Source organism: Diceros bicornis, chromosome 4 (genome assembly GCF_020826845.1).
Source record: "Diceros bicornis minor isolate mBicDic1 chromosome 4, mDicBic1.mat.cur, whole genome shotgun sequence".
NCBI classification, from domain to species: Eukaryota; Metazoa; Chordata; class Mammalia; order Perissodactyla; family Rhinocerotidae; genus Diceros; species Diceros bicornis.
The window spans coordinates 91,032,049-91,320,406 of record NC_080743.1 but is presented as its reverse complement, the minus strand read 5'-3'; the positions used below and the strand labels follow the sequence as shown (position 1 = coordinate 91,320,406).

The following is a 288,358-nucleotide window of genomic DNA, read 5'->3' as shown; positions in this document are numbered from 1 at the left end:
TTTATCTCCCAAAAACAGCTAATTCAAGGCTCTAGGGATTTGATAAACTTTCCTGAGGACGTGGTGCTACCACAAGAAAATTATAAGCCAGAAAAAGGAATCTTAATAGTCCAGATCAATCTTCAGTGCTTCCAACATCCACTGATCGTGCTTCTCCATGGCAGCAGTGCCCCTAACTGGCCACGGCTCCCCTTAGACCCCAGCCTGCTCTGTTGTTCCAGGACTCATTTATCTCCTCTGTAAGAGCCTTCCCTCTTGAGTGTCCTTCCTTCCCTGAATTCAAGCCCCAACCCCAACTCTGCAGTTAACCAAACAGCCCCACTGGCCTTTTGTCTGTCACTCCTAAAAGTCAAGTTTGTACCCAGCTTGGAGCTTTTGTACTTGGTGTTTCCCCTGACTGGATGCTCTTCCCATAGATCTTCGTGCACGAGGCTCTTTCTTGTCATTCAGGTCTCAGCTCAAATGACAGCTCCATGGAGACACTTCTCTGACCTCTCAGTCTAAATAGGACTGTCACTTGCCCTCCTGTCACTGTGGTGTGTCTTCTTCTCAGTCCTTATCACTATCTGAAAGGATCTGGTTCATCCCTTGTTTGCATGTGGTCACTCAGCCCCTGCGCACCCAGATGCCTATTTCTATCTCCCCAGCATAAAATAGAATGTAAACTCCCCAAAACTGGAACCTCATCTGTCTTGTTCACCATTTTTGCTCCAGGACCTAGAAGATTATCACCTGACATAACAGATGTTCAATAAATATTTGTTGAATGAATAGACAGCCAGATCTCATCAAATAGGCCTCATTTTCTGTTTTTTCAAGGAAAGCCAGAAATTCGTATTTTAAGTGTCAGCTCCCAATATGGCAACATATTTAAAAAATTTAAAATACTGTTGTTGTCAAATAAATCATATCTGCAGGATTATTTGTCCTGCCAGCTTCCAGGTCGGGTCACTGCCTTAAACTCGTGCTGACACTTTCTGGGTTTCTTGGAAGAAGGATGTGGGGAGGCTAGAAGCTTTGAGGAAAAAGAGGTGACAGAGGATGGAGGGAGAGATTCCTTTTCTCCAGGAAGGGAGCGGTGGTCAGAGAGTCCCTCAAAGGGTGGGAACCCCTGCTCCGTACCCCGACAGTGTCTTTGGAGAACTAGCAAGATCTCAGAGGGGATGGTGCATCTAGGGGGCAGGACCACAAGGCCCCGGGGGAATGAGCTTGCAGTCTACCTCTAAGGTTGCATGCAAGTCATGGCAAGGTTAGACTTCAAGGAGTCCTGTGAAGGGTCCAAGACAGTAACCAGCGTGGGCTGGAGGGGCCTCACAAATATTCTGGGGAGCAGAAGCGTCCCTAGGCCCTTTGCACAACCCGAAGGGATTCGGGGCTGTGGAAATGACTGGATTGGATTTCCCACCAGACCGGAGGGAGAGGCACTCCGGGGTCAGATTTAAATTAAAGTAAATCAAGCTATCCGACATTTCTAGTACAACCAAGTTTGTGGACTAATATTCCTCTCTATTACTTGACATTTTGTTCTTGTTGAAGTGGGGGAGACAGCTGGGAAGGGTGCTGGGGGGAAAGTGTAACACCAAACCTCACTCCAGTACAGGACCCTCATCCTTGGTCCCCTTGGAGTCTCTCGGGCTCCTTCTTTTCACCCTTGGACAGTGTCCTCCTGCATGTATCTCCTGCTTTCAGCCCGCCTCTCCCAAAGGAAGGGTCCAGCTTGCTCCGGAGCCGTGTTCCCTAGGAATCTGCAGTCACAGCATTTGCAACATATGTTCTAGCAGCAGGGCTGAGGCTAAGGCGTCGGAGGCCTCTTATGGTCCAGATGAGGGACAATCAGTGCCAAATTTACAGCATCCCTCAGCTGTGTCCTCAACACCACTGGCTTGTGAAGGGGGAATTCCTAGGCCCTGCTGGCTCAGTCCTTTTTTGGAAGAGAACAAAACTCTTCCTGACCCTTTTCATGCTCCAAACACCTTTTTCCTCCCCAGTCTTCCTCCCCCGCACCCTCCCTAGAGAATGGTCTGCAGAGAAGGAAGCCAGCTGGCTCAAGCTGGCAGGCAAGATGAGACTTTTTGTGCAGAGAATTTTCTGCCCAGTGGGACCAGCAGCTAGAGGTGGGATTGCTGCTGCCATCCAGGAAGCAGAGTTTCTCTCTGGCTGAGTTTAAAGGGGCCGGTGCACCATTCACCTCACATGCTGCCCATCCTCCTGGCCCTACCCACAGAAATCGTGACTGCCTGGGTATTAGGGCTGAAGAATTTACTGTGTGCGTGGGATTGCTCTGTGCTGGAATGCTTCCTTCTTCCCAAGGGGGTGAATGCACACAGCTCAGGGTAAAAACAAAAAGCTCCCAACTCTTTCTGAGGCCTGGCAAAATATAAAATACATTATCTGCTTGAGCAATGGAGGAAAATACCCCCAGGCTGATTCTTGCTTGTGTCTTCCTCCACATCTCACTCCTCTTACCTCATCCTCTCTTCTTGGACAAGTAAGGACAGAGAGAGGGAGAGAAAGAGAGAGAGAGAGAGAGAGAGAGAGAGAGAGAGAAGAAGAAGGAACTCTGAGGGCAGGTTTGGAAGTGGGGGTGAGATTGGGAGGGCCCTCTTTAATGAGGGTACCAGTGTAACCAACCACCTTAGGGGGATTCAAGGCCTGGTCATGTCAATTGCTATTTATAATATAGGTTGCCCTGTATCCACCACTGGAATTCAGACATGTCTGGGCATCTCTGGCAAAGTGGTCAGTGAGCCAGCCAGGGACCCAGGAGCCTCGTAGAAGCCGGAAGTAAGCACCACATTCTGGGCATGATAACAGGGCCTTTGGCTTCTGAGGGAGGAGTGAGGGTATGAGGCTGCATCTATCATACAAATCTGTCCCAGCCCTGGCCCCTGCCATAGGGAGAGAGCGGACTAGATGCAAGAGGAAATAGAGTTTCATGTAAAGGTCACAAGACATTGGGCAGGGGTGTCTCTGCTTCAGTAGTCCTGAACAACTTTGTAACACCACGTGGGGAACGAGGTATTCTCTTCCATATCTTGCCATAGATAACTGCGTGTCTGCTGGGACACGGAGGATGTCATGGGAAGTGCTTTGTGGGAGCCAGAGGGTAGCTGATCCAAATGTTGGGGAAGCACATGTGAGACAGCTTCTGAGGATGCCCAGAAATAGTTGTGAGGAACTTAGCAGGGTGGGCATCTGGGATCCTACATCCACAGGATTACAACAACCACAATAATTCCACCTCATGTTGACATACTGCGATAGACTTTATGGAAGTTTTCACATACATGTTCGTATTTGCTCCTCATAACCCCCCACCGGCAGAAGCAAGTAGAATGATCCTTCTCAGGACCAAGAGGGGCTGGACTAGCAACCTCATGGCCACTTCAGCTCTGTCACTCCAGGGTCCTTAGAGAAGTCCAAGGGCGCCCTGTGGGCTATTCTTTAGGTAGATACACTTCAGAAGTTGTAAAGTCAAGCTATGAACATTGCCTGGGAGCCTCTCTTCTGCCCAGGGTTCTGAACAGGAAACAAAACAGTAAAAATGGAGAAAAATATTACCTTTATTACTGACAGAACCTAAGTTGGAAGCTACAGCTTATAGTGAGAAACAAATGGTCCTGCTAATTTAGCACAGAATTGGGCAGACTTGCCTACCCTGTCACAGGCACAGCTGGACATTTTTCCAGGTAACATTTGGAGCGTGAAAAGGCGGAGAGGAACAAGAAGAGGAAGGAGCTGGGCAACTTTAGTTTCTCCATTTAACTCACCGATGAGGTGAGTGAGGGGTGGAGAGGGTAGGGAGTGTCACTAATTGATGTCCCTCCATGTGGAAGAAACATCAGGGCTCGGGAAAAGGTGTTCCTGTATGAATAATTGTTCTGCATTGATACACAATATCCACTGGGGCCAGGCCCTCTATACTGGCAGGAGTTGCTTAGTTTTCCAGGCTGTTGAGAGTTGACTGCTGCATTAGTCAGGGTTCTCCAGGGAAATGACAGAATCAATAGTATATATATGTCTATGTGTGTGTGTGTGTACATGTGTGGAAAGAGAGAGAAAGAGAAAAGAGAGAGGAAGAGAGACATCGATGTAAGTAAATTCACTAAAAAAAATTAAATTATAAAGCTTTATATCAGGATATCAATCCTTGGATCAATTAGTACCTCCCAACTACCTAGGATCTGTGGATCTTTGCCTGAGCCACAAGGCTTCTTAAATATTTTTTTGTATTGATAACAGATAACAATGACTTTCTTCTTGACTCAATAAGTAGCAAATAATTGTCTGTGGTATGCTAGGTCCTGTGTTGTGGAAGACACCAAGGAGAGTGACATGCCATATTTGTTTTCTGGGAGCTCAAGGTTAAGTGGAGGATGGCAAAGCATATGATGAGTGCAATTAAGAAGATAAAAGCAAAGTGCTATTATGGTCCCAGGTAGGATTAATTCTGACCTCGAGGTCTGAAGAAGGGTCTGTGGAAAGGAGACATTTAAATTGCACCTTGAAGAATGAATAGAATTTTGACAAGCAGAGATTAAGCAAAAGGATCTTCTAAGCTGCTTTGTATTTGAGGAATGTTGATAAGTCTGGTCTTGTTAGAGTATTCTGGATGTGTGTGGGGTAGGAGAGGTGGAGAGGGTGGATGGCTGTAGGGTTTGCTGGGGGCTGGAAGGCAGGAAATAAAAAACAAAGAGACAGCTCGATCTGGAAAGATAGGTTACATTGGGAAAGGCACTGAATGCTGTGCTAAGGAGTTAAGACTTCCTACAGGAGGTAATGGGGGGCTGTTGACTGTTTTTAAAGAGAAGAGGAGGGAAACATGGATTTTTGAAAAATCCTTCTGTCAGTACATGAAGAATGGTTTGAAAGGTGCTCGGAGGCTGGTGTGCGAGTCTTGGTGAGAGCGGGAAGAGGCAGAACCATTGCAGAGGTGGTGGGAATGGGTGCGAGGGGACTCATCTGAGAGAAGTGTTGAAGGTGGGACCTGTTACTACACGGAAGTAGTTTTGGTTTGCATGGGAGGAAGCCATCATAAGTTTACCTGCTCGTCTCTATTTTAAAACAGTGCGTTCTGCCTGTGTCAAAGGCTCTTCTTTGTCTCCCGTCTCCTCTGGACTGGAGGTTCACTGAAGGCAGCGAGGTGGGGTTTTCGTCTTTGTATCCCCCTCAGCCTTCAGCTCAGAGCTCTGACCGTGTGAAGGCAAGACATAAATGTTTGTGACAATGAAGTGACCCCAGGAGGATAGGCTGTGGCATGCAAATTGCCTGAGGGAGGGTCTATGTGTTGCTTTGTGGGTGTGATGCCTGGCGCCTGAAGTGAAACTGTCTCTGTAGAGGACACGTGTGGGGCCAGAGAACCTGTGTGGGAAATCCCCGCCCGACATCCATGAGTGGTCACCTCATGGGGCCACCTGAACTGTTAAGGGAGCCCTGATCAGGAACAGGAGGTGGGGGAAGGGCCTGCCACCATCCTGTCCTGGGATGGGGAAGCTCCTTTCTGTTCACAAGACAGGCTGGCCAGGGTTCCTGCTGAGGGAACAGCAGGGTCTAGCTACACGCCGGCCTACGACCACCTACAGTCATCACAGGAGCCACAAAATTCCCCGGAAGTCATCATTGGTTAAAGGTTTCTGGAGTCAACCACAGGGGCACTTGCCTGGTGGGGTGAGGGGTGTGGACTAAATATTCTTTACTTTATATTTGATTTACTTTTTTTTTCTTTTTTGAAAAAATAATGCATGTTCATTGTAGAAATTTTGAAAATAAATACAAGTAAAAAGATAAATAGACGCATCCATTGTCCTGCTAGTAAATGTAGCCAGTGCCAAATTTTCATGATTATAAGGCAGTATGTCCTTACCACATCTATGGTATACCATGCACCGTATCACATATATGTCCATTACTGAATATAGGATGCTTTTTATTTCCTCAGTGAATCACTAGGGTCCTTGTCTGTCACTTGCAGGATGTCCCGGATCTCATCTTGAGGCCCTTCCCTCTTCCATTGTCCATGAACACCAGGGACTCACTCAGTCCAAAGGGAGCCAGAGCTGCTTTCAAACACCAGGAGGTGACAAGGTGGGGTTTAATCAGTTCCATGCCACTTGTTCTTCCTGCTGCCACATGCCACCATTGTTGAAAACTATTTGCCAATACTGTGAAGTCCTCACAGATCTAGACTCTTGTCACTATCATTGAGGGACCCCATGCTTGGGCTCCGAAGTCACAGCCCTCCAAGTTCACATTCTCTTCTCAAGCACTGTTCCCAAAGTACCACCATGGGCCCTGGAGGCTGCACTGTGGGGGTCTTTCTGCCTCAGCCACATGCTACTCCAGAACTGGTCCAACCTCACAAACCTCAAGCTCCCATGATGAGCCTGGGCCTTCGGCATGACATCCCTTTGCCCCTGTTGTCTTTGGGGCCTTTGCAATCTTCTCCAGCCTACAAAACGTGGTCAGGGCTACTGTTGTTTCTCTAATTTTAAATCTTAGGGGAAAAGGTATAGGAGTCTAGGTTACTTCCTTCTCAGAAGATCCTGGGTTCCCTATGCAAATTGGTCCTCTTCTTTCTCAGAAACTAGCTCTGTATATCCAGGAATATCAGTCAGCCTACAGAAGGTTTAATTATATTGTTCTCCAGGAACATATCACAAAACTAAGGTCTCCTCCAAGACAGCAAATAAGACAAACTCAACAGATAGTTGTATGACTGATTAGAAAGTTATCTGATCTGTCTGCCTAGGCAGAAAAGCAAGAGGCAGCTCCAACACATCGTTATATGGAACTTTCCTTTGGGACCAAATAAAATCCACTCATCTCCTCACCCTAGAGCTGTCCTGGTGATTTGGGCCTCTCTGCACTCAGAGGGTACGCTTGGAATGCCAAACATTGCCTCCCAGGGCGTTGATGAAGTACCCAGCTAGCTCTTTCAATCATCAGTTTAAAAATGGAAATGCTTCCAAATCTCTGAGCTGAGGAACTCAATCTGAATAATAATTACATGTGTGTGACTGAGGCACTCCAACTTCAAAACACATTCCGTGTCTTATCACTTCTTACCACCCAGGTGCAGGCCACGATCATTGCTCTTCTAGACATTTGCAATAACCTCCCAACTAGTTTCTCTGCTTCCACACGTTCCTCTCTACAGTCTATTTTTCACACAGCAGGCCAGAGTGAACTACTCAGAGCCCTCCAATGCCTTCCCATAACACGCCAGAATAAAATCCACACTCCTACTGTGGTATGAAGGCCCCACCATGTGACCCCTGTGTGCCTCTCCAGTCTCACCCCATCCCCTCTTCACTCCAGCCACACTACCCAATTGCCTTGAGTAGCTCAAGCCTGTTTCTTCCTCAGGGCCTTTACACATGCTTTCCCTTCCTCCTGGAACATTCTTCCTCCATTTCTCCACATAGTTTCCTCCCTTGATTCATTCAAGTCTTTCCTCTAAAGTCACTTTTTCAGAGAGGACTTTAAAAGTAGACACTGCTCCCCGCCACACCCCGCGTCCTCCTGTCATGTTCTATCCCTGGCTCATACTTCGTTTTTCTTCATTCTTCTTACGGTTACCCCCAATTTCTTTTATTTCATGGATTTGTTTCCTTACTTTTTGCCTGTCTTCCTAGCATTAGAGTTGAAGTTCCTTGAGAGCAGGGCCATGTCTGCCCTTTTTATGGTGGAATCCACTGGGCCTAGTACAGTGCCTGGCACACAGTAGATGCTTCAGGAACGTGTTGTACATGAATGAATGTATGAGCCCATTTCTCAGATTTATGGAGATGGAACACAAGTAATTAAATGGCTTTCTTTGACATGAAGTCAGTAGTCTCCCCATTATAGGTTATTTCTTGGCTACCTTCTAAGGTTCTTAGCAGTGTCCATGTAGAGGACACACACATAGAGACACCCACACACACTGTAGCAATGAAATGGGAAGACAGAAACATAACTAGATTTCTTTCCTGAAATTCAAAACCATGGCTTGGGGCAGTTCTCAGCCAGAATCTGCTCTACCTTTGGGCATTCCTTCTGGCCCAAAAAAGGCTATGTCCTTCTTTGCCACTGCTCAGGCAGATTCTTCAGGAGTAGTTCATCTGTGAGAAAGCAATCTGGTTTCTGAGTGACTCCCCTCCCTTAGTGGAGCCTCCCAAAGGCCTCTAACCCAGTGGGTTTAAAAACAGGAATGGTAAGGAATTTAGATAGGGTTTGGCCAGACAGTTCTGTTCCATGTGACATTGGTTGGAGTCACTTACTCATACATTCAGCTGGTGCCTAAAATGGGCTGGAAGGTCCAAGAAGGCTTCACTCACATGCCTGGTTTCTCGATGCTCCTCTGTGAGGCTTTTTTCTCTCTCTACATGGCTAACTGGGATCCCTCACAGCATGGTGGTCTCAAGCTAGTTGGACTTCTTACCTGGCAGCTGGCTTCCAAGAGGAAGCAGCAGTCCCAACACTGAGCTCTAATCTTGACTCTGTTACCTATTAACTTTGCGACACTGAGCAAGTTGTTTCAATTCTCTTAAAGCTTGAATTTCCTCATCTGTGAAATGGGGATACTAATACATGTCTTAGAATGTTGTTGTGGGGGTTTAAAGTGATATATGTGTAACAAGAGAATAGAATCCCAGAACCTCAAGACCCAGGAGTTTGCAAGGACGGAAGGAGAATAACTTTTCTATTCCCTTCCCTTCTACTTACAAGAGCTACTTATGGGAGAGGGATCTCTGACCAGACATGTGATCTGGGGTACATGGACGAAAAATTGCCATTTCAAAGCTTCTGATGATTCTTTGTGTTGTTTGGGGTGGAGTCCAGAGTAGACACTCACATAAAAGGACCCTTTGTGGTTGGTGAAGGCAAAGCACAGGGAGATGAGATGAGACCAAGGGACCTGGAAGTACCCTGCATAATAAAGTAACAGAAAATGTCTGCTTCCTGGCCATGGAACTCAGAGGAAAGAGAGGATGAGGGAAAGCTCCTGACTCGGGGTTGAGATCCCAGGTGCATGGAGCGTCAGCAAGAGATGCTGTCTGGTGTGATGTGTGATATTCCACTCCAGTCTGCTTCCTTTTCTGTAATTGCCTCCATTATCACCAAACTTTCAGGAAAAGCTTTGTGTTGGTGTTGTGTGGAGGCCTAAGGAGGGGGCCATATCTACTCAACATCAGAAAAGGAGAGAGGACAACCTCTCAGGAGGGAGACGGAGAGAGGAGGTAAGAAATTTGCCGACAGCAGGAGTTCGAAGAACACATGTGCCCACTTGGGAAATCCTGGAAAAGATATTAGACTTCTCTAATTTAGTATGTTAGGTTGGGGTTCAGACTATTTCAGTGGGGGAGGCTGACCCCAGGAGGCTGGTAGAGTTGGGGATATTCTAGTTATGTATATTAAGATCTTGACCCATAGCTGACTTACCGTAAGTGGTGCTTCTCTTACTCAAAGTTCAGGTAACTTGCAAAGGTCAATAAAACTTGGCATGGCAACTGGCATTCAGACTGAGGTTTGTCAGAGTCTAAAGTCTTTACTTTTCACACTATTCCACATTTCCTTCAAGTACTATATATTTGCTACCAAGTTTTTTTAGAATATTAGAACTAAATGCAAAACCTGGTGGCAGCTTGCAGCCAAGTTAAATGGTGACTCACCCTAGGTCACTTGAGGCAAGGCAGGGCATTCTGAAGACTGGCTGAGGATTGCCCAAGTACACTTTCTCTTGAGGTCAAGTCTCCAGTGATTAACAGGCTCTAAAATCTTGCTCTGTTGCAGCTATTTTAAAATCTTGTTTCTATGCTAATTTTACTCCACCCTCAGCTGGCCTTATATCATCCATCAAGTAAATAGTGACCATAATGAGAAAAGAAACCAGAAATGCAAATCAAGAAAGACAAAGAGTGTAAGTGAGCAGGAGCCAGCTTAGCAGAAACGTATAAATCCCTGCCGAGAGCCACTTTGTCTCATATCTAAACTCACACATTTATTTTTAATTTACTCTGGCATAAGAATGTTTCCTTGCATTAGTAATGATACTGTTAATGTTTTACAGGATATAGAAGTCATGGTCACATTGAAATCCCGCCTCAGTTGATGGAGGACTCTTAGACTTATTGAAACACATACTGAATTTGATTCAGACTGTCATCTACCCCAACCAGGGATCTGAGAATCTTTAGGGGTGTTGGTGATATTTGGCCCCCCTTCCTTTGTCAACATACACTTCTCTGCATCTCCAAACAGGTTGCAGAAGACTCCTCAATCTCCTTTTTTAAACTGAGACCTGGATCTCCTCAAAGTCTCAACTTCCTCTGCAGTCCCCACCTTGAGAGGCTGCTCATTCTTCTACATTCCATGCAGCAACATCCCAGGAAGAAAGTTGCTGTTCTCTTGCCTCTTACCTGCACCTCCAGACCGATGCTCATCAACCTTCAGGTAGAAGCTCTTTTCTCTTCCAGGTCATACCACCCACTTGTATCATGTTCTTTTCTTTCCGATCACTGATGTCAGCCTATTTTCAGGTTAGTTCCCTTCCTTTGTTGATGATTTTGGAATGACTGTCAGTCATTATCACCTTTTATTTCAGACACAATCCTAGGATTTTTTAAACATTTGTTAGACAGCCAATCCAACAACCCAGTCTCCAGACTCCAATGTCCTTCATTTCTCTACTCTTCAACTAACCTCGCTCAGGCAGCATTCCAGTATCCTACCCTCTGATCACAATGTCCTGTCGTCACAATGTCTCTCCCATTATACTTTGACCTTGTATGCTCTTCCTGTCCCTTGATCACATCATTTTCTCACAGTTTATCTGAATCTTTGTGACTCCACTCTCTCTACACAACCTAGATTCCATGGGTTATACAGGGATGCGAACTACTCTTTCACAAGCATATTTGATTCCTTTCCATCCTTTATCTTTCTATCATATCATCCATCAAATCCCAACCTAGAAACAATGGTACTATTACTCTCTACCTCTTTTGCTCTTGCACCTGAATAGGGGAATACACTGGAAAAATAGTCACACATGGGTCGGCATGTTGAAAAGTTCGTGGTCTCCCATCGCAACTCTTCCTTTAGCACTATCTCTCAATCTTTTCTCTTTAGTCAACTCTTTCTCATTTCCTTCATTGACTTTCAAATGGTATCTATTTTTTCAAGCCTCATACTCAACACTTGTTCTTTCATTCTCAGCAGACAATCAAGAAAATCTAAGAAATTAGGCATATCTTCTACTCCTGGATATAAACTTTTCCATATTTATACCCACTGTGGCAGACACTTTTGATTGCCTACCCAACAGCCATACCCACCCACTCTTTCTTGATAATAGAGTGCTGGTTTGATTTAGGTACTTGGTGGCCATGTTCTTCAGGGGAGCTGGGCCCTTGCCTAGCCCCAATGGAATCACAGTTAGTCTAACCCAGTTTTGACTACTTCATTTCCTTTGTCAGTACTTGGCTTAGCCATGTAACGAAACTCTGGCCATTGAATGGAGGTCAGTTGAGGGGTTTCTGGGAAAGTTTTTCTCCTTGTCAAAATGGAGCCCAAGACAGAGCTCTTTTCTCCTGGTCTTTGGATATTGTTCTGTGCGTAGCGTGGAGCTACTATAGTGATCTTTTGACCATGATGAGAGTGGCTAATGAGTCGAGGGTGCCAATGCAGAAATTCGGAATGAACCTGGGTCCTTGATGACATTGTTAAGACACAGAATTAACCAAACTTGCCTGTAATCATCCCATTCTTTGACTTCTTGATATATAAAATAATAATGCTTTTTTGTTCTTCAAGCTTCTTTTGATTGGATTTTCTGTTGCTTGCTGCCAAAAGCATTCCAAATCTTAAACTAATCCTTCCAGTCCTGAAAGGTTCTCTCCTTATTTCAAGGTCAATCCCTTCACTTCTGCTCTTGATCCTGTTGCTTCCTGTCTTTTCTGGAACTTTGTCACATCATTCATCCCCCTCCACCCTGTATCTTCTACTTCTCCCCCTCTAAGTCTATCAACTTGCCCAAGTCGCCACTGATGTTAGAAGTTTCACTTAAATCCATATCTTCTCCTAACTCTCAACAAATCTCTCTTCCTCCCTTCTCATGCAAACTCTTTAGAGTGGGTTGTGTTTTGTCTCTACTTCTTCACTTCCCATTTCTTTTTACGTCGCTCAACTTGGCTTCTGGCTCCATCATTCCATTAAAATAGTCAGGTAAAAGTTACCAATGATCTTGTAACCACCATATCCAATGGGATGTTTAAAATCTTATGTTTTGCTGTACTTCTGTTGCATTTGATGCAGGTTATTGAATCTCTTTACAATTTTGGCTTTCATGTAGCCTCACTCTCCTTATTCTTCTTTATGACCCTTCCTCTAGATCTCTTGTGGATAGACACTCCTCTCTCTTCTTGCCCCTTACATTTTGGTGTTCCTTAAGGTTACACCATTGGTTCAGCTCTCTTCTCATTCTACCTATTCTCTCTGTATCAGTGCATCCACTTTTATGGTTTAAATCATCACCTTGCTGCTGATAACTCCCAAATCTCAGACCTCTTGCTTGACCTTCAGATCTTTCTGTTGAATGACTTGCTAGAAATCTACACCAGGATGCCACTTAAGCCCCTCAAACCTAGTATGACTATGCTGAATTCATCAACTTCCCTACCAAGCTTCCTCCCTCCTGTATTCTCTAGCTAGATTGGTGGCTCCACCATCTACTAATCGCTTGAGTAAGACACTTGAGGACCATCCTGAAAATCTCCCTTTCTTCCCTTCTCCTCATTCAATCTACCACCAAATGTGGGGATTTTGCCACCTACACAGCTCTCAATTTTCTTCCTGCCGCTTCATCCCCACCACCACTCCCCCAGTTTGGACTCCTACCATCTCTCTCCTAACCACAACAACGACTTCCTAGTTGCTCTCCCTACCTCCATTGTTTACCTCCTTCAACTAATTCTCTGTGCAGCAGGCAGAGGATTGTATCTTCATAATTAAGTTTGACTATGATGTGTCCTTGATTGAATTCTCAATCAAGAGAATGTGTCCACGGCTCCCCAGTTTTTATGTATGGGGTGAAGTGTACATTCTTTAATCTGGCATACAAGGTTCTTCATGAGTGCCCCCTGCTGGCTTCTCCAGGTTTATTTCCTGGCATCTGCCTAACAATTTCTTTTGTTCCCTATGCATGTCATGTTATTTTTCAACACACACACACACACAAACCACTTTGTTTAGCTAATTCTCTAAGTTGAATGCCATTTCTTAATTCTACTACAAGACTCTGCCATTTTTACCACTACAGTTTACCACATTGCATTATAATTTTCTGTTTTATGACTGTTGAGAGCAGTCTTATTAATATTTGGGCTGTCAGTGATCAGCCCATAGTAGGGATTCATGGCCCATAGTACAGATTCTTTAATATTTGCTGAAGGAATGAGTGGATGAATAAACATATCCTCTAGAGAGTTCTGTCTCCTGGATCTGTCTGTGTAGATTGGGCCCCTCTGTAACTTCAACTCAGAACTTGGAGAGTGAACTAAGCACTGTGCCTACAGATACCTCTGAGATACCACCTTGTCACTGTTCATATATTTCATATCCTACTGTAATTCTTAAATTGGTCTGACACTCCTCTGGTTTGGAATAATAGGAGGATTTCTTCATGGATCCACTTGCAGGAAATAGCAAAAGCAACTCATCTGGGATTACTTGCATAAAATTACTATGTACATAAATAAACTGTGCAGTTTATTTATGTAGATATTAATGTACCTAAATTACACTAAGCTATTATGGAGGATGTTGTTTGCTGATTTTCTTTTTTTCTATAACTCCTTATTCTCCCACTCAGTTGCTGGATGAGAAGAGGTCCCTCGTCAAGAGAAGGAAATCGTTTGGAGCTGGAGGAGGCTGACAGACACTGCAAACTTTGCTTCTTTCTCGATTTTACAGAACACTGCATTAGGATGGGAGTCTTTGACAGTTTAAAAATGTTTCTTTCTCTGTGACTCCTACTGTTCCCCTACCATCTTCTCCCCATGGCCCCCACTATGTACCCAGAACCTCCTCTACCCTCCTGAATATATGTGAAAAATTCAGAAGAAGGTTAGTCTGGGCAAACTGTGGAATACATGGATTTAGATGTATTGTCTCATGTCCCTTAATCCCTGCAACACAGGACAAGGAGGGCCCTTCCATTAGCAAATTAGTGGCAGAATTTCAGGTCAGCAAGAGGGAAATGTATGAGGTAGGCAGAACTTTTGTTGATTAACGTCTTCAGAACACATTATTGAAGCAATTGCCTGCTTGACCTGTTACTCAAGATAGGGAAACATTTGTCTTTGAGCAATAAGTTTTAAGATTCTCCAGACTTCTTGTGTATTCCTTAGCTTCTTTCAATCTCAAAAATTTCTCAAAGTGAACTGAGGTGGCAGGGGTGGTAGTGATAAAATTATAGGTTTTTCTTTATTACCCAGGAAATTCTAAATGCAGGCGTCTCCTGGGGTTAAGAGATAATTCTAAACTGGGAAATTCAGTGTGTGAGGACAAGGACAGCAGGGACACTTGTTAATAAGTGGCAGACTCTATTCTTCCTCTTGTCATTTGCTGCAGAAACATGAATCATGACCACATCTTTCCAGATCAGGGAGGGCCTCAGAGTCACCCTTAGATGCTCCTGGTGCATGCTGACACGTGCCTTGTCAGATGGCCTGAGTGTGACTGTGAGCTGTCCAAATGCTCTTTCCATACTTTGAGGGCATTGAAATGGAAAAATCCCAAGAATGTACTGCAAAGGAGTCTAGGACTCCTAGGCTCAGGTTTCCTTAGCTGCTTGGTACAAAAGGAAAGGAGTTGGAAGAATGCTAATGGAGTTGTCATGGGTGGAGGCACTGTGTAGATAAACAGCATTATAGATATATGAGATTACCTATTGCAGGATGGGGGGCAGTAGGAAATGGAGTGGGAGGTCTGGGGGCATATTTCTCCTTCTTTGTCTTTCCTTCCTTGCCCCAGTCTGCTCAAGAGGTACCAGAAATCTAAAAGGTACAAACATGGCAGCATATCTTGTCTAAAAAAGCATTATTTTGCTTTTTATTTTAGGTAGTTATGATCCTTCAAATAGGAAAATCTTATAAAGGTGTTCAAAATAGAGATGAGCCATGGAGCATGACCCACCAAATCCTTTATTTAGGAGACCCATAGGTTTTAAAATCAATCCTCAAACTCCCCAATTCATTTTATGAAGCAATCATAATTTTAATCTCAAGACCTTCATCAAGAACTAAAATAAAAAAAAAACTTCTTTAGATTATTTTCATTTTAGATATAGATACAAGAATTCCAAATAAAATATCAGTAGATAGACTACTTGACAATCCTGTTGGTGGAGTCCTACAAGGAGAATGGGAAAGGAAGACATGTATAGAAAGATATTAAAGAGAAGCTCTCCTCATGTCATTATTTGGACTGGAACAAGCCGCAGTGAATCAAGTCAAAGAATGAAAGAGAAGAATGCTGCAGAAAACTATGAAGCTGTGTTGTCAAAATAGTAGATATTAGTAGATAAGAGAAGGGAGTTTGAAAGCAAATACTGGCATATTTTTATATCAGTGCTTATTAAACTGTCTGGAAAAGAAAGCAGAGTAAATAAAAACGAATCAATGGTATTGAAGAGATAGTACGGTACAGTTTTAGTAATCAGGAGACCTGAGATCTAGTCCAGTTCAGCAAATTAGCTGTGAGACCTTAATGAAGTCACTTGACAACCTTGTGAAATGAGGTAGTTGATCTAGATCAGCACTTCTCAAACTTTAATATGCATATCAGTCACCTGAGGACCTTGTTAAAATGTGGATTCTGGTTCAGTAGGTCTGGGGGTGGCCTGAGATTCTGCGTTTCTAATAAGCTTTTAGGTGATGCCAGTGTTGCTGATCTGCAGACCACACTTTGAGTAGCAAAGATCTAGATGATCTCTACGTCTCTTCCAGCTCAACTGAACGTGGTTTTAAGATGTACTCTTTCACAGGAAATCAGCTCAAAACTTTCTGAATTATAGAAATGAAGGTAAAGCAAAGACAAGAATTACTGTAATAAATAAGAACAAATTAAGTGGTGTGGGCACATCAGTAGGATGAATCTAGCAGTGAAGTTTGACTGAGCGACTTAGTGAGTAAGAGAGGCAGAGCCAAGTTAAAACCAGGGCACAAATCTCAGTCCAAAGAACGTGACCAGAGAGAGAGAAGAGCAATGAAGAAAGATACCCAGGAATCTTGTGAGAGGTGAAAGTGCATGATGAGGCATTCCTTGTACTGCAAAGAAACAAAAATGCCAGAGCACTGTCAGCCCCCCTTCAATTCCCTCTGAAACTCTTTGGCTTCGTTTGGAGGACATATTGTCACCACGAGTCCTGACACCCACTCCCTCATCACATAGCTTCTCTAAAATGCAAAGACTGGGGCCCACCCCATGGCATAGAGGTTAAGTGCGCACGATCGGCTGCTTGCAGCCCGGGTTCGGATCCGGGCGCGCACCGACGCACTGCTTGTCAGGCCATGCTGTAGCGGCGTCCCACATAAAGTGGAGGAAGATCGGCACAGATGTTAGCTCAGGGCCAGTCTTCCTCAGCAAAAAGAGGACGATTGGCATGGATGTTAGCTCAGGGCTGATCTTCCTCACAAAAAAAATAATAAATAAATAAAATAAAATAAAATAAAATAAAATAAAATGCAAAGACAAACAGTGAGTTCATACGTGCACATTATGGTGAATTCTGAAAAGCCACTCAGATGCTGACTGACAGATCCCCTAGTCCTTGGTTTAGGGCCAGGCACCAGGAGTGGAGGACACACAACACGTGTCCCAGGTTTGTCTGAGAACAGGGGAGGAGAAGGAAAGGATGGGGAGGACCCAGCAAGATGAGCACTCAACATGCCTTCAAAACCAGATTTCCCTCTTGCATTTATTTACTGGAAAATGACTTCAGTTTAATGGCAATAATGATTTAGTAAGCCATTTATATTAAGAAAAATTCTATGAGGTAAATAGAGGCAGGCATTGTTACCCAATGTAAAAAAAGGAAGTCCAGATTAGGCAGATTAAGACCATCTGGCTAGCTTGTGTTGGATTAGAACTCAAGTCTCTTCACCCCCCAGTCTGTGGAGTTCCCTCCAAGGTGTTGTGTACCTTGCACTACACATATTTAATCATATTGGACTTGGACTTTTCTTTCATACTGCACTAACCTTACATATCAATTATGGTTATAGAATTACCAGATGCTTTGTTTCATTATTTGATAGCAAAATGTTTTAGAAAATAAATAGTCTGCCATATTGGTGAGAGGGACAGCCATTGCTGGTTGCCAATCCCGGAGCATTTCCCTTTTATTCTTTGCTGACAAATTTTCTTTACCTTCCTCTGAGCATCCATGTTCTTTAGCAGTGGCTGGGCCCTTTCCCAGCATTAGGACACTAAATCTTGATTGGTCTAAGCTAATGAAGATGGTGTCACTTGCCAAGTGATGGTAGAGGTAGGGCATGTGATGAAACTGTGGCCAATGAAATGTGAAGGGAAGTAGCCTCTGCTTTGAAGCAGGGACATGTTATAGAGATAGTCCTTTTTCTGCTTCTGGACTTTGTCCACTGCACGTGATGCCTGGAACTGTGGCAGCATCTTGAAACCATGACGGGAAACATTTGACACAATGAGGGTAGTAGAGAAGAAAAACAGAAAGAACCTGGGTCCTTGTTGATGTCATTGAGGCACTGGGTCAATCAAATGCAAGACCGCTCTTCCTTTGATTTTTAGCTGGGGTTTCTTCTATTGCAGCCAAAAACATCCCAGTGGATATAGACAGACTGGGAGTAGGTCTCTCATAACTGGCATCAAACAACCAGGGTTGGAATCTCAGCTGTATCACCGACCAGTTCTGTGACCTTGGGCAAGCCACTTTCTGTACAAGAGCTCAATTCCTTGTAAAAATGGAGATAATAAAATACCTACTTCACAAGGTGGAGTTATAACATAAACTGTGAAAACACCCGAAAATTGTTGTTGTTATTATTATTACTGTTATCTTTACTAATATTATGTGATATATAATAACAGCATTATAATCAGGCTATATCATAAGCAATCTGCAATGAGAATGCTTTAAAGTCTTTCAATGTTTCCAGGAAAATCCTCACATCCTGAGACATTTGACCCTCCCCTTTCTCTTAAGGGCACATGAGAAAAAGCCAGGCTAGTTACATTTTGGGGTGGAGGAGTTCCTTAATGGAATCTGAGAGCAACATCTCATGACAAGCAAAAGGGGGCTCATTGAACAGCTTTTGGGTCTAACGTTCTGTGAGAGTTTCCAGCAATTTCAATGCATAAGTGGGGCACAACACACACCAGGTAATTTTTCTCTCCACTTTCCTTTGCATTGAGAAGTGGAGAGCTCCACAGATTTCAAGTGAGAGGTCATGTCTCTGGTGTACGGAAGAAAAATAAATCTGGGGGTCTGACTGCACTGGATTAGAATACTAGTTCCCCAAGTGGAGGTTCGCAAAGGGCCTTCTTGCATTCCGCTGTTTCCATCCTCCCCACTCCCTCCGACAAATCACTTTTTCAGCAACCCTCAAACACTACAAGACTTGCTTGGTTTACAGCTCTAGCCATTTTATTTGCCTTTTTGTTTCAAGAGTAAGGGCCAGAGAAGCTCTGCATTTTGTGCCTTTGTATTAGAGACAACCTCTAGTTTCTGACTGAAAATAAGAATTTGTTGTGATTCTGATGAGTATGTCACTTGAGAGGACACTCTCAGGGCTGTTTTGTTGTGGAAGCTCTGGAGAGAGGGGTACAGGACTCACACTGCATAACAAGGAGGAGGACCCCGTGGGATGGTTGCTCGGCCCCGTTCCAGCCCAGAGCCCACTATTTTTTATGGAAGGTCAAAAAATGAGGAGCTGGGTCTATGGACGTCTGCCTAGAGTGATATTTCCAAATTGGTCTTTCTCCTCTAGAGGTTCAGTTTCAAATTTAATTAGCTAGCTAATGATGGTAAATTATCATAATTAATTGACGACTGCTAAAGTGCTTTGACTACAAAGCGCTATACATAATTTCTAGGGCAGTTAATTTCTGGTCTAACTTTGAGGACTAGTCTAGGAGAGAGACTTTCATAATAATAACGGTAACAACAATAATAATAATAACAGTTTTTTTAATGGTTTGGACTGAAGCCTTCTCTTGGTCTGGAACACTGCCTTAGGGGAGCATCTCATACAGTCTCTCATTTCCCACTTAGTAAAGAATCTCTCCTTTAGCCAGAGGCATCCTTGGAGGAGGAAGGCCTTGTGAGAGATCCGTAAGTGTGTCTTTACAGTCCAGTGGGTGAGACAGAGAAGTAAATAAGCAGTTATTATATGGGAAGATAAGTGCTGTGGTAGGGAGATATCCAGGGAGCTGTAGGATCATAGGACAGGGTCTGGGAAGTATTCTGGTAGAGGTGAGAGCTCCTGGTGAAGGATGAGCAGGAGTTCCTCAGGCAGAGATGGCAGGGGACAGGGGGAGTTAGAAAGACAATCTGGGCGGAGAGAGTAATAAAAAAATGTGTGTGTGTGTAAGAGAGAGAGAGAATAATACATTTGAAAAATCCCAAGTAGAGTGTTTGGAAGGGTAGCAAGAGATATAATTAAAATGCTAGGGGGCTTTTATATAAAGAAGATAAATTGAATACATGTATTATATCTCTCCCTGCCAAAACTCTGTTAAAGGGATGTTAATGAGATTTTTATAAACACATAGACCATAAGAATGAACAATACAGGAGAAATACAACAGTAACAAAACTTTAGAAGCTAGGTAATAGATGGAAGAGTGGCATGTGATTTAGCAGACTAGAGAAAGGGGAATTGTAATCTTAAGTAAGCCATGGGGAAAACTAAATAGGAAGCTGATTTGCTCCCCCCAAACCTCAGGAAATCAGAGACAATGGACACTCTAGAAGTAGAGGTAAAAGAGGATCTAAAACCAGGAGAATTGGTTCAAATAATTTTAAAGAAAGAGTTGGACCCTAAATCATTTCCTCATCTGTTCAAGAAGATGACTTCCCTCTTCCACTCTGACAGAAGACTGGAGGCTTATTCTCTTGAGGGGATAAAATAAACTCCACGTAGAGTTGAGTATGGGGAAATCATACTGAAAATATGGTGAGTTAGTGAAAGTTTACATACTGAGGTTGACACACCTCCAGTCTTCAGCTCCTACCAGGCTCTCAGAATTTTGACAACCACATCCTTATCCACCAGGAAAGGGATGGAAAGGGCCTTCTCCGGAAATATGACCAACTCAAGAAAAATGATCTAAAGGTACTGACATCAGGGCTTCCACAGGGCCCCCAGTGAGATATCAATAGTGAAGACCACAAGTCTATCTATGGACAGTTTCTTTAAGGAAATAAAATCGATAGGAAGCCTAGTACACCAAGGATGTTTACACAATTGGAGGAGAGTTTGGAGGTGAATTACATGGAAATAATTAAGGATATGTTCATAGAAATCTAAGCAAATAAACAAACAAACAAAAGACAGTTATAAACTCCAGGGAAAACAGAAAGTTGTGCAGGAAAGGAAACTACGGCTCAGTTATGAAATGTGTTTACATGGTCATGATAATAGTTATGCTACTAAAACTCCAAATTTCAAGTAGCATAGAGGGATGGAAAGTGTATGTTGGGAACATGGGTGTGTGTGACAGAGAACACTCTATCTTCATCTTCTATAGTAGGTAATCAATAAAATATGTCTAAAATCAGGAAAAATCAGGAAGTAGCCATAAAATGATGGTCTTTATCAAGATAGGAAACACAGGAAAAGAGGAATTATGAGGGAAGGTAATAGATTTATTGGTGAAGTGTGGCTTTTGAGGTACCTGTGAAACAACCAAGTGATGTCTCCTCGGCGGTTGGCTATATGGGTCCAATGCCAGCCAGACTCAATAAGGTTTCTTGGACGGAATAAATCTTATGAGAAATAATTTGAGTGACCATTTTCTCAATTCTTCCCCAGAGTGGTTGATAGCTACTCCCATTCTAGATAAATAGGAGAGAAGTTAATTAATTATATATGATAGATGCCTAAGGGCACTAGGGCTTAATGCCTTTGTAGAAGCCAACTGAGAAGGGCGAGGTCAGGAGGGTGGTAAATGGAGATTTGGAGTCATCATCAGGGGAGTAAATGAAACTGGAAGAGGGCCAAGGATAACCACTAGAGGACACTGACGGGTTAAGGATGGACAGGGCAAGAGGAGACTGCAAGGAGATTAGGAAGAGCAACTATAACGGAAATAAAAAAGCCCAGGAGATTGTGGCATCCAGAAGCCACAGGAGAATAGATTTGAAGGGGCAGGTGCACGGGAGGTGCCAAAAGTTGCAGAAAGATTATGTGAAATAAGGACTCTAAGGAGTTGTTGATTTTACCTATGAAGAAGTTGTCAGTGACCTTAGTTGGAGCATTTTTATTGGAGTAGGTAGTATTCAGAGCCCAGATTGCAGCATACTTGGGGCCCAGGAATCAGCCAGCTGAAACTAATTATTTCTTAATGCCCACTTCTATAACCTGAACTAAAACTCCATTCATGCTCCAAGTCACATCCCCGAGGAAGGAATTGTGTTCTCACCCCGGAGACCACTTAGACACACAACATTGGGTTTCTACGACTTTGTGAAAAACGTTTCTATGGATTCATGGGCCCTGGCCAATCTTATAACTGCATTCTTTAGATTAGTTATTTTTATGTGAAAACTTAGATGGGATGAAGTGCTGAAACTGACCAGGGAAGAGTGTATGAATTAGCTTGTCCTTCAAGGAATTTTTCAGCATGAGTCAAGAACTTTTCACCTGGAAAAGTAAAAGCCTTCCTGTAATATAAATGGGTGGTGTCGATCTGTCACTGACATCTCTGGTGGTACAGCATGCTGCTACAGATATCTACCACTCATTCATTCAAATATTTACCACTACCCTAAACTTTATAGAGATAAGAACATGGCCAGATATGAATTATGCTCTCAAGAAGCTTACAGTAGAGGCAAGGTGTGGTTCGTGTGCCCAAATAGCACCACACAAGGTAAAAAGGGCTAAGGAACCTTTTTTTTATGGAGGATCTTCAACCCAAATCAGTTGTATGTGGGGGGATAAAAGGAGGTGGGGGTCTCCTAGGAAGTACGTCAATCACTTTCTGCTCAATCACCCTGCTTGCAACTAAGAACCCTGACACCAAAATAAACAAACAAGCAAAATCATCAATTAGATTACAAAATACTTAAAAACAGGGAAAGAAGGCACCCATAATCCTATCATTTTATCCCAAAAAATAATGACACCTATGCTTCCCTCATGACAATTTCCCAAAGTGTTTCGATGGAACACTACGTGTCATGTGCACAGAAAAATTCTCCATTGTTAAATGATTTTGGAAATTTGAACAATGTTCTGATAATACTACAGTTTTCTTTACTTCAATATGTAACTTCTCAAAATCTTTAGTATGTCAGTGCATTTTGAGAAGATTCGAGAAAGAGATAAACATTCCTTTTTTTTTCTCCCTGAGCATTTCAAAGGATTTTGAGGAACACGTGCTGCAAAATGCTGCCTTATGGTCTTTTCACACATACAAGTGATCTACATAATGGTAATCAGAGGGCACATGCAATTCTGTGCCCTGCTTTCTTCTACTGTTTTATTGTAGGGACTTTGAGGGCAAGACTTTGCATGGAAGAAGCTTCTCTCCTTTTGTTCCTGGGGTGTCTAAGTGTGAGCTTGAGATCATCCAACAGACGAGAAGCTGAGCTAGCAGATCATGACTTGGTACTTTGTCTCTGCTCACGTGTATTCTGGTAGAAGCAGGTTGTCAAGACTTGAAATTAGGGCCAAGACCTTCCAATCCTGAAATAAACTTAATTTATTTGGGCATTTCCAACTCACTAAAGAGCATATCCAACTTCCCATCCACTCCCCAAACTTAACAGGGAGACCTCTCACAGTGCTTTGACACAGACTATAAAGGAAGAGAGAAAGCTTGATTTTCCTCAAAAGAAACTCAAATGCAACTGAGCAACTGCAGCAGGGCTTGTCATGCAGATGGACGTAGAGTATCCTTGTTGCTCCCAATTATGCCCAGTGTGGAAAGGGCAGAGATTTAAGGAGACTTAACTCAGAGGAAGAAAGAAATAATGTGTCATCTGTGGGGCACTGGCTGTTAAAGGAAAAAAGAAGTTTTCACTTTATTATTTTTTTTCACCTGCTGAGTTGGCCCCAGGAAATATGACACTCACTGATAGCTATATCCCAACTGTGCTGCCAGCTCTGCTGTTTAGAACATGGTGTTGAGAAAGGCACAGACGTGAGTCTCCAGTCAAATTTATATTCAGGAAGGACAGGGACTTGTTGGGGTTTCTCTGCTGTATCCCCAGGATGTGGAATAGTTGCACTATAAATATTTGTAGAATTAATGAAATCTGTCTCCTTAGAGAAGAACTAGTTTTGCTGGTCCTCACAGACAGAGGTTGAACCTCTAATCCCTATCAGCCTGAAACTTCTAGTTTAGTGTATATATATGTGTATAAAGGAAATTACCGTTCTAGTTCTCTAAGTTCCCTTTGAAAAATCGTCAAGCCACAGATCTCTTCATTGTCCTGTTGAGTTGGAATTCACTCTGAATTATCTCCTTGCTGCAAACTTGCATGTTCATAAAATGCATAGCTCTGTTTCTGGTAATAATGCCTAGGTACATGGAACAATCTTCCTGCTAATAACTGAAAAATGCTAGTTAATGAATATTTTAAAAATCTTCTTAAAAGCAGTGAAGAACTGGTAAAATACAGCAGCAAGGATTTATTAGCCCAACATCTAAGAGAAATCAGGAACCAAGAGAAGTAAGCAAAGTTTTCACCCCGAGGGCTGTTGCTGAACCTAAGGAACTTGAGCTTAAATTTCCACAGTTTTTTAGGACAAGTGCCTGTGCGTGTGTGCGCGTGCGTGTGTGTGTGTGCGAGAGAGAGAAAGAAAGAGAGAGAGAGTGAAAGCAAAGTTCAGTGCCTGTTCCCAAATCCTGGAACCCCAATGGGTCACATGTTAAGTGTCAATGTGAGCCAGAACTAAAGCCAACTCTAGCCTTCCACACACAGGAAATTTCAAGTGCCTAAGCACTAGACAAAACAGGAGTTAATAAAAAAAAACTCTCCCTGATAATGAAAATCTTGAGCTGACCTTCATGTGGAGATGTAAGCCAAATTTATGTGACCTGAGTGGTCCAAAAAACTTTGTCAGATTTTAAAGTTCTTAGAATGTCAATGTCCCAACCGTCTGGTAAAAGCAAGCTCGAATCCTCTCTGAAAGAATCCATTTCTATCCAAGGCCTCAAAGAATTCTCAAAAGGAAAAGGAAAAGGAGCAGCTAACAACAAAAAACTGCTAAAATATATAGACAGAAGAAACAGATCTGCACAGACTTCAAACACTTCAATTATCAATCTCATAATCTGAAGTAAATATGGATATCATGTTTAAAGAAATAAAAGACAAGCTTAAAGTGTTTGTAGGGAACACAAAACTATAATGAGGGTCTAAGCAGATGTTAAAAGATAAATTGAGGCATATGAAAAATTTTAAGAGTATGAGCAAAAACCAATTTGAATCTGGCAGTGGTTAGGAGCACCCTGCCAACAGGAGCCAGGGGCAAGACTTATACAGAAAAAGGCAGAAGCAAAGTAAGGAAATGATTGCCTACAGCTTCAAACGTAGTTGGCTGTTTGTGATTGGTTGTCGTTAGCATATGATTTTGCAACCTTGAGGCATTCACAGACTTAGATTTTGGTGCTTATGTAGGTGTCACAGGGTTACAGCCACTTTAGTCTAGTGGCCTCCTTGTTTAATTAATTTAAAACAGATTTGAGGAAAAACTGAATATAATTTATTGTAATGAAAATTGTAATAAAATTTAAAAACCCAATGGATGAGTTTAACATCAAATTAGATAGAGGTAAAGAGAATGAGTGAACTTGAAGATAGGTCAAATAAATTATCCAGAATGTAGCACAGAGACACATAAAAATAGAGAATACGAAAGACATATCAGGAGGCATGGAGAATAGAATGTGAAAAGCTAACAAAAGTTAATTGGAGTTTGGAAGGACAGGTGAGAATGAGATAGAAAAATATTTGGAGAGATAATAGCTGAGAATTTTTGATAACTGTTAAAGACTAAAATCTACAGATTCAAAAATCCTTACAAATTCCAACTGTTTGGAACTGAACAATTAAGTAAATCATGGCAGATGGTGGGAGCTTAGTTTCTTACTGTTGCAGTAAGAACTAGGCACACTGCAGTGAAACTTCCAGACATCAACAACAAAGAAAAATCCTAAAAGCTGCCGGAGAGTGGGGGAGTGGGGTGGGGAATACACATTACCTTTAACAGAGTAACAGTCAACAGAAAGCCGATTGTTTTGACAAAAATGATAGAAACCTGGAATCAAATCTTCAACGTGCTAAGAAAAGAAGATAACTACTAACCTAGAATTCTGCACCCGGGGAAAGGATATTTCAAGAATAACAACAAAATAAAAACACTTTCAGAAAACCAAAAACCAAGAGAATTTGCTGCCAGGAGACCTTTTCTAAAGGAAATTCTAAAGGCTGAACTGCAAGCAGCAGGACGGCCATCCCAGATGGAGGCTTACAGTCAAAGGAGGAATGAAGAGTGGGAAAAGTGGTAAAGACGTGAGTAAATCCAAATACTCACCGTATAAGTGAAAAAACACCAATAACATCTTGTGTGCGTGTGTGTGTTTTTAAACAAGATAAAAGTAAACCACTTTAATTAAAATAGTAAGTCAGTCTAGAGGATGGTGAATGGTATTCCCGTCTAGAGAAACAGTAGAGGTATTGTTTAAATTTAGACTTTGATAAATTAGTACGCACATTGTTATTTTTATGGTAGTCAGTGAAAGAATAGAATACAGTGTATAATTTCCAAACTAGTAGAAAAGAAAAATGAGAGGATGAAAAATCCTCAATCAATCAAAGAAATTCAAAAATATGAGAGAAAAAGAAACATAGTGGAACAAATAGAAAGCACAAAATAAAGTGGAGGAACAGATATAGAAAGGTATCAGTAATTTCATCAAATCTAAAAAGGATAAGTGAAAATATACAAAGAACACTAAAAATTCAACAATAAGAAAATAACCAAGCCATTTACAAAATAGGCAAAAGAGCTGAACAGACACCTTACCGAAGAAGATAGAGAGATGGCAAATAAGCACATAAAAGATCCTCAACATTATTTGTCATTAGGGAATTGCAAATTAAAACAACGAGATACCACTACACATCTATGAGAATGGCCAAAAGGCAAAACCTGACAATATCAAACACTGGCTAAGACTCAGAGGAACAGGAATTCATTCATTGCTGGTAGGAATGCAAAATGGTACAGCTTCTTGGAAGACAGTTTGGTGGTTTCTTACAAAGCTAGACAGTTTTACCATATTACAATAATCACATTCCTATGTATTCACCCAGTTGAGCTGAAAACTTATGTCCACACAAAAACGTGCACACAAAATGTTTATAATTGCTTTATTCATTATTACTCCAAACTGGAAGCAAACAAGCTGTGATTCAGTGGGTGAATGGAAAAACAAACTGGTACATCCATGCAACAGAATATTATCCACTGATAAAAAGAAATGAGCTATCAAGCCACAAAAAAATTTGGAGGACTCCTAAATGCATATTGCTACATGAAAGAAGCCAGCCTGAAAAGGCTACATACTGTGTGATTACAATTATATGACATTCTGGAAAAGGCAAAACTGTAGAGACAGCAAAAAGATCAGTAGTGCCTGGAGATTAGGAAAAGGGGGCAAGGAATGAATGGGTGAAGCACAGGGAAATTTTAGAGCAGTGAAACTATTCTGCATAATACCATAACGGTGGATACATGACCTTACGCATTTATCAAAACCTATAGAACTTCAAAACATGAACACTGAACCTCAATGCATGCAAATTTAAAAAAACCATTTAGGGGTCTGGAAGATCCAAGGGAAGAATCTAAACTATGACAATGGAATCTAACTGTATCACAAGTGTATTTGAAAAGACCTCACCAACGAGGATGAGGGAAAATATGCTGACCTAAGTAGCCTTGGAAAATAATGGAGTCTGTGAGACTAAAGGCAAAAGCAACTAAACATAAGCACTGTACTCTAGTTGATAAAGTTGCTTCCCATGGAGGTACAGGCTAGCAATTCTGATACTGCTATACATGTATGCTGGAACTGAACAATTAAGTAAACCATGGCAGATGGTGGGAGCTTAGTTTCTTACTGTTGCAGTGGGAATTTATGGATAAGCGCAGGGAGGAGGCTAGAATCATCCATATGGTAGTGGATTAGAATTGGAGACATGAATAAGACCACATGACTAACCTAACAGATACAAACGGTCGTACAGTTAACACTACTTAATATGCACACACATATCTCTTTGCTTTGTCGGCTGAGAGGGCCTAAAAGAAATGATATCCTAGTAGTAACGAGCAACCTAATGCCCAGATCTTTGTTTGTAACACTGTTATCCAACAAAAGGAACTGGACTCCTTGGAGAAATGGCTGATTCTAGGACTGGGGCAGGAAATACACAAGATAAGCCTTGAGCATCTTACAACGCCGGAAAGTCAAGAAGTACTCAAAAAACCAACCAACCAACCAAACCAAACAAACACCTCATAATGATTCAGATAGATAAAAGGGGCACGGGGGTCAATGGAAAGAGTGCCTTATGGCCAAAGCTCAAGCAATTTGAGCAACATGATAAAGTAGTATTGAGTTATAACACACACTATAAGACAAATATCCATCAGTACCTACTGACATGAATAAATGGTAGCATGAATAAATAAATGAGAGAGAAGAGATAATTCTCCCATGCAGAAAAATTTTAAATAATTTATGTAGATTTTCTCAAGGAGGTGACACCTAACTCTTCAGTCCTTATGTGTGGGCAGCACACAGTGACTTCCTTCCAAAGAATACAGCATGGATAGCTTTGTAGTGGAGAAACCTGAAAAACATTAGCTCAGTCAAGTGATCAAGGTCAATATCAGCTGTGATAAGTCGTGTTGATAGTATATACCCTTGGTCTGATGTAATGAAAATGGCGCTTTGCCTCTGTGATATTCCTCCCCGAAACAAACTACCCCAGTCAAATCATGAGAAAAACATTAGATAAAGTCCAGTTGAGGGACATTCTACAAAATACTAGACAAGTACTTCTTAACATTTTCAAGGTCATCCAAAACAAGGAAAGTCTGAGAAACCATCATAACCAAGAGAAGCCTAAGGAAAAATGATAACTAAATGTAATGTGGTATCCTGAATAGGATCCTGGAACAGACAAAAAATGTTAGGTAAAAACTAAAGAAATCTCACTTTAGTTAATAATATTGTATCAATATTGGTTCATTAATTATAACATGTATCTTATTAATGTAAGACAATAATAGAGGCAACTGGGTGTGGGATATATTTGAACTCTGTACTATCTTTGCAAATTTTCTGTAAATCTAAGACTGTTTTAAAAAGTAAAGTCAATTAATAATAATAAAAAAGGAATAAGTGCTACAGTTAAGAGGAAAAGATGGTCTGATAGGATGAAATACAAAAGCTAACTATACGCTATTTATAAAAGAAACTTCTAAAATACAGGGATATAGAAAGAGTGAAAGGAAAAAAAGAGTGAAAAAATATATACTGGGCAAAATCTAACCAAAAGGAAGCTAGTGCAGTTATTTTAAGATCAAAAAATATAGACTTCAAACCAAAATCCTTACTAGTGATAAACAGGATCACTTCATAGAAATAAAAAGTTTAATTCACCAAAACTATATAATAATTTAAAATTATATGTACCTTAATAAGAAGACTTCTAAATATTCAAGCAAAAAGTGATGACTCCAAGGAGAAATAGACAAATACATAATCATAGTGAGTCATTTTAATAGCTCTCTGTCAATAATTGATTGAACAAGCAGTTAAAACATCAGTAAGAATATGGAATATTTAAACATGATGAAAAAACTTGATTTAATAGATACATATTATTGACTTGACAAGTATATGCATTTTTTCAAAATACACAGAATATTTACACAAAATTGCCTATATGCTGAGCCAGAAAACAAACCCAAATAAATTTTAAAAGGCTGAATAATGTATACTGAATCTTCTCAGTACCATTCAATTGAGCTAGAAATCAATGATAAAATGATAATTAGAAGAGTATGTGTAGTATTAGAAAACATGCTGCTAAATAATTCTCAGTTCAAAGAAGAAATGCTTCTGGAAATTAGAGAATGTTTTTAAATATATGATAACAAAAAATACTGCAAATCAAAATGTGTGAGATGAAGCTAAAGCAGTACTTGGAGAGAAGTTTATATCTAAAATGCTAACATAAATTAAAAACAAGGCTAATCAAATTTCACAGAGTACAAAAGTGATAATGTATCATGACAAAGTTTAGTTTATCTCAATAACGCAAGTTTTTAACATTAGAAAATTAAACTTGTTTAACATTACTAGATGAATGGAGGGAAATCATGCAATAATTTCAATAGATGAAGAAAATTATTATAAACATTTAGCCACCTGGGAGTAGAAAGAAATTATTTGATTTAATAAAAGATATTTGCAAAAAAGGGAAAAGGGGACTAGAGGAAGCATCATTTCTTTTTTCTGGTGAGGAAGATTGTCCCTGAGATAACCTCTGTGCCAATCTTCCTCTGTTTTGTATGTGGGACGCCACCACAGCATGGCTTGATGAGTGGTGTGTAGGTCCATGCCTGGGATCTGAACCCGCAGACCCCAGGCTGCTAAAGCGGAGCATGCAAACTTAACCACTATGCCACCAGACTGGCCCCAAAGCATCATTTCTAACAGTGAAGCATTAAAAGCTTTCTCTCTGAGATAAAGAATGAGATAACAATGCCGTCATCACTTCTCTCAATATTGCTCTAGTCAAACCAGTGAAACATTTTAGCTAGGAAAAAAAAAAAAGTAAAAAATATAAGGTTTGGATCAAAAGAAACATTTTATTATTCAAAAATGATATGATTTTGTATGTAGAAAATTCTGTAGAGTCCAAGGATAAATTATTATAATTATAGTCACGTGTCTCAGTGACGGGGATACATTCTGAGAAATGCGTCATTAGGCAATTTCATCGTTGTGCAAATATCATAGAGTGAACTTACACAAACCTAGATGGAATAGCCTACAATACACCTAGGCTATATGGTACTAATCTTATGGGACCACCATCATATATGCGGTCTGTTGTTGACTGAAAAGTCGTTATGCGTCATGTGACTGTAATGAGTTTAGTAAGATTACTAGATAGAGAATTAATATACAAAATTTAACTATATTTCTATATGTCAGCAACAGACAGTTAGAAAATAAAATTTTTAGAAGGTTATGTGAAGTACAGTTGGGAGCTATTCCTCCATGAGTCTTTCATACTTCTGCGTGTGTTGCTGGGTATGCCAAGAAAGCATGGTCCTGGCAACTGTTTACATGGATCTTATCTTAAGGTTATTTTTGTATCAAGAAATCTTGAGGGATGAAATAATGTCTTCTTCTGGGACAAAGAGCAAGCTTGCTTATTGTTCAAAATATAATACAATCATGCACTGCATAATGACATTTCCGTCGATGGATAGCGTATAAGTGGTCCCATAAGATTATACAGAAGCTGAAAAATTCCTATCACCTAGTGACGTTGTAGCAGTCATAATGGCGTAGCACAACCCATTACTCACCTGTTTGTGGTGATGCTGGTGTAAACAAACCTACCGCACTGCCAGTAGTATAAAACTATAGTGATACAATTATGTACAATTATGTACAATACTTGATACTTGATAATAATAATAAATGACTGTTACTGTTTTATGTATTTACTATACTATACTTTTTATCATTATTTTAGAGTGTACTCTTTCTACTTATAAAAAAAGTTTACTGTAAAACGGTATGCTGTGTTAAGCCGACAGCAGCTTCATAGATCTCGTGTTTACGGCATGTCTTGATTGCATCATTTTCTATTGTGCTTGATTTAATCTTGTGTTGTTGTGTTCATCATGGTCCCTAACTGTACAAAATCCATGGCTAATGTTGCCAGTAAGAGGCCACGTCAAGTGAATGACCTGGTAACAAAATTAAAAGTGATTAAGGACTACAAAAGTAGAAAATCGGTGATGGTTATTGCTCCCCAGTCAGGCACGTCCCATTCCACTAAAGCTAAGATCTTGAAAAACAAGAACGAAGTGACAGAAGTTGTTAAAGGATCTGCTTCATTGAAGACAACGAGACTAACAAAAATTTGAGAAGGGCCTATATCAGACATGGAGAAACTTCTAATGACCTGGATTGAAGACCAAACACAGAAGCATACCCCTCTCAACACCATGATGATCATGGCCAAAGCAAAAAGTTTGTTTACAGTGTTGAAAGAAAAATCCGGATTCAACTACAATGTTGAATTTACTGCTGGCTCTGGGTAGTTTATGTGATTCAAGAATTATTATTCATTACCTAATGTGAAAGTGAGTGGTGAGTCTGAGAGTGCTGATGTGAAGGCAGCTGAAGAATTTTTGGAAACTCTAGATAAGCTGATTGTGGAGGAAAATTACTTCCTAGAGCAAATATTCAATATGGATGAAACCTCCCTATTCGGGAAACAAATGTCTGAAAGATCTCATCAATAAGGAGGCCAAGTCAATGCCAGGTCTCAAGCCTTTTAACAGTCTTTTAACAGGGTAACAGTCTTGCTTGGGGGCAGTGTTGCAGGCTACAAATTGGAACCCGTTGTGATCTGGCACAGTGAGAACCCCAGGGACCTCAAGTATATCAGTAAGCACACACTGCCAGTGTACTACAGGAGCAACAAGAAGCCATGGATGACCCAGCTCCTCTTCCAAGATGCCCTCCTAAATTGCTATGCCAGTGAAATGAAGAAGTACTGTTGGGAGAACAACATACCTTTCAAGATTTTGCTTATTGTTGATAATGCTCCTAGACATCCTCCTTTTATTGATGGTCTTCATCCCAGTATCAAAGTGATGTTTCTCCCTCCAAACACCACCTCTTTGATCCAACCAATGGATCAAGCAGCTTTTAAGATCTACCTTTGCCCAGCCTATTGCTACAACTGAAGAAGACACTAAGAAGACATTGAGGCAATTCTGGAAGGATTACAACAACTGTGACTGCATCAGGAAACTTGCTTGGGCTTGGGGTGATGTTACCAGATGAATGGCATCTGGAAGAAGACACTCAAGAGGCTTGTTCATGACTTGAAAGGATTTGCCAAGGATGGGGAGGTTGCAAAAGTCAACAAGGCTGTGGTTGAGAAGGCAAACAACTTTAACTCGGGTGTGGATGAGGACGACATCGAGGAGCTCCTAGAGGTGGTTTCCGAGGAATTGACTAATGAGGAGTTGTTAGAACTGGAACAGGAACATATAGCTGAAGAAGAGGCGAGAGAAAAGGAAACTGCTGGAGAAGGAAAAGAAGACTCTCAAGAAAATTCACAGTGAAGGGTTTAGCAGAAGCTTTTGCAGACTTCAACAAGCTCCTTAAAAAGTTTGAAAACATGGACCCCCAACACTGAAAGGTTTTCATTAATAGAGAGTAATGTTCATGGTGTCTTTTTTTTAAGATTTATTTTATTATTTATTTATTTTATTGATTTTGTGAGGAAGATCGGCCCTGAGCTAACATCTGCCAATCCTCCTCTTTTTGCTGAGGAAGACTGGCCCTGGGCTAACATCCATGCCCATCTTCCTCTACTTTATATAGGACACCTCCACAGCATGGTTTGCCAAGTGGTGCGTGGGTGCACACCTGGGATCCGAACCGGCGAACCCCGGGCCGCCGCAGCAGAGCATGCGCACTTAACTGCTTGCGCCACCGGGCTGGCCCCCACATTCATGGTGTCTTATCAGCTTATATGCAAGTCTACGATCAAAAAAAACCCAAGCAATTCACCATGGACATATTTCTGAAAAGAGTGACACCTCCTTTAAAAAGAGCCTCAGGCAGGTCATTCAGGAGGTGTTCCAGAAGGCGGCACTGTTGTCATAGGAGATGACAGCTCCATGCGTGTTATTACCCCTGAAGACCTTCCAGTGGGGCAAGATGTGGAGGGGAAGACAGTGATGTTGATGATCCTGACCCTGTGTAGGCCTAGGCTAATGTGTGTGTTTTTATCTTGTTTTTTAACAAAAATTTTAAAAAGTAAAAAAAAAAGAAAAAAAAACTTAAAATTTAGAAAACATAGAAAAAAGCTTATAGGATAAAATGCTATAAAGAAAGAAAATATTTTTATACAGCTGTACAATGTATTTGTGTTTTAAGCTAAACATTATGACAAGAGTCAGAAAGTTAAAAAAGTAAAAATGCTTATAAAGTAAAAAAGTTACAGTAAGCTAAGATTAATTTATTGTTGAAGAAAGAAAAATATTCTTTATAAATTCAGTGTAGCCTAAGTGTACAGTGTTTATAAAGTCTACAGTAGTGTACAGTAATGTCTTAGGCCTTCACATTCACTCACCAGTCACTCACTAATTTACCCACAGTGACTTCCAGTCCTGCAAGCTCCATTCATGGTAGGTTTCCTATACAGGTATACCATTTTTTAAATCTTTTATACTGTATTTTTATTGTACTTTTCTATGTTTATATATGGTTAGATACACAAATACTTACCATGTGTTAAAATTGCCTACAGCATTCAGTATAGCAACATGCTATGCAGGTTTGTAGCCTAGGAGCAATAGGCTATTCCACGTAGCCTAGGTGTATAGTAGGCTATACCATCTAGGTTTGTGTAAGTACACTCTCTGATGTTTGCACAACGACAAAATCGCCTAATGACACATTTCTCAGAATGCATCCCCATCATTAAGCGATGCTTCACTGTAATGGGTTTTCTAAGCTCAGTGATCCTCAGCTGTGAAGCAAACCCGCTTTGTGGAGAAAATCCATCTGGCCTCCTCCTTGGGACTTGGACCAAGGAAAACTGATGCACCTGTTGCTTGCTGTGAGTAATAAGAGTTTTCGTCTCTACAGGAGACTTGTGTCTTCTACTAGCATTCATTAAACAATAATAGGCTAACTTATTAGCTTGTAAGTAGAGTAAAATCAAATCTCAGACTCAAAAAGTACCTGGCAGTAAATCTAATAAGAGATGTGTCAAACGTATTAGGAGAAAATTATGATCCTTTATTGAGAAACATGAAGGAAGACAGAATAAGTTGAGAGATATTCTGGAGGGCTCAACATTGTGCAGAGGCCCATTCTTCCAAATTGATGTATACAGTCAATGCAATTCCAATAAAAATTCCAATTTTTTTTTTTGGTTGGACTTGACAAGCTGATTGTAAGATTTATTTGGGAGAGCAAGAGTCAAGACGAGTCAAATTTTCTTGAAGAAAAAGGACAATGGGAGAGGTCTTGCCCAACAGATATCAAAAGTTATTTTAAAGCCATAATAATTCATGTGATGAGGTATTGGGGCGGGGATTGACAAAAAGACCTACATTAGAAAGGTGGCATTGCAGATCAGAGGGCAAGGATAGACTTTTAAATAATTAGTACTGGGAAATTTATTATTCATATGGAAAAAGTGAAAATATATCCCTGCCTCACATCATGTATTGTGTTGAATCATATAGAACTCTCATTTGGTAGGTCAAAAAGAGTCAAATATAGGCAATTCATATAATTCTACCTAATAAAAAATTCCAGGTAGATTAAAAACCTAAATGTAAAAGATAGAAACACAAATAACACAAGAGAATATATTCATGTCTCAGGATCAGAAAACACAACCAACAAACACTAACCTTCAAGGGAAAGATTGATAAATTTGATTACATTGAAACCAGAAACTCTCTTTATCAAAGACACCATAAAGGGAGAGGAGAGACAAGCAACAGAGTACAAGATATTTTAAATGCACATGACTGACAAATGCTTCCCATCTAGAAGATATAAAAATAACTCCTAAAATCAATAAGAAAATGACAGGCAAGCTAATAGGAAAACCACTCAGCGGGTTATGCAGATCTTCCAAATTTGACATATTTTATTATACAAAATCAAAAAATCACATTTTTTAAGATCACCACAGATCTCATCAGAAAAGTTCTTAAGTATTGGGAAGCTGTCAAGCTTAGCATAGCGGATACAAGATTTTTAGGATTCTAATTTTTTTGGGAGGGAGCTCAATTTTTATCACTAGTTACAAAGACTGTCAATGGATTTCCTCGAAATGACAGGCTCACTTGGCTTATTTTCAAGAAGACGTCTGCCAAATACCCAAACCAAAAAAGCCATAGTTTGTCAGTTATTCTTTCAAGGAAAAATGATGTTTCTATGAAAAAAGCAACTAGTACGGCTGGTGACTCAAAGAATTCTACAATTCTTTTCCTCGAGACAATTATTGTAGTTGGATGTGCCGCAGAAGTGCTTTAAGCATTCTTCCCATTTATTCACACAGAAATAAAAAGACATGCACTCAGGGTCAAGATGTAATAAAATTAATAATTTTTACTTTTTCGTCAAGGACATTCTTAAGTGAAATTGGCATATTTTTTACTGTGAGTGACAAATACGACTATGAGTACAGTGGCTGCCATTGCCTTGATTTGTGCTAAGGTGCCTACAGTTTTACCACCATCAGTGTGAATGTAATGCAATGAAAAAGGCAAATATTATCATAGTATTTTAATAAAAATAGTTTGGATTTTGTGGGTCCCCTTAAAAGGTCTAATGGACACCTGAGGATCTGTGGACCACAGTTTGACAATGCTGCCTTGAATGCATGGTTTCCCCAATGTCAACAGCAATGCAATAATAGGAACATCTAGAATCCAGGTGTTCAGTTATCTTCCTCTTATGTGATAGGGTCTCTCAGGACCATCTGGCTGAGTTGGTAATCAAGGGCATTTTGATGGGGGCTGTGTGATGAAACTCATGACATTATCCATTTGAGTACACAACTGACATGACTTTGGGGATGGATGTGGTGAGGTCAAAGATGGAAAGAGGCGATTTCAACTTTTCTTAAATTCTTTTTTCGAAACTGGAAGTTAATGGTAGGCTATTTTTTAGACTGTGTCAAAAATTTCCTGGGGTCTAAAAAGCGTGAACCTACTTAACATATTTTATAGGTTAAGATTCTTTTAGTATCAGATAACAGAAAACTCAAGTGAAACTGTCTTAAACAACGACAACAAAAGGATGTACTCATAAATCCAGGTCAGATTGGATTCAGTAATTTAACAGTGTAATCAGAACCCAGTTTCTTTCAGTGTCTCTGTTTAGCCTCCTGTGGTGTCAGATTCATTCTGAGCCTTTGTTCATGACGAGAAAAATGGATGTGTTGGTTTCAAGAGTTTCATTCATATACAAAATAGTTCAGAGGGAATGAGAGTTTCATTCCTTGAAGCCACCAAAAAATGTTTGCTCTAATCTTCTAGGCCTGAATTGGGACTTGTGTTCACCCCCAAACCAATAACTGTGGGCCAGAATAGGATTGAGCTGATTTGCTTTGGCTTGAACCCTGTCCCCAGTCCCTAGAGTAGTGATTTTCAAGGGTGGATGATTTTTTCCCCAGGGGACATTTTTGGTTGTCATAACTTGCGAGTGTGTGTGTGCACGCGCACACACACACACACACACACACACACAACCTGTATCTAGTGGGTAGAGGCCAAGGATGATGCTAAACATCCTACAATGTGCAGGATAGCCTATTTCCCCTCAACCCCACAAAAAAGGAATTATCTGGCTCATACTGTCAAGGTTGAGAGTTCCCTTCTCTCCACGTCCTCTCCAACACTTGTTGTTTCCTGTCTTGTTAATTATAGCCATTCTGACAGGCGTGAGGTGATATCTCATTGTAGTTTTGATTTGCATTTCCCTGATAGTTAATGATGTTGAACATCTTTTCATGTGCCTGTTGGCCATCTTTATATCTTCTTTGGAGAAAAGTCTGTGCAAGTCTTTTGCCCATTTTTTAAATTGGGTTGTTAGTTTTTTGTTGTTGAAATGTATGAGTTCTTTATATATTTTGGAGATTAACCCCTTATCAGATATATGGTTTGCAAATATCTTCTCCCAGTTGTTAGGTTGTCTTTTTGTTTTGTTGATGGTTTCCTTTACTGTGCAGAAGCTTTTTAGTTTGATGTAGAACTGCTGGTGGGACTGCAAACTGGTGCAGCCACTATGGAAAACAGTATGGAGATTCCTCAAAAAATTAAAAATAGAACTACCATATGATCCAGGTATTCCACTGCTGGGTATTTATCCAAAGAACATGAAAGCACCAATGTGTAAAGATACATGCACCCCTGTGTTCATTGCAACATTATTCACAATAGCCAAGACTTGGAAGCTACCTAAGTGCCCATCAAGGGAAGAATGGATGAAGAAGATGTGGTATATATACACAATGGAATACTACTCAGCCATAAGAAATGATGAAATCCAGCCATTTGTTTCAACATGGATGGACATTAAGGGTATTATGCTAAGTGAAAAAAGTCAGAGGGAGAAGGTCAAATACCGTATGATCTCACTCATAAGTAGTAGATAAAAACAACAACAAACAAACACATAGAGATAGAGATTGGATCGGTGGTTACCAGAGGGAAAGAAGGGAAGGAGGAAGGTGAAAGGGATGAGTAGGAACACGTGTGTGGTGACGGATTGTAGTTAGTATTTGGGTGGTGAACATAAGAACATGATGTAATCTATGCAGAAATAAAAGCATAATGATGTACACCTGAAATTTATACTATGTTATAAACAATGTTACCGCAATAAAAAAAATAAGATTAAAAAAAACCTGTCAAGGTTGAGAAACTTCGCTTCAGAGGACGGTGTAGATATTAGAATAAAATTGTTGTATTAACAAGGGAAAAGGGAATGGATGTTGGAGAGGCAAGTATCATGTCTATTACGGACATATTTTCCTGCTTCTGGCCCATTGGAAACCTTTTCCTGTGGAAAACTAAGTATTTTCCATTTGGCCTCAATTCCTATTCAGGAAATTGGGAATAATTTTTTCTCTTCATTAGGAATATGAAGTAATTCAATTGTTGTTGATTGTCTTTGAATATCTTACATTAAAAACTGAATCAGCATAATAGTATCTGAAGTGAAAACAAAAACAAAAACAAAAAAAAACTCCTATCTTTGGTAGATCCCAAATGTAACGTGATTTATAATAAGAAAAATATACAATATTTGGTCTTCTTCCTATTCCTAGCACAGAACTCCTAAAATCTTTGGAATTTCCTAAGTGATAAGAGCAAGAGTGATAAAGGTGTCTTTTTTTATTCATAACAAACCCCTTTCAACCACAACTGAGTTTATGTTAATAAGGTGACTTTTGAAAAGCCCCTAAACATGGGGGCTGGTTGCCAGGGAAACCAACAATGTGATTAAAGGGTTTGAACTTTCAGAACCAGGGACCCTCTCCCATGCCCCCAGAGAGGGGGGAGGGATTGGAGGGTGAATCAATCACCAATGGCCAAAGATTTAATCAATCATGCCTATGTAATAAAGCCCTCATAAAAATCCCTGAACTATGGGCTTTGGAGAGCTTCCACGTTAGTGAACAAGAATGCAACCACATGCCCAGAGGGTGGCACACTCCAAACTCCACAAGGACAGAAGCTCCTGTGCTCAGGACCCTTCCAGAACTTACCCTATGCATCTCTTCATCTGGCTGTTCATTCATATTCTTTAATACTATTTGTAATAGACCAATAATCTAGTAAGCAAACTGTTTCCCTGAGTTCTGTGAGTGGCCCAAGCAAGTTAATTGAACCCAAGGAGGGTGTCGTGATAACCTCTGATTAATAGCCAGTTGGTCACAAGCACAAGTAACAACCTGGACTTGAGATTGACATCTGAAGTGATGCTGGTGGGGTGGGGGGGGACAGTCTTGTAGGACTGAATCCTTAGCTTGTGGGATCTGATGCTAACTCCAGGTAGATAGTGTCAGAACTGAGTTAAATGGTAGGACACCCAGCTGGTGTCACAGAATTGTTTGGTGTGGGAAACCCCCCCACACATCTGGTGTCAGAAGTAGTGTGGTACTAGTGTGAGAATAAAGGAGACACACAGGAGTGATTTTTCTTTATACAAGATATTATGGTTTCCTTGAATTAGCAGGTATTCTGATTTCCTGGCTTCCAGTTCCCTAGGTGGACGTGTGGCCAAGCCAACTGTATACTTACAGGACCTTACAAATAGTTTTCTCAAACTATTATATACTCTGAAATGAAATGCCTAAAACATTTGCAGAGGTATATGACTCTGCTTCTCAGACAAGGAAGAGAGAACTCAGACTACTGAAATCCATCTAATCTTCTATACATATGCATTATTTCTTCCATTTGATTTGACTTTTTAAGGAAAGAAGAAGCAAGGAATCTGAAATGGCTCTTCCTTTTGCAATCTGACTTCTTTTAGGTTTCCCTTGAAATAGACCCCCTATTTTACCCTAGAGGTTTCACTCATTCTGGTCAGGCTTTCACATCACTACCACCCGTCCTCCAAACTGTCTTTGTCAAGGTTACTAATGAGCTTCTCATCCTATCTCCCCTCTCAGCAGTATTCAACACAGTTGATCACTCCCTCTTCCTTGAATATTTTCTTTACTTGGCTTTCAGGCCACCACTCTCCTGGGTTTTCCTCTTTTGTCAGTACTTTCTCCTTTTCAGGCTCCTTTTTTCTTCAACCTCTAAAAGTTGGAGTGCCCCAGGTGTTCACTACAATCCTCAGGGAAACCATAAAAAAAAGACAAAAAAATATGGTATAAGAAATGAAAAGAAATTAAGATAGTACATTAGAAAATATTTATTTAACATAAAAGAAAGCAGTAATAGATTAATAGAGGAGGAAAACGATATAAGACATATAGAAAAGAATAAAATGGCAGAAGTAAGTCCTACCTTATTAGTAATTACATTAAATATAAATAGATTAACCACTAATCAAAAGGCAGAAATTGATAGAATGGATAAAAAACATGATCCAACTATATGCAGTCTACAAGAGACACATTTTAGATTCAAAGACACAAATAAGCTGAAAGTAAAAAGATGAAAAGCTATATCATACAAATAGTAATCTAAAGAGACAAAATTGTTACCAGAGACAAATAAAGCCATTTTATCATGATAAAAGTTTCAATCCATCAAGAAGATAGAGCAATCATAAACATATATGCACCTAACAATAAAGCCCAAAAACTTAATGCAAAAACTAACAGAATTGTAGGAAGAAATAGACAATTCAAAAACGGTACTGTAGAATTCAATACCACATTTTCAGTAGTGGGTAGAACTGTTGAAAGAAGATCAAGAAAGAAAGAGAAGACTTGACAACACTATTAACCAGCTAGACTTAACAGACATCCATAGAACATGTCACCCCAAACCAGCAGAATACACATTTATCTCAAGTGCACATGGAATATTCTGCAGAACATTATCTAGGATAGGCCTCAATTAGGCCATAAAACAAGTCTTAATAAATTTTAAAGGATTTAAATCATACAAAATATATTTTCTGAATACAGTGGAAATCAGTGACAGAAGGCAATTTGGGAAATTCACCTATACATGAAAATTAAACAACACAGTTCTAAATAATCAATAGTTTAAAGAAGTGATCACAAGGGAAATTAGAAAATACTGTGAGGTTAATGAAAATGAAAACACAGTATATCAGAATTTACAGGATGTAGCTAAAGTAGTGTTTAGAGGGAAATTTATAGCTGTAAATACCTATACTAAACAATGTGAAAGATCTCAAATTAATAACTTAAACTTCACCTTAAAACACTAGAAAAAGAAGGGCACATAAAACCCAAAGACAGTAGAAAGAAGGAAGGAATAAAGACTAAAGCAGAAATAAATGAAACACAGAATAAAAAAAAAAAAAACAGAAAAATCAATGAAACCAAATTTTCTTTTTTGAAAAGAGCAACAATATTGACAAATTTTAGCTAGAGTGACCCCCCCACCAAACAAAAAAAAAGGAAGAGAGAGAGAAGATTCGAGTTACTAAAATCAGGAATGAAAGAAGGGACATCTCTTCTGACCTTAGGAAAATAAAAAGGATTATAGAACGATACTGTAAGTAATTGTATACCAACAAATTTGATAGCCTAGATAGAATAGACAAATTCCTACAAACACACAAACTACTGAAACTGACTCAAAAAGAAATAGAAATATAGACCTATAACAAGTATAGAAATTGAATGAGTTATAAAAAACCTTCCCAGAAAGAAAATGCCAGGCCCAAATAGCTTCACTGGTAAATTCTACTGTTTAAAGAAGAATTAACATCAGTTCTTTACAAACTCTTTCAAAACAAAAAGAGGAGGAAACACTTCCCAACTCATTCTATGAGTCTAATATTATCCTATACCAACACTAACAAAGCCATCTCAAGAAAAAAACTACAGACCAATATCCCTTATGAATATACATACAAAAATTCTCAACACAATTCTAGCAAAGTGAATCCAGAAACATATAAAAGATTGACATACACTATGGCCACATAGGATTTAACCCATGAATAGAGGGTTAGAGTACACCATAGTAATAGAATAAAGGACAAAAACCGCAGTATCATCTCAATGGTTGCAGAAAAAGCATTTGAAAAAATCCAATACCAAAAGTACAAGCAACCAAGGTAAAATAGATAAATTGGTAGAGAAGGCAAGATGGCGGCATAAGCAGACTCTGAACTCACCTCCTCCCGCGGACATAGCCAATTTACATCTACTCGTGGAAAAATTACGCCTGACACAGAACTGAAAACTGGATAAGAGGAACTCCTACAACAAAGGACAATCCTAATTGAGGTGGAAGAGGCAGAAACTCACTTCTAGAGAGAAAAAACGCCGCCTTCACAAGCTGCCAGCTTCATAGCCGCCCAGGAGCAGCCCACAGGTATGCAGCCCTCCCTGGAGGAGCATGGCCCTGAGCCGGGGAGCACCCCTGCTGTGGGCATTTTATGGACCCAGCACAATCGAGGTGAGTGGCAGAATATGTGACTTTGCCTGCTACTAAAACATTGGGGAGTACCCCCAGAAAAGCTGGTTCACAAAGAAATTAAAACCGGCTCTTAAAGGGCCCACGCGCAAAATCACCCCGTTCAGAAAGCAACCTAAAAACACCAAGAAGAAAGGTGCACAGTGCTTTGATGAAAAGAGACTCACCTAATAGGCCCTGAGTGCATCTCGGTGAGAGGTGAGACCTCTCCAGGGACTGGGACATTGGCGGCAGCCATTGTTGTGGCCTGGTGTGGGCGTGCTGACACAGAGGCCATTGGAGTTCTCCCTGGGGCCTGCTAGCCCAGGTCTGCCCCACCCACTAGAGCACTGATTTAATCCAGCTCAGCCAGGGCAGGCAGCCCACCCTAGAGACTGGCCCCACCCAACAACAAAACCTCAGGCAACTTGTGGGCCTGCATAGATTGGTGAATGGATTCTCTGCAGCCTAGTAACCGAGCCCACTTCAGTGGGGTAGGGCGTGCACAAGGAGTTGGTGGAGAGTGTGGGGTGGTGGTGGAGTGTTGGGGCTCTCGCCATGGAGAGACTGGGTCCACCTCAGGAGGTCAGGGCACACACACGGGGCAGGACTGTGTTGACTGTGTGCGTGGACCTGTGGGCAGCAGGGCTTGTCAGCTGCAGAAGACTTGTGCTTCTCAAAGACCCACATAGGGGATTTGCCCCACCTTCCAAAGCCTGAAACAATTGTGTGCTCCTGTGCTTGAGGCCAGCCCCACCCAGCTGCAATCCTCAGAGAGCTGACAAGAGACATAAAGGCTAGAGGCTTATAGCAATTGTAAGCCCCTGAGCCTAACAACCTGCCTCGCTGGGGGCCTACTCACTTAAAAGAAATACTGCAACACAAATGTGGTACTAGAACTTGCAGCCAACTGTGCTGGGGCTCCGCACACCTGATAAAGAGACTGAAGGGCCCACAACAACTACAAACAGCTGAGCATTACAACAGCTGACCAGGAGCATAATTCAGCCTCCCTGGCTGCATACAGGGAGAGCAAACAGGCCACAACAGAAAGACAACATAGCCCACATAGGGGTCACCCCTGGAACATTGAGAACTGAGGGAAGCACACTGCAGGCCTCCTAAGGCATCACTTATATAAGGTCACCTATCCGAGAGCAGGAGACGTAGCTGACCTACCTAATACATAGACACAAGCCCAGGGAAAGAGGCAAAATGAAGAGGCAAAGGAATACATTCCAAATAAGGGAACAGGACAAAACTCCAGAAAAGGAACTAACTGAAACAGAAATGAGCAACCTACCCAACAGAGAGTTGAAACTAAGAGTGTTAAGGATGCTCACTGATCTGGGGAGAAGAATAGATGAACTCAGTGAGAATGTCAACAAAGAAATGGAAGATACAAAAAAGAACCAATCAGAAATGAAGAATACAATACTGGAAATGAAAAATTCACTAGAGGGACTCAAAAGCAGAGTAGAGGATACAGAAGAACGGATCTGCAAGCTGAATGAAAGACTAGAAGAAATTACCCAAGCTGAACAGGTAAAAGAGAAAAGAATTAAAAAGAGTGAGGACAGTCTAAGGGACCTCTGGTACAACATCAAGCCCACTAACATCTGTGTTATAGGTGTCCCGGAAGGAGAAGAGTGAGACAAGGGGGCAGAGAATCTATTTCAAGAAGTAACAGATGAAAACTTCCCTAACCTAAGGAAGGAAACAGACATCCAGATACAGGAAGCACAGAGAGCCCCAAACAAGATAAACCCAAAGAGGCCCACACCAAGACACATCATAATCAAAATGTCCAGAATTAAAGATAAAGAGAGAATCCTAAAAGCCGCAAGAGAAAGTCAAGTTACATACAAAGGAAACCCCATAAGGCTATCAGCTGACTTCTCAGCAGAAACCTTACAGGCCAGAAGAGAATGGCATGATATATTTAAAGTGCTAAAAGGAAAAAATTTACAGCCAAGAATACTCTACCCAGCAATGTTATCATTCAAAATGGAAGGAGAGATCAAAAATTTCCCAGACAAGCAAAAATTAAAGGAGTTTGTCACCAAGAAACCAGTGCGACAAGAAATGTTAAAGGGACTGATTTAAGGGGAAAAGAGAAGACCACAATTAGGAAAAATTACCTATTTCCATGATAAGAGGGTAATGGATACAAATGCACAAAAAAGAGGTTATATATGATAACAAAAACATAAAAGGAGGGAGGAGGGGAGTTAAAGAGTAGAGCTTTCAGACAGAGGTCAAACTAATGAGACCATCAATTCTGTGTAGAAGAAGAAAGGAACAGAGAAGGACTACTGAAACACTGAGAAAACTAAGTTAAAAAATGGCAGTAAGTACATACTTATCAATAGCTACTTTAAACGTCAATGGACTAAATGCTCCAATTAAAAGGCATAGGGTGGCTGATTGGATAAAAAACAAGACCCATATATATGCTGCATACAAGAGACACACTTCAGACCTAAAGACGTTAACAAACTGAAAGTGAAGGGATGGAAAGAGATACTTCACAGAAATGGCAATGAAAAGAAAGCTGGGGTAGCAGTACTCATATCAGACAAAATAGACTTGAAAACAAAAACTGTAAAAAGAGACAAAGAAGGGCATTACATAATGATCAAGGGAACAATCCAACAAGAGGATATAACACTTGTAAATATCTACGCACCCAATGTAGGTGCACCTAAATATATAAAGCAATTATTAACAGACATAAAAACAGAAATAGACAGTAACACAATAATACTAGGGGACTTGAACACTCCACTTACACCAGTGGATAGATCATCCAAACAGAAGATCAATCAGGAAACATTGGCCTTAAACGACACACTAGAACAGATGGACCTAGATGGAATACAGAGCATTCCATCCAAAAACCGAAGAATACACGTTCTTTTCAAATGCACATGGAACATTCTCCAGGATTGATCACATATTAGGCCACAAAACAAGTCTCCATAAATTTAAGAAGATTGAAATAATACCAAGCATCTTTTCTGACCACAACGGTATGGAACTGGAAATCAACTATAGGAAGAAATTCAGAAAAGCCACAAATACGTGGAGATTAAACAAAATGCTACTGAACAATGACTGGGTCAACAAAGAAATCAAAGAAGAAATCAAAAAATACCTGGAGACAAATGAAAATGAATATACGACATGCCAGAATTTATGGGATACAGCAAAAGCAGTTCTAAGAGGGAAGTTTATAGCAATACAGGCCTATCTCAACAAATAAGAAAAATCTCAAATAAACAATCTAACAATGCACCTAAAGGAACTGGAAAAAGAAGAACAAACAAAGCCCAAAATCAGTAGAAGAAGGGAAATAATAAAAATCAGAGCAGAAATAAATGAAATAGAGACTAAAAAAACAATAGAAAAAATTAATAAAACCAAGAGCTGGTTCTTTGAAAAGATAAACAAAATTGATAAACCTTTAGCTAGACTCACCAAGAAAAAAAGAGAGAAGGCACTAATAAGTAAAATCAGAAATGAAAGAGGAGAAATTACAACAGACACCTCAGAAATACAAAAGATTATAAGAGAATGCTATAAAAAGCTATATGCCAACCAATTCGACAATCCAGAGGAAATGGATAAATTCTAAGAATCATACAACCTTCCAAAACTGGATCAAGAAGAAGTAGAGAATTTGAATAGACCAATCACCAGTAAGGAGATCGAAACAGTAATCACAAACCTCCCCAAAAATAAAAGTCCAGGACCAGACGGCTACCCTGGTGAATTCTACCAAACATTCAAAGAAGACTTAATACCTTCCTTCTCAAACTCTTCCAAAAAATTGAGGAGGGAGGGAAGCTCCCTAACTCATTCTATGAAGCCGACATTACCCTGATACCAAAACCAGACAAGGACAACACAAAAAGAAGAAAATTACAGGCCAATATCACTGATGAACATCGATGCGAAAATCCTCAACAAAATACTAGCAAATCGCATACAACAATACATTAAAAAGATTATACACCATGATTAATTGGGATTTATTCCAGGTATGCAGGGATGGTTCAACATTCGCAATTCAATCAACGTAATACACCACATTAATAAAATGAAGAATAAAAATCACATGATCATCTCAATAGATGCAGAGAAAGCATTTGACAAGATACAGCATCCATTTATGATAAAAACTCCGAATAAAATGGGTATAGAAGGAAAGTACCTGAACATAATAAAGGCCATATATGATAAACCCACAGTTAATATCATCCTCAATGGTGAAAAACTGAAACCTATCCCTCTAAGAACAGGAACAGACAAGGATGCCCACTGTCACCACTCCTATTTAACATAGTACTGGAAGTCCTAGCCAGAGCAATCAGGCAAGAGAAAGAAATAAAAGGGATCCAAATTGGAAAGGAAGAAGTGAAACTGTCACTATTTGCAGATGACAGGATTTTATATATAGAAAACCCTAAAGAATCCACCGGAAAACTTTTAGAAGTAATAAACGAATATGGTAAAGTTGCAGGATACAAAATCAACATACAAAAATCAGCTGCATTTCTATACACTAACAACGAAGTAGCAGAAAGAGAAATTAATAATACAACCCCATTTACAATTGCAACAAAAAGAATAAAATACCTAGGAATAAACTTAACCAAAGAGGTGAAAGATCTGTACACCGAAAACTATAAAACATTGCTGAAAGAAATCGAAGAAGACACAAAGAAATGGAAAGATATTCCATGCTCTTGGATTGGAAGAATTAACATAGTTAAGATGTTCATACTTCCTAAAGCCATCTATAGATTCAATGCAATCCCTATCAAAGTTCCAACAACATTTCTCACAGAAATAGAACAAAGAATCCTAAAATTTATATGGAACAACAAAATACCCTGAATAGCTAAAGGAATCCTGAGAAAAAAGAACAAAGCTGGAGGTATCACACTCCCTGATTTCAAAATGTACTACAAAGCTGTAGTAACCAAAACAGCATGGTACTGGCACAAAAACAGAAACACGGATCAAGGAAATAGAAGCGAAAGCCCGGAAATAAACCCACACATCTATGGACAGCTAATCTTTGACAAAGGAGCCAAGAACATACAATGGAGAAAAGAAAGTCTCTTCAACAAATGGTGGGAAAACTGGATAGCCACAGGCAAAGAAATGAAAGCAGACCCTTACCTTTCACCATACACAAAAATTAACTCAAAATGGATTAAAGACTTGAATGTAAGACCTGAAACTATGAAACTTCTAGAAGAAAACATAGGCAGTACGCTCTTCGACATTGGTCTTAGCAACATATTTTCAAGCACCATGTCTGACCGGGCAAGAGAAACAATAGAAAAAATAAACAAATGGGACTACATCAAACTAAAAAGCTTCTGCACAGCAAAGGAAACCATCAACAAAACAAAAAGACACCCTAACAATTGGGAGAAGATATTTGCAAACCATACATCTGATAAGGGCTTAATCTCCAAAATATATAAAGATCTCATGCATCTCAACAACAAAAAAACTAACAACCCAATTAAAAAATGGGCAAAAGTCCTGAACAGACATTTCCCCAAAGAAGATTTACAGATGGCCAACAGACACATGAAAAGATGTTCAAAATCATTAACTATCAGGGAAATGCAAATCAAAACTACAATGAGATATCACCTCACACCCGTCAGAATGGCTGTAATTAACAAGACAGGAGACAACATATGTTGGAGAGGATGTGGAGAGAAGGGAACTCTCATACACTGCTGGTGGGAGTGCACTGGTGCAGCCACTATGGAAAACAGTATGGAGATTCCTCAAAAAATCAAGGATAGAACTACCATACGATCCAGCTATTCCACTGCTGGGTATTTATCCAAAGAACTTGAAAACACCAATGCGTAAAGATACATGCACCCCTGTGTTCATTGCAGCGTTATTCACAATAGCCAAGACTTGGAAGCAACCTAAGTGCCCATTAAGGGACGAATGGATAAAGAAGATGTGGTATATATACACAATGGAATACTACTCAGCCATAAGAAACGATGAAATCCAGCCATTTGTTTCACCGTGGATGGACATTGAGGGTATTATGCAAAGTGAAATAAGTCAGAGGGAGAAGGTCAAATACGGTATGATTTCCTTCATTAAGTTGTAGATAATAACAACAATAAACAAACACATAAAGACAGAGATTGGATTGGTGGTTACCAGAGGGGCTGGGGGGGAGGGAGGAGGGCAAAAGGGATAATTTGGCATATGTGTGTGGTGATGGGTTGTAATTAGTATTTGGGTGGTGAACATGATGTAATCTATGCAGAAATAGAAGTATAATGATGTACACCTGAAATTTATACAATGTTATAAACCAATGTTACTGCAATAAACAAAAAATCAAAAGACAAAAAAAATTAAAAAAAAAAATAGATAAATTGAACGTCATCAAACTTAAAAACTTCCGTGCTTCAAAGGACACTCTCAAGAAAGTGAAACGACAACCCATGGAATGATAGAAAACATTTGCAAATAACATATGTGATAAGGGATTAGTATGCGGAGGATATAAAGAACTTACAACTTAGCAATAAAAAGACAAATAACTAAAAACTGGGCAAAAGATTTAATAGGCATTTCTCCAAAGAAGATATACGAGTGGCAATAAGCACATGAAAAGATACTCAACATCCTTACTCATTAGGGAAATGTAAATTTCCACAATGAGATACCACTTTATGCCTATTACAATGGCTATAATAAAAAAGATGAGACAGCAAGAACTGGTGAGTATGTAGAGAGATGGAAGCCTCATACATTGCTGGTGGTACAAAATGGTGCAACTGCTTTGGAAATACAGTTAACTCTAAGTGAAACTTAGAGCTACCATATGACCCAGCAATTCCATTCCCATGTATGTTCCTAAGAGAAACAAAAACATATCTCCATACAAAAAACTTGTACATGAATGCTCATAGTAGCATTATTTATAATAACCAAAAAGTGGAAACAAGCCATAAATCCATCAATTGATGAATGGATAAACAAAAATGTGGTATATCTATACAATGGAATATTATCCAGCCATAACAAGGAGTGAAGTACTGAAACATGCTACAATATGAACGAACATTGAAAATATTATGCTAAGTCAGAGAAGTCAAATACAAAGGCCACATATCATGTGATTCCATTTATATGAAATGTCCAGAATAGGCAAGTCCATGGAGACACAAAGTAGATTCGCGGTTGCCAGAGGCTGGAGGAGGGGGAAATTGGGAATAACTGCTAATGGGTGTGGCATTACTTTTTAGGGTGATGAAAAATTTCAGAATTAGATAGTGGACTGTTGTGCAACTTTGTGAATATAATAAAAACCACTGAGTTGTATACTTTAAAAAGGCAAATTTTCTGGTATGTAAGTTATATCTCAATTAAAATAAAACTCATAAAAAATTCCAAGTTAGGGGGAACCTTGGAGTCATACTGGACTCTTAACATCCCACATACAGTCCATCAGGAAATCCTTCATAATTTGGTATTCCTTCAAAATATATCCAGAAACAGACCACTTCTCACCACCTTCATTGCTACTCCCCTGGTCCAAGCCATCATCATCTCTTGCTCAGTTATTGTCTTAGCTCCCTTATCAGACTTTCTGCTTCCATACTTCCCCCTACCCTATTCTTAGCACAGAAGCCAATGATTATATCATTTTTATGCTCAAAAATCTCTAATGTCTTTCTATTTCATTTACAGTAAAAGCCAAAGTTGTTATTATGGTCCATAACTCTCTGTATCTAGGCTGTTCAGCATGGTAGCTACTAACTACATGAGGTTATTGAGCACTTGAAATGGAGCTTCAGCAAATGAGGAACTTTTAAGTGTGTTTGGAACAACTTGCGTGCATGTATCTGCTTTTCCAACTGTGAATTTTATACAGTTTCGGATTTAGAAATCTAAATATAGGTTTATTAGTTTGCTGGCGCTGCCATAACGAAGTACCACAGACCGTGGTTTAAACAACAGAAATTATTTTCTCACAGTTCTGGATGCTAGAAGTCTGAGATCAAGGTGTCACAGGGTTGGTTTCTTCTGAAGCCTCTCTCCTTGGCTTGTAGATGGCTGTCTTCTGGTTTCGTCACATGATCTTCCCTCTGTGTGTGCCTGCATCCTAACCTCCTCCTCTTGTGAGGACACTGGTCTTATTGGATTAGGGCCCACCCATATGACCTCATTTTATCTTAATTACCTCTTTAACGGCCCTATCTCCCAATACAATCACATTCTGAAGCCTAGGGATTAGGGCTTCAACATATGAATTTTAGGGGAACACAATTCAGCCCATAACACCGGTTAAGTATGTCTGATGGAAATTTAGCGTCCAAATTGAGATGTGCTGTAAGTGTAAAATATATACCAGAATTTGAAGATACAGTATAAAAAAAAGAATCTAATATCTTTCCAACAATTTCTTTTATACTGATTACGTGTTGAAAAATAGTATTTTGGATATATTGGAATAAATAAAATATATTATTAAGACAATTTTACCTGTTTTAACGTGGCTTGTAGAAAGTAGAAAATTGCGAGCATGTGGCTCGCATCCTCTGTCTCTTGGCCAGCGCTGCTCTCTACGGTGGCCTCCCATTACCGAGCTGATCTCATTTCCTGCTCCCCTGCCCCAGCCCCTTACCAGCCTCGCTGGTGCACCTAGCACTGGAGCTAGCTCCACCTCGAGGTCTTTGTACTTGCTGTTCTCTCTGCCGGGAACACTTCAGCTCCAGATACCCCTGTGGCTTGCTCCTCTACCTTCTTCGTGGGACATTATTCTAATGTCACTTTCTCACTGAGGCTTTCTGAGGCCTTATGTATATATTTTAAATTGAAAACCCCTGTCTTAATTTGGGTTCTCCCAAGAGCAGACCACGAGGCTTTGAGTGCAAGCAGTTTTTTAGGAGGTGCTCTCAGGAAGCCTAGTGAGGTAGCAGAGAACTGAAAAAGGAAGGGATGAAAGACAGTAAGAAGAGCACTTATAAGTGGCTCATTGCTGTGGGCACCAGGAGATCCCCTGAGCAACTATGTAGAACACACATCTCAGAATTGTCTGGCTCAGGAGCAAGGAAGCTTGGGTATATCCATCATCTCCTTTCCCTATTTACTTGAGGATTGCTGCTGGGGGCATTAGTTCCTTAACACTTATGTAGAAAAGCAGTGGAGTTCGAGGTAAAATGTTAGCGTGAATGCGAACAGTCGCGGAAGCTGATGACCTCAGAGGCGGGTTGAGCCGACACAGGTGGAGAGCTGATAGCTTCTGCTATACCCCCAACACTCCCTACCCCTTGTCATGGACTGAAGCGCATTCCCCCCTCAAATTCATATGCTGAAGCCCTCACCCACAGTGTGACTGTGTTTGGAGATAGGACCCTTAAAGAGGTAACTAAGGTTAAATGAGGTCATAAGAGTGGGGCTGTGATCCAACAGGATTAGTACTCTTATAAGAAGAGACACCAGAGCCCTCTCTTTCTCTCCCCCCACGCTGCCCTGTGCACACAGAGAAAATGCCACGTGAGGACGCAGCGAGAAGGTGGCAGTCTGCAAGCCAGGAAGAGAGGCCTCACCAGAAATTGAATTTTCTGGCACCTTGATCTTGAAGTTCTAGCCTACAGAACTGTGAGAAAATAAATTTCTGTTGTTTAAGCCACACAGACTGTGACATTTTGTTATAGCAGCCCTAGCAGACTAATACATCCCCCGTTATTTATTTATCTTCAGAGGCTTATCACCAATCTCACACACTCTATGTTACACTAATTTATCTTGTTTGTTGGTTTCTCCACCTACTATTAAATAAGGCTCACAAGGGCAGGTATTTTTGTGTCTTTTATTCTCTACTATATCCTCAGTGCATAGAACAATGCTTGGAACACATTGAGTGCTCAATACATATTTGTGGAATGAATTTATGTCTATAGCTTCAATTACTATCAGTATCCTTGTTTCTATTATGTTATATTTCAGGATCAGCTACACAATTTGCTGGGCTTTGTGCAAAATAAAAATGTGGGGCCTCTTGTTCAAAAATTTCAAGATGGTGACAGTGGAGCGTTAAACCAAGCCTACGGCCCTGTGTGACTGTGTAGGTCACACACCCGTGAAGCCAGTCGTGTATGTGATCCCCAAATAACTCTAGCTTGGACCTCTCCTTGAACTTCAGTCCTACAGGTGCAGCTGCCCTCTTGCTTGGATATCTCAGAGCACCTCTAGCTGATGTTCAAAATGGAGTTCCTGCCTTTGGCTCTCATCCGGTATCTCTTCCCTTCCTGGTGGCCGCTGCCCATCCAGTTGTGCCATCCAGAATCCTGTGACCTCGTTGTCCCTCATCCACATGTTCAAGTTCTGTCAATTTACCTCCTAAATATCACTTGACAAATCTGTCTCCCTAGCTGCACTAAAACCACCTGAGCCCAAGTGATTCTATTTCTCATCTGAACCACTCCTGAATTTCCCCCCAAATCTTGTGCCTCCCCTCACCATTTGCACAACACCCGCAGCCACCTCTTTTAAATGCATATATGATCATCCCACTCTCCTGTTTAGAATCCTCCTGTGGCTTCCCACCACTCTTACAATAGCTTAGAATTCATGCCTGGTTTACAAGGCCCTGTCTGATTAGGTCCCGCCCTCCTTCCCAGCTGCATCTCTGTTACCCCCTCACCACAGTCTGTGCTCCAGCCGCCATGGCTTTCTACCAGTTCCCTGCACAGTGCAGGCAGGCATAGGTGTTGAATGACTCTTTGCTGAGTGAGTGAATAAATGACTGCATGAACAAGGGAACGAATGAGTGAATGAATGCTCTAGGTCAGGAATGCCTGGGTGGTGCAGACGAGAAGCTGCATTGAAGGGCATGGTCTTCCTCTTCGTCCTGCAGGGTTCTCTTTGGCAGCGGGTGCTATGTGAGGAGGCACTGTCTTGCTTTTGGTGTGCAATATCATGCCTTGATGGGGAAAATGGCAGCAGAGTGGGTCCAGTGCCCCAGTGCATCTGTCACAGTCCATAGGACACCACCAGAGTGAAAACAACTGGCTTAATGAATTGCAAATTTGTCTGCGCCCCTGGGTGCAAGGAAGAGCTGAAGACTGAGTGTGAATGTGATCATTTCTGTTCCTCTTCTTTTCATAGGTCAGGAGCTCGGACAGGTCAGTGGCTTTGAAGGTGGCTGTGAGCCCTTTGCCCCCTATAGCACCAGACAGAATCAGGGCTGAGAGTGAGAAGCTGTTCTCACAGTCCAGGCCACTGGAGAGTGCTGGGGAAAGGTGAGTGCCCAGCTCCTGGCTCACCCTCCTGGGGTGGGGTAGGGATGGGGGCAGGGCGGGGGCCTTCTCGTTTCTATTGGGGGAAGTTTCAGGTCCATTCCGAGGGGCAGAAATAGACACTCTGTCCTCTGTGGAGCTTCTGTGCAAATTTGAGGGCAAGGCTGAGTTGAGACATGTGGGCGTCCAGAATAATTGCCTTTCCAAATGAATATTCTTCAAGCATTTGTTTCACATTTATGTAGAAGTGGGGCTAAGTCTCTGAGCCCATGTGGGGGAAGGTAGGGGATGGTGCGGGTGGCAGTGCTCAGCCTCTCTGTCCCTTGAGCAGTTCACCTCTGGCCCCAGACACCCCACTCAACAAAACTGAAGCCCACAGCTCCTTAGAAGCCGGGCAGGAGCCCCCTCCCTAGAAGTCATCATCTGTGCTATTGAAGCATGCCTTTTGGGGGGCTAATGCCTGAACCCAGCAGGCCTCAACCACAAGTGTGGTGTCCTGGGAGGAGTTTTGATAAATACGGGAGCTCAGTGAGGAGTCCTCACCCCACACATCAGAAAGAGTGCTATTAAGCATCTCTGTGGTGGCTGCTGAGATCTCTCTGGTCCTGATTCTACGTCCCAGGGTGGGGTGGGAGTAGGGGAATGGACTGGAACCAGACTGTCCGTAGACTGTAGCTCTGGTGCATACTGGGCTGGCTTTCAACACAGCCTTGTCCTCTTCTTTCTCCTCCAGGACAGTCATCTGTGGGGCTGGCCTCAGCTGTGGCTGCTTTATTCCACTCTTGTGTCCTCTGTTCCTTTTCTTTGGCTCCTCATCTGCTCTCCTCCCCCACCCTGGCCCCCTCCTGCTCTCAGGTAGCCGTCAACTAATCCCTAATACAAGTGGATGCTCTGACTTTGCCTGGGCATTTTCTTAGGGCAATAAGTTGCTTTAGGAAACTAGGGTAGTGAAATTTCAGATCATAATACTGCCGGGAAGGTATTGGAGATTTAAGGACGATTTTCAACATCCTTTAACTTTCACCAAGTTAACGTGCTCCCAGCAGTGATGACACCTACTTCAAAGCATTTTCTGAACATCTTACAGTTTGCCCCTCACAGTAATCTGTGAAGGAGGAAGGACAGTTACTCTTGTTCCCATTTTAAAGATAAGGACACTAAGCTTCAGAGAGATGACAGGACTTACCTAGGGCATGTCACCAGTAAGTGGCAGAACTGGATTGATCACACGAGTTTTTGACCTCAAGTCCAGCATTCGCTCCTCTGTTCCTCAGATAGTCTCAAAGCACGCTATTTTAGGGATCTATCCTAAATTTTGACATAATTAAAGCTGTTAATCGAGTCTCTTTCAGAGACATAAGATAGAATTGATTCAATTCCGTTTATACCAATTCTGTATTGAGTTCATACAGAGTGCTGGGCTAAATATCGGAAATAGAAATGGAAAACCCACTCTCTGCCCTCAAGGAGCTCACAGATTAGGAGAATGCTCCTGTCTTTGGTACTTTCCCAATCCCCTCCAGCCCTTTGGAAAAAGAACAAGCTCTTTCCTCTGCCAAACTGGAGGGCTTCAAAGTAGCTTGGTATTGGAAGAGAAATAAATGGTCTGGAAATCTCATAATGGGTTGCAGCCAGACTCTAATGGTAGAGGGACTTTCCGAGCTACCTTAGTGGCTCTTGCTGGAAGAAGACCCTGTGGTGAAAAAGATCATGATGGAGAGCACAGCTCCTTGGGCACCAATGCAAGCCCCAAATTTTCCTCCCTTGCTGTGAGCTCTGTGGCTACACACACCCCTGCAGGAAAGGGACCTCATCAGATTCTCTTGAGAGACTGAACCTGACCTGTCCCATTTGACCAAGAGAAGCAAATGTGAGGGCTGTTGCTGCCGGCCAACATGTTGCATGTTGATCCTCTCCTGATCCCAGATGACCTTCACAATTAACACAACCTTACAGAGATCTACTATGGTTACCGCATTTTCTAAGGACATCTACTATAAGCATAACTATTGTAAGTAAGATCTACTATGGTAACTACATTTTCTAAGAACAAAACTAGGCCATGTGGGACAAGCATGGCTGGGATGACAGGAAAGAAAAATCAACATTGTGACTTCTTTGAAAAAGCTGGAGATAAAAATGGCATCCCTCCTTGCACCTCCCTTCCTGTGTTCTGGAAGAGCTTGTTTGGGAGGGTGAGCTGGGTAAAAGGGTCTGGTGGTAGGTGTGCTTCTCTGCCACGTGCTGAGGCTGCAGTAGACTTCTTTCATGGACAACTATCCATTTTTCCCTTTTGCTCCATTTCTATTCTTCTGACACAGCTGAAGTTTTTCTTGGGTGGGGGTCTAGTTAACCCTTTGCTTTCCCTAACACTACGGAGCAATCTCTTAGGCATGTGGCTCTGATATCCACATTCTCCTGGGGAGAATACTGTCCTTCCTTGCTCAGTTGACCAAAATCCTGGACCTAGGCAGAATTTTGGGACAAAGCCTTCCCTTCATCCTGTCTTTGGTGCCTAACTTACCCTTGCCTTCTTTTTCTTCAGGACACATGAGATTGTGATGTATTTGGGGATTTTAAACAATCAATACCATTTATTATTGCCCATCAGGTGAAGCAACAGAGCCAGAGGTCTAATTTACAACTGACCCCTGATTTGAAACTTAATTGATTCCTGGAGAGCCATGACAAATCGAACGATTGTTAAGTCGAGCTCTCATTTTCCGTAAGCACCATCTTATAAATTCTACTCCCTACCTTGGGATCTAATCTCATACCATAAAAATACCTAGAGTAATTTCAACAAAATGAAACTAAAATAAAACACAGATATATGCTTTTCGAACATTTATAAACTATATAAAAAGAAATTCAGCAGAAAAGCTGTAGCAGGGTTCTATTTGGGGGGCTCTCTTGTCTTTCGGACTGAAATGGACTGGCTGAAGCTTCTTAAAACATTGCTTTGATGAAGTGTGGATTCTTTTTGTGATAAATTTCCCTATAACAGCAGCTTTCAACTGAGAGTGATTTTGCCCCCAAGGGCAAAATTGATTTGGCAATGATGTCTGGAGATATTTTTGGTTGTTACAACTTGGAGGGGGGTGGTGGTTCTATTGGAATTTGATAGGTAGAAGCCAGGGATGCTGCTAAGTATTCTACAATGCACAGGACAGTTTCCCACAACAAAGAATTATCTGACCAAAATGTCAATAGTACTGCTATATTAAAACCCTGCCCCATAGCAAGCATGGGTATTTCAAACTGAGTTAAAATTCAGGTCATTTCTTTGGGAAAAAAGATGTTGAAAACTAGATTTGTGCCACTGCCTCTCAGAGTCTTTAAATGGTACACGATGGGGTCGGGAGCAGGGTCGGAGGGCAAGGGGCTCCACCTTGACTTCTTCATTGACCCCGTGCTCTTCTGTGTCAATAAGTCAGCTGAGCAACCCAGGTTGTCATTGTTGCCAATTGTTTCAATTGTGTGTAGCTTTGGTTGTAAATATAAGTTTTGGTCATTACTCTGTGCGTTTTATCTATGGAAAAAAAAGTCATAAAAAGTGAGTGTGGGTCACAAATCACTCCAGGTATTGCCTGAACACAGATATAATTTACACATTCCCTCATAGTTCTCACTGTTTTTCTTGGATCTTTAAATTTCCCATACAGCTAGGATATTGAATTTTCGTAATTGCTACTGCATTTCTTGTAATTTATACTTATTTCCTAGAAACCTCTAAACTGTTTATTGTTTGTCGTGAAGAGCAGACCCAAAGCTTTCACATAAGTTGTGAATGAGTGCTTAGCAGCCATCTCTGATCCTGGCAATTCTCATTTAAGGAATTAAAAGACATACCAGAACCTTTTTGAATGCCCTCCTTACCCCCAAATGCCCCCACCAAGGAAGATTCTATAGTAATCGGTCCTTTGAGAAGGTTCTGTTAGCTTTCTGGATTCAAGGAGCTCCTTGATTGCCACTTTTCTCAGTGTTTGAAGTGTTTGAAATATGTCTGAGTTAAAAAAAAATATTGTCAATATTGAAATGACAACCTTCATCCTAATTAACTGAATTCTTTTACGGTGTATCTCTTTCTAGTTCCTTGTGAACACATAAACAGAAATTTGGAAATTTTACTCTGTTCTATTTTAAAACCTTTGAAGTGAGGGGCTTTATTCACATATGTGTAGAATATCTGGATTGGGGAGTAGGGAGTTTGGTACAAGTGGATGGAAACAGAAAGAGGCAAAAAGAGACTAAATTTCTTCAAGGAGGGACCAGGCCTTTCATCTCCGTACATCCAGAGCCAGCGTTGGGTCTGGTCCATAGTAGGTGCTCATTGAACTTAGAAGGTGCGATGAGGGAAGAGGAACAAGAGACGCAGTTATGTGTGGATTTATGAGTCCAGCGCATGCTCTTTTTATAAGTCCTTGAAAGTCTGGGCAATGGAGTGTGTTGTACATATCACACAGGAGGAGAGAGACAGGACCCACGGGCCCTTATTCCATGATGATGTCTTCCTGCTGACTGGCAAAGAGGCGGCTGCTGAGGCAAGTGTCCCCAGGGCCACTGGGGTCATTACAGAAGAGAAGACGCTCCTGTGTTTAGGTCGAGTTCTTGGTAATTGCACTGATTACTAATGCTGCTAACATTTCTCTTGCTTAATAATCCACTTTTAATTTTACCCGTGGCAATTCTAAGTTCCCACAACACAGCAATAATTAAATCTGTGTTCAGATGGTTGTAAATGCACCCACAGGTCTTAAGCAATGGGTGAATTATACTCATTTAAAGTTAGAGTTAACATAATGTTAGCATTCAGTTACCTCGGGAATAAATACTAATTACTGAAATTCCTTCAAGTTCCACCATATCCTTTTAGTTTCTGTTTCCCGGATAACACGCAGGATGAGATTCAGGCGATTTTACCTGCACCTTGCAAGGGTCACTCTTCCGGGAACATAATCCTGGGGTCTGGTTTTCTGGGGTGGCTTATTTAAAATAGGACCAGGAAATGTGGCTGTTTTTAAAGGGCCTCTCTTGTCTGATATTCCAGAAATCTGTTTTTTAGGCAATGATGAAGAAAGAGGAAATGAGGCACAGGGAAAGGGCTAAGGAAAATGTCCTGGCCGCTGTTCCTGCAGGGCACCTTCAGTGGGACATTGTCATGTGGCTGGAAGCTGGGATTTTGTCCCTGTTTCTCACACGGCCCAGGGTTGACAGGAGTCCTGCTGGTGCCTAGAAAAGACTAGGACGAATGAACCTTTTTAAAAAAATTTATTTCCAAGGCTGGGATTTGTCCCTCTGTCTCTCTCTGTCTGCCTTTCTGCGTGGGAACATGGAGCATAGCCTCTCTCTTGGCCATGGGATTTCACAGTGCTCAGCCTGCCCCTGGTCACCTATGGGGATCTCTGGCATCACACCCCTCACGGGGCCCCAGGCAGCCAGGCCAACGTGAACGCTCACCGCTCCTGGCCCTGCTCCTACAGGGTGTGCTGTTTCATGCCCTCCCACTCTTAGTCATGCGGTTCCCTCCTCACCTTTCCCCCTCATTAATTCCTATCTTCATGAGACCCAGCCAGGCTGACCTCCCCGGGGTAGTCCTAATGCCCCTGCCCCCTCCTGCAGGGGAAAGAGCTTGTCCAGTTTACAGCACCCACCGCGCTCTGTTACAGTGATCTCTGTACGTCCTGGCTCCGTGTGCTTGTGGATCTGAACTGGATGGAAGTTTCCCTCATAACCCTCCTCTTGGGGCTCTTACCTGGCTGGGTCTTGCCTAATGTTACCTGGGGGTTAGAGTTGATCTTACAAAGTGCACTGGGCCAATTTTCAAGGGAGAGAGAGGGAAAATGTTTTCCCAGGTGACCAAGTCTGAGAGGCAGGTGGTCACGGGAGCTGGAGACTAGCCGAGGACAGGCAAGCTCAGCAAGTTGGGCCTGTTAAATATTCTCCACCAGTGCCCATAGATGGCACTAGAGCCTCGAAGATCTGGCTACCACTGGGCATCCAGGGTTGAGGGAGGCACACAGTGAATCAGCCTTTTTGGCTGATCAAGGGCTCAAAACCATAGACAAGACCAGTCTGGGTGAGGCTGGGGCCTCCAGCAGAGGCTACCACCCATCAGTGACCTTTTCCGATGGTAAAAGCAAAGGGTGAGATGAAGAATTCAAAGTGGGTGGGAGATAGGAAAGGGAGAAAGAGGGAGAAAGAGGTGAAGAGAGGAGGAGGAGTAGGTGGGGAGCAGGAGGCCGTAGAGACAGAGAGGATATAATGAGACTAGGAGAAGGGAGGGTGAGGGAGGCAGATGGAGCCGCAGGCCATTAGGGATGAGAGCAGCCTACCCAAAAGGGTGATGCAGAGAAGACGTTTTGGTAGAAGTGGTGGGTAAACGCTGAGGAGAGGAGGCCCAGATAAAGCAGGCCAGTCATTGAGAAAGGCGTGCCCCTGTAATTCCCGTAGGACTCGGAAGATGCATATCATTCCTTCAGGATATTTTATTAATGTATAGAAAATGTGTTTAAAAAAGGAACTATACAGAGGCTAAAAGCAATCAGGACTAAAAATACTAGTTAACAATGGTTAACAAGCGGAGATTCCCTCTTTGAGCTACAGTGCCGTGAAAGGATGGGGAAGTTGGTTTGTCCTCTCTCTTCCTCTGCATGTTTTTATTTTTATTTTAGTTCATTAAAGTGTGCATTGCCTGAGGAGTATGTACTCTATTTTCTTCTTGCTTTTTTCTTCCTTCCAGTCTTTCTTTTAAGTAAATGCTTTTCCAAGCACGTTGTAGCTACAAAGTCAGTAAATTGGTCTTTGTTATTTTTACCTGAAAAGGCTGTTAAAGGTTAAAAGGACAAACTCAAATTCGAAGAGATTGGAGGATTTGGTGTTTATGATTTCTCAGAACAACAATCTAGAGACCACCAGGGTGGGTTTCAGCTGCCTGAGCCCCAGGTAACATCTCCCTGAAAGTCACAGTGACTTGCTTAGGGTAGCTGGGAATTCCTATGGGCCTGGAGCGTATCTGAGGTTGGAATAATTGGAAGTGTGTGCGTGTGAGTGATAGGAAGGAGGAGTCTGTGTCAACAATAACTCATATAGATTCTGAACCTTGAGTCTGTGGGACCGTGGTATGCGTCTAGACTTCAGAAAGGGCGTGGGCAGGGACAGGGGGTTGGTAGGGGAACACATTCTGGGCTGACATTTTTGCAGAAATCATGGTGTCTGTTGCATCTAACACATAGGGGTTCCTGCTGCTCAAGCAGCCCCTACATGGGAGAGGACCATAACACGTGGAGTTCTCTTTTGGGGACATCTATTCCTTTATATAGAAATGTTATTCAATTAAGAAAAAGAGATTCATTTCTGGAGTTTGGGCCTGGCAGCTAAAAATACAAGTTACCAAATACCAATTTCCTTCTAAATTCCCCAAAGTGGCAAAGAGAGCTGAGACTGTAGCCAACTGTCCTCTGAGACCCCACCTACTGGGGAGGTGGGACCAGGTAGGGAGAGGAGAAATAAAACAGGGAATAAATAAAATTAATTTGTCTCCTTCCTTCTTCTAGTCTTATTCCTCAAAAATTTCCACTGACGGATCCCTGCAGGGGACCGTGAAGATCTTTGTCCCCATGAGAGCCTGGGAAGAGGGAGCCCAAGTCAGTCTGCAGCCTGCTGATTCAGCCTAAAAATTCATGGGATTTCTGCATTTGACGTCATCTCTATTGGTTTGAATTGATTAATAGTATAACCCTTTTCCTTCCAAATTCAGGAGTAAAACTGGCACTCCGGGAATATGTGCCACGTTTATTCTGTGGCTTCCCCCTCCTCAATCCTGGCTACATTGCCTGCCCTGGTTTGAGAAGAATGACTCTGGAATATCCCACTCTTCTACTGTTGGGTGAGAAAGAAGCTGCTGTATTCCCAAAGGAGCGGGGTGGGGGAAATGGTGTCTGTGTTCTGGTCTTTATCTTCCCCTCCTAACCTGCTATGGACCCTTTCCTTCACCTCCCAAATTTAAGAAAAAAGAAAGGAAAGAGCTGCCAGGATGTTTCTTACTCCTGACGATAAGGTTGAAGATCCCCTGGAATACCTGGCAAAAACAATGCAAGAACTCCCTTTTCTTAAAAGGCAGAGAGGACAGAGGAAGTGCCATCAGAAGCCCCCTTGGGAGAACATTAGTGAAATCCAAGATGGTGGCCACTTGGCTAAATAAATTTAAAGGGCAGCAGCCTCATGAAGCAGAAAAAGCAAGGGCTTTAGAATTAGAGAAAGAGCTTCCCATTATGGCTTTACTTAGTAGCTGTGTGACTTTGGACATGTTACTTAACCTTTCTGTGCTTCCATTCCCTCATCTGTAAAATGGTTAAACTTGAGTCAGGGTTGTGGTGTGGATTTAACAAAGTAGCATATGTAAAGCTCCTGGTATAGTATCTGGAAAATAGTAGGTGTGCAATAAATACCATTTCTCTTAGTCTTCGCTTGGGGAGAGAAAAATTAAAAAGCCTATGCCAGATCTGATCTCAGCTCTGTTACTAATTAGCTGTGTGAACTTGGGCAAGTTGCCTGTCCTTTCTGGGCCTCAGTTTCCTGGAGTATGAAATAAGAGGTCTGGGGTTAGATGATTTCCAGAGTCCCCTCCATCTCTGAAGGTGTGTTGGCCTTTTGGAGGCAGTGTTGAACATATTAGTGTTCAATGACAAGATGTTAAAAAGCAACACGTGGTCTCCCTGGGGGCTGTTGAACCAGTGACGGGAAGAAAACAATAGTTCTCATCCACGCCTTTACCTCCTGGCCATGCACCTGGACCTAAACCCTTTCTTGTGGCTTAGGTGTTCCAGGCCTCCAGGGATGCTTGCACTGCCTCCCCTGAGCGCATGGTGCCAATGAGCCAATGCCAGTACCTGAGATTGTTGATCCAGCGAGACTGAAAGAGTTAAATGTTTCTGAACTGGAAATTCAGCATCAGCCCAGCCTCACAGCCCAGACAATGAGGGGCTGTTTTATTAAGTTAACAGAGGGGCAGAGTTTGTTTGAGGAACAAGAGCTGTGCTATTTGCGTGCTCTTCAGTAGCCTTATTAAGCTTGGGGAAGGAGGGAGGATTTCCGGTTTGGAGAAAATGCAATGCCGTCCAAAGACCGTGAGGTTTGCCAAGGACATTTGGACAATGAAGTGTTGCAGGTGCAATGAAGTCATGCTTCAGGCAAGGAGTGACCTTGAAAAATTAATCAGAAATGCTGGAGATGACAAGTCAGGCTTGTGACTGCTTGTGAAGAAAAAGTGAGGTCCAGGCAGGACTGGCTGAGCAAGCACAGAAAGCCCTTCGGCTTCTTTTCTGTGACAGGCCTCTGGTGCCGTAGTTTCTCCTCAGGTGATGTAGGTGAACTGACAGGAGCTCTGGTGGGAGTTTGGGGGCCAGAACTCAAGGAACTAATGTGGTCTCTTTCCTCTGGCCCCTCACTGGTCTCTGCATTTTTACTCTGGCGCCATCTGTAGAAGCCTTGCTTTTAGTCTCCAATGATCCATTGGCTTCTTTTTTATGTTATTTCATATTTTATATTTTATTTTTTCTTCTTCCCAGCTGTTTCTCAAAGCTTGAAGAATACAGAACAGACATAAGCAAATCCAGTGTGGATACAATTAGGATGAACCAGAGCCCTTCTTTCCAACTGGACCTGAAGCTACACCAACACACCCTCGCAAAGTATAGTAGAGCCTTTTCCCTACTTGCTTTTGGAGGTTTTCATTTGGTCCGTGAGTTCTCTTTGGCCTGCTCATGCCAAAATGCTCTGGTATTGCTGAGGGAGACCTTATCACATCCATGCAGGGTTGGGTTATGGAAGAAACAAAGGTTTAGGGAAGCATTTAGTCAAAGATCTTGAGGATCTTGGCCAAAGGACCCTGATGTACAGCCAGAGAGAGGCTATAGGCAAAATCCTGAAGCCAGCCCTGTGACTCATCTTCCCTCAGAGCATAGAACCTCTCTGTCATTGTGACCTGGAGGAAAAGGGACCACCCAGGGAGGTTAGGCAGAGCCGAGTCAGCAGCTCCTGGTATCTGGAGCTTTGTGCAAGAGGCAGACTCCCAAACGTTACAGATTCCCCCAGGCCTCTGAGGTCCCAAAGCCCCCTTCTTGTAGCCTTGGCAAGTTTAAGGCAAGTGCAAACAAATTGCCCCATCCTCTGCGGAATTATTGAAACTGAACTGAAGTGTGAATCTTTCCAAGCTTCTTTATCAAAGTTTTAAGAGTGGATAGTGAGATGCAAGTAGAGTGCCCCCTTTGGAGAGAAAGAAATGGAAGTAAGGAATTAGGTTGAAGAGCAGTCTGGTAATAAGAAAGTAAGCCGTAGAAAAGCATATATCCTGAGTAAGCGGCTCCACCTTTCCTGAAATTCTGAGATGAGGTTAAAAAAAAAGGAAAAATGTTTTCATGCCTCAGGAGTATTTGCAAATCTGGGTCACCAGCTAGTCCATTGCAACCCCTTCAGCTTGGTGCATCCACTGTTCTCACAGGTTCCAGAGGACAAGGAGGAACTCATAAGCCCTTTCTTAACTGATGCTTTTAAAAGGGCTCTTTGAAAAGATTCCATAATGACTTTTTGTCCCATAATCTACAGCTCTGTTCTGGGCCTGGATTTTAAAAGTCTAATGTGATTAGGATTGTTTGGTTTGTCATTGGCCTCACTGGCAACCTTGGTTCTTCAGGTTTGTCTTTGAAACAACAGTTTCAGTGTGCGGGGAGCTGGTTGGTTCCCAGGTGGAAGGGAACAGAGTATGAGGTGTCTTACCAGTTTATGACTAGTGGAGTGGAGGAGCTGGTAGGTGAAGGGTAGGGTGGATTTAACCATAGTCATTACAGTCATGTGCTGCAGAAGGACGTTTCGGTCAATGACAGACTGCACACATGTCGGTAGTCCCATAAGAGTAGTACCCTACAACCTAGTTGTGGAGTAGGCTATACCATCTAGGTTTGTGTAAGGACACTCTATGATGTTCACACAATGACAAAATTGCCTAACGATGCATTTCTCAGAATGCATCCCCCTCATTAAGCGACACGTGACTGTATTTGTGGAATTTTGCTCTGCATTTTCTTGCTGCCATTTTTGTTGTTGTTCTTTTACGAATCAATCTCCTGTGCAAATCAGTTGGCCAATTTTCCTGGGTCCTGGTTTGGTATGAGTTCTCCTGGAAACCTGGAGGGACTTGCTGTCCTCAACCCCATGATCAGGAGGTGGCTGGGGTCTGTGATCGCCACCTCGTGGTCACACTTAGAAAGTCTCCCTCCTCCAGTGAAATCTGGTCTAAAGGCCAGCAGTTTTCCACAGATTTGCTGTCTCTCCAGCCCGCCCTTTACATCCACCCCCTCACCTTCCAGAAATAACCCTGGAGAATGTGAGTTTACTGTGTTGGAAACTATCTTTATCTGATGGGGAAATGCAAAAAGAAAAAACTGTCTGGATCTTGGGTCTAGGCAGTGGGTCTAGTGCAATCAGGGATAGAGTGCTTTTGTTTTTGTAAGTACATATCCTGATGTGTCTGCAGTTAAACTGTCTCTGAGCAGGGTTCACTTCTATTTCTTTTGAGTCCCTTGAGGGAAACTTTGGTGTGCTCAGGGTGAGTGCTTTGTGAGTAGTGCTTACTGGATCCACCCGTGGGAAGAGCCCATGTGCTTGGAGGAACAGGATAAGCAGGAATCAGTGAGGCAAATTACAAAGCTTTGAGTCAAGTTGACCACGGGCCTTGGGGAGATAATGAGCACAGTGTCTCTTAAACGTGGTGAAAGCTTGAGAGAAAATCACTGTATTTAATAAAAAGAATGTATAAATCTTTTTATAGAAGGTTGGGTGTGCTCATCTTTGAAGTCCCTTTCTTGCTTTAAAATTCTTTAAAATGAATCTAGACAATGCTGCTGAAACTATTTATAAAAATGTTCCGTAGAGTAAAATGGTTCCAATAAAAGGCAGGTTTTGGTTTCCACTGATGTTTTTTGGCTTTCACCTGAACTGACGACACAAGGACTCACAATCTTTTCCCATTTCAGTTCCCTTGATGAGGTGGGCTGTACTGGCACCACCCAGGTCCGTCCTCGGGCTCTGCTGTTATGGACAAAATGAGTTCAGCCTCTTACTTGGCGGAATCTTTTCTGCAATGTTTTCTCTTCTGTGTGTGTGTTTTACTTATGACTTCTAAATCAGTCTTCCTTCCTTCCTTCCTTTCTTCTTTCCTCCCTCCCTCCCTCCCGCCCTCCCTCCCTCCCTCCCTTCCTTCCTTCTTCCATTCAAGTAAAGCAAGGATTCTGGTGAATTTTCATTAGTTAGTTGTGCTCTCTCACCAATGCCAATTTCTATGCAGATTTTCAGATCAGAGACCAGCATTACTGACTGTCAACACTGAAAGGGAAGTTAGAAGCCATTGCAATCTAAGCTTTCATTCAATATGTGAGGAAACTGAGGCCCAGAGAGGTGAAGAGACCTCCCTGATGTCATATAGGCAACAAAATGGCAGCAGTGGGCCTACAGCTCAGCCCCCAAGTTCCTCATTCAGTTGCTTCCTACTGTTCAGCGGTGTCCCACTCTCTAGCTGAATATTACTTAATTTACAGGTTTCTTGAAAGGATTGTTCCTGTTTCTTTCTCTTTCTCCTAGTTTTCTTAAAGCCCATGGTGAATTGAGAAGTAAAAACATCACCTCCATTTTTTAGCACCGGGTTTGTCAGTCACACCCACACCACAGCAGTGAACAAGGGCTTGGAGGCCTGCTGAAGGGAGAGTGGCTGCAGGAAGTGGCAGCTGACTTCATCCTCATCACTTCAGAAGTGTGGTCATCCACCCAAGGGACCGTCCCTTCCTGGTCATCAGAGCTTGGTTAGATTGTGGATGTTTCCATTAGAAAGTTGCCTGCTCACAGGCTGATCCAGTAATCGGTTGGGAAAAGTACAAGATGCTCCAGTTCGACTAAACATGGGCATTATAGAAAAGGAGAGGAAAGAGAGAAGGCAGCAGGGGGAACTGGGCACGGATTTGGCAGATGCTGTAGGACAGCTGCAGCCAACATGATTTGGAGAAGTTGAAGGATCACGGCTTCTAGAACCTCCGGCTCTCTTGGGCTTAAAAATCAAATCATGCTAGTGAAGACAGCACATCTCATAAGACGGAGGTAGGCCCACAGTCTGCCCCTCTTCACCTCTGGATTTCTAAATGTAATTTCCTCTGGCATTTTTCATTTTTCCTCTCAAAGGCGGAATAACAAAAGAAGGTAGAGAAAGGCTTCTCATGATCTCACCTCATTAAGGAGGTCATTCCTGTTTCCCAGAGAACCAAAAAAGAGAAGAACCCCCAACCAAAACCCCCAAATTCTGCCTCTTCCCAGGGAATATCAGTCGGGATATTGGCTGGCTGGTCATATAACTTCTCCTTCTGACTCTTATTACACTGCCCACACTAAAGAGAGCCTGGCTGAGACAGAAATGAGAACTTCAGTTTGCAATTCAGAAAAAAAAATCCAGAAATAGAGAAAATGGAGCTAGGTAAGATCTGTGTTCCCCACGGGACCTGTCATCTCAATGGCAGGTGCCCTGATTTCCACTTCTTCTGTCCTTTCCTTAATGCCTGACCCCAACGTGCTAAAACTCACAACCATCTCCCCTTCCCACTCCCAAAGAAAGTTGATCTCTGACCTGAGGGAGGGGGCAGTGATTTATGACCCATAGGGACACAGCCACCGTGCAGCTCAGGGCCAGGCATGGGCAACAGATGCCTCAGGAACTAGAGTTCAAGCAGAGGTTGAGCTTGTGGGGCCATGGGGGTCTCAGGGTAGGATGCAAGTAGGCACAGGATCGATTGGGGCTGGAAAGGAGGCCAGAACTCTCAAAAGGTAACAGAGGACACTCAGCTGGTAAGAGTAAGAGTGTCAGACGATGAGAATCTTTGGCCCATTTAAGAGGACTTGGCTTGTTGGGACAGAGTGAAGTTAATGTGTTTTCTCTTAAGGGGAGTTGTTTGCAAAGCTCTCTTGCTGAGGTTTCTTCTCTGGGCCAGTGTGAGAACCTGGCCATCAAAGGCAGTGACTAGGCATGAACATCTGGATGTAGGGCATCTCAGAAGGAGGGCAAGGAAAGAAGGCACGTGCCTGTCACCATGACAGTCTGACTCCAGGACTTGCTTTTGAATTGATCTTTTAAGTAGGCTTCCCACTTTTCCTCCTTGGTGGGAAAAGAGGGGAAGGTTAAGGATGACTGGGCAGGGGGAGAATGGAGACTGAGGGTCAGGCCCAGGGGCAGCAGAAACCATGAGCGGCTGAACCTCAACTGATTCCTGCTACATCCTTCTTCCTTTAAACACTCTTCATATGTTGCAAAGCACGTTACTATTACCCCCCACCCTTTGCTTCATATTATAAAATACAAACAAATGACAGAAAAGGTCAGTTGGCTCGCAGCCGCCCACTACTCAGAACTGCAAGGACCGCCGTTTCCTCCCCGCCGTGAGACGGTGGTTGTAGGGGCGCATCTTCATTTCCACAAAGGGGATGGAGAACTCGTGGCCTTTCCAATGGTACCAGTTGATCCCCTTGGAAAGAGAAAGAAAAGCACATCAGATCACCCCGCCCCCTCAACAGAACCCCCAGCTTGAAAAGAAGGGGAATGATGGGAGTTGGGGGTCCAAGGTATGGATTTGGCCATTTTCCATTAACATGAAGCTTGTGGCCAAGTTGCCAACAAGGTCAAAAGAAGAGAGTCTCTTGCCAGCTTTTCTTTTTAAACATGCCCATGGCCTGGGTCTTTATTGGGAATGTGTTGCAGGTCATTCCTTATTGCCAGCTTTAGGTTTCTGGCTTTCGGGATTTGCATGCATCAGTAACCAGTGTTGAATTTCAAAATCTCAACAGTGTAGAAGCATTCTAAAAAGAGTAACTGTTTGCTCACTCCTGATAGGAGAGTCAGGTGGTTTCCACCTATGTTGACTAACCATCTTGGTTTACCCAAGACTAAGGGGTTCCCTGGCTGCTGGCCTTTCAGTGCTAAAACTGGGAAAGTCTCAGTTGGTCCAGTTGGTCAGCCTATCACCCAGCCCAGCCTATGGACTTGTAGTCTCTTAGGGGAAAGATAGCCCAGTTTACACTGGTATTTCTGATCTCTCCCTTCCTAGGTCACTTCTTAGGATGAAGCTGAGCCAGTGAAGCTGTCCCTGGAATTGATAAGCTCTTCATGGGATCTTCTAGATGAGGAAATGAAATGGAACTTGACTGGTTGTCAAGGGCTTCTCGGGGTGAGTTCTAGCTCTTGAGTCTAGATGCTTTCCTTTTCTTCCTCTGGCTTCTACTTGGTCCTGCCCTATCCCAGTGTCTGCATTACTTTCATCTTCATGCTAGTCCTTTCTCGAGACTCTGAGTATTTCTTTTTAAAAGGGAAATGTAAAGTCCACATGTGCATTTAAAACATAAACCTAAGGGACTGTGGCTTCCACAGCTCTGGATCACTCATAACAGTGGCAGAACTTCACCTACCTGACTGTGCCTGGACTCCCCATATTTTCCATTGAGGTTGGTCCGGTGGCAGTTCTTATACCACCAAGCCCCCTTGTATGACATGGCGCAGTTGGTAACTGCAACATCATTGTCTCTGTCCTCTGTGGAGAAAGGGCGTCCTTGATGGTAGCTGAGGGAGTCCCCTGGAAAAAAGACACATTTGTGAGGCTGTTCAATTTGTCACTCTTTTGTCAGGGTTTTCTGGACATTTGACCCCCTCCCAACAAACCTGGCCTCCGCTTAAGTGATCTTCCACTTACCTCTCCCATTTCTACCCGGTTCATCAGCCTGGCTACGCTGAACTCTTACTCCACCTTACCCCTGGGTTCAACTACTTCCATGCTTCTCTCTCTAATTCATTTCCTCACTCCTCTGACTTCTGCTCAGAACTCTGTCCACTCAGCTCCACCTCACCACCCCTGTGTGTTTCCTCCAGGCCTGCACTGGGACACAGACATTCATGGTTCTTTTGTCTCTAGAGGAGATAGTGATGAGCCATGGTGACCTGGGCCAATCTGGGTCACCACCATGCAGCCTGGCTTTCTCCATGGCTCATCATGCCTGGTCAGCCCACACTCAAAACTCCACATTTAGCACTTGGTGCCACATGTGAAGAGAAACATCAGAAAACAAGAGTTCCTGTTCATAGGAAACAGGATAATGAAAAAAATCCTAATGGTGTCAGAGGAGAAGTGGTTGGGAAAACCGGCGCTGTATCCTGGGGAAGAGCAGGCTTGAAGAGGAGACCAAGTTCATGATCATTGTCTCCAAATATCTGATGGGCTATTGAGTAAAAAAAAAAAAAAAAAAATTAAGTGAACTCTTTGGGGAAGTATGAGGATCAGTAGGTGGAAACATGTAAGGAGGCATATTTTGGCTAAATGTATGAGGAGAAATCACCTAAATATTAGAGCTGTTCACAAATGGGATAGACTGCTGGAGATGTGGTGAGATCTCTACTCTCAGAGGCAAACAGAGGCTGGGTGTTCTTTTGTTGGAATGTTGTGCTGGGGACTCATACGAATTGAGTATTCGAGGTGAGGGATCAGACTGTAATTAATTTATAACTATTAGCTACCCTTTTGGCAGGATTTGTGCTTAGAGATACTGTGAAGGGGCTCATGCTTTTGAGTGAAGGTTATCTTAGATGCTTCTGAGGTTGCTTTAAGTTAGGAGAGACCATAGTTCTGATTCCGTGGCTTCCAAGTCCACACTTGTGGTGGCCACTCAATGCTTCCAATGCTTCCCGCCACAAGTGAACTCTTGGGGGATGATCTTTATTTTATGGGGAAGGCTGATCCCCTCGGGCCAGTTGGGTCCCTAACTCAACATGTCATTGTCTCTATCACATCATTTTCATCTTCCCTTCCTAGTCTCCAATGAATCAGGTTTTGTGTCCCTCTAGAGCTAATCTCACCACCTGCAACGGATTCTTTCCCTTCTCCTCCAGGTCCTAGAGAAGGCAGAAAATATTTCTTATTTTTTCTTTTTTTTTTAATACTTTTTTTAGCATTTTCACCTCCTCCTGTCCTAAGTCATACTTATATCCTTTATCTTAAAAATTCTTGGATTAACCGTACTATCTAGTGACCCTTTCTTTACCATCAATTCCTTGACTATGTTGTCTCTACCCACATTCCTATCTTCTCCTCTCCTGCTTATCCCTCTGTAGTATAGAATTTGCCCTTATTAGTCTCCTGGAACAACTCTCTCCAGCTTCCATTCTGATGTGGCCTGTGTTGTCTTAGATTTGATCCCAATGTTGGTCTTTATCTCCTCTCAAAACCTGGCTCTCTGTCCCATTTCTGCTTCATATATCCACATCGCATATTCAGTACATTATCTAAGTCTTCATTTTTCTCTCTCAAACCCCTGTTCAGATTTATAGCTTTCTCTTAATTCCTGACATTAGACAAGGCTCCTATTATCTCCTACCAGGATTAATGCAGCAGCTCCAGCTGGTCTCTGTTCTTCACTCAGATTTACTTTATCCCACTTATGGCTGCCAAATGGATCTTCCTACAACCCCACCTCCATTATGCTACTCAGGACCCACCATGGCTCCCACCGCCCACCATATTAAGACTGAACTCCTCTCGGTTTTAAAGCCCTTTGGGATCTGGCTCCATCCTACTCCATCAGTCTTCTTTCTATTTATTCTGAGCTCACACCCTGCCCTGGGCAGCCAGGCCCTTCATGCCTTCCCTCCCTCTACAGTAACTGCTCCTTCTGTGACTCCTCTTCTAGGGTTTGCCTTCCTTTGATTGGATCCCAGTCAAATGCTGCTGGCTTCACGAAGCCTTCCTCAACCACTCGGACTCTCCTTCTCTGAACGCCCATTAAACTGGACGTGAGTACCATTTCTTTTGTGGTGAGTTACTTCCTAATTGTTTCTTTTCTTTAAATAGATGTTTAGTTCTTACAGAGGCTATGTCTTATGCTTCAAGTCCCCACAGTTTGCACAAAGAACTTTTAGGAGTTGCTCAACAACCTCTTATTGATAACTTGATTTGGGATTTTCAGTTCTAATCCAACAAGAGTCCTAGTTAGAGATTTGGATTTCTGGAGCCTTGAAAATGGGGACAGGAGAAGGGGCTGAACTTGGATTGGAGGCCATGGGATGGGGATGGATTGTTGCCAGCAGGGCCAGTAAAAATGAGAAACAACTAAAAACAAAGGCCCAGAGAATTGGGCAATAGTAAATGCCAGAAAGAGAGAATGGGCTCTTCCTCCCTGGAGACCTTCCAGTCTAGAAAGAACAACCATTGTGTGGAGTTAGCTAGAGAAGGGGGCAGCCTACATACACCCAGGTTTTCATCTTTTGAGGAAGTTGAACCACATATTTGAGGTGAGAGGTCAGACTGCAATTAATTTATGATGATTGGCCAAATTGTTGGCGGGGTTTGCTTCTGAGACATGAGTGTAGAACACAGGCAGTCCAGCAGTACTGACCTCCGTGGGGCTGGGTAGCGGAGATAGAGCTGCAAATAGGCAGCAGTGGCTGGGCCCAAAGTAGACAGAAAAAAGCATCGGCCTGGAGCAGGTGAAGAGGAAGGTGGGATACGTGAGGGAGTGAGAGGGCCTGCTCCTCTTTCCATGGGAGAAATAAGAGATGCTTTTGTTTAATTTTGTTTAATACCCTCCATTTCAATGGCTATTTTATTTCCAAAGTGTGTCAATTACACCTTTTGTTGGGGGCACTTCGAGCTGGTCTGATTGCCATTGGGAATAACATCTAATATGAACAATAACAAAGGAAAGCGTCTCTTCCCTTTGGAGTAGCAATACCTGGCTGAGAAGAGAAAATCATTGGACAAATGCAGTGTTTGGAAAGGCAACACCTTGATGATCTTCTGAATTCCAAGAGGCATAAAAATGTTACTAAAATTATACGCTAGCATTTAGCCCTAAAATTGGAGTTAATGAAGGGACCAATAACTCCATGTACCAAATGGTAGAATATTTGGCAAAACAGGTTTTATGAAATGCACTATAATAGAACCCAGGAAAGAGACTGGCAAAGCCTAAGAAGCAGAATTGATATTATGTTCCAATAAAACTATTAATGCAACAGAGCTCACAGAGATGGTTGTTGTATTTGGTAGAAGTGTCATAAAAATCTATATGGAAAACGTGACCATGCATGTGGTTCCTGTGGAGGAATGAAAAGAAATGGGGCCACTGAGGAGCATTTAAGTGCTGTTGTTTGCACTTCATGGGAGTGTTACGATTACTGCTGATGAGGGGGTCATCTCAGAATATGGGGTCATCTGTTTTATGTTCATTAGTTCAAAGATGGTTTTCCGAGATGTCATTGCAGGGGCGATTTCTACCCAGACAATAGATAATTATGCTCTAATTGGATAAGAGCACATATTGATTAATCTAGACATGAAAAATCATCCTTTGCCATTACATTGCACATTTTTTTTAACTTTAAAAGCACTTTCACTGCATTTATCACATTTTTTTCTAACTTCTCTGTGAAGTAGCGCAGGCATCGCTATTATGATTTTCCAGATGAGGAAACCGAAGTCGTGAGAATTTGATTTCAGGTCACCCGAGTGGTTAGGACAGCCTGGACCAGAGCCAGTGATTCCCAGCCCTCTGCCTCCTCACTGGCTAGCAGGGAAATCATGAACTCTGTGGGTGCTGCTGCTGCCCGGTGCAGCTCAGGCCTAGAATGTGGGGGCCCTGGTCCTGCTGCATGCCTATTGCCCTCGGGGTCTGCTCAGGGGCCAGGGTACCCGCAGTGCCGTTGTAGCCTCCTATGCGCAGTTTGTACAGGCTTCTGCTGTCCTCGACAGAGAACTTGTTGTAGTGGGCGAAGGCGGCCTCCTGGCCGTCCCGCATGTCCACACGCAGCTCATAGCGGCCCTGGGATGTGATCCTGTGTATGTTGTCCAGCCCTGTGGAGAAGAGCAGACAATGCAGTCAGCTAGCCCCAGTGGCTTTGGAAATGAGAGGCAAAATGCGACTGTGGCCTCAAAACAGATGTTATAGAGAGGAGGAGGGGTATCCAGATTGCTTTTGCCCTCAGCCCTTCCCAGGTGGTTATCAAACAGAGCCTGCCAGACTCTGAAATTCCTCCTGCTAAAAGGCCAGCCCAGGTCTGCTCATGAGTTCCCACCACAGAGCAGCTCGGGGGTGCTAATACCTAATCTTGACCCAGCAACTGACGAGCCCTGAGCCTTGGGATTCCTGTCCCTGTCCCCCACCATCTCCCATGCCAAACCATGGTGTTGGGTGAAAATGACAAGAGGCATCATACGGTCATGAGTCCTTTGGAGTGAGTGATAGGAAGCAAGAGGAAGAAACACTGATCAGAGGAGGTCAGAGTGGGACCTAGGGGTCCAAGATGTCTGGAACCTGGATACCTGCGAAGGAAGATCTCACCTTTCATCACACTGCCTCTCCTTCTCTCAGCCTCCAGCCCTCCTGCGGCTCCCATCCCCAGGTCAGGGAGCACTGTCACCTGCCTCCTGACAGGTTCCCTTCTTTCTGATCTACCTGCTACAGCTGGCATTGCTACCTCTTCACTGGTCTTTCCAGGCAGTTACCCTCACTCACTAGCTCTCTCTTTGGCCTCTAAGCTTCCCAGGCCTTGGTCCAGTAGATTCTTGTACGGTGCAAACCTCCGTGAGTCCAGTGTTCAGGCAGAGCCCAGATTCTCCTTGGTGATATTTTCTCATATGTATTTTCTTGTCTGCTTGCCCTGGCTGGCTGTGCCCCAGGACTTTCCAATTTTGATCCATTTGCCCATACTTTGAGCTACTCACCTTGTATTGCTGGTGATCTCTGAGTCCTCCCGATTTCTATCTGCCTATGGAACTGGGGTCCCCTTGCTTTGCTGTGGCAGCTGATACCTACCAGAATATGCCCTGATTTAGAATCAAAGAATTGCAGAGATGGAAGGGAATTTGGAGATTACTTAGGCTAGTCTCTTTGTTTTGTGGAAAAGAAGGCTGAAATCCAGAGAGGTGAAATGATTGGCTGAGGATCACCTGGATCCTTCTGCTTCCCTATCCTGTTTGAAATTTAAAGCAGTACACTGATTATAAGTCAAATGCTGTTTGACTGCTGTTTGCTGTTTGCTGGGTTGCTGACCCACAAGCTACCCTAGACTTGTGCTTGTGTGGATGAACGGGATCCTGGTGGTGCCTTGCCCAGATGCCCTGAATTGGATGGTGGACGCATCTCTTAGCTGCTACAAGTGTTGGCTGCTAACAACTCACTGTTGCTTCCTTATTGGATAATTGCCCTTGACCAAACGGGAGTTACTTCCTCCTGGAAGCTACACTCTCCCTCCCCCATGGCTTGGGGCAGACTTCCATCAATGCCTGCTGTAGGGGGTACAAAAGCCCAGCCCCCTTGCCCCAGTGGGGACCAACTCTGAGGAGCAATTCGTGCTCCAGAGCTTCCCTGAGGAGCAGACTGAAGCTAATCTCCCACCGAGACCCTATTTTTGCACTTTTTCGCCTGCTCTATCCTGCTTCCCCATTCCTCTTCTCCTGAGAGCACTCCTCGGATAAATCACTTGAACAAGAATCCCAGTCTCAGGCTCTGCTTCAACTTAGGACATAAACCATAGGTCAGAGTGTTACCCCCAACCTGAGTATTGCTGCCAAAGTGCACATCATCAAGGCAGGCCTCTATTCAAGAGGCCTCACTGGCTGCCTACCCAGTACCTAAGGCAGTAAGTCGAGACTTCTCTTCCGTACTTTAGAACCATAACGTGCCCTCATTCAACCCACCCAACCTCATTTTCTTCTTTCCCTGACTTGCACCTTCCCTCTAGTTGGATGGTTTCTTCACTATTCCATTTGCACATGTCAAAAGGATCCTTGTCTTCCTTCTCTTCTTGTCCCCTTCCCTTCTGCATTCTTCCTACTCATCCCTCGGTGCCTTCTCCATGAAGCTGAACTCTTTCTTCTCTGAATATCTGTGGCTTTCCTGTCAGTAGCTCATAGGTTAGTACAGTGTTTCCCAGTGTGGGATGGCATCTCTGATGATACTAGAAATATTTTGGGAATAGTACTAAATAATTTTGAGCATATAGGGAGAAAGGGATTTCCAAATTCTATCTCTTTATTAATAGATTAAGGAGAAGGCTTAACCCTGATCCTAACCTTGACATTCAGTGTCAGTTTGGTTCTATACTTTATGGTTTAACACACAACACTTTCTTTTTTTTTTTTTAAAGATTTTATTTATTTATTTATTTTCCCCCCAAAGCCCCAGTAGATAGTTGTATGTCATAGCTGCACATCCTTCTAGTTGCTGTATGTGGGACGCGGCCTCAGCATGGCCGGAGAAGCAGTGTGTTGGTGTGCGCCCGGGATCCAAACCCGGGCCGCCAGCAGCGGAGCGCGTGCAATTAACCGCTAAGCCACGGGGCCGGCCCAACACTCAACACTTTCTAATCTCCATTTTTAACACTACTACCACCACTGGCAACAACAACAGGCTTGGAGCCTCCGTATTTATCTGTCATTTAATAATATTATTGTTTCTTTTCATTGCATTTATTTTTGAGGCTCCCTTTTATTTGTGGTACATGATAATTAGCTTTCAATTTTCACAAAAAATAGATTTAATTAAATAAAATAAGTGATATATAGAAAATTTAAGGCACAATAGTTCAGATATTTCACAGATATGACAAAAGTTGTGAAAGTGTCACACAGTGGCTGAGGTTTGGGAAACATGAGCACCGTACCATGGGTGCATTAATTCATGTGCATTACACTTGTCTCCCAAGCTGTCTGCAAACTCTTAGACGGTAAGGATATTTTCCTATTCACTTGACTTCTCTCTCAATGTTTTTATATGATTTTTTACCTTGTATTTTTATTACTTATATCAGGAAACACAGATCTAGGCATCTAATAGGTTCTTAATAAATTTTTATCATTCATTGATTGATTGATATCTATATTTTAGGTACCTACTATTTCTAGGCACTGCAATAGGCAATGGGGTTAAAAGATGAATATGATGTGGTCCCAGCCCTAAAAGAAGTTTACATGGTATAGTCAAGAGAGGCAAAAAGGAAAGTGGACACTGTGATTTAGGCCACAAAACAGGGAGTAGTCAATTCTCCCCCAGGCAAAGGGTGAGAAAAATGGGTAAGATAGGTTCTATGTAGGAAGAGATGTATAGCTGCGTTTCTGAATATGCACAGAACAGCAAGGGCACAGGGGAGGGGAATAGTTGGCTGGCAGAGTGGTCCTTGCAGAGGCAACATTAGTAGCTCTAAGTGCTTGGAATTTGGTGTTGGAGTGGCGGGAGTGGAGTGAGGCATTTAGTGGTGGGGAATAGGCTCCAGAGGTATCCTAGAGGGGGCCTTGGGTACCTTAGCTAAGGTGCTTGGCCTTCACCTGGTGGTGACAAGGAGTCATTGAAAAGTTTTACAAATGAGGTTAGCCATTGCTCAGATTTTGGGTGTGAGCAAGATCATTCTAGTGGCCATGTGGACAGTGGGTGGTCCTGGAGGCAGGGAGGCCAGTTAGGAGGATGTTATATGAGCATCCAGGAAAAAGACAGTGAGGCCTGGATGAGTTAGTGACAGGGGAGACAGACAAGAGACCACAAATTTGGGACACAATTATTCGCCTTGCCCCTGCCTCCCTTTATAATCACTATGAAAATCTCACCAAGAAGCAGATGCAGGTAAGAATAAATCCCTTGCTTTCTGGGATTGGCTCCATGGCCATCTGCCCGGGTCAGGTGTGTTTACCTTCTCACACCAGCTCAGTTCTCAATCTACACCTCCTGCTTGTGTCAGACCTCCAGGAAATTGCTGGTCACCTCTAATGCCATTTTCATTTTATCCCTTCCCTTCTCAAGTCAGGTAATAACATTCCTCTCAGAAACTAGAGTAGAGTGACTGCCTCATTTCTCTGCTGACCCGCAGGCCGGCTGGCTGGGCTTCGCTTCTGAGAGATGACCAACCAGCCTGTTGCTCCCTGTGCCCCCTTCCCCAACCAGGCAGTTCACTCCCTTTGTAGTTGCCTCATGTCAAGATCCATCAGCATAAGAGACTGTTAATGAGGATGGGAAGAGACCGAGCAAAGAGGAAAACACCACAATAAGATAAAAACAGATCAATCGTGGAGCCAAACTGAGCAAGAGGTACTGAAAGCAATTCACGAGCTGTCAGCTTCTCGACGGGGTTTTGGATAATCCCAGATGGAAACAGAAAGGAGAGAGAGGGACAAAAAGCCAGAGCATCACTCCAAGGGAAAGCAAACAGGAGGCGTTACCCAGCCAAAACTCATCCTCCAGGTTCCCGAAGCCAACACGGTACTCCGCCCATTTCCGGAAAAAATCAGTTTGGCCATTCTGCCGCCTCTGGAATACCTGTGAAGAGAAAGGTGGAAATCATGAAAAAAATGCTAAGGAAAATGAACTCTAATGAGTGAAATTGCTATAACGGAGTTTTGTATCTGCAACGACAAAGATGCTCAGATAAGGAACACCACAGTACAGAGCACGGTATTTGCACAGCCGTTTTTGTAGGAGATGCTCAGAGCTCTTCTGAAGTGCAGAGTCCCCTGACGAATAGACCAGGGTGTGATGTTGACACTAATTTGCACCCCTGCAATGTAGAAGGGATTCAGGACATATCAAACCCCCAAATAGTCAGGGGAACTAGGCTTGGCTCTCAAATTAGTCTTTTTGCACCATGGAATGCAGGAGAAAGCATTTCTCACCAAAAGAATGGGACCAGCTTCAAATCAGCTCATAATTGTCATTGTCCTATCGCAGGCAAAGCAACTGCATATCATTCACTTTCCGAGCTAGGTGCTAATTTCATTTAACCTCCAATACATCAGCCTCAGCTTCAAGTTCTAGTTATGCTTTAAGAATGAGGCACAAATATGTCAGAAACATAAAAGAAAACGTCTCCCAAGAGTAGCTGTTACGAGCACAGCTACCATTTAACTCCATTCAAAAACTATCCATTTTGCACCGTGAAAAATCTGGCGCTGTGTATTAGCAGCGCTGGAGGGGGATCCACAGGAGGGTAGGTGGAGGGGCTGGGTTTCCACCACGCACCGACTCAGGCCTACTCTAGGGCCAGGCTGCTAGAACTCTCCCCCCGCCCAGTGCCCTGCCTTGAAAGGTGGGACCATTTGTCAGGCTGCCCTTTCTCTTCCCTCTGTACTGCCCTATCAGACATGGGAGGAGGGTGGTGACAGGAAATGGTGTCTCTCTTTTCCCAACCACTGGTGCTCCCGGGAGGCTGTGACAGCTCTGGGGAAGAACCAGGGAGGCCAGGGAAGGATGGGACAGGGGTGGTCTTTGTAACTAAAGGTGGCTATCCATGTTCTGCCCCTCATCTGCTCCTGCATATGCAATCCTCCAGTAGAAAGATCCTAATCACCTCTGCATAGAGGCTCTCCTCCTCCTGTAGAGAAGCTGCCTCCTCTATTCCTTTATTATAGCTGTAGTCTTCAGCACGCAAGACCCGTGGGCCTAAGTGAGCCCCTAGTCTAATTCCCTGGCACCCTCCTGCATGAACTGTCCCCACAGAAGGAGCAGTCTTCCTGGGGCCCCTTCACTGGGCCGGGCCACTGCAGCCTTAATATGCTTCTTCCTCCCTCCGCCTGGCCAAACCTAGGATTGGGCAGCTGAGCAAGGGCCCTGAGGGCAATGAAGAGCCCTAAGTTGGACATGTGGGGGTAGATGAAAGGATGGCCAGAGGATGGTGAAGTTTGGGTTGCTAGGCGCTGAGCCGCTGAGCAGGGTGGACTAGAACACCCAGGATGTTTGCATGGAGGACCGGCGCACGTACTTACAATCCAGCCACCCCCGTCCGTGGTCATGTCACAGTAAACCTGTAACTTCTGGCTTAGCTCTCCATGGAGGAAGATGGTGTAAACCCCACTCAGAGTGTCTCCATTCATCAAATGCTGGGCACAGTCTTGAGGATGAGGGAATATCCGGCCCCCTGCACAGGAAAAGAGGCAACTTTCAGAAAGAATCCTTTCTTCCACTATGTGTAAGAGCCCCTTGGATCAGAGAAGATTTTACAGAGCCTCATGTTACTTCATTAAGAGCTGTAAGAAATCCTCACTGGATCTCAAACAGTGTGTGGGAACCCTGCACCATCCTGCATTTCCCCTCTTCAACTGAGGCTGATTTATCAGATAATATACAGGCTCATGGGATCTGAGGGCCAAAGAGATGGGTTCACAGTCTGGCTCCTCCACTTACCTATTTGTTCGGCTTTAGGCAAGTGGCCTGATTTTCCTGGGCATCAGTTTTCTCATCAGTAAAATGGGGATAATAAACACCCCCCCCCGACCCACAAGGGTCAAGGTGTGTTACTGCAGTTAGCGATTGGTTACTCAGGCCATGATTATAGATGCATGGGCCACAATAGATGACTGTAGGGCCCACCTTCAAAAGGAAGAGAGGCCTCTGAGCTGAGCCTTCTGCCATCTTCACAGCAGCCGGTAAGGAACGTCCAAACAAGCTCAATGTTAGCAAGAAGATGGATATCCATTCCTCGTGCAAAATAATCTGATTGGACTAAACAATCGAATGGCCGTGTGTTACAGTTCAGTTTAAGTTTAAGGAGAGGGCAGGAGAGATAAATTGCTGCTCATCTTTCAGAGAGAACAGCCCAATTTGTAGAACAATATCTAATTAGCTGAAAGAGAAGCTTAAATCATGTGTCTTGAAGAGCTTAGCTTCAGGGCAAATTTTAATGCTTAGTAGGCAAGTCAAGAAGCACAGATCCCACGGGAGAAGATTTTCTGGACTGCAGGAGCTGACAGAGCAAGTAAAAGGCAGAGCTTGCCATGCGAGGAAAAGTGGTTTGGGTGCTCTGCAAATGTAATGATCTCCTGGGTCAGCGAAGAGTGTGGTGTGGTTGATGTGGCTCAGCCTCCTGGAACGGAAGCAGAGTTATGAAGAGAGGCTAGGTAGGGACCTCATGTGTCAGTCACTCCAGTGTCCCCTAGTGACAGAACCAGTGCACTATAGGTGTGGCAGAGGGCCACTTGGAAAGTCAGCCTGTGGGTCAGGGCAAGTGACAGCATAATGCCACACAAGGAAGGTGAGATAGTGTTGCTGAATGCCCAGGTCATCTAAGACCCCTGTCACAGATCATCAGTGCAGCAGCCTGTGTTAGGAAGAGGTTGCTGGGGTTCAGTAGCCTTTATGCAAGAGCCCTGGAGATCTGTTAACTCCTCCCAGCACAAGGACTGTCCAGCTTGCAGCCACACCATGGTCAAGGGCGCTCCTGTTTAAGGTAGCTTAGAACAAAGGCATGGCCTCCTTCAGGCGTGGTTACTCCAGGGAATAGCACTACATTTCTATAGAACTTGGATTCTGGAAAGCGTGCTTTTATTTTCATTTAGTTCTTCAAAGACATTTTGCAGAGAAGGAAGCTGCACTCAGAAAGATCACATGACTTCCTCCGGTCACTTGAGCTCGAGTTTTCAGACCTCAAGTCAAGCGCTTCCTGCACTCTACTAAAACAGGGAACATAACGTGTGATACAGTCCGTTGGATCTGCTTCTATCCACACAGCAAAGGATTAATGTCTGTGTTTATCTTATAAGCATATAAAGCCTCAACGGTTAAAGTGACCTCAAGAAGTTCTATGTTCAAATTAAGTATCTTTACCCCCCAAAACTGATTTCCTTAATAGCTGCAGAAAAGCTCTGCACTTTCATCTCCAGCACATCCTAGAGTTCGTTGGCTCCTGACCCCACCTGTCCCTGGAGGTTATGGTTACGTTTCGGGGGACAGGTGTGGGTGAGCTCCTTCCCCTCTCCCTGTTGCTTTGGAACTATCGCGATTATTTCCTGGCTTCCAGGTCATTCTCCACCTGGTCTCCGGAGGAACCAGCCTGTCTGCCTTCCTTTCTCCCCTCTTCTCTCACTGCCTGAGTTTCTCATTTCAGAAGATCAGCACAAAATGTTCTGGTCTTCAGCTCACTCCTACCTTATGCACTAAGAGCCCTTTCTCCTCACTCAACTCAGCTCCTTAAAGGGGCCAAAGCCCCAAATTTCTTCCCAGTACCCAACGTGTCCCCAACAGGACATCTTGCCCCAAACCTCAAAACGACAACCTCATACAAGTAAACATATAAAAGCAAACCAAACTTCAGAACAGGTAAATACATGATCTTATACAGTCCCCTTCACTTTGATAATGTAGATGATTTAATATTTAAGTTACAGGTAGTTTTAAAAGGCTCAAACGTATGAGTTGCTTTAAAGGTAGACCTACTAAAGACAAAAAAACTGAGATGACTTGCTCTGGAGAAGAGAAGTTTTTAAATATCTGAAGGACTGTCATATAAAGAGGGATTCATTTTTTTAAAGTCAGAAAATGGGAATAAAATCAACTTAAGAAAAAAGTGTGATCTAAGGGGTGTCAAAAGTTTGCATGGGATTAAGGTCCCAGACTGCACCCTGGGAAAGGAAGGCCACACTTTCTTCCTTCCAGGTCCTGCATTGGGATGGCTGGTGGTATGCTCACCAAGTTTGTTGTGGGGTTGGGGGGGTGAGGGGTGGGTGGTGGGAGGGGGTAGAGGGGTTGGGAGGTGGGAGGGGATAGAGGGGTGGGGAGGTAGGATGGGATAGAGGGGGGGATGTGGGCAGGTAGAGGGGTGGGGAGGTGGCTGATGCATAGTTGCTGGTGCACTTGTCTTACCTTTGACAAATTGCAAGGTCACCTGGTTATTTATGCATTTGATTTACTGTAATTTAGTCTGTGGCATTAATGGAAAGAAAATCAACAAGCTTTTTGCTCATGCAGAATACCAGGAGCAGCCAGCTGGGATTTTCAGATCCTGGGCGTTTGGAGAAGACACGACATTTATCATGAAACCATTCCTCTCCGCCCCCCTCCAGCTGTTAATACTGCCAAAGTTTTGCCTCACACTACCAGTCCTCAATAAAATTATTCCTTTTCACCAGACGAGAGGAAGCAGAGGCTCACTAATTGTTCCCAAACTGGGAACTTAATTAAAATTCAGATTCCTGGGCTCTGCAGTAGATTTACTGAATCAGACTGTTGGGGGGTGGGGGGTGGGGAATCATGTTTTACCAAAGCTCCTCAGACGAGTCTGAAGACCGGCTGGATTTGAACTCCACTCTTTATCTGGTACGTTTTCCTCTTCTCAGAGAGGCCAAGAGGTGGATTAGTAAGGCAGACAGTGACCCCAATGGGCTTGGTGGTCTACTTTCTCTGCCTAGAGCCATATGGCTAGGCGGATAAACAGACATTGTCTTGGTTTCATTCTCTCTCTCTCTCTCTCTCTCCCCCCTCTTCCCTTCTTTTCTTTCCCTTCCTCCCTTTCCTTCTCTCTCCATTTCATTCCCTCTCTTCTTCCCAGTAGATATGTCTTGAATGGGCTGGTCCCCAAATCTAGATTGGGTGAGAGGGGATAATAGACTCTATTTATCTTTGAGTTTAAGCCAGTGTTCCAGTTTTTACCATGAAGTTCTGCTTTGGGGGTTACTGGATTTGGGCTTAGCTATTAATAAAGAATACACTGATTCCTGTTCTGCAGTGTTCACTGCATGTCTACTGTGGCTTCACACATTTTTAGGAGATGGCCAGGGCAGATTTCGGGCATCCCTAGCTCTCTGGATGTCATACTATCTAATATCATTGGAAACTCACCTTTAACTCTAATATAGATCATTCCAGTAATTTTTCCCAAAGCAGACATGTTAGAGCCAAGAGCAAAGCTGGGAGGCTTTTCTTGTCTTTGGTGCAGTAACTAGAGCCTGGCCTGACAAAGAGGCATTTTTTTTTCTAGTACAGGCTGCCGTGACTACCAAGTTAAGAGGAAAGCAATGCCAAGTGATTGGTACCCTGAAACGTCTCATGGTTAAGTGTTTCTAGATGTAATTGTGAGATCAACAGGACCAGGGCACTCTCCAGAATTGCTCAGAAATTGGTTTGCATTGGGCATCTGGAGGCTGAATGCTGAGTAGAGCGAAGTGTGCTACATGACACACAGTGCAAACAGCCCCCAGCCAGCCGGGAGTGAAGGAAGAGACTTTTTCTGTCCCTGCCCTAACCCTTACTTGTTTTGTGTTCTTGGATACAGCCTTCAAAATGGTCCAAGTTAATGGGTTTGGAGAGTGTCTGCTCACTGCCCACTATTATGGTCTTAGCATCAGGACTGAAGCCATAATGTCAGTGTTTCTCTCTGAGAACAGCCGTGGCAGGTCTCTCTGCTACTGCAGAGCAAAGTGTGCTGCCCCATAGAAGCAAAAGTGAGACCACCTCTGGCCACTAGCACTTAGATTTTTTTCCCCAGAAGTGAGTTTGTGGTTGGCAGGTTTGTGGGGGACAGTCTGAGGCTGTGGACAGGGCAAAATTATCAGTTCAGTTCAGCCCACACAGGCTGTCAAACCTACCGCCGTAGCCTCCTTCACAGCATCTTACAATTCATTTGCCTGTTTATTCTTTTATGTATGCATTCAACCAGCATGTAGGAAGTGTCTGTTGGCTTCTAAATACTGGGCTAAGAAATGGGCATATAAAGAAGAAAAAGACACAGTCCTATCTTTCAGGTTGCTCATACTAAGGTGGGAGAAACAGACAAACATAATCCCAAGTTCAAATGCTCCAAAAAGGGATAAACATAAAGAGCTATCAAAACAGGGAAGTGGGCATGCAATGAAGCCTGGGGCTGGTGAGGGTAGAGTGAGCAGTGGATCCTGGGATGGGGCAGGGATCAGCAAGTGTGAATCAGAAAGTGCTTCTTATTTTAGGAACTGATGTCGAAGTTAGCCACAAATTGGTGGAAGAAGGGTGTTCCAGGTCTATGCAAAAGCATGGCCTATTTGGGAAACTGCAGGTTTAGGCAGGAGACAAGAGCAAGAGGTGGGTTGGATGGATGAGGAGAGACTTGGGGAGGTAAGAGCAACTGGATCATGGCATTTAAGGAGTTGAACATTTTCCTGAAGGAAATAGGATGGAGAGTCCATGGATGGACTTTAAGCTCAAATTTATAGAAAGATCATTCTCACTGTAGAGTGGAGAATAAATTAGATGGAGGTGAGACTGCAGGTAAGACCCCATTCAGGAGGTATAGTGGGAATCCAGGAAGAGAAGTGACAACAGCCTTTAAGGAGGTAATGGGAATGGAGAATCTATGGAGAAATAGCTTGGATGTCTTCACCTTAAACAGAGTTGCTGAGGAAGGTCCTTAAGCTCTGCAGATCACCTGCCTTCTACCCACCAAGGCAAATGCAACAGGCTTCCAAATCTTCCCTTCGAAGAACAGCTAAAGGCACCTAAACAGCAAAGAAATGTTCTGACATAATTTTCCTTACTATTCCTTGGATTCACTTATATCAGGAGACCCAATTCAATAGCAGATTACTTGGTCACAGCCTGGCAGCTGTCAGCCTGGCCCCTCTCAGTGGCTCTTGATTCAATACGGCAAGGAGAGGGCTGGGTCATGGTAATGCCTCCTACCTGGTCCCTTGCTGACATTCTGGCAACACTTGTATCCATTCTCCATTTTTTAACCAGAGTGATCATTTTTATGCAAATATGATCGTATCACATCCTGTCTCTCATTTGCCAAAAACCCTCTAATGGCTTCTCCAATGCAATGGCTCCAATTGCAATGGCTTCTTGCAATTAGAATAAAATCTAAAATCCTCACCACGGCCTACAAAGCTCTGCATGTTCTGTCTCCGCCTTGTACTCCCCCTTTCTCACTGGCTTTCTTTTAATCTGTTGAACACGCCAAACTTATTCCTCCCCTGGGGTATAGTAATTACTCTTCCTTAGCCTGGGAATGCTCTTCTTTGTGTGATTCACTCTCATCTTTCAAGTCCTGGCTCAAATGTCTCAGCTCAAAGAGAGGCCTTTTCTGACCACTGTAATTGAGGTGAGGGTTAAGATGGGGGGAGGAAGTGGCAAGTGACAATAGGAAAGCCTTCCTACCATAGGAGCTCTCCTAGAAGTTAGCTCTTCACATCTGTCCCTACACCATTACTTTGTTTATTTTTTAAAATGTATTATCGCTACTTGAAATTACCTTATTTCCTTCTTTTGTCTATTTCCCACTGCCTCATCCCCTTGAATGTAAGTGTCATGAGGGTAGTCATCTGGCTTATCTTGTTCATCACTGTCCTCAGCACTTAGAACGGTGTCTGACCCACAGTAGATGCTCAATCAACATTTGTTAAATGTATGATGCCATGTGAGCACTATATCCCCCCTATGATTATGCAAAAGGAAATTAAAGTTAGATTTTCTGAAAACATTTGGGACAACATGATTAAAAATGGGCCAGATCAAATCCCGTATATAGTGACACATAAGGTCCTTCTATAAAATTCACAATGTCATCTTACAACCTATGGCAAACTGTATTACTATTTGACAAAAGTCACTGCCCTCTCTATAGAGGGATTGCACATCCCTGTCCTATTGAATAGTATGAACAACTCCATGTAAATAAATTCAACAACTTAGATGAAATGGACCAATTCCTTAAAAATCACCACTTACCAAAAGTCACCCAAGATGAAATGGATAACCTGGGTAGTACTATAACTATTAAAGAAATTGGATCTGTAGTTAAAACCTTTAGAAAAAGAATCTCCAGGCTCAGGTGGCTTCACTGGTAATTCTACCAAACATTTAAAGAAAAAATATCACCAATATGATCTCTTATACAATCTCTTCCAGAAAATAGAAGAGGAGAGAGCATTTCCCAACTCATTCAATAAGACCAGCATTACCCTGATAAAAAACCAGATAAAAACAGTACAAAAAAGAAAGAGGGTGGGTTAGAAGATAGTTTTGAAGTTCTGTTCCTGCTTCTCCCCTATAGTGTCACAGAGTAATCATTACCTACCCCTTCACATGTACTTGGTTCTTCTCTAATACACACATTACCAGAGAGAGCAGCTGAGAACCCCAAAGGAACATGAGCTCACAGGCCAGAATATCCATTCATTAAAGAATAAGACTAATGTGAAAGAAAGACCACAGGCAGTATGACATCAATCATCTGATGCAGATTTATTAAGATAGATGGACCTAAATTAAGCATGATAATTTTATTTCAGGAGGTAAGGAACGATATTAACAATATGAAAAAAGAAAAAATGTCATAAAGAATTAAGTAGAAATATTAGGTATGAACAATATAACAGTTGAAAGTAAGAATACAACAGATGGGGATGAATGGGGGATATAGATAGAGCTGAGGATAAATAAAGGAATTGGATGATCAGATTGAAGTATTCTGAAAAGATTGAAGGTAAAGATAAAGAGAAAGAAAACATAACGAAAAAGCTAAGAGATTTGGAGGATAAAATACATATTCCAAAGCTAATAGAAGTCCTGAAAAGGGAAAATAAAAATAGAAGGAAATGTGTAAAGAAATAATGAAGATAAATGTCTCAGAATGAAAGATAAAACACTTCAGATTTAAAGGGTTTATAGAGTGTCAAACTGGAGATAAAAGGATAAATGAACTCCAAGATATATAGTGAAGTGTAAGATTGTCAAAAAGAAAGAAAAACATTCTAAAAGCTTCTAGAAAGAAAGCAGACCACCTACAGAAGAACAAAGATCAGATTGACATCAGCCTTCTCAATGGTAACACTGAATTTGAGAAGACAATGGAATAATATTCTAAAATAGAAAGGAAACAAATATTTGAACCCAGCATTTTATATCTGATCAAATTGCAATTCATATGTGAAGGTATGATAGAAAAAAAAAACCAAACTTCCTCAGGCATATGAGATTTCAGAAGGTTTGCCTTACAAAATCCTATATTGAAAATTTAGAGTAGGCACACAATTAAGAAGTGACAAATGCTGGAGATACGAGAAGTAAGGCTGATTAAATATTTGAGTAAAATTTATTATTTTTGTCTTAAATAAAAGGCTATAATAAAAGAAGAGAAAAAGGAAAGCCTATTCATAACAACCCAGAACCAAAATCTGAACAGAGTTTGTTTCAGTGGAGGTGAAATGGATAGAGTAGAAGTAAGGAGGAGTCCAGACAGATATGAAAACACGCTCAAGCATTTGGATTGTTAGAGGAAGGATATACTGATACATTTAAGAAATCAATGGGGATAAATAAACATGCATACGGATCTTAAATCTAAAAGCTGGTTATTTAAAAATATTTAACAGAAATAAATCACTGGCAAGACTGATCAAGAAATAGAGAAGTTGAAAAAAATAAAATGAAAAAGGGAAAATAGCTACAGATACAGTGGAGATTAAAAAGAATAAAGAGTCTTTTGAAGATTTTTATGCCACTAAAATTTAAAACTCAGATGAAATGAATAAATTCCTAGAAAGTTATAAAGGGTCAAAACTGATGCAACAAGAAACCAAGAACTTGGAGAGATAATTAGTTTAAAAACTTAGAAGTATTAGTCAAACATCTCACATTCCAAAAACAAAAGACGAAACAAACAAACCAACAACAAAACATGCGCAGGTGGTTTTAGTGATGAGTTCTGTCTTAAGTTATTCCAAAAAAAGTATGAAAAAGAGTGAAAGCTATCCAGCTGTTTTTTTTTTAATGAAGTTAGTGAAACATGGATTTCAAAACTCAATAAGGAGGTATGTACAAGAAAAAAATGTATAAGTCAATTTCATTAATGATTGTAGGTGTGAACAGCCTAAACAAAATATTAGCTAATCAAATCCAACAGCGTATTAAAAAATCATATTCACATGAGGTTTCTCCTAGTAATGTAAGAAAATGTGTAAAAAAATCTATCGATGTAATTCACCTCATTAGTAAGCTAAAGGATAAAAATCATATTATTAACTAAATTGATGCAGAAAAAAGACATTTGATAAAATTTAACAACAAAGTTTATGACAAAAACTCTTAGATAGAAGAAAATTCTGTAACTTAATGCATATTTTGAACTTCAAACCTAAGCAAATAATATTCTTGTTTATTTAAGGTTAGCCAATTATATTTTTATTTTATTTTAGAAAAGGTTAAATAGCTTTTTTTTAATCAAAAAGAAGTTAAAAAATGAATACTTAGCAAAAATTATGCAACATGGAGCTTTAGTTGCATTCTCTTTAAGAATGGGAATAGGTCAAAGTTACATAATATCATTATTACTGTTTAACATCGTTCTGGAGGTCCTAGCTAATGTGATAAGAAAAGAAAAATAAATGAGGTATAAGAATTAGAAATATAGAGATAAAACTATCATTATTTGTAACCGATATAAAACATTTACCTAAAAATATTAACAGAAATAAAATAGATAATTAGAATTAATAAGAGAGTTCAGCAGGATTGCCAGATACAGGATCAATATATAAAAATCCATAGCATTTTTCCATATCAGCAATAACCAACTAGAAAATATTTTTAAAATTAGATAAAAGTCACCAAGTGATAAAAAATTACAAAATGTTCAGAAATTAGCCAAGATATATAGAAGTTATATAGAAGTTATATAGAAAAACTTAAAACCCTATTAAAGAATGTAAAGATGATTTAAATAAGTGAAGATACATCATATACTTTTAGAAGGGATAACTTAGTATTATAAAGATGTCAGTTCTCCCCAAATTAATTTATAAATTCGTTGCAATTCCAATTTAAATTCAGTTTCTTTTGGGGAATTTGATAAACTTATTCTGAGATGTCTATGGAAAAATAAAAGTCATCAAATAGCTAAGGCAACTTTGAAAAAGAAAAGTGAGGAAACTTGTTCTACCAGCTATTAAGATATTAATATTAAGATATTAAGTCATAGATATAAAAACTCAGTGTAGGGTTGGCAAAAGAACAGGCAAATAGACCATGGACTAGAATAGGGAGTTCAGAGTTCAGAGACAGATCCACATATGTATAGAACTTAATATACAATAAAGCACCACAAATCAGTGGAGAATAGATGGATTATTTAGTAAATGATATTGAGGAAATTGGCTCACTATAGAAAGAAAAATAAAACTGTATCTTTACCTAATACTACATACAAAGTAGACTCAATATAAAAAAATATATCTAGAAAGTTAATAGAAGAACATATAGAAGAATACCTTTGTGTCCTATAGGCAGGGAAAGACTTTTTAAGAAAGATTTCAAAAGCCCAAATAAGAAGAGCTAATACTTATCTAGCACAGAAACCCTGATAGAAAGATGGACAACCTATGTGAACAGGCAATTTACAGAAAAAGGATATTTGAAAGCCTAACATGCATATGAAGAGATGTTTAAACTCAAACTTATTATTTAAAGAAATTGAACTAGAACAATGAGATATCAATTATGCCTATTAGACTGTCAAGAATTACAAAGCTGAATCATGTTAACTCATTAGGAATGATGCATGTCATTAGGAAATAGGAGCCTTTGCCCACTGTTGGAGGGAGTGCAGACTAGTATAGCCATTCAGGAGAACAATACTGAGTTAAACTATGTAAACACATCCCCTCTGACCCAGTAATTCCTCTTCTGGGTATATATACCAAATGCATTGCCTCACTGATTCATAAGCAGACACATACAAGGTATTTACTGCAGCACCATTTGCAGTGGTGGGGGGACGAGGACGATCTGATGTCCCTCTCTGGGAGAATAGAGAGGTAAAATGTGACGGGTGCACACATGCAGTATTTTGCAACAGTTGGAAGCAAAAGACTATTCACATGGACGGATCTTAAAAACAGTGCTGAGTAAAAAATAGGAGAACAGGGAATGAGTTATGTAATCCAATACCATTTACATACATTTAAAATATACTCAAAGCAATTTTATAAGAACATGTTTTTTAAAAAGACAACAAAAGGATACAAATTTAACACATCAGAATGGTTGCAAATAGAAGGTGGCAGAAAAGATGGGGGTAAAAGGAAATAAATACAGAGAGGGACCTTGTTGGAGATTGACATGGGTGATATGCGATAAACTGAGCAGTATGATTAAATCAGACCTCTCATCTGACACTCATCCATCTATCCATGTTGGACATGCATGGTAATGGTTTGTTCTAACAGGATGCTTAGTGCCCTGCCTCCTTCCCCACAGTCAGGTCCTAAAGAAAGAAGAAGGTGAACCTCTTCTTTTAGGAGTCTGCTTGTCTCAAGGAAGCAAGAACTTGAGCTGTTTCTAAGCAGTGGAACAGAGAAAAGCCCCTACTTTGGGGAGAGGGAAGTGTGGCGCACATAAGGGTAGAGAGCAGTGGATACTGATCATTAGGCTTTCCTTTCCAACTGATAACTATGTGGATTTGCGTGACCCACCATCCATTGTCCCAGAACCCATGGTTTGCCAATGTTCCTTAATATTCATAACCTCAAAAACTAAAGCTTGTGTTAGACTCCCGGAGTTTTCCTAAAATGCCCCAGAGAGCCACTCAGCCTGGATGTGGGATAGCAGGGACTGGAGCAAAGGCAATAAAGAAAACTCATTACCCATCTCTGGGTACCTCTGCAAATGATTGTCTTCACTTAACCTCAAGGTCAAGACAACCTATTTTATAGTGTTCACTGTCTCTGAGGACAAGCTTTAGTGAGCGCCTTGTTTGCTTCTTACAGGATTAAAAGAGACAATGAAATCTGCCTCTCAGAAGATCATTTCACCAAGTCCCTGTTGCTCTGCAGGGAATATTTGTTTCCTCATTTATATTCATGTCCCTAAAAGACAAGTAGACCTTGGATGAAATTTCAGGCGACAGTAAATTATAAATAATGTATCCATATTTTTTCTCTTCCATACTTCTTGTATTTAATTCCCCCCAGAGTCTTGTGCAAACACCAGAGACAAGAGGACAGGAAGCTATTATCATGATGGAAAGAATGAAATGGGCTTATGCTATATGGCAGTTATGCAACAAGGGAAGACATCTTGATCAAAGGAGGTTTCTGAGGTTTTGTGGGAGCCAGTTCTTCTCTTTTCTCTCTCTCCCTTTTCTATTATTTTTTTTATTAACATCCCAACTCTTTTCCAGACCATTAAGTAGACGTCTGCTTGAAATGAGTCTCTTTTCTTGGCCCATCCAGGACAAGATGAGGGTTTGTCAGTGGATGGTGGTCACTTTGGGGCCCAACATGAAACTCTTTTGTTCCATAAGACAAAGCATAAAAAACACTTAGAGAGATCAGCAGAGATCAGCCTGTCCTAAGAACAGGACGCTGCTAGGTGGAAAGCTCAGGCAGCCTCAATGAAGTCGGGAAGGATGCCAGTTACTAGAATGAAATTAGCTTCTAAATCCATCAGCCCTGGTTTTTCATCAGTTAGGATGCCCTGGTGTTCCTCAGACATCTTGCTCGGCAGGGGTAATTCATGGAGGGGTGTGTGTGTGTGTGTGTGTGTGTGTGTGTGTGTGTGTATAGAAGAGCAGGGAGAAGATAAGCTGGGATGCGCGGAGCGCGAGGGTAGGCTCAACGAAGGGTGGAATAAGGCCCCTGGCACTGTTGCTGTAACCACTCTTCCCAAAGGAAGCCAGATCTCGCGGGATCTTAGATCTTGGGAGGTCTATGGTGGCTTGCAGGGGTGTCCTCGGATGAGAAATTCCTGGGTGCCCCAAGGCGCCAGAGGTCCCTCCTACCAGACTCCACCTTAAGGAGTCTGCTCACGCCGCCTATCAAGCAAACTCCAATCTTTCTCTTCTTGATAACATCCTAATCCCCAAACTTAGGAAGCTGGCACCTTTGTATCCTCTTCCTCTTTAATAAAATTTGCTTTTGGCGGGGGATTTGGAAAGTGGGGCTAGAAAAGATGGGGACAGGGGCGTGCGACAGGCAATGAGGACTTATTAATATTGGCATGCAAATAACTGTAGGCTTAGTGTAATGTATTCAGGGAAATTTGCATTTAGGGTAGCAGAAAAAGCCTGAAATTAGAGGGACTTTGGGCATCATACTCTGTAGGCAGTACCTCTTTGCTGTGCCATCCCTGTGAGGGATATTGAGAATCCTTTCTTACAGCTTTGTTTCACCAGAAACCCCTCTTCTGGGCTCTCAGCTGGGATTTAACTATTCATTTTAACCAACATTGATTATGTCTGCTATGTGCCAGGCATTGTGCAAGGCACTTTCACATGCATTACTTCTGTCCACAAACGTTTCTTTCTGCAACCACTTGTTTCAGTGGGTTCTGATAAATCTCCAAGATAAAGCCAGCAGGGTTTGGTATGCGTCGGTGACTTAAATTTAAATTTGAGTTTTCCAGTAAAACTCTGCAAAAGCTTCCAAACATGGATACATCCTTTCCATGTACCACTGTAGTAGTGGCAAGTCCTTCTCTGGTACCCCACACTCTTGGTCAGTAACTACACTGTACGGAAACGTGGGCTCTTCAGTTTTCTCCTTTCTGAGTTGGTATTGGTCCAGGAGCCCAGTGTCAACTAGAGTCTTGTAAAAACAAACAAACACCTAAATACATCCTGATAGGCCCCCTCTACTGTCCACCAAACATAGCCACTACCCTGGCCTCCTCTACAGATTTCCAGAAATTGTTAACCCTCTGCTTATTGGATCTTGCTGAGCCCCCAGCTGGATTTGGGATCCCAAGTCCAAACTATTGCATACCCCCTGGGGCAGCTCCATCTAAGAGAGGCCAGGGTCTCTTACAGCTCAGGTGGATCTGGAGCAAGACACTGCAGAAACCTCAGGTGTATTGTCACACTGCACAACCAGTAGCTGTGGCGTTACGAGGATGGGGATTGAAAGCTCATACTACACTGAGCAAGCATTGAAACCCATGCATTTTGGGGATGAAATGATTAGTTTAGATTAGTTTGCATAATAAATATGCAAATTGGGAGCTCTGTTTACGTTTCTGTCTTCTGTGTCCTTTTCATGGGAAAGAAATTCCTCATTCAGTAAAAACTCTAATACCTGGGTCTTTGGGTGGTAGCTTGGAAAAGATGACCATGGAAGAACCTTTTATTAACCTGCGAATGTGCAGGGCAGGACTGGAACAAGAAGAGGGCAGCACCTTGGTTGAGATAAGACCTCTTTGAAAGGGCAGGAAGGGTGAGTGTAATTGACTTCAGTCCCATAAAAGAGATGAGGTGTCCTCCAAGTTCCACTTGGTAGGGACACGTCTTGAATTCTTGTCTTGGTTGTGACACTAAGGTTTATTTTTAATTTTTTTAATTAAAAAAGTCATTTTTGTGATTATTGTGCTCATTGTAGACACTTTTTAAGATATTGAAACGTATAAAGAGAAGGAAAAAGGGGACTCATTCACAATCTCACTACCCTAAAGAACCCCTGGTGAAAGAATTTGATGCATTTGATCCAGTGTCCTGCTTATCATTTAGAACAAGTCTAGTGGCAGAGGCACCTGGGTAGGGATGGGGGACTTTCTGTCACCTCTGTCTGGTGATGGGCCATGGGCAGGAATCCAGTCATCCTGGTGCTCTGAGGTGGCAGGCAGGCATGTGTCTAGGGATAAGGGACATGCTCCTACTTGCCCCACATATGTGCACAGCCACACCCCCAGAACGTGGGGCAGGGAGGGAATTCAAAGTCTGCACGGAGCAGTCCGACATTACAGAATGTAGAGAGGCAGAAAGGATTGTTCACAGCACAGACTCCAGAGCCAAAACAACTGGGGTCAAATCCTGGCTCTCCTATTTAAGAGCTCTGGGCTCTTGGGTGGGTTATCTCACTTCTCTGTGATCCAAGTGGCCCAATTTCCTCATCTGTAAATAGGGATAATAGAACATACCTTATAGGCTGTCATGAGGATTAAATTCAATAATGCATGTAATGCAGTTAGAACAGTGCTGGTCAAATAGCCCTCAAAGTTTAGATATTAGTTTATTTCCTGTTATACACATCAGGACACTCATCCCCTAACAACACTTTCAAGTATCTTCTGCCGATACTTAAATGAAGGAAGGCAGGAGGAGCAGCTGGATTTAGAAGTAGAAGAGCTTGGTTCAAGTTCTGACCCAGCCACTTACTAGCCATGGAAGTCATTTGATTTCCATGCACCTCAGTTTCATCATCTGTGACAGGGGGATAATAAGGCCCTCCTCACGAGTTGTGATAAGGACTGAGTTGAGACCAAAGGAATGCAAAAGTGCTTTGTGTGTGGAGAAGAACCATAGATTTAATATTGAGGGTTTACTATTGCTATTTTTACTAGGTGAAGCTCTGATTACAGGCAGCACAGGAAGGAGGGAGGGAAGGTCGAACTTTGCTGGAAAAACACTTGCAGAAAATCTCAACAGGAACCTGATGTCTTTATTTGGTGCATTTAGTTGGTCCAGGTGGACCAGGGATTTGCGCTGCTGGTTCCTATGGTGGCCTTGGTAGCGGAGGAAAAAATTATCTTCCTTCGCAGGAAGAGGCAATTGAGTTTCTTTGATAGGCTCCTCCCTGGCCAAGTCTCAGCAGAGGCTGCTGAGGAGACAAACATCATGCAGGGGAGAAGAAGGGATGAGAGGGGCGGTAAGTCTCTCACCTGTGGTGAAGGCCGTGGAGGTGATGCTGCTCCGCGCTGTGTCCTGGGCCGCCTGTAGGAGCACTGTGTAGTCTGTGCTCTCTGATAGGCCCTCCAGTCGGATCCATGTGTCTTCTGCATCCACAATCAGCTCCTGCGGAATGAGCCGGAGGGAGGGAGGTGAAACGGAGCGACTGGCTCACAATAGAGGGAGTGGGGAAGGGAAGTTCAGGTCCCATGGCCGGCTAGGTCAGTACTGCAGTGGCCATCTTCATCCTCTCCATCCCACAATAAGAAGAACCGAGCCAATAAGCAGAGAGGACAGCTCCTCTGTGAGATTTAGGCCAGCTGCTATCTCACAAATGCACATTGGGATAAACATGGGCACCTGGACTGGCGAATCTAGAGGCTTTCGGATTGCACTGGGCCTCCTTGAGAAGTGAGGAAGCAGAATCCTAGGCCTTCTTATTCCATATCCAACAGACTAGTTCTGCTGAAATCTATTCTGAATATGATTTCACTTTAAAAAAGAATTCCACTGCCAACAAAAATTTGACAACCAGTGCTCTAGATGGACTGTTTCAACTGATCACATGAAACAGAAATTTGTCATCTCTTTACTGTAGGCCATATAGATGCAGCCTTTATAATGCATATCAAGAGGCATAAAAGGCTGTTGAATTTGGTGTCCAGCTCATGTTTGCTTGGCCCTGTTAGCGAAAAATCGTTCCAATATCCTGTACTTATATAGCCTTGGAAGTTTCCAAGGTGCTTTGCATCATCATATTGGAAGCACCACCACGATCAAGTGAAGTTGCAGTAGATACCCCCATTATCTAGAGAAGAAACCAAGGCTCACAGAGGTTTAGTGTTTTGCCTCAACTTGTGTAGAGAGGAATAGTGGAGCCAGGATTAGCACCCTATTCTGTGGCTTGCAGACCCTTTCCTCAACAGCTGCTATGTATCCATAATGGGAAACCCAGTTTGTTCCCTGTGGATTGCTTGATAGAAATGGTCTTTCCCCTTCACAGAAAAATCTCACCTTGCGGCTTCCATCCGTGGATCTGTAGGTCAAGACGTAGTTCTCGATCTCTGCTCTGGGTGGCTGCCAGGAGACCAGGGCACTTTGTCTGGTGACTTCACTGGCTGTTAGGTTTGCAGGAGGGTCCAGGACTGCAAAGAGGAGGAAATGCCAGAGTGCCTGCCCCTCCAGCTCATCCCTGTTTGACTCCAGGCATGTGTACCTGTTTGCCCACCTATGTGGTCTCTGGGCTGCTCACACGCTCACATGCTGACCCCAGCTCTAGCTTGGACAGGAGCACAGAGGGCGCTCCTGGGTCAGAAAATAATCACTCAGCATCATGATCATTCTTGTAGCTATTTCTCTCTTCCCTCTTCTGGGCCTCTGGGCCTCGGTGTGACATCTTCCAATCTGACCCTCTGGGTCTGAAATCATGACCTTGTTAAATCTGCAGATCTGTGAGTTCACTTTTGAACTTATAACATTCCCACATCTATACCTTTGTCTAGTGCTCTCCTGGCCATGATGGCACCCAGCAACTCTCTCCCCAATATCAATCCCTTTAATATCCATCAGACTTTGCTGGGCCAGATGCATTTCCAGTCCTGGCCTCTCTTGGCCTGATTCTACTGCTGTCAGTCAGACCCAAGATGAGAGCAGAAAACAGACAAGTGTCTGCTGACCAAGAGCTGCAGCTCACTTCCACTGGCATTTGGGCTGTGGTCAACTAAAACAAGAATAGCTCATAGCTGCATTGTCCAAAGCCTATAGACTATAATCTAGTCTGCCACATGGAAACTGATCATTTGCAGGATCCACAAAAGCCTCCAGGGATACCGGATATGTAGCTGACCATGTACTCACGGGTAGAGAAGTTGGTGCTGATGGTGCCACTGGTGAGAGGCCCACTGGTGGCATACAAAGTGACGGTATAGTGGGTACTGGGAAGCAGGTCAACCAGCTGGAACTCCTCACTCCCTCCATCAACCAGGATGGTCTCTCCAGCAACTGAAATCAGAAGAACATGGATAAAGATTGAATAAGGTTATTCAACTTAGGAAAGACTTATCAAACCCAAAGTCATTTCCTGAGATTCAGTATTAGAGAATTTTGGAAAAAATCTTTTAGAGGTTATTTAATAGCTTAGCATTTTATTCCATACAAGGATCCCCTCTCATATAGTTTTGCATCTTAATTGAGAAAAATATTCTTTGTTGGAGGCCCAATCGTCTTTCTATAACTTCTACTCAGACCTCTGGAGTTACAAAGAATAAGCCGAATCTTTTGTCTACATGACACCTTCCTTCCCACCACCGTTCCTAATCAAGTCCTCTCTCCTCCAGACTGAGAAAATTCAGCCCCCAACCCCCATTACAGGTATGTGACAATTCTAAAACCATCGCAATCCTGGCTACCTTTCTCTAGACAAGTAATAGTTTACCAGTGTTCCTGCTGAAATGCAAAACTCAGCAGAATTGAGAACAATAATTGAGAAGCACCACTCAATGAAACAAACAGGGTCAACCTCTGCTTCTATTCGTGCCACTTATATTAATCCATTAGGTTTTGAGACAGTCACGTGATATGGTGTCACATGCAAGATTATTACTAACCAAAGATTTTGTTTATAACCACACAACCCAACCTTATATAGTTGAGTTTTTGCACCCATGGGCAGAGCTTTCCATTTATTTCTATTGCATTTTGCCTTGTTGATTGAGTTTTAGGCCATTGTTTCAGTTTATTGAAATTTATTTGAATTTAGACTTTATTGATCACAGTTTTGTTTTATACACATATTTGGTGAGTGTGTCTTCTCTGTATTCATTCAAGCTGTTGATAAAACTGTTCATTAGATCAGGGCCAAGCCCTCTTTGTGCCTTTAGAATATTCCTGAGTCATTCAGCATTTAACAAAGTTTACTAGGCACTTCTCCAAACTAGGTAGGGCCTGAGGTGTCAATTTTCTTTTGGTCTAAAGGCATAGAAAGGCACGTGAACAAGTTCAAATCCAAAAGAACTCTTTGGAAGAGCAAACATAATGACTCTATCTTTTCAATATCCACCTTTGAAACATCCTGCCATCAGTCCATGCTCCAGCCATGTCAAACTATAGGAGTTCCTCAAACGCCTCATGCTCTCTCATACCTCTGTAAATGCTTACAGGCTGCTCTGTTTCTTTCCTCTCTCATTCTCTTTCTTTAATTTTATCTAAGATCCACCTTCTTTCTTCTCTTCAACACCCTGACCCCAAGTCATAGTGGCCCATCAGTGGTGTGCAAGGTGTTTTGTGCTTGCCTATATCATGACACTGCCCCCATAGAGTTGTAGCTATTTACTCGTCTGCATTGTCACTAGATGTGGGTTCTGTGAAGACAAGAGCTCATGTTTTGTCTCCGAATCCTTATAGCCTTAGAGAGTATGTGGCACATGGGAGGCCATCAAAATTATTTGTTGAATGAATGAAAGTTAATTGCTATGATAGAGCTGTGTACTTTTGTACCTGTGAGCAGGTGCATCTGACTGCCTTAGCGGAAAAAAGGAAGCTTTGACAGAGGAGATAGATAGTGTCGAAAATAAGATTTGAAGTATAGGTTTTCTAGGCAGACAAGTAGGGAGAGAATTTCCTGGTGGAGGAAACAGCATGTGCAAATGCATGGTGACTTGAGAAGGCATGGTGAGAGTTAAGAAATTCAGGATCATGATATGCATGGAGGGATGGGAGGAGTTGAGATGGATTGTGCATGCACACAGAGGGTTTGGGATGTATCCACAGTAATGATATTCATTCTTTGAGGAGGGACGTTTAGTCAGCTACAGTTCTATGTAATTCCAAATATGACCCATCATGGGGGCCAGCCCCGTGGCTTAGCGGTTAAGTGCGTGCGCTCCGCCACTGGCGGCCCGGGTTGGGATCCCGGGCACGCACTGACGCACCGCTTCTCCCGCCATGCTGAGGCGGCATCCCACATACAGCAACTAGAAGGATGTGCAACTACAACATGCAACTATCTACTGGGACTTTGGGGAAAAAAAGGAGGAGGATTGGCAATAGATGTTAGCTCAGAGCTGGTCTTCCTCAGCAAAAAGAGGAGGATTGGCATGGATGTTAGCTCAGGGCTGATCTTCCTCACAAAAAAAAACCCAAAAAACAAATATGACCCATCATGTATTTTTCCATCTGAGTGATTAGTGGGTTTTTCTAATGCCTTGCTGAAATACAAGTGTGCTAGCAGATTTGTCAACAAAAAACAAGGACATAAAGTGGTTTTGGAAAATTTATTCTTAGTGAACCTGCGCTGGTATGTAGTAATCACTAATTCCTTTTCCAATTTGTTTAATAGTCTGTTTGGATTTTACTTTCCCAAGCTTTGACAATCAGTTTACTTCTTTGCAACTTACAGAATTGACTTTCTCTGCCATTTTTGAAAAGTAAGACATCTGCCTGCCTTTTGTCTTCTGGTATCTTTGTTCTCTGGATTCCTGAATATAACCCACAACACTTCTGTTATCAGATGTATAATTTAGGCAGGGAAATAATTTTCCTAGGCCTAGTACTTGGACCACTCAGTACTATTCTGCTTTGGGCTTCTCTATTCAACTTCAAATAGCATAAGGTGAACAAGCATGGTGAAGAAGACACTGAAACTCAAGATTTCATGTTGGCTCACCCTTTTGGGCTGGATATGGGTAGAGAAGACCCATATCTGCTCCAAACATGATCCTACAACTTGAGTGTTTTTCTTGCTCTACGAATATCTAGCCAAGTCTGCTTTCTTGCTTGTAGCATTTTGGGGTAAATCTTAGGTCAACTCTGAGTTTTGTCCTCCTAGTGCTATTTCTCTGTCCTTGTCGTTGTCCTGGGTTACATGCCCTTCTTGCGCCCTTCTGATTCAGCTTTCTCAATTCCTATAGTTGATACAGTTTGCAGAGTTTGGGGATATCTTAAGGCTTTATAGTGAAATTGAAGCAGGAAAATTTCTAATTTGTCCCTCAGATTTACAAAATGTTTTGTTTTTTTTCCTTTCCTACTAGTCTTCAGCCTCAATCCCCACCACTCCCACCTGCCTGATGCATAGGCCTGCAGACACCCACCTGCAAAGTGTGTGAGAACAATGACGTAGTTCTCCACTTCACCCACTGGTGCCTTCCACCGCAGCAGGGCTTCTGTTGGAGTGATGTTGGTGGCAGTCAGATCCGCAGGGCTGTCCATGGCTGAAACAGAATAGATGGATGCATGTCTGCTGCTGTACAAAATAATGGAGTGGCGACCTTTTTCCTTTCTCCCCTGTGTTTCCATCAGCTCTTCCTCCTTTCCCTTTCCTCCTTCTTCTCAAGTACCCAGCTCTCCCTTGATTGCCCCCAGATCTTCCTTTTAATTCATTCATTAACTTCTTATGTTCAGAGCACTGTCAGGTACTGTGGGGGATTCCAAGTTATGACTGTTGTGTTTTAGACATTTAAACCTAGGTGGAGAACTAAGAACATATAGAAATTGTTATATTTCTTTAGTTAATGAGATAATATGCTTCCCAAGATATTTGGGAAATGTAAGGGGCATAAATGTAGGGGCATGCCTGTGGAACCATCTGTGTTGAGGAACTTCAGGAGGTGTGGTGGGAGCTCCATGAAGGCAAAAGTATCCCCAGCACCTAGAACTTAGAAAGTACTCAATAAATATTTGTGCAATGACTGAATGGGACTCAGCTTGCCTCTAAAGTCATATCTGATTATTGCATTCTTGCTGTACTACTCACAAGGCTTACTCTGTACTGAGTCCTGGTATCCTTTTTGTGACATAGAGAGTCAAGGGGATTCTTCTAGGTTTAAGGCCAAGAGTGCTTGTTGGGGGAACAGGGTTTGCTTGTCATAAGACCATGTTTGTATTCTCACTTGCCTATGCTCTGTGCCTTTGTTTTATCACTGTGCCTCCCTTCTATAAAGTTGGGATTTATTTTAGTAATGGATGTTATTACAATAGTTTAGGTGTCAGCTCAACCTAAGCATCATGTGATTTACTTTCGGGGATCAAGATGCGCTGTTGATCTGGTCCTGTTCTCTAACTGAAGGTTTGTATTGCTTGCCTATGTCCATCATTTCAAAGCAACAACCATAAAATATTTTTACAGTTTACACCTGAATTATATCCATAATCTGTGCCTTCAACAAATTCTTCAGATGCAAACTTATGAGAAGAAACAAAGAAGAAAAGTCTTATGAGACTACGATTAGCTCCATCTCTCTGAGATTAAACATGAGACCCTGGAGAAGTACTCATTTCCAAAAGTTGTATGATCAAAGACCTCATGTTAAAACTACAACAACAAAATAAGACATTTCGGTGAGCAATCTGGTTATTTGGAGTTGACAAAATAGCTCTGCCTGAACTTGGAGGAGGGTGGTTTGGGTTGCGCACTACTGAATATCTGCTTTAGAGATGCTTGCTGCTTATGACCGAGGACCCAAGGAACGAGCTGTTGACCCGAGCTGCTGCTCTCTTTTACTTTGAGGTAGGAGGCTTTTCAAATCCATTCTATTCTCCTCAGTGAGAAAAACCCTAATTTCTTTATCATGAATTTCTAAGACTTTCAGGAAGGTGTGAGGGGGCTTCTTTGGACTCATTGGGCATAACTTCAGGTCAATTATTGTTGATACTTTAATGGTCACAGATAATTTGATAGAAAGGGTAAGACTGAACCAAAAACATGGCTGAGTTATCTGTAGTCATAGGCCTGGAAGGAGACTAGGGAAGAGTTGAATATCCTGTGGTGTCTTTAGAAGAATACTTTTCTTGAGTTTCTGAAGGAATGTTTCTTCGGCCATGGCCTTGAGATGTTGTTTATGGGCTTCTGAGAGCATTGACAAAAGCAGTGAGGAATTCCAAGTTACATTTTTCTCATTTGGGAAATACCATTCTCTGAGGAAAGCAAGCAACCTCAGGAAATCCAGGTGTTCTCCTAATAAGGCAAGTTGAGTGTTTTCCCATGTGCTATGGGAACTAGAGCTTAACTGGGAGGTTAGGACTTGGAGTTGGGGACAGAAAACTTTAACCATCCCCTCTGGTGACTTCTACAGCAAATCTTTCCTAGTTCTGTATGGTGGGCTGGCTGAAGGGCCAGCAGTGGAACTGCTGCAGAAACCCTGCCCTCAGCCCCGTCCAAGGGGCTCATTTTCCAGAAGAAATCCACCACCTTCTTCCTCCCTGAAGCCTAAAGCAAGAGAAATGCAGCTGCTTGGTGGTTTCTGGCCATATAGGAGAGAGGTTTCCTGACCTTAAGGGTTGTTACTGGAATAACAAACATTTCCTTCTCTGAGGTGGAATTTCCTTCTCTGAGTTTTTTAAAAAATTAGATAGGATGATTCAGATGTCTGATGTGGCATTCACTTCCATCCTATGTCTTTGAAGGTCACTTTTCATATTGGAAATTCCATGAAAATTCTTGACCTGAACCAATGAGACCCCTAGAGCGTGACTCTCTAAACTAGTATTAGAGAGAAATATCAGGGGGGAGAGAAGTTGCAGATTGCTTTGCATGACACAGTGAGTCAGAGGAGCACCCGGGAACAGATCTTCCAAGCCCAGAACCAGTGTCCTCTGAATCAGCCAGAACAATTTCACTCTTTGCCTCTTCTGCTTGTTGCAGGTCCTCAGCCAAAGTCCTGGCTTGGCCCATGACAGAGAGACATGCCTACCTGTGTGCACGAGAGTGCAGATGCGCTCACTCTCCTCCCGGCCCCGTACACTGTTGAGGCTGATTTCGTATTCGGTAGCAGGGTACAGCTTGGTGATGGTGAATTCTGTCACAGTGTTGGGCACCACTGAGCTGTCCAGCCGTCCCACTAAGGAAGAGCAGAAGCCACAGTTAAAGTTCAGCAGATCTCTCATCAACACAGCTTATGGTACAGTTTACATAGGAACTCTCAGTGGTACTTTGTCATGAAACGCGGATGGGTGAAAGACTCAGCACTCAGTAGGGAGGGAGGAGAAATGGTGTGTGGACTTGGAAAGCTGGATCTTCAAGAGACCCTGCATGCTGGTCCCACCGCCTCATTTTACGGGCTCCTTGGAGCAAAGTAAAAAGAACTATTTATTAGATAGTTTTTTTTAACAAGCTGATCTTTCTTAAGGCGGTACAGACAGCATGGCTGCAAAGAGTGGTCCATGCAGCCCAGAGACATGGTAGCCTGGAAAACTATCCCACCCCCTCACTGGAAGTAAGCGTGCCTTCCACTTCATTAACAATGCCGCACGCACCAGCAAGAACTGGCAGGATGCAGGGGAGGTCTGGGCCAACTTCTTCTGACTCTTAACTTGGCTGGAGTGGCAGAAATAGGACCACTGTCATTGTGGTTCCCTCCAAGGCTCCATCTGGCTCTGTTGGGTCTTTAGGCAAGCCCCAGGATCCTAGTCTTAGACTTTACTCCCTCAGGAAAGTGCAGATGACCCTGGCCCTTGGCGGGTTCTTTTGGGGCTCTTTGTTCTTCACTACATTGCCTAGATAACTGTGACCAGTTACCTCTGCTGGTGAAGGACCGTCTTTCTGGGTGAATGTAACCAAGTCTTTTGTGAGAGGATTTGGTGAGAGTAGGGTTTCTTGGCTGCTCCTCATCAACCCACTCTCATTCTGATGGAGCGTGCCACAGAGAGGAGGAAAAATGCAGGCAGCGGGGGTGATATCCTCTGGGAAATGTTAGTTCTCCCATAACAATCTTCACCCAGCTCCAAATCCTATTCATCTTTGAGGAATCAGATAACATTTTATTACCTTGTGTTGGCCGATATGATACTCGGTAGTAATCAAAAGATGCAACAGGAGGGCTCCAGGAGACCATAACCGAGTCCTTGGTCACATTGCTGATTGTAATGTCTTTGGGGGGATCAATTCCTACAAGGATCCAAGTGGTTGTGGGAAAGAGACAGAAAGCACAGTGTGAAAAATGAATTCCTACCCTTGGTTTTATGTGGACCAAGAGCTAATGGTGTCCTAGAGGCCTACAAGAACTTACTGTGCACTAGAGCATCCTTAAAACCGTGGTCGGGCTGAAGTCTTACTTGAAACCTCATAGTTATGGCCAAAGCCAAGTTTGTGGAGAATATTTTAAAAACATGAAGTCAAGTTGGCAAGGTCTGTGCCTGAGTAGCAACTATTACTATCTGAAAGCCAACTGAGAACTTTCTTTTAAGTTTGTATGTTTTGCTTTGAACTGGGGGTAACATGGTCATTTTCTCTGGGGCAACTTGTCTTGGACAAACCCAACTCTGTGTTATTTTTCAGTAACCTCTTTTGGTTCAATTTGGAAAAACTACATATTGACTGTAGAGGGATTTCAGAGCACAAGTCCAGAACAAATCCACTTTCCTAAATTGTATTTCATTTACACTGTATACTTTATTTTTTTAACTGCTGGAGGATTGCAGCGTCAAAACCGTCTGAGTGTTTAATCCACTTGTCCAGTTTGTGAGTTCTTGTCAGTATGTAGGAAACTACTCAAATACACATGTCCTCACCCACATACACACTCATATTGGGATTTATTTGGAAATGATGAGAGGAGAATGATCCAGTTCATCTCAGAATGCCTATGTTTTCCAAACAACATGTAAATCAGCTCCATTCTCTAAGTACCAGGTCCCTACATGGTTGCATGCTAGTTCCATATGATTCTGAGGAAGCATCATTTGCAACAGTGACCTTACTGGGCAGTGAAGAAATGGCCCTCCAGAAAAGGAACAGATGTATTTTCTCTGTAGAAGTGTTTCCTCTGGGAGACTAATTCCAGGGCTTTCTCCTATACTGGTAGTGGGAGGACTTCTGTATCAATGTATTCAAGCCTTGGCCTCCTCAAGACATTGAGTCTGTTCTGCCTTCTAAATGGAAGTTTCCCATCTTTTGCATTTTGTGTAGCCCTGGAAGAGGTGGCTGTTTCAAAACAGCTCACAGACCCTCTCTAGCCAAATAAGCAGACCCTTATTCTTTGGGTGTTTCTCTTTGTAAATTTCATTGACTTGTCAAAGGCTACTGTGGGAACCCCCTTCACCACCTGCTGTCAAGTCCTCCAGCCTCACCTGTGGTGATGGAGCCCACGATGGGCTCAGAGGTCACTGTGCCATGGACTGCCACCAGGTTCACAATGTACTCAGTGGCCGGCTGCAGGCCCATCAGGACTGCATGCCTCTTGGTGGCATCCAGGGAGACCTCCATCATCTCTTCCTCTTCATCCCGGGGGCTGTAGTTGAGAATGAGTCTGTCTGCTGGTGGGGATGGGTCACTCCAGGTGATGTTGACACTGGAGGAGGTCACATGAGAAAAGTGCAAATGGGAGATGGGGCGGAAGCCTGCAAAATGGAGAAGATGGATGGTTCTGAAACACACGTGAGGTGGTAGGGCCACTGGACTAGAAGAGCCATCTGACTGAAGAGATCTGCTTTTTTTGCTAATAAGGACTATACCTTTACCTGCTGACCCAAAGCTTCTATCTCCTCACTCTCCAGTCCTGTCCACTCTCCTTTCTCCAAGCCACATTCTGAAAAATGAATGCCCTCAGCAGGATAAAACCAGCATTACATCTGCGGGTTATTCATAATACTGATCCAGGATTTAAAACCTCTCTCCTGGAAGGAATTTAACATGATCTCGTGGATCCTCTGAATGCCCACTGATTTAGTGCAGGCAGGGGAAGACGGACAGAATCAACCACTATGTCCAGGCTGTAGGAAACCGGACATAAATTTTCAGGCACCTAGGCAGCATTGCTCATTTCTCCCCTTTACTTCCAACCATTCCCTCGTGATGCATTTATTACATCTATCTCTTCCTTCTCTAAAGGAAATAGGGCATTAAAAGAGTGGGTTACCTTTCCAGTGACCTTCATCTGATCTTCCCACACTAAGATCCATTGATCCCTGAACCCGGCTGGGATCTCTGCTGCCCTGGTACCTGTGAAGGCATCCACGGTGGACTCCAAGCTCTGCTGCCGACCCCTCTCAGCAGTGATTGAAATGATGTACTCTGCCCCGGGCTCTAGATCTGTCAGTGTGTACGAGGTCCTGTCCTTGGGCACAGTGACTTCTGAGGCGATCCCAGAGGATGGGGTAAAGGTAATTCGGTAGTGGTCAATGGGGCCACTGGCCTTGGTCCAAATGAGGGAGATGGAGGTCTCCGAGGAGGCTGTCACCATGAGGTCTCTGGGACTGTCAAGTTCTGTGGATAAACATAAGTGGCCTATTTTACACAAGTTCCACAGGAGGGCCAGTATTAATAGGAATTGGACCTCCCTGTGGATTTCTAAGCTATCAACAGGCCTGCTGAGCACGAGGATTAGCTTGTCACTGCTGACACTTATCTCGCATTTTGTTAAGCACCTTCCCTTTGAGAAATGGCCAGGGGCTTGGCATCTAGATGGACAATCTGCAGAAAGGCATTAGTAGCCCCAAGACCACCGGAACACATCCACCTCCGGGGCAAAGCTGGCTGCTGACTTTTAAGCTCTCCATACTCATTTTCTCCCAGCCTTATTCAGCAAGCCAAGCAGGGCAAAACAGGAGCCTCCATCAAGTAGGGATATGCCATTCCTGGCAACACTAGTGACCCTTGTTCCTGAGGCCATTTTAACTGACGTGGCCATGGCTGTCAGGCAACGAGATCTGAGGACTCCTGGGGACCTATGTCCATGTGGTTCTCCAGAGAGGTTGTCTATCCTAGACTGAGCCTTGGGACAGTGATTGGCTCAAAATCCCCAGCTGAGCCCAGGCTACTTTTACCTAAGGTACTAAAGTGACTTTGAAATTTACCCCGGATTTGGGAGCAAAACTGCTGGATTCAGAGTAGCAAGGGTCTCAAGTGGACTTTTCCATTGCCCTTAGATTTAATGGGTTGCCTCCAAGTCTAGGCCTTTACTGCTGTGGCCTTTCTGGGGGCTTCTTTCATGCACGGTGAGGGACACCACATACTTCCTACTGTGCGGTGATCTAAAAGAAATATGACCTGCTATGCCACCAACCTATCTGGGATTGTCCACCTCTGCTCTGCACAGCTGTGGGCAGCCCTTCAGACCATGGACACCACACACACATCTGTGGGGAAGAGGGTAGACTCCATCCTGCATGTCCGGTGTTGGAGGTTAGGCACAAGGTAATCAAAGAGCTGCAGGTAGATGTTGTTCCTAGGCTGATAACTGTCATCCGGGACCAGTTCACCAGGGGGTATTGCCTTCTGACCAGTCCTTGCAGGACAAGCCTCCATGACTCCTTGGGCTTACAGAGTATCCCGGTCTTCTTCTGCACCAATTTGCCTACTCACCAGTCCTGGCATTCATGGTGGCTGGTACGCTTTGCTGTGAGTTCATGATGGCGGATATTCCAACTCCATACTCAGTGCCAGGTACCAGATCTGTCGGTAGATGCAGAAACAAATGTTATTCCATGTGTGTGTCAGGGGTGGGGAAAGCTGATAGGAGGGAAGCAAATGACCCTAGATTCCTGTTCGGATCTTGTATTTAGTCCTTCCTGAATCCTCTGCTAATTTTACCTATTAGGAAATGCCAGTTTCACCACTTCGGAAATCCATACCAAGTCAATAGGATGAACTGGTCAGAGCAGAGCTTCCTTCTTGCTGCTGGTCTCCTCAGGAAGGCAGTGAGGCTGCCCTTGTCAGTGACCTTCAGAAGTGTGCTCTCCTGTGGAAGTTCTCCCTCTGGTACTTAGAGTCTCAGGTTGGCTACAACTGGTGAAGCGATTTCTTGCTTAAGCTGTGAATTGGAGGAGTGTATAATCGAGAGGGACTGTGTGGACGTGGGCCTTTAAAGCATTTCTTGAACATTGTGTATGAGGACCAAGCTGCACCTTTTATAGATATGGCCCCATAGGCTGAGGCCATATGGGGACTCCTGGGTCCCTTCTAGGGAGCAAGGTGGATAGATGTTTTTCTCTGAGCACAGGGCTGTCAGGCCTTTAGTGTGGGCGCATGCAGGAGCCCTGTTGCTGGGGGCTCCCACCAAGGTCAGTAATGCAGTACCCACAGTATTTAAAGCTATAGATTCAATTTTAGGATGACTTCTGGGGGACTCTGGGAAGATGCAGAAAATGCAAAAACGGTCCAACTAAAGGGTGCAAGCCTCTCTGGGGAAATCCTTTGGGAGTTCAATACAAAGGATCACGGGGAGCCTCTTAGAATTTCTGGAATTATCTGGGTTGTCTCCCTACCCTCTCCCACGTTCATTTTCAGACTAACTGGTTTGACTGGTGTATTAATTTCCTATTGCTGCCGTAACAAATTACCATGACATAGTGGCTCTAAACAACACAAATCTATTATTTTACAGTCCAGGAGGTCTGAAGTCTAAAATAGATCAGCAGGGCTGCATTCCTTCTGGAGGCTCTAGCGGAGAATACGTTTCTTTTTCTTTCCCAGCTTCTAGAAGCTGCGTGCATCCTTTGGCTTGTGGACCCTTAATTGATCTTCAAAGCCAGCAGCATAGCATTTTCAAATTTGTTTTTCTGTCTGACCTCTGCTTCCATTGTCCCATCTTTGACTCTGACTCTGATCTCCCTGCCTCCCTCTTATAAGGACCCTTGTGATTACATTGGCCCCACCTGGATAGTACAGGCAATATCCCCATCTCAAAGTCCTCGACTTAATCACATCCAAAATTTCCTTTTTGCCATGACAGATGACATAGTCACACGTTCCGGGGATTAGAATATGGACATCTTTGGGGGCCATTATTCTTAGCATTAAACTAGCATCAAAGGCACTCTCATTTATTAGGAGTAGGATTGTAGAAAAATGCATCAAGATCAAATCATCACCCGTGGGGCCCCACAGTCAGTCTGAGTCCTTTTGGTAGGTTCTTCGTGGGGCTCTGTGTGGCCCCGTCAGAGCCACGGCTGATGATCATGCTGTTCTGCATTAATCTAACGTTTGTTCTTTTCAACGTACCTGAAGTGTTTTGACCCTCACCTTGTGAGGAAGGTGGGATGGGGACTCTTTTCTCCATCTGTATTAGTTTCCTGTGGTTGTTGTGACAAATGACCACAGAGTGGCATAAAGAGCGGTAATTGATTCTCTCACAGTTCTGGAGTCTAGAGACAAAATCAAGTTGTCATCAGGGCCGTGCTTCCTCCAAAGGCTCTAAGGGGAGACTCTTTCTTTGCCTCTTCCTGGCTTCTGGGGGATGCCAGCTCTCCTTGGCGCTCCTTGACTTGCAGCTGCATCACTCCAGTCTCTGCCACTGTTGTCCCACGGGGTCTCAGTCAGCTTGGGCTGGTATAACAAACTACCACAGACTGGGTGGCTTGAAGAACAAACATTCATTTCTCACAGTTCTGGAGGCTGAGAAGTCCAGGGTCAAGGCCCCAGCAGATTTGATGTCTGCTGAGACCCCCTTCCTGGTTCCTAGATGGCCGTCTTCCTGCTGTGTCCTCACATGGTGGAAAAAGTAAGAGAACTCTCTGGGGTCATTTTTATAAGGGCACTAATCCATTCAGGAGTGCTCCAACCTCATGACCTAATCGTCTCCCAAAGGCCCCATCTCCTAATACCATTACATTGGGAATGAGGATTTCAACATATGAGTTTTGGGAGGACACAAACATTCAGTTCATAACACATGGTATTCTCCCTGTGTGTCTGTCTTCTCTTCTTATAAAGACATTGGTCACACTGAATTAAGGGCCTACCCTAATCTGTTATGACCTCATCTTGATTTCATCTGTAAAGACCCTATTTCCAAATAAGGTCACATTCACAGGTTCTAGGTGGACATGATTTTGGTGGAGGAGAGGAGGCCGTGGGCACTATTCAAACCAGTACACCATCTTTTTATTAAAAGAAACTAAGGCAAAGAGTAAGTCTGTGACCAGCTGGAGACAACACTCAGGCTTCTGGCCTCAGGGTTCAGGGCTTTTAAGAGGACTGGAATGTCCTACCCATCCTCTCATTTCATCCCCTCCCCAGAGCAGCTGTGAATCCTCTAGGATCCCTGAGGTAAGAGGAATGATTTTGACAGGAAATGCGTTGAGCAACTTTTCCTTAACAAATGGCTTGGTTTAATGAAGGGGAATGCTACATGGTAGCCAGAGGGTGCTGCACCCCTTCCGCAGTATGGCTTCACTGCAGCCTCTGCAATAAACACCCCCATGCTAGAGTACGGCAGAACCTACCGGGCCTTACTGACCAGGCTCCCTGGAAGGAACGCATTAGAATCGGCTCTCTTTTTCCTTTCCCCAACCAGCTCCATGCAGTTCCTAACCCTTAGTTCTTTCTTTCTCTAAAGTGCCACACCAATAGAGGTGAATCTTGAAGTCTGACAGACTTTGGGGTCACCATACTTACGTTAATATTCAGGTTTTGCCACTTTCTACCTGTGAAACTTGGATTATTTAACATCCTTGAGCTTCAGTTTCCGGAGAATGGGAAGAATGACAGTATCCATGTCAGAGGGTCATTGTGAGGATTAAATGAACCAATGTGTATAAAGTACAGTGCCTGGCCCGTCTTGATAGTAGCCAATATTAGTATTACCTTGCACAGAGAACTATGCCAGGATTTTGAGTCCTTTTTTTCTTTGCGTGCCCCAGGCAGGTACAGTTTGGTCCTCGGCACACGTGTTGTCGGTTTGCTGAGGCTTAGCCTGTCAGCTCTGATGAAACCAGTGATTCAGGGAGTCCAGGTGTCAGCGAGGAGCATCCCCTGGCTGGGCTGAGTACCTGTCGCTAGATTGAGTGGGTGATTGCGACGCCCCCAGATCCATTCAAAGCACACATTTATTTCCGTCAGGATGTGCGGCGAGTCCCAGGTACATCCTTGGTTGGAGAAATTAGATTACCTTTGGGACATAAACTACTTTTCACAGGCAACTGATTGAGACCTTCAATTGCCTATAATGAAGCAGAAATTCTCCAACATAGATGAAAGATGACAGATTGAGGGAGTAAGACAGAAATTATATGTTGCCAAACGGATCTAACATGTAACGTTTTCATCCGAGTTTCTTATTTATGAAGCTTAAATGAAATGTTCAATAATTTACAATGGAATCATCTTCTCCCAGAAAACCACAGAGTGGAATTTAAAGTACTCACTTCCCTGGCTTTCTGTCTAGGGGATGGGGAAGTGGGACTCGCTTATAGGTTCCTGCCTACTGCTTGCTTTTGATTTTCAGCAGCTTTCTTCCTGTGCTACAAGTGAAATGTTGCTCTTTGCCAGCAGGTAAAATACAGTTCTGCTGGAAAAGAAAATGTGTATCCGAGGCATAGCCAGTACACTTATATATCAGCACTCCGAGGACTCCTGGATTTCTCACTTTTTAAAGATCCCATTGCTCTCTATTAATGCTCTCTCTGTATTTCCATCCAACTCCTGCAAGTGGTAGTATATAAATGGCTCGGTTCTGTTTCTTAACAATAGCTCAGAAAATTCGTCCCTTAGGAAACCACCACTTTCCATCCCTTAAAGAACTTCCTTTGTTCGACTTGGAGGTTGATGCTGTTCTCAACTCTTTCACTGCACACTTATTCTTCTCTGAACTCCCAAAGCACACGGTTCATTCACTCAACACATATTATTGAGGGCCTCCTTTGCGCCAGGCACAAGGCTGTGTATCGGGGATATCAGGGTGAACTGAATCGATGTCACCCCTGCCCTTAATGAGATAAGAAGCAATCTGTACTGAAAGAGGAAATTAATTATTTATGGAACACCCATAATAGGCCAAGCACTGAGCTACATACAATAGATAATCTAGAAGAAGAATGAAGAAGAAAGGGAGGGAAGAAAGGAGGGATAAAAATTGAAGGAGAATTTTTGAGTGGCTGACGGTCCAGAGTAATATTATTAGCTATAGCTTCTTAGAGATTCATACATGTTATCTCATTTAATTCCCCTGTAGCTCTGCCAGGAGGACAGCACTGATGAGCAAACAGAGGCTCAGAGAAGTCCATTCCTTGACCAAAGTCACAAAGCTAATATATGATAAAATTGGGTTTGGAACCCAAGTCCTTTGTTCTTTCTGACAGATCAGAGCATGGTCTCTGTCCCCTAACAGTCTTACAGGCTAGTAGAGGGGAGTGGAGTAAGCATATTGGAATTTGGGCCTGCACCGGGGGCAGATAACTAAGAAGACCATTTCAGAGGGGGGATGAGATCAGCATGGGCTGGAGTAGCCAGAGAAGGCTTTCTAGAGAAGGGACTTGAGTTGAACCTTGAATGCCTGCCAAAATTAGGAAAGGTAGAGGGAAGGAGAGATGGAATTCTCTGGTGGTGAGGATGGGGCATGGTGAGCAGAAAGAGATTAATTAGGCTTGCAGAGCAAGAGGAACTAGTAAACTTTCACCTGCACTTAAGGACCGTGGGTGATAAAGGCAGAATGACTAACTTGCCCCTGTTTAAGAGACCTATTCTTCATGCTTCCTGCTGCTAGTGGGCAAGGAGTGGGAGAATGAGGCCCATGAAACTGAGATTGCTGTCTCTTGCCAGCAAAAACATGAATAAGACACCTGGGGTCTGCAGGCTTGGTTGGGTTCAGGTGGACATGCAGAAATATGGACTCTTTCCATCTCTAAATCCCTGCGCTCATCTCTCAAGTGTCTGTGAAGCTCAAGTCCATCAAACTGGGGTTAGGGATTTGGTTGGTCCTAGTGCATCAGGAAACTGCCTTCAAAGAGAGGGGAAAACTGAGGACCCTGTCTCCAAGGAGCTTGCAGTCAATCTCTTAGTTTCAATAGCAATTATGTTATTACAGTGTTATTGTTAGTTTTCATGTCAGTCTCCTCACTAGAGTCTTAGGTCTTTGGGTCAAGGGATTTGATTTTTTCAATGTTTTAATTCAGAATGTAGCATAGCGAAAAAAATATATTCACCCAGCATGGCGGGGTGGTGTTGGGGAGTGTTGAGAAGACTTCCAAGAGAGGATATCTCTGAACTGGGTTTTGAGGGCTCAGAGGACATTGGTTGGGGAAAGGGCATCACAGGCAGAGGGAACAACAAGTGCAAAGGCAGATTGAGTAACATAAGTCATGAAAACCAGGGATCTAATGGAGGGCCCATGATAGGGAAATTTTCCAGCAGTGGAATTTGGGTACCAAAGGTTTCATAGATGGGGAGACGTTTGGAGACAGAGGATCTTCTAGAACCCCTGAAATCATACCAGATAGGCAACAATGTACTTTTTAATGTAATGGAGATCTAAGCTCCCAGGCTCCCCATCCTTATCTTCTTGGGTAATGGCAGATGCTCCTTCAGGGTTCCCTGAATGAGTCAGGTGTTGGAGGACATCTCCCTGCTTTTGGAGTGTGGATGATGTTAAAGCATCAAAAGAAGAAGCTGATTCCATGCTGACTTTAAGGAAGGAACTGACTCCACAAACCTCAGACGCAACTTCCTTGTTGCCAGTGAGATTAATGAGAAGCCTGGCTCGTCAGCCCCTGTCCTACAGGAACATCTGTCTCTGGTCTTTACTGTGAACAAGAGCTACCTGCTGAAGAAGCCAAAGCAGAAGCTGGAAATTTCCCACCTGTCTTCTCTCCTGGTTCCCTTGTGCCAGCCCTTTAACACAAATAAGGGGACAGACACCTGTATGCGCCAGCTCTGTGAGCAGGAGGGGTGTGGAAGCCTCTGCCCTTTCTCTCCTCTCTTCTGCCTGGGTCTCTGCAGCCCACTCCCCACTTTCTGGCCCCTGGAAGGTGGCGCCCTGTTCAAGAGGGTGCCTTACCAAAGTGACCACTTGGGGTCACTGTGACTTCGCCCAAAGGAGGCTGAGCACCGTCTGGCTCTGGCCCCAGGCCCACTGCCCGACTCCTCCTCCTCAGAAGAGCCTGCAGGGCAGGGCGTTGAAGGTCTGGCACTGAGTCTGGTGTTTGTGCCCTGGCACGCCAGGGAGTGCAGACAGGATGAAGTGAACATCAAGTGCCTTGGTCAGCACTGAGTTGCCAGCTGGACTCCTCGGGGGGTCTCGGATTTCTTCATGGAAAATCCTCTTGTGGACAAGCACATCTCTGGCCTTTGCCCCTCAGGGAGCCCACCCTTCTCACCACTAGACCCCCATCTGAGCCCTGAGGAGAAAATGTGGGGTTTGGTAGGGGACTCTCTTCCATGTCCCCAGCAACCAGAGGCCTTGAAGGTGGCACCTCGCGTGGCCTGACTGAGGCATGTTTGCAGACGTCAGCCTTGTGTGAGTGTGTGTGTGTGAGTGAGTGGGTGTGCCGTGTGTTGCTGGCTGTAGGTCTTTGTTTTCTTGCAATCCTATGTTGTATCGTGATGTCTGTAGGAATCTTCGAGCCCCTGGGTTTCTTAAGCCCTGTTGGTGATTTTTCTGATTAGCAGCTTGTTGACTGGAGGTCAAAGCAGTCACAGTGCAGAGAGAGGCAGCTGGTTGGGACGTGCTGTCAGGAGGCACACAGGCAGGGCCATGCAGTGGGTGAGCGAGGTGACGAACGGGCCCTAGAGGGCTGGATGAGAGCCCTCATGCCATACGGGCCAGCTTCTTTTGCCTTCCTCCTTGGCCACAGAGGTCCTCAAGTGTGGGCTCCTGTTCATGAGGGAGGACCAGCAGGAGGGTGTAGATGGCTGAGAACAAGCCCGTCTCCCCTCTGGGCCAGATACTGCAGCCACGGGCCTTTCTGATGACGGGTTAGAGGAGTCACCTCAGACACAGAGGCCAGAGCAGTGTTCACAATTTGCATTGGTCCCAGGTAGGGTTTTTTGACCAAATTCCAGTCAAGGAATGAGAATTTCCTTCTTCCCTTGTCTCTCTCCCTCCTTCCCTCCCTTCCTCCCTCCCTCTCTCCTCTAGGAGATTTCTATATGGTTTATTGTTTTTCGTTGCATTGCCACCCAGAAAACAGAGTGGTGGTGCCCGTCCCTGGTAAGCGCTGCCAAGTTCTAACCTAACCTTGATGAGCCTATAAGGTATACAACACTTGGGGACTCCAGGTATGGTACACAAACCAAGCAGACATCATCTGGGCTAAGAGGCTGAGCCTAAAAAAGACTTATCATTAAGGACACAGAAGCCACCAGAGCAGGAAAAAAAATCATTGTAGACACTGAGTCTGTTGTTCAGAAACAAATTCATACTCCAGAGGGAATTCACTAGGCATTGCCTAGAGAGAATAATGGAAAAGAAATGTTTGGTATTTTGTGCCCCAGCCTGGCCTCCGTGTTGCAAAGGGTGAGGTATGTGAACAGGGAGGTTGGGAGGGGGGTGCTTGCTGGGAGCCCTCTGAATGACTCAGAGCCCTAAGAGTCAGAGAGGGCCTGCGTTCCACAGCCAAGGGTGAATGGTGCCTGTGGAGACAAGGGCTTCTGCAGGGAATAGCAAATACAGATGCCACAGGACTTAAGGGGTTTAGAGTCAGCTGTGAGCTTGTTCCAAGGAGAAGCCAGGTTGCCACGTATCCAGGTCTGAGCTTTGCTGGGATTAAAAACAATGAGAGGTCAAATGGCTATTGAATGTTTAGTATGTACCAGTCTCCATCCAAAGTGCTTATATATATAGATAGATGTGACTTCATTTACTCCTCACTACAACCCTGTGAGGTAGACACGATGTCCTTCAGACCGGGAAGAAGCACAGGAAATTTAAGAAATTTGCCCAAGGATACACATCTATGAAGTTGGTCTCAAACTCAAGTGGGTGACTTCAGAAGCCATGCTCTAAATGAGCACTTCTCACCCATTAGTGTGCACAGATCCCCTGGGTCTTCCAAAATGCAGGCTCTAAAACAGTAGATCTGGGGGAGAGGACTCCAACATCTCTGGGTGGGGGGATGCCCTTGCTGCTGGTCCCCACACCCCACTTTGAGAAGCAAGGTTCCCTACTCTGTGCCACACCTGTTACAGGAAGTCGTCCTAAACCCACCATTAGCTCACAGATCTCTTCCTCCTTCTTCATCCCCATCACCAGCCACATGTGGAGTAGTTTGCTATGTTAGAAGCACTGCCTTAAACTCATTAAAGATACGATCTCATTAAAGCCTCATCATGACACTGTGAGGTAAGTGGTCTCATTCTCCCTTTACAGATGATGAAACAGGGCCTTAGAAAGGTTAAGTCAGTTGCCCCAAATGGCACAGGAAGTGGCGGTGCCTGGATACAGGGTCTAAAGTCCTGGCTCTTAACATGTTCCACAGAGTTAAGCATTAAAATATAACTGGGGCAAGAGAGAATGGGACCTTCTTCTAGGAGTGTCGATTATTTTTTTTTCTTTTTTTAATTGAGATATAATTGACATATAATATTATATTAGTTTCAGGTGTACAACATAATGATTTGTTATTTCTACACATTGTGAAATGATCACCATAATAACTTCAGTTAACATCTATCACCACACAGTTACAAATTTTTTTTCTTGTGATGAGAATTTTAAGACCTACTCTCTGAGCAGCTTTCAGACATACAATACAGTATTATTAACTATTGTCCCCATGCTGTACATTACATCCCCAGGACTTATTTATTTTGTGACTGTAAGTTTGTACCTCTTGACTCCGTTCACCCATTTCGCCCACCCCCACCAGCACCTCTGGTAACCACCAATCTGTTCTCTGTATCTCTGAGTTCCCCAATTATTTTTGACTAGGAGATAGGGAGGGTGGGGATGGGGAGAGTTGAAGTTTCTAGTCCTAATGCTCTTTCTGGCCAGGGCAAAACTGCTGAAGGTGAGCCTGGAATGCCCTTACCATCTGTGGCCAAGGTCTTGTTTCATACATGCAAATAAACAACTTGTTTGAAACCAGAAAACAAAATACATCTTGGAGGCTGAAAATCTCTCTTCTTTAGTGTCCAAGTTGGGGAATAAGGGAGAACACATGACTCTTTAGAGCTGGGATCAAAGTTCTCCATCCCTCATTCTGCCTTCCCTCCTTCACGGCCCTTCCTTCTCTTCCCCCAGGTCCCCCAGCAAGAGAGCCAATGATCCTTGTAATGTGCGTCTCAGCGAGTACAGACATACTTGATTTCCTTACCTGCCTATAATCCCTTCTTAAATCACATAAAGCTATTTGCCTTTATAAATCTCCCCAGCCGTGAGCTCCCTGGGATAATTACATGTAATATATATTTATTTCATAAGCCCAACTCTAACCAAAAAATTGACCTATGTGAGCCCAGTCCTCAATAATAATATTCCATTCCTTATAAGTCTGCAGCATTGAAGTTTTGACTGTCCCTTACATTTGACTTCTCTAGTAGGAGCAGCCGTGGATGAGAGGCTTTTTACTAGGACTCAGAACTGCCTTTGAGTCCCAGCCGTGCCCCTTGCTAGCTTTGTGAACTTGGGCAAGTTTCCAAACTCTCTGAGCCTCGATTTCCTCATCCATAGAATGGGGATGCTAACATCCCTGACGAAGTTGTTGTGAAGATTAAATAAGCTGTAACTATGTGAAGGTGTCTGGAATAAGAAAGATGATCAATGAATCTTCTTCTTTCTGGGTAGTGGGAAATAATAGCTAGGATGTTACTGGCTTCTTCTATCTCTCATCATTTTGTGGTGTATCCTCTATCTGAACAACCAGCCATCATCTGTGTAAAATTGCTAATTGCCAGATCAGCCTGCGGCTCTAGGCAGGGATGGGCTGTGCTTAGAATGAGTTCCCTCCTGTATCATTTCAGTTTTTTTGTTTAGCTTAATTTTTGTGAATGTCTCCAGCTCGCTGTAAAGGCACTTACACTAGCTGGTCTGTTCCTGCTGTGTTTAATTCACCCCCATTAACCTGCTTGGTCAGCATATCTTTCCATCTCCTTGCTGTGTTTTCAGGAGTGCGTCTGTCTGGAAAAAGCATTTATTATATTTACTTTAACTGGTCTCATTTGGCAAGGCGGTCTGGGATTTCGGTTCAGGAGGAAAACAGCTTTGATTACACTGCCCTTGTTTACTGTAGGCACTCTTTGCTGCATATCCCTTGTCTACTAAGACTGCAAATGCTTTTGCAGGAAGCCAAGACACAAGTTAAACAAAGTCTCTGTCTGCGAGCACACTGGCAGCCCCTGGTCTGTGGCTGTTTTGCACAATCTCCTTCATTTGAAAACAATGCCCCACATTTCCAGTCATCCACCTCCCAGTGAGGTCCAGCAGGTAGATTTTCCTGGATGGGTGTGTCTAAGCCCCCAGGAGGAGCACTGGCTGGGTCCCACATCCCCATGGGGAGAGGGACTGCTCCCCAGCCAAGCGTCATGGTGACCTAGGGCATAGTCTTAGTCCAGACCACCGTTATCTCTCCCTTTGACTCTAGCACAGCCTCTTGACCAATCTCTGACTCTGGCCTCACCCTCCTCCCATCCATTTTCCACACTGTAGCTGCACAAATCTAGTTATTATGTCACTTGATGTAAAATCACTCAATGATTCCCCCTTGCCCTCAAGAATAAACTCAAGCTCTTTATAGGGTGTATGAGGCACAACCAGGCTCTCATCTTATCACTGGCCTTTTGTAGTCTATGCCCCAGTCATAGTGACGTTTGTAGTTTCTTTGTTTCATTCATTCATTCATCCATTGATTATCTAGGACCGTGTATGTGCTAGACGCTGTGCTGGACACTGGGGTATCAGTGATGAGAAATAACCAATTTGGTCCCCCTTTCACAGAGCTTTAGGTCTCGGTGGGGATGACAATCGAATAATCCCACCCATAAGTGTCCTTCGGTAGCTTGAGGAGTGCTATGAAGCGGTGGTAACCAGCGAGGCGAGGCTGCTGGACAGGATGACTGACCTCGTCTGGGAACCAGACAGGCTCCCTGAGAAGTGACAAGTGAACTGAGAGCTGAAAGGGAAGCAGACACTACTGGGTGAAGAGAGAGGTGGGAGAGCCTGACAGGCAGCGAGAGCAGCACGTGCCAAGCCCTGTGGCAGGAAGGAAAAGGTGTCTGAGGAGCTGAGAGAAGCCGACTGTGGGTCTGAAGCACAGGGAACACAGAGGACATAGGAGGGAGGGGAGACGGGAGAAGACGACAGGGAAGCCAGGCACCACAGCGTGGGCCGTGCTAAGGGTTACGGTTTCTCCCAGGAGCAATGGAAGACCCTGAAATGTATGCACAATGGAACAGCATAAATAGAAATATACTTTGAAAAGATCACTCTTGGTGCGAAGAGGAGGTGAGAGGGGGGCAGGAGAGAACGTGGGGAGGTTACCCATAGGTGAAGACAAGACATAATAGTAGCTTAGACAAGGTGTTGGCAGTACAATGAGAGCAGTAGACAAACGTGGTAGGTACTTGAGAGATTAAATCAGCGGGACTTGGCGATGGTTGGGTGTGGAGTGGGTGGGCTGGGGAGAGAGCTGTGAGGGTGTGGCCTCAGGAACCGAGGTCCCCTGGAGCCAGGGCTCACTCACCTGTGAGAGTGGCTCTGGAGGTTGGACCTATGCTCTTGGGAACCAGCAGCTCGTGGTACTGCTCGCCTGCCAGGGTGCTGTACACGACCTTGTACTCCTGAACCTCTGCTTCGCTGTTGTCCCACTCAAGGTCAAGGCTGGTTGCCGTTCGGGAACCAACCCGCAGGTTCTTGGGGGCGTCGATCTCTAAAAAGAGTCAGACGTCACCAACATCACACGGGATAATGTGCACCTTGAACTTTAACAAGCTTTGCGGCAAGATCCCACATCTCCTGACCCTCTGCCTCACATTTGAGTGAACCCCGGGGCTGCCACTGAGCTTCCAGTCTGCCAGGTTGGCCACTACCAATTCCAAGGCAAGGTTGGAGCGTTTGACTTGGGAGTTAAATACCAACACACTTCACACTTTCCCCATTTCCATTCAGGAGTTTCAATGGTGTTCGAGAAATTTTAAAATCAGCCAATTAGTAACATGAGCTTGAAACTAAGCAAGGGAAACCCTAGTAGGAGAAAATCAGAGACGGCGTTCAAGGGATTAAGATGGAATAGAGTAATATCAAACTGACCACCAAGCAGAAAGAAGACAGCTGACTGCACAATTTTGAAGTATAAGCTGCCTTCCCTGGATTTATCTGTGGGGACCCTGCTGAAAGGTTTGCAGGTTATAAAATTAAGTATATATAGAGGATGTGATGTAGTGGAAAGAATAGGGGCTTTGAAGTCAGGCCTCGGTTTGATCCTCAGCTCTGCCACTTATTGTAATGGCACCATGGGCAAGTTTTTTCACTGCGCTGGGCCTCAATGGAAACATCTGTAAAATGGGCAAATAAAACTGACGTTCCAGGTTGTTGCACAGGTTAGACAACACATATGAAGTGTGTTGTCTCTGAAGCTCTTCCTGAGTTCCAAGGACATGCTACCCACAATGCTTGCTCTCTGGAGTTCCAAGAATTCCCATGCAATGAAAAGACCACCACACTGGGGTCTCCCTCACAATCCTGGAGGGCTAATTCTCTCTCCCGGAACTGGTCATCTCCTCAGGCTTATTTGGGCAGAAATAACATAAGCAACTTGCACGGTAATAAGGTGCTGTCTTGAAAAACTGCCACTGAGAAGTTCTAAATAGATCTTGTCTTTGACACTTGAATTTAAGTTTGGAGTGGACCAGCCGTTCATTCTTGAGAAAACCTCTTGAGGACTGTTTTAATTTGCTAATGCCAGGCAAGTATCCACCAATTGTTCTTTTCAGAAGGTGGGGATGCTGTGAATCAATCTGGGTGCAGCTGCTGCAGAGTGAGAAGAGTTCTGTTTAGTGATGTAAATTGGGTGAATTTTTTAGCAGATTTATGTCTCTGCAGCTTATTTTTATGAGAAATGTTTCCTTACTCAAAGTGGCTTTAGCATGCCAGATACTGTGCTTTCTTGACATGCTGTGGGTAGGGGCAATGTTTTCTCTGAAGGGACCAGGTATTTCCAATATCAGTGATGCCAAAAAGAGGTCAATCCTGGGAATGAGGGTTTGGGAGGTGGGTCTTAGGACTGGGGTGGAGTGAAATGGTTTGTTCCCTTGGGTCTTGAAGGCTGACCTCTAGGAGGGGCCACTGAAGGGCTGTCCTGTAGGTGGGAGCATGTCTCTGCAACATGTCAGCAAGCCAGGGCAAGGCAAAGACAGATGTCTAATGGGCACCCTGGCAAGGAGCTTGGGGCTGTGGACTCTGGTGATAGCCATATCTAATCTCTAAAACATAGATTAGATTGAGCAATTCTGCTTAAAACTTACCTGTTGCTCCCTATTACAAACTTCTAATCATGGCCTGCAGGGCTCTGCGTGATCTGGCCCTGCCTGCTTCTCAGACATCGCCTTGGAAACTTCTCCCCTGATCTACTGTGCTCCAGCTGTACTGCCTTTTTTTCTACTCCTGAAACACATTGAGCGAGCTTACTCCCACCTCAGGGCCTTTGCACTGGCTGCTACTTTTGCCTGGACTGCTCTTTCCTGGATCCTCACATGGCTTGGGTCACTTAGGTCTTCGTTAAAACTTCACCTCTTCAGAGAGACCTTTCTAAATGACTCAATCCAATGTAGCCCTTCCTCTATGTTATCCATTTCACTTCTCAGGATGATACTCGTGATTGACATGATCCTGTATGTTTCTTTTCTTCTTCACTGTCCAGTTTTCCTCACTGGAATAGAACTCACATGAACTGGGATCTCGTCTATCTTGTTTTTTCTGTAGCCTCAGTGCCTAGAACAGCACTTGTCACCTACTGGGTGTTCAGTAAGTACATGTGAAGTGACTGAATGAATGTCAGTTCTCTGTCTTGTCTGTTACCTCAAAACCCTTAGAAAAGTCTTGTTAAATATTTCAGCCGTGGGGCTCTGAGGATGCTTGGGGTGAGGTGGTGCAGGGAAAAGAACAGCTTTGATGGAGGGAGGGAGGCAAGTGCCATTCAGGTTGAACCTGAGAGAACCCCAGAGTGGAATCACTGCCGAGCAGGTCGGGGCTCCAACTGTTGTGACTCGGGTCTTTGTATTGGTTTTCTGGGGCCGCCATAACAAAGTTCCGTAGATTGGGTGGCTTAAACAACAGAAATATGTTGTCTCCTGGACTAGAAGTCTAAGATCAGTGTGTTGGCAGGGTGGCTTCCTTCTGAGGGCTGTGAGGGAGAATCTGTTCTATGCCTCTCTCTGGTGGTTTGCTGGCAATCTTTTGTGTTCCTTAGCTTAGAAGGATCACCCCAATCTCTGCTATCATCTTCACATGGCATTCTCTGTGTGCGTGTGTCTGTCTCTGTGTCCAAATTTCCCCTTTTTATAAGGACACAGTCATATTGGTTTAGGGCCCACCCTAATGACTTTCATCTTAATTTGATCGTCTGCAAAGATCCTATGTCCAAATAAGGTAACATACACAGGTACTGGGGGTTAAGACTTCAACATCTTTTAAGGGACACAACTCAACTCATAACAGCATTCAGGAGAGGTCTAGGGCAGTCAGGTTCAAGCAGCGGCTTCTTGTTGGCCGAATGCCCTGGAGGCAGCGTTCAGTGCCTTGAGGGAAGTGCTCAGAGAGAAGGCCTCCCCTAGAGAGAAACAGTCCCAGGAATTCCCTGTGAGGGTACTGAAATAGAGGGACCGAGGGCAAGGGAGGTTCTAGAGATTGGCCTCCCAGTTTCCTTGGGCAGGCTTCTCTTTAACCATTGGCCTTGTATGTTTCCATTAAGGCTCTTTCCTTTTTCCGAGCAGCTCTAAGACCCAGGCAAATATCCCACTCACCATGCAGGAAGCAAATCTGTTTTAATTGCCTGTGCAATTATTGCGCTCCTAGTGTCGAAGCCATCACCTGGAAAAGCACTTTGGCTAATTTGAATTTAAGCAGAGTTATGAAATGACTGAGGGCCCTACCGTGAGGGTCCGAGCACCCTCTCATCATTCAGCTGGCACCTGCCAATCCTAGGGCCTGGGAGCTTGCCTGCAAAGCTGTTCGCATCTCCCCAACCCCCACGTCCCCCCAGCCCCCTCGAGTGGCGGGGAGCAGGCTGGAGGTGCAGGCTGGGGCTGCATTGAGATGGCAGCCTCCTAACAGCTGCCAATCTGCGGAAACAGAGAACCAGCAGCAGTGAACTGGAACTCAAGGGGAGCTTCGAGGAGGCAGATGTAATTGTCTTGATTGGAATTTTCCTGGGCCACCAGCCAATCCTGCTTCCATCTTGTCGACCTAAACATCAAGAATTTGCTTTTTCATCATGCTGCTTGAGAGCTCTCTTCTCCTTTTCTGCCTCTTCAAACTCCTTATCTGAGCAAAGCACAAAGAAACCACTTTTCAAACAAAAACTGTCTTGAAATTCAGAATAGAATGCAGGACTCACAGGAGATCCTGCCATCTGAGCAGGTGGTGTTGTGGGGGTGTGAGGGGAGGGGAGGAAAGGCTGACCTTGAATTCACCAAGAAGGGACATGTGTGAGGTCCCTCCTCATGCTCAGCCCTGAGCAGTTTGGGGTAAGTGAGGGAGAAGAAGATAAGAAAAATGGGCAGAATTTTGTTCCTTTTTAAAGGTGCATATTCAGTCGCCAGAGATCCCAAGATGTGTTCAGTAAAAAATCTGACCAGACACCCCCTGGGTGGGGTAGAGTCTAGCCCGGAGGCTGGAGAGAAACCTAAGAAGGTCTCCTTCAGAATCAAACCCTGCCTTCTCCATTTCATCGATGTCCGTACTTGTTCCCTTCTAACAAAGAAGGTTCCCCCCCTACTGATGTTTCCTTCTGTGCAGAGGGACCCCATTAAAGACTCCTGGCCTCCCTCTTTCTTATGCTGGGGAAGATGGACTTACCTCAGTGGTGAGTTTTGCAGCAGGACCTGGGCACCGCCTTTCTGCTCCCTTCTCTCATGGGAGCTGCTGACCCGTGGGATCAGACCTCCGCATATTCCTCCGGCTGTAAGTCCTAACCTCGGTAGTCCCCCACCTTCCGCCACTCGGGGGCACTTGCCCAGGTCCACAGAGGCCATCAGTTTGCAAACCCTTCTGGCTCGAACACTAAGCTGCATGCCCCAATCTAGGGGACACTTTGGCCTCCGTCTGTCTTGCTCTTGGCCTTAGTTATCAATTGATTTTAAGCACGGGTGGAGGACAATGGTGCTGTTTATCGAAACTCCCTGAAGCCCCTCTGCTGCTTACTGCATCCTGTGACAGGCTCTTAGGCCACAACCCAAGGTAGGATGCTTGAATTACTGATTCTCCTTCTACTTTACCGCATCAGAAGATGCTGGTGCTTAGATGCTAGTAGTTTCCTTTGATCCCTGGAACCACTTGGAGGTGGCAGAGACATTCCTTGACATGTGACCTCCCCAGGGCAGAGGGGCCGAGACTGAGAATCTGGGTTAGATAGAGGTTCCCTGTCTGATCACAGGCCCATTGACCCAGGGAGAGTGCCGGGAAGCCTGTCTTTGTTTGGGGCCTATCCTATTTGCCCACTAGCTGGCCAGCCTGCTGGGCTCCGAGAGAGTCAGGGAGCAGGTCACTGTGAGGTCTGGCCTTTCCCGACTGTTGGTGAAGCTCTTTGAGAGTCCTGACAGCCTCAGGAAGGGGGGTGAGTGGTCCTCATAGCAAGGCAGGCGGCATTGATACGGGCTTTGTCCAGCCTGCTGTCTGGGAGCCAGGCCTCCATTAGCCTTCTTGCTGGGGCTTACAAAAGGCAGAATGAGTCACAGAATCTCAGGCGGAAGGTCTACTTTCGGTTGTACAAGTTGGGCTTTGCACAACCCCAAAGGACGCCATCATGCTAGTGTGGTCATTATGGATTTGGAGAATTATTACAATTTCCAGCAAATAGCAATAAAGTGTCTCAAGGAAGGGGCACGTTGCCTAAACTCACACAGAATTGCCATTTGGGCTAGTAAAAAGGATGCTTAAATGACTTCAAGACAAGCTTTTCATTTTACAAATAAGAAACCTGAGACCCATGGGGAGGAGACTTATATCAGGTCACAGACTTGGCTGGTAGCAGAGGTAGGACAGGGACCTAGTTCTCCTAACTACTGGCACACCGCCCTCCTCTATACTGCGATGTGACTTCCCCAGGAGGCCCTGACACCTCTCGCTTCTTTCTTGCATTGTCGCTGATAACATGGATGACCAAGCACACGTCAATTCACTTCCTTAATAGCCCTCTTGCATGATGATACCACTGGCTGGCTTGCCCCCTCTCCCCCTCCTCGTGCTCCTCTCCCCCACACAGCCTTACCTGTTGTGAACTGGGTGGTCGTGGACTTGCTCTCGTTGGTCCCGCGGACTGCGCTGACCCACACCTCGTACCGGGAGCCAGGCCGCAGGGCCTGCACTGAGTATTGGCTCAGGGGAGGCTGCAGCCGGAAGGTGGTCTTCCCGCCTTCCCCACCCACCAAGCCATACTTCAAGAGAATAAAGTCGACTTTGGCTCGAGGTGGGGTCCACTCCACGAAGGCCACCGTGTCAGAGACATCACGAACCAGGATCTGCGTGGGGCCATCAATGACTGAGTGAGAAGGATCAAATAGAAAAAAAGTTTGAGAAATGAGCATTTAACATCAGCTCTCTCCTTTCCTCCTTATATTAGCCTGCTTGGTTAGAGAGAGGATGGGAATTATTATCCCATTTTACAGTGGGGGAAAATGAGGCACAGGAAGATGAAATCTCTTTCCTAAGGACACATAGTTTGGCAATGGGGAACTGACACTGGAACTCAGTTCCCCTGAATCTTTCTCTCACCAGGCTGTGGTTTTCCATTGCTCACACTTCCAAGTTTAGGCAGGGGAGGGGCGCTTACTGGATTGAGAAGGCCAGCACTCTTCTGTCTGGAGGTAAGGGGACAGAACTGTGCTTCTGACGTGTGCCCTGCTGCCCAGTTCTCACCTTCTTTGAGCCCTGAGGAAAGATCTAGGAAATTATCAGCTCTAAATAAACATCTGAGACCTCCAATTTGGTTGCTAAAGAGGACCTCATGAGCGTCCAAAAGATGTCCTTGCTCAGCCCTACTAATAGCTCAGTCAACCCGGCTGCTAAGACAGCACTGAAACCCAACAGACATTTGCATCTGTGGACGTGAAACATGCCTTCTGGGGAAATTTATTTTTTTGAAAAAAAAAATGACCTCAGTTTTGGAATAACCTCTTGTGAGCTATTTTTTCCCACCTGTTCTTACATATTCCTGAACCAGAAGGGCACTGCAGTCACAGATAGTCCCTCAAGGTTATTCAGCATATGTCCCTCATGAGTCCCAGCCTCTGGCGCTGAGCAGCTGAGGGGAACACCATTGTGGGATGGCATTACCCTGGGAAAGCTGGTTTCTTTCCTAGGGGGCCCACCATCCGTGGTTCCAGCACCCAGCTGGGGTCCTGCTCATATTGAATGAGATGATGGTGGGGGTGGGGAAAGGTGAGAGAATGTAGAAGGGAAACAGAAGAAAGGGCTTATTGAGGAGAATAGAAAATGGTGTTCTCAACTCCTCATGGTATGTCTGCACGGCCCACACGCCCTTCTTTGAATGACTCATTCTCTTCTAAAAGAGCAGGCCCAGCTTCTATGTTTGCATTTATTATGTCACCACGTCCCTCTGGCTGGAGGTGATTAATATTAGCATTCTTCAGGGCTTTTGAATTGGAACTAGAGACCCTGGTTCTTTGGTTGGCTAGTTTGGGACCATGTAGAGCTAGGGCTAGTGCGGCCATGCTCTACCATATACACACATAAATAGAAAACATCTGATCTGGAGAGAGAAAGAGAGAGAGAGAAGGGGGAGAGGGAGGGTGATTTATAATAAATACATATTTGATCTTCCTCCCCTTCCTGGCACAGAGCTCCTAAAACCCATGGAATTTCCTAAGTGATGAGAGTGATAAAGTTGTCTTGTGTTACGTTAATGAGGAGAGCATGGGGGCTGGTTGCCGGAGGACACAACCATGTCATTAGTAACTTTTAGTTCCACCCTCTATCTCTGGTCAATCAATCAATTACGCCTACGTGATGAAGCCTCCATAAAAATCCGAAAGAACTGGGTTCGGAGAGCATCCAGGTTGGAGAAGCAGAATGCTTTCACGTGCCACTGTGCTGGGCCCAAACTCCACAGGTTCAGAAGCTCCTTTGTTAGGGATCTCACCCTATGTATTTCTTCACCCGGCTGTTGATTCGTCTCCTTTAATATCCTTTGTAACAAACCGGTAATCTGGTGAGCAAACGGGTTTCCTGAGTTCTGTGAGCTGCTCTAGCAAATTAATCGAACCCAAGGAGGGCGTCATGGGAACCTCCAATCTGTAGAGGGCCAGTCAGAAGAACAGGTAACAACCTGGACTTGCGATTGGCATCTGAAGTGAAGGGCAGTCTTGTAGGACTGAGCCTCAACCTGTGGAATCTGATGCTATCTCCAGGTAGAGAGTGTCAGAATTGAGTTGAATTGTAGGACACCTAGCTGATGTCACAGAGAATTGCTTGGTGTGAGGAATTCCCTCTCTCTCGCCACCCCCCGCCCCCCCCCCCCCCGCAACACGCACACTGGAATTGGGTACAGAATTTTAGGAGAAAATATACAGAGAGAAGCAGAAATGAATGCCTGTGTGGAGCTTCTAGACAGATAGAGAGAGTAACTTGATTCCTGACTTTCCATTTTTTGGTTCAAGTCTTTCGTGAGACCCAGATGCATTTCTGGCCCTGGGGTTCCATGAGACAATCTATGTCCTTCCAGTAAATTCTCTTTTCTTGCTTCAGCTAGTTTAAGAAAGTTTTTCTTCCTTGTTATTGGAGAGTCTTGACTAAGACTAGTTTTTTTAACTAATCCACACTGGACCACCTCCTACTCTATGTCAGGAATAGAGTGTCTCCCTGAAGATTGTCTGAGGCTGACCTTGAGCCTCTCAGTCTTTTAGACTTGGGCTTTTCTCTGGGTACCCCTCCCTCTTTCTTGGTCTAGCCCAGGTCTGTTCTGTATTAAGCAGCTTAGGATTTTTGGTCTGGCACCAACCAAAATGAAAATCACCAGACCATTTTGATGCCACCTGGTTTGGAGTTAAAATGAAGTTTTGTTTTTCATATTTGGGGTAATAATGTGATTTAACAGAACATATCCAGATGTTTTCTTTTCAACATGCTGCATTTAGTGGTTTCAGATAACTTAGGCCTTTTTCATTTGATTTAATTTAATAATGAAATGGAGGGAAATGGTCTCCTAGCTGTTGTATAAGCAGAATGCCTGAAACACAGCAGACACTCAGTCAACGGGTGTTGAGTAAATGAAATGAATGAATGATCTTCCATATCCATAAGAAAGAAGAGGAAGCATTTCAACGAACTGGAGCTTTTTGAAAAAAATAAAAGGTGTCACAGAAACTTAAATGACCACATAAGGCTTTAGTCCTTCAAAGCTTTAAATCCCCTAATTGTAATGGATTGACCGTGTTAGAATGTGATTGTGTAGCACAGAGGGCTCTAGCTGCAAGAGGTCTTGTGATTTGCATTCCCCAAATGGCCTGCCTGGAAGAAGCCACTCTGAGGGCCGCCTGGTGAGGACTCAGAGCTTCGCAGTGGGGGGCTGGTGGAGGTCAGACCTTAGCAGAAGGAAATAATTAAATAATCATTTTCTAAAAACAGCAGACAGGGTTGGGAGCCAACCATCTTTTCTGTGGCCACCCTTGGACTCTGCCTTTTGGTTGGCCACTTGGTAGTGATGTCCCACTCCACTCAAGGAGGTATCAGCTTGCTTTCATCTGAGGCCCTAATTTCTAAACAAACACAAGTCCTACTCAAAAAGTAAATTAGAATAAATGTTTTGCTTTCCATTTCTTCGTGACTCTGTACTCAATGCCAAAATATTAACTAGGATATTTTTCTTAATTGAAAAAATTCTGCTTAGCTTTACCACAAATTTCTAGATCTGGAACTTTTAATTTTAATCTTAAGTTATTTCCAGACCAAAAAATACTGCAAATTTTGTAAAAATGTGGTTTGAGTAGAAGACTAAGGCAGGGTTGGATGATCTTCTCTGTGTTCTCAATACTTTGGAAGAAAAACCTTCTACAGCTGTCATGTTCTTCTCTGCCCTCTTATGAACCATCTCCTCCTTCTAGCCTTTTGTTTTCTACTAATACTTTCTTTTCTTTTTATTTTATTTTATTTTTTATTTATTTATTTTTTTGTGAGGAAGATCAGCCCTGAGCTAACATCCATGCTAATCATCCTCTCTTTGCTGAGGAAGACCGGCTCTGAGCTAACATCTATTGCCAGTTCTCCTCCTTTTTTATTCCCCAATGCCCCAGTAGATAGTTGTATGTCATAGTTGCACATCCTTCTAGTTGCTGTATGTGGGACGAGGCCTCAGGATGGCTGGAGAAGCGGTGCGTCGGGGCGCGCCCGGGATCTGAACCCGGGCCACCAGTAGCGGAGCGCGCGCACTTAACCGCTAAGCCACGGGGCCGGCCCTACTAATACTTTCTTAATATCAAATCACAGGAATAACTGGAGACCCTGAAACATTCCACATCAGACAAGGAGAATCTACACATGTTGCCACATGTCAACTCTTCAGGTTCCAGGAGAACCTTAGGGAACAGAGCTGTGGAAAAACTCTGGCCACTGGCATCTGGAGAGATTCCTACAGAGCACTTTTGGCTATATGGCCATGGAGTTTCTTCTAAAACATATTTGTATTAGAACAGTGTTTTTAAAGCCTTTTTCAGGCGAAATACTCTTTTTTTTAAAGAACAAAATCTTAAATGACTGTACAAAATATAAAAGATAAAAATGGAGCTGCCGTGGTAGGAGGGTGTGATGGTCATGGAGTGGGAGTAATTAGAGGCCTGGATCTCCACTTCGTCCTTGCCGTGAGGTGCTGCCATGGAACCCTAGTGCTCTGATGGAACATAATCTAATGCCACAATCGTTTTAAACCAATGTTTTCTAGACTGAGCATACCCCTCCACATCTGATGCTGGTTAGTTTGGATCCAATTAGCAAAACTATGAATCACTAATCCATAAACATGGGCTCATTACTTGGTGTTGTGGTTCCCTTTTCCAACTCGGCCTTTGTCCTGGACCCATGACTGGCTTTCTTAGGTGTCGATTTCTGTTTATGAAAAATAAAGCTGTACCAATATTCACCTATCTCAGTTTCTGCTACTAACAGGGGACGTTGCTTAACCTTTGAGTCTCAGCTCTCCCATTGATAAAATGAGAACCAAAAATGATGCCAGATGCTCTTTATAACTTTTGAGAAATTTTTGGTGAGGGCACACACATATGTATCATAATTGCTAATTTATAGCTTTGAGGTTGAACATCCTTTGTTAGCTAAGGAAACAATAAGGCAAAACACAACACAGTTAACGAATCAAACCTAAAAATATAATGATCTTGCATGAGATTAACAGTAGGGGTGAAACAATAATCAACTTAAGTCGTCTTCTTGAACAGTGGCCGAACCCACACTTACCGGTTTTGAATGATTTGTTTCCTATAGCTCTGACTTCTCAGTGCGCTCTCTAAGTATATGTGTATGTACCAGGTATAGAGCCCTCACTCTCACCAACATAGTGCTAGTCACTTTGTGTGCTTTATCTAATTTAACCCTCATGTCAACTCAACGAACATCTCTGTACTAAAATGAATTGAGGTTTGGGAAGGGTTGGATGACTTCCTCCAAATCTCATAATAGATAAGACTGAGTCAGCTCTTGATGCTTTCAAAGCTCGAGATACTAGGAGCTGACAATCAGGCCTCTTAATGAATAAGATCAGAAGAAATACACTGGAAATCTTAACAAAGAGTTTTCCCCATAGAATACTCTCCCAAATTTCTGTGCTTGCAAGGATTAGCAATAATGCAGAAGTTTAGCTAAGCATCTGGTAGAGTAGCCACGTCTCCAGGTATCAAAATCATTCTCAGCTCTGGGAGAAATCCTAGCACCTCTTTGTCTCTCTACTTCTTGGGTGAGTCTGCAGTTTTTTTTCTTGAGTGACCTAATGGGTAGCCATCGGGAGAAGGATGGGAGGCACTCACCAGTAGAGACGCTGGCCGAGGTAGGAGGGCTCCGGGCTTGCTCTTTCAGAGTCACCACATTGACAATATATTCCTCCCCAGGCTTTAGTCCTGTCTGATTGAAGGATGTAACATCACTGGGGAGCTGAGCAATCACCCCTCCTTCATTGTTCTGGAGAGTAGGAGGAAGGGAGAAGTGGAGAAAGCAAAAGAGAAAATCACTGGGAGAGAAATCTGATGAGAGAAACATAAAGGTGTGGAGCACTGATTGTGAATCATGAATTAAAAATGGGGACTATGTCTATTCCCTCCATGCTCAGCTCAGTGACTGGGGCTGGGAACAACTCTCAGAAGGCTTAATAAGAATGCCACTAATCTATGAGGATTTGGCAAATGGAACACCAATTTTCAAGAACATATCTTTGGCCTCTCCTGAGTCTATAGAGTTTGCCAATAAATGTTAGTCATGAGGTGATGTAGATCGGCTCTTGCCAAAGATTAAATATTCAATGGTTACGGTTAACGTCTATCAGATTTTTTGGCATTTATCATGATGAGCATGCCCTTGGCTATTTAGAAGACTAGTTATGTGTGAATGTGTGTAAACATCTTTATGCACACAAACAACATATTTCAAACTAAGACATTCCCAGTTTTTAATAGCTTTTATTTGCTATATCTGGAGTTTCTCATGGTGTTAAACTGGGTGCAAATTTGTCCATGTCTTGTTTCCTCTTCACCCAGATGAGTTAGGAATCAGTGACACAACCAACTAGGAAGTACAAAAAAGAAAAAGGGAAGCATGGAGCAAAGACTAATACAAAGGAGAGAGGAAAGAGACAAATCGGTGGAAGAGGAAATGAAAAAGATCAACTTGATGATGTTGGGTCCAGGATTTATTATCTCTCTGTCTGTCTGCCTATTATTATACATTTTCTACGTGTGTCCCTGGAAATAGAGGAGATAAGAGGGCTCTTTTTGTGGCACTGCCCTTCTCCCCTTTCTTGGGTCTTTGTTCATGTCACCCGGAGTGTTCTATACATAATTTATACCCATATTCTTATAAATCAATGTGACAAATGCCCCCCAGTGCCTCAACCTACAAATCACACAGTTCTTCCATGTATTTGACCTTGGCATGCCCTGGACAGCCCCCTCTTATTTAGGATTTTACATACCAGATGTAAAACAGGCAAACCTGGCATAGTTTTTTCTGTCTGAGCAGCAGGGTGACATGATTCTCTCTGCCCTGTTATAAATCCAGTTGCCTACCATACTTTACTGTCCATTTTAATGCAGATAAGACACATAGGAAAACATTTGTCCAGAATGTCTGCTTAGATGTATTTAGCTTGCCATGACATGACTCTATCCACATAAGAGAGGGGGGCATCTTGGTTTAGTAGACAGAGCGCTGGCATAGAAAGTGGAGACCCTAGTTCTTGTGTTAAGCCTGCCACCAACTAGCTGTCCAACACCATTTAAGTTTGCTGAGTCTTAGTCTCTATAAACTAAACAAACTAGATGTAAAATGAAGAGTCGTACTCTGTGAGCTTGAAGATCTTTTGTAGCTCCAACAGTCCATACCTCTAAGATTTTTGAAATACAAGAATGGTGAAGTCACAGTCTTGTTAGCCAAAAATGTGTTATCTGTCATCAAGTCTGATGAATGACTGAGAAAATACTCTTTGATATTGAAAGATGAAGACAGAGGGAAGGAGTATGATTAGACGTTATACCCCCATGAGTGTTATGGTTAGGGAGACATCAGTAGGGTCAACAGATCCTGGAAAACTAGAGCTAGTCAGGCACCTTGGAAAAGTTAGTTTTAGGATCAATAGAATAAAATACTACTTGAAGGAACAGAAAAGAATCTTAAGATACTGTTTAACTCAGACTAATAACATAATTTGATTAAGAAAAATTTTTCTTAATTAATAGGCTATAAAACGTGTTTTTGTGTTGCACCTCTAACCTTTAGAGACTGAAGCCGTGCAAGCTGACTTTTGGTGCCTCTGTCTGCACAGAATGGAGGTGTGGGCCAACCATGTCACTGATTCAGTTTGGCTTTTCTTATGTCCTAAAGAGAAGCCCCAATTTTTTGAAGGTCTGGTTTTAAGACTTGCTAAAGTCACAGCTTGCTAAACGCTAGAGCTTTCTGAGCAGAGAGCTGGGGCTGGTGGCTGCTTCCTGCATCCTCCTGTTATCGAAGGCCAGCACGCTAGGATCAGGATCACTCTTGTTAGTCAGTCCTCTCCACACCTTTGTGAAAGAAATGTCCTATAGTCCAGACGCCCACAAAATGCCCCTTTGCATCTGTAATGGCACGGAGGGAGATATTGGGCAGCGCCATCCTTGCTGTTCTTGATTCGAAGTTGAGGGTATGGATACTCCAAATAAGGCTGGTTAGCAGTCTGACAGGTGGGCATTACCTTTGGAATGAAGCTGATCTCCCATCCATCAAAGGAGAATGAAAAGGGCTCCCACTGCACCTCCACGGTAGTCTCTGTGATTGTCTTGAATCGCAGCCCTTGAGGAGTGGAGAGATCTGGAACACAGCAATGTGGGTGACCATGTCATGGCTATCCCTGGCAGGGACAGAGAGCATCACCTGGGGCTTTGTCTGGGTGTGCTCCCTTCACGCCATGGGTGTGGTGGCATGTGGTGGGCTATATCTTACTACAAACACGGTGGGTCCCAGGTACAGGATCAGCCCACGCCATTGTCTCCCTGGCGCTCAGTGTTGGTGACTACATGAGTAAACTTAATAAACATAATCTAATAAATACTTTCTTATGCTTTCTATTACACAATAAGTTATTATTAAGATACAAAAGTCACACTTTTCTTTCCTTTATAATGTGGTAAATCTTGGCGTTTAATATAATGTCTTTTCTAAAGAACTTGAACACTATCCTTGGAGGCTCTAAGGATTCCTGAGGGGCGATATAATGGCTAAGATCAGTGTCCCCATTTCACACCCAGGAAGAGGGAGGCACAGAGAGGGCCGGTTAAAGATGGAGAGTGAGCCAACTTCAGAATAAAGACTAGGATGCTTTCCTTGATCAGCTAATGTGCAGTGAGAGCATTTTGTTTGGCTCAGATCACCAAGTGTAGGATGATCTGAAATTTCCATATCACGTGCATGAGCAAAGCAAAGGTATACGAAAAGGACAATAGCAGATCCTGGGATTGTTGCTCTTGTTTCACTATCTCTTTATTTTCTCCAGTTGTTCCTTCATGATTTCTCTCTTCTCTCCCTTGCTCACCTTTTATCTCACTTGTTTTTTCTTCCCCTCTAATCTCCGTCTTTTTCTAGCCCATATTACACACACACACACACACACACACACACACACACACACATGTGCATGCACAGGTTTAGTGAGGTGGAAGTATGCTTGTCCTAATGGAGTTCCAATTACCAGCCCTGAAATATGACAGCACGACTTTTCTCAGTTCTCCAGGGAGCCTGCTCCCATTTTAGCTTTGCCTCGCATGGGATATTCCCATTGGAAAACTGACAGATTCTCATCCTTCCTATTTGGAAGCTTCCTCATGCTACTTGGTTGAAAGCAGGCCTGATTCTAAACCCACTTGAAGGCATGTCAGGTGAGTTTACATGATTTTGTCCTTGTCACCTGGGACCTCGCCTGAGGGGATGCCCTGAATTGGCATAATAAATGCCACAGGAGATGGAAACCTCATCACTGCATGTGCACATGGATCAGAGAGGAGACGCTTGGGAGTCAGGCCAGGTGCTTGCTGTGGTGACTCATCCCGGAGCAAGGTGTGGGAAAAGCAGCAGATGGTGACCTGCCTCTCTACACAATCATTGCAGATATTTAGAACTAGTTCTCAGGCACCAGAGGAATTAAAAAAAAGGTCAAATATAAACAGAGATAATTATAGGCATATTAACAGAGTCAGCATTCATAGGGCGAGTCCAATATTATAACAGGATCTTTGTCACCTGAAAAGCAAGGGGACAAGACAACTTCTTAAATCCTTTCCCCTCTGCCTGTCCCTATCCTTGCATCCTTCAAAGCACAATTCAAGTCCTTGGACCTCCATGAAGGCTTCAAGGCCAACTCTTCCTGCTTTGACCTCACCTTTCTCTGAACTTTCATGGTATTTGTTACTCAAATACCATCTTGTCATTTGAGACCTATATAAAATGGGCTCAAAACTCTTATCCTATATTTGGTGATAAGTCCTATTTACTGACCCAGGGGCTTATATGTCATGGTCACTTCTTATTCCGGTTTCCTGTTACTGTTGAATACTCTGTATGATATAACAAACAATAAATATTTGGTCTTTGCCCTGGTTCCTGGCACACAGCTCCTAAAACCCTGGTAATCTCCAGAGTGATAAGAGATCTTTCGTATGATTATGAGATAACTGGTGGCTGGGCCTTCAGATAGCAGGTATCCAGAAAGACCAAGGCATGATTAGAGGATTGGAACTTTCAGCCCCACCTCCAAACCTCCAGGGAGGGATGAGGGGCTGGAGATCAAGTTAATCACCAATGGCCAGTAATTTAATCAATCATGCCTACATAACGAAACCTCCATAAAAACCCTGAACAATGGATTTGGAGAGCTTCCAGATTGGTGGACACACGGAAGTGCTGGGAGGGTGGTGCACCCAGAGAGGGCATGGAAGCTTCATGCCCTTCCCCCACACTTTGCCCTGTGCATCTCCTCCATGTGGCTCTTCCTGAGCTGTATCCTTTATAACAAGCTGATAACAGTACATAAAGTACTTTCCTGAGTTCTGTGAGTTGTTCTAATGAATTATCAAATGTAAGGAGAAGTTGTGGGAACCCCTTGAATTTATAGCTGGTTGGTCAGAAGTACCAGTGACAACCTGGGACTTGTGATGGGCACCTGAAGTGGGGGCAGTCCTGTGAGACTGAGGCCTAAAGCTGTGGGATCTGATGCCAACTCCAGGTAGATAGTGTCAGAACTGAACTGAATCATAGGTCACCCAGCTGGCATCTGAGAGTTGGAGAAGTGGTGTTGGAAAAGATTTAAGGATTCAGAGGTGTATAAAAAAAAAATAACACCGGCTTCCTGTAACTTTTTTATTCTACTCCTTGATGTAGTCAATGTTAATAGTTGGTATGCAATCTTTTAAAATTTTTCTATGCTTAAATAAACATACAAAATATAGATACATACCTGTAGGAGTTTTTCCCTGTTACAAGCAAAAAAGAACTCGCATTTCTTAGGGAGAGCAGTTTAACTTGTTCTTTGTCTCTGTCTCTATGTCAGTCTCTCTCTTTCTCCCCATCGAATCTTTCTAACCTATGCTCTAGAGCCTCAACTTTTATAATCAAAATGAACTATCAAGATACTTTGCTAAACAAAAGACCACGAAGAAATTATGCCACCTCTCTATGAGGAGAAGTGGGTGTTGTCAGTTGTGGTTTAAATTAGATTTTTTTTCCCACTCTGCTATACACTTACCATCTATAGCACACCAGTTAGCATTTGCTTATTATATGTCCTATTTCATATCTCCTGGTTTTGAATCTCTAACTAGATTCAATGTCTGTATAAGTCTCACACTTTCCTTGACTTCCAATCAGTCTCTAGCTTATAACAAGTCAGAACTCAATAATTAAAGTACTTTTTGTCGTTCTGGTTCCATTATTGATAGGAGCTGCCTGAATTTGGAAACCTTCTTAATCAGAAGTGCCTTTTTCCTAAGTGAGTCACATCGGAAGCCCTTCCCCTCAAGAGCAATGATTATTGCAGGCATCCCCGAAGAATTAAGAAAAGACGCTACTATCATGAATGCCCATGATCTCATGGAGGAGAAAAGGAAAATGAAGCAGGTTGGGGAAATGGTACGTACGGGTGGCCACCTTGGCAGTGATGGGAAGGCTGAGGATGTTGCTAATGACAGCGTAGACGCTGATGTTGTAGGTGAGACCTGGCTCCAGCTCCGTGATGGTGACACCACTCCAATCTCCAGGCACCCGCTGCTGGAGCTGGAGGCCCCCCAGGGCCGTCGGCTGGTAAGAGATCACATATTCCGTCACTGCCATCGGCCCGTCCCATTCCAGCTCAATGGACCTGTCGCTGATACCAGCCACTCGCAAGTCCTCTGGAGGGGCAACTACCAGGAGGCAATACACAGATAGCATGAGCTCAGAGGACTGCCTTCCCCATCCTGGACTCAACTTTCTTCCTCACATCTCACCCCACATGCCCTGTCTGTATGTTCCGCTTGGCTCAATGGCTTTAAGTGATTTGTAACTCCCCTTGCAGGCAGGTTCTTGTCTTTTCTGCACTTAGTATTTCCATCTTCAAAGGGCCATGAATTAGTGGTGTGCTGGAGTTGGCTCCTACAGGCTCATGAAAGTTGATGGTTGAATTTTCAGGAATTTTTCCAGACAGTTGTTAAATACAACCATTATCACAGATTAAATTTTTATAAACTTACAATTAAGTAAATTAGATTAAAGGCAAAGGTAATAAATACTCAATATTCAGCACTTTCAAATTATTTCACTACATTTTACTATTATCTATGCCCTTAAGGTAATTTACATGTGTTGTATCTCTCTGGTGGAAACACTACATGATCGTGCTCTGCTGCACAGCTATTCCCAACTCCGTGTTTAGTGATGTTGTATCAGTAGTTGAAATTGGCCTCAGAGGGAGTATTTACACCATGGAAATTGGCAAATGCTACAAATTAGGGCTTTTTATTTTTTTCCTCAGAAAGCCAGTTGTTAGATATTTAAGAGCATACCACAGGCCAAAATTTTAGGTAGTTTAATAAATTATTGTCACTAGATTACCCTGGGAACCAATATTTGATATAGCAAGTGGGAATAAAGGCTTATGCCTGGTTATCTTGCAAAATATAGGAAGCCAAAACACTAAGTCCTGGATATCATGGACTGATGAAGACATTCAATAACTTTTATTGTATCATTTTCCCTTTTAAAAGGAAACTTAAATTTTGAAAGAAACGTAACTTCTGTTAAACCAGTTTTTATTAGCCTTGACCTTGAGGTTGATGATAAAGAAGCATTCTTGAGGGCTTTGCTTTTCTCTCTTGTCCTGCTTCTCAAATGTTACTCACAATCACCAAAGATTAAACCTCATTGAAACAGCCTTTCATGTTATGGTTCCCTTGGGAAGTGAAGACTTACCAGTAGTGGAGTATTAAATTATTGAACCTTTAAGACCAATTAGGAGGCTAACTGCAGTGTTCCTGTAATTGGACCTGCCCACGGATTAAATCAAAGATCAGGCCAATATTTAAATAGTCATAATTAACTTATAAATTTACATGTAGTGGAAGCTTCGGTTAGTTTAAGAGTCATCATTGGTTTTGAATTTCTCCTCTGAGTGTTCTCACCAGTTCGCCCTTACAAGAGCGTAGGACTGAGCCAGCTGCTGTTCACAGGACCGTGTGAGGGCAGAGTGCCTGCCCTGTCTGCCGTGCTCACACGCGCACCCTCAAATCCTTGGCAGAGGCAGAAATGAGGAGCCCTTTAATTGACCCCAAACTCACTGGATGGAAATTAGGAACACATATTTGCAATGCTGGGCATTTGTTTTGATTGCTTTTTTTTTTTTTTTTTTTTTTGTGAGGAGATCAGCCCTGTGCTAACATCCGCCAATCCTCCTCTTTTTTTGCTGAGGAAGACGGCCCTGGGCTAACATCTGTGCCCATCTTCCTCCACTTTATATGGGACGCCGCCACAGCATGGCTTGCCAAGCAGTGCGTCGGTGCGCGCCCGGGATCCGAACCAGCGAACCCCAGGCCGCCGCAGCGGAGCGCGCGCACTTAACCGCTTGCGCCACGGGGCCGGCCCCTTGATTGCTTTTGCACAAAATTATTTACTGTATAAAACAGTCTGGATAGCAGAACTTCCTCTGATTGAAGATGGCAAACGTTGACCAAAACAAAAAATTAAAAATTTACTTTTTTAGATTTATCAAACTAAATTAATGTAAATGAAATTTAAATAATTAAACTTTCAAATGATAATTTATAAGCTTATATCATTTCTAATTCTGGCATTATTAAAGCTTTGAACTGCACTAAGATCTTTGGGACAGCCTGTGTAATGCATGCAGAATGACTCCCAAGCCACGGGAAGAAGTGTTCACACATAGAACTTGTCAGTATTTTGCATGGTTATATCGAGTATTTATCATGCACCAGGCACAACATTAAACATTACTACATGGATGATCTCATTTCATCCTCTCACCAACACCATGGATAGGCATGATTATTACCCCTATTTTACAGATGACAAAACTGGTTCACCCAGTCAGCACCCACAGAAGCTAGGATTTGAACCCAGGCAGAATGACTCTAGAACCTCCTAGGCAGTAAACAAGACCACTTTACATTTGCATAGAATTTCACAGTCTATAAAACATGTTCAGACACACCATCTAACCAGAATTTTAAAAAATCCTTTAATAGCAGCTCTGTGAGGTAGGTGTGGTAGACATAAATATCCCAGCTTTATGAATGGGGAAACTGAGTCCCAGGTTGAGGGACTTGCTGAAAGTCAGAGAGTTGGGCCACAGCAGAACTGATTCTCAAACCCAGATCTTCTACACTTAGTGTTCTGTCCCCTACAATTTGTAGGACAGGTTACATGTTGCGCCAGAGGCCTTCTTTCATTTATACACAGCCCTCGAAATTACATAACATTAGAGACTAATTTAGGCTATCTTGTAGGATGTGAATTCTAGACTGGTGCTTATCCTAGAGGTAAGAAACTTCTTTTGAAAAGAGTTTTCTAGTGCCTGCCTCTTCTGATTCAATACACTGATTCCAAGTTTCCTATGTGGGACTTCTGTCATAGTGACAGAAATGGCCATTCCAAATTTGAAGTCACCAACAACTCTTAGGGCACCTGGGACTAGCCAGTATATTCCTTTTCAGTTCCTCCTTCCAGAAAGTAAAGGAAGTAATGACAATGGAGGAAGATCCAAGAAGAGCATTTTGGCATTTTAAAGTAAAAAAAGAGGTGCAGAAGAATTTTTTATCTTGGTGACTTAGCTTGAGACCTTAGCCTGGTGGTAAATACTGTCTTCATTTCTGATGAGAAAGCAGCAATGGTGTTGTTTGTGGCGAAAGTACTCTTGGAAATGGTGGTGGCTCAATGGAAGAGACCATCACCATTTTCCCTGCAACTTAGCAGCACCTGTGTACATTGGGTGTTAGTAATTCTTATAAAATGAAATGATATTGAACTATATAAAGCAAACTATAAAAGAGCCATATCCCTTGATTCAATGAATTTAGGATGCGTGCAAAGTATTCTTAATCTTACTTCCTTTGGGGTCCCAACTGAACCTTGGGGAAAAGCAAGCAGTTAAAAAGTGGTTTGAGGAATTGGAGTTGCTTATCTGCAAAGATGCCATGCTGTTGACTTTTGAGATCTTGCATCAGTTTTGCACATGTGTGGTGAGAGCAGCTGGAATGAATTCCATGAAGTGTCTTGCTCCAAGGAGCAAGTGATTTCAGGTGCCAAAGGTTGGGCTGGCAGCAGTGCTGGCAGAGGCAGAGGCTGATGTTGATGAATCTTGCAGGTCTGACTGAAGTCCAGGGAACAGCTTTCTGGATTGTTTCAAGCCCCTGCTCTGGTGGTTCTTTTATCCTGCTGACTCATCGGGAGTTTCGGCCAGCTCCCGCACCAACCGCCTTCACTGGCGCAGATGTGGACAAATGGCTTAACGTGCTTCTCTACTCCACCTCCAACACCTAATATTTTTTATCATTTGACAAGGCTCAGCTTTCATATCAAAAGACTATTTCTTTGTGTATGTGGCTTTTAAAATTTTTATTTTTCAATTCCGCTCTACTTAACATCCCAGGGAGGATTAAAGAGTGCTAGGAGTTGGTAGGAGACCAGGGTTCTTATTCTTTTTCTGCTACTAATTAGCGGTCTGGCTCTGGAAAAATCTCTCTGTCTCTCTGGACTGCTGCTTTTTAAATTTGTAAAATGAGAAGCCCAGAGCGGCTTCTTTCTAAGGCCTGTTTTAAATGCTCATATTCATGAATTTTTCGTTCTATTGTCTTCATGTGGCCAGGGAACAGAGGCAGAAAGGTTGAGATTTTGTCCCATGGCATACTCTGAACAAAGATCAAGGCTAGGAGTCAAATATAATGGCCTTGTGACATTATTCAATTGCATTCAAGCTCTAGGGGCCTAGGGGACCTCAGAATGAAATCCACACAACGGGCAGCTCTTTTCCATGCCCTTGCCAAAGAGAAAAGAATGACCTATGGGGAAGTATATTTTGTGGCTCTCCATGTTTTCACCTTCCTAACTCTTCCCTCTCCTCTCCCAACTCCTGTTGGCGAGGGGAGGAGTAGTGCTGTAGTGTGTGCACCTGGCCAGAAATGTGAAACAGTGGATAAATAGTCCCCTTTCCTATGGCTTTCTCACAAAGAGCAAGCAAAGTAGCACTTTAGATAATGACCTAGATACTTCTCTGGAAGAGGCCATGGCACTTGGTTTAAAAGGCTGGCGTTCAGGGTAGCACCTCCTGCAGTGAGTGGTGGCTCCAGGGTTGCTATAGAAACAGATGGAGATTATGCAACTGTCCTTCCTCACATGCTTTGGGAACCTGTAAAGTAGTTGATCTGGGCTCCAGAAGTCTTCCTCAAACAGCACAGAGGTAACATGTTGGAGGTAACATGTGTTCATGGTTTGGACTCAACCCGGTTGTAGTTACGCCAGCAGCTGCTGAGTCTTCCCTGGGTGACCAGGAAGGTTTTATCTCCAGTCCAATTTGGACTCTGGATCAGATCAAGATTCTGTTTGTAAGTGAAGCCATCCCTGTAGAAAAGCAAGGTCAAGAAGGGGGCAGGTATGCCCTGCCCAACACAGATCAGTTCTACCAAGAAGTGTGTGGACTGTGGAATAGTCATACACAGCAATGGCTCCACCTGACCCCTAGGTCCTCTGACAGGGCTTCATGGAGCCTCATCCTGTCGGTGGGAAGTAGGACCATGCTCCAGCCTCCCCAGCAACTGCCTAGCGACTTTGGATTCAGAAACAACAAGGCTTAACTTCTGCTGGGTATAACAACTATTTATATTTTTAGAAAGATATTTCAATTTGGTAAAAAAAAAATAGGAGGCTAAATGAAATAATTGAATATGGAAAAAAATGAAGGAATATGAAAATATATTATTTTTCTTTTCGTGATTGCCATTGATCTCTTGAAAGAATTTAAGTTGAAGTCACAGGTGCAGGAACCTGGTCTAGCCGGTCTGCTATCCAGTGGGCATCGTTGCTGATGCTGGAGAACAAAAGGCTGAAGAAGCTGGCTTCCCAGGATTTCACCCCTAAACTCACGTCAGAAGGCTGATCAGAAAATTCCTAGAATCAAGCCATCAGATGGTTTAAAGATGTTTATTTGTTGCTATTTTTAATTTTAAATCTTCCCAACGGGCACTCTGAGCCCGCTGTTATGCATTGAACTGTAAATGGAAAGGATCAATCGCTTAATCCATTCCATTTAAAACACAAACAAATGTATCAGCAAGAGTCACTGATTTAGTTAGAAGAGGATGAACAATAATAGTGAGATGATGAAAATAATCTGATTTCAGGCAAAAAAAAAATGATCTCCAATGAGATATTGGTATTTTTCCCACTGTTGGATTTAGATCTTCCTTTCAGGACATCACCTTTGTATCAGTTTCCGTGGTGTAGACTATACACGAGGTTGGTCCCGATTTGCTATATGTCATCTGGAGCAAAGTGAGCCACAGCCTTTGAATGTTCTGTACTGATTGTTAGAATCTGAGTTGTTGCTTGATGCCTTTAGTACTTTATTTCTGTTTACATTTAATTCCTTGCCTATAAATACTTTTTCCATGTGGACACTAGATCATTTCATAAATTAATAACACCTTGCAATCAGTAAGCTCCAAAATAACCAGAGTGCCTGGTTAGTCTGGTTATCTCATGCATTGTAAAAGGATGTGGCCCTGGAATATGGCAACAAGCAAGGGGATATTTTGGAGCAGGTGGAGCTCTTGGAAGCCCTCTGAGTTAGAGAGTGGCCCTGCCTAGGGTGGTCCTAGGGCCTGACTCTCCTCTCTCCCCTACCTGTGGGACGGTGGAATCCTGTCACCATTATTACCACTGCTTTTGTTCCAGTCTCAGGAGTAAGATCCAACTTTCAACGAGAACTTGACTTTTTCTGATTTCTGCGTTTTTCCTTCTTAAATCTGCCTCAACAATTGTGATTGACTGAAGAAATCTGCTCTCTTGGAAAGCAAATGAGAACAACCCAATTGGGAGTTATTTTGCCTAAAATTCACCTTCCTCCCATCTCTCTTCCCACCTCTAGTTAGTTTGCTGGACCACCCTTGCCAAATGCCCCACAGAGCTCCCCTTCCTACCTGCTGAGCAGTCAGGGCCCTGGTAGCCCTCTTCACAGATGCACAGTCCCTCCTGGCAGTATCCTCGCCCACTGCAGGCGTTCAGACACCGCCGCTGGCCGCAGTCCTCACCGACGTAGCCCTCCTGGCATAAGCAGGTACCATTGACACATCTCCCCTTCCCTGAACAGTCCCCGGGGCACCTCAGCTCGCTGCAGTCCTTGCCCGTGTAGGCCTCTTCACAGACACACTCCCCATCCACACAGAGCCCCCGGGAGCTGCAGTCTGTTGGGCACCGGAGTTCGGAGCAGTCATCCCCGCTGTATTCGCTGTCACAGATGCACTGGCCGTCCACACACACACCCCGACTGGAGCAGCCCAGCGGGCAGTAGGGCTCTGAGCAGTTCTTGCCAAACCAGCCTTCATGGCAGATGCAGCCACAGGACTCGAGGCTAAAGTTGCCATGGCCACTGCAGTGAGGGATATAGTCCAGTTGTCCTGGAACAGTCAAGGAGAAGGTCAGAGGGCAGCAGAGGCACCTCCTGTAAACGGTGCATGGGGAGGGGTGGGCAGAGACCTCTCCTCATTCTCTGGTCAGGTTTGTGTTGATGAGAGTTAAGCTCAACCTAGTTTGGTACGTAATCAATTTCATAAATATTTTCACCTAATATAAGTTGTCTGTGCCTAGCACAGGGCTGGGGCAAAGATGAGTGACAGCTGGTCACTTGTCCTTCAGGAGCTCACCTGAGTGTCTTAGCTTGAGTTCCCTACCAGTGGACCTTAGATGAGGATTCAGGTGAAAGGGACTTATTAGAAAGTGCTCCCAGGAAAAACTGGTTGTGGATTGGGGAGGGAAGGATCCCAAGTCAGGGTGCGTTACCAGGCAAAGTCCCAGGGAGGGTAACTTGGGTTCAGTCCTGCAGAGTGCTCTGGTCATAGTGTGAGTCACACCTCACCATGGGTTAAGGGCTGTCCCTGGGGGGTGTAAATGCTCAGGCTCTTCCATTCTCTCTTTGGGCAGGCCAAGAAGGTCCCCACTGCCCGAGGACAGCCCCTGACAAAGATGCCCAGGTGCTGTGGGGACTGAAGGGGACCCGAGGGGATGTAGGCTGAGCACCAAGCCTGCTATGCAGGGCAAAGTCATATGTGCTACAGACTCACCCTACTCCCTGTCCTTCCTGCCATCTAACTCACTCTGCCCATTCATCACAATCCAGCACCAGGGTCGCTTCAAAGGCTTCCCAGAACCTCAGTCTCGTTTAGTTACTGTTTGCTGTGATCTTTTTAGGATTCTATGCATATCTCTGTCCTTGCCGTTACCATGCTATTACTACAGTGGTTAATTTATCTGTCTAGCATGAATCAAACAAACTTATTAAACAAACACAAACCCAGTACCTGCTTGGCATCCCTCTCTGCACTTGGCCTTGGGGATATGAAGTCAAGTAAGTCATATCCTTGTTAAATTCTGCCACTTCACGCAACCCGCATGGCCGGAAAGGATACTACACTGATGTGGCTTAACATAGCTCTGGGCTTGTGGATTTTTCCATGTCTGCCGGGGAGCCTGGGGGGAGGCTGGTATAAAGCCCACTCACAGGAGCCACCCAGCTCTCTGGGCAGCAGAGTCCACGTCCAAGGAGGCCTGTGACTTCCCCGCGGTCCCCTGTTCCGTTGTAAAGGTGAACTGACCTGACAGTTCTCACTCAGGAACAGGGGACTGAACAACCGGACTTTCTCTTCTCTTCTTCAGATTATTTATTTATAGTTTTGGTTATGAGGAGGAGAAAGAGGTGAGAAAACCCATGAAATATTTCACGACTCAAAGACTGCCCCTAATCTTGCTGTGTCTCAGGATGAATGTGTCTGACATCACTCTGGACATGTGGGCCATCCAGGTCCTGGTAAAATGTCATTCCTGCCACTTCCTGCTTTCATCTCTGTGAACGCCCTGAGGTATTGGACCCTACAGAGGTGAAAGCTTAAACCCAAGATAGTAAGACTAATTCCTCTTCTTATTAAAGAATGAACGGCGTGGGTCTAAGGTACCTTTTGGGTGAGAGAAGTTGGGTCCATAAGGGGACAGACACAATTTCTGCTCACTGGGGGTTAGCTGGTGATAGCTATTGCTCATATGGTGCTTACTAGAAGCCAGGCTTTCATCCAAGTAGATGCTTTTATATTTATCAACTCCTTTTCCTTCTAGTCTATCACCATTTGTTGATGGGGAAAGGAAGGCACGGGTTATGTAATTTGCTTAAGTTACAGAGTAATAAGTAGCAGAGCCAGGATTTGAACTCAGGAAGTCTGGATCTGAAGACTTCTCTCAGAGAGGTAAAAACACGAATTCCAAAGTGTCACTAGTCAGAGGGTAGGTGAGGCTAGAGGTACATCTCTTGGATAGTCAGCCTTTTGGGAGATGGAGTAATCCCTGTGTGAGTGAGTGTGTGTGTGTGAACAGGTATGTGCGTGTATGCATGCACACCTATGTGCGTGTTGGTGGAGGGGGCAGGGGCTAAAACATCCATCTTGCTAGAGAAGATGGGGACACGTCCTCCGAGACCTTAATGACTATCATTCACTCCATGGGAGAGAGGCTGTGATCGAGTGAATGGAGTACCTGCATTCTCTAGTCCCTCAGGTTAATACGGAGAGATATCATTTCATGTGAAAACCAAAGATGAATGAAAACAGACATCAAATTCCCTGCTCACCACAGAAGTTGCTGTGCTGAACCGATGTACCATTACCTGACTCATCCCCCCCAAATCAGGTTAATGTATTTCAAACTGTCTGAGCAGTGTAGAGTCCCTGCCCCGAATCCCCCGGGAAGGACTGCATTTAGATCTTAGAGACAGTAACAGAGAGCTACAGATGAAGGCACTTTTTTTCCCTCCGTGTGAAGAGGTGCCAGATTTCGTAGCGAGTGGTTGCTCCCTTGCTCTCTTTCTCTTTCCCTCTGCCTCTCTGATCAGCCCTTTCCTGCCCTGCAGAGACCATACCGCAAGCTCCAGACTCTACCTGTGGCAGCACTTCCTTGGCAACAGTTGCCTTCGCACTGTTCCCGCAGCAGCGACACCTCCCTCTCCAGCATCTCAATGCGGCTCAGCAGCTCCTGCAGCACCTGGGCCGAGCCAGCACACGGGCAGGCCTTCTTGGGGAGGTTGATCTTGTGGGTGAAGGTGACCTGGCTCTCGTGGTCTGAGGTGTGGCCCGTGTACTCTGCCAGCGCCTCGTCTTCGGCACTCACCTCCTGCTCCGCCGAGGCCTCCAGCCCCGAGGAGCAGAGGCTGTCCAGGGGCACATTAATGTTGTACACATGGTTGAAGACCACGGGCTGCTCTTTGCCTGATGTGTTGTAGTTAGCAATGCCTCCTTCCTCCTCCACTGCCTGTCTCTGGACCCTTTCCGTGGTGACCTCCAGCTGACACTCTGACGGCTTAAGCATGGAGCCCAGAAGGATCAGGTTGACACCAATGAGCATGTTCTTCAGGACTACTGTTTCCCCGTCCACCCCCATTCTCTCAGCCAGAGCTCAGGGCTCAAGACCAGCCTGCAGCACACAGCACGGAGTTGTGAGAATCTGCAAAAGAAACCAAAGAACAAGGTGACCTCTGAGACCTGCAGCTGGGGACCACACAGTGCACAATCCTACAAAGCTAAAGAAAAGGCATGAAAGGTTTTCAAGGGGGAGGTTGGGAAAGGACAATGACTACCATGGTCATAAAAGCCCAGAGCTTTGTCTCCTAGAGGAATTGATTCCTGAAAATGGACACCACTGCTTCAGAAGAGCATTTTGATTTCCCAAAAGGCTTATCTAGATGCATATCTGGCCCCCATGATGGTCAAGTGGTTCCAAGCAAACAGGACGTGAGGACTGGGGCCAGGGGCTCTATGGATAGGCCACTCCTCCGAGGAGAACTCAGAGCTTCTTTTCACTTCTCAGTGAGAATTAGGATGAAGGATGGAGCCTTAGGTGTACCCTCATATTTCGCCAGATATTTATTATGAAGGGGCCCCACCAGCCACTTCAAAATAACTTATTAACTCCTCTAAGCTCATCTATTCAATACAAGTTGATGTTAGAATAACTAACCAGGCAGATAATATAGTTCCAGGTAATTGTGGTTGTTAATAATCCTTGGGTACATTTGTGATTATCTGGGACTGTATGTGCTGAACTTTCTTTTAATCTTCTCATTAGTATAGTCCCAGTGCTTTGTGACCACAGGGTGCCTTTCTCCTGAGGTCCTGTTTAAATTGCTAAAATAATGAATTAGCTCCTCTGCTGGTTACCTAGTCACCAAGAACCATGGAAAACGATAAATTTCTGTAATGCAAATCAGTTTTACAGAAATTATATTTATTTTTTATTCCCTATGTAAAAGAGAAAAGAGGCTTACAAACTTTGGTTCTAAATGTGGTGTTAGAGCTACTAAGAAGATTAAAGAATAAGGCGGGGAGTGAGCGTAAGCATGAATCTGAGAAGCAGGCAACAAATGAAGGCTAACGTACTGAATGTGTGCTGTGTCCAGACGGCCCTGTGCACCTCACCCAGGATCTTACTTGACCCTCAGAACAACCCTCGATGGGGCATTATGATTATTCCCGTCTTATAATGGAGGAAATTCTATCTAGAGAGGATAAGACTTGAAGGCAGGCCTGACTGATTCCAAAACCTGTGTTCTCAACTGCTGTGCTCCAGGGCCTTTCTTGAGAAGCATGTTCCGTTTTCTGTTGTCTCTGATGGAAATTATGTTAATTCTAGGATCTTCCCAGGAATATTGAGGTTAAAAAGTTTTGCTAGGGCCAGATCCAGTCTTTCTTCTTCCATGAAGCATTCTTCTCTCACCTTTCTCCTCCTGTCCCCTCATCGATTCTCCCCAGTGCAGGCGATGTTAATGCCCCACTCCTCCATGAGCCCCCTCTGACAGCATTTACCGCACTAGACCATGGGTTTCCTTTGTCTGCTTCCCTCCAGCTGGACCGCTAAGTCAATCAGGTCAGACCACATTTATCTGCAGCATTTGATGAGTGCCTAGGACAGCAAAAGTGCTCGGTATGTGGTTGTTGAATGAGTGGGTGGGTAGATGCATGGAAGGATGAATAAACAGATGAATTACTGAGTAAATGCTCGGTGAACCAAAGGTTGAATTATTCTCCAACTCATTTAATTTCTTTCCATTATTCTCAAGTTATTCACTCCTCTTCAATTTCAGTTCAACTGGACTATGTCTTAGGTTTGATTTTTATTAGAAATAATCTGTATTAGTGACTAGTATAAAAGGTTGACTTATTACTTAGCCTTTATATCATATATTGGACCATAATTTGTACCTTTTCTCAATACGAAAAGGAAGCAGAGTAGAATAGAGTTGTTAAGATCATGGACTCTGGAGCCAGGCTGCCTGGGTTCAAATCCAGCTCCTTCACTTTCTGGCTGTGGGTAGATCAATTAACCTCTCTGTGCCTCAATCTTCCCACCTAGAAAGTGCGGATAATGACAGTACCTACCTAATAGAATTGTAGTGATGATTGACTTATTATCTGTATAATATTACCTAGTACCTGGCGTTAACTAAAATAAATAAATATGATTTGTAGACAAATAGAATAATTGTTCTGGTTCTTCCCCTATCCCAAGGCTGCCCTGAAATCACTAGAACATTTGAGAAGTCTCATCCATTAGTGGACAGCAGGAAAGCCAAATCTTAGCATACCCTTGTCTAAAGAAGGGTGATATTCTTGGAGTGATGTGGGAGGTGGCAATCTGTCAGTCACATCCAGATGATGTATGTCAACCTTGAATAGATCGAGTGACATGTCTGAACCAAATTGCCCTCATAATTGTAAGCTCTTTCCATACCCCTTCTATCCAAGGTGTTGTAAGTTTTTTCCATGCCCCTCTATCTGAGGTGCTACTTGCCTTCCCACTTTCAGGTGCTCTAGGCATTGCATCTTTGGAGTACCACGCTGCAAAGTGGTACTTACACTTACATTTACATTCAAGGCTAAGGAGCCTTAGCATCTCTCTTAATAACCTAAAGTTGGTTTGTCTGATTCATGTTGATATTGCTGAAAAACTTTTTTCTTCTGGGAATTGTAAAATTGTTACATTAGACCCATAACACTTAACATAGCTTTTTGCACATAGTAGACACTCAGTAAATAACTTAAAGAATAAATGGTGTTATGGATCAAAAGGAAGACAAACGACAGGAAAATTACGGGGGAAAAATGTTAGATTCTACACATAGGCCCAAAGCAACACTACGAAATTATATATGGAGAGAAAGTTACAGTTTTATGTGTGAAAAACACTTAAGATTTTGGTCAATAACCAAATTTACCGTGAGTCAGTCAACAGTGTGATTTTTGCAGCCTCCAAAATCTTATTTAAACTTAGGGTTTATTAGTTGAAATACAGAACAAAGGATAAGCAAAGGGCTATTTCGCTCTGTACTGCACTGATCACTGATCACTTCTAGGTGGCTAGGATGTGGAAGGGATGCGAAATCTTGTCATACTAGAGGGAGGAATTTACCTCCCTCTAGGTCCAGAGAAGTGAAGACTCAGGAGGTACATTTGTTCCTTTATCATTCATTCATCTGACAGATATTTACTGAGTACCTACTATATGCTGATTCCTTTATTCATAGAAGTTACATAGAAGCGTGTGTATGTGGGCAGGAGGGAGGAGGAAGGACCATAAATAAATAAATACAAAAAATAATTACATATATCATATATAATGTATCATATAATACATATTATATGATATTTAATATATGACAATGTAACATACATTTGCGTGTGTTTGCATCAGGAAGTGGTAACTGCTGTGGAGAAAAATAAAAGAAGATAAGGGGTGGGGAGTTAACAGGGAGGGGAAGTCACGCTGATGTCTTACAGAGCACCATCAGGAACACTTCTCTGATAAAGAGACAGCTGAGCAGAGACCTGAGAGGAGTGGAGTAGTGAGCCAAGCAGATGGCTGAGGAAGTACATTCCAGACACAGGGAGCAGCCTGTGTCTGGCTGTGTGGGCTCTGAGGGAGGAGCAGGCCTGGTGAGTTTGAGAGGCTGGGACCAAGTGAATGAGGGGGCAGAGATAGGGAGAGGAGGTCAGAGTAGCTGGGGCCAGATCAGATACGGCCTTGTAAAGCACCGTGAGGACTTTGGCTTTTACTGTGGATATATGGTCACTGTTCTCAAATGCATTCACATCCCAAACTATTATAATCTAGTCCCTGTCCTTGAGAAACTCTCAGTCTTGCGGAGGAGATGGAAACTGTTGACCTTAAACAAACAGCCAGCCAGTTATTTCTCCAGCAAAAATGAGTTTTTTGGGGATCAGCAAAGAATTGCAATTTTGGGGTCTGCAACCATGGTGAGCCACATGCAAACTCCCAGCAACAAAGAGAGGAGAGACTCTTTTATAGAGGGGAAGAGGAAGCTGGGAGGGCTATTGTCAACAAAGAGCCCATTGGAGGAATTGAGAGTTCGACGCATAGTGGCTTTTCATCTGCTGAGTTGTGACAGTCTCTCACTGGCTGAGCTTCCTGCCAGGCAAGAAGAGGAAGTCTTTCTTCTTCCTGTTGGGCTGTGCTATCAACATAGGGCATGAGCACTCCCCCTTTTGCCCTCCCAATGAAGTTTCTGTTTACTGATTTTCACAAAACAGAAGTAAATATAATGACAATGCAATGTGATAATTACTGTGACAAACAAATACACGAAATGCACTGAGGGGGACGGAGGTGCTACAAGCAACTCTGCCAGGGACAGCAGGGAAAACCACACAAAGGGGGTGGGGTAATCCTCAGTGCCATTTACCAAGTATTTCTGGCCTGGCTTTCCAGGCACATGGTAAGACTACATTTTCCTGCCCCCTGTTGGTTAGGTGAGTTCATACCACTAGTACTGGCCAATGAGCTGTGAGAGGAAGTGATGTGTGTCACTTCCAGGTGGGGGAATTAATTGCTGATGGGAGACCCTCCAGAATTTTCTCCCTCCCATGGTGACTGGCAACATTCAACATAGTGGTTACTGTCTCAGTCTGGGTCACTGAGTAACCACGATCAACAGGGTGTCCCTGCTGACCCACGGTGGATGTGTGACGTGTGAGAGAGAAATAATCCTTTGGCATTTGAAGCACAGATTTTGGTATTGCTTTTTCCCGCAGCATAAACTAGTCTATCAGGAGATAATACCGAACTGGATTTTAATGGATTACTCTTAGGTAGAGTAAGCAGAAGTTCATTATACACAAAAGAAATTGCATTTGCTCACACTCTGATATGTGCAAGAACATAACTTGTTTTGTAAATACAAGTATTTGAAGGGCTGTTAAATGCTAAGGGATCAGACTTTTTTATGGCAAAAGGCCCAAGGGAGGTAGTTTCCACCATACGGGGCAATGTACAGGGAAACAGATTTTGGCTCCGTATCAAGAATAGCTTTTCTAATTGTCAGAGCTACTGGGTTGTCATGACAGGTAGTGAGTTCCCGGTCACTGGAGGTGTTCAGGCACAAGCTGAAAGACTCCTTGGTGAGAATGCTGAAGATGCGCTTTCAACCATCACACGAAAGACTGGACGAAAATGAACGTTAACGTCTTCTCTTTCTGATACTTTATGACTTCATGGTGTTATGTGGCCTTCAAGGAGTCTACCTATGAGAGAATGCTGTATTAGTTTCCTAAGATTTCTGTAACAAATCACCAGAAACTGGGTAGCTTAAAACCACAGAACATTATTCTTTCACACTTCTGGAGACTAGAAGTCCAAAGTCAAGGTGTCATCAGGGTTAGTTCTTCTGAGGGCTCTGAGGGAAAATCTATTCCATGCCTTTCTCTGAGCTTCTGGGGATGGCAGGCAATCCTTGGGTTCTAGATGCATCACTCCAATCTTTGCCTCCATCTTCACATTGCATTCTCTCTGTGCACATCTTCCCACGGCTATATTCTTTCAAGGACATCAGTCATATTGGATTATGGGCCCATCACTTCAGTATGACCTCATCTTAACTAATTACATCTACAGCGACCCTGTTTCCAAATAAGGTCGCCTTCTGAGACACTAGGGGTTAGAATTTCAACATATCTTCTTTGCAGGACATAATTCAATCCATAACAAATACCAATAGCTAATTGGGCATTTACCAGGTGCCAAGATAAGCTAAGCATTCTTCTTGTATTATTTTACTCATTCCTCACAGCCCTATAAGCTAGCGAGGAGTGATATTTAGGAGTCAAGATATTTACCAACTGGTGTGGCTCGGGCAATAACCAATCAGAAAGGGGCATAATCAATCAGACATGCTGAAAACAACCAGTAGGGCTCTGTGGTGATTTTACTATGATGCTACGTCTTCTTTTTATTTCCTTTATTTGAGAACAGGAAAATGAGCTTCAGGAAAGGCAAGGGAATTTGACCAAGAATGCACAGCTAATGAGCAGAGGAGACGAGATGAGCCCAGACCTTGCTGACCGTAGTCTCTACTCTTTACTGCTGTTTTTTGGCCAGCTTTAATTAGTGGCCACATACCACGCTCATAAAAAGACTTAGAGCTCTTGCAAATCAACACTCTTCTCTCCCGGGGTCAGATTTAGGGCTTCCTGACAGCGATGACTTTTAGCTTAATGTTTTCTCCACCAATCCAGGCTACTACCCCAGAAATTGCTTCCATGTCTCCCCTTGGAGAGAAGGCTTGTCTGATGGCTCCTTGTTTAAAAGTGCCCAGCCTCCACTGTGTCCCAAAGAATCAAGAGCAATTCTAAACCAGTGAACCTTGATCCTAGAGGAGTCAGGGGACATTTTTTAAATTTGCCCTTTCCCAGGACAATTCTCCACCAAGCCAGCAGTTATAGAAAACCAGGGCCTGCACGGGCTCCCTCCGGCTTCATTCACTCCTCTGAGCTCCCTCTGGCGTGTCCCTACCCGGCTCAGTCACAAGCCTTTGTTAACCACATGACAGAGCTCTCTGCTTCTCTCTGATGTCTCCACTTCCCTTTGGCTTAGGTTGCTTTTCTAGGGGCGGGCAGAGAGAGACAGTGGGACGAATGCCACGAGAGACTTCATTTTCCTCACTCCCTCTGAAGCTGGCTGAAGGGGAAAGGGGAATGATGTGTTTTTAAGGCCTACTTAACAAACGTGCCCTTAGTTTTCTTAAGCTCATGTCACTTAATAATTATTTCAAAGCTGCTTTTCTTTCGTGTTTCCCTGAAAGCTCCCCTTTCTGGCTTCCTTCTCTACCTCCACCTCCTATTCCTCTGTATCGCAAAGAATGCTGGCCGTTCTGCAGGCAGTCTTTCTCTGTGGCAGTTTTCAGTGATGCTGGTGGGCAAATTTCTGCAACTTCCTATGAGGAAGGCCTGGTCTAATCCTGAGGCACATCCAGGAGTGCCTCATCTGATATTTTTATGTTTGTCTCCTTTAGAGGGGTCCCACCTGCTCTGAGACCTATGTGTGAGGGTTGGCAGGAGGTGGTGGCTGCACCTCTAGGCTAGATGCAAAATCTCTGTCACCAGAGGCAACTCTGGATGCTCAAGGGGACCAGCAGAGCCTCCTCCCCTCCCCTCACTATCTTCCTATCCCTCAGATGAGTCATCCAACTAGAGCTGGTAAGACTCCAGGACTAGAACCAAAACAGGTGGGTCAAAGTGATGAAGTGGCGGTGGGAGAAGGGGGAAAGGGAGGGAGAAGCAGAGAGAGAAGGAAAAGCAGAGAAGATTGAGAAGAAACGGCAGAGTGCCAGGCTGGCGAGACGAACACGTAAGAGTTCTACAGGCAGAGGGAGAAAATGTAAACCTGAGGGACAGACAATATACCCAGGATTCAATGATGCACTAACTGTTGTGAGCCAGACAGATAGCTAATGACCCTACAAATGAGAGCGCTAGAGAGCTGCAGTAATTCGATAGATTGATACTCAAGAAATCCGTGCGGTGCCATTGATTCATTTCGTCCACTCCAGCTTCCTTATCAATCTAATTATCATGGCGGCACCAGAGGTAATCTGTAAGAGGAGGCGGGTGGAGAGCAGGACTGTCCTCCAGGCCCAGCTGGTGCCATGTTACCGAGGTGCCTGCTCCTCTCCTGGGAGGCCTGCTGGGGGATGTGGGCCATCCCACTCGGCTGAAGCTCTTGCCTGCAGCTAATGTTGTTCTGAAGTGGCTTTTCTTTCCCTTGCCCTCCTCCACATGCCCTCTCCTGGCTTGATTTCTTCACACCAAAGAGCTTTTGGTTATAGCAAAATATTCTGTGAGCCATCCCCTTTTTCCAGCCTCAGAGGAGAAGGGAGAAGCGAACTGGTCTCAGGAAGGTGGGGTGTAGGGTGGGAAGAAGGTCAGGGGGGTGACAAAGAGGAAGAGAAAAAGCCAGAAGTCACTCAGATTGAAATTATGCCTTTGTGTTTTTTCTTTTCCTTTTCTCCTAGAGTCAAAGGAGGGATGGAAGAAACGAACAGGGGCAGAGGGGCCTCGGGGGAAAAAAAAAAAAAAGGGAGAGAAAAAAATGAGCATGCAGGTTGTTGGGCAGGTAAGGAGAGGTGGTCTCCTGGGGTGGGTGGCCACGGCTCTGTTTGGATTTTCTAGCTTCGGCCAACTGTAGTCCTCACTCTGTCCCTAGGGGTGATTTATAAACCAGAACTATATCTGTGAAAAAATGACACTCTTTTTTTTTTAGTTAGAATTAGTTTAAAAATAGTTTCCTCCCTGCCGTTGGGATGCTCTGTCACTTGGAGAAAGAGGATAATTACGAGAGACGAGGCTGTAATGTGATTACAGCCGTCCCCGTTGTGTTAGGAGAGGCAGCGGCAGGGCTGCTGGGAGGACTCGGGCCGCTCAGCCCCATCAGCACTGGGCTTTTATTGGGCCTGTCAGATTTCTGAAAAGAACCTGAGGGCAGAAAACTCCCCGCAGACAGGGCTTTGGGCTGGTCCAGAGCTGTCAGGAAGGACAGAGCGCTGCGGGAGCTTGTAGAGGCCAGGCCAGGGCGCCCATCACCTCTCACCAGGCCTGGCCGCCCAACGCTCCTCAACCGCATTCCCTTCACTGTGCCCCCATGCGGGGATCTGCAGGAAGGGTATTTGGTTCAGAACCTGATGGAACCACAGTCATTTTTCAGCACAAGTGGTCAGCCCAGTACGTGTGTGGCTTTGTGTCAGTGCGGATTAGAGAAACCACAGCGGCTGGGATGTGGAATCTGGCTCCTGGCCTTGTCCTCTGCCTCTGTCTTGTGCTGTCTGCCAGAATTCTAACTGACTTGACCTCTCAGAGCAACATCTTCTTCATCTGGAAAATGGGGTCCTGAATATCAGTCAAGGGAATAATACCCAGAGAGTAATAAAATCTCACGATTGGAAGTGAGGGTGAGGTCACTCGGGTTTAAATTCCCTCTTTACAATATAATTGACAAGGCTGGGCACATTTTACTGCTGGGGAAGGCGGCTATTTCCTTCTGGGCAGCTAAGGATGATAGAAAGTATGCCTTGCAGGTTTCCCCATAGTTTTTGGTAAATAGGAATCCCATTTAGGAGAGAATTTACCCAATTTTTATAGACCCCAGAGAATTCTTAACATCTCTAGAGCATTTGACAATATATATATACGTATATATATATACGTATATATAGAGACATAATTTTTATATTATATGTATTTTTATATTATATAATATATATATCTTAAAATATAGCCCCATTTAATCTTCACAATAGTCCATGGGATTAATACCATTTTATAGATGATGCTTAAAGTATGGGACTTCTTTGCCCAATTATACATAGCAACTTAGAGCCAAGCTAAATCCTGAGTCGTAGTTCCAGACTCTCAGTTCAGTCGTAGGTGCCATCAGCCACCTCTATCCTTTGGAAATAGGTGGGATTTGAATAATGAATTTCTAATTAATCTCCACTATTTTGGTCAAGAATTCTTCCAATAGTCTGACCTTTTACTATCATGAATATCTGTTTTTCATTTACGTTTCCTGAGCTAGGAGCATATCATGTCACCGTTTGCTATTCAATCATTCTTCTCGAAGAGTCATCATATTACTTTTCATCTTTCTCTTCTTTACGTTTAATAAAACTGCAAAGAAAATTCCCTTATAAGAAAGATTGCCAGTCAGACTGCAGCCCAAATCGATGGTTTCTATTTCCTGCCCGAGATACCCATTAGAACAGATTGAGAAATTGGTTCAGAATATAAAAAGTGGACTCTGCCCTCGTGGGGCTTATAATCTAGTTGAGAAGGCTAGACTAATAGACATGAAATTGCTGGACAAGTCAATGCAGTCCATCTTTATTATTAAACTGAAGATCACTCATTTTAAGTTTAATAGGCTCTCCTAATAGTGAACAGAGACAAGCATGGGAGAAACGACCGGAGAAGGCTTCCTAAAGAGGTGGTGTCGCAGTCCAGACGGAGGAGTGGAGTAGGAAAGGTGGATACAAGTTGTGGGGAGCACTTGGGGAGAAGGGGCAAAGGGCACAGCATGAGCAGAGTTAATTGGAGCCGCAAGGCCAAATGCAAGGAAGTTCTGCCTCTGAAGGGACCATCTTCAGTCTTCGCAAAGACTTAAAATCAATTAAAACTAGATTATGAAAATAATACATATGTGCCTTGTTTGTACCCGTGAGATAAGGGAGCTGGTCATATATCAGCAGTGCTTCCAGGGCTGGATGTCCACAGACCAGTGGGTCCAGGAGGCCATCTTGGGGCCATGCCAATTCATAAACATGGGCTCAGAACATCTAGTTAATTATAACTGTAAATGTAGGAATTGTTTGCTTGATTTCTAGGGCATTGAAACCCTTTAGAAACAAACAAATCTTAGAAATAGTCACCTTTAAAAATTAGACTCACCCACATCCAGAATACCAGTTAATTCATCTGCTCTAAAAATACCTAACGACAGATTCAAATATCAAATTCATACTGTTCCCAATTATTTGACATAACTGTATCAGAGTTTATCCTTCTAGCAGGAACCGAATAATTGCTTTCATATTGGATATCCATTAATTTCTTAAGATGACGTGTATGTTGGAGGTGACAACTTGGGAAAGTTCAGCTCTAAAGGTCTAAAGGAGTTATTTACTTCATTGTGTAAATTATGTCTTTTAGAGCATGAAATAGCACCACCCTGACCCAAAGACTACACACAGGTGAATTATATTTTCTAGTGCAAGAAATAAGTTATTTTTAACTGAAATTTGAAGAAGCTCTGAGAGTACAGTATATGGAGCACATCTTGCTGAGTTAAACCCAGTTACACACTGACTGCGTGCACGGAACTGGGCCAGGTCCCAGTCAAGATGTCAGGGGTGAGCTAGAGGAATCTCAGGAAACCCCCTGTGTAACTGGAAGGAATGTATTCACATAACCAGAAGAAATGGAGACCATGACGAGCACCGTATCAGAGGTATGGAGAAATTCTTCTGGGAGCCCAGCAGAAGGAAGCATTTCAACTGCAAGACTCACTAGAGAAAGCTCAATGGAAAAGGTGGCCTTTGAGCTGGGTCTTGAAGAATTAGAAAGATTTTGAAAGGAGGAGACAGGGGAAAGGCAGTGGAAGTGAGTGAGGAGTAGAGACAGGAAAATTGTGCTTGAGGAAGGGCAGGGTTTCTGCAGTGTTTGCATGTGTTCAGGAATGGAGGGTACTAAGAAGATGTCAGAGAGTCTTGATTGGCATCTTGGGAAATTTCCTCTGTATTCTGTGGGCCTGTTGAGCCATCATTGTTTTTCAAGCAGGGCATGACATGATTGAGAAATCCTTTAACGCCTTCAGTTTGGCCCCAAAGATGAATTCTAATCTGAAAAACTCCAAAGGTGCTCTTGCTTGTTGTTTATCTTATTTTTCAGTTATGTAGTCGGTAAGGCCTGGATTAGCCTTCCTCATTACTTTAGAGAGTGGTTTTCAGGGTACATAATTTCTTAAATTCCCTGCCTTTCACTCTCTGTCTTGACTGAATGCATTTTGCTCTCCATTAAGTTATACTGCACCATCTTTGTTCATTATTGTTAAAAGGGGGTTCTGATAGAATTCAAATGTTGTTTTATTAACTGCTAAATCCAAGATATGTATTGTAAAATATTGGACTTTTAAATGTTTTCAATCTGAATAAAGACAAGATTTGACCATTTAGCTACAAACAGCTGCCTTTCTGACAAATTAAGGATGCACACAACACTGAATACACTCTGAGCGTAGCCAGGATCCTGAGGGTTCAGTAAGCAAAGCACGTTTTGAGGGTTCCCAGAGTCCACGTGGGTTCATAGAGGGTACACAGAAGCCACACGAGGATGCAGGCTGTCTCCGGTGGGGTGGGGCTTCCACCTGAAATGACTTGGGCACGGTGTCCTCTTCTCTTTGACCTAAGCTTTCCTTCCTCCCCCAGCCCTCACGTGCACGGCCCCGACTCCCTGTCCCTGCACACGTGGTGTGGAGCTCTTCCGTTTGCCCCTCCAGACTCCCTTCTCTTCCTTTGGGACTCAAGGATGGTAACAACTCAGCGTCTACTAACCCCAGATGGTCTCGGTCCAGTGTCCACCCTGACTGACCCCCGGCTGTCCAGTGCTCATCCCTGCAGGTGCCCATAGGGACCTGGCTTCCTGGGAAGGTCTGTTTACCCCAGGTGTTTCCTCCTGTCCCCAACTCTGCTTAAACCTCACCTGTCCTCTGTGCCTCATTCCCTTGGTAGTCAAATGCCAAAGTAATACAAGACACAGTGTTGGCAATAAATTAACGCCTTCTGAAAACCTATTTGGAACAGGTAGGCCTTAAACCATAAATAACAGTGACATTTTCATTTTAACAACAGCCTTCAACTAACCTAACAGGACATGGTTCTGTGTGGTTTTGTGCTGTAGCAGAGACTAAGATTCATTGCCTGTAAAAGTTTTCAACATTTTTTCTCACATTGATCTTTCTGCCTTTGCCATGTTGAAAAGCACAAAGATGAGTCAGAGTAACAGAACACCTGGCATTTGCAGTGCTCATTATAGTTCCCAAGATGCTTTCATAAACATAATCTTGGAGGATCCTTCTACAAATTTTGTAAAGCATGTAAGGTGGGTATATTGCCCCACTTTACAGATGCGTAAACTAAGGCTTATTCCTACGAATAACGTGCCATACAGCTCCTGTTAAAGAAATCAAGTTTTGCGAGGGTGATCTGTGCCACCTCTGAGAAATTTACAGTGTAAAAAGGGATTTGGCTCACATCTTCTTGGGTTTGTTTTCCTCACACGGAAACTGGAAAAAGACAGGGTCCAGTGTCCTCCCTGGCACAGGTTTATTTATTTCTTAGCAAGGATTTGTCCTTTAAATTAAAAAAAAGTTTCAGCCTTCCACTTTCTCCACTCTTTGGCGGTTTACCGGTGCGTTAATGAGCAGCTGGCTGGGGTAGGGGTGGGGGTGCTCACCAACACGACTTTCAGGTGTAGGGTGGAGGTGGGGTGGGGTCTGGCAGCCGAGGGTAAGCGGAGGTTGAGCGGAGAATTCCACGTTGGTCAGTGCAGAGGGAACCTTCCTTTGCTTCTCTCTTCGGATTTACTCAACAACTCTCCTACTCAAGAGTTGGAGGACTATACCCCAAGAGGCTCTCAGATTTTCCTAGAAACAACTCAAAACTGGACCCTTTCTATGGTGTCTGTAATGGGAAAACCTATCCGTTTGATCCTAGTTTGCGTTACCAAACAGGATTCCTGCAGGGAAATCATTATAAGAGATCCCCCTGCTGAGTAAGACACCAGCCTGATTCATGAACGGGAAGACCAAAGCAGGTGAACTATTCCCCAAGCCAGCTGTGCGAATTTTCCATGCCATATCCATCAGGGGCTGTGTTTAAAGATAATTACGAGGTAGGCAGTGGAATATTAGAGCTTCATTAGTCTAGCCCCACAAATGTGTCTAGAATGATCCAAACTTTTGACCTGCAAGATGAGTCCACAGTATTAAATCAACAATGAATATGTATTGCCTTTCTCCAAAATAACAAGATCTCCGGGCTTTTCCTAGAAGACTGAAGATGTAGGACTGGTGGCTGGGTTTGTTCAAATCAGCTGCATTTGATAAGGAATCCTCACCATCTTCAGCTAAGCTGGTCGCTTGTAGCTATACAACTCAGGGTTTGTGCATTTTACCCCATTGCAACACATGGGAGGATTGCGCTGTGAAGGAAAGGAAGGGCTTTCTCTGACTGACACATACATATTCCAAGCACGTGACAGGCACTCTTCTAAGGGCTTTACATATTCATTCATTTAATCTTCACGGTAACTGTACAAGCTACTATGTTGTGCCCATTTTACAGATGAGGAAATTGAGTAACAGATGTTAAGTGACTTGCTTAAAATCACAAAGCCTTTAAGCGAGGGCACCAAGATTCAAACGTCTTTGAATGTCAAGGGGTGTATCCAGCGGATTGAGAAGCCTTCAGATGAGAAGGAATTTTAACAATTAGCTGCCTCTCTGAGCTCAAGCTGAACTTGTATTACACTTATCATAATAGTTATCTGCAGAGTTGTTCCCACCCCCCACAACGGAGGGCCCCTAGGTTGCAGTCTATAATCTAGTTTTCTTTTGTCCCAACATACAGCACAGATCCTGAAGTCTAGTAGGTTCTCTCTCTCTAAATACGTGCATACACGTACATGTGCTGTGGTTCCAGCCATCCTGATCTACTCAGGTGTCTGCATGTCCCCACAAATTGGTTTTTCCTGCTTCCAAAGTTTCCGAGATTTTCCTCTCTGCAGTGTTATCTAGGAGAACTGTTGCTGGGAGGATGTGAGGTGCCCCTGAGGGGCCTGGGGACACACTGTCCTGCTAGCCATCAGCCCGGTTTATTGTTCGGGTAATAAATGTCCTGCAGTCCCCTTCCCAGTCTCGCTTGCTGATGGCTTCAGGATTGTATGTCTTCCCCCCTCACTTTTGATCACTGCTGCCTGTCACATTGTTTCTTCTTATCGACCTTGGGACCTATCAGACTGTCCATACCTCCTAACTGTCTTTACCTGCTGCACGTCCATCTTCACTGAAAAGCTGGTGTCTGATTCCTCAGGCCCTGTCAGTCTCCCATGGATTTACTTGCTTCTTCTCCAAAATGAAGGAGTGATTTGTGGCCTTCCTTGCCCTTGGATTTGATAGAGGTTGTTGGCTGTGAGCTGGGTCATAGATGGTCCCCTGCAGAGGGCCACCTCAGGGAGACTTTAGAGAGGGGTCATGCCCTGCCTTGAAGACACAGCATCTCTCTGGGTATCCTGCCGCTTCCACTTACTGGCTTTATGAGCTTGAGCAAGTCATATGATTGCTCTGAGTCTCAGTTTCCTTATCTGTGAAGTGGGAAATATTTATAGTGAGAATCAAGTCTATGTGAAAATACTGTATAAACTATGAAGTGGCACATAATTGATGGAAAGGTATGAGTATTGTAACATATGAGAAACAAAGAAGCATGTGGTCTCCGTTTCTGCACAGGTCAGAGGTTCATTATGAGGCATCCAGCAGTGGAATTCTTTCCCCCTCAACCTTCCCTCAGCCCCAGCATTTAGAGGGGACACAAGCAGGATGGTGAGTCGTCACTGGGTGCTAAATTAGTAATTGCTCAATTAAGCAGAACTGAGGATGCTCAGGAGGTGATGAGTGACAAATCCCATGGAGGCATCTGTGCTGCACCTTCTTGACCCACAAGTATAGACAGGGCCCATCATTTCACGCAGGTGATGGTCAACCCTCAGGGAAGGGTCTGCTTTCCAGAGTGGGGTTGATTAGAATGTGAAAAGAGAACTTGATCACCTAGGGATCACAAGGATTCCTAAATTATTCCTTGGTTGTTCCTGGGCTGAATTTGATCTCTGAAACGGGACTTCGAGAAACCAGAGGGGTCAAAGCAATTCACCTGGCTGTAGCAGCTGACACGAGGCCTAGGAGGCCAGCTGTAGGGTCCAAGGCCAGGGCGGAGCTGTCCTGAGCTAGACCGGAGCATGACACTGTGCAAGACTGAGGTGGATAACGTGGCACACCCTGGGTGCAGCCAGGGTCAACTGAAAGTCACAGAGCTTGATTAAAGCCACAGGGGTCAGAACCAAAAGGAGAGGAGACACATCAATGGAACCCGGAGACAAATCCCACTCTCCCAGGTGTAAAGAGGATGTATGCTAGCCAAACACTATAAGCCTTGGGAATTAGAATACTCATACCAATGGCCTGAAGCTAAACCAATAAGTCTATATTTTTTAGTGTTTTTTTCTGATTAGAAAAAAATGCGTATTCATTATAAACTAACCAGAATATACAGAAAGGTTGTATTTTTAATAACCCAACTCAGCAAAAGTCACTAGCGATTTTGGTGTATTCTTTACCAATTTTATGTTTATTTACATAATTGAGATTGCACACCATTTGGAATAGACACCTTAAACCAACAAATTCCTTGGGTTTGCTATCTTTGGGGAAGCACTGCCCAGTGACACTGCCTGCACTCAGGCAGGCCTGAAAGGCAGGTCTAAGCTGGTCCCCATCAGCTGCTAGGCTGCAGGGTCATGCAGGTAAGGCAGATGCCAGGCCGGGCCAGGCAGTGAGGGAGAGCTGGGTGGATCCCAACCAGCGGGCAGCTTCTGTATTTTTCTCTCCGCCCCCGGCACCAAGCACACTTCTCTGTCAGCTGGGAGCCTGGGCAAATGTTGACAAGGTGACTAGCTTCCTCTGCACAGTTCTCCTCATTAACATGTGTGCAGAATTGTGTCTGATGCATAGCTGTTGTGGGGGACATTCTGTTTCAGTCCCAATCAGAATAATGAACCAGGTCTATTAGACAGCACCCTGCGGGAGAGAAGGGTTTGCTCCCCTCTCGGCTCTGTGATTTCTTACCAATCTGAACAGCAGGTCCTCAGGCAGGGGGACCTGAGGCTCTGGAGAAGAGCAGTTTCAGCAGGGGTGGGAGCAACCGGGGCAGGAGACAGAGCAGACCTGGTGGGTAGGGGAGGGAGGTTCCTGGCTTCCCACGCGCCACCCTGCACTGGCTAGGTTCCATAGGGGGAGTTAGGAAGGGCCAGTGGCCAGGTTTGAGTGGAAGACAGAAGCTGCTAAGATGCAGTGTGTGCTCTGAAAGAACTTCAGGTACTTGGAGACCGAGCAAGGAATATCGATTCAAAGGCCCTGGAGGGTGACTCAAACCTCAGCGCTCTAGGAGTGTGGCGTCTACCAGCCTCCCTGTAGGTCCAGGAGGACAGATGCTCACCCCCTAGAGAGACTCTGAGAGTAATTCTTATCCCAAGCACTACAAGCATCTTGGGGCTCAGGTTTGTGGATGTTATTGTGGGCTTATCAAGCCATTTTCTAAGATCTTGAATGGAGAATACTTGAAGTGGGAGATAAGATGGTGCATGGGTGTGCGGCTTGGGAATCACATAAGCCTGGAGCAGGCCTGCTGTGTCCTAGCTGTGTGACTGTGGGCAAGTGGCATATTTTCTCTAAGCCTCAGTTTCCTCATCTGTAAAATGGAAGTCATAATAGGTTGTTGTAAGCATTTAATAGATGATATGTATTAAGCATTTAACACAGGGCCTAGCACAAAATGAGTGTTCTAAACAATGTGATCGCCCAACTGGTAGTGTTTCCCAAGGTGCCATGTGGGACTCGGGCTGAATGAGTTCTGAATGAGCTCTTACTGTCTGAGTCATTTTGATTCAAGTTTCCTGGGTAATTCACCGTCATGGAACAGAATTCATTTACATAAAAGTCTGTGATGTCAGTCCTGAAGCAGTGTCCCGATTAGCTATAAAAATGGCCTTCAGTGACAAGGACCGAGCAGGGTGAAAGGGCAGCTGGCAGCAATGGGACGTGTCTGCTTCCTTTCTCCCTGCACAGTGCCCCCTGCCACTGCACTTGAATTTGCAGACTAGCCTGTTTTCAGCATCCCCACTGGCTAGGGCCTGGGAACATAGAGCCCCTGGCTCTTCTTCCAGGGGTAAGACTCCCGGGGCAGTGTTGGGGTTAAGCAGCAGTTACAATGCAGGGAGCTGCAGCTTCCATGGCTTCTGTGGCCTTACATCACTGGGGTGAGTCAGGACCACTGCCTGGGTGGGCCTCAGCCTCTGCTTCCTGCAAGGCCGGGGTTATGCAAACAATGGCTTACCCCCTGCTGTTGTGGTGTCTTAAATCAACCCGGAGCTGGACTTTGCCCCAGAGAGAGCTGCCTCCGGAGCCTGCTGAGATCACTGAAGCTCAGCCTCCAGCAAGAGCAGCAGTCGCATTTTCTAATTTAATTACCTGGAGGGAAGACATCTTTGGAGCTGTGGATCCCCTGTCTCTTCTGGAGAGGAAACTTTTCTAGCCTCGCGGGGATGAAGGAAGCGGCAGACCTCTGTGGATAAAATTGGTAACACGAGGTCTAATCTGCCTTTGAGGAGGCATCACCTGTTGCTCCTCCGGTACTCAGATGCTGTTTGCACCCTGCCTTCATCTCCCAGGGCCCAGGAGCCCTCAGGAGGTCACAGAGTGGTCCTCGCTGCTTTCTACTCAGGCCTCTGAACTTACATGACTCACAGTGATGGGTTAACAGGTAGTGCAGAGGCCCCTCTCTCCCACGTTAGTACAACATCAGCAGAGGCTGCTGAGTTTCCGGGCAGAACTTACAAGTTACTGCACTGACCTGAATCTCCCTAGTCAGATACAAATCACACAGCTTTTGTTGTTTATGCCAGAACATTCTGACTCAAGGAAGTACTGTCTTGTCATGGACAATTTAGAAAAGCGGTGTTCAAATACTTTTTACTCTATTGACAGCAAAAATATTTTTTACTTTGTAAACCAATACGTAATACATAAATCATATGTATATATATAACTGAAACCAAAATTTCACGAAACAGTCCTCACTGTTTCGAACGTATTGTAATCCGCTCTATTATATTTTATTCTACTCTCCTTCATTAAGAAAACATACAGGTTGTAACCCACTAAACTGGTTTCATGCTCCACTAATACGTCACAACTCACAATTTGAAAACCTACAGAGCAGCACTCCCCAATAGAAGCATAATGCAATCACCGATGTCAGCCACACATGTAATTTACCAATTTTCTAGTAGCCACCCTAAAAAGGTAAAAATAAACAGGTGGAATTAATCCTAATGATATATTTTATATAGCTAAAATATCATTTCAACACTTAATCAACATTAAAAATTACTAATGAGTGATTTTACTTTTTTTCACACTGTCTTTGAAATCCAGTATGTGTTTTGTGCTCACAGCACACCTCAGTTTGGACTAGCCACATTTCAAGTGCTCGGTAGTCACACGGGCTGGTGACTCCTCTTTAGGCCGGGGCGGCTTTAGAGGATTCTTCAGGGAAGGAGAACCAAGTGTTTCTCATGATGTTTACAGGTGTGTGAGGAATTGGCAACACGTTTTTTTTGAAGCTACATTCCCCAGGGACCTCTGCTCCAGCCCCAAGAAATACATTATAACAGATTGGACTTGGGGTTGGGATCTGGATTTATTATTAGAAATCCTATGTTTTTTGTAGCTTTGGGGAAGAGCCAAGGGGAAGGTTAAGAGGAACATCATTCTACCTCCTTAAGTAAACCTTAAGATGTACAAGTTAGCTGAATTCAACAGTTATTGAGCAGCTACTGCGTATCAACAGTAAATCAGTCTCAGCATCTGAGGGGTTTTGGGGGGGCTCTTTTCCTCAGAGCCAGAAGCTAATTTGGTTAGGGATTGTCGCTGCTTTGGCCCTACTGGGCTTTCTTTTACCTCTTTCTATACCAGGGGCTTGCTTGTCCCTGCATGCCCACTGCTGACCAGTATCTCCGCCAGGCTGCGACTCCAGGGGGGGCCTGGCTGGGAGAACTGCTGTCAACTAGGAGGGCGTGTTTCAAATCTGGCCAAGTTTGTTACTGTTTATGATGACAGCGCTTGCAGCTAACATTTACACCAGGCTTGAAAACTAAAGCATGTTTACAAATACATGATTGATTTAATTTTCACAGCAACCCTGGAAGTTGAAATTTTTATCATCAACTCCATTTTATATACGAGGAAACTAAGGCTCAGGGAGGTTAAGTAAATTGTTCAAGATCAAACATTTATTTGAATCAACTTCTATTTTTTCAGCACCTACCAGGCACAATATTATATGTTGAGCATATAACAAGGATTAAAGTTCTGGCTATTAGTTGAATTTGGGCTCAAATGAAAATCTCTTTAGTCCAAATTTCAAGACTTTTATGCCATACTACACTGTTCTCATTTGATGTAAGTGGAAATGCTTACCACCTACTATTAGTTTATTCTTGGCTTGACTGGACTCATCTGTCTATCATCTATCATCAATTCCTTAAACAAGTAATTGGATATTCAGGGATAGGGTTCATTCTATTCTCTACGTTTACCAACTCCCTTTAAACTTATTTAGGACCTGAAAGTTTAGATAACTCTCACATGGGTTTTGAGTCACCTGTTTATACTAATATTGGTCTAAATAAAGCAGAAAGCTGAATCTAGAATTCAAGATTCTCATCCTTCCTTCAGAAAATCCTCAAAAGCATATTTTCATGGTGCTCTAGAACATTCTATGACATGAGTTCTTAGTAGAAGCTAAGCAAAGAAAGAAAAACAAAGTGTCTGTAGGGAGTTTCTTGTGTCAAATTTAGAAATCACCTAATTAAACAGAGTTAAATAGATTTCTTTACAGAAGAAATTTTCGGACAGGCTAATGTGATTTGTGAACCATCAAGATAGATATAGATGTAGATGTAAATACAGATTTAGAGTAGAATATGTAGATGAAGATACAGATTATAAAGATAGAATGATTGATAGAGAGATAAAGAGATAGATATAGAAATGGGAGGCAGCATCATGTAACGGTTAAAAGAATGGGTTCTAGATTTGGACTACCAGATTGAACCTTGACTCCAATAGTTGCTAGTTGTGTGATCTCTCTGCCTCAGTTTCCTCATCTGTAAAATGGACACTACAATAAGGTTGTTGTGAGGATTATCTTAATTAATACATGCAAAGCACTTAGAACCTGTGACATGACAAATGCTCAATAAATATTAGATGAAAATGTTAGCTATATTTAGCATGCAGCATTTCCCAAATGCAGGATCAAAGGCCCTTCTTTTTTTTTGAGGTCATAATAGTTTATAACATTGTGAAATTTTAGTTGTACATTATTACTTGTCAGTCACCATACAGATGTGTCCCTTCACCCCTTGTGCCCACCCTCCAACCCCTTTACCCCTGGTAACCACCAAACTATTCTTTCTGTCTGTGTGTTAGTTTATCTTCCACATGTGTGTGAAATCATGTGGTGTTTGTCTTTCTCTGTCTGGCTTATTTTGCTTAACATAATACCCTCCAGGTCCATCTATGTTGTTGCAAATGGGATGATTTTGTCTTTTTTATGGCTGAGTAGTATTCCATTGTATATATATACCACATCTTCTTTATCTAATCATCAGTCAACGGGACTAGATTGCTTCCACTTCTTGGCTATAGTGAATAATGCTGCAATGAACGTAGGGGTGCATAAGCCTCTTTGGATTGTTGATTTCAGGATCTTTGGATAAATACCCAGTAGTGGGATAGCTGGATCATAAGGTATTTCTATTTTTAACTTTTTGAGGAATCTCCATACCGTTTTCCATAGAGGCTGCACCAGTTTGCATTCCCACCAGCAGTGAATTAGGGTTCCCGTTTCTCCACAACCTCTCCAACATTTGTTATTTTCTGTCTTAGTGATTATAACAATTCTAACGGGTGTAAGGTGATATCTTACTGTAGTTTTGATTTGCATTTCCCTGATGATTAGTGATGTTGAACATCTTTTCATGTTCCTATTGGCCATCTGTATATCTTCCTTGGAAAAATGTCTGTTCATATCCTCTGTGCATTTTTTGATCAGGTTGTTTGTTTTTTTGTTGTTCAGTTGTGTGAGTTCTTTGTATATTACGGAGATTAACCCCTTGTTGGATATATGATTTGCAAATATTTTCTCCCAGCTGGTGGGTTGTCTTTTCATTTTGACCCTGGTTTCGTTTGTCAGAGGCCCTTCTTTTACAGCCTCTTATGGGATTAATATTACGTGGGATGCTCTTTGTAAAATGCTTCTCAAGGACTTAGAGCACAGGTTGAAACTGGTGAAGAAACTGGGTAGGATCTGAGCCATCTTCTGGAAGGTGGGAGGAGAATATTATATGGTGTCACTGGTTGCGGAAAGATGTCGCCACTGGAGGAATTTGGTGGTCATCACTGTAGTTTCATCTCCAAGAAGGCAAAGGTTGGTAGCCTGAGAACCTGGGGCCCAGGGACAGCAAATAAGTGGCATGCGTGTCATTGCTTCTGCCTTCTTCCCTCAATGCAGACATTGCTAATTGATCATGGCACTCTCTCCTGTGAACCTTCTCAACACAGCACCTCGTGCAACTCTACAAGAAGGATGGAGTCTGCGTGTGAGACAAAATCTACTTTATAGCCCTAGGTTGGTCATCATTTGGTGGTGAAGAAAGTAGTAGTACTTCACCAAGCTAGTTGCTGAAACCCCAATGTGTGGGTTGACAACTAATTCTACTGTCCTCAAATTTTCTGCTGGCTTTGTTTAGAGTTGGCTCTGTTTAGAGCCTGAGGAAGTTAAATAACAACAACAGTTGTGGTAGCCATAGTAATAGTAAAAGTAAGAAAGAAATCGGTGGAGAGGTTGCTGAATGGCAACTTGGACAACCTTTTGGAATTAACTTCCGAAGAAGGAATTAAGTCAGGGTTCCTGAAGCAAGAATTAGACAAAAGTCTTAGTGAGAACATTTGTTACCTCATATCTCAGGCTTGAAGGATCATTCTAATAGTTGGGATTATGTTACATCCAAAAATAGTTTCCTGTACTCCCCCCTCCCATCTCCGTGTACTTCCAAAGGGGATAGACTCCAAATGATGGAATCGGCAGAAGTTAGAGCTCACTTTAGACGTTTCTATTTGACAGGTGAGGCAGTAATCTCAATTCTTCTTGGTAGGTCTGGGGTTAGAATGCAGGTCTCCTGACTCCCGGCCCTGTACTCTTTCCACTGTTCAATCTTCCTCCTCGATGCTGCCTCATGGTTTTCTTTTATCCCACAGAGTACCAAGATTTTCATTGGAATCCTTCAAGCTTCTTCTCTACTTCCCTTTCACTGCCTTTAGGTAAAAGTTTATATCTACTGTATAGAGAAGAGGGCCCAGAGAAACATCATTGCTTAAAGAGAAATTATTACTGCAATAATGGGTTCTTTCATATTTTGGAGTGAAAAAAGTCATTTTCTATGAGGAGGAGGAAAATTTTGTTTTAGTGCCACTCCAAGTATTTTGGAGTCTCTCTTGGGCCCAATTTGGGGACCCTTGATATGCACCTATATAGGCGACTGGAGGAGATTTGACCTCATCATCTGCTTTTTCTCATAAGAGTACCTATTCCAGGAACTGAATCGTTCACAGCCCCCCACAGAGCCCGAGGAGCAGCCTGAGTTTTGCATAATCATCTGCATGCATCGGACATCCTCAAAACTGCCATTTCATTTGGCGACTGCACCAAATGGACATTTAGGGAGGAATGAATCAATGGGAGAAAAATCAGAACCTGAAGGTTTTCCTTGGAAATTTTTCATATTAATTTGTTATTTAAACATTTTTTTAAGGTTTGTGTCTCAGCTATGTGGAGCCGAAAAAATGGACATTTTCTCATGTTTATTTAACAAGTATTATCAAATATCTACCACGTGTGGTGAGCACTGTGTTTGGCATTGAGGGTAACATAAAGTAGATGTAAGATCATACTCTGTTCTGTAGAAGATTAAATTCTAACTAAGGTGATACCATAGACAACATTCTCCCTTCTCTTCCCTTCCTTCCGTCGGGGGATGAACTAGCATCCACTCAGTGCTTTAGGTCCTAGGAGGGTCCAGAATAAAAATAATTTAATCCGCTTGGGCACCTTTCCTCCCAGGTGGCCAGGAGAGCTTCTGCTGACAGTGAAGTTTCTCTTGTACTGGGGACAGGCCTCAGGCAGAGCAGGGCAGAATCAATACTTCTTGGCACAATCATAGAGGGGAATGAAGACGATGGTGGTCTTCTAAAGGGCAGGGTCAAAAGCTGAGGAAAACCAAAGCTTGCCTCTGTGAAAGACGATTACTTCATAGGTAACCTAGTAAGAGCATCAGCTAGTCTTTAGCCCTCACTGGAGATCCACATCCCCTTGTTTGTGGATCATAACCTATCTCTCTGTCTACAGGCTACTGATGGAGTGAGAACACCAACACCTTCTGCCAAAGCTTGAGACATTGTTGCCCTAACTGGCAAGAAACAAGGAGGAATGTGGGTGAGCCCCCTCCTGCATGGAGGAGCTGACTCAGAGTCTTGACACAGAGCTGCATGTCCCGGGTGAAAGAGGCAATCACAGAGTGTTGCAGAAGCCAGTCTGGAAAGGGCTGCCTAAGCAGCAACTTCCACACTTGAGGTAGATCCTTCAGTAAAGGACTGAGTGTGTCCATTGTGTTCCTGAGTGCTTGGTCTGGTGAAAGCTCACGATCAAGGGCAGACCAGAGATAGAGGGGCCTGGCTGGGCCCACTTTCCAGGCATTGCAGGAGAAGGGGCTGGAACATCCATGGTTACAAGCTGAAGCCGAGAGCCCTGCTCCTAGGAGGGCACAGAAGATGACCCTAGGCTTGAGAAAGAGGAAGCCAAAACTTCCCCCGGGAGCAAAAGTCACTCCTGAGGATGGAAAATGGAGGCACCATGAAACTCCTGGGTCACATTTTCGTTTCGCTCCTTTCTTGAGCCCCCTCTTGATTTCTCTCTTTTTCTTATTCTCTGTTCTTTTCTCCTCTCCTTTCTTCCTTTCTTCCCTCCCTCCTTTCATTTTCTTTTCCTTCTCTCCTTGTTCATTCTTTCCTTCTTCCCCTTCTCTCAGTCCTTCCATTCTTTCAGGACTCGTTCCCCTTGCTGAGTATTTGTTGTTATTTTAGGGTCCATGGCATTATATTAGGGGCCTAGGGGCCTCAGCTCCTCATATAGCTACAACCTAACTGTAGCTGAGACTGCTAGGCTCCACCCAATATTCATTCTCCTCTTCTCTCTTGGTGGCAGACACGTAATATTATTTGGGGCCATATTATATCCAACTGAAAGACTATATTTTCCAGTCTTTCTTGCTAGGAATGGCCAGGTAATCAAGGTTGGGCCAGTGAGATGCGAACAGAGTATCGTGTGGGAAAGTTGTGTAGAGGAAGCTGACCAGGTGAGAAGTGCAGCCTTTTTCCCTTCCACCTTCCTCCTTCCTGTTGACTGGAGCATGGACATGATGGCTGGAGCTCCAGAAGCCATCTTGGACCATAAATTGAACTTGAAGATGGAAACTATTCACTACGAAGAGTAAAGAGAAGGTAGAAGGAGTGTGGGTTCATGATGACACTGTGCGTCTACTATACCAGCTCTGGACTTGATGTCTCTGGACTTCTTATTCAGGAGAGAGAAACAAATTTCTATGTTGTTTAAGCCATTGTTATTTGCAGTCTCTGTTACTACAGCTCAACTCAGTCCTAAATGATCCATTAACCTCATCAAAAACTGTTTCCCATGCCCCATTATTCCCTCCTGGGTCCTTGACCCTTCTGTCTTCACTATCAGGTAGGACACTGAGGCTTTGATGGTGGTCTGGGTATTGTCATGTTATATGGCTCATCATAAGCAATAGAGCATCCCTGACTCTGTTCTCCATCCAACAAACCCTTCACAGGCATAATGTGGGACTTTGGGGAGTTCGGAGCTGTAGCAGCTGAAGGTTTGTGTCCCTTGTACCCACAGCAGCATCCCCTACAGAATTGTCATATGGAGAAGCAAAGGCAATCTCTCTGAGGCTGTCAGCTGTCCAGGGCCCTGGACAAGGCAACAATTTATGAGGCGCCTGCAGACATCAAGTGTAAGAGAGGGCTTCATCAAGTGAATTTTGCTGGCTGTGTTGTATGTACATTCACAAGTAATTTACAGTTCCCTTGGAAACATGAATTAGTTTGGGTCTAAATTTAGAGTGTTCATTCTGAGCTATTGTAATGAGCTCAAAGAATATTCAGAGTGAAGGAGCAGAATGAAGAGATGTGGGACAATTCACCCATCAGTCTCAGCACCAACCCATCCATTGGGTCACAGAGACCATAGCAGCTCCCGCAGGAGGTCAGTACCCCTGCAGCCCTCATGGTCAAGAGGCAGCGGGGAGGTGACCACTTCCTTGCCTGCTCTAGGGACTCTGGTCCTAGTGCTTTGGGTTTTGGTTTACTCCCTTGCCTTCTCAGTTGTGTGAGGCCCCACGACATTTGCCATCTGTTTTCTGTTAAATTTTCTTGCAAAGTGTCTCAGTGTGTGGTCCCAGAGAACCAGCATGTGAAACTGTCAGGATGCAGGCAGATTGAATTTTCAAGATTCATCCACATGCTGGTTTCCCAGGAAGGTTCTGGCAGCCTGTGGGGTAAAGAACATCCATTTTCAGAGAGCAGGTGTGAGATGCAGCACTGGAAGAGGAGTGAAGACTCCAGATAAGCTCTCCCTTTTATGACGACAACATATGGGGTGTTGACTGTCTCTGGGAACACTGTTCCTTCCCTGAGCTGCTAATTTATCATCTCTTGCCTGAATTGGCATATGAGTCCTCCAACTGATCTTTCACTGCTTCCTGTGTGTCTCCCTCCCAGCCAACCTCCATACTGCCAGGGAGGTGATCTGGCTCGGACCACACTCCATTCCTCCCCACATTGTAGCTGCTCACTGACATCCCCTGCTGGACTGTCATATTGTGACCTCGGTGTCATTTGCCCAACAGTTGGCACATTGCCTATATTAATTCCAAAGAAGTTTATTGAGTTCCTGAGTGAATAACAGCACCATAGCTCTGCGTACAACCTTGAAATGTCTCTCTGTCTTCTATATTCCAAGCTCGTCACTTGGCATTGAAGGTGCTCCATGATACGACTCTATTTAGGTCTCCAACTTCATCTCTTACCACTCCTGGCCTCTTGATTTGTCCTCAGGAACCTGGTATTTGTGCTTAGGAACATGTTTCTACCGACTCTGGTTTTGACCATGTTCTGGCACGCAGCGTGGAGTTTCTGAATTCTCTGCATTTGGTCTCGCTGTCCCTCTGCCTAAAATGCTCTTGACAATTCTTCCTTTTTCCTTACTTCCTTACCTCTCTCCTCCACCAATGCACCTTACCTAGCCAACTCTTCCTTAATTTTAACACTCTGATTATCACCTCTTCCAGGAAGCTTTCTATGAGCTTCCTCAATTTGGAGTAATAAGTGTGTCTTTTTTCTCTTCCCACAGCTTTCTGTCATTGAGCTTTCTATATTGCCTTGTGAATGTACTTTTATATTTCTGTTTTCTCTGCTAGACTATGAGCTCCTTAAGGGCAAGGACTGAGCTTTTAATTCTGTTCACCCATACATATTTATTGCATATCTAGTGTGTTTTAGGCGCTAGGGACACTGCAATGAACAAAATATCTCTCAAGGAACTTATACTCTACTGGTGGAAGAGAGAAAAGAGATACAGAAATATAATAAATCAAGTAATGATAAATGCCATAAAGAAAGTTCACATAGAGTACACAGGGACAGTAAAGCAGTGCTAGGAGCTCTAAGAACACCTCCGATGAGAAAATACTTAAGGAGTGACTTGAAGGAAGTGAGGGAACAAACCATGTAGATACCTGGAGGAGAAACTTTCTAGTCAGGGAGACCAGCAAGTGCAAAGCCCCTGAAGCGGGATTATATTCGAGTTATTCCAAGGATAGTAAGAAGGCAAGTGAGCAAGAGGGAGAGTGACATGAGATAAAGTCAGAGAGGTGTCTGAGAGCAGTGCCGATTATGTAGGACCTTGGAAGCTCTGGTAAGGACTGCAGGATTTTCTCTGAGTAGGATGGGAAATCACTGGAGGATTTGGGGCAGATAAGTGATGTGATGTGACTTATGTGACATTTCGGAGGAGGCAAATGGAGTTTGCTGATGGACTGAATATGGTAGGTGAGAGAAAGGAAGAGTGAAGGATGGCACCAAGGTTTTTGGTCTGTGCAAATAGAGGAACGGCATTGCCACTAACTAGGATGGGAAAGACCAGGGAAGATCCAGTTTAGAGCACAGAGTAATCAGAGGTTGGATTGGGGGTGTATAAAGTTTGACATAGCTATTAGAACTCCAAGAGGTCATAGTGAAGAAGAAGTGAATATTTGAGTCTGGATTTCAAAGAAGTTGGGCTCGAGATTTAACTTTGAAAGTTGTCAGTGAATATTCGTGGAAATGGGTGGAGTGAGTGTAAGAGGAGAACAGAAGGATTCCAAGGACTGATCCCTACGGCCCAACAACATTTAGAGATTCAACTGGTGATGAGGAACCTGTGTGGACGAATGAGAAGGAGCACCTACTGAGGCACGAGAAGAACGGAGGGAGAGTGAATTCATCAATACTAAGTGAGGACAGTGTTTCAAGGAGGAGCGGGGATTCAGTTGTGTTAAGAGGTGGAAATCAATCCAATAAGATGAGAACTAAGAATTGACCATTGGATTTGGCAATGGAAGTCATAAGTGACTTCAGAGCAGAGAAAAATAGATGATGCAGAATAGAGAGGATATTTGATGGATTGATGTTCTTGAGTAAGCAAGAGGGGATGGCATCCAGTATTCACATGGAGAGAGTGGGCTTTAGATAAGAGCCTAGTCCCTGGAGGGAAGGCAGAGTTAACGTGAGAGGGTTGGTAGAGGGGAAAGTGGGAGTGGATAGAATTCCTCTTCTGATGGCTTCCACTTCTCAAAGAAGTAAGAAGCCAGGTTGTTAGCTGAGAATGAAGGTGAGAGCACATGTCTTATGCATCGCTGGGTCCCCAGGAACTTACATGGTGCCTGGCATGTGGTTGGCATTAACACATGGGGTGGATGAATTGAAGCTCTATCCAATGACTTGGCATTTGCTGGTTGTCTAATTTTGTGCTGTTTATGTGGTCAGAACACTGCTGGAATTGCACAAGAAGAGAAAATGGGATACCACGGTAGAAACAAAATGCTTTTTGATTAAAAGTTTGTGTGCATCTTTATATGCTATATATAAATATATATCTACCTACACACATATATGCACACATATATATTACATATATGTGATACATATATATACTTAACAAAAATTATACCAATTTAAATAGGCATTAACAATTCCTATGTATTAGATAAACCCATCTTAGATCAATGTTCTTCCCTGTTATAGATATGGACAACATTCTGCCAGCTGTAGAAATACACTTACTTTCCAAAGATTGTGGGAAGTCAGGTCCATGGGAGCCAGTGGAGGAGCTGTGTGGGAAAGAGTGGCCTCTAGGAAGCCCCTTGAGCTGCCTTAGAGAAATCACTGTGCCTCCTCCACCTGACCTGGGTAGGACCCGTTCTTCCTTCCTAGCTGATGATTTCCAGCCAGGTACTTCTCTGACTCGGTCCAAATACTCCTAAGATGCTATCATACTGCCAAAGAAGAACATGAAGAAGGGCTTTTAAAAAAATCTAAAAACCAAGGAAATGGGGGTTAGATAAGCAAGGAAAGGCAGTGTGAATTACTAAAAAACAGAATTTAAAAGTCATGTCTAAGTGTGACATATTTTGCATTTGGAAGTCTTCCCAGCCCAGAACTAGCTGCGGTAGGAACAGAGGGGGCAAAGCTGGCATCTGTTGGATGACGGTTGGTTCTCGGGGACTGCTGTGGCTTCAGTCTGCAGAGGATGCCATGCCTTTCCTCTCCAGGGTGGGAGCGCTGGAGGAATCCACATGATAAACACTGCAATAAATTTTAGTTTGCCTCGCTGACCTACCTTTTTTTACATCTTATTTTTCTCTTGGCTTTTTTTCCCCTCTTCCTTTTCCTTCTTCAACCAGTTCATAGAATTCACTGTGAATAGAATAGAATTCACAGGCAGCAAGAGATGTAAACCAGCCTCATAAATTAGGACAATACGATTCCCATCAGTTTGACTTTTAGAACCATGAAAGTGGTAGGAGGCTTAAGCCGAAACAAGATGAAAGTGAATGAAGATAGAGTGGCCCTGGGGTCGTGTCTGAGTTGAGGCTGTAAGATGGGAGAGATGGGTTGAAACATTGAGGTTGAATCCTAAGTCTCTGAAATTATATTGGCTGGATTATTAGAACATTGAGAGTGAGAGGGTGGTCTCAGAGCCGACCAGAGAGGCAAAGAGAGATTGTGTTTGGAATCCTTGAGCCATAACTAGAGGCATTGTCTATCAGATAGACTCATACAGAACGACCAGCGGGAAGAGGCGAAAGCTTTGACCGCGTCCATCCTGCGTGCCTCAACCATTAGCTCTTCTGTTTCCAAGCATTAACGTACAATAAATATGAAAAGTCCTGTCAACTGCCTCAAACCGTATTTATTCAAATCAGCCAGAACAGGTTTCTAAAAGTAAATGTCAGCATATCAGAAAGATGAAAGGGATCTGGGAAAAAGAAGTCTTGAAACATCTCCCAAATAGGTTATCACACTCGGAGACAATTGATGTAATTCCAGGTTCTGCACATTTACCCATGCTGTTTACTTTGTTGTAAAAGACCCATACCTTTCCAAGTCCTCAGTGCTAGTTTGGTTTCAGAAGGCTATAATAAGTGTGAAATGAGTTGTAAAGATAGTAACATGCTCACCCATGTATATTTACTACACATTCCTGCAGGCGACTTGTAGCTCGATGGAGCATTTACCCTGTAGTATAATTTTTCAATAATATTACATGCATTAATAAAGGTAATTTAGAAAAAGCCCCGTAAAGTCATTTGACTTTTCTGCCAATTGGCAGAGTAATAAAATGCCTTTACATTATGCTGCAATAGAAAAGCTGTGCCCTTTTGCTTGATAAAGTTAAGTCCCTTCAGCGTTTACAACTAGATATTTGTGTGTCACTTTATTGCCATCTTATTTTAATTTGAACTATGGATTTCCTATCTCTGGATGGCACTGCCCTTATAGTTTTGGAGAAAGGAACACTTACTCCATATACCAGGAGGATTGGGGACATGAACGCTGGCCTAGAATGTTCTATTACTACCAAGGGTTCATGAAATTTAAGTTATACCCCAGGACTCCCAGTCAACTGGGTCCTTCAGTCAATGCTTAGCAAGTGTTTACCGATCACCTACTATGTGCTTGGCACTGTGGTAGGGACTGTGGGGGATACTGAAGCAAGATTATAATCTGGGGTAAGAAGTTTAAAAAAAGCTTTGCTTTGTTGAGCCTGAAGTGGAGCGTGAGACATCTCTAACGCATGTTTCATCTTCCACAGATGATCACGATGTTTCCTTACCAGAGCCAAGGAGAATTGTTTTGGTTCCAAGAAAGGAGGGGAAAAAAGAGACATGGGAACCAATAAAAGGAAGGATCATGGGAAAGGATGGTGGAGTCTGGATGGAGTAGTTGGGAAGGACTTGGGAAGAAAGGAATGCAAAAAGATGGACTCTGAGATTGATTGCTCCATGATTTGAGATGTGATTTCCTTCTTTGCAGCTTCCAAGAACCTTCAGGAAATTTTACCGTCCCTACAAATGTTCTGTTTAGGGGTTAATTTGGGGGGAGAGGGCCTCTTCAGAGAAATCTGACAGAGGACTGGATTTCTAGTTAATGTGAGCTTGAGGTAGAGGGGTTCATGAAACTGTCAGCCCATCCCATGGGAAAGCTTTAGGCTTCATCTGGCCATGGAATTGGGGGGTCTGTGTCCATTAAATCTAGTTCTCTCAGGGTAGGGAGGCACCAGAATCAGACACTCTAGTCCAAACACTCACAATCTGATAGGAAAATCTAAGCCAGTTTACACAGCCAACGTGTCTGCTAGAGACAGAATATAATTAAGTGGTGAATTGAGATTTAGGCTGGTCAGAGGGAGAAGATGGAGCCCTGCAAGATGAAGAAGGGCTTTAAGGAGTCTCTTGATCTTCTGACCAAGGAATCTAAGACCTTTTTAAAAGAGAAAGTGAGACTTAATGGAGGTCTTAGAAGATCTAAGGATTTGGATTGGTCAAAGTGAATTTGAGTGCATGCTGAAATAGAGGCACACATAGACAGGTGCAAGATGGGGGATGTGAAGTCCAGCTGACCCACCACTGGGTGCCTTACCCATTGGTCTCTAAGAGCTTCCTGGGCCCTGATGCCTATGAATGTGTCATAGGTCCTGACTCAAGTCTGTCCTTCACACATCACATCCAAGAAACAACAAATAGCATGGTTCATCCATTCAGTCATTCAACAAATAGATGGCAAGTAGCATTCTTATTGCTAGAATTATAGTGACAAATAATACAGACATGATCTCTGCTATCCTGTTCCCTGAGAGAGACAGAGGCCTAGCACATGAACCCACAACTAAACAACTCTAAATTGTGATCAGTGACCTGGAGGAAACCAACAGGACGCTGAGATGGAGAATATTGCTGGGCAGGCAGAAACTACTTCAGAAAAGGTGTTCAGGGAAGAATTCACTGAGGAGCTGATATTTAAACTGAGGCCTGAAGAATGAGAAAGAAAGTCAGGCAGAGAGTGTGGAGGTGGAGAGGAATGATCAGGGAGAGGGGAGAGCATGTGCAAAGGCCCTGAGTTGGGAAAGAACTTGGCACCTCTGAAGACTCTTAAAGACCAAGATGGCTGATGCAGTTAGAAAGGGGGCGAGAGGCAGGACACAGAGCGAGTTGGACCAGGTCATGTAAGGCCTTGTAGGCCAAACAAAGGAGTTTAGATTCTGTTCTGATTACAATGAGAATTTGTCAAAAGATTTTGAGCACAAGTTTTAAAACTGTTCAAAGATTTTTTCATTTCTTGGTCTCTATCTATAAAAATTTTCAATAACAAATTCTCAACACTTTACTGGTGTGTACAAGCCCCAGCCGCTAAGCTACAGAAAATGGTAGGAACCTGCTAAGGTCTACTCATCACAGGCCCCCGAGCAGCCAACAGATGGATAATAACATTTAGTCATTGCCGACTGGTAATTTCAATATATATTTAAAGAAGAAATAACTACATTTCCTGCTTCAAGCTCTCACTTATGAAATGGAGAACCAATATCTCCCAAATTGTATATCAGAGACTCAATCCATAGTTCCCAGAACTGATAGAAAACTCCCCGAGGTTAATAATTCATACATGACCTGTGACTGCACTTGTCTGTTAGCTCTGTTTTCATTAGATGTTCCCCTTTATTGAGTTTTCTCAGTGCCCATCAGTAGCCTCTGTGTGCCCCTGTTTGAAATAAGCTGCTTGCTTTTAAAATGTTCTGGACAATATAATTCCATCTGGACCATTATGGGGAACACATGGTTCCTGTGTGCCTGGCTTTTTAAATCTTTTCACGCTGATCTCTAAGACTGTGGCTGGATGTTGATCTCAAACTTGTCCAGGTCTAAAAGGTGTGGCTCTCACTTACTTACAGATCAATTTGCCCCTCCCGCTCCTCGATGCAGATCTTTCTGATCCTGAGGGGAGGGTTTCTGACTCAGGGCATTTTGCAAGACGACATTGCACATGTTTTGAAATGAGTGAAGTCCTGAGTCTGTGTGTAGCCGGGGGAGAATGACGTCTCCCCTGCTCTGGGCCTCATGCCAGCACCCAGGGAACCGTTGCATCAGGACCAGAGCTCAGGGACTTGCCTCGTCTGTACCACACCCTTGGGTCGGAAGCTAGGCTCTGTCACTTCTTTCCTCAGAGATGCGTTCTTCCAGCCACAAGATGGCTGTGATTTTTCCTTTATTTTATCTTTCTGGGACGATATAGAAATTCTTGAATTAAGGGCTGCCTTGCAATTATTGGTGACATGGTCTAATTTATGGCTCTAGTCCTTCTCTATCTGCTTGAAAAACCGATTGGAAACCATATTGCTGTAAAGATACACATAATATCTATAGATCTACAGAGAGATGCACGTACACACAAATTATTCAGAGTGGCCATCTCTAGATGGCAGGATTTTAATTATTTTTCCTTTTGCTTATCTGTATGTTCTAACTTTTTTTCATGAAAAGGTTATTCAGGTTATAATAACCTAAATTATTTATACAATAAAAAAACAAAGCAAAGAAACGATTTGTTCACTCTTGATGCCAAGAGCAAGGACCTGGCAGTTATGGTTATCTGGGGAAAGGGGAGAAAAGGCAGCCCTTCAGACATCCTGCAGGACCCGCCACCTCCCAAGCTACTCAGGGTGTGAGGGTGCCCCAGACACATGCTGTGTGTCTGTGTGTGTTTGTGCATATGTGCACGTGTCTGTTCCAGAGGCTCAACACCTCCCCATGCTGCTCCCTGCAACACAAACCAAGGAAACACTTCACTTGGGTTTCTATCATCTTCTGGAAGTAGTGGTGGCATGGAGGGGGTGTGGAGTGGCTGCTGGAAGGGTGGGCAGGGGGAGGCCTGGTTTCTTCTCAGAGAGCACACCTGCAGTGAATTGGGTCCCTCTCCTTTCCTGGTCTCCCCCCAGATTCTCCATAGATTGTCCACTTCTTCCCTCTCTTCCTCCCTTCCTCCCTCCCTCCCCCTCCTCTTTATATTTTATTCCTGCTCCTTTTTTTGGAGGCGTTGGGGAGGGCTTCGTTCCTACACCATTTATCAGTCTACCTTCTTCCCAGCCCATTTATGGCGGACATTTTCAGCGCTCAGTCCCTTCTGCTTCTGACTCTCAACCATCAAAGTCAAACTTTGGAACACAGAAAATATTTTCTTTATAAAACATCACATCAAAAAGTCCCAGTGCTTTTGCTAATCTAAACCACTGGGACTTCAAAACTGTGATCTCTGCTGTGACTTTTACAACACCCATTTGGAGACACAATCCATTCCTGTGTTTTCTCTGTTTTTTCTTAGTTGGTTGGGTTTTTTTCTTGATTTTGTATCCTCCCCACTTCCAGGCTAGGAGTGGCTTCTGAGGCAATGACAGCCTTGGATCCGTGTGGGGATGGAGGTGTATGGTACTCGACAAGGGAAAATTCCTCAGTTAATATTATCAAATTTTATTCCAACACGTGTAAGATGGGACAATTATGTACCTATCTCTTAAGGTTGTTATGAGGATTTAATGAGCTAATCCACGAGAACTTCCACACACTGCCTGGTGCTTAGTAAGGGCTCAATAAATGTTACCCATTATTATTATTACTATTACCATCATGCTGCTCATTATTTTCCACTGGGAAAAAACAGCAGACGCCTGGATTCATCTTGCCCAGGCATGAACAGAGGGGGTTTGGAGCCACATCAGAGCTCCGGTGACCTGCACTTGTGCTGTCTCCCATACCTGGCTGCCCCAGCCCAGGTGAGCTCCTGAGCCCAGGGACCACGGCTCTAGCCTTACCTCTCACATCATGCTTTTGGGAGCGTTCAGGGGTTTTGTGGGTTTCCTAGCTTGGTGGTCAGTGGCCCACTGTGCTCTCCTTGTCCACCTCTGACCAGACCAAGGTGGATGGTCACATGGGACACAGAGACCTAGGTGTGCTGGCCCAGCTTGGGAGCAGCAGAGGCAGTTGAAAGCCACTAGAGGAGGCTGACACTCAGGTACCCCCATGGGCGGGAAGTGAGTAACTTCCAGGTTCAGGGTTCCTGATGTTCACCTCGGTGACCCATGGGAGTCCACCAGCGAACTATAGTCTAGGAGCAAGCCTGGAGCTGCTCTTACCTCTAAGGCAGGTAGGGGAGCACAGGGAGGGAGTGGGCTATAGCTCCCAGCTGTCCTGGTTCCCCCACTCCAGGAGCGGCCTGGGTCTGTCACTGCACCCCGCACGGAGAGATGGGCCGGGAAATGTCAATGCTGCTTGGGTGCCCTTTAGCCCATCCTTGGGGCTGGCTCCAATCTAAGGGGATCACTTTTCTGTGGGATCCTATCATCTGACCCAGTAATCAGCCTCCTGGTATTGCCACCTGCTGACACATTGAAGTGATAGCAGATCATGAGGGGTTCTGCAAAGACCCTGAGCTGTTTTTTTTCTGGAATAGTAGAGACCACTTGAAGTTGTAGAAAACACTGTGTGGAAATTGCTGCCTGCCCAAGGAGCCTGATTGGATGACATCTACAGACCTGGCTGGCAAACCCTGCATTTCCCCAGGGAGCTCTGCTACTCCTCCGCTCTCACACATATGCACACACAAACACACATACATGAAGGCACACACACACAGGCATGTGGGCACACACACAGGAGTGCACACACAGATATACATGTATGCACACACACACATGGACACACATGCCCCCAGCAATGTCCGGGGCACCCACACACCCTGCTTACCTCAGTGGTTGGCTGGTCCTGCAAGATGTCTTAAGGGCCATCATTTCTCCCCTTTTCCCTCTTCTTTCCTTGCTCCTCTGCAAATGCTAGATTCTTGAAAATATCGAGTGGTTGTGCAGACCAGTTAGGATACATTTGCATTTTGTGCTGGGTCAGTTGCTAAATGAATAGCCCTGAAGACCAGCTACCCATGGCTGCCATCCGTCCTGAGAAGGCATTTGTGAAGATGAAAGTAAAGAGGGGACAGAGAAGATGGAACTGGAAGGAAATGCTGAGGCTTCACTAACATGTCAGAAGAAGCATGGGATCCTTCTGCCTGGGTCTCCACTGACCTGGGCTGAATTTTGGGGGGATCCTCTCTCATGTGCTCCTGTAGGAGAGAGGAGAGGCCTCTGAGTTCAGAGGGCCAGGGGAATCCTTTTCATTTGAGATTTGGGAGCCTCCCTCCTCAAGGCTTCCTTCTTTGTAACCCAGAGTCTCCATTTTTCTGCCCGACATGGATGAGTCTCACCTGCAGCCTCATCAGTGCCCTTCAGCACGTTCATACTTTCCTTTTGCAACACTTGCTTGTCCACCCACGCTGGCTCACGGGTCCCGCCATGCCTCCGTTTTCTCCTAGGCCCATTCTGTCCTGGCTTAGCCCCTGACCTGTCACATATACCACTCTCCTATCAGAGGGCCAGCTCCCTCACTCTCTTGTCCATCTACTGTATCTCCTGGAAGAACCTCAACACTCTATCAACGATACCGTCTGCCTTACCTGGCACTATGGGGAAAAAAACCCTTATCCCTCAACCTTGTCATTTGGTGCCATTAAAGGTTCATGGCCTCCAGCTAAAGCGGGGCCCACCTGGGGCTTCAAAATCCCTCTCTCCGTCTCCCCACATCAGACTCTCACTCCTCTCCCCAAGACCTGGTATCATCACATCTCCATATTCCCTTGCAGCTGTGAGCTGATCTTCACCTTTAGCAATGACAAAAATAGAGATATTTGGGTAGAATCCTTTAAGACACAGCTCAGTGTCACCTTCTCCAGGGAGCCCTCCCTGACGGCAGAGCACCCCTGCCCACTCTGGGTTAAGTTCTCTGCTCTGGGCCCCCATAGCAGCTTGTGCTTGTCTTTTCCATAGTACTTTTCACACCAGGTTGCTGCAGCCTGTTCGTCTGTGTACTGGTCTTTCCGGATGGGGAGCGCCTGCAGAACAAGGACTGTATCTTTTATCTCTGTATCCAGCACAAAGTATGTGCTCAGTGCATTTTGTTTGATGAATGAATGAATGAAGCCCTTCCTTCATGGAACATGAGCCTGACCAGGTGGGACAGAGTAGTCAGGGCCAGGGGCAGGAAAAGCCAAGGGGTCCCGAGAAACCATCTGCAGCTCGGCGATCTGGAAGCACAGCCAGTTGCATCCGTATAGCAGTGAGAAAGCTGTTTCCATGAACTGGCATGCCACAGATTTTTAACAGCTCGTTTTGGGAGGACGGGGAATAATTTCCTCTCCTGTTCTTTTTTTCCACAAAGATAAATTCACCCTCAGCTTAGAGTCCGGGAGCGAACTGCCCAACTGTAAGCTGGTGCCAGGCAGATGTGAAGGGAATGAGAGCAGCGTGTGCTCCCTCCCCCCACATCTCTCTTTGCAACCTTCTGCTGCATCAAAGGGTTAGAGTTTTCAAGCTCAAAGGGGTCTTCTGGACCATCTGGCCCAATTCCTTGCTTTTGCAACTGAGGAAACTGAGGCCCAACGAGGTTAAAAGACTTCTCCATGCCATCTAGTTAGTAGCAGGGGGGCATGTGGGAGCCAGGCCTCCAGGTCTCCGATCTGCTCCTCTGTCCACTGTGCTGCACTGCTTCCAGCAGAAGTCTTGGTTATGTCTCTCCAGTGGGGAATTTCGTCACTGTGGCACCAGGCTAGGCCATCCTGCTGTGCCCCTCATCCCCCAAAGATGAGCCTCTCACAGCCCCTAAGAGCAGCTGTGTGGAGCCCGCCGGGCATCGACGACATTCCTCTCACCTTTTATAGAGCCGCCTATCTCAGCAGCGGGTAGAGCGATCTGTCCCTGGCTTGGCAGGATTGTAGCTCTTATTGATGAAAGAGAAATCAAGCCAAGCCTGAAAAATGGCTTAGCATTTTGAATGTCAGAGAGACACAGACTAACGGGTTGCCTCCTTATATATACTATGTGCTACAGTGACTTATGGGCACGTCTACAAAGAACTGCTCTGGCCGGACACAGCCAGGTCTCCCCTGTCATCTCCGAGCGCTCTGGGAACACAAAGCCTGATGTAGTTGGAGTGGACATGTGCCTTGGGTGTCATTGTACCAAGTGCACTCTGCCACACCATGTGTTCGTCTACCCAGGGCTCCCGCTTGGAGGTCACCAGTCAGCAGCCAAAGGAGGAGTTTCCAGATGAGGCGAGACTGTAATGAGAACCAACATTGTGTGCTCTGTGTCTCCCTTCTGTCAACTCCTTTTGGGGTCCTGTGACTCCTCTGTCCTGCTATGCTTCCACTGTCAAGTGCAGGCTGTCAAGTCAGATCTTCAGACTTCATTCATCCCACAAACACTGAGAACCCGCTGTGTGCCAGGCTCTGTCTGGGCTCTGGGATTCAGCAGTGAACAAGGCAGCCTGCTCTACAGTCTAGTGGGGGAAGAAGACAGCCCCGACCAGGGATGTTACGTAATGGCAGAGGTGCAACTGTTATGGGGCAAACAAACGTGGGAGGAGGCCCTGGTGACTGGATGCGTGTACGGGCTACTGCAGCTCCAGTGCCGGGGAGGCCTCTTCAAGGAGGAGACATTCAACCAGAGCCCTGAAGGAAGAGAAAGAGCTGGGCTGGCTCAAGTCTGGGAGAAGCATTCCAGGCAGAGGGAAAAGTATGTGCAAAGGCCCTCATGAGGACATGCTTGGTGTGTTTGCGAGATGGACAGAAGGCTGATATGGCTGGAGCCTGGTAAGCTCGGGGGAGAGAGAAAACAGAGAGAAGGGACCTGAAGGGCCTAGTAGACAAGGAGAAAGAGTTTGGATTTTGTTCTTAGCGTGAAGCTTTGGAGAGCTTTAAGGGAGCGGAGAGTGACAGGAGCTGATTTGTATTTTTAAAAAGATGACCCCATACTTCAGCGTTCACAGCAGCTTTGTTCACGATAGCCAAAAGGTGGAAACTACCCAGACGCCCACCGACAGATGAATGGAGAAACAAAACGTGGGATATGCATACAATGCACTATTATTCAGTGTTAAAAGGAAGGAAATTCTGACACATGGATGAACCTTGAAGACATTGTGTTGAGGGAAATAAGCCAGACACAAAAGGACAAGTGCTGTATGATTCCACTCATAGGCGGTGCCTGTGTTCCCAGAGAGCTGGAATCCATAGAAACAAAAGTGGAATGGTGGTTCCCAGGGCTGGGGGCGGGGAGAACGGGGAGTCAGTGTTTAATGGGAACAGAGTTCCAGTTTGAGATAATGAAAAAGTTCTGGAGATGGATGGTGGTGATGGTTGCACAACAGTGTGAATGTACTTAATATTAGTGAATTGTACACTTAGAAAATGGTTAAAGTGGTAAATTTCATATTATGCACATTTAACCAAAATTAAGAAAAACACAAACCAAATCAGACAAAAAACAAAGAAACAGCACCCTGGCTTCTGTGTGGAGAATCTCTGGTAGAAGAGCAAGAGCAGACGCAGAAAAACAAGCAAATGATAATTCAGAGGCAATTCTAACAACCCAAGTGATGGTGGTTTGGGCCAACTTGGATAGAATGGAGAGAGAGAGAAAGGAAAGGATGGAAATAATTTCAAACTTAGAGAAAAGTTGCGAGAACAGGACAAAAACACCCGATAGCCCTTTTCCCAGGTGACTGGTGAAATATTTTAGAAACAAAGTTGAGCTGGACTTGGTGATGGGCCAGGCGTGAGGGCTGAGGGAAGGCAAGAAACGCATAGTCCATTCCCTGCAGCGACAGAAAGCTCCCTGTGGAAGGGCGGCCATCAAGTGGCTGACCGTTAGGTACTGGCTAACAAAGCTGAGGCCCAGAGAGGTGAGGTGAGCTCTTCTGGGACACACTGAGAATTCACGGCAGGGCCAGGACGTGGGCTCACGTCTCGGATTTGCAGATTTTGATCGAGGGTGAAACTGCTTTCATTTTAGCCATATTTATCTTCATGAAAAGGTCAGGCAGTCAGTGGGGGGATGGTGGGTGGGCAGTGTTGGTTTCTCAGAGATGGACCCTGTCTCCCTGGTCTCAGGATCCTATTATCCTCATAGGAAAAGGAGAATAAGCTTAGGCCGATTTCTGCTGAAGGTACCAGAAAGTTGCTCAGTTTCTCCATTTTCTAAATGAGTCTCTCAATCTGTCTGTTGGGGCTGGTAACGGGAGTAGGAAGAACAAGTCTTTCAGTTAAAAGGGTTTTAGTAGACAGCGCTCTACCCAAAATGTCTCCCTACACCCCCAAATGTCTCCCATACCTCTTGCCACAGTGACTGAAATCCCCATGGTATACTCATTCCTTAGGGTTGCAAGCAGAGGTCAGAGGATGCTCAGAAGCAGCTGGTTCATTCGTTCATTCACTCACAGTGTGCCAGACTATGCCAAGCACAGAATGATAGAGCTAAGACATGATCCAGAGGCATCTGGTATTATGGAAAGAACATGTGCTTTGCAGCCAGACAGAGTACTTTGAATACTGGCTCCATCATGTTTTAGCTGTGTGATATCTGACAAGTGACCTACACTCTCTGACCCGTGGTTTCTTCATCTGCGATGTGGGAACTATGGCAGTCTTCAAAGCAAGGCTACAAATTCTTTTATACTCCTCTCATTGAGAGGTAGGATCTATGTGGTCTCCCCTCAAATCTGGGCAGATTCTGATGGGTTCAGTCAACAGAGTGTGGTGGGAGTGATGCTGTGTGACTCCTGAGGCTAGGGCAAGTTTCCTTCTTGTTCTCTGGAACGCCGAGCCACCATGTAGGCCACAAGTAGGCACTCCAGCCTGCTGGTCATCCCAGATCCTGGGCCAGACACACAAGTGAGGAAGCCCTCTTGGAAATGGACCATCCAGCCCTGGCTCTTCTAGCCTCCAGTCATTTGACTCTAACTAGAGACTGGCTGTGCCCACTATGCTTTGTGCAAATTCCTGGACCACAGAATTATAGGCATAATGAAATGGCTATTATTTTATATCACTAGGTTTTGGGGTGGTTTGTTACATAGATAACCAGAACAGGGCCAATATTATATCCCTTAGGAATACTGTGAATTTTAAGTGGAAAGTATAAAAGCATACAAAGCGTATAGCCCATATTAATGTTTTAGTCTGTTTGGGCTGCCATAACAAAAGACCACAGACTGGGTGGTTTATAAATAACAGAAATTTATTTCTCACATTCTGGAGGCTGGAAATCCGAGATCACAGTGGCAGCATGGTCAGATGAGGGCCCTCTTCCGGGTCACAGACTTCTTGTTGTATCCTCACATGGCAGAAAGGCTAGGGAGCTCTGTGGGGTCTCTTTTATAAGAGCTCTCATCCAATCTATGAGGGCTCCAAGCTCATGACCTAATCACTTCCCAAAGAACCTGCCTCCTAATGCCATCACGTTTGGGGGATAGGATTCAGCATATGAATTTTGGGGGGACACATTTAGACCATTGCATTAGGGTCCCAATAAATAGGAGTTTCCTTTTTCAAAAAAAGATCCTCCCTGTCTAGCAATAGAAGTGTGCACATCAACTAATAAGTTAACACGATGTGTAAATATCGTCACAGACATGAAAACGAAGTAAAAGAATCAGCCAAGGCACTGTTTAATTTTGTGAGGATGGGGGGTTGTGGGGCTGTGTCAGGGAAAACCTCAGAAGAAGGAGACATCTAAGTCAGGCCCTGAAAGACTGGTGGGGTTGTCTGGGTTCACCAACCAGGCACAGTGGGAGAGGAACATTATCGAGAGAGGTGACAACTTGAGTGTGCAAAAGCCTCTCAGGTTGTTTCCCTACTCCCACCTCGGCCCCATGTCAGGCTCTTCTACACAGAGCAGCTGGAGTGAGACTTGACGATGGCAGTCAGGTCCTGTCACTCTGTTCCACTCCCTTGGCTTCTATTTGGCTCAGGGTAAAAGCCAAATTCCTAATGGGAGCCCACGAGTAGCAACCATATAATTGTTGCTTCGCAACTTCAGGGGTTCCTTGGGTGAAGTTCAAAACTGGCCCATGTACACAGAGGCCAGGGAGAGACCAAAGAAAGGGGCAGACCACTCCATATTGGTAGGTGGGAGGTTTAATAAGCAAGAAACTTACTTATGAGGCTTGTCTTGGTGGTGACAAGATGAGTAGATCTCCTCACCCTCCTGGCAGAGTCCTAAAAAGTTTATATAGAGGCCTTAACAGGGTTCAGTAACATATACCGTCCAGATGGCCTCAATAACATATTACTCTCTCAAGGCTGCATCCTTAAAGTGACTCCTAGTGGGGGAACAGTGGGCGGAAAGTACATCCCAAGTGCAGAGGAAGGGGTGAGGGGCCTCTGATTGCCCAGGTCTAGCTCATGGGTCAACCAGCGGTCACATCCTCTTGATGACCTCCTCCAACAATAATTTATCATCCAAATTGGGGTACTTTGAGAATGAACAGGGGCACTATTTAATAACTCTGCCAGGACAACAGGCGTAATTCAAGATTGTTCCACGCAATCGAGACGTATATTCACCACAGCTACAGGCTTTCTAAGGCCTATCCCTATACACCACCTCAAAGGTATTTGACCACAACTCCTGCTTCCCTGTCCCCCTTGCTCGCTTCAGACCAGCCATGCTATCTTCCTGATGATTCCTGATTACACAGGGCAAGTTCCTGCCTCAGCCTCACCGCACCTCCTGGTCTCTGCCCAGCATGCTCTTCCCCCAGATGGTCACAAGGTCGGTCCCTCACTTCCTTCAAGTCTTCGCTCAAATGTCATTTTTTTATAAGGCCCTTCCTGCCTACCCTGTTGAAAATGGACTCTCTCAACGGCCTTCTCATCTTCCTTGCTTTGTTTTCCTTTGTAGCATTCATCACTGTCTAATATACTTCATTACTTGCTATGTGTTTTGTTGATATTTTTCTCCCCCCTTACTAGAATGTAAATGACAGAAAGGCAAGGATTTTTAACTATTTCATTTGCTGCTGCACCCCTAAATATCTAGAATAGAATCTGACACATAGTAGGTACATGATAAAGATCTGGTGAAAGAATTCCTGAGCAGAAACAGTTGACTGGTGTCCTTAATGAAATGTAACCTAACAAGGAACAGTTCAGGCAGTTGGGTCTAAGGGTATTGAAGAAGGTTTTGCATGGTGGAATTTTTTAAGTTAGTAGCTTTTGAAAGTAGCCAAGAGCCATGTCTAAAACGAAATGTATGGCCTGGGTTTAGCACAATTTTCTGTTATAAACTTTCCCTCTACATCTCCTACTATCATAAATTATTATAGCTGGAAGAAATCCGTTCTGAAATTCTATGATTCTAAGTGAAAAGCTCCATTATATCCTAAAAAAGCTGAAATAATTTTTTTTTCTGGATAATAAAAAAAAAACTGGAGGTCAGGGTAATAAGGGGAAACTGAGGATTTGGGCAATTTATGAGTCAATTTCTTGGGTTGACAGACTATTGAGATTTCTCGCAATTGCTGTGGGGGGGTGTTTCAATCCTGCCTCTAGCTGCTGGAATAATACTACTTCTATTTCTTTAGCTCCCCACTAAAGTCTGCAGATTCTGGGAGATAAATTGTCAGCAGTTCTTCCCATTTCTGAGGCATTAAGTTTAAATCCTATTAAGGTTCCTCATATATTAAAAATAAAACTTCTATTAACTTTTCCCCTGTCAGTGCAATGAGTGAAATTAATTTTTAACACTTGGGTAAAGCAGCAGAAGAGGAATGTGTCCCCAAAGCTGCCACACGTGGGCTGTTGGTCAGTCAGGAGGCCTGGATCATGGATCCCCGCAGGACCTGGCCCACACCACCATCTGCATGGTCAGAGGGGCTCTGTTTCCAGAGGCAGCACTCCCAGAGGTCAATAGATGTTGGCGGGATCCCACGGGCCAAATGCAGGTGGATTGCTAAGCAAGATGTTGACTTTGTAGACTGGTGTCAGACCACTGAGATGGCCGACCAACTGGCCGGCCTGGGTTTCCACCGATTTGGTCATGTGGCACCATCACTCCTGGAGACGCCCTGTGACCCGCCCTCTGCGCCCAGGGAAACAGCTCGTTTCTGAGGCTGAACATACGGTGTGTGAGAGCATGGGCTTCACAACCAGCTGTGTAGCTGAAGCCCTGTTTTCATCACTCGAAGACTGTAAGACCTTAAGCAGGAAAATGTAAAAAGAAAACAAGAGCAACAGTTTATTGAACACCCACTTTGTCTTGGGCACTGAGCAAACAGGTGTGTGTGTATAAAATTTATAATAATATTATATTAACTATGTATATATTTATAATTATATATTATATATACACATATATATGATTCTTCTCATTCAGTTCTCCCTTGTACAATCAAGTCTTATTTTCCCACTTTTCAGATGAGGAAACCAAGATCTAGAGATAACAATTGACTTAATAAAAGCCATGCACCTGGTAAATGACAGAGTTCTTATTTGAAACCAGGTCCATCTGAATCCAAAGCTAGTGCTTTTAACCATGAAGATTTAACGCCAATTATTGAAACTCTCTGATCCTCAGTTTTTGGTCTGTAACACGGGGAAATAGTATCTACTTCATAAGCTCATTGTGATTATTAAAGGAGATAATGTATGTGAAGTGCTTAGCCCAGAGCCTGGCACAGAGTTCAATGAATGTTAGCTACTATTGTAATAATAGTATTATTGATTAAATTCCCTCTTTCTTGCAATGCCAGAGAAGATCTTTGTGTTCAAATTAATTTCTTGACTATCGTCTGCACCATTATGCTATGTATTTTTGGGAGAAAATGATAGCACCATAGATTCATTCATCAATCCATTCATTCATTTGTTCCATATATATTTATTTAAAGAGTATGGGATTTAAGAAAGACAAGAAATGCACCTCATCTTCAAGAAGCCTACTGTCTGGTTGAGATGGATAAACATACACACAAGATAAAATAAATGATAATGAAGGCAATAAATGAGCTTAGCCAGGTAAGTAAGAGTTGAGGAGGGGAGACACCATGGGCCAGAGGTGTGGAGCTGGGCTTGAGCTGGGCTCTCATGCATGCAGGATTTGACTTTCAGGAGAGAAGATAGTCAGGACACCTAGTCCCAGAGTCAAGTAAACATTTTGGGCACCAGCAGGCAGTCAGTCCCTCAGAAATGGAACTTTCATTTTTCAATTTCTACTCTGAGATACACAAAATTGGACAGGATTCAGAGAAGGAATTTTATGGATGTCTGCTTTGAAATAGGAGCAAAGTGCCTTCTTTCAAAGGAAATGTTCCATTCCTTAATGGAAATTGTCTTGAATACTAAGATTATATCATCACACTCTAGAATAATGCACAGATCACCACCACTACCCCCACTATCCTGATCATCACCACCTCCACTATCCCCCTACCATCATCATCACCTCCACCAACATGATGGTTACCTCTATCACCACCACTACCACAGTAATAGCACTACCAAACCATTCCATCACCACCCACCAGTATCATCATCACCATTATCATCACCTCCACCATCACCATCATTACCATAACCACTCCCATCACCCCTTCTGCCATTACCTCAGCCACTATCTTTACCTCTACTATCACTACTAACACCACCACCATTACTACCAGCACCTCCACCACCACCATCACCTCCAATATCACTACTACCAGCATTACCACCATTATCTCCACCAGGCCAAACTCTTCACTTTGAGCCAAGATGATTATGAAAATGAGTAGTCTTCACTTTAAGGCCTACGCCACCCTAAATTGAGTAAGGGATTTATTTATTCTATTTTCTAATGTGAGGCCAACTGTCTCTAGTCTTGACCGCAAACATACCCATGGGGAACATCCTTTCCTCCTTGTGGTAATTTGTTAGAGCTGATGTTACAAAGAGGATGCATTTAAAAGTGACTTGCCTTAGTCTGAGCCAAGGTTCCCACCTCCTTCAAGTGTGTCTGGAGAGCTGAAGAGAGATCCGGTTGTTCACAGTTCCGGGAGGTGGGGTGGTGGTAGCGGCCGTGGAGAGGGGAGCCTGAGAAAACCTGGCGGACAGGGGCTGTTTCTCTCCCACTCGAGGCAGCCCACTCCCTTCAGGCAATAGGCAGCTTTAACTTCAAACCCTAGCCAGGGATACTGCTGCGTGAGTAATGCCCAGAAGGATTCTATAAATGGTTTCTTTCATCTCCTATTGAAATGAAAGAACAAGGGAGAGAGAGTAGAAATGAATTGTATTCCTACTGCAGAGAGTTCATTTGATAAATAATGTATATAGAGTTTGCAGTAATAACTGCTCTTTTCCGATTCAGCATGTGCGGGTGAGTTTTGACATATATTCTCTGTATTTCTAACAGACGGTGAGTGACTGGTGTCTGGATTGGCATTATGAAAAGCAAGGCAGACTGTTAACATTTGCTGTCGTGTCAGAAAGGTTAATCTGACTTTTCCCTGGAGCTGGGGGCAGGGCGCCTTTGCCTTTCAGTGGAGATGTGGGAAGGGAGGTAGGAGACAGATGGAAGATTTGTCATGCCCTGGGGTCCTGGGAATGGGTGGCAAGATGGTGACATGTGCCACCAAGGTGGAGAGACCAGGACACAGGCAGCAGGGAGACTCTTGAGAGTCTCGCTCTGCTGTCTTCTGCTGGCTGCTTCTCCCGGAGCATCAAAGCAAGTCCCAGAGCCCCACTGGGGCACTGGAAAGAGCACAGAGATGTACCCAAGCTTTCCTGGTGGACTTTTCCAGAGGCCAGGTGAGGGCCCCTCACTACTATTGAGAAGGAAGAAGCACCAGGATATTGGAAAACTTTCCCAATTCTGCCGGCCCTTGGTTTTCAAGGAGACAAACAAGTTGAAAAATGGACTCAAGTTGAAAAATTAGTAATTCGATCATCCTATATTACCTTCCATTTTGCCCCTAACCAAGTAAGAAGGCATGTGATCTTACAATGTGTTTGGCTTACACAGTATCCTCACACATGTTATCTCATTTGATCCTCACAGCAATGGGGCAGGAATTGTTACCCCCATTGTATAGATGAGGAAACTGAGGATAGGAAAGGTTTAGTAACTTGTTCATGGTGGCAAAGCAGGTAAGAGAAAGAGTTTACTCAAAATATGCTCCAAGGTAGGTTTTCCAACTCTGCAGTGCTTTTACCACTCAAGACTGCCTCTCTAGGGACACTTCTGCAGAGACTTTGTTGCTCTTTGTGTGTGGGGGGGGGGTGTGCACACACGGGCACATACATGCACATGTACACACACGTGGATGTATGCACATATGCATTCATGCACACATGCACAGGACACACATCACATAGATGCACACATGCACACAAGCACCTGCACCTTGCACATATGGATGCATGCACACACACCTGCACATGCATGCATACACATATGCAGGTGCACACACACACACGTACTTGTGCAGCTGAAGCCACAGGAGCATTCCCAGTAGGGGAGGGTTTCTGCTACTCAGTTTGTTTTCCCTCACTTCAGTGAACAATGACTCAAAGCCTCAAGAATCACTCCTCCCACCCCCAGATGGACGGGTGGAGCTACCTGGGCGCCCCAGGAAGTGATTTCCACTCTGCAGGGGTCTGTGATTCTGGAGAATTATGATCCACGGCCTCTTTTAGCCACCGACCTCCGGTTGGGATTCATAGCAGTCGGTGGCTACAATTTGCTGGGACTAAGATTTATAGCACTCAGTGTCCAGGAAAATGTAATTTACTCACGGGGGGACAACTCTCGCTCCCAAGAAAGTGTTTTCTTCCCCTGGCTCACCTTTACATTTAAAGAATCACTCTGCGAGGTGAGAGAGTGTCTGAAATTTTAAATATTAGATTCACCTCCCGAAAGATTAGATAACATTAATGTCAGAACTGACTCGTGTTTTTCTCAAAGCTCTTTTCTTGATTCTTCACTCAAATCACCTACAAGGAACTTTCCTGAAATAACAGAAAATGAATTCTCTACATCTAATGTTTTCCTCCCCACACCCCTCTCTATTCCCATCTTTTACTTTGATTTCTTTCTGCAACATCTCTTGGGAAATCTTACTGCTTATTCTCAAGCGTTTACTGCTTCTGTTTATACTTTTTCTTCTGTCAATTTTTAGTTTTCTTTTCAAATGAGACCTTTTCCTTCTACCCCCGTGAATTCTTAATGGTTTCCTTCAGATAGTTCCTTATTTTTCCGAATTCATTTGCTTTTTCCTTCCTCATCCCTGGGCCTTTCTTCGTCTTTGTCTCTGCGTTTCCTCCTCCATCCTCTGCAAGGAGCGGCTCTAGGATGAGGGAGGGCTTTGGGACTGGGATGGACATAACTTTGACTTCAGACTCCACCACTTTAACATGCACGCACGCACGCACACACGCATGTGCACACACATGCACACATGACCTTAGGAAGCCACTTCCTCCACTTGCAGAGACTTGATTTCTGGATTTGAAATATAGGGTATTAATATCTACAATGCAAAGTTGTTCTGAGAATTAAATGAGATCCTGTGTGGAAGCACCAGTCCCAGGACCTGACGCATAATCAGTACCCACAGAATGTCCAGTTGTCCTCATTACTCTCTCTTTTGACTAGAAAATGTGTCCACTTCCAGTCTTTTTCTGATTCGTTAACTTACCTGGATTAAGGTGCACGGGTTAAGCAGGCCACATACAGGTAGAAATGCCTTTAATTTGGTGTATGTGGAAGATTTCAAACAAGACGGATTTGATTTGATGCCAACTCAAATGAAAACACAGAAGCAATTTAAACAATGAAGGAAATTATGAGGCTGAAATGCATCAAAGGCTTGATTCCCTCGCACTCTGTGTGTGTCCTGAAAACATTTTGATAAATGGGGGAGAAGAAAAAACAAAATGTGCTCCTTGGTTCAAACAAGCTGTCACAGCCCACGAGATAAAGATGTCCTCGTCCAGGGAAGTCAGCTTCTAGACACACACCATCATTATACACAATTTAGTAATATACACAGGCATTCTCCCGAGTTCTTATTTGGCAGCAGCCGACACTCCAAGAGCTGATCTTGCTAATTTTGTGTATTTGGATTCTGCAGTAAAACAAGCAGTCTCAATATTTGGGTTCACTGGGAACCAGCTCTGGAATTGTAATGATGATTAAGTCGGGGAACATCTGTGAGGCCTTGAAAGTTAGTTAATGCACTCTGACAGGGTGCGTCTGATGATTTGCAAATAACACTACCCCTACTGACAATAAGAACCCCGGACCGCCACCTCGAAAAATAACAGCAGTAACAAGAAGGACAGCTGGTCAGAGAACGGGAGCAATGGTTGGAAGGGCTATCAGGGGGTGGGAGGGGGGTGCAAAAATGTGCACCCTAGAAAGGTTGGGGTCTTTTGGTTAATAATCTGGTTTGCCAACAAGATAGTTTCCGTTCTTTTGACGTGATAGACCATGTGTTAGAAGTTGTTTCTGGAGAATGCAGAATAGTGTTATTGCCCTTTTATTAGAGGAGGAAGCAGGCCAACAGCAACTTTCTACAAGTCGGGGGCCAAAGCAGAAGGGCAGTTTTCTCTGAATCACATTGGAGAAGCTCGGCCTTAAAAATTTCCGTGGTGTAGTGGTTAAGTGCGCACGCTCCGCTTAGGCGGCCCGGGGTTTGCAGGTTCGGATCCCGGGCTTGGACCCACGCACCGCTTGTCAAGCCATGCTGTGGTGGGGTCCCATATAAAGTAGAGGAAGATGGGCATGGATGTTGGCCCAGGGCCAATCTTCCTCAGCAAAAAGAGGAGGACTGACATCGGATGTTAGCTCAGGGCTAGTCTTCCTCACACACACAAAAAAATTCTATGTCTATTTTCATCTCTAGGTCACCTAGAGCCCAAAGCAGGAGTCCTGGAGGCAGCAGGTGACCTTCAGGTAGGGCCTCATCAAATTCACCTATCCCACCTACTTGAAGGTTTAACAGGAGCTCCTGATTCCTCTGTGTTTTCTAGAGATTTCAGCCCTTTCCTGGTTTTATTTCAGAAACTCCATTAAGGACGCTCTTGCCAGCACACCTGGTCTTTCTTCTTTTACCATCCTTTCAGTGTATACATTTGTCAAAAGCCAAAGCATAAGCAAAGCCAGTTTATTTATCAGCTCAATGCATCATCAAGGAATTAGCTTATTTCTGTCTTCTTACACTGACATTCTTCTCACGTTGGGTTTTATTCTCAGGCTAGACTCCTCTTGCTCCAAAAATAGTTGCCACAGCTCCACTTATCACATCGTTACCCAGCAATGTCCAGAGGTTGAAAATGGAGTAAGAGGGACTTCCCCTTCCTTGTATTCCTTTTTAAAAGTGTAATATTTCCTAAAGCTGCCTCACAGCTTATTGGCAGAAATGTGCTTGTGCCCATTTCTCTGACAATTCCTTGCAAGGGAGAACAGAGTTCCCATCATTGGTTTACCATCGGACTGTCTCCTCCCCACCAAGGGCTGGAGTGGGACTCAGCCTCCTCCTAAGCTGATTTCATCAGACACTGGAACTGAACTAAGATTCTGCTACAAAGAAAAACTGAGAGAAGGCTGCTGGGTAGATACCCACAGAATATATGCTTTCCAAAGGAGCTGGTAACATAATCAGGAGTAAATAAGGCAGAAGGCTGCTGAGGAGTGATGTTCTTTTCTTCTCTGATCTGATCTGTCTCAGGGTTCTGGAATCTGTGAAGCACTGGTGTGCTGTCAAAAAGAACGTGTAGTTTTCACATACGCAGGATTGTTCATTCTGAATAATTGGTCCCTTGATCCTCATGTGACTAATCACTTCCCTCACGAGATCTAAGCCACAAATCTCTTCTCCCCAACATTTGGTAGAAAGCCTTGAACTCAGAGGGGAATAATCAAGGAAAAGAATTATTTGATAATGGGACAAATCCCAACTGCATTGCACAGAGCACTTCTGAATGAGGAGCAAATCCATTTTGCCCACCAAGTTAAATAGACATAGGTTAACCTTTGTCCTAGGGGCCCCAGGGCTTCAGAAATCCAATATCCGGAATTAAAATATGGAGTAAAATGTGAACAATCCTGAAGGAGAGTGAGGAGCCCATTAATAAAGACTGTCGATGGTACTGAGGAGAAGACACCACCAGTTCCGAGGAAGATGAGAAGTTGGCCAAACGGACTAGGAGTGGAGAACAGGGATCAGCATTGAGAAGGTCAGGAGTTGCTGGGAAAGCAGCACATCAGGTGTCAGAGTACCCAGAACACAGGCGTGCAAGCTCCTGGGAAATTTCTGGACTGTACACTGGATCATTCCTCAGCAATGGGCTGAGCAAGTGTTACAAAGCAAAAGGGTATACGTGGACAACAGTTCATGTGAGCTGAGGCCATTTTCTAGAGTAGAAAAGCAGCCCTTTTGGGACCTTCCACTGTCATATTACATTAACAGTAGCCAGAAAATGCTCATTATAATAGATACCATTTGTTTTTCATTGTCTTCTACTCTATCAATTGACTTGAATTTTTTTCCTGTTCTAATACCATGGAAAGGGCACTGAAAATGAGAACAATTATTCAAATGCAGGCCTTGACAAATCCAGCCACCAGGTTGTGCTGGAGGGTGGGCTTTGCCAGCTGGGGGGCTTTGCCTCTCCTGGAGGGGAGATGGCAGAGGGCTCTCAGCCCTGACAGGTACCCATCCCGCCCTGCTCCCACCTACTGGGCTCTGAGTCCGAGCAGGCCTGGAAAGCCAGCATGCAGATGAGGTGACTTGTTTCTGAGCTTTCACAGACCGGTAGGAGAGACATCAATGTGCCCCAGGCCCGTGTGCCAGGTGGCAGCCGGGCATTCTGGAGGGATGAGCAGGAGCCCCGAGGGCCCTGGACGGAGGGCCCAGGACACATAGCTGTGCAAAGCTCGGATGGTCTTGACTGAAATCCCAGCTCTGCTGCTCACTTACTGTAAGGCCTTGGGCAAATTCCTTTCCTTGTTTTAGCCTCAGTTTCCTGATCTGTAAAATGGGGATACTAACATTGCTGATGCTCCTAGATTTGGGGGGTGAAAATAAATAATTCCTGTCAACTTTTTAAGTTGGTGCCTGGCATCTTGTAAGTTCTGGGTAAATGCCAACGATTATTTTGTGTCAGTCAGTGGCAGAAAATGACACTCGATGACAAAGACTTAAGTAGATTTCAAAGCATACTGATCACAAAGCAGCTAAGTGCCTTTATGTGATTTTTCTTTAATGAACTCTTTCAAAAGTAAGCAGGTGCTTGCTTTTCCCCCTTGGAGTCAGTGCAGCCTGCTTCTTGGTCTCTGCATCCCCACAAGTCCCGCTCTGTCCATGCTCCTACGGTCAAGCCTCCAATGCCTGGCACACAGTGGGGGACCCAGAAATACATGTTGAAGGAAAGTAGGAAGAAAAGAAAGAGGAAGGGCTGGAGGGAGTGAAGACGTATTCGAGAGGTCCACCTTGTCCTTGGTCAGGTGCAGCCTTGCCCGAGGCCCGGGCTGACCTCCGGGGCCAGCACTGCCCCTCTGAACTGGGTGCCCAGGGTGGCAATCTGTCCACACCCACTCTGCCTCTGTCCCTTAAGGCCCCCCAGTAAGCAGACCTGCTGGTTGACATAACCGTTGGTGGGCCCCCAAGGTAGTGTGTGGTGGCCTAAGACAGCTCTCGCTTGGTCCTCACCTTAGACCCCGGCTCTGCAACCTTGACCCCAGTTCTGCCTCTGGTCTCTTGAACTTGCTGTGCAGAGGTGGCCTTCCTCCGTTGCGCTAACAATAACGTTTTCATCACTTGAGCCCCTACTTGCCGCATGTGGGCATCACACTGGACATTATTAGGTCCTTTAATCCTCAAAAAAAAATCCTGGGAATTAAATTTTGTTAGCCCCATTTTAGAGATGTGAAACTGAGGCTCAGAAGGGTGAAGAGGCTGGCTCAGGACCACACAGCTAGGAATCAAATACCAATCTTTAGCTTCAGGTCCCATGTTCTAGTCACTCTTCAGCCTTGGCTTTTCTAGTGGACACCAACCCGGCTCTCTGAGGTCCCAAGAGGCCTCAGGAAAGAGTTCTTTCCCCATCCCTACCCCGGATTTTAGCTCTGTGGAACCCAGTTTCCCCAGTTGCTCACTTGGCTGCTGTCTCAACTAGACGTCTTCTGCAGTCCCTCCAGCTCCCAGAAGACCTGTGTGCTGCTGACCTCGTCCCTCCAGGCTTGGACCACACCCTCCCAGGGACCCAAGTCCTGCCCTGAATCTCTGCCCAGTTACTAGGCTCTGCCATCACAACATGTTTTCCTGGGCTCGCCAGGGTGTCTACTAGCTTCCTGTGTGGGGGACCCCCATCACTGCTCTGCTTATGTCAGGAAATCCTGTTTCTTCCCCCAGACCTCTGACACCCACTGCTTGTCAGAATGACTGCCTGGCATTGTCCGGCCTGTGGAAAACTCGTCCAACCTGACGGATTGTATGTCCAGCTCCTGTAACTGCATCTACATGTCACCACTCCCACCCGGATGGTCCACACCCAGCAGACAAACGGCCTGTTTAGGAATCTGGGCTCCCCTTCCCTACTGGGCTCTCCAGCCACATGTAAGCCCCACATTCAGGACATGACACAGTCCCAAACCTCCCTGGCCCGTGCTCTCTGGGGTCTGAAGATAAGGTGGCAGAGGTGGGAGAAATAAGCCTTAACCCCTGAATCCTCAGAAGAGGGAGGCTGGGCTTCCAGGGCCCAGCAGATGATGAATAGGCCTGGCATATTAGATTCGACTCGTCAGGGCAACATTAAATGTGATTTATGACTTGGTTTTAATTGAGATTTTACTGAATTATTATTCGATGCAGAGAGCAGACCTGGACCCATATTCCTAAGTGGGCTTGGAGTCCTGTGCTCAGAGCTGGGTGAATATGCTTCACCCAAGGGTGATGTCCACCCTCCCCAGCATGGGGCTGGAGGCAGCCTCTTGCTCTGCCTGCCCCCACCCCTCCCATCCTGCCTGAGACGGTCAACCTTGGAAGGACGGCAAAGACAGAGCAGTTTGCCTTCTGCCACCTCATTTTCCTTAACCCTTTCAAACCCAAGTTCAAACCACGAGTTGACCTGGTTGGCAAAATGAAACAATGAACTTGATGAGGTTGCGGAGTAAACGACTTACTGGAGGATTTCCATTCTAAAGGAGGACAGAAGAATTAGGCAGTGCTTAACTCAGAGAAACTACCTTTCTAATGGTGGGCTACCAGCACACTGCGGGGATGCTTGAGGGGCTTGCCCACAGATAGACGTCAAGAGGCAGCCGTGAGTTTGGGAGGTGGGAGATGAAACGACACAGTGAGTCTGAGGGCCCCTCGACCCCTGGGGCTTGAGATTGCAGCTGTCACGCTGACTGTTTGTGACGGTCACACTGAGCACACTGACGTCTGAGGGACGGTGGGGTGAAGGCAGGGATGAGGACAAAAACATAGGTGGGAAGTTTCTCCCCACCCCCACGAGGCTGCTCTCTGACCTACAAGTGGGAAAATTGGGCTTACACAACATTTATTGAATTTTGAACTGCATCGGGCAAAGAAAATTACTCGTTAATATATAAAGCACTGCATTTCCCATAATGTGAACGCCAGTGAAAAATGGACTCATCCTGCTTCATAGAGAGAAGCCTGCCTTTAAAGTACTAACGTAAATGTGTCCTTAGGGAGAGAGGGAATGGCAAATTAGATAGAAGTTTGCAATACGATATGGCAGCAGAGGAAGCTCATGCTCGGCTCCACGCCTGCAGACGTGCAGAGCTGAAGGAGGAGCTTTGCAGAGTGGCAGGGGCAACTGAGGGGGGACAGGGAGTCTTGATCTCACGGCAGGTGGGCTGCCTTCCTCCCTGGAGACCTTCCAAGGATGTGAGACCTTGCTACTGCCAGGCTAGGAAAGGCAGTGGAGCAACGTGGAGGGAAGGGCAGGGTATGGAGGTGTAGATATGGGTTTGAATCCCTCCTGGTCATCTCTGGGCAAGTTGCTTATCCTCTCTGAGCCTTAGTTTCCTCAGTTGCATATGAGTGGGGGCAACAACACTTGCCCCGTAGAGTTCGTGTGAGACCTAATTGAGATACTGCATATAATAGTATATGGCATATAATAGTAGTCCATTCCCTTTACCTTTAGACGTTTCTTTAACAAAATATGTTCATTTGTTCCACGTTTGTTGAGTTGCTATCTTGTACAACATGGCTCCTGACCCCAAGGAGCGTAGGATATTGTGATAAGCGCCACAACAGTGACATGCAGAGGAAATTACAGAAACACAGAGAAGGTGGAATTAATCCAATCTGAGGAAGCAGGGGGAAATCTGAAGCAGTTGCCAGGAGGAGGAGACACCTACATTTAGTCTTAAGTACGAGCAGGAGCAGCCCAGGGCAGGGGTATTCTAGGCAGAGGGTGGGCAGGAGCAAGGGTGAGGCCATGGGACTCTGCATGGCGCATTTAGAGACCTGCAGGGGCTTCAGTGTGACCGGGGTGTGGGGCGGAGCCCAGGGGCAGGAGGAGGTGAGGCCAACCAGGAGGGTTCACACCATGGAGGGTTCACGCTGAGCACAGTGGACTTTGTTTTTGAGTAGTAAGAGGGAACCATTGAAGCATTCTCTAGAAGGTGATGGTGACCTGGCAGTGTTGGAGGCTGGCCTGGGGAGGCTGGGGCAGAGCGGCTGCTGGGGTGGCAGTTGCTGCGGTAGTCCAGGTGACAGTGGGTGACGGTTAAAAATAGTGTTGGGGTGGAGAGGAGGACAGAGACTCAAGATGTATTTGGCAAGTAAAATGGGCAGCAAACAGGCCTGAGGAAGGAGTCAAAGTGACCTCCAGTTTGGAGATTACCACCAACTGAGACAGAGAGTTCAGGAAGAGGAGCATCTAGTGAGAAGTCCCGGAGCTCAGTTTGGGCTTGTTGAGTTTGATGGACCACACGGCTGCTGGCTGGAGATGATCGGTGTGTGTGGGGCTCTAGAGGGCAGGACCGGAGGTGTGCACTGGCTCTCCGCTAGATGTTCTGGGGCTTCAACAACAAATAAGGTGGGGCCTCTGCCCTTGAGGAGTTCACGGTCATGCCAGGAGGCAGATATCCAAATGGAAAAGTAGAATAGAGGCCTCATTGCCGTGAGAACACAACTCAAGGGTGATTTGTTCTGTGTGGTGGGGGCAGAGAAGGCTCAGAGAGCGGGAGAGTTTGGAGCTGGACCGCGGGGCTTCCCAGCTGGTGGAAAAGACACATAAAGACATGGAGGATCTGGAACGTAGGGTATGGGGAGGGCTGCAGGGCCTCTTGCGGCTGGATGGGGGGCTGCTCTGGTAACTGGGGGAGTGGGAGATGAGGGAGTAAAGGAGGTCTAGAGTCAGACAGTGAGGGTGCTCGGAAAGCAGGCTAAGGAGCTGCAGCACAATTCTAGAGGAAGTGGGATCTAACAGTCTTAAAAATGGAAGATCTGGGTTTTGGACAAATTTTTCTGGCATCAGTGTGGTGCATAGACTGGAGTGAAGAGATACTGAGGCTGAAAACATGGAGACCAGGCTGGAGACGACTGCAGTGGACCAGGGAAGAGATGGTGAGGGTAGGAAATGGAGTGAGCAGGATGGAAAGGGTAAATTCGAGAACCCCTTCAGACAATCACTCGGTGGTGAGGGGACGGTCAGGGAAGAAGTGGTGGGATGTTTGGACCACTGAGGGTGGAAGGAAGAAGCCAGGCCACACTGTCAAGAACAGGAAGTTCACTGCTCTTGTTTGACACATCTGAGTTAGACAGCAAAGAGAGAAGAGCAATAAATACACTGCAATTAGTAAAACAGAAGAAATGTCTTATGAGTCACGACAAGACTGACGCTAATACATCGGTCTGAGTAATGAATTCACTTATGTCTTTCCCTTCCCAGCACTTCTTGTTGCATCACAGCCTTAAAAATCTTTATTTGGGTTCCTTGACATAACCAGTGATCATGTCAGTCTGTACCTGTTGCAATATTATTAATTTGTGCCATATTTTGACTTGCAATGATTGGGGGAGCCGTTAAGTTGGGAAAGGATGATATCTTGGAAGAAGAGGGTATCCTGTTGTCTGGGTCCCTTTTAGGTGCTTGAGTCTCTGATTTCTAACATTTACCACCGTTGGCCTAGCTGACGATGAGCCAGGCCTGTCATCTGCCCTTCCAAACCAGCACTGTGGGGCCACCACCGGGCCCATCTCACAGCCCTACTGAGAGTGGGGACCTCTAGCTTTGCACTTGATCTTAACCAAAAGGCTGAGAAGCAAGGACCTCTAGCTTTGGAAGGTTACACTGAGGCAGAAGCTAAGATGGGATATAAGGATAGAAGCATCTAGAGCAGAGGTAGGGAATATAGTAGTGATGGGAGAGGTGACTGTTTTGAAATAAGTGGTGATCCTGGGAGAAATTATTTTTCTGGCAGGATTAGCCCTTAGTGCTCAAGCCCCATTCACTCCTCTTGAATTGTTATATTCTAGCAGACAGGAATCCTAGTGACGATTGACCAACTGTCTGCAGACAAGCCCTGACTCCATCTCAGGCTCTAGTAAACCCCAGACACACGATTTCCTCATACAACTTCTTTCCTAGCTGCCAAATGCATTTTCCTACTCTTTCCATTAAACGTCTGGTTTCTGTTCTTGTCAATATGGTAACACAAACATGCATGCACACACACATGCTAATCACCAGCAGACCCTCAAAGACGCCCCTGGCCCTCATCTTGAATTAACACTGTCCCCTTGGTGAAGAAACATCATGGAAGAAACATTATCCTGTACATACTTCTAGCTGAACTGTCCTTCCTGAGAAATGGAACAACTCAGGCCCTCTCCTGGGGAACAAAATCTCCAAGTTGGACAGAACAACCCAGTGAACTGGCAGTGACCTCCCAGTCATGGGGGAAAGGCCAGGTGGATGGACAGAGAAGATGGCCAAGGCCTGGATGTCTAAAAAGCTTTGGAAACAAGATTTTGGTGGCTCTTACCACTTGCCTGATTCTGCCCACTCTTACCCACTGGGTAGCCATAGTGATGGTGGAGGGATAAGGCTGAAGCACTTTACCTTTGATTCTTGCTTCCCTTTCATGTGTGGCTAACAGAGTGAGAAAGTGCGATCTTTAATGTACAATCTACTTGGAAAGATCAATGGCAGCTTAACATGCATTTCTGTCTAATATTCACTTCGGCAGGTCTTTGTAATAAAAATGCTGGTTTTAATGAAGTGCATTAAAATGAGAAGATTCATGGCTGGCCTGTGCGCTTTCATCACTATTGCCTCCCCTTGAGCTGTCAGAGAACAAGCCACTCTGTGGGAGAGAGGCAGAAGGATGTCATTTTAGGAATCACACACACAAATTTCTTTCCCATTTCTGGAAAGATCCATGTTACTGGTGCATATATTTCAATTTAATTCACTTTGTTTCCATAAGATGTGTCTTTGGGAGAAAGTTGAGCTATGAGCCAGGTAGGTGGAGATGATGGAGAGAAGAGTCCTGTTATGGGCTGAATTGTGTCCCTCCAAAATTCATATGTTGAAGTTCTAACCCCCAGTGACCATATTTGGAGAGAAGATCTTTAAAGAGGTGATTAAGGGAAAATCAGGCTGTTACAGTGGGCCCTAATCCGGTCTGACTGGTGTCCTTATGAGAGGAGATTAGGACATACAAACTCCAGGGGCATGCATGCACAGAGAAAAGACCTCGTGAAGAGGCAGGAAGTGGGTGGCCATCTGCAAGCCAAGGAGAGAGGCCTCAGAGGAAACCCACCCTGCTGGCACCTTGATCTTGAGCTTCCAGCCTCCAGAACTGTGAGAAAACATATTTCTGTTGTTTAAGCCACCATATTTCTGTGGTCTTTTGTTACGGCAGCCCTAGCAGACTGATACAAGACCCAAAGCTTGAGATTGGAGCAGTGGGCTCTGAGCTCGTTCTTTGGGAGAAGAAAGTGACCCAAGGAAATGAGAGAGGAACCCATAGTCCTATACACCCTGGAGTGAGGTCAATTCAAACATCTGGAAACTTCTGGAAAATAGAGAATGAGGGTGTTGGTAGTGGTGGTGATCTCTGTCTTTGAATGCCTGAAATGCTGCCCCTGGGAAGAAAGAGTACACTTAGAACATGCTGCATGAGGGGATCATGACGTGCTCATAATGGCTGGTAAAGAGTTTTAATGGATAGGTAGGTAGATAGTCGCTCAATTCACATTTGTTGAATGTTGCTGAACGAACTGAGAGATGGCACGCTGGACCCCCGGCTCCACCACATACCAGCAACGTGAGCTCTCCACACTTCAATTTTTCCACCTGTGAGGTGGGAGTAACAGTAGCTCCTCCCTCATGGGCTGCTGTGGGGATGAAATGAGCAGTGTCTGGCACGTGGAGCATGTGCTATGTTGGTCAAGTAAGCAAGTGACTTGGGCTCAGCGTTGAGGAAGTCATTGCAACAGCTGCTAATGCAATAGCAGAACAGGATGCCCTGGGGCAGCGAGCTCTTTGTCACTCCAGTTACCAAGTCCTGTTCACCACCTCAGGGTCCCCTGACTCCTCCCTTCCCCTCTGTTCCCTGCGCTGCTTTCTTTACATTCTCATCAACTCTCATCTGGACTCTCCCCAGCATCTTCCATCTGATCTCCTGGCCCCTAACATCTTCTCCCTGATTTCTCCCACCCATTCTGCCAAAGTGAATTTTTTTTTTTTCTGCTGAGGAAGATTCACTCTGAGCGAATCTGTTGCCAATCTTCCTCTTTTTGTACGTGAGCTGCCGCCACAGCATGGGCACTGACAGACGAGTGGTGCAGGTCCGCGTCCGGGAACTGAACCCGGGTTGCAGAAGTGGAACGTGTAGATCTTAACCACTAGGCCACTGAAAATTGTCACTAGGCCCAAAGTGAAATTTTAAAAATCATGTCATGTTTCTGCTTATTAGCTCCACTATCTAAGGGGTTGGGGAGGAGGTGTGGGATGTTGGTGAGTTGGTTAAGGAACTGCATGAAGTGGTATGCTAAGTGTGGACATCCTAGCTTCTCAGGAGATAGGAATAAAATCAAGCTCTTTGGCACAAAAAGGGTCTTTTATAATCTGATCCTTAGTCTACTTTTCTGGCTTTATTTCCGTTATTTCCTATTCTCACAGTTTACGCTACACAAATGTAGAATGCTTACAGTCCTAGGACTATGTGGTTCCGGTTCGATGCTACTATGCCTTTGCACATGCTCTGCCCTGTGTCTACTCTGTGCCCTGGAATACTCTTTCCCTTCTTTTTAATCTGGTGAATTTACGTTCATCTTCCATAATCCAGATGGCCTCCTTCAGGAAAGTCTTCCTGATTGCTGTCCAAATAGAATTCAGAGCTCCCGAATCCTCCTGTTGTTATCCTGGATGAGAACAGAAAACTTGCTCCTGTCCAGGTTACTTACTATCAATAAATAAATATAAGAAGGAGAATCCAAGGAATACCTAGGAATTTGAAATCATCTAAGCACTAAACCTGGCATTTCTTCCAGAGCATCTGGCTTCCCCTCCAAATTTCAACAGTCCTATGATAAAATGATATTTTAAGGGGCAAGCTAGCTCTGCAGTCAAAGGGGGACATTAGTCAGTGGAGGGAAGAGCCTCAGGGTAGTAAACGAGAGTTGGACGGGAAGACCACACACGGCCCAACTGGAAGGATCAAAGGAATGTTGTGTGGTTGTCAGCCAAGAGCCATAAATTCATCAACACACCGATGCTTGGTGGTCTGCTGTCTCGTTCTCGCTCCGTTCCATCTTTGGACATCAGGGACAACAGGCGCGAGTCCTTGGCGGCCATGTAACTGTCTCCCAGGGTCTAGAAGCCAGCTAGTGTGTGCCATGATGGAGGGACAGGGAGATCTTAAGAAAACCACCGGGTTTCTGAACATCAGTTTACACATCGCTAGAATGGTCTGATTCATAAGATTGCCCAGAGGACCAGTAGACGGTGAACGGTAAACTCAGAACCCTGCGCAGATTAGGTTCTGCTTTGGGGAAGAACTGCTCTGTCGGTGGTCTTGGTGCTCCTCACTCCGCTCTCCCACCACGACGCCTCACTCCTTCAAGCACCCAGTCTACAGGCCCCGGTGTCCTCTTGCTGCCTCCTCACCTCCCAGGGCCTGCCTCCGAATCATGCCTTCTGGGCCTCCCCTCCCCGGAGGGGAGTTGTCTAAACAATTCATGTTCCACACTCCCTCCCCAGCCCCTAAGTCACACCTTCCAATCCAAAGACCACTAGTCTCTACTCAAAAGTCCCTTCTGGGCTGGTTGAAAAGTAGACTATTTATCTGCTAACTGACTTGCAAAAGCATTAGCAGGTAACTCCAGCTTTGTGTGCGACCCTTCCTCTACAAAGCATAGAGACACATTACCTGACACACTACTCAAACCCCATGGTGACACTTTTGGGAATTTGAACTCCTAGGAATGGGGGTTGCGGGGAGCAAGCTCAGGACTGTTGGCCTTTAGAGACCTGTAACAGCACCAGGGAGGCATCTGCTGTCTAGGCCCATGAATACACTGCAGGATCTTCTGACAGGATTACAGCTCCTTCCCTAACTACATTTTAAGGAGAGCATGATGGAAAGGTAGGACCGCATGGGAAAGGAGTACTAAAAGGATGGCTGTTAAATGTTTCTGTATTTTGGTAATACACTAGCAAAATATAAGTGAAAAAAATCTGCAAGGATAAATGAGATAATAATAACTAGAGATCATTTTTAGTTCCTGGGAAGAAAAGCACCATATAGATTTGAGGTGTTATTATTATGCACATAATATATACAGAGACGTTGTATATTTATTCACAGCGAAGCTCACATATGTCATTCCCACTAATAACATTTTCTTTTCCAGCTCAGGCATAAAAGGAGAGATGCCATTTTCGTCTGTTCCACACATACTCAGAGGAACCTGCTTAGAATATTTGCTGATGAAATTTTCTGGGTTGTAACATTTATCTTTTGAAGATCTTGCTTCCTATAACCCCACATGGAGGGGTGTTTTTACCTCTCATTGCAATGCCATCTACATGCAGATTTTTGTGTCAACTGCTTATCTCAGGCATTAGCCAATTTCTTGTCTGTTTGTGTTGTTGATAAAGTGCTGGATACACACAGTGCTTTGTCGGTGCATGAAGACCTAGCTCCCTGCCCTGTGGAGAGCACCATCTAATGAAAATAGACAAGCCCAGCACCCTGAATTCAGACAAATGCAAGACCCAGGAAGATGCTGCTGGCTTGGGAATCAGGGAAGGCCAGTCAGGGCTTAGAAGATCTGAAGAAAGTTAAGGAAGTATTTGGAGGAAACTCAGGTGAGGGATACTCTAACTGAGGCACACACATACAGCACACACAGAGTCAGTTCTTGCACAAACACAGGGTTGGAAGGAACCTCTGGAACTCATCTTCCCCCTCCATCTCCCCATGTGTTTCTCTCCCTCCTCCTGCAATGTCTCTCAGCCTGGAGATGACACCTCAGCCAGTGGTGGGGATAGGCCATTTAAGTGTGGATCTCTGCAGAGCAAGTATTTACTCTCCAGCTGGCTTCCTCTGCCACCCAGCATGCTTCTGGGTGGCTCGCTGCCTGTGCTGTCACTTGTTGGGTGCTCAGAGAATGCAAATTCACTTGACTGTTAGGGATAGCAAGGCATAATAGAGAAATTAAATGTGCTGCAAATAGAGGGGCACATATTTCATTTTCACACTAAAAAGAAACCATTTGGGGTTATGTGTAATTGCTCTGTTGGATTTCTTCATTGGCAATCCTCTTTAGAGTGGACAATTGGAAACTCCCAGTTTAATTTATACACACAGTCCTACACAGTTTCGGGTCAGAAAACTTGCACCAACTTTCAATATGTATGCATACCTTGTCCACATGGAGTGACATTAGTATTAGAGGAAGAGAAGAAGAGAAAGGAGTGGGGACAGAGCAGGCAGGACTCAGTTGTGTGAATTTAGAAAGAAAGCAGGGTGCAATAGAGAGCAGAAACAGTCCAGTGCTAATGCTGATTCATGGTCTGGCCTTGTGCAACTCAGCCTCTCTGTGCTTCAGTTTCTCTGTCTGATTATGCACTTTGTAAACATTTAATTACCTTTCAGGTGTGCTTCAAGAGGTGGAGTAGATCCAACCCTGGGGTTCATCTTTCTGGCTGTGAATGAATTCTATCCAGCCCAGTGTCCTTAGGGGACACCTACCTACCTTCCATTTAAAAAAAAAAAACACTATTGCGCACCGACGCACCACTTGTCAAGCCATGCTGTGGCGGCGTCCCATATAAAGTAGAGGAAGATGGGCATGGGTGTTAGCCCAGAGCCAGTCTTCCTCAGCAAAAAGAGGAAGATTGGCAGATGTTAGCTCAGGGCCGATCTTCCTCACACACACACACACAAAAACACTATTGGGGCAAGCCTGGTGGCATAGTGGTTAAGTTTGCACACCCCACATCAGCGGCCTGGTGTTCGTAGGTTCGGATTCTGGGCACAGACCTACACATTGCTCATCAAGATATGCTGTGGCGGCGTCCCACATACAAAATGGGGGCAGATTGGTGCAGATGTTAGCTCAGGGCTAATCTTCCTCACCAAAAAAAAACACAAACAAACAAACAAACAGACACTATCTGCACTTTCCTTCAAGCAGCCACCTAGGTGGATGACGTATGAAAGGATGGAAGAAGATCAATACTCAGCTCAGAGTCCACGCCCGCTGTGGAAAAGGACTTCAGGGCAACTTGTTGGTACGAGGTTATGTGGCTGCCGCCCTGTGGTAGGACCTGCTCTTATTCCTCCGAGAAACTGATGACAAGCAGTCAGCGCCTCTTGTTAAGTTCTACTTATGACCATCGGCAATTAGGCCACGGGGGCTCGTGCTGTACAAATGCAAACATTAAAAGGAAATAGGACTTTATACTATGGTTACAGGCTAGTAAATCCGGGGGCCTATGGGTTACATTAGCCCGTGTCCTTTGAGCATTTACCTTACGCCAAGCACCTTACGTATATTATCTCATTTCATCTTCACAATAGTAACTTGACGCTGTTATCCCCACTTGACAGGTGAGAAAATTAAGATTCAGAAGAGTTAAAAAACTTGTTTAAAATTACACACAAGGTAGAACTGGGATTCAAACTCTAGACAATTTATTCTCAACCACTAGCAAGATTTTGCCCGTGTTGACTCTCTGATTCCCCAAGCGGCTGCCCAACTGCCCCTGTTTGCAGGAGGAAGGGCCTCTCTCCACTGACGGTGTAACTGTTTGGTTTCTTTGAGGAATTTGGGGCAACTGTTTCTTGGCACTGGATTGGAATCGATTCAGAAGGCCCTTCCCAGGGATACCCCCTAAAGAGGTCCCCCAACGTCTGTACCTCCAGATGGAGCCCAATTTGCTTCACTCTCTTCTCTGTTGAGGTGATCAGGCCACTCACAGGGGAACTCCCTAAGTGGGTAGTTTCACCTTCCTCTCTTCCCTGAGAATCTTAATCCTGGTGACCCGGTACCTTAAACTCAGCCCCCTAATTTCCCTAAGCCCTCCATGGGCCCGTCAGCTCCTGTTGCACACGGGCCTTCTGGCTGGATGTGGCAGCCAGAGCTCCTGAGGTTGGTCTTCAGATGAGCCCCACACAGCATTCTCGACACCAAGCCGAAATAACAGCACAGCTTGGCCCCTCATTGATCACTGACTCATTGAGCTCGGAGCCCTGAATCTGCGATGTGGATTTCTAAGGATCTCATGGCGTCCCTCTGATATGCTTCATGGCTGGTCGGTTCCTTTGAAAACCCTCCCAGCTGCTGTGGGTAGCTGCATTTTCCAGTTACTTCTGAGCCAAGCTAATGAGGCATGCTAATTTTGGAAGATGCATCACCGTTGACAAATCTACTTCAGATCTCCAGGAATAGGATTCTGGTGAGAGTCTAGATAAATGCTAAGGCATTTCAGACCTCCAGAAAGTAGCTCCTGTCTTCATGTTCCTCAGAAGGAACAAGAACAGGTGGTGACACTGGCCAAGTAGGAGTAGGAGCAGAGGGAGGAGAGGCCAGGAATGGCCACAGGACCCGTCTGCCCACCTGTGATAATTCTGGTAGAGTATCCATGAAGGCTTTCCCTCAGCCTCCTCAGCGCAGCCCCGGCACTGGCAGCGACCCCAGACTCCTCCTTCAGGTCTCTGGACCCATCCTGGGCGCCACGCTCCCGCTGCGAGGTCAGGAGCTGGGACGTGCCCTGGGCTGTGCTCACTGAAGGAGCTCTGTGCACAGCTGAGACCGCAGCACCAATACTGGCCGGGAGAACGTGACAAGCAGAGGGACGGGCTGGAGATAGCCAAAACTGTGAGCAGTCATTTGTCCCCACTGCTTTCACAGCCTCCTTTTTCCTCCCCTCCAGTCATAATGAAGAATATTTACTGAACGCTTGCACTATGTTTGGCACTGTGCTAAGTACTTTACATGACATTATGTAACTGAATTCCCACAATACATGGGATTTGGAGGGAGGTCTAGAGAGGTTAAGAAGCTCACCTGACACCAAATGCTAGTAAATAAGAGAAGCTGGATTTGAACTTAGAACATATCCCCCAAAGCCACTAGTTATACTGCCTTTTCTCTGACCTCCTTCTTTTCTTCAGGTACCTAATGTCCTCAATTCATTTTTTCTAGCCCTTTGGGTCTCATTGCAATACCCTTTCTAGGGGCATATCCTGGACCACTTCTTATCCTTTTATAATCCACACTTACATGGCTCTGTATTTATTCACCCTAAGGATGCTTCTTTCTGATAGAATAAACTAATTTCTGCTAAAGTGTTAATGACTGCCAGGGAGTAATATGTTATCTTAAACTGAAAACTCTCTGCATTGTCACAGTGGACTGCTATGCCTTAACACCAAGGACAGAGAAATGTGCACATCTCAGGCTTTATGTCTGGACCAGTGAGAGAAAATCTGAGGTTAGGAAAAGGGGAGTGGGCACTCATCCTTGCAGCCTTTGAATCGCACTATCTTTCTAGCTTGACATATAGTAAATGTTCAATAAATGTTTACTGAAAAATGACTGGATGAGTGAACGAGTGAGCAAACGAATGAACGAATAGGAAAATATCAAGACAAGATTTAAGTATGTGGTAATACTATGTCTGGACAGTAGAGGCCACTGTTAACATTTTCCAGCATCTATGCTAATACTAATCATTGAAGGGAAAGCCTAGGGCATGGAAAATTCTGTTATCCTAAACGTTGATTCTGGGGATAAGATGCTGAGATGAATTCCAATGTGCTCCCTTCCCCCACTAAGCCCTCATCAGAGGGGTTTTCAGGTACAGATGAGGGATTGTTCTCTCTGCTGCTTGGAGAGAAGGCAGGACCCTTCCCCAGCCCCGGGATGATCAATGCTGTTGGGGCGTCCACCTGAGACACAGCCCAGTAGAATGATCAGAGCAAAAACCCACCCTATCAGACTTTGTTCTTGTGGGTGGCTCTAGGGAAGATGATGGTGGGTGGGGGACTGACCATTGGTTAAACGTTGGTCTCTGCTTTTTGGTGTATCTTTCGGATTAAAGCACCACTAGAAGGCAGTATTCCAGATCATCCCCTGGTTTAAATCTTCACTCTAGTAACTCAGACAGAAATCAGGGAAACTCGACGGACCCAGAACTTATCCCTGGGAACAAGCATACTCTTCTGCCCAGAAAGCACAGTCCCAGTGTGTCCTCTTGGGAGTGGGGTAATATCTGTTCTGGTTGGCATTCCTCTGTACCACAGCCACTGGAGTAATATTTAGGAGTTACCTCCCCTGTGAGGCGTCCCTGATACCCTCTGCCTCCCCAACCACACTCCTGCCCCAGGAGTCCTCACATTGCATACCAACATTGAATGGTCAGTTTACTGTCATTTTATGGGTCTGTTGCTGTGAATTCCTCAAGGGCAGAGACAGTTTTTCTTTTCTTTCATCTTTAGGTCCTAGAAGAATGAATGATCGAAGTCCACTGGGCTACACTGTGGTAATCCAAAGTGCTTACTAGGAAGATCTACCATCTAACTGTCATGTGGATACAGCAAAGTGGAGGAAATGGAAACAGTTCTTCCCTGACTTCACCTTTGTGGCCTTTGCTATGATGACTGGAAGGGATAAAACTTTCCTCATCGAACATAATGAACCAGAGTTAATGTTATCCATGTTTATTTTCCGTTCTGCATGCACAACAGCAGACCCTTAATGACTATCCGACTTGTGTCTTATTAAATTTAAAAAGATAAAATGAATTGCATGAACAATAAGCTTCTATGCTACCACAGGCTAATGAGGAAAATGCTGATTAAAGTTTACCCAGCAAAGAACAGTAATATTCCGTACCCGGAGCAGAGAAAAATAAACGTACACTGAGAGGATATGCTAAGAAGGCGAATATCTAGCCCGGTACTTTACAATTATTTCTTGAACATATGAATGAATTACCTGGCTAGGAACAATGCAATACATGAAGGTAAGATCCATGATCATTTACGGAGCCAAACTCACTGAAACTTTTGTAAGGTTCTATGGAATGTGGAGCTAGAACCAAGAGACCCAAACTTCAAGACTGCCACTCTCTCTGGGCCATGTCTGTGCACTAACAGCCCAGAGAGGCACCAAGACCCCACCGGATGGAGACCTCACCCAGTGGTCTCTCATGGGGAAGGCTGTAGTTTCATTTCCCAGGTCAAAACTTGTCTCAAGTGGGAGGAGAGGTTAACCAACCACTCCAAACTGAATTAGGGGTTGTCTGCAACTCAACTCACTGGGAACTCATTTCAAGTCAGCTCCCCAAGCATTTATTAAACACTTTGTGTAAGCAAGGAGCTACCTAGGCACCAGGGGTAAACAGATGAATGAACAGGCTACCATCCCTGCCTTCACAAGCCTCACATTCTCCTGGGGGAGGAAGACAACTCAAGAGGTGATTAAGGCATGGGTGTCTTAATGAGAGACTCTGCTATGAGAGACATGGGGATGGGGCCCTGGGAGGGCGACTGGCTCAGAGTGGGAGGTTAGAGGGAAAGAGCTCTTTAAGAGGAGGTAGAACCTGGCTGAGTCCTGGGATGAGTTCAAAGTGTATGTCAAGGACATTGTAAGAATGGGGTGGGGCAGATACAGGGAACATGCCCCAGCAAAGGAGGCCTTACCTGTAAAAGCATGGAGGCCCATTCCTGCACCTTCAAGTACTCCAGTGTGGCTAGAACCAATGGGAGGAAGGAGGAATGGGTGAGAAGGTGGACAGAGGGTAAACAGAGGCCAGCTGGAGCAGGGAGGGCCTGGACGCTGGGGGTTTGGATTGGATCTTGAAGGGAACAGTGAGCTGCTGAAGGCACTCCTGACAGATAAGAAAGGGGGCTGCTCTTGGATTTGATCCTCTGTACTCAGGTCAGAGATGGGTTGTCAGGACATTGGAGTTGGAAGGGGACAAAACCAAACCAGAGGCAGCTGGATGTAGGGGCCAGAAACCGGGAGACGGGGCTTCCAGCTCACGCTCTGCCGCTGATCTCCTCGGAAGCTGGAGGGCCCTTGGTGGCTGGCCTTTGGGCCCACGGATACCCTGACACGCAGTTGTCAGGGGCCTCTTCTGTGGCTCCCATGGCCCCTGCACCATCAGAACTCTCATCCCACTGTGCTGTATATGACAGTTCACTTGTCCATATGCCACCACTGGACAGTGAGCTCCTTGCGGGCAAAGACCATGTTTGTTTTGTTCAACATGGTGTCCGGGGTGCCTAGCACAGAGCAGGGCACATAGAAGGTACTTAACAAATATTCATTGAAAGACTGAATGAGTGGACGGACAGATGGATGGATGAAAGGCCACTTAACCTCTCTGAGCATTTAGTTACTTTGTTGACTTATTGGTAAAATGAAAACCATCTCTGTGCTCCTTTCTAATTATGAAACTCTGCATTCCAACCCTCTACGATCCCTGAATGTATTACTTTCCTCCTTCCCCCATGCTTTTGGCCTTCTTCTTCCTCTTTTCCTTGTGCCCCCACACTCTCTTCTTCCCCTTGCTGTGGTTCCCACTGTTTGCACATCTCCTGCTCCTGTGTTGTGTTCCAGTTCTTCACTTTACCTCGGCTTTTCTGCTCAGTACACTCCCTCCCCTCGCCTCTCCACTCTCTCTTTGCAGGTCACTCGCCCCTTGCCCGCATCTTGCGTCCCGGCTCTCTCTCTGGCTCTTCCCTGTTTTCCATTTAGTCCTCCTTCTCTTCCCCAATTGTTTTTGTCCTCGTGAAATTTCTACTAACCTGATTTCCCGCTTGGCTTTTGCTCCTGGCACTGAGTTCTAACTGACCTCCAGACTCTTTTCTCCATTTATTCTGCACAGAACAAATTGGCGATGATAATGACATGGATGCTATTTCAGCAAAGGAAGGAATGACGTAGAGCATGTCTGTGAAGGGACCGGCAGGTCAGCTATGGAAGGAGGGACATCACTTAGTCCATCATTGAGAATGCCCTGTCCTTCGCTGGAGCTTCAGAGAATTTGCGAGCATACGATGAGCATCTGGAACTGTTCCTTCCAGAAAATAATACATCAGAAGGCAGAAAAATAATTATGTTTCCCTCAATGATCCCAGCAAAGATGTTTGCTTTCCTAAAGGACCTCCAGGCACTCATTAAACTAGGAAAACTGAGTTAAGTGCTTTTTATTAAACCATTAAGAGATTTTATTCAGCTAAGACAAATGTCTTCACTGAAGGATACAAAGTTTGATAGTATAGAAAATACCCAGATGAAAACTTGTCTGAATAAATTAGAGTGATGCATTTGACATTTAGGGCTCCAAGTGTCTGATTCCCTCCTTCAGGCCCAACCTGTCAACTGAAAAATATTCTCTAATGTGGTACTCACTGAGTCTGAGGAAGGGGTGAGGAGCAAGCATGAGGGGTCTTGACAGCACTGGACTTTTCCCAAACTGTAAATGGCTTTGCAGACTAAGATGGAAGTAGCAAGGAATCCATTTTCTTCCCTCAATAGCCAAGGACTCCTAGAACTCCCTGGCCTTGTCCGTTTCAGTGGCCGCAGGGAGGCTGAGCAAGATGCCAGGAGACCAGGACATTGGCAAGGAGGAAGGGCAGTCAGCAATGGGGACTTCACATCCAACTTCGGAGCCCTCAGATGTCTGGTCTGCCATGAGTTTAGGAAAGGGTGTGGACTCAGAGAAGACACATTTGAAGACACTCACTCCCAGCTTTCCCATCACATCTGCTGGGTCCATTGTAATCCTAGAGCAGATTCTTCTGGGAACATCACTGCTCTCCCCTTAGCTCTTTCTTCACTTTTCCAAAATGGAAAAAGTACTGGCTATGATAATCTTGTGTGCCAAGGGATTTAGTATACTAATGTTTATTTATAAGGAATAAAATTGAGCCAGGCCTGTGAGCTTGCAACGGCTCCAACTTTATAATAGTAATAGCTAACATTTATTGGGTATTTACCATGTGCCAGGCCCATGCCAAGCTTTTACATATGATTTCTTACTTTGTCCTCACAACAGCTCTATGAGGAACATGTTATCATCACCATCCTAGGTGATTTAACCTACCCACGGTCACTTGAAGCCACACCCATTTGATGATCTTCCAGCAGCCTCTTCCTTGGGGAACTGACTACCTTCCTCTGGAAACTGCTCTTCCCTTCCCCTCCAACACATGGCTACTGGGGGAGGTGCTATGTTTTTTTGTGACTTGCCCCCTGCCAGTCATTCCCACCCCGAGGCATTTTTGAGCCCTGGAAGAGAGAGCAAGATCAGTGTGAAGTTCTAACATGTGATACTTGGGCCCCGACGGCAGCCACATTTTCTGGCACATGACCCTGCTGGGAGAGAGTCGAATGAATCACCCGCTCCCAGAGCACATTGATGGCCTTTAAGTCCCTGGCTCCTGTCACTCCTGAGGTCCAATTCCTGTTCTGGCTTCTACCAGCTACCCTAGGGTGCTTATCATAATGGCTCTCCTTTGCTTTAGTTACTTCACATTGGTCTCAGGAAAGCAGCGTAGTGTGGTGGATATGTGCACAGGCTTTGCAGTTAGACAGCTGAACTTAATCCAAACTCCCTTCATTCCTGGCTGTGTGATCATGAGCAAGTCACTCAGTCTCATGCCTCAACTTCATCTGAAAAATGGGGATAATAATGGCACCTACTGAGAAAGATTTTCCGGGGGTTATAATTCAGGTAAAGTATTTAGCACTGTGCCCACACGGGGTGAGCTTCCAGAAAAATATAGTGTTCTTTATTTTTAATACTAATTTTAGTTGTTACTTTCGTTATCATCATGAATGTTATTTCTCCTAATCATCTGTAGAATCACAGGGTTCTAGTTCAGGCTCTCTGACGGTACCTGGGATTTTGAGCTTACCACTCGAGTTTCCAGAGATGCTCCTCGTGGAAAGGGCGGAGTTGAGTGTAGAGGGCTGTGAGTGTGCCCATGTAGGCCTTGGGTGAGGGCATCGAGCCAGTGTTTTCTTGCTGGGGGTGATTCAAAAATAAGAGCTAATAATATCTTCAGGAGACTTCAGTGCACAGACTGTCATTCTGTGCAAACTGTGAGGTGATGCAGGAAAGCAGAGAGCCAGATTGATTTTTAAAAGGCTGAACTTCCAGGCAGTTGTAAGAAGCAGGCAGCAAATGAGAGATCTATAAACTCTGGGAACATGCAGTGCACCACTGCAAATGGTGCAGGGAGATGGATTAGGCATTGAGCATGAGTATTTTGCAGAACAAAGAAGTTCTTATATGATGTCAGAATCTGAAAATTCCCAGAATTGTTTTTTATGGGCAAAGTTGCGTGGGGAGAGAAGGGTGGAGAATGAAATTAAATTTCTTAAAAGGATCACCACTGAGGACTAAAGGCTGGTCGGAAGAAAGTGCTAGATGCCAGATGTGATTTGGGAATGCAGTGAGGGGCAAGGAAGGGGAAGAGATTCAATACAATCCTGCCCAATTCTTCTGCTGGGCTGGGAAATTGACTTAGCGGGAGCCAGGTAGGAGATCCTCAGAGGCCCTGCACAGTCGTTGGTGGAAAGTTGGGCAGATTTGTTACTGGGTCCAGTCTCAAATGCTTCCCAGGCACCTCTCTCCAAGAAAGTCACTTGGGTCGGGGCACTGATTATTGATCCCCAGCCTCCACTGAAGTTCTAGCATGGGCCAGTGCACATGCCACTCAAGGAAATGCAAGAAGATGAAGCTCCCAGAATCCCCTTGCTCCCATGAAAAGCTGGCAGATTACATGAAGGACAGGGAATGAGAAGCGAACATTTGTTGCTGGTCCCCAGGAGGGAGGATGGGACAGGGGTTGTAGGGTAGGTGGGGAGGGAAGGTGTCTGCACTGTCAGGAAAGTTCAAAAAAGATGGAAAATTTGGGGTAAAGGAACAAGAATCTGAGGTCAAAGGGATGTTCAGAGTTAATGGGATTTGAACATGCAAGTGAATTTAAAGTCCATCCCAGGGAAGGTGAGATAAAAGTCACCCAGCAGAGTAGCGAATGTGTCACAGCCCCAGAACTTCAACTCCCTGAGGACCTTATTAATTTATTTGTTGGCATCTTCACACATATTTTAGACCCCTGTCAACACTATGAGGGTGGAAGGAAGTGATCTGATTATTCCCACCGAATATATGGGCAAGCAGAGCCATCCCAGGAAAGCTGAGCTGTCCAAGGTCACCCAGGATGAGCCAGAAACAACCCAGAACCTCCTGAATTCCAGCCCAATGTCCTTCCCTTCCGCCTTGCTCACAAAGGCCAGGTGCACTTCTGAGTAATTCATGTGGTTCCCAGGGACTCTGCCATCCCATGCGCAGGATGACTATTGCACCCCACAGATGGAGGTTAGATGGGATCACGGCTGCAATCCTTGCTGGGGATTTCTACAGTCTCCTTCAGGGTTTGTGCAAAGAATGTGCTTGTCCCAACTCCCATGTAAACCACGGTTGCTGAGCCAAGCTGAACTGTGTCGGCATTTACTTAGGAAGGGCTAAGACAGGAGTGGAGATGGTGCCTTCCTGGGGACACCATGTAACCTCCTTCCCTGCCCTGTAGTCTCATCGCCCTGGGAGACCAGAATGCGTGGAAGCTTAAGGGGCACTTGTTAGTTTTATAATGTTGTGAACATCAATAGGGGACTGCTGACAGGGGCTGAGTGCCCTTCGTGCTTGATCGTGTTTAGTTTTCAATAATACCTGCTATTCAGAGTCGGATATTTTCATAAGAACTTTATATCTATCATCACTTCTGCTTTTCAAAAAGTTGAAATGCTATATATATGTGTATGTATATATATGTGTATATATATATACATATATATACTTTTGTCTTGCTTCAACCAAAAGAACTACACGTTTTCATTCCACAATATATGGGTTTCTTATAAACATAATAATTTATTTCCTATTCTTTTCACAGTACCCTTCTAGCATTTCATCTCCTGACTTCTTTACCTACTTAGTAGTGAGGGAGACTGAACTATGATGATTGACTCGTTTTCACAGATGAGAAAACAGAACCCCAGAGTGGTGGAGTAATTGCCTCAGGATCACTCAAGTTAGCGGACAGGTCCAGACATCCTGAGTTGAAATAATGCACTTTCTATCACAGCACAAGCGTCGATATAATTATGTCTAAATTTCCAGGCCCAGATTTTAAACTATAAACTTTTTATTAGTCGGTTCCATGACTTATTTAAAAGTTGCATAATGGAAAGTCACTTTTGTGGGCCAAGGGTCATTGATGGCAATCAGATGAAGGGCCCAAATTCAGGCCTTCTGGTAAACATTTTCAGAATCAACTTTGTTTTCCTGATAGATGAACAAACAGATTTCATCAAATTTGGTGGGGGGTGGGGAGAGCATTTATTTTATGGTTTTTCTCTCTGGAGAAAGCCCGAGTTTGTTCCTTCTGTTGCTTTTGAATACTGCATGTGCTACTATCATTTACAAGAGTCATTTGATGATCAGATTGCACGTCTCCCTTGTTTAGATAGTTCTGCAGATGGATCGGCAGTTGCTCACACACAGCTGTGCACATCTGGCATGCAGGTGTGTTTGCTGACAGGCCGACTTGCTTACAAAATGATTTCTTCTGGTAATGAAGACAGGAAATTGCCTAAGGTCTTAGGCAAAGCTGTCCATGAGCTAGGGCACTAATTTGTTTCTAACAATGGTTTTGTGAGAAGAAAAGTTTGGGCAACACGATGAGGTGAGATCCACATGCTGAGACAATGGGGGGGGGGTCACAGGATTTCCACCCTCAAAGGCAGGTGTGTGCCAAGGCCTGAGCTGATTTCTGGGGCTTGAGACAGGCTGGAGCATTAGCACTCTAGTCAAACAGCTCCCATGAATATTTATGGACGAAATAACACGACCAATTGGAATTTCTTAAAAAAAAAAATCCCATGTGGGTGGGGGGTATGTGGGGAGTGTGGGCTATGGATGGAACAAAAGAGGTGCGGGGCTGATGATTTTTATAGCTGAGTGATTGGTACACAGGGTTCATTGAAATCTCTATTTTTATGGATTTTTGACATTTTCTGTAATAAAAAGTTAAAAACAAAACCTGTTCCTACATATGGGTCCCTAGAAGTACAATGGATATTATGAGGCCTTTTATTCACTCAAGGTAGTGCCTGGCTGTTGGAGTGCAGGAATGGACACAGGCAGAGGAGAAGCAAGGATGGTGGCTGGTCACTCACAGAGCAGAGGTGAAAGTAGCAAAAGAGAGAGGCTGAGAGATGAGGAAGAAGAGAGAGAGAGAGAATGGACTCGGCACACTCCCCTGGTGACGCGTTATTCTCTGCCCTACCCATTAGAAAGCAGGTGTCTCTTCCTCATGCACCATGGCTATCCCCTCCCTTCTTCCCCAAACACTTAGCAGTCTCTCCAAGGAAGGGAGCTTGGGGTTCCACGGAGCCTAGAAATACAATCAGAAGAGCAGCTGAAAGAAATCAAATGTGTACTAAAGCCACTGTCTATCAGAGAGCCAACCCTAACCTAAGGTGTAACCCAAGAAAGGGAGAGAGGTGAAAGGGAACAGAAAGGGGACAAAGTAAACATAAAACCACAGCAGTTTCAGAAGAAATGTTCATCTTCAGGCGCGAGGCTTCCCTGGGCCGTGGACTTACTGAGGGAACAGGCAGGTGCCCAGAAGAGGAGAGCCTGTGTAACCCAGGCCGTCAGCAGAGGCCTGGCCCCTCTCTGGCCCATGCCTGGCTGGGAGCAGCTGGCTCTGCCTTCACTGCCAGGCAAAGGCCATCGCTGGCTTTTTACAACCTTAGTGGGAGAAGTGATGGCTACCTTTCCAGCCAGGACAGCCCCTGCCAGGCCCTTTTCTGGACCCTTCCAAAACCACAAATACCCTGAACTAAGCTTGTGAATGACCCTTTCCCACTCCAGCTGCCAGTCGGGTTCCAGGGTTAGCTTCCCTCGTTTCCTACTGGAGAAGATATGCTTGGGGTTGAGGCCCTGGTGTGGTGGTCCCGCGGAGCCAAGCGGTGGGAGCCAGCGCCTGGGCAGGAGGTGAGAGCATTTGCTGTCCTCCAGGGAGTCCGTATGGCTGCGTGGCCACAAATAGCTGTACCAACTTGGCAGGAGACGCCCACTCCTCTGGAACCCGCTCTGCCTACTTGAGTCAGACACACGCTGTTCCCTCCCTCTGTCCTGACGGGAACCGCTGGGAGATTCACTCCCAGCCAAGGGGGCCCTGCAATCTTCTGGGGGGCTCGCCCTCCTAACCTCCATTTTTCTTTGTTATCAACTGCCTTCCCTATCTCTTCCTCCCTCCTTTCTATTCTGTCTTGGCCCCTTTCCACATTTCTGCGCCTCTCTTCCCCAATTCCCGGGCGTCTCACCCCTCCGGTCCCTCCCCCGCCCCTCCCTCCAGCCCGCCTCCTCGCCCCTCCACACAGCTGGGCTCTCTGGGGATGCGGCTGTTTGGGCTGCAGTTCTATGGGCACAGGTGGCACTGGCAGATGCAAGTTCTTTCCATTCATGTGGGTAAACAGTAAACATGATATTAAAATATTCATCACCAGGGCCTCTTCCTGAATGTTAATCTGGGGTGGCAACTGATTCCTAGACCCCGGTGGGGCCGCCAGTGCCGCTGTAACCGCAGCAGCAGAGTCAGTGGTCGGGAAAGGTCGGCCTGAGTGGCAAGCATTGATTTTGCATTTGCTCTGGGGGGAGACACACTGGAGCTTTCCGCCCAGAGAGGCTGCCTGTCTGCCTGGGGAGGAGGGTTTTGCTGGGTGTCTCTGCCACTGAGTGCCGGCTGGCCGGTGGGCTCGCAGACCTGTCGAACAGGCAGGTATCTGATGCTGGGCTCCCACACCTGTTTATCACCTTTGTATTTACAGGTCCGGCTAGGTACTGAATGCTAAAAAGTCCTGTGGCTCTTTAAACGCCCGCTGGTGATCATTTGCTCTCTGTCGGTGAGGATTACATGTCATGTATCTGTTCCATCTGTGCCATTGAAACCTCGGAATCCTAATGGAGTCTGGACAATGCCTCAGTGATATCGACAGAGGAAATCTAGCCTCTTTCTAAAGGACAGATTGTTGGAGGAAGGGGGCACAGTGTTCCCGGTGTCTAAAATATTTCCGCATCAGGAGGTTCTTGCCCGTAATGAATCTAAGTCCCTCATACTTCAGGGGTGTTGACAACCGTGAGACACGGTGCTCCAGGTACAGCGTGTTCCTGGATGGGACCAGTCTTAGTCACATGCTGTCTTCCACATTCACTCCTGCAGGCAGAGGTATGTGCATCCGTTCCTTCCTTCCTTACCCTTGCACACACTCATTCATTTATTCAATGACCGTTTGTGGATCACCTGCTCGGTGACACACACCAGGCCAGGCCAGGGGAAAGATGAGGCGTCTTCCCTGCTTGCCCTTGAGAATCCACAGTCCAGTGCAGAGAGACAAATACATCATGTACTGTGCTAATGAGTCAGGTTAAAGAACTACAGGAACCCGGAGGAGGGAGTGACAGCACTGCACAGAACAGATGACGCTTGAAGTGATATTTGAGTAGAAACAAAATTTGCTAGGTAGAAGGAAATCGTAAAATAAAATACTTATCTAGCACTGCCTGAATACAAAGCACTATTCCAAACACTTTCCAGACATCAATGTATTTATTCTGCATGACAGCTCTATGAGGCTCGTACTACTATTATCCCCATTTTATAGAAGGGAAAACTGAGGCACAGTGAGGGTCAATGACTAGGCTAAGGATCAGAGATTGGATTTGAACCCAGGCAGGCTGGCTTTTAACCATTTTGCCATGTTGCTTCTGGATTAACCCAGACTATTCAGAGAACAGGTGAATAACTCAGGGTGGCTGGAACCCATTGATTATGTGTAAGGGATGTGGTCAGGCTGGAGATGGAGCTGGCAGATTGTAAAGGGCCTCACACGTTTAGATCCCATCCTACAGAAAATGGGGAGCCATCTGCCAAATAACCCTAGTCCCTCCAGACTTTCAGCATTGTTCTTACTTTTCAACTCTCAGTAGCTCATGGTGGAATCCTCTCCACATTTTCCACAGCCTCACTGGGGAAGCTCTCGGTGATGCATTACTCTAAAGAAGGGCTCTCGACAGTGCTGATCCTGAGAGGATAGTCTCCCGGCCCCTATCTGGTCTACTCTTCTTGATGCACCTGAGAATTGCACTCATCCCTTGTAGTAGTCTGCTCGGGCTGCCATAAGAGAAGACCACAGACTGGGCTGAAACAACAGAAATTTATTTTCTCACAGTTCTGGAGACTAGAAGTTCCAGATCAAGGTGCCAGCATGGTCAGCTTCTGGGGAGAGCTTTCCCCTTGGCCTGTAGACGACCACCTTCCCTCTATGTGCTCACGTGGGCTCTTCTTCATGCGAGCATGGAGAGAGAGAGAGAGAGAGCCCTCTGGTGTCTCTTCTTAGAAGGGCACTAATCTCATCATGAGGACCCCACCCTCAGGACCTCATCTAACCATGATTACCTCCCAAAGGCCCCATCTCCAAATACTATCACATTGGGGGTTAGGGCTTCAACATATGAATTTGGGGGGGACACAAACATTCAGTCCATAACATCCATGGAGGACTCATGTCTGTTACCTGTCTCATCTGATTGAGGACATGCCCTAGGTTGCTGGAGCGAAGGCAAGCTAACACCTGAATGGCCTGAAATTTCCCAACTTGTCCGGTTCTCTCTCTTTCCCTCTGTCACACACATACAAACATATTTGATTTTAAGTAAAGCAGTAACATCCACTCGTCATTCTTTATGCAGGTCAAGGTAACTCCTCACTGAGGCTTTCTGAACTTCCTTTCTATATACTCCCACAGCACCCACAAGATGTTACAGCACGTTTGTTGTCTGCCTCTCTGGCTGGACTATGAGGTCCTCAAGGGCAAGGATCCTGTTGTATCTGTATTTTTAACTCTAGTGCCTGCACAGTGCCTGGCTCAGAGTGAGTGCTGATAGAATGTTTACTGAGTGAATGAATGAAGGTGTTCATAGGACACAAAGATGTGGAAGATGATCCCTGCTACCCAGGAGCTTAGACTTATTGGGAGTGGTATTGCGGGAACAAAATACTATTGAGGTCACTAATGAGGATGTTCCCCAACCCTAGATTCAGGAATGAGCACTGGGAACCCCAGCCTGCTGCCATCCCCGATGACACACTCCAGGGCCACTACCCGCTGGCTATCCGAACTGGTATATGCAGACCATGTGATAATCGCGATGTCATAGGTGCCATTTAGGCTTACCATGACCTGGGACCTGCATCAGACATTTTACATAGGCAGTAGCATTAACCTGCACACACCCAAACTGTGTCTTTTTTTAACTCATTCAGGAAGAGGAGCAGAATTAAGAAGTCTTGCTACAGTCCCTGAATATTACCTTGTGTCACTTTCCCAGATCCTGTCACTGTGCCACAGAGAGATACCTGATTATACTTCAGGGGGAGCATGCTGGCTGATTCCTGCTGGCTGGAGTTTAACATCCTACCCTCCTCAAGGTGTTTTGGAATTGATTTTAGGAAGTCTTTGCATTGTTTTCCTATATAAAGAAGTTCATGTTCTTGTGCATTTTCCTGTTATTAAAATAGCACTTATTTTCTGAGTGCCTGATTCTCCCAGACTCTGTGTCTCTCTTCTATTTTAACACTCCAGTGGAGACGCGACCAAAGTCTGATGGAGCCAAAGCCATCTCACTTATTTAAATACATTTCACCAGGTGTTTCCCGACTTCTCTGTGATTTCCCACCCTGCCAATCTGTGTGGACGTGCTACATATGTCTCTCTAATCACCTGGGTGGGAGCGCAGCACACACGTGGCTCCTTATTCTATGAAATAAGTAAAAATTACAGCGCTGGCTGGCACACGCTCGTCTGGGTGGCTTGGGGCTGCCGCGCACAGGAGCTTCCCTGGCTCTGTTGCCTGACGTCTCTCATTTCCTGCCTTGCTGGGATCTGGGAATACTTTAAACATTCAGCTGGAGGTGGCACTTAGCATTTATTAAGTGCCAGGCCTGTGCCAGGTGCTGGGCAAGCACATCCACAGTCACAGTCTCAGCTGATTTCACCACCTGTGAGATTTTCTGTGCTGCCATAAAACCAGCCTCGTTTTATGAACAAGAAACTGAGGCACGGGGTTTAAATGAAGTGGCTCATTAAAAGAGGGAACGGGGGTTTTAGTCCAGCTTTTTTATTTCCTACACATCTGTATAGGGCCTGCTGTGTTCTAGATGCCACTCTAAACATTTTACAAATGTTAACACACAATCTTTATAACAACCCTTCAAGGTAGGGTCTGTCTGACATTAACATAGAAGGAAACTGAGGCACGGAGGGGTTAGGTAACAATGCCCACCCTTATTCAGTTGGTAGACGGTAGAGCCACAGCCCTCTACTGTCTCTCATCGTTCTTGGACTTCAGGTCATGCTTGCTCAGGCCAAGGATTTTAGAGGGGAGACTCCAACGTGACAAAGCCCACCAGAAGGACTTCCTCTCTTTAAAGTTTTTAATTGTGACACTAATTACACAGCTGCCTAGGCATTCTCCTTCCCATTCTTGGCTCCTTGCAAGAGTCCTTCAGGAGAAGAAATAGTACTTAAAATCTAATTTTCCAGCGTGCACACTCTACAGCCAGCCTTCCCTCTCCTCTTCCCTCCGCTTCGCCTCACTTTCAGGTCTTTGGGCGCGGAAGGCGCTAACTCCTGGGCACCGTGTGCCCTCCACCTGCCCCCTCACCCTCGCTCTCACCATCAATTTCAGCAAATGTCATTAATTTGAAAGGCAAGGGACTATGAAGAATGGATTTTGAATTAACTAGTTCAGAGAATCTGATATTTTTACTGGAGAGTGGCAGGGTATCCAGTTAGCTGGGGAACGTCTGCTTCCAATTGTGCATTCTCCTGGATAAACCAATATCTGATTAACAAGGTTTTGCTGTAAAGGGTGAGCAAGTAGGCATCTGTGTTTCAGGGAGTTTCTGAGCCTGGATCCCGATGCCCGGGGCGGCTGCAGTTGCGAGGTCTTCTGGGAGAAATAGGCTTCCATTACATGCAAGAATACATGCGTCTGGGGCTCCCTGGGGGCTCACACATGTTTTTCACCCTAGTCCTTCATCAGACCATGCCCTGGTCCCTCAGAATCTTCAGTGCTAGTATTAGGTAATAATCACTAGTGCTTAAACCAAACAGGTCCTGCTTGGGTCTTCCAAAATGCCTTGTAGCTGAGATGACTACTTATCAAAAACTTGTGCACCTGTTTCCGTGGTTTGCAACTGTTGTGAGGAGCAGCTGCCTCACCATGGGTTACATTTTCCATCCCCCTTCTATCCGTGGCAAGTTCTCGTTGATGGGATGTGAACCTGAGTGCTGTGTGTCACCTCCAGGCCGAGGAGGGTATGCAGATGTGTCTTTCCCCCGCTCTTCTCCATCTGCCACCTGGGTGAGGAGAACCCTGAAGACCGAGGGATGGTGGAGCCATAGGACGGAGGAACCTCAGACCCTCAGTCACCGCCAGGAGGAAAACCGTCGGCTGATGAGGAACACCCACACTGGGCTGCTACGAGAGGGTGAAATAAGCTTCTATTGTGGGCTATTTCAGCGGCTCGTGTCACCCTGGCTTATGTATCCTCTTCAATCCTTCTATTGTTGTGTTTTTCTCCCTCATTAAGGCAGGGAAGCTCCATGCCCCAGTTTAAATCTAAGCAGAGCAAGAATGTGGTATCAGAGAAGTCACCACTGAGGGAGAGTCTAGATGCCGGAGAGCTAGCAGAGTGCCAGGAAGAGGGGATTTAGAATCTGATTTTATATAGTTTTTATTTTTATTTTTTTGTGAGGAAGATCAGCCCTGAGCTAACATCTGTTGCCAATCCTCCTCTTTTTCGCTGAGGAAGATTGGCCCTGGGCTAACATCCGTGTCTATCTTCCTCTACTTTATATGGGACGCTGCCACAGCATGGCTTGACAAGCAGTGCGTCTGTGCACGCCCGGGATCCGAACTGGCGAACCCCAGGCCGCGGAGGCAGAGCGCGCACACTTAACTGCTACACCACCGGGCTGGTCCTAGCACCTGATTTTATAAAAGAACTCTCTGAGTAGTAACTTAAGCAAGCTGCCTATCTGGTGTGGCCAATTACCATGCAGCACATACAACTATTAGTATCATCATCTATCAATAACATGTGCCGTAAGAACGTGGTTGTAGGTTGCATTTGATTATAGCATTAAACTCTGTTTTCTCAACCTTCTGTTGCTCATATTCAAGCCACATTTTATGTAACAAGGTCATTTGACCATAATTAAAAAGAAAAACAGCAACAGCAACAGAGGAAACATAAACCAGAAGCAAAACCTGTGAAAGCTGACATTCCCCTGGACCCAGGGCGTGGACTCGGGCTCCTTCGAGGTGAAATTGTGAAGGATCTCTCCAATCACATGTTCAGTTTCTGGGTTTTTTGTTGTTGTTGGTTTTTGCTTTCCAAATATATACAGAAGAGGCAGAAAAATATTTCTTCAGAGTAGAAATTGGGAACGGCACTGTCCTCCCCTCCAATTAAAAATAACAAAGGAAAGCATGCCTCATGAGTAATCATAATAATTACAGTAACAATAACTGACATTTTTGGGTATTTAATACGAACCTGGCATAGCTCTGAGAGCTACACTTGTGACATGCAGGAGGGGAGGGCCGGGCTCTCCATGCAAGGATGATGGAAGCCAAGGGGTGATGCTGACCCATCTTCTCCCCGATCCTTGGCCTGTCTCTTTTGTTTCCTCTGCACCCCCAGCTGAAGTTAAGACCTGGGTGTGTTTTATATTTGCTGCCCGTGTTCACCTCCCTTCATACTCTCCCTGCTGGAGCCCTCAGACTATGTGTCACCGTCTGAGCAGGCATGGCATGCTTCATTCTCATCCCTGTGCCCCGTGCTCTGAGGGTCTTCCTCTGTGCTAGGCTCTTCTGGGGAGAAATGAGCTAACCAAATAAATTACCTCCCATAATTGGTTAATCAACCTGTTCCCCTTTACAGCCATCAGATGCCTTCAGTGTCCCAGTTAATGTGCCCTGTGAGGTAGGTAATACAGATGTGGGGTTAGGGTGAAGGAAGAATCTACATTTTTTTTTTTTTGGTAGGTGGCAGGTTTAATAAGCAAGGGACCTTACTTAAGAGGCTTGTCTTGGGCAGCCTCAAAACAAGTCTATGTCACCAAAGAAGTGCAAATGGTAAATAAGCCAATTAAAATGTGCTTGTCATCATTAACTAACATTGTAAATACAATTTAAAACCACAATGAGAGACCGTACACACTCCTTTGAATTACTAAAATCCAAGGATTGACAACACCAAGTTGATGAAGATGAGAAAAAGCTGCAACGCTCATATATTTCTCCTGGGAATACAAAATGATAAACCACTTGAGAAAATACTGTTGTCATTCCTTGAAGAACCTACACTTTTTGTGATGTCTCTTAGCAGGAAGCATACATGTCTTCTCTGCCCAGCTCCCTCTTCCATCCCTCCCCCTACTCCCAGTCAATCCACTACATAGCTACTGTGACCATATTTTTAGAACTAAGATTGAACTGGTTTGACAAACACCAATTATGGTGCAACACAACAGGATAGTTGAAAGTGAAAGCACCCCAGAAAATACAATACCTATGGTCATGGTCACCACGCATGGACCGGCAGCATTTTCCACCATCTGAGGACAGTTTTGACTGCACAAATGACTTGCCACATGTCTCTCCTGCCCCACATGGTGGTGATGCTCATTCCATGAAAGCCCCAATATTACTGAGACTTGAACCAAAATGGTAACAACAGAAAAGTCAGAACAACAGCCCTGGTGGAGCTCCAAGGCTGCCTTCTCATCACCTGGGAGTCATGAACGAGTCAGTACTTCCTGTAGGATTTTGGGGGTAGTTTAGTTTCTGTCACCCTCTATTCACTTAGGTTTCTGGATATTGAATGTTGAGCCCAGGGAGTTGCAGGCAGGCTCTTCACTTGCCAAAGAGAAAGCTAAAAAGTAGAGCTCAGTCCTCACAAGTCACATTCTCTGTTTATGGTTTCCTTGATGGATATAGAATTTCTGAGTGGATTTGGGCTTGGGGAGTGCCTCTGAAGCCCAGTGGCTCTGACCTAGCTGCAGCCTCTGTAACCCCGGGACCCCGTAATAGACCCAGGTGGATAGAAGTTTTGTGTTGACAACAAAGGATGCTGGGAGGAGGCAGCGTGGGCAGGGAAGAACCAAGGCTGCGCTGTTGTGGGGCGACCTTGGGGACAAGCGTGCATTTGACTTTTGTACTTCTCTGCCCAACTCAGCCAGAGCTTTGTTTTAAAAGCAGAACCAGATGCTTCCTCTGAGATCAGCTTCAGGGCTGAAAATAAATTAGGAAAAGAGGGTTCCATGCGGGGAGGCAGCAGGACAAGGAATGCAGCATGCCCTAGAAAAGCCTGATTAAGACCACGGCACAGAAGGGGACTCGCCCTGTTCAAAAGGCTGGACAGAAGAGGAATGGAGCAGAAGGCTGTCTACCCTTTGCCTGGCTTTCTCCTTTCAGCAGTTGTACTGCCAGCTAAATGAGGTCTTGGCAAAGATACAGTGTCCAGTCCTGAGGGCCGAGGAAGAAAAGCAGGACCAGGCAGAATGCCAATGGGCTTGTGTTCCCGTGTGCTAGGCAGGACTCCAAGATGGCCTCCAACATTCCTGTCCCCCAGTGCAGCAAAGGGTGGGAACCGCTGGTGTAGAACACTGGAGGTGCTCTGTTCAGACCCCCTCTTCAGGGCAGACACTAAACCCCCATGCTGGGAATATTGGCTGCTGAAGGCTCACAGCTATGTCCCTTCCTGAACATTGCCCTGGGCCTCAGGGAATGTCCTCACCCAAGGTCCCATTTTCCAGTCCGTTGTAGGGATGCAAAGGCCTGGCCCCTTGCCTCAATTTGGAAAAACTCTGATGGGTCGTTCCAGCTCCAGAGCTCCTTGTAGGGTTGACTGAGGGCTCAGTTAAAACCACATTGTGAGTCACCTCCTCCTCCTGCTCAATCTTGCCTTCTTCACCTCCTTACAGATCTATCTCCCAAGAGTTCTCCCCAGTAAACCTTCTGCATAAAACTCTCCGGCTCGGAGTCTGTTTCTAGGAAAACCAATCCAAAGCAATGAATAAGAGTTAGCAAGACAGGTGCTCAGCATCAGTAACTGTCAGGGAAATGCAAATAAAAACCACAATGAGATATCACCTCACCCCTGTTAGGAGGACTGTTATCAAAAAGACAAGAGATAAGTGCTGGTGAAGAGATGGAGAGTTTGAGGGTGGCAAAGAGAAAAAGACGGGTATGGAGGACTTGACCAAACATGCCCTTGATAAGGATTACCAAGACTGCAGGATGGATTGGACCTACTGAATGAATCAAGGATATCCTTAAAGTTTCTTTGAGGAGTTTTACAGTCATCCCCTAAATATTAGACCACAGCTTAGGTGCCAGCCAGTGTCCTGAAATGTAGCCAGCGTATGCTCATCCTACCCCAGCTCCCTAGAGTGGTCACATGTGAGAGTTAGAGAGAGCAGGGTGCCCCACCGCAGCTGTGCGTGAGTGGACACAGGGACCTTGTGAACAGGCTCAGTGGCGTTGCTCAGGATGACTGGGAGACCAGAGGCCTGGATGAGCCACTGGTCCCATGGCTGAAGGAATGCAAGGCTCTCTAAGATGAGAAGGCCCAGCTCAAGAGGCATCTGGAAGGCTGCACTCCAACGGTATGAGCCCTAAGGATGGTTCCCAACCAAGAACAGGGCTTATGCCTCGGCACTCAGCGTGTAAGGAACCGGCCAGCCCATGTTCTTTTTCAGTAATGGATTGTAATAGCACTATTCATATGGAAGAAATCAATATATTTTTAGAGCATTATATTATCATATATTATCTATAAATTAGGTAATATATATGAGAGTACCTGGTAAATGGAAAAAGAGGCGTACAGATGAAAGGTATTATGTCTTCTTCTATGGTATTATGTAAATGAGCTGATGGGGATGACTGTGTTCTGGAAACCATAAATCCCCGTACAAATGAGAAGCTGCATGATTAGGTATTTCACAAGGTACCTTCGGCCTGGGGCAGGCGGGTCCTGGCTTCCATTCTGCAAGGGCGGCTCTCTCCCCACAGAATGAGTGCTGCGTGCGGAGCGAGTGGGCTGAAATCTCACGACGCTCCATTCACGGAGCTGTGGAACAGCAGTATTCAAGCTGAGCAATTTGCAGAGAGTAAATTAAGGGGAATAAAATTCCTGTAACAGATCCTGGGAGGAGGGAGGAGATGAGGAGGAAGAAGGAGTAGGAGGCAGGCAGAAATTTTTGGTGATGCCTGCCTTTTGCTGTAGTCGATTGCATGATGAAAAGTGTACTGGGAATCAGAATCAGGCAAAACTGGGCCCGTGTGGAAAGCCCTTCTGGATGGGCTGCAGCGTTACATGTTAACTGGCGACCGCTAGTCTCAAAGAGCTTATCCTGAGGTGTGGCCATAATGGTACATGCTGTGATGGGCTAGACGGTGAGGTGAACTGAGAGGCTGATGCCCAGGAAGTCTTTCAACATGCACATTTCTTCACCCATGATGAGGCTGATCCTAGAGGACACTGATCATTGAAGGGAGTTTCATTGTCTAGGGTGCAAAATCTCCTTTGGGTTGGGTGATTCAACTGGGGTCTTCAATATTTCATGTTTTTGTGATTACAGCTGTCACTTTCCATTCAACCAGTGCTAAAAGAATGGCTGCCTTTTAAAGGCCCGGTGCTAGACACTCTACATGCATTCTCTCTTTATTCCTTACACTACCACAAGGTAGGTACTGTTAATCTCTGATTCATAGAGGTAGACCCTGAGACTTCAAGAAGGTGGATAACCTGTCCACCCAAGTGGAGCAGGCAGGTCCGCAGTGAAAACAGCTCACTGGAATCAACCTTGTGTAGCTCCCACCATCTTGCATCACCTGGGAGCCCCTGATACCTTGTCCTCACTGCTGATCTGCCTCTGCTGCGACTCAGGTCCTCCTCACGCCCACTCTGGAGTTGGAGCACGGGCTCTGGCCTGGCTGCTGGCCTCCAGGTCTGCTCAGTATCTGGAATGCACATCCTGCCCTGACAGCTGACAGATAGATACCTCAGGCCCTGGGGGGGGTCAGCCCTCTTCCCCCTACCAGGACAAGTGAGCTGCGCTGCTCCCAGGGCAGACATGGGGTCCCCGCCCCTCAGAAAGGAGAAGGTTTTGTCAGGAAAGTTTTTCAAGCTTCAGAGAAGCTGCATCATCATTATATGGGCTGCACTGTGTCCCCTCAGGAGTTCATATGTTGAAGGCCTGACCCCCAGTTCCTCAGAATGTAACTGTATTTGGAGATAAGGTCTTTAAAGAGGTGATTAAATTAAAATGCAGTCACTAGGGTGGGCCCTAACGCAATTTGACTGGTGCCCTCATAAGCAGAGGCGATTAGGACACAGGCAGGTACAGAGGGAAGACCATGTGAAGAGATGCAGGGAGAAGACGCCATCTACAAGCCAAGGAGAGGGGCCTGGAGCAGATCCCTCCCTCACAGCCTTCAGGAGGAAGCAACCCTGCTGACACCTGATCTCAGACTCCCAGCCTCCCGAATGTTGAGAAAATAGATCGGAGTTTCAGCCACGCAGTCTGCAGGACTTGGTTTTGGCAGCCCCACTGCCTAACGCAAGTGTCGTCTCCCGTCTGCGCCCCAGCCCTCCCGTTGCCCCCACCCCTGCTCCTCCGTTGGTTCGAGATCCTCTGGCTGCCGCTGCTTGGTGTTCATCTGGACCTCTTGGCTGACAGGAGCGGCTCCCTGCTTCACGTTACAACTGGAAGTCTTCCTACTCCAGGACTCTTGCCTGCTGTGTCTGTCTCCGGCTTCCCCAGGCGGGACGAACGAGTGACTGGCTGAGGGGCAGCTGAGCGATACCATCACAAGGGTTGGTCAAAGCAGGCAAGCAGGTGGGGGAACAGATTCCACCAAGTGCATGTTCTCATCCCTCCTCCCTTCCACCTGGGGATACACCGGGGCCCCTCCAGGTTAGGCTGGCCCGGGTCGAGACCTCTGTTTTAGTATTTCAATGTCAGAGGCCAAAGATGTCGGAGCATTCCTGGGCTGAAGCAGAAGTTTAGATGCAGTGAAGGCGATGCCCACACCTGGACCAACCCCTCATCGGTGGGCAGTGCGCTGTGGTGAAAACGCCTGGGTTTGAATCTGGCTCTGTCACTAACTGGCTGTATGAGTTTAGGCGAGTTACTTAACCTCTCTGGACTCAGTTTTCCCATCTGTAAAATTACAGTTCCCGCCTACTAGGATTGTTGCAGAGAGCATATAAGAAACAATAGATGAAATGTCTTCTGTAAATGATGGGTGTGATAATTACTGTGCTAAGATGGGATGGGATGGGGATTGGAGTGGGGCCACGCTGCCCTAGAAGGATGATCCTGCGCAGGAATACTGAGTTATATAACTCTCCTCCTGACTTTATGAATAGGCCTCAAAATTCAAAACACTTTTTAAAAGGTGGCTGAGTCTAGAGTGTCTCTCTGTAATATTGGTTCAGAGACAAACAATGTTTTCTCCGTGTTCCTTCCAAATTACTCATGGTAATCATGGGCACTTTTGTGGCACTGTATTCTAGGCAACATTCTAAACACTTTACTTATATTAGCTCATTCAATCCTTGTTATGGGCTGAATTGAGTCCCCTTCCAAATTCACATGTTGAAGTCCTAACCCCTAGTACCTCAGAATGCTAGTGTATTTGGGGATAGAGCCTTTAAGAGATAATTAAGTTAAAATGAGGCCATTAGGGTGGGTCCTAATCCAATCTGACTGGTGTCCTTATAAGAAAGGGAGATTAGGACACACAGAGAGACACCAGGAGTGCACATGGACAGAGAAAAGGCCACGTGAAGAGGCAGAGCGAAGGCGGCTGTCTGTAAGACAAAGAGAGAGGCCTCAGGGAAAACCATCCCTGCTGACATCTTGATCTTGGACTTCCAGCCTCCAGAACTGTAGGAAAATAAATATCTGTTGTTCAAGCCACCCGGTGGTGTGTGGTAACTTGTTATGGCAGCCCTAGCAAACTAATACAATTCTAACAACAAACAATGAGGTAGGAAATATTATTAGCCCCATTGCCATTCATTCACTCATTTGATGCAGATTTTCTAGGTGCCCACTCTGGGTCCAGGACTGGGTTAGGGGCCAAGGATGTGGTGGTGAACTAGTTACAATCTCTGACCTTGGAGAGCTTAAAGGCAGAGTGACTTGTCTGAGGTGGAGACAAACCATAATAGTCTATGGGGGTGCATGCCATGATGGGGAATGTGCAGCCCACAGGACCCTGGTGGTACCAAGGGTAATGGAGCCACATCTGAATGCGACAAATGTAAAGTATCCACGTAGGCCCAGCACTCAGTGTCTGCAAAGACCTTGCCAGTGCTCCGTGGATAAAGAGAGCCACGCTAGCTGAGGAGTTATCTCCTTCTCTGCTCTGACAGGTGAGCCTCCCTGGGAGCAGGCGGGGCCAGCGTGTGGGGATACAGCCAACAGGGATGGAGACGTTATGACACAACCCGTGCAGCACATGAGCCTCAGTGGACTGCCTGGGAACCCTGATTTCAAGGATTCTGAAAATTAGTTCACCTGCAGGCCCAATGAATGATGACCCTCCCTCTTTCTGCTTTCTCAGACGTGCAATCCTCCACATTGCCATCAGAGTCTCTACAACAGAACCACAACTAGTGATAACTGAGCACTCCTACGTGCCAGGAACGTTATGGGGGTCATCTGATATCATCACCTGATGGATTCTGAGAGTCTTCCCCCAGTATCTGAGGCCACGACAGCCTTTCTCTGCCTGTCTGTCCAGCCTTATGTCTGGCCTCTACCTTCTTCCCTTCCAGACCCTTTCACATTCCCCTACCTGACACACATCATGCCTGTACAACATCTATTTAGTCCCTGCCCTCTCATGTCTCTAAAATATTTCTCAGCCTCAAAGACTTTCTTCATCCGTCTAGCATAACAAACTCTTATCCATCCTTCAAGACTCAGTTCCTTCTCTTTGTTTTCCTGCAGCACTGGGCAGATACTTCTATTAAAATACTTATCACAATGCGTCATCTCCAATGAATTTTCATGTCTCTGTCCATCACCAGCCTGAAAGATAAGGAGGAATTGACTGTTCATCTTGAATCCCCAGGACCTAGCATATCAGTGATGCAAAGTAGGCACTAAACACAGGTCTGTGTGATTATTTATCTATTTATTTATTTATTTTTCCTTTTTCAATTCTAGTGTTTTTGTTGGATAAACAATTGACTGTAGTTTGATCTTTTTTTAAAAAAAAGACTGTGTATCTTGAAATAAGAAGAACCAAAACTATATTGTTTCCCCACTGCCTTCTCCATTGCCTCAAGGCTGAGGGTTGTTCTCTATAGTCATTCTTCACAGGGAGGATATGGCCGTGTCCTCTACTCTGTTCCAGACAGCCCAATCTTCTTATTCTCAGCCCAAACGCCATGCCTTTTCCATTTCTCATCTTTTCTCATGCCATTTACCCCTGCTTGGAAGACCCTCACACCTACCCAAGACCTTCTCATCCATCAAGGTCCATAAGCTTTTCTACTCAAAGTGTGGTCTGTGGTCCAGCAGCATCAACATCACCTGGGAGCATTGTTAGAAACACAGAATTTCAGGCACCACTCAAACCTACTGAATCAGAAAGCACTTTTTAACAAGATCTCCAGGTGATTCATAACCACATAAATTATGAGAAGTGCTGCTCTAGAGCAGGGCTCAGCAAAACTTTTCTGTAAAAGTTCAGATAGTAAATACTTTAAGCTTGCAGACTATAGGGTCTTTGTCACAACTACTCAACTCTGCAATTGTTAGCACAAAAGCGGCCAGAGACAATAGGTAAACAAATGGGTGTGCCATGGGCCAATACGACTTTATTTGCAAAAGCAGGTGGCAGGCCTTCTAGCTGTAGTTTGCTCACCTCCCTCTAGTGTATAACACCTTTGGTTACTGTAGTGGAAAGCCTTTAGGGTGGCTCCCCATGACCCCACCTCCTGGTATTCACACCCTGTGTAATTCCCTCCCCTGAAGTGTGTGCTGGATTTCTTGACTCACTTCTAATGAACAGAATATGGCAGAAGTGATGGGATGTCACTTCCAAGGTTAGGTTGTAAAAGGACTGTGGCTTCCTTCTTGGGGCTCTCTCTCTCTCTTGGCGTCTCTCAGATTGCTAGCTCTGGCGGAAGCCAGCAGCCATGTTGTGTAGTGCCCTGTGGAGAGGCCCACATGGTGAGGAGCTGAGGCCTTCTAATGATCACATGAGTAAGCTTGGAAGCACACCCTCCTCCAGCCATACCTTGAGGTGACAGTACCCCAGCTGACAGCATGACTGCAGCCTCACAAGACACCCTGAACCTGAACCAAGTGACTAAGCTGATTCCAGATTCCTGACCCTCAGAAACTGTGAGATAGTAAGTGATTATTGTTCTAAATCACTAGATTTGGAATGATCTGTTTCAGCAATAGGCCATTAGTACAGTTATATACCCCAAACTGCTCCCTTGTGTCTCTGTCTTTTAACTCCTACTGCACAGTTTGAGAGAGCACATGAATAGACACTATCTTACATTGTTTCCTAATGATGTGAGTTTGTCCTATTCCCAGAAGTAGATTACAGATTCTTTGAAGGCAGGGACGATATTTTATAAAGTAAATAGACATTTTTCACAGAGTATTTATTGACTTAACTTAGAAAAGTTTTCTTGTTTCCTATCGGAAAATCAGGAGCCATTACTTTGCTGGACAATCGTTTCTGTTCTCCAACATCCAGTTTTCTCCTTCTACCAGTAGAGTTTTTATTTGATAACAGTAAAAAAATTCTTTTTGTAACCAAACACCGGAAAGCTTTTTTCAATTACCTGGTAAGGTTACTTAAGCTGAACTTTGCTGTAAAACTGATCCTTTTCTCTCTTCTTTTTGAATTCCTAGATGGGTGAGAAAATGGTCTTTGGACGGTAAAGCCTGTTCCTAGGTTATCTTTGAGAAAAATGTAATCCACTGTATTCTTTTGCTTCCAGTTTTTCTCCTGGCTCCTGATTTTGTTGGTTCTTATCTAATTTTTGCTATTTCACAGTTCCCTGGGCAACTAAAGAATTTCTCCCCCTTTCACTCCCATTTTTAAAAGTTTGTTCATGGCACCTCCAACCTGTGTCACCTCTGACCGTCAATGGCAGGCACAGAGGACAGGCTTTTAGAAAAGGAATTTTCCAGTTGACTCAATGACTTGGACCAACTGTAAACCTAAAGACCTAAAAATTCACCCTGTCTGATGTTGGGATGAAAGGGCTGTGTCTAAACTCTTCCTGACCAATGAAGAATGGATGCTTTGTTCAATGTAGAGATCTCTTGATCAGGGGCCATCTTATACTGCATTTTTAAATTTCCTTCTTTTTCTTGTGAATGGAACTAAAGTTTTCCAAGGGATGGAGACAGGCTCTCTGTTGTGTGTGTGCATGTGTGTGTGTGTGTGTGTGTGTGTGTGAAATCCCTTTTTAAAATGTATTTAGAATTTCCCCCCACCCTAAGTTCAGGTTCTTTATTTTGCCTTTAAATTATATCCTCATCTTCAAAGTGCTCTTGATCCTAAGAGCTGCGAAAACCTTTGCCCAAAGCAAAAAATATGCCACAAGTTACCAGCCATGTGTGTGAAAGGTATATATTATCTTGGATCATGACCATTAACCAGCTCATAACATCTGTCCTGTGAGGACCGTGACCTGCCCATGTGATCATCAGCACCATCGTTATTACTTGAGACCCCTCTTCTGGGATAGAGGTCATGATGTCCGGTTAGTGGTCATGGAAAGCAAGCAATAACTGCAGTCAAATACAGTGTTTATAACTATAAACTGTTGGGAAAACTCTTAATCGGATTTACAAATTACTGATCCAAGAAGCTGTAAAAAGAAGAAATTGGATTAGTATCTGGGATTCCAAATCAAAACCAGTATTATTAAGTCATTCCAAATCAACTTTATTCTATAGATCCAGGGGTTGGCACACTTTTTCTTAAAGGCCCAGATAATAACTTAATGAACATATCTGTGCCTCAGTTTCCCTTCTGAAATGATAGTATTAGCATCCTAGAACTGGCAGACTGTTTTTCTAGAAAGTTGGGAAAGGGATGGGATTTACAAAGCACAAAAAAATTTTCAGCTTAGAATTTATATGGAATGCACATTAGGACTGGTTTAGGATTACTAAAAGCAGCTTGATGTTTATATGGCAAAAATGCCACCAATATGGAGCTGAATATCTCCCTCTTGCCTCACAAGACTAGAAGTAGTAGTTTTGTTAAATGACTTCCTGCCCAAATCCAGCCACTTTTACTGCCAATGGAACTGAAGTGTGGGCCTGTGGGACCCTCAGAACCGAGTCCCTGGGATCTCTCAGCTTCTCTTTCTTCACCAGCAAGCCTCAGAGCCCAGTGCAGTAAACCTATACTACAACAGGGCTCACCTGCTAGTGAAACAGCAGAGCATGCACAGCAAATTAATTTAAATAAAGCATGTCAAATATTTGCTTCAGTTTAAATTCATAAAATGCTATTTCATTAAACTGTATTTTCATTTATATCAAGCGACTGTCATGCCAAAACTATTTTTTATTTTAGAAGTTAGAACATGTAGGAAAATACATTTTTAGAATAAAATGCTGTCATGATACAGATATTTGAGCCCTGGGATATTGATTTTACAGCAGAATGATGGATTGTGAAGTCTAAGGGTTTTTTTTTTTACCGCAATTAGAATAAACATTCATAAAGAGTCCCCACACTCCCTCTCCCTGTGATGACCCTCTGACAGCTGCCAGCTGGCATCTCTGAGAAGTCACACTCCTGGTTCCCACGACTTAAGCACATCTTGGAGTAAGGTGTAGAGATTTGAGCAGACTAACAGAGAGATGGGGTTGTCGTGTCCTCAGGAAAAGGAAAAGCAGGACCTCTGTTCCTTTTCCCAAGGGGAAGAGGGAAGCCTGGCGAAGAATTTAACTTGCGAGTTGTGGACCCACCAGCCCTAACTCCTGTGCCCGCTTTTCACACAGCCACATCTCTGAGAGTCCCCTTTCATTCTCTCGGACCCCAGTGAGGTGATTATGGACTCTTCTCCCAGGAGGGCACAGCAAACCTGAATTTTGGGACTCTTTCCTGGCATCATTTCCTGGTCCATATTGATGTCTCACTGACATGATATCATTACATCACTTTTCGAGGGACAATGACTCGATCATTCCTAAAGTCAATAAACAGGTATTGACTCGCCACGCTGGGCCAGGCACTACAATGGGCACTACAGATGCAGGATAAGTGAGATGGAATCTCCACTCTGGAAGAACTTGTGTTTGATAGGTGGACACTTTCCTAAAAAGTAATTACAACATAAGTGGATTTGGCAGTCACTCCTAGAAATGTCTTCTTGGAAAAGAACCCTCTTCACACCAGAAAAAAGCATGTAGGACGGCCCTGAATTAGGTGGGGAAGTGGACTCAGAAGCAGAAGCATCATCTCCAAAGCAGGTAAGATCTCTGACCATTTCCAGTGAGCAGGGGAGGCACAGTCTTCGGGATTTCACTAGAACTGGTATTGCACTGAGATTGAATCTAAGCATAAGTTAGAAATATTTTAAAACTTTTTATCAGACACCCAAAGTCACACGGTTTTCCTTTTTCATTTTTTGGTTATTGAGGGAAAGCAATTTTAATAGAGAAACTTGGGATAGACAGCAGCCTGTAGTAGATTCTTTTGGGTATCAGTCAAACTTGCAATGACTTCTTTTCTCTGAGAATTGCCATCCCTCCAATGTAGCCTCACAAAGATGGAGGGACAGGTGCTGAACCTGGTGGGGACAGCTGACCTGACGTGGGTCAATCAGATTCTCTGTCCTGGGAATTTAGAACTGAGACTAAAAGAGAGCTAATCTGTCTGCAGTGTCCAGGGACAAAGCACCTTTGGGAGTTGTGTAGAGTCCATCTTCTGCTCACCACAGACATGGAAACACAGAGAGAAAACGGCATTGGTCATAGAGAAAAGCAGAAATGAAAGACGGAGAGAGAGCACCGCTGGGCTCCTGAAAGCATCTAGTTCATGGGGCCAGCCCCTTCCCAACACGTGCCCTTTGCCCTTGTGTTCTGTAAGATACCCATGGGTCCTGCAACATATTCCCTCTTTTGGGTAAGCCAGCTCAAGTTGATTTCTGTAACTTGCAATCAAAAGAGTCTCGTCTAACACTCATCTCTCTGATTTAGGTAAAGTCCTGCCCAAGTGACTGAAGGGTCCATGACATCAGCTGTTTTCTCACTTGTGTGCTATCAGGATTTCAGGTCTGATTGATTCCCAAGCCCCACCTTAGACCTGATGAATCCAAATCCCCGAGGGTGGGGTCCAGGAGTCCACATTTTGTAAAAGTTGTTAGGATGTTCTGATGAGTTACCAGGTTTTAGAACTGCTGGAAAACACCATAATCTTTGTAACTGAACTATGATGTACCATGTGCTACCACATGACGCCCCTGTGACATAGACATTATTACTAGGAGAAATGCTGATTCCCTCTCCTGATGTTGCCTCCCTGTGGAGGCAGCTCTACTAGCTGTGACACTTCTGTCTGATCTCTATCCCCGTACTCACAAGTGACCTATCTGGTTGCTGAGTTGGGAAGGAGAAGCTGAGCGTGTGTGGCCCAGCCTCTTCTTCTTCCTTCCTTTTGGGAGCTGGCCTGCCTGCAGGCAGCACGCGCTCTCAGATGCACCGTTCCTTGCTAGAAATCCTCCTACAGTGGCTCTGCCCCTGCAGGCAAGGGCACTGGTGGGGGAGACCCTCCCCAGTCTAGTGCAACCATGATGGAGTGAGAAATTCTCCTCATTATGAGGTTCAATGTTATATCTGCAGGTGAAGCTACATGACCAGGTATCAGCTTACCAAGGTGATATCCTGGTCCCCACCTGGTGCACTTCTTTGTCTTATGTCTCTATTTGTTCAGAGCTCTGACAGGGAACAGGAGGGCTATTGATTGGGCTCCTCAAGATCCCTCTATTATTATATACATGTTCCCAGATAAGACCACTGTCTGTCCAACACCAAGCCCAAGCTCTTTCCTCTGCCCCTCAGGAAACCTCTAGAGTGGTGCTTCTCAAACCCTAATCCCTGGGGAGTTGGTGAAAATGTAGATTTTGATTCAGAAGGTCTAGGATGGGGCCTGTGAATCTGCATTTCTAACAATTCAGGTGACACTGATGCTGTTGGTGGGAAGTCCACACTAGACCCACAAGGTGATACACAGGACATCTTCCAGAGGTCCAGAGCCATACAAGTGCGATGGGCTGTATAACGGTCCCCCAAAGATGTCCGTGTCTTAATCCCTAGAACCTGTGAATATGTTACCTTATATGGCAGAAGGAAATTAAGGTTACAGAGGAAGTGAAGGTTGCTAATCAGCAGACATTAAAATAGGGAGATTATCCTGGATTATCCAGACGGGCCCAATGTTATCACAAAGGTTCTTAAAAGCGGACGAGGAAGATGAAAGAGGAGGCCAGAGTGACATGATATGAGAAGGACTCCACCAGCCATTGCTGGCTTTGAAGATGGAGGAAAGGGCAGGAGACAAGGAATGTGGGCGACCTCTAGAAGCTGGAAAAGTAAGGAGATGGAGTCTCCCCCAGAACCTCCAGAAGGAATGCAGCTCTACCAGCTGCTTGATTTCAGCCCAGTGAAACCCATGTCAGACTTCTGCCGTACAGAACTATAAGATATTAAATTTGTGTTGTTTTAAGCCACAAGGTGTGTGGTCATTTGTTATGGCATCAATAGGAAATTAACACACAGGTACTTCCTTCCCAGCAGCGTGATCCCTAAGGCTGGAATATTTCAACCAGGAATCTTATAAGGGATGATTGGTAAAAATGTACACTGTTCCTTAATGAAAAATTCTAAAGTTTTAAATGCCAAAACTACCAGACTGAATGAATGGGACCGACTAATGCCCGAACAGGCTTGATTTTAAGTTAAGTGAGCATGACGAGCACGTTGTAAAACCTCAAACCTGATTAAATCTCTGATGAAGCACAACATGATGAATGCCAGGCGACCACGGCTCTGTGAAAACCAAATGCAGTGTGCAGAGTGGGGAGACTTCTTATGGAGCTGGAAGCCTGAGCCCAGGGAAGGCAACATGGGTTGGCACGTGGTTCATCCTGACAGTGGTTTCCTGCCACGGGGAAGCATCCTATCCATGCTGCAGAGTCTATTTTTTCAGAGATTTACTAAAGAGTGGGAGGATGAAGTTGTGATTATCACTAGCTGTAGGGAGACTCGCTCACTCAGGGCCAAGTCTTCACTGACTGAATTTCAGATTACAAAAATAAACTTTTCAAATGCTTTTCCCCAGAGTTGGGGAGTGGAAGTGTAGCAAATCGTGTCATTGAGTTCATTCATTTATTTAACCACAATTTCATTTAGTCTATCACTGGTTTATTCAGTCATCAAATATTTATTATGTATCTACCACATGCCCAGCATTGAAAACACAAGGTTAAACACTGTGCAGTCTTCCTCTCAAGGAGACGTTAGTCTAGTTAGAGAGAAAGACTTGTGCTCCAACTATTATAGTGAGTGCTATGTTCAGCAATTGAGCTCTGCCCCCAGGTGCTAAGGGAGCACGGAGGAAGGGCACCTAACTCAGTCTAGGAATGGTGGTAAGGAGAGGCCAGAGAGGGTTTAAGGAGAAGGCAGAGTTCAAGGTGAATTTTAAAAGATGAGTATTAGGTGGGAGTAGGTACTCAGTGGGAGAAACAGCACGGCGCTCTGAAAGATCATAGAAATTTCAGACATGATGCGAGCTCGGGTGTGGCTGGAATTCAGGATGCGTTCCTATAGGGGAACAATAAGGATGAGACTGCGAAGATAAGCAGGAGCCTGGTCATGACATGCTAAGAAGATGAGGAGAGTGAAAATGAGTGGAGGAGAGTAAGCAGGAACATGATATGACTGGATCTGAGTTTTGGAAAGATCACCCTGGTGGCTACAAGGAAAGGGTCCTGCAGGGGAGGGAGGCCAGATGCAGGTGGACCAGGTGGAAGGCAAGAGAAGTTTAGAGTCTGAATGGGGCTATGGACAAAGATGCTCTTTTTAAGGAAAGGCTTGGGGATAAACTAAGGCTTATTCTAAATAGAGATGAGAGATTCAGAATTTATTCAGTTCACCTGAGAAAGCATTAAGGCACTATTAGAAAAGCAGTAAATGTGGAAGGCTGTTGTTGGTGGTCGCAATATGTTCTTTTGGCTCCAAAAGAGTTTGTGGACTGAGAATAGATGGAAGCTAGGACTGTATTTAATATCAATTTCGTATTGTTGTCATCTGCTGTGATTATAGGCTTGGATCCTGGTTTTTCATTCAGAGCCATTTATTCAGAAAATCTTTTATTCCGAATTTGAGTTCATTCCTCATTAATTCAGTGGCTGCTTTCAGGACCCCAGTGATTGAATTACCTAATAGCACCTGCCTGAAAAGATTAACATAAGAGGAAGCCATGGGTTGTATTTGATATAAATGATTTGTTTCCTGAAGTTGTAATTTTATTAAAGGGGGACCCAGTGAACCACCTTTGCAAAGGAAGACGAGGTCCTGGCCTCCGTGAGGTGCCTGGGAGGTTAACGAATGATTAGCAGCTAACAAATGACAACATGACTCGGGAGGAAGGTGGAATTTCTCAAGCGTTTGGTTAGCATCCCTGGGAAAGTGAGGCATAGTTTCCAAAGCGCTGTGTGGTCTACTTTTCGATGAGGGTGGTAACCAGGGAGAGAGGGCGAGTGCCTGGCTGAGGACAGGGCCCCCTCTGTGCTCATGAACTCACTCTCCAATACAGCCTCAGCTGATTGCTTCAGTTATTCCCAAGGGGATCAAGTAGGGGCTGAACTTCACTACTCTGCTGAGGGAATGTGAGAGAATGCTCTGGGTTTCTGTCTCTCTGAGGCAGATCCAGACGAGCCGGTGCTAACAGGACCTGAGTTTTTCTTTTGAAGTGACAGTGGCTTTGTACTGGAATCTTTCAGTAGGTTGCTGGTCTCTTTATGAGTTTGAGTTGAAGGGGACAGGAAGAATTAGGACACAGGCTACTGAGAAATAGTCTATCATTTTGTTCAGCAATTGAAAAAATACATTGTCCTTGTAACCCATTGCTTAGGAATTACATCCATTTTCTAACTTTGTAGATTTAGGTGCAGACATAACGTACACGTGCACAACTTACATGCCATTTAAGGACAGAAATAATTTGTACTTCCCAAAATGGTAAATTGAATATTTCCGTGATATTGACACTTTTTAATCCCTGAGAATCCTGAAGAACAAAATGGTACATCTGAGGGCTGGGCAGAAGAGACCTTCAAAAGATAGCACGGTGGTGCCAACCCTCATCCCTATATCCACATCCATTCCCATAACTAGAGGTACTGGAAACATCTTTTCTGGACGTTTTCCTCACTCCTCCCTGCTGCGTTTCCTCCTCGTCTCCCCTTACATACACTCCAGTTCCTGTACCGCTTCATTCCTTCTATTCTAGACGGAATAGAGTCCAGTGGCCCAGTGCTGCCTACTGCCAGAATGACATTCTAGGAGTCCCTTGCTGGGAGACTGCTTAAGTCAATTGTGCGACTCTTCATTGAGGGAAAAGCACACCCCATGTGCAGGTGGAGGGGCAGGCAGGTGGAGGATAATTTTCCATCGAGATGGACAGGCTTCTAAGTGCTGCTCAAATCTCACTGTTAGGACAAATCTTCTCAAAAGGTTGGTTTGGTCTGCACCCATGAAATATGCTTTCCCCACCTCTTGCCTAACTTCCTGCTTATAAGGGCCACCGGTTGACACTTAGACAGTGGTTCCCACACTCGACTACATTGGAAAATTTCCAGGAGGGTTTTTAAAATACAGATTCACAGGCCCTACCCCTAACCAACAGAATCAAGACTCTCCATGAGGTGGAACCTAGAATCTGTGTTTTTGTAAAAGCTTTCCCAGTGATTTGGATGTAGTTGGTCTGAGAGGTGGCGTTTAGGTACCAGAGGCAGAGAATACCTGTATTTCATAAAAGCCCCCTTTACAAACAATGAGTCTGTTGGGCTGTCTCTGCTCCCATCATAGGCCATACATCTTGCCCACATGTCCTGGATGCCTGATGTAGGTCTGGGATCATCTGTCTGTTTTCAGGTACATAATCTACCCTCTGCGTACATCTCTGGGCTGCTCAGCGCAGAAATCCCAGCAGCACTGGGGACCCTTGTGAATGATAGTTCCTCAGGCTCCTTTGCAGAGCCCACATCAGAGCCCCTGGCCAGACCACCAGCATAAGCTGCCACAGACTCTCTTCCCAAGTAAAGGTCTCAGAAGCTAAAGAGTGAGCCCTAGAGGATTAAGTTCCCACTTCTCCACTTGGAAAGGGCATTAATGGTTAAAAAATATTTTTAAAAAAATCCTCTGTATACATTCACTTCTGCTGCAAACTCATGCATTTCCCAGACATTTTGTTTATACATCTGCTCAAAGAAGTACTGTATCTGAGCTAGTGTGTTGTCATGCCTAATTTGAGAACAAAATTTAGATTGTAAGCTCGAATTCTTGCTGCAGCCACGTCCGTTCATCCAGGACTTGCTTCATGCCTGACAAATGCCCGCGCCAGCAGCATCAGCTGCACTAAGCCAAATAACCCACAGGGACGCGTCTAGGAAACAGCTCTCAGGAACCTCAGTCCTGGAACATACAAATATGTCCACACCAGTCCACCCTCATTCCCACCCCCATTCCTCCTCTCGTCTCTCTCACTAAATAGATAGTTCTAAATACCATCACAAGGCTCCTAATTTTCATGGCGGTCATCATCTTTTCCATTAGCATCATTATCTTATTCCAGGGTCCATTAGAACTCCTGCTGTAATGAGAACTTTGGGTGTAGCTTTTCATTACTTTCCTGGTCACCCACAGCCCCAGCTGTCGTGATAAATGCTCTGCACACAATTCTTACCTGTATCATACAGTTCCTCTTGCTTCTATTAAGATGATCATCTTTTTCCCCCACTCTATAGTCATCACCTCATTATAACTCCATTACCTTTAGCATCATCTACATTATAACTCCATTACCTTTCCCATCACCACCATTAGCTCCCTTCTCACCCCCTCTACATTTCAGCTGCCCTCACCTTCTCCTTTACAGCCACCAGCTTTTCAATTACAGGTCCATTATCTTTATTATTACCTCGGTTACAATCCTAATCATTCCCGTAACACTTCAATGTCTTTATCCACCCCTCTACAATGCAAGACCCTGGCCACCTTTGACAAAGCTACAGGCGTCCCTATTACACACTAGACATGTACTCCAACATCTCCATTATGTTAGAAGCCCCTTCTTTTCCTTCATTAAATCACCCATGATAATGGTAACCACAAAAGATCTACCACTTTCCATGGCGATTTCACTATTGCCATTGTCACTCTTATTTACAACTCACTGCTCCATTGTCATTTCTCTTTCTGTAATAGCCACACAGTAATAATCCTCATCTTAAAGACACCAACATCTCATCTGCACAGCCCTCTGTTACAATTGTCTCTCTGACTCCAAGAATTCTGACTACCAATTTCTTCTTCAAAGCAGTTCAAGGCCATATTAACACAGCTAGCCACGCATACCTGCATTTCTCAGGTTCCAGTGTGTGCGTTTGGGGGAGGCGAGTTGTTTACCATTGCTTTGTTTTATCTATTGGATTGGAAGCTCATGGTGGACTAGACCTCACTTCCTTTCCAGAGCCCTTAGCAGCTGGACGAAGTCAGCATGCAGAAAGCGGGGCTGATTGAATGACTGAATGGGTCAGCACTCTTCCTTTATCTTTGTACTCACTGTCTATCGTTGTTGCATTGATCACTATCAAACCCTCATCAATATACTCTTTACGATTTCATTACTTCAAGCTCCTCCTCTTCAAGGACAGATCCATCTCCTCCTCCATCTCTGTGCCATTATCTCAATAATTATCAGGGCTTCAATTGCAGTGGCTCCGTTACAACTCCATTACCTCTCCTTGGTTTGGGAGAGAGCGGCTACTCCACCACGATGCCCTGCTTCCCTTTCAGGACAGCTCACAGCTCCCTCAAGGAATTACCAGCACTTGTAGCCTCTCCACAACAGACTTTCATCACTGCACAACTGATACTTACACTCCAACCTGACCGTGCCAGGGTTCAAATGACAAACGGCAGCTTTTCCTCCCTGGTGTCTGGCTGTGTGATCTCAGACAAATCTTTCAGGGTAGTGCTTGTGTGGAGGAGCTCTGGGCTCAGACTGCCTGGGTTCAAATCCCCACTCTGCGATTTACTACGTTATTTGACCTGGGCAAATTATTTAGCTTTTCTGTATCTCAATTTCCTTATCTGTGGAATGGAGATAATAACAATACCTATTATTATTCGTTGTCAGGAGGAGCAAATGAGTTAATACATATAAAGTAATCCAAACAGCACTTAACAGATAGAAAGCACTCAACAAACCTTGAGTCTTCTCAGGGCTCCATTTTCCCCTAACTAGAAGGGTGGAACTAGAATAATCTCTGAAGTCCTAGAGTGAACATTTGATGGGTCTGTGTGGCTGGTATCAGATTACGAGTTCTCTCAGAGCTTCATTGTCATGGTTCCTAAATGGTTTCCCAGCTTCATTGTACTCTGCTGACTCAGTTGGGAACTGTGACACCCCCTTGGCCCACGGCCACAGTTGTTCTGCATTGGGGGTGATCTCTAGGCATTTTCTTCTCTGCGTCTAATGAAAGACTCTCTGTGGTTTTGTTGCGGCTGGACCTGACTTAGCTGCATACACATATATTCAGCCTGCCGCTGGCAGAGCCTCACAAGAAGCCCTCGCCTGCTAGCCTTGTCCTCTTGGGTCCTCATCCTTTTTGCTCTCTTATGCAATGTGGAGAGTTCTCAGGTGGTGCCTGAATATGCCCAGCTTTAATGTGGGAGCTATCCAGTCAGTCAGGGCTGCTCCAGGCCACGCTACAGAGACAAAGTTTGATTCTAACTGTATTCCGAGATGATTTTCTCCCTCCTGCTGGCTCTATTTTCGACTCCTCCTTCTGCTCGTTAGTTATCCAGACCCACTTGCACCGGCACCATCCTCGATCCTGCCTTTCCTAGCAGAGCCCAATGTTCTAATTTATTCTTCCATCTTCTCCCACCATCTTTTCTCCTCCTCTTCTCTGCGTTTTTCTCCCCCAGTGGCCTTTAGACAGAAAATGATCTAATAAAATAATGAGCATTCTAGCGTGGATAAATGAGTCTCTGTGGGGACGTGCTTCTCAGGAGAGACATATGGGAGAGGCAACACCTGAACAAGAATGTATCTCAAATGGTAGAATTTCAGACAACATGGCAGAACTAGGTGTTTAATTTTTAATTTTTTTTTTTTTAATTTGAGAGGGGATGAGGGTGGGGTGGGGGAGTAATTTTGGGGGCAGGGAGATTTCATACTGCCAATTAAAATATATTTTGTGGGGAATGTCCTGCTCTCTCTATAAAACCCACTTGAAATGCATTTAATAAATTCTCCTTAATTTACCAATCTGTCCATTTCTCAGAGGCTATTGGAACTGTCAGCTGATGAAGCCATCTCATCTATTGTGAAGTTTCTGTGGGTTCTTTACACCCAATTGTTAGTAACACGAGAATTCAATTGTCAAAGACCAGCGTGAAGTGTGAGGCCTTCAGTGTAAACAAAACTCCTTTCAAGCAAAGAGGAGGAAAAAAACGCTTCCCTTTGTGATTACAGAGACCACAAAAATTGGCTGGCACCGGTTCAACTCTACAGAGACTCCTGGGACCACAGAAATATTTGCTGCCTCTAAACTGTTGGTCTTTGGCCAAGGCAATCCAAGGGTTGGCAGAGGTGCCCGGGTTTTCCCTAGTCCAAGGTGTCATACTCATTGTGCCTTCCTGGTTTTGTACCCCCTCTGCTTTCAAGGCTCAGCTCCATGCGAACGACCTCTCCCACACGGTCTTCTTCGGTTGTCTCCACTTCCCCGAACCCAGGACATTCGCTCTACCTCGGTTCGCAGTAGCATAATACAGACAATGCTGGGGTGTGGTATTTAGTACTTCATTACATCATCATGCTTTGGTGTTTTATTGGTTTTCTCGGTTTAGAATTGCCCTCTTGACTAACTCCTAAGCTCCTTGAGAGCAGGGACCATGATATGCACTTCTTTTGTGTGGCCCATGGCGCATATTTTTGCATCTGACACATAAAAATTACTCAGTAAAGTCTTGTTGGCTGGGCCTTCTGCTCCTTTCTCTTACTTTTCCCTTATCTGCCTTGTCTTTCCTTTTATTCACCCCATTCCACTTCTTTTCTTCCCTGCTGCCTAAGTGCCCCAGGCTGGTGGCACTCCCACCACTGCCTAAGCGTGTTGGATGCAGTCCAGGTTTAGGAGATTTCTGACTCCTGGTTTCCTAGGAACTAGGGATTGTATTTAAGAGTGACAACTTGGGTACCACACTGGATAGGACTGACTCACCGCCAATCAGAATCCTTTGGTTTGGCATGAGAGAGGAAGAAAGAGGGGCTTACCTCAGAGTTATAAAAAGATGCCACAATAAAAGCTGATACGGTGCTGATCGGGTCAACACGTAGAGAAAGTCATCACAAAATTGCAAGTTCTGGCTAACTCCTTACAACATGCATTAACTATACTGTAGATACTTTCATTTGGGGAAAAATCTGAACAATTTAAATTTGCTTTGATGACATACCAAAGGGTAACTTTACATAAGCATTTTCACTATAAATGTGGGTCCTGCTTATGATCAATTCTCATCAGTATGTTGGAAAGCAGTTTCAGTAAGTACTTAGCTTAATCAATCTGTATCTGCACACTGACCTTCGGGACTCTGCGCACGGGTCCCATCATGCAGTGTGCTCCACAATTCTCTGTCTTTTCAGACAGCATATTTCTCAATATTTGTACATTGCTTTCATGTTCAATCAATGCAATCATCTGTTCCCTCCTTTCAACCTCTTCCTTTGCCTGGGGAGGTGAGAGCCAAGCAGCACCTCTGCCACTTGTGTGTGTTCAAGATTACTTGTTGACTATTTCCCCAAAACCTGGCAAACTAAGAAGACAGCCAGGCATTCTGTGATAATAAAAATAATGAGAAAAAAATAAAAAATTTTTATCAGCTTGTTTCCACAATTATGTAAACGATGAGCACTTATACATGGCTGATTCCTCAATTATTCATGGTTTGAAGCTCTTGAAAATTCAATTCAACTAAATAACCTTTTCTTCAGCTCTTACTATGAACAAGGTACAGTAATTGGAGAAATAGGATCCTGACAAAGATACAATTTGATAAGGAAAATCAGAGAGACACTCAAATGACTGCACTACAGGTTGAGTAAGTACAATAAGAAAAGCACAATAGATGCTCTGAGGGTTTAGAGCAGGAAGAACAAACATCTGGGTGGATCCAAAGTGGAACTCGTGGAGGGTGGAGGAGGTGGTGCCAGCACTGCCCCTCCTGCCGCCGCTTTTTTGGTTCAGTCTTCTATCCCACTTATCTGGATGATTAGAGCAGCTTCTTATCTGTTGTCCCCCCTCTACTGGCTGCTTCGGAGTGATCTTTTAAAAAGACAGTCTGATTATGTCACTACTTGGCTTTGAATCCTCCATTGTTCCTATTGTCTGCAAGAAAGAGTTAAAGTTTCTCAAGATCTCACACTTGAAGACAACATGTCTGTCACCCTCTGCAGCCACAATAGCCCTTGTCTCACTGTCGTGTACACAGTGCCATCCAACATGTCGCATGTCTCAGTGGCTTCAATGAGCTTGCCCATGCTTCTCCTTATGCCGGGACTGCTCACCCCTCTCTCCTTTTTTCTTCTCCTTTCCTGGGTTCCCCATTTGTCTGGAGAGCTCCTACGGCACTCTTCTTGCTGCCCCCTGCTCCCAAGCCCAGGCTGATTATTCCCATCTTGTCTCTCTGTAGCGCACAGTCCCATCATCCCACTTATCACACGCTTTCTAGTTTGGGGAGGGAGTAAGCATGCCTGTCTGCTTTATAAGAGCGTGTCCTCCTTGTGGTCAGAATCCAGACTGAGCATGGCACACAGCATGAGCTCCATGCACGTTTGCTAAATTAAGTTGGATTTGTTGCGTGGGTGGGTAGGATGCACCATTTTCCATGAGATTAAGGAATGAATATATGGTGGAAAGTGAATGTAGAATATTCTTTACCACAGAGTTTAGGATGAAAGAAGGAGATAGAGAGTCACAAAATCATGGGAAAGCTGTGTTTGTTTGCTTGATTGGTTGGTTAGTTGTTTTAATGAAGACAAAGGCTTGTTTATAAGCAGAAGGGGAAGAATTTATAGAAAGTGAGAGGAAATATGAATGAGGAATCCAATGGCTGGACGAAGGCTCTAAAGGAGGTGGGAGGGGAGGGACTGAGAGCTCAGTGGAAGAGTTAGCCTTGCAAGGAGCGAGGACACTCTCTCTCCAGAAAGACAAGACAAAGCAAATCAGGGAGGATAATGTGGTGCAGAGGCACTGGGGGGAGAGGAATAAAACTAAGCAAAGTCCTTTCTGCATGGCCCCAACCTGAGCACAGGGAGAAGTGAGCTTGTGTGTAAACTGCCAGTTGACATACCCATGTACGTGTTTCCCATGTAAACTGCAAGATGTTGAGAAAAAATACAGATACTCAGAAAGTACTTTAATGAGCAATGGACTCTTAGATCTCACGCTCTTTACACAAATTTATGACAATTGAACGGGGTGCGTAGTTTGTAAAGAGTGGGGCTGAGCAGGGAGGCTCTGTGGAGCCTTCTTCCTCCTCTTTCTCCTGCATATGGAGCACGCTTGGAGCCACGTGAGCTCTGTCCTGGAGGAGGCTGATCAGAGGTTTGGGAGAGAGTCAAACACTGCAATTCTGGAGAAGCTGTACTTTGTTCATCTTCCTCAACCTTGTCTTTATGAGGTAGCCGAAGCAGCCATTCACGTTCAAACTGTAGTTTCTGTTTGAATCCATTCAAGCCACAGTTTAAGTGGATTACAAGTATTTTCCTCCTGAAACTCCCTCAAGGGTGTCTGAAGCCTGGGTGAGTTTTGGACTGGTAGGGAGAGAGCAGGAGGAGTGGGTTAACGCATAGATCTGCCCAGCTATGTCCTCTTCCTCTCCTGGCTGGGTCCCTGGAACTCTTGGCTTCACTTCCGGAAAAAATGGCAGCCAGTCTCTTCCCAGTGGAATGCAAATGCAAGGCTTAAGCTCAAGGTTTAGCTCCTTCTGAAAGGCTGTAAGAGCAGCTGTATTTGGTGAGCATTCCAAAAAAGAGCTTAAATTCAAGGGCACTTCCTTAATGACCATCCCCATCAAAAGAGCAAACCATGTTTTTAAGAGTCTCAAGATTTAATTCTAAGGACACCCAGGTGTCTGGTTTGGTTGGGGAAAGATGGGGAAAAGAAGACACTCCATTTTAGTTTATTTGTTTATAAAAATACATCTACCTCAACACTTAGCCATCTGGTTATATTCACCTTTGGTGGCTTCCCCACTCCACCCCCTCTCATTGTTTTTAATTTTTTCTAAAACTTACAGAAGAGTATTAAATTGGAAGGCAGTCATAACCTAATGGCTTGATAAGTGTGTTTCCCCTTCCCAGCACTGAACTCATCTATAAGAATTACAGAGGGAGCTGGACATTTTAACCAAGATGAAACATTCATACTTCTGACTATTTTATATTATTCTCAGCAAAAGTCAGGTATTAACAACATTAATATTGAATTAAATGACTAATTAGTGGTTGCTCAACAAAGGTTTGTTGCTCGGAACTGAAAGTTATCAGAGGGCATGGGAGTACAGAGAGTTTTCCTATAGATGATCACATGTAAATTATACATCTATCCTGTGCCTCTTGCCCCCAACTTACCTTTCCTTGAAAATGCATGATCATGAAGGCATATCTATGAATCCTAGACCTTTAGAGATGAGAGGGACCTGATAGATGCACACAAACCCAGTTTCAGGCTGTGGAAAACCTGGGAGAAGGTAGAACTTCAAAACCTGCCTGCAGTCCAGAGCAGCCATGAAGCTGGGAGCTCAGCTCCCCAAATATCACATTTATCTCAATTTGGCGAGAAGCTGAAAGCCTATCTGGGGCCATTTAAGTTCTAATGTTATTAAGGGCTCATCTAATCAGCTTTTAAAATAAGCTGCTTTCAAATGCATAGGGAATGAAGGTAGGGAAGCAGCAGGCTGAGGAAGGCCTTTCAGACCTGCCTGGTGAATGCACCTCAGTTTGAATGGCTGAAGAGCCAGGAGACGACCTGCGGGTCTTCCTATTTGATAACTTCTGCAATTGCAACATCAAATCATGCTGGTGAATAGCTATTTGCAAGTACATGGGGGAGGGGGCTCATCTGGACAATCCACGCTCTCCTGTGAGGTCAATCGTACACATGTGACAAGGCTTGGCAGAGAAAGATGAATTGGCCTCTGTGCTAGGAAGTGGCTTAGAGATTTAATCAACAGAGCAGCTGGTGCTTCTGAGAACTACCTCTGAACACTGCATCCCGTAGACTTCTGAGAAGTTCTACCCTCAGGAGGGCCAGCAGGATCCACCACCCCCGCCTGGACCCACTGACGGCTGTTAGCTGGCTTCAAGGTAAGGTCCTCCATCCAGCTTTGGTTTGACTCTCCCTGGGTCCAGGAACTTCTGTCAGCTCTAGACTGAAATGAAGCTTAACTCTGGTGTATTTATGGCTCTGATGTGGTTTGGGATTACAATTCTGATTCTGACACCAATTTCGAAGTGTGAGTTTTTTCCCCACACCAAGCAATTCTCTGACACTAGCTGGGTGTCCTACAAGTCAACCCAATTCTGACACTATGTACCTGGAGATAGAATCAGATTCCACAGATTGAGGCTCCATCTTACAAGACTGCCCTCCACTTCACATGGCAATTGCAAGTCCAAGTTGTGCTTCTGACTAACCAGCTACAAATCTGAGGTTCCCACAACTCCCTCCTTGGGTTCGATTAATTTGCTAGAATGGCTCACAGAACTCAGGAAACCCATTTGCTCACTAGATCACCGGTTTATTATGAAGGATATTAAAGGAGAGGAATCAACAGCTAGATGAAGAGATACATAGAGTGAGTTCTCGAACAAAGGAGCTTCTGTCCCTGTGGAGTTTGGGCCCAGCATGGTGGCACGTGGAAGCATTCTGCTCCTCCAACCCAGAAGCTCTCAGAATCTCTTCCTTTTGGGTTTTTATGGGGGCTTCATTACATAAACACAATTGATTAAATCATTGGTCACTGGTGATTGAACTCATTCTCCAACCCCTCTCCCCTCCCTGGAGGTCATATGTCGGGGTAGGACTGAAAGTTCCATCCCTCTAATTACCTGGTTGGTTTCCCCGGTAACCAGCTCCCATCCTTAGGGGATTTCCAAAAGTCACCTCACTAACATAAACTCAGGTATGGTTGAAAGGGGTTTGTTATGAATATCAAGACACCTTTATGGCTCTATCTCTTAGGAAATTCGAAGGGTTTTAGGAGCTCTGTGCCAGAAACAGGCCGAAGACCAAATATACATTTGTTATTATAAATCATAATATCACAGGGCCCATCCTCAAGCCCTGCTTTAAACATCAGGCTCATCCTTGCCTTTCATGAACATTCTCTGATGAGCCTGCAGATGGATTCCACAAGTAGGACTGGGGTCCTCGTTCCTGGAGTAAGACTAGTGCCAGATAGGATGTGATGTTTGTCCTTAGTAGTCACCCCTCTCCCGCTGCCTGTCTTCTGCACATGAGTTTCTCAGATCCCCACGGAGTCTCATGCAGGCTGGCAAGGTCCTGGGCTCCCTCTCTCATCCTTCTTACCCCTCCATCAAAAGCTTCAGTTATCAGGGCTGGATGAAAATATGTGAGTGTTCTTGTCAAGCTAATAATTTATCTCACATTTAAAACAATATTCTTTAAATATTTATTCAACATCAGTTTAGAGGAGGATGACAGCTCCCCAGATCTCACACCCCCATTCAACCCACCTTATTCAGAAGTCAGTTTAGAGACCAACTATTTTTATTCCAGCAAGTTTCTTGGCGGGGGCAGGGGGGGTGAGCTTAATCTTTCAATGCAGTGGTTTATCAAGTATTCTTTTGGTTACAGCACTTTCTCTGAGCAGAGTACTGGTAAGTAAAAATGTCTCCATCTTAATACATTTTCAGTGATGCTCTTGTAACAGCTACCCCTAGTTGCTGCCCAGATGGTCCACCCTGTTCCAGCTCTGCTTGGTTGCAGAGAACTCAATCTCAACCAACTGTAGGACTAGAAGCACCAAATTAACCAATTCACTCTTAAGCATGAATGGCTGATAGCCAGCTTAACGCTATGATGTCTCTTGTGAGTCTGTATGTTCAAAGGTGTTTTAAACAGCCTGGGGTACTTTGTAGTCAAGTGTCCCCGAGTGAGGTAGGATGTCACTGAGGGTATTCAGGGTTAACTCAAATGTGGGGCTTCATGAAAGACTTGCCCTATCGCTGTAGAATGCCATGACAGGTAACGAGGGCATGATGAGTCTGAGGAAGGAAAGGAGTTTTTCCTGAACGAACTTTAGCAATCGTACAAACAATTATAGAGAGAAAGCTGATGGATATATCGTCATTGTCTTGTACAATAAAAAAAAAGGCCACACCTGTTTGAAAAGTTCCCAATTCAATGTATCGAGTTTGAGAGCCATGGAAAATTATTAAGGGAGCAAAATATTCACTGTGCCTGTCAACTCTGTGAATCCTGAGAAATCCTGTGAAACCTTCTCCTGTGGACCATTTTTTAGAGGTTATTATTTCAACCTGAAAATTCTTTAGACATATATATGTGGTATGAAAAAAGAATTAGGAAAGCTTTTAAATTAAAAGAAATAAAACGACAGGTTTTTCCTCTAGCCACATAAATAGTTATGGATGGAGATAAAGAGATGGATATTTTTTCATAATACTTTATTAGAGGTTTTGGAACTCCAGAAATTTTAGAGTCAGGCTGGTGAATAATTTAGCACTGATTCATGCAGGCCCAGAGCAGGCACGGCTGGGCTGGAACCATGTCTAGCCTTTTGGAGGGACTGAGAGCAGTAACATTTTTATGACCAACCGCATCGTGAAACGCGTTTCAGAGACATTTTATGAGAAGCCAAAACCTTGGTGCCCAGTTTCTCCAGCTCTTTCCGAGACGGCGTGAAGCCCAGGGGAGCTAACGCTCTTGACCACTCGTTTCGGGGAGACTGACCCTTGGGCTGTGGTTGCAGTGACAGTGAGTCTCAAATCCCCAGGAATATGCGGTCACTAGTGGGAGCCATTGCAAGGACAGACGGTGAAAGGTTCACGGGAAATGGTACCTTTAGTGATGGTGACTTCCGTGTTTTCTCTGCTCCGCACCTTCTTTAGTCTTTCCACCAAAATGGACCCGGCCTCTGCTCAGTTATGATGATACGACCGCCTGAAGCAGGAGTAAAGGAGGGGAGAAATACGTTTACGATTTTAAACTAAGGAACCTCGGATTCCCTTTCCATCACAACCGCCACATCTCTTTTTCGATGAACTTGGAGGTACACCATGCAGATTTCTAAGGCAAAGAAAACTGTTACTTATTAAGTTGTTTTATCCTCTCCAGAAAGTTCTATTTGTTTCATTAATTTTCTTTCATTCATTCTCATAGCTTTGCAATAAAGTGGTAAATATTTAAGGTAAAAATTCTACAGAATGATTATAAATCCAGAAATGTGTTTTGTGTAGCAAATCTATTCTGAGATCTTTGAAGGTGGCTGTAGTTACATGCTTAGATGATCTGATTATGACAAATGCTTGACACTTTCTCCAGGAAGCCGCTCATCCCCCCTAAACCTGAGCCACTCTTATGTCCTTAATGTCCACGGGACACGGTGCTTTCCTGTCGTGACAGTCAGCACTCGCTGGAAGCCTCTTCGTTTGCGCTGTTCTGACGCTGGACGCTCAGCACCTCGAGGGCACATTCTTGTCCCGCTCACTGCTTTCACTCTTGTCCCCAGCACAACGCTGGCGCAGAAAAGTTCAATAAACACTCATGGAGCAAATGAGTACACAACAATGAGTAATGCTCTCAGGTTAGAGACACCACCTGCAGAAGCAGTGACATCTATTGCCAGTGGGGAGCTTCCATGTCAGCGGTTTGTCAGCCACTTTAAATGGGGCTCCTCAGCAGAATGTGGACCGGGCCCCTCCTACACAATTCCCAGGGATCATCGACACTGTCCATAGCAGGATGGTTATACCTTCAAGGGCTTGCCTCCCACAATCCCTTCTGAGCCTTCTCCAAAGGGGACACTGAGCCTCAGGGATCTCATTTATAGGTGCCTAAAGAGGATATATTTGCAAAAATCAAATAACACCAGGGGGAAGGAAGAAGCAAACCTTTGGTTCAGGTGTAGGCTTGCTCATCTAAGTTGTTCATGAATAAATTAACCTTCCCTGGAGGACCTGGTAGAACCTCAGAGTCGGAGGAAGTAGAAAGATCATTTAGCTCTGGAAGGGCAAATAGATTTCATCACTGGTGGACACTCCAGTATATCAGCAGTGGCTGCTGGAGAGTGGGGTTGGGAAGGATTCTGAGGCTGCAGCATCGGGCAGGAGAGTGGTTATCAACGGTGTGCCAGTGCCCAGAGCAGGGAGGTGGTAGAGATGGTATAGATGCCAGATATTTCCTCCTTCAATTCTACTCTGGCTGTTCACCAAATGGAAGAATTACAGATCTTTTGGACAGTGTGATTTGGACAGCGGCTGCCCAAAATTTGCAGCCTATTTTACTGGCAGATAGCTCTGATATTAAAAAGAAATCTCTCTTTTTGTGGAATTAAAACTCTCTTTCTTTTTTGTTTCCACCCATTGACCATTTTTTCTCTTCATCCTTTCTGGGAGGTGGTGACCTCACTCTTAGAAAACTAGTCTAATCTCTTTTGAAATAACTAAGTCAAAAAGTCATCAAAAGTGTTGGGAAAATCCCCTTCAGTTTAGTTCATTAAACTTTGATACCTTCAGTGTGCTATTTTATAATTGTTTGTCCAACTAGATATAGGCATAGCCATTCATTCATTCATTCAACTCACATATATTTATTACATTTTAATTTTTTTATTTGATTTCCTTGAAATTATGAAAGTGATAAGTGTGCACTGTAATAAGTGAATCCATATACAAATGTATACAGGAAAAGCTAATCATTTCCCCCCAACCTCAGCCCCTTGAGGCAACATTTTAATAGACTGGTATGTATCCTTCCATACTGTCATAAGTCAAGTTCCCAGGAAACAGACTGAGACAGGATATGCACACTGACAGTTTAGTGGGGCATACCCTTATTGGGATACAAGAAGCAGAATTGGCCAGAGTGAGCTCTGGAGCTGTCCTGCATTGAGAAAGAACAGGCCTTTGGACCTTACCAGTCTTCGGATGTGGGCTGCCCCTGGGGAGAAGGCAGGTACAACCTTGGGCAAAGTAGCTCCCCCTTTGGCTGAAGGCGACCCCTGGAGAGGAACTCAGCTGTGAGCAGTCAGCAGCCAACACTCATGGTAGCTGGGGTCTTGAGTATCTCAGTTGGATGCTTCCTCATTACACCCACAGTATACACCCTCCCTTGTGCTCATTTAAACCTAATTATGCATATATATACAGATATATGGGATGTTTTTGGTAATAGTTTTTAACTGAAACACTCTGCAACTTGTTTTGACTTAACATATGAACATCATCATTTTCCCCCTAATTTATTTATGCATATATGCACGTACTTCTACAAAAAGATCATATTATACATCTAGGCTTTTTTAATGCAGTCTCCTTACTTTTTTCTCTATTGCTTGCCTCTCTCCACCCCCTCTCCTTCCTGCACCATCCATATTTCCCTCAACCCCCACACTGATAGCACAGAATGTAGACTTTCATACTTTCCTTCATGCTCATATAACCACATATAGATGTAGGGGAGCAGAATTTGCCACTCCAAAATATGTCTCTTTGGCTTGATTATTTTTATTTTTATTTATTTATTTATTTATTTTTGGTGAGGAAGATTGGCCCTGAGGTAACATCTGTTGCCAATCTTCCTCTTTTTTGCTTGAGAAAGATTGTCCCTGAGCTAACATCTGTGCCAGTCTTCCTCTATTTTGTATCTGGGATACCACCACAGTGTGGTTTGATGAGCGGTATGTAGGTCCACACCTGAGATCCAAACCCACAAACCACAGGCCACCGAAGCACGCAAACCCAACCACTATGCCAGTGGGCTGGCCCCTTGGCTTGATTATTTTTTAGGGCAAAAAAACTCAGGAAGAAACTATGACCTTCCCCCTAACCACCTAAAAGAATTTCAGATAGAAGGCTTGTTCCAGGAAGGAGCTATCACCACAGATAACTATAGTATAACATGAACTAGGTATGGTAGACAGGGGGGAACCTAGCAAGGCCCATTTGATCAAAGTCCTCTCCATGTCTCACTGTCTTTGCACGGCATGGCAAACATTTGTTTACTAAACATTTGCTTTTCCATCTCCATGTGAATGGCCTTCCTCCCCTTCAAAGTCCCAAACCACTAACCCAGCATCCGCTTTTGTCCTTAGCTGAAGATGGCATTTGAGCTGATGGCTTTGGCCATTTTGGTGAGTTACTCAGTTTTTCTGAGTTTCTTTCATGTATACATGTTACTCAACTTTGTTTGATTTTCTTCTGTTATTCTGTCTCATGTCAATTTAATTCTTAGACCAGCCAGAAGAACCTAGAAAGGTAGAGGAAAATTTTTTCCTCCCCTACATATACACGTGTGACGATGGATAGATACGCTGATTTGATCTTTCAGTAATTGGCAGCAACCATTTATTAAGAGCTTTCTGAGTGGCCAGGTCTGTCCCAGGCACTGGAGATTCAGGAAGGGGCACAGCTTCTGCTCTCGGGGAGTTTCTGCCCATGAGGGAGTTCCCCCCCCCATAACAGGGGGAAGCTCACTTATGGAAGCTTGCACCAAACACACAGTTAATTAAAGAACTAGAACTAGAATGTGGGGGCTCCTATGTTCTAGTCCTGAGTTTTTTCCCATTTAACTAGCGTTTTTGTTTATTTTAACAGATTTCAAACTGTTGGCTGAGCAATGGCCATGTTGAATTTGAGTAAGAGTGTGCTGATATTCTTGAAGTCATGACCACACTTGTTCTGTTAGAATGAAACTCATAATGAACCTGATATACTGGACCTTGTGATATAATATGCATTACCTCACTAATAGATCCATTTAATTTGATTAACAAGCCATATAGCCCTGAAGAGATCACACAAAGCCCTTATCTTGGAGTAGATGTTCATATGACAAGGCAAAGGATTCTTGTAACAAAAATTGATGCTGGTGTGTCACAATGTGGGCACTATGCCCATGGTAACAAGGTCCAGAGGCAAAACCGTTAGCAGAGATAAGCATCAAATGCAGGGCTCATGCTCTCAAATCCTTTTAGCCCACAGGCTTCCAGGGGGAAGCGAGGAAGAGGGAATTGGAAACACAAGAGACAAATGCAAGACTAAGGAACTTGGTGGCCTTGCTCCCCAGCATCTTCAGCAGACTGATGTGCTCTTTCCGTCCATTCTCTCAACCGACTTATCTACCTGGACTTCGCTGCTTAGTGCCCAGCATTTCTTTCATAGCTATTTTCTGGGGTCAATTTGTAAGTTGACCCCAGAAAATAGAATAGCCAATCTTGGGAGGAAAAAAAAGTTTTCTTTGAAAAATTCCTAGAAAACGTGCATTATATTGTCTTTCCTCGTCAAATGCCGATCCTTCTTATCCTGGATGTGAGATCGGGACCGAGGGGCTGGGCTTGGATTTTGTCACGTGGTCTCCCTGCCCCTGACTGCCCAGGCAGGAACTGAGGAGCTGGGCAGTCCACAGAGAGCAGTGAGGAGGCCCTGTTGACTCCGGTCACAGATTTTCTCCAAAGCCCTGTGTTTTTTCCCCTTTGGTCTCAGTGAATCATGGGCAGAAGAAAGAGAGAGCCAGGCCGAGTGAGACACAGCAACCAAAACTGGCAGAGGTTTCAGACTCCACAGCGACACTTCCTTTTGGTATTCTGCATAAACTCCGGGACTTGGATGGTTTGGGTTTGTTTACTGCAAATTGCTGGAGATGTCCCAGTAACAGCCATGTGATTGCAAGGATGCTGATCAGCTCTAGACAAAGCTACGCAACAAGTTCAAGTATTGTCAATTCATGTTTTTTCTCAACTTTCACAGCAGTCAGTTGCTGAAATATGGATCAGATTATGAATGGCCAACAAATTGTACTTAGTCATCTTAATGAGAAATGGGAAATTTAGGCAACTCTTGGTGATCTGACCCATCTTTGGCTCCCAAACTCACAAGGTATCCTACCAGAAGGGACACTGAATGACTATTATTTGAGGCTCCTACTTTCAGGCATACAAATTTGAACATTTCTTAGAAAGATTTCTTTAACTCATTGTTATTGGCAAGACTTTGCAATTCAGCAGGATGTGAAAGTTCATGCATGCTCAATTTATTATACCTATTGTTGCGTAATAAACTACCCCCAAAATCAGTGCCTTAAAACAAGAAACATTTATTATCTCATGGTTTCTGTGAGTCGGGAATTCAGAAGTGGTTTATCTGGGTGGTTCTGGCTCAAAGTCTCTCATGAAGTTTCAGCTAAGATGAGGACTATAGTCATCCAAAGACTTGCTATGACGGGAGGATCTGATTCCAAGAGGGCTCACTTATGCGATGCTGGTTGTTGCAGGAGGCCTCGGCGTCTCCTCACACGGGCCTCTGCAGGACTGCTGGGGGTCCTCACAACATGGTGGCTGACTTTCCCCAGAGTGAGCCCTCCAAGAGACAACTGAGTGGAAGCTACAGTCTTTTATGACGTGCCTTGTCATCATTTCTGCAATATCCTATTGGTTACACAGATTAGCCCCATTAAATGTGGGAGAAGACAACACAAGGGTATGGCTACTAGAAAGCAAGAATTAATTGGGGGTTATCTGGAAGGCTAACTATCACAAATGCCTTTTTACCCTTATCAATAGTGGTAAAGACTTGGAAGAAGATATTTGTGTTTCTTGTACCTTCATAGAACAGCAAACGGAAGAACATGGCATTTGGCTCAAATTGTAGATCTTACCAGCCACACACTTTGGGAAAAGATATGTACTTAATACTTCCAAGCACTCTTTCTCTAATCTGTAAAATGGGCATAATAATATTTCCTTACAGGTTTGCTGTGAGCGTTGACTTAGATAATAGACGTAAAAGGCTTAACTCAGTGTGCGCAGAAGGTAGGAACTCGAAACTTGTCAGTTCCTCTCTCTCTCCCCCTTGTTCGTTCCTCTCAGGGTTCTTGTGTGCCACCTGATTGATGTGGTTAAATGACCTCGACTCAGTCAGCCTTCCTCTCCGCCCCACCCCTTCCACCCCTGGTTTCCAAACCAAACATGGGGCTCAGCCTTGGCAGTTTAGGTTTCTTTTTCCCTGAGGAAGATTTGCTGAGGCTTAATAAAGTCAGGATGTGTGAGAGACACTGTGGTTCTTTTATATCTTAATTAGCAATTAATTATGTGGAGGTGTGGGTGCCTGGAATATCTGACAGACAGGCTCGATAATTATCTTTTGTCATTATTACTAATGGAAAATATGGTCGTGGTGGTTCAGGTTTTCCCAGAATCTCAGGTTTAATTGAATGACTGAGTGGAGAATCAAAATGAGCAGGCTGCCCTTTCCCCACTGTTTTATTAAAAACATCTTGAAATTTAGCGGTGCCTTGTACTCAGGAGTTTTGCTGGCCTGTCATCTGGGGCTGTGATCTTTAGCTGGGCTTAGAGGAAGCAGGGCGGGCCACCTCAGGGTTGCAAGGTCCCTCCAGGAAGGCACATGCAATCATATTCTGACGACTATGCCGACTACGCAGGCAGCATTTCATTAACGCCCTCCTCTTCCCCCGCAGGGGAGGTCTTGGCTTGGAGGTCAGAGGAGGACATCGCTATAAGGTCTGAGCTGGAGAAGAGAAGGGAGGTGTTTTTCCAAAGTTGCTACGGTGATGTCGGCCTCAGTCTCCTGGAAGCTCCATCCAGGAGGTACAGCAAGACCCTAACTTGGTGATGCTGGCCCCAGGACCGCACGTTCACACGGGAGGGGTGGCAAGTCAGGGGTCCAGACACTGGCACTGCTTGGAGGTCTCAGGGGGTTGAATTCTCTGGGGGATCTTGGGGAAAGTAAGCGAGGGCTTGGCTTCCTTTGTATTCTGAACTCAACACATGGTGGGTTCTCCACAAGCCATTCCAAGCCTTCAGTCTTCTTGAGTTAACTTGGGACAGCTGGACAGGGTGACACACCCTGTCACCCCAGAGAAAGCTGCACGGTGTTGCCACAGGGGATCATTTGGGGAGGCATAGGGATCCTTCTCTGTCCACATGTGTGTAAGCGTTTGCATAGACTGTGTGATGCCTCCTGGATTCAGTGCTACCTCATTATCATTATTTCCACATGGATTGTTTGGGCGAACCCTCACACTCTGCTACATGTGTCAGGGATCTGATCAGAACAGCTGGCAGGTTTCGAGTAGAGTCACTAGGATCCCTCATCAAGTGAGTAATTTCCATTATTCACAATGCATGATTCTGACTTGAGATAATTCCTCAGGTCTAACAAGAGATTTGAGATCAACAGGATAGCTCCTATTAGTGGGGCTGGAAGATTCCAGCGCATTCTCTGGGCTGCTGGGGCACCCTAGCTCTCTTCTGGACACTTGGCCCTGCCTATGAGTGTCTGTGTTATAAAGGGCAGGGACTCCTTTTCCATCACTGGGCTTCTGTAGTTTCTGGCCTGCATTGGTGGTGCTTCGAGTTGGTTCCTTACTGAGCATTTGCTACGTCTTGACATCCCTCTGAGTGAAGCTGCAATCTAATAAGCCTAGGTGGGGCAGAGGCAGCGCAGGAAAGCAGATCGGCAATGAGCTCTGCCTCTTCAAAGTCAAATTACCACCCCAAGTGTCAGCAGGGATTGTCTCTGCACCATGTTTTAAAATTTCCTTTGTCTTTTCCCACTTAATCTATATTTCTTAACTTTTCTATTATGTTTATATTATAGTAATGAGAAAATAAATGTTATTTTAAAAATTTAGCAAGTATGGTTATAGCTTGTGTTATCAAGACTTACAATAACAGTTCTTAGCCTGAGGTCCACAGAGAGTCCATGCACTTAGATGGAAAAAAAAAAATTACATCGTTATTTTCACCAACCTCTAACAAAAATTTAGCAATTCCTCTAATTTTGAACATAGGCAACAAGTCACAGTAGCATTAGCAGTAGCTGTAATTTGTCACCAATAGAAGTCATAGATATTTTTATATTTCATTACAGTTGTTGCAGATATGTTGAACTATTGTTTAAGCTTATTACTCCTTCAAAATTACAGTAGTTATTAGACCTGCCAGAAGATCTTGTTATTTACTATGTTAATAAAGAAGCACATATATTACTATACAGCAAATTTGGTTTTTTAGTATTTTGGTAACTGCATTTCAATAAAAATACAGTTTCCCCTGTGATCCTAAATATCGTATTTTATACATTTATACCATTATTCTGAGAAGGGTTCATGTGCGTCACCAGGCTGCCAAAGGGGTCCATGACATAAACAAGGTTAATTAGCCCTGGCTCGGGAGTGGGGAAGGCAATTGGCTTGTGTTGACACAGCCGTGGTCCAGATCCTGGGTTTTCTGTGCATTGCTCTGCTGAACCCTCCCTAAAAGCCTGCAGGAGAGTACTGTTACTACCCCCATTTTACAGTCAGGAGATTGAGACATACGGAGATGAAGTCACTTGCTCAAGGTCATTAGGCTTCTAAGTGGCAGAGCTGATTAAGAGCTCAGGCAGGCGGGATGCAGATGGCCTCCTCCGTCCTTCCACGGCTCCACAGATGGGTCAATATTGAATGTACTGCTTCTTGTGTGTGTGTGTGTGTGTGTGTGCGCGTGTGTGTGTGTGGCTGAGCCAGATGGAAGTTTGTTGCCTGGAAGTTTGATGGGGTGTGTTTGACCTTCCCAACCAGAATGCAAATACCTCGAAGGTAGGGTCTGGGCCATTTTTCTTTATCCCTCCAAAGCCCCCGAGGTAGTGGAATTAGGGAACCATATTCCAAGCACTAGGTTGAGTAGCAAATATTTAAGACTTTTGGCCATTGAAGGCACCTCCTGCCCCCCAACTCATGTTCGGGCCTCACAGTGGGAGTCATCGGGACTCTTTGGCCAACCTGGTGGTTCTTGTTCTGGAGGTCCCCCACCCTAGCATCCTCTCTGAACCTTCCCTGCTCCACCTGCCATTCTTACCTCATTGCCCACAGCTTCTTTGCATCTAAAGGAAGTGGGCAGTTCTGGGTGCCGAAGCCTGACAGAGACAAACGTTTCTTTACCATGAGGCCTTGGGTGCCTGATTCTTACGTCATCACCAAACTCAGAAAGCCACACTGGAGCACCCCTCGGAGAACACTTAACTGGGGCCTAATTGCATTTGCTAGACATCAATCACCAGGATAATTTCCTGTCTTAAGACATGTGCTCTCCTCAGTGAAACAAGGCACAAATGAGGCCAAAAAGGGAAAGTGAAAGCTTTGGATCTAAGGTGACCCTTGGCCCTGATAGAGAGCCCCTCTTTGCCCGGGTGTGGACAGAGGGGAATATTTCTTCTCTCCTTTAAATGGCTCCTGTGGGGCAGCTAACTGGCTAAGCTGGTACTTGGCTGGCAAAGGCATGACCCCCAGGGCCAGAGGCTGAGCATATTTTTTCTGGTGGCAGCTCTCAGGTCCTCCTCAAAAATAGCCAATTTCCTCTCAAAGGATCTGACCAGAGGGCACAACTTCACAACTGCCCAGGATTCCCTGTCTTCTCAGAACAAGTTCCATTTTCATTTGCTGGGTCTCATCATCTCCCTTGGACTTGCAGTGAAGGGAGATCAGTTGCTAGAGTGATAAAAGATCAACTGCCCAGGCATTTAATGGAGGACTCTCCTCTGGGTTTGGTTGGGTTGTGAGCCAAACCTCTGCTGCTGCCCCATCAGTCAACATGAGCATGCAGGATACTCTGAGCAGAAGACACAGATAGCATCCGAATCCCTCTCCCTTGTCAGAGGCCTGGTCAGGCATCTCTGTGTACCGGGGGACTGCTTCTGAGGCCTGTGAACTGGAGGGAGTGGGTGGGGAGTCACCCAGTCAAACAGGAAGCGGATTCAACCAAGGCTCTGGTGTAAATCCAGTAAGGACACCATTGTGATTTTGAGTAAATCATTCTTTTTTGGGTAAGACTGTATAAGACCAAAATCTGGAGAAGCAGGATATTTAAGAAATCTGATCTGGGGCAAAACAGAGGAGGCAAAGCCAGAGGTGAAGAGCTTCGTGCTTATAGGAGCAGCCCAGGAAGTTAGGTACAAAGCCAGAACAACGCAAATGGGCCCCACGGGGTCAGAACTAGGGCTGGGGTGTCCCAATTTGCACTGCTCAGATGCTAGCCTTGTGGGAAATGGGAAGGGGAGGTACAGGATTGGAGCAGAGAGAGTGGCTGCCTGCAGTGTGACTACAAGACCACTGTCCCTTGGGCTACAGTGGCTTGAGTAGAGTCTCAATGTTAGCCTGATCTGTGGAGGTGAAGGAGTTTAATCCAGTGGAGAAGAGTATTGACTGTGGGTTAACATGCAAGAGGCCCTAGAAAAAGAAGGTTTATTTTCTGTAATCAGCATCTCAGTCTTCAGAAATTGAACTTCTATCTAGAACCTTGAATTCTTGGTGTCCTGGTGTGATCCAGGGTCGTTGTCTAGCCTTTGTTTTGTAGACTACACCATTGCCATTTTGGGTGAGTTGATTCTTCCTTGGGTGAGACTGTCAAGGCTGTTGCAGGATGGTCTTTATCTCTGGCCTCCATGCACCCTATGTTGGTGTGCCCTCCACCAAGCACCCTGACCATCATACACACATTTCCAAATATTCCCAGGGTGGGAGGGTAGGGGGGAGTCAGGATCACGTCTGGTTAATCTAGCATCTCTTGGCCTACAGGGAGGTTACTGATCTCCCAGATGTTGGGTTTATACTCAAGAACCTGAGGCAGAGTCTTGGAAGTTTCCTCACACCTTCAGATTTCAACCTCATCAGTGTTGGCCAGTCTCCAGTTTTTCAGGACAAGGCCATCCATATAGACTTAAAAGAAACCATGCTTTGAACATTTTTACTCTCTTATACCTATGTTTGAACTGACATTGTGAGATCCTTGAAGGCACAAATAGTAATATTTTCATCCTAGTCTCCCCAGGGAGGGCCTGATGAATATGACAGTATAGCCTTGAGAAAGGCTAGACGGAGGCTCCTAAACAAAATCCCACTCAGCTCTCCACATTGCACTCATCTTTTTGTACCCCTCCTGAGGAAAAGAAAAGAAAACACAAAACCAAAAAAAAACCCATTCACTGATCACTTATTATCTACCAGAACTAAATGTCACTGGAGACAAAGAGCTGAATAAGAAATGACTCCTGCCCTCAAGAAAGCAGCTCACAGTCTACGGAGGAGACACACTTACGGGTATAGGAGAGATGTCACATGGCTTCTGTGTCAAGAGTTTAACGGAGGTGTGAACAAAGCACCCTGGAATCCCCAGCAGAAGTCTGAGGAGGCTCAGAACAGAGAGGATCAGATGAACATGGAAGCACCAAGACACAGAAATGGGAAAGAGCTTCTCAGGCAGATAGGACCAGTTGTGCAGAGACCTGGTGGCCCATGAATCTTTACTCGAGATCCATTTCCTCAAAGTGAAGTTGAAGAGAAACACAGACTCTCTCTGATTTGCATCATTGAGGTTCTAAAGTAACCTCCCAGTTCGTCCTGGGAATGGGTCAGAACCAAGATGGCTCATCCTTAGGCCACGCAGTTGCCTATACAGTATGATCAGAAGGTCTTCACAAAACCCTCCAAGTCCCCATTTCTGAAACTCACATTTTTACCATTAGATTCATACCTTTGTCTTACTATTTGCCCTTTCCAGAGATATTTGCATTTTAAACCGAAGAATAAGTCAATCACACTATAGCACGAATTAGTCTCATCAGCTATTGGTCTGGTACACCACGAGAAAAGTGAGATTTAAGGACTGTGATAGAGAACATCAAAAGGATAAAGGGAGTATGGTAAGGCCATCAAAAACAGAGATAAAGAAGACAAATTAAATCTACCTCACACTTTCTGTGCTTTGACAAAAAGGACAGCAAAGGAGGTACTGGCTGGTAAATGGTTCTTGAATGTAGCCTGGAGAGGAAGCTGGTACTAGGTTTGGTTTTTGTTTTTTGCTTTTGCAGTCAGACCACATTATTGCCATGGCAGTTCCTTCATCATCTAGTCCTTCCTCTCATCACGCTGACAGGCACCATCCTGATAACAGAGGCTCCACGTGACCTTCTGCGTTCAGAAGCTGTGGGGCCCTTCCACAGCCAGGCTGTGAAGAGTTCTCAGGTGAGCTTCACCTCCCCCTGCAGCCGAGCCTGGGGTCGCCCTCTGGAGGCATCACTGATCATATCCCTGGACAAAATGAATCTGAAAGTAACCTTCTAGAATCATTCAGCTCCAGGGTTTGACTCAAATCTTCCAGTGGTGATGCCTGACTTCCAGGAGGGCCAGAAATACCAGAAACTGGGGGTGGTGATGGGAAAGGAAAGATCTTCAATTTCCTTTCATCGGTTGGGATCACTGCGAGATTACAGAGAGCAGATTTCAGTTGCCTTAAGAGAGCTGACAGCTTAGGAAAGGGCGTAGCTCTTAGCCCTGTCTGCAGGGGCAGCCCACTCCTGCCTACGGATACCCCTGGTCTGGAGCTAGAGCATTTGGTCTCTTTGGGCAGCAGATGAGTACCCCAGCCCAGCCCTGAAAGAGTAAAACTAGTAATTCATCTCCCACACCTTTCCTCCTTTATCACACCTTCGCTCGGGCCCAGCCTTCTCTGCCAATCCGCCCACTTCTCCCCATCCTCACAGCCACTCACATCACTCAGGCATCTCTTGTCTGTTTCACCTCCTCCCCCTGCTCCTCTTCACTGGGCTTCCTGTCTCCATTCTCCGCCCCCTTCCAATCCATTCCCCATGCTGCTCCCAGAAAGAATTTTCTAAAGTAAATCTACTTAGGTTATTTCCCTTCTTAAACCTCTCAAGGTTTAAGACGTGCTCAAAGCCCTTCACGATCCGGGCCCACTGACCTCCCTGACCTGGGCTCGCGCTGCCACCCTCCCCTCCTCCTGTGTGCACTCCCACCTTGCTCCACTACTTGCGTCTTCCCAGTTCTCATTCTCTCCCTCTCTGGGCTTTTGCAACTGTTGTTCCATCTGCCTAGAAACTTCTCGCTAGTTAATATTGATCGTCCAGGATTCATCTCCTCCAGGAAGACTTCTGACTCTCCAGGGATGGCTTAGGCACCATCCCCTCCACCTCCTCTCCGCTACACCATGTGCTCTCATAATTACCTTTCCAAGTTGAGTTGCAATTGTCTACATATAAGTCGACATATCCTCGGCACAGGCTTTGTGCCTGGCCTGCAGAAGAGGGTCAATTTACATCACACCACAGCACTGACCCTCCAAGGTCCCCACGCCTACGGCTATGAGAACTCAGTTCACTCTGTAAAGGGAAAATGCCCACATTAAATACAGCTGTATACTCTAGAAACCGTGTGCAGAGGGAAAACAAACAAGTGATTAAGCAATGGCAGATAAGTATTTCACTAAGAGTCCTATCCAAATAGAATAACAGGAAAGTGCCTTTCAGGACTGATTAACCGCAGCTGAGAATTAAAGATCATTTGTAACAAATCATTACAGTCAACTGATTAAAAATGAATGAGTTTGTACAGAGAATCATTACTAAATCTGGGGCTGAAAAATAAAGGCCGTTAAAGCACAATGACATGAGACTCCCAACCTGTGTATGTGCTGCTCCTGGGGCTGATTTACTGTTTACACCATAGGGCACCAAACGTCGCAGAAAGCCTGAGTCTGAGTTGGAGTTCAGCTTGAAGTCTGAACCCCATGCCCGGCTCCACGAGCCCGGTGAAGTCTTCCTAAGCTTCCGTACTTGTCACTGAGAAAATAATAATAGAAATAATAACACCGCCAGGATTAGATCGAACCATAAGAAATTGCCAACATTTGACTCTATTTGACCTACAGAAATGGCAATTTCATATGGTTCAACCTAATATTTACCAAACAAGGCTATGTGGGGATCAAAATGAGATGACGGTTGTAGACCGGAAGATGCTCTACAAATGCAGGGCTTGCTGGAAGTATCTCCCAGCATGAAAGCAAGACTGTGACAACTGGCAGCAGTGTGGCGCTCAGCTGGGGCAAATCCCAGGAAGCTGGAGCCACCCTCGTTGCATTAATTACTGTTGGGTTGGGGAAAGGGGAAAGACGGAGACCAAAGAGGTAAAAGAATTCCTCCAACTCCCAGCCCGAGGCCCTCCCTTTCTCAGCCCTGCCTCTCCACAAGGATACTATGCCCATCCCTGCTGGCATTTTATTTGCAAGTGTAAGCTTTATTTCACTGTGAGTTTACAGTAGATTCAGAGGGGGCACTGTCTGGTATCCGACACACATAGCCCGTCTCCGGCTCTGGGGCCAGCCCCCCAATCTGATCTCTCACTGCCCTTGCTGGGAGGAAACCTCTGAATCCGAGTCGCTGGCACGAAATGAGATCTCAGTAAAGATTTAGCTGAATAAATGGATGAACAAATAAATGAGCTCTCAAAGCCCGCTCGGCCTGTGGCCTCTCCTCGTGCCATCTGATGGAGTCCTAATGGAGAATAAGGGCACTTGATGCCCACAGCCTCAGGCCACGGAATCAACATCACTCAACATCTCCTGATTTGATGACAAGCAATTTCTTCATAATTACAAAATGCTTGTAATGAGAGAGCTCATTCTTACTTTTCAAATAACTACTACATGGCATTGGTCCAAACCCTTTACCTACCAGATAATCGTCTGTATTAACCATATATATAACACCACACACACCACACACATATAATTTTTTAAACTCCCCTTATCTATCCGCATTAATTGAAGACCTTATTCAGATTTAACTTTTTCCACCAAATTCTCTCCAACGCTTTCGTCCTCAAGCAGGCAAAAATGCAAGCTCTCTTCACACTTGCTAACTCATTTTCCTGAAGACTTGTTGTATTCCTAGTTTGTATGTGGCTTCAGCCTGGGGCTGAGAGGCAGAGCAGAGGGCCAGCTTTGTGAGCGTGAGAACCACATGGTCACACAGTGCCCTGTGCTCAGAGGGGACCTGTGCTTGGTTTATTGCTTTGCCGTTGCCGTCTTGAACTTCTTAATAATGTTCAGACAAGGAACTCCACATTTTAGTTTTGCACTAGGCCTTGCAAAGAACATAGCCAGTCCTGGCAGAGACGGAGAGGAAAGGAAACTGAGAAAAACTGGAGGCAGCGAGGGTGCTGGTGTAATCCAGGTTTAGAGGGCTGGGGGGAGAGTCTAAGGAGGGCCTGAGCTGGCCAGCGGGGCTGTTCAGGAAAGCTGGAGAGCAGGGAGTGTAGCGCAGAGGAGCCTTGTTAGGAGGAGGAGCAGGCTCCTCCCTTAGGAAAGGGAGATTTGCTAAGGAATCCTAAGAGACTGGAACTATCAGATTCAGACATTCAGGGCTGCAGAGAGACAACTTTGAAGATGAAGACAAGAAGTTAGTCCTCCAACACAGAAAGGAGACTGTGTCTCCTAGAGCCAGCAAGCAGCTGGAGAGGAAAACCAATAACTGGAAAAATCTGGCCATGGCCTTAATGTGACAGCGTGGCTTATGTCATCCGTTAGTTTATCCTTTTCCTCAACAAACATTTACTGAGTATCTAATGTGTATGTACTGCGTTAGTTACTGAGCAATTTCAAAGATGACAATAATTCAGTCCCTGGCCTGGGAAGTCGTGATCCGTATAGAAGAGAAAGATGTGAATGATAATGCAACGTGTTGATGTTAGAACAAACGTTGCTGCGACTTACCCTGGAGGAGGGGCAAGGGGAATGGGTGAGGGCAGGGGAGGCCTTATAAGAGGTGTTGAGACCGGGTCTTGGAAGATCAGGTGTTCAGCAAAGATAACGAGAAGAGCACTAGACAGAGGGAATAGCGTGAGTAAATACACAGGAACAGCAAACCTCATGAGGCATTTGGCACTAGTGAGAAGTTCCATGCAGCCAAAGCAGAGCGGGCAAGATGTGGAGTAGCAGGGCAGGGTGATGAAAAGACCAGCAGCTCCTGGCTCTAAAGAGCCTTGAATGCCGTGATGTGGAGCCTGAATTTCACTGCAGGTTAATGGGACGGCCTTTGAAGATTCTTAAGCAGAGAAGATCAGAGTGGAGTGGATCTCGCTCTGGAGATCAGAGTGGAGAAGATCAGAAGGGAGGAGATATCCTTTGCTGCAATGCAGAGATGGATTTTAGTGAAGAGTGGCAAAAGCAGGCAGGCCAGTTACAGAATCACTGATATTTAAGCAAGGAATAGTGAGGGCCCAAACTCAGGTAATAGCAGAGTAACGAGAGAGAGAGGAAGAGACGACAGATTTATCTTAAAAGTATGACGAACTGTAGTTGGCTCATTAGATGAGATGAAGAGGGAGGAAGAATCAGCCGTTTCTGATTTAGACATTTACATTGATGACATTGTCAATAACCATGATGGAGAATAAAAGGATAGGAAGGTAAGAAAGTGAGTTGAATTTTGGACAGGTTAAGGTCAAAGGACTGTTAAATACATCCAGCAGTGGTCTGTGCTAGAAATTTGGAACTTGGAGGAATATGGGTCCTTATGGAAGTTCAGAGCCTAGATAGGATTGTCTGCGGAGGAGCTGTAGAGTGAGAAGCTCTGGAAAGCACTGATATCTAGCAAGTGGGTAGAGGAACATGATCCAGTGATAGAGGCTAAGAACAAGCTACTGGACAGACAGAAGGAGAACCAGTGTGGTGGACTGTGTCATTGGTCCCTCTGATTTGCTGTCTTTCCTGGAAGATCATTGCACGTCCCTGCTCATTGCAGTGGGAAGAGTGCTCGTCCTTGATCTCTTGGTGTCGGGCTTGGGCCATGTGGCTTGTTTTGGCCAGTGGAACAGGAGCAAAGGTGATGTAACTACATCCAAACGGAAGTCTTGGGAGTCACCGTGGTTCTGCCAGAAGATCCTCGGTTCCTTCGGCTTGGATCCCAAAATGAAGAACATACGAGGAGCAGAGCTACATCCAACCCTCAGCTGACAAGGACTGTGAGCATCAAGGAAAACCTTTACTGTTGTAAGCTGCTGAAATGTGGGGATTATTACTTTAGTGTAATCTAGCACAAGTTGACTGTTACAACCAGAAAAGAATAATGTCTCAGAAATGAAGGAAACATTTCAGGAAAAAGTGAGTGGTCAATGGGGTCAAAAGTGACAGAGAGGTCATTAGATGTAGCAACAGGAAGGTTATTGGTGATCTGAGTGAGAACGGTTTTAACGGCGTGGGGAGAGCTGAAGCCAGATTGCCATGGATTGAGGCATGAATGGGAGGTGAGAAGGTGGAGATCGTAAGTATAGATTTCTCATTAAGTTAATGATGTTGACTGAAGAGAAGGAAAGAGAGAGACAGAAACAGCTTAAGGTGGAGATAGAGTAGGAGGCCAGTTTGCAGACTGTTTGCAGACTGAGGAGGAAGATTTGGTGGAAACGGAGAGATTGAGGATGTAAATATTGAGGTTATATGCCTGAAAATATTTGTATCTGTGATTCCCTCATAATATTAAAAATAACAGGGGCCGGCCCCGTGGCCTAGCGTTTAAGTGCGCGCACTCCGCTGCAGCGGCCTGGGGTTCTCAGCTTTGGATCCCGGGTGTGCACCGATGCACTGCTTGTCATCCATGCTGTGGCAGCGTCCCATATAAAGTAGAGGAAGGTGGGCATGGATATTAGCCCACAGCCAGTCTTCCTCAGCAAAAAGAGGAGGATTGGTGATGGATGTTATCTCAGGGCTAATCTTCCTCACAAAAACAAAACAAAATGAAAAATAATAATAGAAAACACTTATATAGTGTTCACCAAGTGCCTGGCACAGCTTTGATCGCCTTGCATGCATTCATTTATATAATCTTGAAAGCACTTCTATGAGGTAGGTGCAGTTATTATCATTCCCATTACATAGGTCAGTAAACTGAGGCATAGAGAGTTTGATTAACTTATCCAGGTTCACACAGCTAGTAAGTGGCAGAGCCAGGATGAAAACTAAGGCCACTCAGCTCCAGGGAGCAGGTCCTTAACCACAGCACCATATTGCTTTTCATGGAGGTACAGAAAGATTTTGAGCTATAAGCACTGCCTGGGAAGATAATATGCCCAAGAGGGTCATATGCATCACGAAAGAGGGATGTGACAGAGAAGTATAAAGGCAGTGCCCAAGGAGGAGAAAGTTCTGGTTTCTTGGAGAATGGAATTGGAAAGTTATGGTATACCATTTGGGATACCAGCCTGGTTTTTTATGTCTGCCCTCAGCCTTTGTCAGTCTGACTGGTACTGGGAGGTGAGAAAGATGAAAAGCAGGAGGAGAGAGAAAGAACTAGATAAAAAGGAGGGCAGAAGGATCAAAGGATAGGAGAAGGGGAGGAAGCCAACCTCACTTTGGCTTTTGCACTCACAACTTACTGTGTGTAAGCACTGTGCCGGCTGGGGGTTCCGAGAGGAGGACCCAGCCCTTTCTCTGAGGAGCTCCCCAGGATAATGGGAAGACAGACATAAGAGGCTACTTTGACTCTGGGGTGAGGTAAGTGTGGTGCGTGCAAAAGGCTGGGGAGAAGTGGACCACAGATGGAGAGAATCTGCCTGTACAGATTCAGTCCACCGAGCAAGAAGCAGAATTGCCAGCAACCTCTCATCTTAAGGATGTCCTCTCTTTTCACTGTCTCTGTATGAAGACTGGGACATGGCTAACGGGATGTGGAACTCCCCTCCAACCTGGACTAAAGGCAGAAAGGCCATAAGGGCAGAGTTGCTTTTCAGAGTTCAAAGGTGGATAAATCTAAAATGATACCACATATCTAAGTCCCCCAAGCTCGGCATGCCTTTTAGGAGGCATTTCAAAGTGTGAGCGGCCTTTCATCACTATTGAATCTGCAGGACGTGTTGTGAGTTGTCAGGTCGCCCCGTGTCACCTCAGTGTGCGGCGGATACTCTGAACTGGAGAGGATTCCTCTGGACTCTTGGGAAGTCTAAAGACTTCCCTTCATTGCACATAAAGACATGTACACTCTGGGGAGCAAGTGAATTTCCCAAGACAGCGGTGTGGGCAAGTGGGCAAAGGCTCACCTCAAGTTGGCCAGTCTATTCTGTTCCCAGATAAGGCTTGTTGCTGAGATGGAGTGAAACGAACAATTGGTGCTGCCCTGCAAAGGGCATGTCACTCTCTCTCTTCCTTCCTCTGCACTTTACTTTGTCTTTCTAGCTCATCCCCGACTCTCTATTTAAGAGCAACTACTGTCCAAACAGACACACTACAAACATTAACTGTCTGATGTGTGCCAGGGGACCTCTGTCTCTCAGGTAGGGTGGCCTGCCTCCTACAAACCTCCTTAGCAGAGCCCTGATCCCGAGGCACCAGATACAGCTCACTGGGCATCTCTGATACTAGCATCTTCTACCCCAGTGCCCTCCACATCAGACTGACGTTCCCCACCTGAGTCATGGTAAAGTCATGTGTCCCTGTATTTATTTTGTGTGGGACTGTAGCCATCCTCTTTGGAAGAGTCCACAACTCTGCCAACCCCTTACCTGCAACCTTGAACCTGTATAGTCTTTGCTTCTCCTTAATTAACAGCTAGCCCACTTTGCTGATCCTTGTGTGCCTTGAAGTGGAAAAGACAAGGAGGAAGCAGTGGTAAGGAACAAACTTCAGAGAACGTGAAGTTGGGGCTGGTACTTGAAGGATGAATGGCATACTTTCTGACATATAGACAACGAAAGAAAGAGGGCTCTAGGCAGAAGGAGCAGTGTGTGCAAAGGCACCAAGTGTGACAGGGCTGAGTGAATTCAGGGAGAAGTGCAATTCAGTGGGGTTAAAGCATGCACCCACGAATGGAGTGTAGCAGGTACAGATGACACTGCTGAAGCCATGTTGTAAAGAGCATTGAATGTCCTGCTAAGAAATTTGGCCTCGGGCTTGGCTCTGTAGACAATTGAGGTCTACTAACAGTAGATTTTTTCTTTGGGGGGGGGGTGAGGAAGATTGGCCCTGAGCCAACCTGTTGCCAATCCTCCTCTATTTTGTATGTGGGACGCCGCCACAGCATGGCTTGATGAGTGGTGCGTAGGACCGTGCCCAGGATTTGAACCCATGAACCTGGGTCACTGAAGCAGAGCACACAAACCTAACCACTCCACCACTGGGCTGGCCCCCCACCAACAATTTTTTTGTGAGGAAGATCAGCCCTGAGCTAACATCCATGCCAATCCTCCTCTTTTTGCTGAGGAAGACCGGCTCTGAGCTAACATGCATTGCCAATCTTCCTCCTTTTTTTTTTTCACCTTTTTCTCCCCAAAGCCCCAGTAGATAGTTATATGTTATAGTTGCACATCCTGCTAGTTGCTGTATGTGGGACGCTGCCTCAGCATGGCCCGACAAGCGGTGGGTTGGTGTGCGCCCGGAATCCAAACTCAGGCTGCCAGTAGCAGAGCACCCGCACCTAACCGCTAAGCCACGGGTCCAGCCCCCCAACGATTTTGTGTGTGTGTGTGTGAGGAATATCAGCCCTGAGCTAACATCCATGCCAATCCTCCTCTTTTTGCTGAGGAAGACGAGCTCTGAGCTAACATCTATTGCCAATCCTCCTTTTTTTTTCCCCCAAAGCCCCAGTAGATAGTTGTATGTCATAGTTGCACATCCTGCTAGTTGCTGTATGTGGGATGCGGCCTCAACATGGCCAGAGAAGGGGTGCGTCGGTGCGCGCCCAGGATCCGAACCCGGGCTGCCAGTAGCAGAGCACGTGCCCTTAACCGCTAAGACACGGGGCCGGCCCCCATCGATTTTTAAGTAGAGAATATAACAGGATTATATTTGGGTTTTTGAAGTCGAAAGATGGCTGCATGAAAGGTGGATCTGGGTGGTAAAGACCCCAGGTAGAGAGACCTGTGGGAAGCCATTGAAATTCCATCCAGGCAAAACCACAGCCAGGATCTCAGCGTTGATATCCACAGTGGACCAGGCAGACCATGACTCAGGCACGGCCAGGGCAGGCTCCCTCACAGGGGCTCTCAGTCCTCCTGCAGGGAGGAATATCACATCCTCCCTAGGTTATAGTCTCAGAACCCTGTCTCTCTACCTCTCCTTTTCATAGGAAAATGGATAAAGTAGATTTTTTGAAAAGGAAGCCCAGAGACCCTTGCTGGGAATGAAGGCTGAATGTGTATAGAGTAAAGTTGCTGCCACTCCATCCAGCAGCAACAAGAGGAGGCTCCTTTATGAATTCCTTCCAAATATTGCACACATTTTATTGGTTTGCTTATGCCTAGTTGGCTATAATGGGACATGCACATGCATCTGAAGGATCCTGGAATCAGACAGTTTTTGTCCTTGTCAATCTTTCTCCCCATTCCTGCCTCCCTCATTCCTCTCTTCTCTCCTTTTTAGTCTCAGACCAAATTGTGTGTGACCTTTGCCTCTCTTCAGGGCCCCTCCTCCTTCTGGTTACCTTCCACTGGCTCTCCCATCAGTTTTACTCTAAGCTGAAATTAAAAAAAAAAAAAAAAGTGAGACGAACAGGGAGCCTTTCTATGAGGGAGCGCCTGACAGTGGTTAGGAGACACGAGGCTAATGAACTACAGAATATTGGTTACATCTCACTTGATTACACTCAGAAAATGTAAAACCATCTTTTAGTCATGACTGGTCATTTATCTGCTGGAATGCTCAGAGCAACACCCCCACTCACATTTATCTCCTGCCTTCAGGTTCCAGTCAAGGTTTCTAGAAATTAGTGATTCATCACTGAATACAACAACTACCACTGGGATCTGCCAAGCCAGGAAAAATCACCATGTCCCTGTGTCAAGGTGCTGTCTTTCATTGGTAATATCTTCATGCAGCTGGGTAGTGCTGGTACACAACTTGCGCGCATGTGCCAGGAACAGCAACCTCACCTGACTGTGTGTGCCTGGGCCACTGAGGACAGATCAGCACCACAGCTCTCCAGTCTGGCTCCTGGGCTGCCAGTAGGCTCATGCGTTGGAGGGGAATGTGGCAGTCCACTCAGAGTGTGCTTTGGGTTCTTAGGCACATAAGGCTTACTCGTTTGGAAGAGAGAGGAGGAAGGTTCATTCTTCCCGAGCCACAACTAAAGGGAGCATCACATGTCAAAAGTTGGGGCTCAAGTTTGCTGATATCTCTGAAGCACTGATAGTAACTGAAATGCCCTATAACAGTAACAATGTGTTAACTAGGGCATGAGAGACTTAAACTAAACATGTTGCATTAAACACACACTGTTATTTCTGTTTCCTCCTAAAAATCTCACTGTGGTAGGCAGAATTCTAACATGGCCCCCAAGATCTCCCACCTTGTGCTATACATGCCCTGCAGAATCCCTGGGACTGTGAATATGAGATTTTACTCCTGTAACTAGGTATGTTATATGGCACAGTTGACCTTAAGATAGTGAAATTATCCAGGTGAGCCTGTCTTAATCACATGAGCCCTTAAAAAGCAGAGAGTTTGTTTTGACTTGTCCCAGTAAGGGAAGTCAGAGAGATTTGAAGCATGAGAGGGATTCAATGCAAGAGAAGTTTTTCCTTGCTGAGCTGGAGGGGGCCACATGGCAAGACCTGAGACTGGTCAACAGCCAGCAAGACAGTGGAGACCTGAGTCCTACAACTGCAAAGAGATGAATTCTGCCAACAACCTGAAGTTGTTTGCAAGTGGGTCTTTCTCTAGTCAAGCTTCCAGATGAGGACGCACCTGGCCTACATCATTTTTTCAGCCGACTGAGATCCTGAGCCAAGGACTCAGCTAAAACATGCTGGATTCCTGACCCACAAAAACTGTGAGATAATAAATTTGTGTTGTTTTAAGTTGCTGCATTTGTGGTAATTTGTTATACAGCAATAGAAAACTAACACACTCTCTGAAAGGAATAAAGATTTAAATCCATAAAGGAGGCACTTAACAGCAGAGGAGAAGTGGCAACAAAATTTTGAAAGATGGGAAGCAGGTGAACACAGGTGACCAATTTAGAAGAGCAGAGACAGTACCTGCAGAAGGGGAGCCAAAAAGTGGTATCTAATTTGGAATTCAGGAAAGACTCAGGGACTAAAGATACAGGTGGCTCTGAAGACTGGGGTGCAGGTGGCACTGCAAACAGAAAGACCAGGTGAAAGTCTGCATGAGGAACTGCTGACCCCTAGATTCCCTCTCCTTCCCCATCCAGTCAACTTTCCTGCCCTCACCTCTACAGAAGGCAAGAGGTTCGCTCTCTGGAGACACTGAATCAGACAGGCTATGGACCTGAGGCCGTCAGCTACAGCTGATAGCGGATGTAGGGGAAAGTGCTGAAAACAGGGGTCTTAAATGAAACTGATATACTGAACCGTGAGACTCTCCCTACCTCCGTGGTCCTTTCCACCTCTTGGTTAGGCCTATATTACTGTCACCCCTGGGGAAGGAGACTGGAAAAATCTGTCTGGGGAAATGAAATGTCTCCTAACTAAGTGATTGGGACTGTAACTGATGACCCTGCTAATTACTCGATAGTCATATAGGCAGCCCACCCCCACAGTGTGTATGCACATGTGTACACATAGCATCTAAGTAGCTTTCTAGTAGCTCATTCGTATTTAAGACATGAATAGACAGAAAAGAATTCACAGACATTTCAGGAAAGACACTAGTATAGAAAAGATCCAAACAAACAAAGAAGGATATGAGAGTCAGATGGAGCAGAAAAAAACTTGAGAGAAAACATTTCATCCATGAAACAACAAAACAGGATTCTGTATATAAAGGCACATTCAGAAAACAAAACAAAAAAAGCTCTTGGGTATGAAAAATTAAGATAACAGAAAAAAATTTAAAAATCAACAGAATAAATAGAAGATACAAGTAAGGTACTCTCCCAGAAAATAGTACACAAAGATAGAAAATAGGAAGAAAAAGATAAGAAAATTAGGTGATTCATCCCTGGAGGTCCAACTTCCAGTTAATAGGATTCAGAGAAAGAACAAAGAAAATAGAGGAGTGGAAATTATTAAAGAAATTTATAAGAAAATTTTCCTCTTTTGAATGACATGAATTTCCAGAATGAAAGGGCTTACTGTGTGCCCAGTACAATAAATGAAAATAGGAACCACGTCAAGGCCTGCTGTCGTGAAATTTCAGACCAGGGATAAAGAGATCTTGAGATCTCTTTCAAAAGCTTCCAGAGAAAAAAGGCAAGTGACATGCAGAATATCAGAAATCAGAATAGCATCAGCTTTCTAAGAGCAACACTGGATTCTAAAAGACAGTAGGATAATTCCTTCAAAATTCTGAGTGAAAATAATTTTATACCCAGTCAAACTACCAATCAAATGTGAGGGAAGAATAATTGCATTTCAGATATATAAGTTTTCAATCTCAGAAAATTTACCTCTGATGCATCATTTCTTAGGAAGTTAGTAGAGGATGTATGCCACAAAACAAAGGAGTAAGCCAAAAAGGAGGAAGGCATTGGGTGTAGAGTATCTTACAGAGGAGAGAAGAAAAACAAATTCCTACGATGCAAGAGAAGGAAGCCCCATGAGGACCGGTGTGTCACAGACCTACGGAGCAGCCAGTGGACGGGGCAGGAAGACCAAAGCCTCTGGGAGGAGTATCTCCTAGGAAACAGAAATGACCCTTTGCTTGATGTGCCTGGCTGTTTTCATGTTTTATGAGTCTGTCAAAGAGTTTGCTAAGAATTGTAATTAGTCACAAAGAAAAAGAACCAGATGAAAATTTGAACTCTAGGGACAACTGAGTAGTTACACAAACGATTAATCACAATAATTGTACCCTACACAGCTTTGTTGTGAATAATATTTACAAAGGCAAAATAATGTAAATACTAAATATTGATTTAAACAATGACTGTGATAAATTATCTTGGAAGGATGGGTAGGGGAAACGTGCATGTGTGAGCGATCCTGTGTGTTGTGTGCACGTGTGGCAGGTGGAGTGAGGCCTCGGTTGTAGGAGAGCCAAATACTTACTTTCCACAGGAGTAAATCAATATAGGATTTCTAAAATTTGAAAGAAAAGAATAATCTCAAGAAATAGTAGTCTAAATATATTATCTAAATTTATTTAGGTAAATACTAGAATAAATGGCTAAAAGTGGGTGCTTCTGAGCCCTCAGTGACGGGAAGGATGAGCCAAGGAATGGCTTTTTTCCGTTATGTATCTTAGTGTATTGTTTGACTTTTTAAATTCTGTGTCCAGCAATCAGGAGGCCATAGAAAAGTAACCTTAATTTACATAGTACCTTGACAATAAGAATGCTCCCCTTTTATCTCATGATTGGGGTGGGAGGTAGAAAAGGATTGTTTCTGATAACTTTAATATGGCTTGAAAGCCAAGTTTTTGTATGTGAGCATATACTCCTGATTCAGAGTTTGGATGGCAAAGCTCATCTGTCTAGAGCTGAGACGCAACTATAATCCTACCTGCCATGCGTACAGTGCTGTCCAGTTTACAAAGCCCCTGCACTCACATTACCTTGTTTGATCCTCATAACAACCTTGTGAGGTAGTCAGGGCAGGGAAGAGTATACAGACAAAAGAACTGGAATTCGGAGAGACTGGGTGACTTATCCATGTTCACACAGCCTAGACTGCAAACTAACTGTTGCTCTATGGATGTACTGAAGCCATTAATTTAAAGCAAGGGGGAATGTGGCACCATTTTGGAGTAAGTCATTTAACTATCTCTGGTACATTGTTTGTTTTGGGACTCCTAATTTGGAGACATTGAGTCATTCTATTCTTTATATTTTCCGTCTTTCCACCATGCCAGTTCCCACATTTTTCCTTCCCATTCCTGAATTGCCCTCATGCGACTGCTTGAATCTCATCCCTGCCCCTTTCCTTATGCCTCCAGACTTAATTTTCGGCTTTAGTAATTGAAACATTAGAAATACTGAGAATGATCGGATAAATCACGACCACGGTGCTGCCTTTGTGGTTAAAGGTAACCGCCATGGTCTGTCCCAGCCTTGGAAGCTGAATCAGACCCCGAGACACTTGATCAAAGCCATGAGGCACCCAGCCCAGCATGTGCCATCTCCTTGCTCTCTGATAGTCTAGTTCAGTCTTCCACAAACGCAGGGGTCTTGCCGTGTGGAATAGACCCCAAGAGATAGGCTTCTCATTTTCTTTTAATCTTTTGATTTATTCCTTAAGCACATACTCAGTTTGAGGCTAAAAAATGGTTTGAAAAAATGAGATGGGAAAAGTGGGTGGAGTAGGAGAAAGATGCTACATTCAAAATATTTGCATTAGTGCTACCGCCAATGTCCGCTGAGGGATAGATGGGTGGAGAGGCCCCTGCTGAAGCCACCAACACTTTTTCCACCCTCAGTTTCCTTGGAGATCTCTTGATCCCGCTTTGTGTTTGAGGTAGATAGGATCACAGCATCCAGTGTTATGGCTGCAGGCATAATTCCAACATCTGAGAACATTTTCCTCCCAGATATTTAATTTCCCCTTCCTGCCGTTTTACTGCTGGGGACCTGAACATACTTCACAACTCTATCTACCACATCATCGTGGCCTCTTTTGCAAGTCTTTTAATATCCACTGGAAAATAATGCTGCCTTTGATTTTGAGGCAAATCTTTAACACTTCCTCCCTTGTTTCTAATTAGCAATATTTCTGCGGTAATTAAGACAAGAGCAGTTTCTTAGTTCTGCGGCATTTTCAATTTGAGGAGAAAGAAAAATACAACAATAACGTGAAGTGGGTCTAAGAATGACTCTGTTAGCTGACTTGACTGTATTTTAAATAATTTCAGCACCTTAGAGCACACACACACACATTCATGGCACACACATACATATACATACATGTCTATATGCACAAACATACACAGTTCGTGTTCATGCACAGTCATGTGCACACATACATAGTACATGCTCATGCACGCATGCACACACACACGCTCATGTGCACACACACACACTCATGTGCACACAAGAATATTAACCCATTTCTGAAAGAAACAAGATTCAAAATGTGCTAATGGAAATACTGTTGTTCTGTGGGCAGAACGAATGCATCATTTTAATCCCTGGGCATCCCATAAAACGAACGATTTCAATGACCTGAGTGCAGATGAAAGATGGTCAGGGAGAGGCCGCCTCCCTTCTCTCACTGGATGGCTAGAGACAGGCACGTTTCCTCTCTGGTCAAACACCCAGGGACTTGGCATTTTCAAGACTCTTCAAAGACCCGCTGCTTGTGTTCACCCTGCGTTAGCCTTTGCTCGTGCTTACTAGGGAGGGGTGTCAGAGCTCTGCGTTGCCAGACAAATCTAATGGGGCAGGTTGAGCCCAGCGAGTTGACAGTGCTACTCCTCTAAACTCTGAGTGTGTGCGTGAACGCACAAATACATGCTTATTTATACTCCTAAGGGATTCACGAAAAGGTATTCTACATCTCAAAAAATAAAAAAAGATATCCTCAATGTATTTTTGACTTTTTAACATCAAGGCCTGTTTTGAGGCTGGTGCTCATCAGAGTTCAGGCAAAAATCTCTTGTAATTGTATGTGTGTGTGTGTGTTCCAGGGAATTGACAGACAGCATAGCTTTTTATTTGTTTGAAAATTGTAATTATTTCAGGCAATTTGGTAATTATTCCTCCTGTAGCTAGTTACTTGGTGCCTCCTCAAGCAGAATTGTGTTTGCCGATAGCTAGAGCTGTGCTCTACTTGATAGTTACACTGTGGGCATGGCCCGTGGGGGCTGCTGGCCCTGCTGAGGACAGGCTCCTGGCTTCCTCATGCCTACAGCCCCCACCCTGCGCATGTTCATGTCTGGGGAGGCTGAGCTGGTGAGCAGCATGCTTCCTTTGTATTGGTTATTTTCTTTCACTGTGATTCTCCCATTCCCATGCCTATCAAATCATAAAACCATTGGGAGTTAGAATTGGTTGGGCCTGAGGGATCATCTTATTCAAGTTTCTCATTTTATAGATAAAGAATCTGAGGTTCAGAGTGGATGGTTATCCCAAGGTCATCCAGCAGCTAAGCATGGCCAGGGCTAGGACACAGGTCTCCTTACACTGAAGCCAGCGATCCGTCTGCCCCCTTATATTGATTTAATACTTTTTAATTAAGCTATTATTATTATTGAATTCCTAGTATGGATTAAGCATCCTGTTGGATGCTGCAAGGTCAAAGGAGCCACAAAGGAGAGGGCACCGTAGATGTCAAATGAGACAACATATGGAGGGAAACTCACACAACACCTGGCCCAGATGAGGTAAGCCATGAGTCCCAGCTTCCTTTCCCTGTGCCCCTACCTTTCCCTGGAATACATCTGGAAGGGACAAAAATCTCAGATGTTTGAATTAGTCAAGTTCTTGCAGGTGTTGGGAGAGGAGCTGATGGACAACTCCTGTTACTCCTTCAAAAGCACATTTTCTAGTTCCGTGATAAAACCTCCTAGGCCAGGTCCATGCCCGGTATTCTGTAAAGGCATTGGTACCTCGTGCTGCCCCTCTATTCCAGGGTGCTGGGTGAACGCATGTTTCGATCATATTGGTCTGACTCATAGGCTCATTAGTGCTGACTCATCGATACCTACCGAGCAGAAAAAGCCATCTCCTCAGGACTTGGCTGGAGATGGAGACACTCACAAGATGCAAAAATCAGCTCTACTGAGAGAAGGATCATTGAAACACAGTGTGGGCTGGTCATCAGAGGAAAATACTATCAATTCTGTTTGGCCTGGAACCTAAGCTAGCATATCCATTTCCCAAACTCAAACTAGGATTCTCATTTTCCAGAGATTTAAAAGTCTCTTTGCTTTACTGTTATCCAAAAACCAGAGGCATATAACCACAAAGAATCTGAAGTAGCTGACCCAAGTCATCCCTGATTTCAGCTTTGAATGAGAGGATTTGACTAGAAGGTTCCTTCCAACCCTAACGTTGTATGACTCTAAGACCACCACAACCACCATACTGCCAACTTTACATGCATCTGTTAGTTGAAGCTTCTCTAGACCCTGTCCAAAGCAAGAAATGTAAACTCAGACACTTTCCCCACCACTGGACACTTACAATAGAATAGTGATATAGAAAGATTTTTAAACACATGTGTCTAACTGGGGGCTAGCTAGAATTGTACCTAGAGTTTCTGGGCCCCTTTGCAAATATATCTCCCTTGCTGGCATGTGATGAGATGCAGGGCCATTCTGAAGGTAGGCTCCCTGGCCAAAGTGACCACCCTCTCGGAGCTTTAGCATCAGTCCCTCACCAGTTGATTATTTTTTGCCTCCTCACCAGAGGACCAATGACCTGTGGCACCAAGCTGAACACACCCAGATTGGTGGGCAGGCAGCATTCACCATGCATAGCACAAAATAACTAATTCCCATGGAGGATGAAGTATGATCAAGTGGACAAGAACCGATATACCACCTGGTATAGACCAAGCCTCATCTTTTCTCTTTTTCCAAATCCACTTTGTACCTAAATACATCCTAACAAAAACTGTCTCTCTACGCTCTGTGAAAAGAGGGCCTTCTCTGGCAAGACTTCTGGGCACAGCCTGTCCTCACACCAGGCAGACCCCCCATTAGCCATAAGGACTGCTCAGTCCGCCTGTGGTCCCCACAACCACTTCCCTAAGCTCTGCTTTGCTGGCTAGTTAGCCTGTTGGCTTCCCTAACATTCTTCCTCTTGTTCCTTCTCCATCTCAGTTGTGCTCTTCTTGTGTTTACACATCTGTGTCTGCCTCCTGATGGAGGCGCTTGCACTTCTGTTTCCTCACACAGTTCTCTGTCTGTGGCAGACAGATTCGAAAATGGCCCCAACTGATCCTTGCCTCCAACGTCACACTTTTGTGTAATCTCTTCACCTTGAGTGTGGGCAAGATCTGTGACTTGCTTCTAACCATCAGAATATGGCAAAAGTGATGGGATGTCACTTCCATGATTGTTACATAAGATTGTAACATCTTCATGTTGGTGAACTCCCTTCCTTGCTGGTTTTGATGGAGCAAGCAGCCATGTTGGAAAGACTCATGTGACAAGGAACTGAGGATGGTCCCCCCACCCAAAATCACAAGAAATTGAGGGTAATTTCTAGCAGACACCTGGCAAGAAATTGAGTCCAATAGTCTGGAAGGAGCTGAACTCTGCTAACAACTATGGGAGACTGGAAGCAGATTAAGCCCTGAGAAGAGACCACAGACTTGGACAGCACCTTGATTGCAGCTTTCAGATGAACCCCTGAGCCAAAGGACCCAACTAAGCCTGACCCACAGAAACTGAGATAATGTGTGTTGTTTCAAGCCACTAAGTTTGTGGTAATGTTACTCAAATAAATAGAGAAATAATACATTCAAGTCTTCAAAGCACCCAACAATATGACTTTTCAGTCTCTGAAAGGTAGACTTTTAGATTCAACAACATGTGAGGAGGACAATAGGGAACAGCCACTGTAGCCTCCCTTCGGTACAGAAGTCCCTCTCTCCAGCACCTCGGACAGTTCATCATCCATTCTCAACTTGAACTTTGATATCACTGGGAAGCTCAGTGTCTGAAAAGATAGTCATTCTATCAATGGACCACTCTTCCTTTATTTTTTGTGTTTATTTTATATTATGCAGCACTTATTCTGTGCTATTCACTATGATATCATCAATAT

General features: G+C 44.5%; 1 protein-coding gene and 2 long non-coding RNA genes across 3 annotated transcripts; 2 read left to right on the top strand and 1 right to left on the bottom strand.

Moving 5' to 3' along the window:
- The first annotated feature begins 5,090 nt into the window (after positions 1-5,090).
- On the top strand, positions 5,091-14,659 carry LOC131404874 (uncharacterized). Its single transcript, XR_009219862.1, has 3 exons — positions 5,091-5,143; positions 5,972-6,084; positions 13,853-14,659. It is a non-coding gene; the product is annotated as an uncharacterized LOC131404874 (long non-coding RNA).
- A 38,715-nt stretch (positions 14,660-53,374) lies between these two features.
- LOC131404869 (uncharacterized) lies at positions 53,375-136,542 on the top strand. The gene is made up of 3 exons (XR_009219860.1): positions 53,375-53,494; positions 71,255-71,357; positions 136,432-136,542. It is a non-coding gene; the product is annotated as an uncharacterized LOC131404869 (long non-coding RNA).
- On the bottom strand, positions 67,703-257,840 carry TNR (tenascin R). Its single transcript, XM_058540006.1, has 22 exons — positions 257,752-257,840; positions 146,179-146,740; positions 143,179-143,655; positions 136,630-136,893; positions 133,197-133,312; positions 130,786-130,936; positions 125,007-125,276; positions 119,265-119,450; positions 107,236-107,325; positions 105,874-106,137; positions 105,003-105,272; positions 103,702-103,821; positions 102,629-102,775; positions 100,031-100,150; positions 96,801-96,944; positions 95,958-96,088; positions 94,937-95,069; positions 79,312-79,463; positions 77,773-77,869; positions 73,255-73,416; positions 68,987-69,150; positions 67,703-68,049 (listed from the first exon to the last, which is right to left on the bottom strand). Exons 2-22 carry the CDS (start codon positions 146,675-146,677, stop codon positions 67,930-67,932), a joined length of 4,077 nt encoding a protein of 1,358 aa, XP_058395989.1. The 5' UTR covers positions 146,678-146,740; positions 257,752-257,840; the 3' UTR covers positions 67,703-67,929.
- Between the last annotated feature and the right edge of the window lie 30,518 nt (positions 257,841-288,358).

Coding starts and splice junctions, on each gene's coding strand:
- TNR (XM_058540006.1), bottom strand. CDS start 146,677: ATGGGGGTGGACGGGGAAACAGTAGTCCTGAAGAACATGCTCATTGGT. Junction 102,776..103,701: donor ATCATATCGGCCAACACAAG/GTAATAAAATGT, acceptor GCTCTTCCTTAG/TGGGACGGCTGGACAGCTCA. Junction 68,050..68,986: donor GGGAGTCCAGGCACAGTCAG/GTAGGTGAAGTT, acceptor TCTCTTTCCAAG/GGGATCAACTGGTACCATTG.